The sequence below is a fragment of the Melitaea cinxia genome, chromosome 15, assembly GCF_905220565.1.
Source record: "Melitaea cinxia chromosome 15, ilMelCinx1.1, whole genome shotgun sequence".
NCBI lineage: Eukaryota > Metazoa > Arthropoda > Insecta > Lepidoptera > Nymphalidae > Melitaea > Melitaea cinxia.
Genome location: NC_059408.1, coordinates 11,733,886 through 11,978,470, shown reverse-complemented (window position 1 = coordinate 11,978,470; position 244,585 = coordinate 11,733,886). Strand labels below are relative to the sequence as shown.

General features: G+C 34.7%; 13 protein-coding genes and 1 long non-coding RNA gene across 14 annotated transcripts; 7 read left to right on the top strand and 7 right to left on the bottom strand.

Annotated features, from left to right (window-relative positions):
* Positions 1-1,563: 1,563 nt before the first annotated feature.
* Positions 1,564-11,685, bottom strand: LOC123660261 (SET domain-containing protein SmydA-8). The gene is made up of 8 exons (XM_045595354.1): positions 11,426-11,685; positions 9,772-9,979; positions 8,797-8,995; positions 5,960-6,084; positions 5,658-5,884; positions 3,916-4,079; positions 2,938-3,130; positions 1,564-2,590 (listed from the first exon to the last, which is right to left on the bottom strand). Exons 1-8 carry the CDS (start codon positions 11,553-11,555, stop codon positions 2,358-2,360), a joined length of 1,479 nt encoding a protein of 492 aa, XP_045451310.1. The 5' UTR covers positions 11,556-11,685; the 3' UTR covers positions 1,564-2,357.
* A 1,911-nt stretch (positions 11,686-13,596) lies between these two features.
* LOC123660260 (voltage-dependent anion-selective channel-like) lies at positions 13,597-17,469 on the top strand. Its single transcript, XM_045595353.1, has 6 exons — positions 13,597-13,708; positions 14,384-14,542; positions 14,662-14,825; positions 15,027-15,254; positions 16,382-16,590; positions 16,984-17,469. The coding sequence occupies exons 2-6, from the start codon at positions 14,387-14,389 to the stop codon at positions 17,073-17,075; spliced, it is 849 nt and encodes a 282-aa protein (XP_045451309.1). The 5' UTR covers positions 13,597-13,708; positions 14,384-14,386; the 3' UTR covers positions 17,076-17,469.
* A 3,860-nt stretch (positions 17,470-21,329) lies between these two features.
* Positions 21,330-27,770, bottom strand: LOC123660262 (COP9 signalosome complex subunit 4). The gene is made up of 9 exons (XM_045595356.1): positions 27,618-27,770; positions 27,458-27,537; positions 26,668-26,819; positions 25,956-26,059; positions 25,556-25,741; positions 24,634-24,752; positions 23,664-23,818; positions 22,712-22,928; positions 21,330-21,674 (listed from the first exon to the last, which is right to left on the bottom strand). Exons 1-9 carry the CDS (start codon positions 27,698-27,700, stop codon positions 21,541-21,543), a joined length of 1,230 nt encoding a protein of 409 aa, XP_045451312.1. The 5' UTR covers positions 27,701-27,770; the 3' UTR covers positions 21,330-21,540.
* Positions 27,771-32,640: 4,870 nt separating this feature from the next.
* LOC123660169 (protein lin-54 homolog) lies at positions 32,641-51,839 on the top strand. Its single transcript, XM_045595272.1, has 22 exons — positions 32,641-32,728; positions 33,112-33,271; positions 34,006-34,091; positions 35,272-35,410; positions 35,536-35,549; positions 35,616-35,865; positions 36,187-36,299; positions 36,783-36,858; positions 36,998-37,086; positions 37,440-37,545; positions 38,156-38,256; positions 39,557-39,628; positions 40,564-40,660; positions 41,062-41,139; positions 41,605-41,675; positions 42,131-42,373; positions 46,328-46,421; positions 46,890-47,097; positions 47,734-47,845; positions 48,402-48,550; positions 49,694-49,883; positions 51,427-51,839. Exons 1-22 carry the CDS (start codon positions 32,681-32,683, stop codon positions 51,436-51,438), a joined length of 2,508 nt encoding a protein of 835 aa, XP_045451228.1. The 5' UTR covers positions 32,641-32,680; the 3' UTR covers positions 51,439-51,839.
* Positions 51,840-54,531: 2,692 nt separating this feature from the next.
* LOC123660168 (SET domain-containing protein SmydA-8-like) lies at positions 54,532-61,639 on the top strand. The gene is given in 9 exon segments (XM_045595271.1): positions 54,532-54,556; positions 54,822-55,058; positions 55,143-55,145; positions 55,851-56,074; positions 56,865-57,152; positions 59,479-59,719; positions 60,271-60,501; positions 60,792-60,880; positions 61,334-61,639. Coding segments are annotated over 9 exon segments (1,560 nt in total). The 3' UTR covers positions 61,556-61,639.
* Positions 61,640-64,089: 2,450 nt separating this feature from the next.
* Positions 64,090-66,934, top strand: LOC123660325 (erlin-2-like). Its single transcript, XM_045595427.1, has 7 exons — positions 64,090-64,217; positions 64,293-64,407; positions 64,480-64,560; positions 64,680-64,788; positions 64,937-65,088; positions 65,875-66,027; positions 66,146-66,934. Exons 2-7 carry the CDS (start codon positions 64,300-64,302, stop codon positions 66,506-66,508), a joined length of 966 nt encoding a protein of 321 aa, XP_045451383.1. The 5' UTR covers positions 64,090-64,217; positions 64,293-64,299; the 3' UTR covers positions 66,509-66,934.
* A 428-nt stretch (positions 66,935-67,362) lies between these two features.
* LOC123660719 (elongation factor 1-beta') lies at positions 67,363-68,727 on the bottom strand. The gene is made up of 3 exons (XM_045595766.1): positions 68,552-68,727; positions 68,151-68,397; positions 67,363-67,759 (listed from the first exon to the last, which is right to left on the bottom strand). Exons 1-3 carry the CDS (start codon positions 68,629-68,631, stop codon positions 67,415-67,417), a joined length of 672 nt encoding a protein of 223 aa, XP_045451722.1. The 5' UTR covers positions 68,632-68,727; the 3' UTR covers positions 67,363-67,414.
* Positions 68,728-68,955: 228 nt separating this feature from the next.
* Positions 68,956-82,631, top strand: LOC123660577 (NADH-ubiquinone oxidoreductase 75 kDa subunit, mitochondrial). Its single transcript, XM_045595634.1, has 14 exons — positions 68,956-69,036; positions 69,343-69,510; positions 69,827-70,158; positions 70,359-70,500; positions 70,924-71,049; positions 71,431-71,526; positions 71,807-71,980; positions 73,489-73,654; positions 74,224-74,375; positions 75,260-75,466; positions 76,180-76,354; positions 76,521-76,683; positions 77,892-78,039; positions 81,857-82,631. The coding sequence occupies exons 2-14, from the start codon at positions 69,346-69,348 to the stop codon at positions 82,001-82,003; spliced, it is 2,193 nt and encodes a 730-aa protein (XP_045451590.1). The 5' UTR covers positions 68,956-69,036; positions 69,343-69,345; the 3' UTR covers positions 82,004-82,631.
* On the bottom strand, positions 69,260-70,143 carry LOC123660578. The gene is made up of 3 exons (XR_006744220.1): positions 70,035-70,143; positions 69,869-69,956; positions 69,260-69,442 (listed from the first exon to the last, which is right to left on the bottom strand). It is a non-coding gene; the product is annotated as an uncharacterized LOC123660578 (long non-coding RNA).
* Positions 82,632-84,469: 1,838 nt separating the features above from the next.
* Positions 84,470-86,517, bottom strand: LOC123660167 (interaptin-like). Its single transcript, XM_045595269.1, has 5 exons — positions 86,349-86,517; positions 86,005-86,211; positions 85,659-85,770; positions 84,859-84,960; positions 84,470-84,601 (listed from the first exon to the last, which is right to left on the bottom strand). Exons 1-5 carry the CDS (start codon positions 86,414-86,416, stop codon positions 84,470-84,472), a joined length of 621 nt encoding a protein of 206 aa, XP_045451225.1. The 5' UTR covers positions 86,417-86,517.
* A 7,087-nt stretch (positions 86,518-93,604) lies between these two features.
* LOC123660285 (reversion-inducing cysteine-rich protein with Kazal motifs) lies at positions 93,605-143,893 on the top strand. The gene is made up of 18 exons (XM_045595380.1): positions 93,605-93,835; positions 98,931-99,066; positions 103,060-103,115; positions 130,814-130,900; positions 131,855-131,891; positions 132,288-132,470; positions 133,017-133,196; positions 133,457-133,683; positions 134,678-134,810; positions 135,157-135,298; positions 135,375-135,486; positions 136,110-136,269; positions 139,396-139,548; positions 139,870-140,049; positions 140,769-140,943; positions 142,204-142,361; positions 142,955-143,094; positions 143,175-143,893. Exons 2-18 carry the CDS (start codon positions 98,970-98,972, stop codon positions 143,805-143,807), a joined length of 2,853 nt encoding a protein of 950 aa, XP_045451336.1. The 5' UTR covers positions 93,605-93,835; positions 98,931-98,969; the 3' UTR covers positions 143,808-143,893.
* Positions 143,894-144,208: 315 nt separating this feature from the next.
* LOC123660284 (brefeldin A-inhibited guanine nucleotide-exchange protein 3) lies at positions 144,209-160,959 on the bottom strand. The gene is made up of 24 exons (XM_045595379.1): positions 160,832-160,959; positions 159,416-159,546; positions 159,058-159,177; positions 158,592-158,769; positions 157,796-157,925; positions 157,528-157,707; positions 156,642-156,740; positions 156,254-156,481; positions 155,690-155,926; positions 155,475-155,527; positions 155,223-155,394; positions 154,997-155,111; positions 154,548-154,715; positions 153,720-153,891; positions 153,471-153,594; positions 153,119-153,296; positions 152,888-153,029; positions 152,063-152,273; positions 151,286-151,379; positions 150,590-150,742; positions 149,707-149,925; positions 147,284-147,457; positions 144,595-147,192; positions 144,209-144,514 (listed from the first exon to the last, which is right to left on the bottom strand). Exons 1-24 carry the CDS (start codon positions 160,923-160,925, stop codon positions 144,302-144,304), a joined length of 6,183 nt encoding a protein of 2,060 aa, XP_045451335.1. The 5' UTR covers positions 160,926-160,959; the 3' UTR covers positions 144,209-144,301.
* Positions 160,960-175,078: 14,119 nt separating this feature from the next.
* Positions 175,079-176,929, top strand: LOC123660693 (NADH dehydrogenase [ubiquinone] 1 beta subcomplex subunit 5, mitochondrial). Its single transcript, XM_045595741.1, has 3 exons — positions 175,079-175,295; positions 175,386-175,596; positions 176,566-176,929. Exons 1-3 carry the CDS (start codon positions 175,141-175,143, stop codon positions 176,770-176,772), a joined length of 573 nt encoding a protein of 190 aa, XP_045451697.1. The 5' UTR covers positions 175,079-175,140; the 3' UTR covers positions 176,773-176,929.
* A 6,032-nt stretch (positions 176,930-182,961) lies between these two features.
* LOC123660166 (mediator of RNA polymerase II transcription subunit 12) lies at positions 182,962-242,823 on the bottom strand. The gene is made up of 7 exons (XM_045595268.1): positions 242,656-242,823; positions 186,771-186,833; positions 185,996-186,193; positions 185,590-185,716; positions 185,107-185,297; positions 184,393-184,544; positions 182,962-184,274 (listed from the first exon to the last, which is right to left on the bottom strand). Exons 1-7 carry the CDS (start codon positions 242,821-242,823, stop codon positions 183,803-183,805), a joined length of 1,371 nt encoding a protein of 456 aa, XP_045451224.1. The 3' UTR covers positions 182,962-183,802.
* Between the last annotated feature and the right edge of the window lie 1,762 nt (positions 242,824-244,585).

The following is a 244,585-nucleotide window of genomic DNA, read 5'->3' as shown; positions in this document are numbered from 1 at the left end:
CTATTTGTAGTAGTGGCAATTCAACGGAGAGTGATATTGAATCGGTAGGTTATTTTTTTCCATGTCTGTCATAGGTATATGAACATCATTTTTAACCGACTTCAAAAATAGGAGGAGGTTACTCAATTCGACTGTGTTTATGTATATATATATATATGTATAATGTATGTTCGGGGATAACTCCGTCGTTTATGAACCGATTTTGATAATTCTTTTTTTGTTGGAAAGAAAATTTTCCTAGTTTGGTACCACGATAAGAAAACCAGGATCTGATGATGGGATCTTAGAGAAATCGAGGGAAACTCATAAATCCGCATAACTTTTTACTGGTTGTACCGATTTTGATGATTTTTAATTTAATCGAAAGCCGATGCTTATCATGTGGTCAGATTTAAATTTCATCGAGATCTGATTACAACTTTTGGAGTAATCTTTGATAGTGCGTATTTACTCGACTATATTTTCGTCTACCTACGTTACTACTTGTCGATATAATTGAAGTCGGTTTTTCTCCGTTTGCCTACAAACGCAATTATAATACGTAATGCTCGTGCAAAAGACAACACAAATTAACACAAAATCAAGAGACTTTCAGCCCGTGTCCATCTATCTCCAGAGTATTATTTTTTTATGAAGAAATAACAATCAAGACTGATTAAGGATGTTTAAAGAATGATTAACCTATGTTTGAAGATTAATTAATGTGCAGTACTATACTTAATAAAGAAATTAAACCTTTGATTAAAATTTTGTAATTTTTATTTATTTGATTACCTTGTTTAGCGATAACTATACTTTACAACACTATGCAAAATTGTACCTAAAGGTTGCTGGCGCTACAGGCACTTCACGCGAATTATTGCACGGCGGTTAAAGGGTTAATAAAACAGTAAAGAGATAATAAAATCTTGGTTTTGCTCACATACTGTTGAGTAGAAAGTTTGTATCGAATCAAAGAAAATCAAAATAGCTTTATTCAAATGGGCTTCAAAAGCAACATCATCTTACAAATTAAAATTTTAATTATTTTTAAAAGTGAAACTACTAGCGATTCAGTGTATAGATTCCACAGTTATTCTTAAAAAAAAAAAAACAAAAAAAACTTAATCTTTTAATACAAAATTGATAATATCTTTCATGAAACACTGCGTCACTAAGTCCACACTTAATCATTTATGTAATCCTGCACCGAATAATGATGAGAATTATTTAATTACTGAGCTAGGGCATAGTAGCAAAAATCCTACTCAAAACCTGCTCGAGAGGGAAAGTACCTCGAGCTTACAGAAGATCACAGCTTAATAATACTGCTTTCATGCAGCATTGTGATCCTGTGGTGAATAAGTTGACCAGAGCTCCTGAGGAGGGTCGATAATGCGCTTGAGATGCTCCTGGTGTTGAAGGCGTCTGTAAGCTACAGTAATCTATACGGTAATGTAAGATACGGTAAACCGGGTTGTATAAAAAAAAAACATATGGCGGAGATGTAAGTGGACTTGTGATATTATAATTTTCTGATGACACCTTATTGATATTCAAATTCGAAAAATAGAAAAAGAAGAGTTGAAAAAGATTGTTAAATATCTTTATTATTGCCAAGAACATAAAACATTGAAGTTATTAAAAATGTACTTATAAAACTTTTCAAAAAGGTGTAAAATTTTAGTTTACGCATATATGATCGCATTTCCCATTTTCGTATTCAACTTATGTTATACTTTCTTCCCTATCCTTTCCTTTATAACATACTCCATGATCAAGTCTCTCTCTTACCTTCGATAGTAGTGTATGTATTTTATTATGTAGGTATATGTTTTATCCGCATTTTTTTTTCTTCTATTCCTGCACAAGGTACTTTGCCACGTGTTCACATTATCTCTCACATTCGACATTGCAAACTTCCTAAATAATTCATCACTTCAGTTATCGCAGTCCACTGCTGGACATAAGCCAACTCAAGTGCGCACCAGACATTATGGTGCGAACTCATGGGTTTTGCCGATAGTCACCACGCTGGCTGGCCATGCGGGTTGGTGACCGCAGGGCTGCTTTGTCGAACCGAAGACGCTGCTGCCCGTCTTCGACCTGTGTATTTCAAAGCCGGTAGTTGGATGGTAATTCAGCCATCGGTCGCCTTTTTAAGTTTCAAGGTGGTAGTGGAACTGTGTTATCCCTTAGTCGCCTCTTACGACAGCCACGGGAAGAGAGAGGGTGGCTATATTCTTTACTGCCGTAGCCACACAGCTTAAGCCTAAATAATTACTATTCTACAATTATGTGGTGCAATAAAGAATATATATAAAAAACAATCTACTAAATAATAAATAAATATTTTTGTCTTCGAAAAATCGTGTTAGTTACAATGATTCTAAGCTAGCTTTTAATGCTTCCAAAGAATGAAGAGCGATGTTCCCAGTTATGCCTTCAGGGCTCTGTGGATCTTCCCTACACAATATCCTAGCAGCATTTGACAAACAATGAATTGGTTCTTGTAAACGCTCTTTCAATTTATCCTGCGTGATGAGACCTGCTGCGTACTCGCTCCGAGCCAGATACATTAGTGGTGCGTGTAACTCGTATAACATCATTCCTGGAAGTAAATTCTACGTTATAATGTAAAGGAAATGAAGAGGACCTGTAAACGTTAAATTAAAGTTAGATATAAATGAGTTCAGCTCTTAAATTCTGGGTGAAGTCCTTATCTTTCGAATGCAGAAAGTTTTCAGTTTAATTTGTTACGCTGCTACAAATCCCGTACATTTATTATTCTGAGATTTGCATGCCATAAAATGTTTTTCTTCACCGCCCAACACGAAATACATTTTAAAGAAAAACACAGAAAAAAACGGACACTTGCCGGAAGTTAGATCACTACTATTGTAAATTCAAATAAAACATTAGGAAAGCTACTTTACAAGGTGATAAAATAACATTTACCTCTCATTCTACTGTCTCCCGGTGATACGACGTCTAGAACCTTTAAAATAAGACGACATAATTCAACTTTTCGCTCCAGCAATAAATCTGGTAGATCATCAAGCAAGTAGTTCTCCACACGACCATAGAGTTGAGCTAATGCGTGCTTTAGAGAGACGAGCATCGCGTGACACGGGTGAAACACTGACTTATACTGGAAATGAAGAAATGTTGAGTTGATATGTGTTAGGAAATTATTTTTTTAACGTATAAAGCTTAATATAATTTATTAACCGACTTCAAAAATGGAGGAGGTTTCTCAATTCGACCGTCTAGGACTTCGTCGTTTATGAAATGATTTTACATATTCTTTTTTTGTTGGAAAGGAGATATCCCAGAGGTGGTACCATGATAAGGAAACCAGGATCTGATGACGGTATCCCAGAGAAATCGAGGGGAACCTTCGAAAATCGTAGTGGTGACTATTGCGTTTGTTAATTTGTTTCGTCTACTTTTGTATAAAATTTTCTTAAGATTTTAGTGTGCTGTTTGTTGTAAAAATCAGGACCGGATTTAGAGGCCTTGGGGTACAAAACGAGTGGAATCCCCTCGGCGGGAAAGTACCTGTCCACTGAGCTATTGAGGCATTGGTATAGTCACATAAGATGAGGCGTAAATTGCATCAGCTTATCAGGGCCATTTGAAATTTTGATATTTTATTGATTGCCTGATTGAAGTGAGCAAATATAGATGAATCTTTTTTTTATATACATATATTTTAGAACAATATAATCATGTTTGTACAAAATTCTATAGGTGAAGGTCAAACAGCAAAAAATTTCAAAGGAAAAGTAGTTTAAAGTATTTACTCCTAGGAATTTGAAAGATATTTTTACCTAGTCAATTGTTGTGGCCCCTCTTTTGTAAAGGCCCTGAGGCTGTAACCCTAAATTAACTCCTAATAAAAGTCTATAAACTCTACTGCTATAAAAAAATTACCTTTTTAAGAGTAGCCTCTCTTAGCTCCAAAGAGGAGGGTCCGGGATCTAGAGCGTCGAGCTGCTCCAGCTCCGCAAGTACTACGCCTAACATTTTACGCATAGCAACACTAGATGTCTTAAATCCACAGTTTTTATCCGTGCACTTCCATTCTGCATCATTATCTTAAAGTAAACAGAATCGTGTGTAGTATTAAAATTTTGCTAGTTCATTTTAGTTGCATTAGTTACATTTTATTTGAGATACTCCGTACTTATGAAAAAAAATTCTATAATTTAAGGTATAGTTGATCCTCAGAAATCTAATGTTTGATGCCCTACGTACTGTACGGTGCCCTTGTCTTCGCAGAGGCTCTCACCACCCAGAATAAAATTCCCTGGAGGAGAGCGCAGAGGGTCATAGCAGTAAGAGCCAAACGTGGGTACCGTGAGTTGTAATAGACGACGGCAACACTTCTCGTGAATGATCCGCTCTGGGCTCAGGTTCTTGTGGAAGTGTAAAGGTACCAGTCGAGCCTCCAAACTCGAGGACAAATACCTAATGCGGACCAGACACTGTAGGATCAGGGATCTCCAGCGGCAGGCTTAGAGACTGTGGACGCCATACGTCCTCACCTTTATCGCAGGGTCAAATGACGGCTCAGGGTTTTTCCTTTAGACAGACACAGGTATTTATCGGGCACGGCTGCTTCGGTAAGTACCTGCACCGGATTGTGAGTAGGCTCACCACACTCTCGAGGAATTTGTCGTTTGGGGCTTAATAGGCTAAGATCTCTCGCTGTCGAGCGTGGTCCGTAGCTAGCTCAGCAGCAAGAGGTGCTGGTCAGCGTGACCAGCACCTCTAAGAAGTCATTGCGCTAAAAGAGTTGCGGAGTGACAACTTTCATCGATATGCACCTTCGCAATAGAGTGGGAGAAGGGCACCGTTCTTTCCATCTACCACCGGGGTAATAGAGCGCTCACAGTGCTCGTGGGCGTTCAAGAGGCGCACGTGGCCCGTACAGGCGAGGCAACCGTCAGTAGCATGCGAAAGCGATCCCGTAACGCCTTGCTATGGACGAAGATGACACTGCTAGGTTTTAGTGGGTAGTTTACTCCGAGCCGGGAGCCGCACAAGCCCACCAGCCTTGTTGCCTGGTTGCGTAAAAGCATTTCCCAGCGATAAAAAAACAGAAAAGGCGTCGTCGAGTCTTCATTTCGAAGAATCTTCAATGCTTGAAGACGAAAGTTTTCGAGCAATGCGTTCTGCCTGTGTTAACTTTCGGAGCCGAGACCTGGATATGGATGAAGGGACTGGTCCACGAGCTTAAAGTCGCTCAACGAGCAATTGATACTATGCAATTGGGCTATGCTTGGGATCTCTTTCAATGATAGGATTAGACGTGAGACTATCCGCGAAAGAACGAAGGTAAACCATATATAGCACATAGAAATTAGCAAGTCGAAGTGGCAGTGGGCTAGTCACCTGTGTCGCAAGACCGGTGGCCGTTGTACCGATAATTTACGTAAGATTGCCGGCTGGATGAGGATTGCAGGAAACGTGCGAACTTAGGGAGGCTTATGTCCATCAGTGTACTGCAATAGGCTGAACTGACTGACAGACTGACTGGCTGAAGAGTTTTTAATCTATACCTATATCTATATTATTAATATATATCTAGCATTATTAGTATATATTTTACCTTATATAGATTTCTAATATTACATGCTGAAAACTTACATGGCTTTCATTAAATAACTTACCTAAAGGATTCGTAGACAAAATCACCCCATTGTCACATTTATTGCATTTTAGGGTGCTTAAATGTGTTCCAAGCTCAGTGGGATCCGCACAACGAGGGCACATACAGTTGAAAAATTTCGATTCCAATAGATGCTCCCGACGTAATAGAGTGGGCGATAACACGTGGGTATAACTTATGTGCAACGTTTCACCGTTTTTAATGGGTACTGCTGCTCGTACTTGTACTCTAATGGGAAATACAGCTGTATAATAACTCTATTATTGTTTCATAACATTTAATAGAAATTATAAAAAACTTTACTCGTAATCCTTGTGAAGAATTGTGTGAACAATGTTGGGTACGCAACTGTGAGCAGCTATTGCTAAGCGAGGGTACACCGCACGTACACTGAAGCCACCACGTGAAGGAATCTCTACGGCGTTCACCTTTAAAAAACACTCATTCAAACTTAATGTAATAAAGTAATAATAATTCACAAAGAATATGTATTTTCTTTAATAAAATTCATTACATTCGCTTAGAAGTTGAAGGTTATTATAATATAATAGGTACAGCGGGATGTTTGCAACGTTTGTTTTTGATCCTTTTGTTATTTGAATGTGAATTTCGTAATTTCGTTACAACATGAAATAACTAATAATAAACGTGGTAAATATCGCGATTTACTATGAGTTAGTTGACAATGAAAGTTTAAAAAGTTGAAGGAAACTATTAAAATGAAAAAGTTTTAATTTATGTTCATGATTGTTATAGTCGTACCAATTGTAGAACTTCAAACAAACTATCTTTTGTGACTTTTGTGAGTCGTTTATTGTATTTTTAAACTTTATTGAACTACTTTAGAAAAGGTCGTTCTTATTTGAACTTAAGAACTCTTTTGCGGTATCTTTTCTAAGTTAAAATGCGATGTATATTTATATATGAATAGAAGATCAATATTATTCAGTAATCTTTACGAAAAGTGATACTATGTAACAGTAAGTAAGTAGTACTAGGTATTGCAACATAGGATATAGGAGATTTTTTACAGGTTTTTAAAGGAGATTATATGTCACTAGTTGGCCTGGCGAACTTCGTATCGCCTTATTTTTTTGTGCATTTAATAATTATTTATAACGAAATAAAACATAGCCTATATTTATATAGGTATAGGTTAAGAGGTTTATTAAGATTTTGAATATTTGAATACAAATCAAGAACACAATTAAATTATTATTAATCACCTAACACGTAAATTTAACTATAATATTGGTAATTTTTTTGGCTCGAAAAGTATAAATTAAAACAAAACGCTCGCGTCATTATAGTAAGTAGGTAGTCTCGGGACTCTCGGGTAACCTTGTACATTTGCCAAAATTTTAATTTATTAAAGTTGTAATTCTTGTAAACGTAAAAGTTTTATTTAATACTAAATGTCTAGTAAGAATTGTATTGTTAATGTTGTTTTATCATGTATTGCCAAAATGGAAAGATTGATTGTTTAATATGCTACACTATATAATTTTCAAATATATCGCCTATAAATCCTGAGGTGGTCGAAAATTTTCAATAAGAAAAATACAAATACGAACCGAATTTGTAAAAGTGGTCTAACGCCGCTGTTACCTTTACAATTATGTGGAAATGTAATTGAAAAAACTACGCATTATATTTTTTTCTTTGTATTAAAATAAATAAAAATATAACAACCACTCTGGTGTAGTGGTGCGTGTGACGTGTAGGTGCCTAAATACCGGCGGCTTGCGGGTTCGACTTCCGCTCGGAATAGATATTTGTATTTGTACAAATATTTGTTTCCGGTTTCGATGTCTGTCCTTGTGGTCCATTTGTTACAACAACCCTTTTAACTAAATTTAAGTCTTATAGTTTTTAACATTTTTAACTGAATCATCCTTATCTTTATCAATATCTTTTTGGATTACAAAAAATCTTACTGCGTTATTTAAACGAATAGAAAGACGATTAGGAAATTTGTTTTTTTTTTTATTAATTTAAGCCCGCGGACTGCAGTTTTATGGCCACGACTTTAGATTTTGAGAAAACAAGTATCGTCTGTTATTTTTAAATAGGCCCTGTATCCACAGGGCCCTGTGCTTAGGCACATTCCATAGACACCACGCCCTTAGATAGATTCGGCCCTGATAAACTCGGATGGATCATGAAAATTTTCGAGCAACTGAACTGCAGAATAGAAACCTGGTGAGTTAAGATGAAATCAGTTAAGAAATCGTTGCTCACCAATGACAAAATTACGAGGTGTTACGATAGAATGCAGACATAAATGTTTGTAGTTAAACTCCTTCGAAACAGCTTCACCGATTCTCATGAAATTTTGTATGCATATTGGGTAGGTCTGAGAATAGGACAACATCAATTTTTCACCTCCCTAAATGTTAAGGGTAGTCCACCCCTAATTTTTTTTTAATTTTTAAATAAATTATTTATTTTTTATTTTTTTATGATACAACATTAAAAAATACATACAACCCAAAATTTTCAACCCTCTACGATCAACACCTATATTTTATTTGTTAATTATAAACTTTAAGATTTTTATTTCTATTTTGTCATGACTTAGAATAAAAAAAAAATATATATTACTCTTAATTTTCCACCTCTCTACGATTAACCCCTATTTTCCATCTCAATTTTTATTTTTTATTATTTTTAATATTTTCCTTTAATTATGATTTTTTTTTCTCAATTCAATTTGATCTCCTGCCTTCGCCGGTTGATAACTATCAATCGATCAGCTATCCCCGCTAGATGTCTACCGTTGTCACCTCTCATCCAGCAAACATCACGGAGTAGGGATGAGAATGAAGCCGAGCTCCTGTCTTACTCACTATACCGTTTTCGGCCATTTTTTTTTTTGTTTTATTTGTGTATCGATCGTAGCAGTGACTGTTATACGTAATATTTTAATTTTTCTGTGCTTAGTGCATAAAGCATACTTTCGTCGTCTACAACGCTTTCGATTATAAGTAAATCCCCGCACACTTATAGTAGATTAGTAGATAGTTTATTGGCAAAACGACGTTTGCCGGGTCAGCTAGTAATAATTATAAAAATTCAAAAAATATTAATGTCCATTTAACTATTACATAGATACGTGAACTTTAAAAGTATTTCTTTACCTCTAATATTCCACAAACTTTTTGCACCAAATCTTTAGAAAACCTGCCTTCAAGCTTACAATGTTCTATCAGGTAATTTACAACATTATTTTGATCGGCGTCCCATGTAGGCTTTTTTCTTCTTTCCTCCGTGTGATTTTCCATTATTTCGACCTCTCGTTTCCATCTTTCTGGATCTTTTTCTTTGGCCAACAATAATCTGCCAAGGGTTGTGTTTTATTAGAGCGAATCAAGTCTAATTAAGATTCACCTTACTAATCGCTTAAAAATAGGTACCTACGAGTAGAGAATTTTAACAAAAACTAAACCATCACTAATAGTTAGAGTAGGTCTACATTACTAGTAGATGTGCAATTAGACTTAAAAAAAGTATATAGGTAAAGTTCGCGTCATGTAAAAAGAACGCTGGCCTTGAAGCTGCGCAGAAGCGATTTATCGGTCTATTTGGTGGTACGGGGTAGGGGGAAGGGAGTGTTTATCACTGTCGCATGCTTGCCGGTGTGCTATTGGTTGACAGCGGTTGACAGTTCGACGTCGACTCAAATTATTATCGCGCACAAAAGTTTTAAATTACAAAATTCTCCATTTACTATTTATTTTACTAAAAAACAATTATCAGTTTATCATTTTAAACACATAAAAACTATTAAGATACGAATATCGAGAGTACAGATAATTATTATTTTTGAATACGACATTTCAATAACTAAAAAATTTGTTATTGCTTTTGTTTAAAAAAAAATTGTGATTTTGTAAAGTGATAATTATTATACTTATTTAGTCCGAATTATTCGCACTTGTATTTCTAGTATTTTTTAATGTACCTACCAATAACCATTATACGAAGCCGCGAGTGAAAGCCTAATTAAAAAATAAAACAGTAGTACTTGTGCGCGAGTATACCCATGCGCAAACGCACCCCCTCCAGTTTCTTTCAGCGTTCTTTTTACATGACGCGAACTATACTTATGTTACCTTAGAGGCGTTATACAGTCAAGTTGAGGAGAACTTGCCGACCAATCTTCGATGGGCTGAAAGCGAACTTTCGCCTGTAAAAATATTTCACATTCCGGTTTATGTTGCACTGACTGTTCACATTCAGCACTGCATATCGGCCAGCTGCAACGCGAACATACAGTATTTTCGATGGGACAGTAGCATCCTAGACATAACGGTGAAGCATCTGGAAAAAGTAGCGGTTTATATTTACTTTTATTTCCATAAGTGTGTTTTTCACGAAAAAATAACTGCCTTCAATTTACGAACGTCATCAACGTAGTCAAAGTCAATTAAATACGCAAACGCATTATTAGGGATACCTAAAAAACTGCCCGATCTTGTTAAAATTTTAAGTGCATCACACGACAAGCACCAACTTTCGAATATAAAAGATTCTCCTAAGTTTATAGGTACATCCACTTATAACAATCATAAAAAATGCAGTCAAAGTGATAATCTTCTCCTTTTGGAAGTCGGTTTAATAACGTCTATTAATAAAAAAAAACTATTTTATTACTAATTAAATTGACATACTAAAGACAATAGTAGATATTTATAAAGTCCTATTTAAAATTTGCTTAATGTTATCAGTTATGGGTAGGTTACTTGAATATAAATCCAAATATTATTGCGTACACTTACTGTGTTTGAGTAAATTGAATTAGGAAGTTCAGTTTTTTATGATTTAGACGATTATATTAGGTACAGGATTTTTTAAGAGGAATATATTTAAGTAATAATTGTGTTTGCTCGCAAACGAAAAAAAAAAACCGACTTCAATTTCATCGAAGAGTAATACAACGTAGATCGACGAAAAAATAGTCAAGTAACTACGCGTTATCAACGATTACTCAAAAAAGTAGTTATCAGATCTCAATAAAATTTATATCGGACTACATGACAAACATCAGCTTTAGATTAAATTAAAAATTATTAAAATCGGTATACCCAGTAAAAAGTTATTGCGGATTTTCAAGAAGTTCCCTCGATTTCTCTGGGATCCCATCATCAGATCCTAGTTTCCTTATCATGGTACTAAACTTAGGATATCTTCTTTCCAACAAAAAAAGAATTATCAAAATCGGTACACCCAGTAAAAAGCTATTGCATATTTTAAAGAATTTCCCTCGATTTCTCTGGGATCCCATCATCAGATCCTGGTTTCCTTATCATGGTACTAAACTTGGAATATCTCCTTTCCAACAAAAAAAGAATTATCAAAATCGGTACATCCAGTAGAAAGCTATGCGGTATAATACAACGTAGGTCGACGAAAAAAGCGTCAAGTAAAAACGCATTATTAGATATAGCTCGAAAAGTTGTTGTTAGATCTCAAATAAATTTAAATGGGACCAATTGACACACATCACCTTTCGATTAAAAAAAAATTTGTCGAAATCGGTCCACACGGTCAAAAGTTCTGATGTAACATACATTAAAAAAAAAAATACAGTCGAATTGAGAACCTCCTCCTTTTTTGCAAGTTGGTTAAAAAAAATATTAAAACTAAGTACGAGGAGCGCTTCAAATCGTCCTTAACTTCATTATACTAGAAAAAAAGTAGAGCCGGCTTTTACACGTTCTATGTGCAGGAAACCGAATCATGTCATACATACTACAATAAACTTGCCTGGTTTTGGTCCCACAACGAAAGGCGAATCTATAAAAATTAATTCACCACATTCCAGATCCTTGTTTGCGGTCAAATAACGACCGTATATCTCATTTTGTGAAACATTATAGTGGCAAACGTCAACCATCGTATTAATTAGCTAATCTTAGTAAGCGGTGCATAAAGTACTTTCATAGGATGCCGAACAGAGATTGAAGCGTCTGTGCATTTGGATTGTCTTAAAATAAGCTGACGTCGACCGTTCGAGAAACTTCTGGCGAATCGAGAAAGCTATCCGTTATATATATACATATAATATATAACTTATTGCTATTTTTGAATTTAAGTACCCAGATATTAACATAAGAATTTGTTTACACAGATATCTCGAAATCGAAATAGACATCAATTTTTTGCCCTATTAACAAACAAAAATACAAAAGCGAAAAAATGTTTTCGGGGTACTTATATTATCGTCTTTACGTTTCAATGTCGTATTTTTAGTTACAGTTAATAGATGTTTTAAAACTTATCTTCCTATACAATAAGAATTTATGGTTTTAATTTATCTAAATATCTTAACATTTTATTTAATATGTCTAATAAGTCATTCAAGTTCTTAAACAAATAGTTTCAGATAAAATCGATCATCTAACATTATCAGTAAGTGCATTAGGTACCTACCTATCAGGCATATTAAATAAGTACATCGTTTGTGCAGTGACATCAAATTCGTTTAGTAATCATTAAATTAAAAAAAATGAGAAAATGGTAAATTATTGGTTACTAGATAAGCCTCATAGATTTTTTTTCTAATATTTAAATTACATAATAATCTAGTCTAATGGTGCTAATGTATCATTAAAATAAAATATTATAATTGTTATTTTCTGAATTATTTTTGTAATTTATAATGTCCGTTTTTAGTGAATTATTTTATAATTATTTTTTAAGATTTCCAACAGTAAATGCTGAAATTATTAGAGAGACGGTGCCATGTCTTCGCTCCGTAAGTATATAGGTATATTTAATTTATTTTAACGTAAGTTAAGTCTCAAGTCCTAAGCTTTAATAAGTTTGTACATTTGTATATTATAGTCGTTGATGATTAACTTTTTCTCTATTGATATCAAAGGTTTTTAAAACTCTAAATATAATGTCCGACTTTATAAATGTAGTAACAAAGGAACCTATGTACAAACTGTTGTTAATATTTCCATTAATAAGGATGGCTCAATTGGACAAATGGTGATTTGTAAAGATGAATCTGGTAAAAGAATTAACTGCCCGTCGCAGGACTTGGAAGATAAACCCTTACTACCGTGTCGTGTAAGTATGAATAAATATTTACTTAATCAGTATTTTTAATTAATATTTTTACTAACAAATTTTGGCCCATTTATTAGTTGTCTGCGATCTGGTAAGTCAGGTACATTAAATATTATGATTTCAATGTTTTTTACATTATAGTAATGATAATACCTCTATACATAATAGATGGTACATATTTAAATAGTTTTTTTTTTTCAAATAGAGAGTTTTATTAGAAAGTTGATCCGATACTATGTATATTTTTAGGAAAAAACGATCCTTATATTTTTTCGAAAGTCAGATAATTATACCATGATAAGTTATGCTATAAATGTGAAATAGTCTCAACGTTTAAAATTGTTAAGTTTTTAGAACAAATGTTGCATACTACATTGGCCTCCTTTTTTTCACCAATAAAATAAATGAATATTAAAGTATAAACAGTTATATACGGTTTAACATAATACCTACACATTTAAAATTTCGCGGCCAATATTTTGCAAAGGACTGACAAGTGATTATTAATTTCATTCGTCTTTTAAATAGTTCTGTGTAATCAATAAACACGTTAATTTATTTTTTGTAATCAAACTATTTTAATCTAAATGTTGCTATTTATTTTATTTTTGTAAATTGATTAAGCTATCTGTAATATATTACTGCAACACAGCAGTATCGTCATATAGTCAAATTTTAACTTTTTACAAAAAAACTGTCTTTATATAACAGTAATTGTTAAATAAAGATATTGTAAAATAATTAAATATTACTTTATATTAATACAATTAATTTATAGACGATTTTAAAAGTATTTTATCAAATAAGTTTTTTAAAAACTTTCATCAATAACGTTGCATCCGGTGTTTAACGCCCTCTTGTCTTTACTTTCGTAAATCATACTTGTCTTGTGGTGCAAGAGGTGAAGTGACTACTAAGAATTCTCTGAATTCTAAATATTTTATTTCATTTAGTGAATAAATTCTACAAATAGTAAGTATTAATGCCAGATTTCATATATTACTTTTAAACCTAGTACTGAAGTATTAATTCTTATTAGGTTACAAAAGTACGGATTAGCCGGGGTATTATCGACGTCACATGTGATTTATTAATTATTTCAGCTGTAATAGACTATCAATAATAAAACAATGTATAGTTAGGTCGTTATTTAGAAGAAAATTCTACTGTTGGACTTGAATATAACTCTTGAAGTCAAATTTCAGTGTGATTTTACAGCAAGTCATTCGCATGTGAATTTGGCTAAGAAATCAATTTTAGTGTCTTTTGGCAAAGGTCAAGTTTACGGCCACTGAATTCGTTTTTTTTTTTTCGTATTTTAAAACATTAAAAACTTACTAGAAGGATTTCCATATTCGCATAGCATTAATCCTTGAACGTTATGTAATACTGCTGCTATTATATGCTTTGTAAATAGTATATAGCAAATTCTTTGTTGACCCTGACACGTCTGGCAATATTGGCACTAAGTAATATTTTTATAGGAGCACCCTTAAATTTAGAATAGATTTAATTTATGATAAACGATACAATTTTATATGAGGTTAAAGTTCAATGACCCCGGTCTTTAGGTGTTTCATCACTGTTAATTAGTACGAGATTTTTTTTGCTTAGTTAAAAAGGATACAATTAAGGAAATCATTACAGAAAATGGCTCCTCCATACTATGCTGATCTTGGAAAGAAGGCCAGTGATGTCTTCTCCAAGGGATATCACTTTGGAGTCTTTAAACTGGATTTGAAGACCAAGAGCGAGTCAGGTGTTGAGTTTAGCAGTGGCATCACCTCTAACCAAGAAAGTGGAAAGGTAATTTTAACTAATTTTATAAAGGAAAATTAATAAGAATATTATCTATTGCTTGAAATTTTTGTCATTTTTTATAAAGGATAATAAATCTAATCCCTTATGTTGGTTGTCCTTAATAGGTCTTTGGTAGTCTTTCATCTAAATATGCAGTGAAAGACTATGGCCTTACATTCACAGAAAAGTGGAACACTGACAACACATTGGCCACAGATATTACCATCCAGGACAAGATAGCTGCTGGCCTTAAGGTTACACTTGAGGGTACTTTTGCGCCACAGACCGGGTAACTGCTTCATTTTTATCAACATTACATAAAAGTATCGCTGAAATATAGGTAACATGTATGTTATTAAAATATCTTGATAGATTGTTTCCCTATCCTTTTTATAACAGTTGTTATGTTTCATTAGCTAAAGTGCACAATATATATAACAAATTAATTGGTTTGTTAAATTATTTCTTGTTAAATAAAATTATGTTGCAGAAGTAAGACTGGTAAATTGAAGACATCATTTTCCAATGACACTGTTGCTGTCAATACAAACTTAGACCTTGACTTGGCTGGACCTCTTGTGGATGTTGCGGCCGTTCTCAAGTACCAGGGATGGCTCGCTGGTGCACACACGCAGTTTGACACACAAAAGGCTAAGTTCTCCAAGAACAACTTTGCCTTTGGTTACCAGACCAATGACTTTGCTTTGCACACCAATGTGTAAGTTTTTTTTATATGAAATTTTAATATTATCGTATCAGAAAGAGAAAAAAATAGAAAATTCTACATAATATAATATTTTAAATATTATTTTTTTATATATTTTTTGTTGAAAGTGAATAATAATTACTTATTTTTATTCAACATTATAATAATCAAAAAAACTGCATATAAATTGCCAAATTATTCCTATACTCTATAAGTTACTTTAATATGTATTCTACATAGTTCTATCTTAACTTTTATTAATGTTATATAACAAAGATGACTTCAGAGACTTGAATATACTAATGCAATTACATAATATAGTGCCTATTGAAATATGTATTCTATCATCACTGTTCTAAGTGCTTGATCTTCTTAATAATACTTACTAAATTAATAATAGTTATAATTGGATGGCTAAGATTTTATATATATCGCTGTCCCCGGGCAATAAACCGGTAATATCAAAAATCAAATTTTACAGGAGAAATAAAAGAAGCTAATTTGTTTATAGTGCAGTGTACAGTGATCCAAAACAGACGTTCAATATGTCAAATGAAAGCTATTTTTTTTACCAATTTAAGCTTTTAAAAATAATTTTTTAAAAACAAATTGTATAATTTTTTAATGAAATAATTAAAAAAATGTATAATACAATTCATAGATGATACTATTTTAATTGCAAGATCATTAACAATTACTGTAAAGATGTTCACCGGTTTTTTGTGTTATTTTTCTTAGAGTAATGCAATAATACATAGCTTAGTCGTAAGAGAATTATCCATGCAATAAAACGGTTATTGTCATTTATTCTAACGAAATATTAATAAAAAAAACTGAAAAAAATAAGAGTGATAGATTGATACTCAGAGAAGCCAAAAATTAAATAACATTAAAAAGGGTGTAACCGGCGTATACCGCTTTATTGCCCGGGGCCAGCGATATCTTAGAGATATGTCCACATATTTTTTGAGGTCTTAACAAATTATTCGAGAATAACAATTCAAGAGATAGTCGAAGAACAATCATATTTTGGCCAGCTATGTTATATTTACGAAAAGTATGTATGAAAAATACAAGATTTACAAAACTGTAAGCATTTTAATACAGACTCAAATTCTGATATATTTTTACATCAACAGTGATAATGGCAAGGATTTTGGTGGATCTATCTACCAAAAGGTATCAGACCAGCTTGATTGTGGTGTCAGCATGAAGTGGACTTCTGGTTCCTCAGACACACTGTTTGGTGTTGGAGCTAAGTTTGCTCTGGATCAGGATGCTTCTTTGCATGCTAAGATCAACAACAAGTCTCTCATTGGTCTTGGCTACCAGCAGAAACTTCGCCCAGGTAACAATTATTAGATAATTTCAATGCTAGTGTATTTGATTTTCAATAAAAAGACATCTATCTGTTATTTACTCAACATAAGTTGTCTATTAGTAACTCAAGATAGGTAGCAAGAAATTTTTGAAACTACTACAATACATTTTTTTTTAACATTCATAATATAATAACATTATTTCAGTTAAAAATTGCTAATATTCTTAATGTTTAAACACGTAATAGTGTTTGTGTTGTTGATAGTTAGACAAATAAACTTATCCTATGGCACAGGATTTATTTTCTTTTTTAATCAATATGATGATTTATTAGATAATATGTCATTGTTATCTCTTATCTGAGTATATGGCATAGTGTGATTTATACATCAATGTTATATAACGTATTGTTTCCTTACAGGCGTGACTCTGACGCTCTCTGCCGCTATCGACGGCCAGAACTTTAATGCTGGAGGCCACAAAGTCGGCGTTGCCCTAGAACTTGAACCCTAGGCATTTAATCAAGCCAACTGCTTTTTAGTTTTGTAGATAAAATACATAACACTTTACAATTATCGAGAAAACGTATGTTATAAATCAAGTCATACATTTGAATGCATCTGCTTTACAGTATTCTGAGCGTGTAACGCTACATTTAAAAACTCTTTCTGTTTCAATTTAGTGCCATTCAATATATTAAATATATCGGCAATGAGCGCTGTCCTAATCTTTATTAGCGTTCTTTCATTATGTGTGTTTAAGACATGCTGTATACCATGAAACTCATCTGATTCAATTTTATTTTTTCGAATTAACTTTATTGATATCAGCTGTTTCATCTTGTAAATAAACACCTATGGTGTGTCCTATTGATTGATTGAGAATAAAATGAATAGTCTGTTGGAAACAGTTTTTTTATTATAATCACTGACATTCCTTTTTCCTATTTGCAGTAATATTGTTATGTACTTCACACCACAAATAGAAAATACATTATAGTTTAAAAAAAAAAAAAAAAAAAAAAACGCTCTTATAGCTAATAATCAAACTAAAAAGTAGAAAATAATTTTTAATTACAAAGAGTTTATATTACAGTTGTTACTAGTAGTATTAGTAGTACTTTAAAATAAAATTTAAGTTATTAAGAGAATAATTCAATTCAGAGTAATATTTCATAACTTTTTACTATGTTTTTATAACTCTCCGTACATAGATAGTTGCAAGTAGAATAACTGTTATATTTAATGTATCAAGCACTCCACGCTTTTTACTCTGAATTGAATTATTCTCTTAACCATTCTTAACTTAAATTTTATTATATTTTTTTTTTTTTTGAAGTAATTATGATTAGTCGATCTTTTACTACTGTAATATAAACTCTTTGTAATTAAAAATTATTTTCTACTATTTAGTTCGATTAGCTATAAAAGTGTGTTTCTTTAGTTTTTTTTTTTAACTATAATTTATTTTTTAGTTCGATTGTTCAATTAATTGTTTGCGGACATGTGATAGTTTTTCATTATTAAATAAACAATAAAAGAATAACTATTCCGCGCGGAGCGAAACCACGAACTTACGCTACGCGAATCGGGCGGGAAACAGCTAGTTAGGAATGAACAAGGTAAAAATGCACCTAGCCTGAAAAAGTATCTGCCTCCGTTGTGCTGTGCCAAATGCCCGAGCGAAAGAGTAAGTCCGAAACTGCAGGCATGCGCAGATCGCGCGCTAGCTTTATCTCTCTTACTTCCTTACAGAGGATCCACGAAAGAATTTATTAATCCTGGCGGTCCTAATAAGGATATTGGGGAACTGTTATTGAATTATTGCATTGTCATCGGTCCTTGATACGTGTGCAAAATTTCAAATTAGTCAAACTTCTGGAAATTGGTGAAAATTATGCTCAAAGATTCCATTACACACATACAACCCAAGCTAACAAAAGCGTGGTAATAAAGTATTGTTCTTACGACCTAGCTGCCAAGTGTTTGCACCAATATGCGCCGTCACAATAATTATATTTCAACTTCTCTCTCTATATATTAGTGATATCTAAGTTTAATTTTAATTACGAGTATTTGTTTTTAAAGTCTGATATTTTAAATAAAAGTACTAGCATTACATTATAATAGGTGCTGTAGCAAAAATTACTCCATCGATAAGGGGGGGTAGTACGTACCTACCTAATAATTGAAAAATTGCGCAGGATTTTTTTAAAGAGATTTGACTTCTCCTATATGGAACGTGTAAAGTTTTCTATTCCCCGTCCCTAAACGTTATGTAACATCCAAATGACGATTTTTACCTAAAGACTGTGACTTAGTTGAAATTTGTATGGCCCCATTCAAGTATTACGTAACGCAGTTTGAAGATTTTTGTCGTAACACTTTTCTGTTCCTCCAGTTGGAACGTTACGTAACGCACAAGTGATCATTTTTTTTATACCTTATTTTTATGTTACAAAAAAAACAGAGGTATTGCTTATTTATTTTTTTACGTACGTACGCTTGACTTGGGGAATAAGGTGGTAAAAACGTGAACATTTTTTACCTCATGACTATGTTGCTCCAACCAGAGGAATTTTTTTGTTTACTCATTGAAGTAAAACTTCCTTGCGTACACTTGACTTGAGCAAGGTGGTGAATGCGTGACGAGGGCGAAGTGTGATCGGGCGAGGCGAACGGAAGTTGCGAGGGAGATATAAGTTAGTGAAGATAGAAAAAGAGAGTTACGTTTCGTATACTACTGTAGGGGCAACTAAATATGTTTTAATTCAGTCGTGTGGTCTAAAGCACGCTTGTTTTTCTATATTTTACTTAAGTTACAACCGAGTGATCTCAAGGGAAGGGAGAATTTTAAAAGATTTTGCTTTCGTAGGAAAGATCGTAGTTTTTTTTCTTAAAAAAAATCTCCCTACCCGATCACACTTTTTGTAACGCTACTGTCACGCATTCACCAGCTTGCTCCCCAAGTCAAGCGTGCGTACAGAAGTTTAACTTCAAAAAATGTTACGTAATTGTTTGAGCCCTCTCCAGCCCCTGTGACATACCGTAACCTTTTACAAAACCGCCGAATTTGCGTTATGTCATACTAGAACTAGAACGTCACCTAAGTTACGAAAGTACCGAGAAGTAATTGAAAGGTAATTGTAAACGGAACATGAGATTTTTAACGTGTAATTCATGCTTACGTTTTGCATTCATTTGTCCATAATTCCATATTGTTACTTTATAAACAATCATGGTCATAAAAAATTGCTTCAGTTACAATCGAGGGATTACCCGTAAAAATAAACAGTGTTCCCAACTTAGGAGGTTTTAATTCCTTCGTTTTTTTAAATTCAAATAAAAATAATAAAGTTGTGTTATTCAATATTAAGAAAGAGACTTTTTTTCTGAACGATCAGAAAATACAGAATCTATACATATAATAAAATGGTAGGAAAGTCAAAACTGTACATTGAATATTTTTTTAAAAGAATACTTAAGGTGTGATCTACAATCGATACCGAAGCCAAAAATATAATTTTTAGAATTTTTGTTTGTTTGTCTGTATGTATGTCCGGGATAAACTCAAAAAGTAGGTACCGCATGGATTTACTTCAAATTTGGCACGAATATTATTAAGAAGTCGGGTCAACATATAGGCTACATCTTATCACGCTATCACCTACGGGGAACGAGCAGTAAACCTTTATTTCTTCAACGCACTCTTTAACAACGTGTAATCTAACGACGCATATTTGAATGTTGTTTTTATTATTTTAATAACCATGCTATATAAGCTAGCTTCACACTATAAAAATCACGCAATATAAGTAACTAAGCCGATAAACATAATTAAATGAATATAAGTATACAAGACAATTTTAAAGCAGCGCCATCTATGAGATTTTTTTGTAGATATGAAATGTAAAGAAGAAACGAGTAAATGAATGTTATTTTAAAAGGTATAATCGTAGGTATTTTTGGTGCTCTATAGCGTTCACGCAGACGACGTCGCTGGCAGCAGCTAGTCTATACAATAAAATTGGAGTGTCTGTTTCTAATAGAAAAAAAACCGCTTTTTACTAAATGCATATGGATGTATATACTTGGTATACACGGTACATGTGCCAAAATAACATTTTTTTACAATTTTCGTCTGATTGTCTGTTTATTCCAGCTAATCTCTGAAACAGGTAGACCGATTTTGACGAGACTTTCACTGGCAGATAGCTGATGTAGTAGGGAGTAACTTAAGCTACTTTTATTTTAGAAATTTATTTACTTTATAACTCTGCGAACTGAACAATAACTTTTTCGTTCAATTCCACGCGGACGAAGTCGCGGGCACAGCTAGTTATAAATAAAAGAATAAAAATACAATTGACTTATTATCTAAAGGAGTTAATAACTGAATCCCAGATTCACAGGGACAAACAAATGATTAATTATAACGGAAACGAAATAAAATAATATTGTGTATATAAATTGTGGCATAAAATAACTTGATATCCGGCTGGGAAAATATATTTACAGTATAAAAACAAACGTACATTCTTCAAAAATTTTAACGTAACTTACGAGTATTTTGATGTTTCTATTATAATCATTGCTTCAGTCACAAGGAACGCATAATTGTAATTTCCGCTGTCACCGAACTTCTTAATCTAGTTTCGAGACAAATATTGGTAAGGGTCCAGTGAAAAATTAATCGCCTGTTCTATACTTATATAATAGATTATAAAATATTTCGTTTATTCAATAGTCGATTTATTAAAACAAAGAATAACTGGTGATAACTTCTTTAATTCTAGTCTTTAAGAATACAGAACTTTTATGTTGAGACAAATTGAATTTGAGTTGAGACAAATACATCAAAGTTTATAATTTGAAATAAACGAAACAATGATAATGAAAGCCACTGTTCATCTTAAATTGAAATCGAACACGTAAAGAGTTTCTTTTATTATTTATTTTATATAATATACAATTAGTTTTTACTGAATCATTTCTTCCTCCATCAGCTTGGCCATCCACTCTGGTTCTGCGGCAGCAATTTTTTCAATAAGGCTGTTAACTTGATAGCACAAGCTTTGAATTTGCTTGTCCCACTGCGGTAAAATTTCTCGAGCTGAAATAATGTAAAACAAAAAGAAAATAATTAATTCTCTATGTTGACAATACTCGCTCATGATTTTTATTTATTTTAAACTAGCGGACCCGGCAGACGTCGTCCTGTCCGGAAAATAGCTACCAAATTTGAAAGCTTACATTCCGATAGCAGCGCCTACCGGGTCCAATTGAGATAAAAACTACCATATCTTCCAAGTCACAAAATTACAGATGCTTACAAAGTTTGATTAAAATTGGTTCAGTAGTTTCGGAGGTACATACTGATAGCAGCGCCACCTAGCAGGTCCGATTGAGATAAAAACTATCCTATCTCCCAAGTTGGACAAAATTATAGATGCGTACAAAATTTGATAAAAATTGGTTCCGTAGTTTCGGAGTTATATACCAATAGCAGCGCCATCTATCGTGTTCAATTGAGATAAAAACTACCCTATGTCCCAATTTAGACCAAATTAGAGATGCTTAAAAAATTTGATAAAAATTGGTTCGGAGTTACATACATTTAAAATTTTCATTGTTAACGCCCACCCCCATAATCCTTATTGGGCACGAGTTATCCAAAAATCTGCTCATCGATCATTTCTACATCACATAAGAGATTCGTACCAAATTTGGAATCGATAGGAGCTATAGTTTAAAAACGGGAATTGCTTGCTTTTGATGCTTTGTTAAAACTGAATTTTGTAAACAAACAAGTGAGTTTATGTAATGTCAGATCATAAACAGTGTTTTCACACAAAATAATAGGAATTCCACCGTCTTTTTTGTTTTAAATTTAATTGCGAAATATACATGTACAAAGAAAATCAATAATACGGGTAGAAGTGTCCCATCCTCAGTGTAAGTCAAGACTAATCCTGAACAAGACATGTTCTAAATTTAATAGTTTCTAAGAAAGAACCGTTTTGTATATATTAGGAACATAAATTGAGGAACGTTACTAAAGCTTCTTGAGCTGAAGGTAGATCTAGCTGTAGACGAAAGGCGAACAGGAGACGTTCTCAAACGAACGGCCGCGTAAAGCAAACGGCTCACTCTCGAAGTGCACGACGGCGCTGATCTGGTCGATGTAGCCGTTCATGCGGCCCTCGCTGATCATGTGCGAGGCGATGCGCTCGGCGCGCGCGGGCGGCGTCTCCAGCAGCGCGCCGAGCTCGTCGAACGTGATGTTGTTGTACAGCTTGCTGGCCGACAGCAGGTTGTGCTCGAACACCGCGCGGTCGAGGATCGTCGAGCCGTCCGGGGTCGACGCCTACGGACACGCACTCATTAATTTATATTTCTTACCCGTTCCCTTTCATATCTCAGGAGCTTTGGCTACCTTACTCACCACAGGTATACAGCTCTACTTGAGAACAGTATTATTTAGCTGTGTTCTGTAGGGTTGATGTACTTCCCCTGTCGGTCTGCTCCATCCCTATCTTAATAAAAATAGTTCAGATTTCTGATAAAAATAATGGATTATTATTTTATTTTTTGTTTATTATTGTAGTGATCTTAGTGATAAATACTCTGTATTTATTAACAGACTTAAAAAAGGAGGAGTTACTCAATTCGACCACACACACACACATATATATATATATATGTTCGAGGATAACTTCGTTGTTTATGAACCAATAATTCTTTTTTTGATGGAAAGGAGATATCCCAAGTGTGGTACCATGAAAAGGAAACTATAATCTGATGATGATGAAATCCCAGAGAAATTGAGGGTTACCCTCGAAAATCGTAGTGACGACTAGTGCGTTTGTTAATTTTTTTCGTCTACTTACGTTGTATTACTTGACGATGTAATTGAAGCCGTTTTTTATTTTTTAATTTATGGGCAAACACAATTATAATAAATAGACTGACAGAAGACAGTCATATGTATGTGAAAATGTAGTTAAATTAAACAGGATGCTCTTACGTGACCAAATTCAACAACTTTTAAATAAACAAAGTGGTTTTAAATTTTAAAGACAAATAAAATTCCCAAAGAAACCTTTTGGTGAGTTTGCATTAATGCTTCGAATTCGTGTAGCTCTGAGCGACGAATGATGCGATCGAGATACATCTTCTCTAAAATGGAGTATGCTGGCAATTGTTGGCAACGCTCATCCTTGAACAGTGTCGCTAACATTCGAGATCTTTGTTGTCCTGAAATCATTAATGTTAAAAAATTTATAGTGAAACAAAAATATTAGATTTTGCTAAAGACTAATGATGAACATTTTTTTATACACAATATGAAAGATGAGTATCATTCCGTTTCATCATTCATCATCATCATTTTAGCCTATCACAGTCCACTGTTAGACACAGGCCGCCACAACCAACACAACCACAAAAGGCCGTGTTTTGCCTAGTCACCACGCTAGGCAGGCAGGTTGGTGACCGCAGGGCTGGCTTTGTCGCACCGAAGACGCTGCTGCCCGTCTTCGGTCTGTGTATTTCAAAGCCAGCAGTTGGATGGTTATCCCGCCACCGGTCGGCTTTTTAGGTTCCAAGGTGGTAGCGGAACTGTGTTATCCCTTAGTCGCCTCTTTCGCATTCCGTTTGTGTTTAAATTATTACATTTTATTTTTGGCAATAAAGTTTCTGTAAACCAACAAGTTTTTGTAAACAGTTTATTATGGTGGAATGAATGGGGATGTGTTAAAGATAACAAAAAGGGCAACTGATAAATGACTTAGTTCATCTGGAATTGTAACATTTGGAATGTGATGTTTTCTTCCAAAGGATTTTGTTTGAATGGTTGCCATATCTAAATTTAATTTTAATATTAAGAGTAACAAAAAATTAATTTTGCTTTGATTCCAAGTAAAGTTTTTATAACAAGGCTTATCTTAAATGGGTTGTATTTGTTGAAGGAGATAATGTTTTAAACGGAACTCACCTGCAGAAGCAAGTACTGCGTAAACTTAAATAGGTTGCATTTGTTTAAGGAGATAAATGTTTTAAACAGAACTCACCTGCAGAAGCAAGTACTGTGCAAATAAGTGCATTCCTGAGACATGTCATTCTTTCATCTTCATGAATGATATTGCGATATGACAACTCGTTGTATCTTTGTGCAGCTTCTATAAATTTCCTTAAAAATAAAGTTTTTATTCTATTATTAGGATTTGATAAAACTGTAATGTAGCGTATGTGTTTTAACAATTTACATAATTTGTTTTTTTTTTTGTTTTTGTTACTGAAAGAGAAAAGACCAAACGAAAGGCTTTTAAACGTCTATATAAATAAATAAAATTGGAGTCTGGTCTGGTCTGTCGGTGGATCTGTTTGTAATATTAATATAACCACTTTTTACTAAGAGCATATGGATGTATACTCGGTAGATATACTAAAATAACATTTTTTTTTTACAAATTTTTGTCTGTCTGTCTGTTTGTTCCGGCTAATCTCTGAAACGGCTGGACCGATTTTGACGGGATTTTCACTAGCAGATAGCTAATGTAGTAAGGAGTAAATTAGGCTACTTTTATTTTAGAAATTTATTTATTTTATAACACTGCGAACTGAACAATAACTTATTTTGTTAACACACGTGGACGAAGTTGCGGGCACATCTAGTAAAATAATAAAAACTTACAAAGAGTAGAGAAACAACTAGTTATTAATATTCTATTTTTGTAAAATAAACAAAGAGCAGAAAGCAAACTTGCTCCTTTATTTCCAATTATAGCTTTAGCTAGTATAGATTTTCTGGCTACTGAGCAAGTATTGATTGTGTTGCTGCAAATCTAGTGATTGACCAGCATTTACCACAATGTTACCCTCTGTATATATGTTGTTGTAGATACCACCTGTTGTTTATAATATATAAATATTGACTGTTTTAATAAAATAACAACCAAAAACTATTAATAATAAGTTTCATTTATAACTCACCTCCTATAATCTAACACTCTGGCATAACAAACTTTGTAGTATATTTGAAGCTGCTCATTAGTTGTTTCTGCTTGTAATAAAGATGCTCTATTTACAAATGCTTCAGCTTGCACTGGATCATCAACTTCTAAGTAGAGTCGAGCAATCTTTAAATAGGTCTCGAGTTTGTAGTCAACAGAATATTGTCTGCAATTAATAAAAATATAAAATCGTTATTAAAATATTACAGCAATTTCTGGCACACCTGCAGCATTAGAGGTGCCAGCCTTAAAAAAAGTGTTTGTACACTAGAAGCTTCAAAACTCTCAAGTTCTCCTTATAAGGAAAAATACAACATATGACATCAAAGAAAATCAAAGGTGATAAATCAGATTTTTTAATATGACAGAATATTACATACTTTTGTCCCGTCTCCAATGGAATACCAACAAGAACATTTGCTGCCTCTTTCCAATTTTGATTGCGTTCATAAATATCTGCTAGATGCTGTCTTATGCTTGCTACCTGTAAACATTGTGAGACATGAATAGCATCTAGTTAAACAATTTATATTATTAATAAATAACAATAAGGTAATCCACATAATTACAATTGTAAATATTACCTGGTATTATAATAGCAAACAAGCATAGATTCTACCTGATCACAAGCAGTTACTATAGACTATGGGCTTTAACAATACTACGAGCATTGTAAGCACATTACTGATTCTCGACCGGCTGTCAATCTAGTACAGTGCATCCTCAGATTACGCTAGTGTAATTCTTAACTGGTGTGGTTTCAACAGTAAAGAATATAGTCACCCCCTCTCTTCCCATAGGTGTCGTAAGAGGCGACGAATGGGATAACACTGTTTCACTACCACCATGGAACTTATAAAGCCTACCGAAAGCGGAATAACTATTCTACTGCTGGCTTTTAAATACACAGACTGAAGATGGGCAGCAGCATCTTCGGTGCGACAAAGCCAGCACTGCATTCACTAGCCTGCTTGGCTACCGTGCTGACTTTGGGCAAAACACATGAGTTTGCGCCATTTTTGGCCTATATCCAGCAGTAGACTGCGATAGGCTGAAATGAATTCTTAACTGTACTGTGTGTAAATTACTAACCTGTTCCTCAAAAGATATCACTCGAGGCTGTATCACGTCCAGTGCAAAATGGGACACTTCTTGTGAGACATTATCTGGTAACAACGCTAAGTGTGTACTGACATCTGTGAGGAGCTGACGCGATATCACTAGGCTTACATTTTCATTTACAACTAAAATAAAGAGTTTTATTTTATAAAATGAAGATAAACTAATAAGTATGTGATAAAGAATGTATAGAGAAACATTCAGAAGTATTTAATTTTGCAAATGTCCTTGTTCATTTGATCATTTACACTACTCATTAGTACAAGCATCTATGAAAAATGCATCAAGGAAAAGTAAAACTCACTAAAAATTTTGAGGGTTTAGATATCTTTGATAGGTTAGTTCCAATTTCTCTCGTTAATGGAATACATAGATATCTGTACCTAATAGTAGAATATGTACATTAAATTAACAATTGTTAAAATTATTGAATTTGGGGAGGCCTATGTCCAGCAATGGACTGCAATAGGCTGAACTGACTGACTAACTAAATTGATGATGAGACTTTAGTTCTTAAAATTTTTCATATATTCAACAGTTAAATTAAATATTAAGGCTTATTAAAAACTAACTTGTTTTTTATTCAATAAGTAAAAGATTCAGTCATACGTCTAAAAGTTATTACAATAATATTGTCCCTACATATAAGAATAGACTACCTGAAAATAATGCTTAGTAAAAAATAATTTTTACTAAAACTACTGTTTTACTAAACTTACTTTTTAGTAAAATTTAAGTTAAAAATAATATTAGTATAACATACTTGCTTCTACGAATACTTTCAAGCATTCTGCTAGTTCACCTTCAGGGTTTTTGAGGATTTCCATCAATACATTACGATATCTGTAAGGTAAATATAAAATACAGTTTCGGTAAACTTAACGTGAATATAATTCGTATTCAAATATGTTAGAAATGCCTACTTCTCGGCCTGGTCTTTATGTAATCCTCCAGAATTTCGTAGCTCGCTCAAATATTGACGTACACTTTGCAAATTAACCAACATTGTTTACACTTTGCTTAAAAATTTATTAAATAGGTATAACAAAAAGGCGTTTACTGTCGATCTCCTCTCCTGTCATAAGCAAGTTATTTTACTGTTTGTCTCCTGTCCTTAATCATGCCAAAATGCACAGAGCCATAGATTATACACTTATTGTACATAGAGCATAGTAATACTTGAATCATGGATCAAGACTTGAATGAATTTAGAATTAATGGCTTTCACTAACCTACCCCACCCCAGCCTGCAAAATAATGATATTTGTAATTAAAAAAAAAAAATACTAATCGATAGATTTTCATAGCTCAATTCAACTAAGTTGCCCTTTTAAATTGCTAACCTTAAATTATTTAATTAAAAATCAAACATCTTTTGATGTATACAATATTTGAAATTGCGCAAAGTGTTAAAAAACTGCTCAAGTTGCATTTATAGTTGCTCAAGTATAATTTGGAACAGCTCCACTTTCCTTAATTTTTAAATAAATATATATAGTTCGAACAAATTTAACGTTAAAAATTGTTTACATTTAATACACCGATGCAAAGTGTATTTTATGAATAATTATTATGCTGTTTGTTGAGGGTAGGTAAAATATGTACAGTTTGCTATCAAAAAAATATCCTACTTAAGTGGTTGTAACAACTGTCGATATCCATTATCGATAAATTCAAGTACTCGGTTAGGGAAATAAGGTTTTTAAAGTGATACAAAGGTAAGATGTTATTATAAAAATAGACTTAATTTGTTATATACTACAAATCAAATTGCTAGCGCTGCAAAAACTAATGATAATAGAAATATATAATGTAGTAAGACTTTGTAGAACACATCATTATCTAAAATAATTGTATTTGCTTGCAAACGAAAAAACAACCCGACTTCAACAAGACAAGTAATACAATATACGTAAAATATACGCGTTATAAAAGGTTACTCAAAAAGTTGTTATCAGATTTCGATTAAATTTGAACGAGACCACATGATAAACATCAGCTTTCTATTAAATTAAAAATCATCAAAATCGGTCCACCCAGTCAAAAGTTCTGAAGTAACATACATAAAATAATTGTGTTTGCTCGCAAACGAAAAAAAAAACCGACTTCAATTACATCGACAAGTAATACAACGTAGATCGATGAAAAAATAGTCAAGCAACTACGCGTTATCAAAAATTACTCAAAAAGTAGTTATCAGATCTCGATAAAATTTATATGTGACCACATGATAAACATCAGCTTTCGATTAAATTAAAAATTATCAAAATCGGTACACCCAGTAAAAAGTTATTACAGATTTTCGAGACTTTCCCTCGATTTCTCTGGGATCCCATCATCAGATCCTGGTTTCCTTATCATGGTACTAAATTAGGAATATCCCCTTTCCAACGAAAAAAGAATTATCAAAATCGGTACATCCAGTAGAAAGTTATGCGGTATAGTACAACGTAGGTCGACGAAAAAAGCGTCAAGTAAAAACGCATTATTAGATATAGCTCGAAAAGTAGTTGTTAGATCTCAAATAAATTTAAATGGGACTAATTGGCACACACTACCTTTCGATTAAAAGAAAATTTGTCGAAATCGCTCCACCCAGTCAAAAGTTCTGATGTAACATACATAAAAAAAAAATACAGTCGAATTGAGAACCTCCTCCTTTTTTGGAAGTCGGTTAAAAAATACAGTCGAATTGAGAGTCTCCTCCCTTTTTGGAAGTCGGTTAAAATTTGTCGCGACAGCATATGTCTAACTATTATAATTATGTCACAATACGTTTGGTGCAACGTTGTTGTGCCAAACAATGCCAGTCTACAATAAACGATTTAAAGTTAACATACATTTTGAGGAGTTGATCATGTACACGGTGATGTCACCGAATCGGGAATAGGGAGCGTAGCACTAATGGCATCATAAGATGATAGCTTGTCATCTGCTAGATTGAATGATTTGTTGATGACTCTGAAAGGATGGACATTGTTAATTTTCAAAGTTGATAAATCTAAGCTTCATTTCACTACTATGACTAAGGTGAACCATATCTTGATTACCTTGTACATGAGACAAAAAAAAAAACTTACGGGACAAAACCAGTGTGGCGTTAGTGTTGGTTTGGTGCCCTCGACTAATCCTTCTATTGTTCGCCAACACTTGAAAGTTAGTGGTATTGATATGATCTGAACAAATTACACTATTTTTTGTGGGCGTCCAGGTTAATCTGTAATTACAATTTTGTTTCCATGTATCCCTTAAATTTGGATTTTTAGAAAACCTGCCAAATTTCTATATAAAACATTATGGTCGAAGTTCTCATTAAGTAATTCTAGTAAAATCTAACGGCAAAGGCAAAAGGCCTTTGCCGTTTTTATCGATAGCCATCTACAAACAAACTGGTAACAACACTATCACTCGGCGACAGTGACTTCTCGGAAATAGACTGCGATCAGTCGCCAGCGTTGCAAAAGCTACCGATTTATCGGTAGATCTACCGATTTTGGCCCTTGTCTACCGATATACCGATTTAGCAGTGCTATCTACCGAATTTTTGAATTTTCAACTAATGTAAAATAATTTTCTAAAAAAAAGGTAAAATAATATTCTTAATAAGGTAACACTAAAAGAAAAAGGTAACACAAAATCAATGCGCGGGGACTTCCCGAAATTCTTCCCACCACGTCGAATATGACCGTTCAAATCCGCGGTGTGTTAAAACAAATTGTACTAACACGTGATATAATAGAGTTTATTATTGTCTGGTGAGTATACAAGGGAAAATCCCTGAAGATAACTTTCTTCGGGTTTGTTTCTTGAATTAGGTATAGGACTAGTGATAGATTATTTTTGGATTATTTCGATGGATTAGGATTAGTATTCAATTCACATTTAACAAATTAAATGTAGTTGCGAAATTTTGTGAAGTGTTAAGCGAATTCATCGCTAATTCATACTTCTTTCGCGGCAACGTGCTATTCTATCGCACCCACGGGAAGTCGGGAATACTAATAATCTGTTTCATTAGGTATTAGCAATTTAGCAGTTGCTGCGAAGAATTAAATTATGCAATTATTATCTTTGATTTGTTTGTATTTATGATGCTTGTATGGACTATTTCTATAATTAATGTTTCTTAGTGATAAAACGTATTGCTTTTGAGTACTTTCTTTTTCTGTAATGTAAAATAATTATAATTATAAATGGAACAAAAATTTGCACGCCGTTTATGCTAGATTATATGAGACATTGTAACTAATAACACCTTATGTATTAACTATATTCATGCAAATAAAGAATTTGATTTAATTTAACGGAACAAATTTAAATAAATTTATTTATTTATTTATTTACACTTTCGCACACTAATACAAGGTTTTAACAGCATAACAAATGAAATATAAAAATAAAGTTTGCATCAGCTGCAACAGGCGGCCTTATCGCTATTACAGCGATCTCTTCCAGGCAACCTTTGGGCAGAGGACTAAATAAGAAGTGTGGGATAGGGCGCAAAAATGTTATGTAACATACATATGTACATAGTCACAAACGTACATGTACACCAAATACATTTACTTACATATACATAATACTTACTTACATATACATACATTCAGATATATACATATACATATATACATACATACACATACATATACCTACACATACATACACAAATACATATATATCAATAATAGTAAAAAAAAAAAAAAAACCTGATAGATTTTAAATGACAGACAAAACATCATAGCATAAAGTACTCATTGAAATAAAATTGCTTGACATACATTAAGACGATAAATACATTTCTTTTGTGAGTTTTTTAAATGTCTCTAATGTTTGAGCATTTTTTATAGACAGTGGCAATGAGTTCCAAAGACGACAAGCTTCTATAGTAAAAGATTTAGAATAAAAGGATGTAGAATGTGCAGGGATCTTCAATATCCGGCTTTCTTCCGAACGGAGAGGCCGTTCGTGAGAATAACTGAGAAACTCAAATCGATTTTTTAAATAGTGCGGAGCAGAAGGATTGAAGAGGATAGTATAAAGAAGGGTCAATATATGAGTATTCCTTCGAAGTCGTATAGGAAGCCACTTGAGTTTTTTTCGAAATTCAGAAACGTGGTCATATTATATAAATGAACGCATTATTGACTTAAAATACTTTTGTTTTACTCCGAGTAAAAATCTACCGATTTCTACCGATTTTTCGGAGGCAAATATACCGATACCGATTTTATTTTACACTTTTGCAACACTGTCAGTCGCTCGACCGATCCGCATATTGTATGAGGGCGAGCGGCCTGTGTTGGTAAACAAATCGAGTCAAACACGACCGATAATATTTGTAATTTTTAAGTTTAAAAGAAGTATACAAGTAATAATGTTATTAAAAAATACTTAGGTATAAAGGTAACGCCATGTAAGTAGCCATGCCTAGTAAATTTGACGTGGCAGATCTTTCAGATCATATGGCCATTTGGTCTTATACCTTGACAGAGGGGAACGCCTGTACATGGCTACTCCCCTCCGTGTTGCTCTTTGATATCATCTATATCTACACTCAAATTTTTATAAATGAACGCAACTGACAAAACCAAAGACTAAATTTTAGGTTGGTAAACCTTATTTTGACATCTTAAAAAATTAAAACAAGCGCCATAATATTAAAGCGAATTTAAAATTATTTCCTTAGGGATACATTTTAAACAAGTATTTTGTTACGTTCAAATGTATCAGATACATCAAAAGTACTTTTTAAAATTATATAATTTAATTATATATCAGTTGCTTACTCAATAATACTGTTTTGTGTTTGTGACAATTTGTTTTCAACCGTGGCGATCTACGGGAGAGGCTTCTGATTATTTGACAAGTTAAAATGGCGGCCTATTTTGAACTCAAAATATCATGAATTTTTAAGCCTTCTGTGAATAAATACTCTGTAAAAATCGCATAAAGTTTAACTAGTGTAGTAATTTAATAGCTACTCAACATGGATCATAACTTGGACGACCCTTTAAGTTTGGAGAGTGATATGGGTGTAAGTGTATATAAATAAAGTTATTTAGTAGTTATTATTTTAAATTATTATTTGTAACTACAAACGTACGTTATTTCAGTATATAACATATTTATCTTAAAACATTTAACTAAGAAATCCCTTATATTTTGTATTCGTGCCTTAATAGTAAATAATTTTATTGACTTTTGACTTTTTTTATTGTATTTACTTATTTAAAATCGTCTGATTCTGGAATATAATTCATTTAAAATAAGACACTCGCTAATTTAGACTTTAAACACGTTTAATCCCGCGGGGAACACATTAATTATACTATCTAAACAAAACAATTTATTAAACTAAAAATTGACACTTTGACACGCTTTTATTCTACTAATTAAAATATGTTTGTCACATATAAGGTTGATTTTGAGCACTCTGAAGACAACGTCGTAAATCAGGCAGATTTGGTCCTTGTACAGCAAAGCAATCAAGAAGAAACCATTCCACCAACACCTATGGAGTTTGAGCACAATGAAGATCAAACTATGTTAATGGATACTGGCACTGAAGAAATTATTAGTAAGAATAAGATGATAATTTAGAGACATGGGATATTTACCATGTTATATTATTATTAAGCTGAGCATATCAATGACCATAGTGCGACAAGCTGTACCAGAATTTTGGAAACTGAGAATGGTGTATGAAAAAACGGTAAAATTTCTTAGGGTTCCATACGCAAAGGGTAAAAAAGGGACCCCATTACTAAGACTTTGCTATCCGTCCGTCCATCCATCCATCCGTCCGTCTATCTGTCTGTCTGTCTGTCACCAGGCTGTACCAGAAGAATCGCGATAGCTAGACTATTGAAATTTTCACAAATTATGTTATTCTGTTGCCGCTCTAACAACAAATATTAAAAACAAAACAAAATTAAAAATAAAGGAGGGCACAGAGGGATACAACAAACGCGATTTTTCGCCTATTTTTGCTCGATATCAATAAATGGTAACATGTAGGCACTTGGTCGATTTTTTGAGTTTCAATAACAGTATTGGTGTCTTTGAAATATCATAACACATAAATTTAACTCTTAATCTTTTGTGAGCCAGGTCATTGATAGAAGGAATATTGACTGCAGCTCACAGTATAATTTCATATTAATTGTTTAATTAAACAAATTAAATTTGTGAATTTCATTTTATTTATTAAAACATTTTAAGTGTTAATTCATAAGTTCAATATTAATTATTAAAAAATATATATTAATACAATAAGTAGAATTACAAATTAAGCTATGTCTATAGTTTCAGATTTTATGGGAGATCAGTTCTCCCTTCAGGAGTACTCGGTGCAGAGTGACCAAACAACTGGATTAACAACGACAGTGGAGTCGAATGTAAGTTTGTTAATGTGACAAATAACACAATAAAATTGATTATGCAAAACTAAAATCCTATGAAAAACTACTCGCCTATTAGATAGCTGAGAAATTATATGTATTGTATGATTTAACTTAATGCATCTTGTATTCACTTGATTTTTTTTTTCATTGCTTGTCATCCAAAAAAATATGCCATGCGGAATTTTATCGTTTAGAACCCTCCCTTTGTCAAACTAACTTGTAACACTTTCTGTGACCTCCTAACAAATATTTAATTACAAAAGCCTCCCCCCCTTTTCCCCAATTTTGTGATTAAAAATAGCATACAGATTATTAATATGGTTATTTTTTTCACCTTTTACCACCATCATATTTTTTTTTCATGTGGTTTCTGACGTTCAGTCATAGAGACTGCTATATTATTTTGCTAATAGATTTTATAATATTGTTTATATAACATTGATTTTCATATTTTTGCAAATAAAAGAGTATATACTTTTTAAAGTAATTACACTAATGGGGTGATTATCTTTTCAATTTTGGAAGACAAAAATTCCAAGATTATTTTTGTTTTATTACTAGAACTTAATGTTCTTTCTGGTCTCCAGACTACCCCTTGGTATGAGGATTTGACACAGAAAATATCTTAATACCTACATTTTTTTGAGTGAAATGATATGTTGGACTAATTTTTTTATGAGAAGGGACCATGGGGGTATGTGACATTTTCATAGGTATTTAAACTAATAAAGCAAAATATGAGATTTTCACGACACGACGTGTAGTCTCACAGTGTTTGAGCTTGAACCCAAATTACTTATGTAAACTGTACACTATGTCTCAACCACTACCCATTACGACGTTGATGGTACTGTACTCGAAGGTACTGAGAGAAAGAGGACGGGGAACCTGGAGGACGGTCTACTCTGTGAGGTCAGTCTCAGTCTAGTATGTCTAGGACAGTTTACTTGATTCCCGGAATCTACGAGGTTCTAAAACATCAGCAGTCTGAAAGACCCCCATGATGTAAATTAAAGGTTGAAAAAAAATCTTCCCTTTGTATATCTCATAATGCTAAGTAAAGATCTCCTCTTTGGGAACATATTTGATGGTTAACCCCTTAGATAGCAGAGAAATTTGTATTAACTTTCTTTGTTTGTTTGTAATCTTATGTATAAACATTTTTTTTTTGTAGCAACAACAATTACTTGCATCGCAGGCAGACTCAATGATAGATCTACAATTCCAGCCTCAGATAGTTAGCTCTGTCAAACAGGATTCAGTGCAGCATAAAATTATCGCAGTTAAGGTATATAATGGTTTTATTAGTTTTTGTTAGGTGTTAAATACTATTCTTTGACATGCTGGCCATACAGATTGGTTGAATTTTATAAAAAAATATGACTGATGATGAAAAATTTACTTTGCTGTTGTAATCTCTATGTTAATGCATCGTCAGTCTGTCTATATAATGTTTTTATAATAAATACTGTTTGTCTTTTTTTCAATACTTAACTATTTTAAATGAAAATATTTTAGACAATGTCTCCAATGCGTACTTCAACAACTGTTAGAAGAAATGATGCAACAGTGTTGAATACTGCTCCACGCCAAGTGGCTATTGCACCTAAACCACCAAAGCTAGTTACCAAGCCGTACACAACAAGCAAACAACTTGCTATAGCTCCTAAGCCTGTGGCACTAGTCGCTAATAGAGGCAACTGTGTAATGAAGAAAGTATCCATTGCTAATGTTGTGCAGGGCAACACTAAAGGGAACACAGTTTTGGGTAAGTTTACATTGTAAATATAATTAAATGCTCATTTATATAATTCATAAAATCACTACATAGTATAAAACAAAGTCACTTTCTCTTATCCTATGTATATTTAAATCTTTAAAACTACGCAACAGATTTTGATGCGGTTTTTTTTAAATACATAGAGTGATTGAAGAGGAAGGTTTATATGTATAATACATGCATAATATAATAGAGGAACACTGATAGTTTTTGCAACCGAGCGAAGCCGGGGCGGGTCGCTAGTTTTGTATAAATGAAGACTTGGATAATAATAATGAATAATTTTTAATAATCTTTACAATTTTTCAGCACAAATTGGAAAACAATTGATTATGGTCCCGTCTAATTCTCAAAAAATTAAACTAGTGTCGACATCAGGCAACGTGCCTACCGTTCAATATCTCAGAGCTGACTCAGATCAGGTATATCTAATTTCCACAATCCTTACCCATTTAAAACTATCATTATACTTAATTATTTATTTATTAATGGTATGTTCTTTTCATTTCGGTTAATTATATTATGAGGTAATTATGCATATTTTATTTTTGGTTTATTTATTAGGTTAGCCAACAGTTGTTTACACTGATTCATAAATGTTTAGCATTGAGAAATAATACATCACATAAATGCAACAACCACTTATAGGCTAACACCGCATGCAAAAATCACAGTTGTACTTAGTAAAAACAAAAAAGTACCTAAATTAAAACTTTATCAAAAATAATATTAATCAAATAAAAGAATGCATATAAACAATTTAAATGAACAAAAAAAAAAAAAATAATTATTAAATAAATTCAACAACTCGTTGATGGTTGCATCAGTTGCATGTAATATATATATATATATATGCATATGTTTAATATAAAATTATGAAAAGTTTTATCAATTATATATTTCAGGCACAATTAATTGCAGCTAAGAATGCCAGTGGATCACAGACAAAGCCTGTCATGACTAAGGTCATAACTGTTCCAGGTATGACATAATTTTATGCTTAAGACCTGACCTATGTCAAAATGAAATTCTATCAACCTCACTGTAAAAGTGTTAAAGCTTATAAACATTATTTACTCCATTTAATATATTGAACTTTTAAAGTGAAATACACCTTTAGGCTCGTCTTTTTCGGAAGGCACGTCGGGCGAGACTCCGCGCTATCTAACACTGCAACACTCGGGACTGCCGCTCACGCTTGGAAATAAGGCTAGTATTACTTATATAATGTACTATTGTCTAGACTTTACACTTGGTTTCACTCTTTTATATGACTGAACTGGACTGAATTAGCCTGCAATGTCCTCCTTTTTGGCAAATGTTTCCTCCATATAGGAGAATATTCTTAATCCATCACATTGCTACACTGCTGATTTCAGGCCCTATAAGGCATAACAATTTGATTCGCCAGCTTTCATAGTTTCAGCTTTATTTATTTCGAGAATGTTTGTATACTTTAAGAATATCATACCACGTTTTTATCAAATGCCTATTAAAGCCAAACTAAAGACCGACTCATTTAAATATGTAATTTCTGTATATTTAAAATATTCATATTTCAGGTGTTAGTTGCGGCGCCAGGAAAACCGGCAGTAAAGATAGCAAAGAAACAGGAAATAATTTCCATTAAGTCGCCGACGCCCAAACTGATGCCCGCTCCGGCCCTAAGTAAATAAATTGTGGTAACTTTATTGATGTTATTAATCTGTACAGTGTCGCCCAGTGTTCGAAATTCGACCATAATTAAAAATTTAAGCTAAAGAAACCATAAAATTATGAAAATAAAGAACCTTTTTTTAAATTTTTAATTTGACTACAGACTGAAAACCAACAAAAGAGCGTAATATTATGCGTATGTGTGTCAAATACATGTGTGTAATGTTTTTTTAATTGACTTAATATGTTTTTATGCAGAATTAAAAAAAAAATAGCATTCTGCACTCCTCTTTATAAATTATAGGTGTACGAAATTTCATTCTCCTCCGTCCGCGCAATTTTCGTAAAAAGAGGTACAAAGTCTTAGCTTCACGTATTAATATATAGGTAAATGAAAATGCCCGATCGAGCTGATTTTTTCTTTAAAGATTTCTAATACTTTTTAGCAGGTTTTTATGACATGATAAATAAAGCAGAAAATTAGAAAACGTAACGATTACTCAAACTTTATGTGTTTGACAGTAAACAAGATTAAACAACGTCTGTAGGACAGCTAGTTTTAAATAATTTTATTGCAAAATCAATTTTATTATCAAATTGGTATGTATGAACAAATTTGTAGGTGTGACATCAAGCAGTGGGACGAAACAGAAAGTTGTCATTACTACAAATCCGATGCAAAATGTAATATTAAACCCATCTGCTGCTGTTAAAACGACGCAAGTAAGTCTTTAAAATTAAAATATTCTGTATTACCTAATGGATTCAAACTTAATAATTTTATTAATTTTTTGAAATACCAAGGTATTTGTGTTGAATTATTACTATTTCAATTTGAAAATATGGCATGGATTTAAAGCTATTTTCTTTAATTTGACTAAAAAATGTTTTAGAGTTCATTTGCACTAAGAAAGAGTAACTCATCACTATAACTTAAATGTTACAGTATTCATATAATGTACCAGTTAAAGTAAGCATTTACAGTGCGTTCAACGAAAGGAGATACCAGACGTAAACAAACCAAATGTCAAGTCATTCGCCTATGCAGTGTTTTGTAAACTTTTTTACTTACATAAAATTTTTAAAATGTAAAATAAATTTATATTTTGATAATTACTATTTAAAAACTATTAACTATTTACACGTAATAAAAATATAACAGGTCGCTGTCTGTACATTTAAGATATATGAGAAAAAATATTATTGGGACCTTTATCAATGCAAATACCTCCCAACACAATGATTGTCAGAATTTGTGTTTGTCTGTGCGTCTGTGCACGCTAATCTCAGAAACGGCTTATCCGATTTAAATGTGGTTTTTACTAATATATTGTAGCAAGCTTAGCTTAACATTGTTTTAAAACTTAACGTTTGTTTTATGTTAATCGGTTCATAAATAAAAAAGTTATGCACAATTAAAGGATCACGTTGAAAATTTACAGTCACTATTCCACGTGGACGATGTCGCGAGCACAGCTAGTCATATATAATCTAAACGAACAATTAGTTATTCTTGAATGTATATTTATTTATTCTATGTATGGTTTCAGGACACGAAATAAAATAAAAATAAATATCTACGAAATCAAAGGACCGTCCGAATGTTTTCAAACCCATCTATAGTCTCATTTGACCTTGCGCCTCCCTAGCTGAGAGCCGTGCAGCAGATAGCAAACAAACAAGAGTGAAAGAGATAGATTATATATTGTTTGTTCCTTCGTCGCCACGAGTAAATGATGGGCATTGCTTACGTCTAGTATCTCCTTTCGTTGAACGCACTTATTTTAAATTACAATGATTTGATTGGCCAAGGGGCGTTGCTAAGCTAAGTGATAGCGATGAGTCACCATTTTCTTAACGCAAATAGACTATAGTTTAATATCAATATGCATACTGATGTATAGTTCAGTCACTTTAGTAACATTATTTTAACGTTGCCATCTAAAATTTGTTATAATAAATAGATAAAAAAAAAAAAAACGAAGAAAATGTATTATTTTCTAAATATAATTTAAAAAATCAGGTTGCTAAAGAGGGTAACGTCGTGGAGGCACAACGCTCTCAATTGCATCAAATTAACGTTCCCGGTAAAGGGGTAAGTTTTGCATTTTCGTAATCAATTCTTCTGATACAATAGAAAAATAAAATGAATAAATCGCTGTTTTAAGCTGTTATTAGATTTAAGATTTGTAAGTACGAGTGGTAAATTCTATGTGGGACAGACGAAACGTATGGTATCTTGTCGTATTAACGAACACATCAAGGTGGTGAAAAACAACGACACCAAGAAATCCTGCCTCGTGGAACATCTTCTGGAAGCCGGACTGAACCATTGGATTGAGTTTCATAATGCTCAGATACTCGCGGCAGAACGCCATTATATTATACCCCGACTGGTACGAGAAGCCATTGAAATTACTAAGGGAAAATGGGTTTCAACTGTCGAGGGTGTGAAATCCGGAGATTAGGTTATGCAAACCCTTGAAGAGTGATATAAGCAAGTCGCGAATCGATAAGGTGTGTTTCGTCTGTAAAACACGGGACCGAGTGACCAAATTGCGTAAAGCAAGGGACAATGGCAGGGATGAAAGTGACAATGGTAGTGGTCATCAGTGTTTACGCAGCAAACGTGTAAGAAAGGAGGCAGTCCGGTATGGACACTTTCCTCAGCAGCTTATCATGCTGCTCGTCATGATTTACAACGCCCTTCTAGCCGGTTGCTCGTTTCTCGTTCCTCATCAGTGGAAAGAGGCGACCGTGATAAGTATCCAAACCTGGCAAATCCAGGAACATCCCTTCGAGCTATCGACCCACCAGTCTTCTCAATACACTCGACAAGATGTATAAGAAAATTATTCACACCTGGCTTAAAGCAGCCACGCAACAAATGCGATCTCCGCTCATCACACTGCTAAACTCGTCAAGATCTACCCGCAAATTTCAGACTCGTGAACAAGACATTGGAAATATCCCGTTTTTGAATAGTATTATTAGATATGTTATAAAAAATTGTGTGTTTTGTATTTACAGATCCAATATTTTCGAGTGGTAACGAACCCTCAAAAGCCTGCGGCCAAGCCGTTGATAGCACTGCCCTCTAAGACATTCATGCTTTCAGATGGTAAGGGTGAGTATTATTAAGTAGAGACACTACCCTGATAACAGATAAAAACGTAAAAAAAAAATTTGTTTCCTCTCAAACAGAAAAAAAAACCAACTCCAAATACAAATATTTCGTATAGGGATAACTCAAAAACTACTCGTAAAATCTCACTAATTTAAATGGGACCACAATAACTAGTAGAGCACCAGCTTTCAAAATACGAGAGTCATCAAAATTGGTATACCCAGTAAAAAGTTGTGAGGTAACCCACATCGAATTGAGAACCTCCTCCTTTTTTTTAAGTTAGTTAAAAAAGCCATAAAGTGAAGACGAAACTTTAACAGTGTCTTCATTCTCTTGAAATCTTGTTGTCAGGAAGTACACAATGATAAATATTATTTAGTTATCTTTTATTTATTTCATAGGTAGCCTGATACAAATGAATGCAGATAAGACCACTCCGTCATTCGTCGTGGCAGGAACTAAGAATAATTTACCTAAAGGTATATTTTATCATCGCCGCGTTGGCGCAATGGTCACAGCCATGGATTGTGCCTGTTCTGGCGGTTGTGGGTTCGATTCCCGCACATGACAAACATTTTGTATTGACCATACATGTGTTTGCCGTGGTCTAGGTGTTTGTGCAGTCCTTGTGGGTCTGCCCACCGTGCTTTGGAGAGCACGTTAAGCCGTCGACCCGGTTAGTATAGTAAGGAATATATCCGCCAGCCCCCATTTGAGCAGCGTGGTGGATTAAGCTCTTATCCTTCTCCTACATGGGGAAAGAGGCCTATGCCCAGTTGTGGGATATTAAAAGGCTGAAGGGAGCGAGATGTTTTATCAAATATTATCTCTAAATATAATCACATCCACACATAATGTAATTTTAAATAACTGTTTTAATTTATTTTTAAAATAACAATTTTTGTTAGCCCCTTTCAAAATTTTAATAATTGTTTGTTTTCCAGTAGCTCCGAAACCTGCACAAAAGTTGGTGAGGATAGCACCGGTCGTAACAAAAACGTCGCAAGGGACTACAGTGAGTATTTTATTTTAAATAAGTATTTTATTTTTAATAATAAATAATTTTTAAATATTATGTTTTTATTAGTAAAAAGTAGTATTATAAACATCATACTAAATACTATCCGTAACATGCTTAAACTATAGTGTAGGAGTAAATAACTATTGGAAGTAAATAACTGACATATTCAAAACTTTAGTGTGAATTTTTATTGTGGTTCAGTTTATGAGAGAAAAATGCTATGTAAAAGTAACATCACACTAAGATATATTCCAATTTGAACCGGTAGTTCCTGAGATTAATGTATTGAAACAAACAAAACAACTCTTCAGCACTATTTTATTTCACTCATTACATAGATAAATAAAAAGCGTGAAGGATTAATCCTGACAGCGAGAACTTGAGAATTCTTATTGTAAGTCAAAAGCCCCCAAATCAATGAATAAAGTAATGTGTTTACGTGGCCACAGGCGGCGCGGTCGTCGCAGAGCCTGCTGGCGCCGCTGTCGCCGTCGCCGCCGGCCTCCCGCGGCGCCTCGCCCTCCCCGCCCGCCGCGACGCGCTCGCCGCCCTCGCCCTCGCCCGCGCACGTCACCCCGCCCTCCCCGCCTTCCCCGTCGCTCTCCGATTCCAAGGGTGCGCTGCGAGCTCTCATTGAGAAGGCAGTCGCAGAGGGTCCTGTCGACGAGGTCGAGATTGATTTCGAACGACACGTAAGTATGACTCAGTTTTGGAACGGATACCCGCAACTAACCATGGTTAGTGCCCCTCGGTTTCACCTGCGTTAATTTAAGGAAAAAAAAATATTTGTACGGACTAGTGATGTGCCGGATCGTCAAAAACGTATATATGGATACGGATCTGGATACGGATATTTAGTGTCAAGATCCGCGGATACGGATACGGATCTTTATATCGGTGTCGGTGCGTGACCTTGAAACGATAGTTGACGTCACTAACGACGGGCAGGACTTGGGTTGCCAGATCAAATAACCCTATTGTCGGGAGAAAAAACAATTATTCGACATATTGGGTCTTTGGTCAGAAGAAAAAAAAAATTTTTAAAATTAAAGTTGCATATATTTAAAAAATACAACATTTAACGCTAGTGTTACGTCATCCGCTGCCGATATAAATTTCTATATAAATAAATACTAACAAAAAAAAAATCAGAAAAAGGTTTTCTCATTACTTATATTATTATATTATTAATAATCAACGAAATTTAATAAAGTAATTTATTTTGGCTTTCCACATGTATTTTGTGGTACTTTTCACAGATTTTTACCATTTCTGTAATTCTTCATTATTTAATTTGTAATTCAAACAATTTACCTTAAAGTTGAGTGAAATTATTACCTCTGTTTTTATTAAATTCGTAGATTGTCCAGTAAACAAAATACTCTTCAACAATAAGCATTGCTCATTGGAATAACACTAGCAGCACTAAAAACATAACTTTTTTCTTAAATTTTTTACCTCTTTGCACCTAACAATAAAATAGGCCCATATTTTGTCCTTGGACATATTCATCTTTCCTTCTGGGAGGTGATTTAAATTAAATGTTTCTTTTAAAGAACAATAATCATTATACAATTCATTATTATTGATGTCATTAGAATTGTTCAATTTTTCTACTAGATTCAAGAGCTATGACAACAAAGTCTCCTTTTTTAGTGAAAATTGGGATTATTTTATATAAGGAGAAAACTGAAATAAAATCGTTCTTCTAAGTACTTAATTAGCTCATTTGAAAAACTGCTATGTTTCTTTATAAAATTGTTCCTTTTCAGCATCGGATATTCTAATTGATATGGATCTGTTCTTACTGCCATAGAATTTATCTTGCATTCGGGCTTTTAGGCTGGCTAGTAGCTTTCTCATTACAGCACCTTTTTTTTTCATACAAATAGGTCGGCAAACAAGCGTAAGGCTCACCTGATGGTAAGCGATTACCGTCACTTATAGATGCTTGCAACACTAGAAGAATCACAAGCGCGTTCCCGACCCTACCCCCAATTTCCCTCAGGACACCTTACTCACCACAGAAACACAACACTGCTTGAAATCAGTATTTTAATCAGAATCAGTATTTAGCTGTGATCAGTATTATTAAGGTCGAGGTACTTTCCCAGTCGGGCTGCTCTAAATTTTGAGCAGGATATTTCCTGCTGTGCTCCACCTCAGTTGTATAACTACATGCCAATACTGCCGGAGCGCCGAGTGGCAACGTTTTGTTAAAAGTTATTTTCTTATACATATTTATAAAAGTCATGTCATAACTTTCTAAGTGTAATAGTGATCTCATAAAATAGTTGATTTAGTATCTTTGAGTTATATACTATTAGTATGATAACTTACTAGAATATATATTTGCGATTAAAGGTGCCAAATTTTTTTTAGTTTTTATTAATCACATAATCTAAGTTATTATGCAGCTTTTTATCCTGTCAATTGAATTTGAAAATCAATAAAAGATCTGTATAAGATCCGCAAGAATAGTGACGGATACGGATCTCATTTTGCCCGCGGATATCCGCGGATATGGATATGGATATCCGGAACATCACTAGTACAGACATACTAAAATAATTATATAGCTTATAATAGCCTTCCTCGGTAAATGGACTATCCAACACAAAAATATTTTTTTAATTTGTGCTAGTAGTTCCTAAATTAGCGCGTTCAAAAAAACAAACAATCTCTTCAGCTCTATAATGTTAGTATAGATTATTAATGAGGAGTTCCTGACGATAGGATAAAATGTTTTTACTGGGCTGCTTATTTATGAAAATTAACTTGAATTGGTTAAATTAAATATACCACTGCTAAACGAAGAGTCTATTATTGAGGTGTTGAAGTTTTCGGAAACATGCATTTTACTTTACGGTATTTTCAATTACCATTGAATACATAAATAGTTATAAAAGAGACTTACGCCTGGTTTCTGAAACGTTTGTCAAAGTATAGGTCTACTAAGCGACTGTTAGATTTAACACGCCTGTCAAATCAACGTCAACATCCAATAAAGCATCATATAAACATCTAAGGAAGATACAAAAAAAGAAAATAGTTCCTAAAAACAATAACTCACTAGCCCGTTGGCGCAGTTTGTAGTGTTACCCTGCTTTCTGTTCGGCGGGTTGCGGGTTCGATTCCCGTCTGAGTCTGGGTGTAATATTTGTATTTATATTTAATTATTTCTATGTATATTTATCAAAAAAAAAAAGTTATAACAGTCGGCTGTTACTGTTTTATTATTTATTTATTATATAAAAAAAAACAATATTATGAAAATAAGATGAAGAGTGCATCTTTAGAAAAAAAATAAAAATAAAAATTAAAATTAAAAAAATATAAATTAACAGAATAGAGACTGATTAAAAAAAAACATTAGTTATTAGAAATATTAATGATTGTTATTAGAAAAAATAAAATTAAAATAACAGAGTATGAAAATAGTAGTATGAAAATATTATAAAGTAATTATAATTATAATAGCTTGTTTTAAATTCTAGTTATTAAGCAATTATAAGAATTTTTTTAATAGTCCCTATAAATATATATATACTAGCTGTGCCCGCGGCTTCGCCTGCGTTGAAATCAGTGTGACACAAAGTTTTTCCGGCAAATTCCAGTAAAACTCTCATCATAATCGGCTTAACCGTTCTGTAAGCTTTCCTCTTGAAGCCCTTTCCATTGGTGAAACCGCATGAAAATCCGTTCCGTAGATTTTGAGGGAATCGATCACATACACTTTTGGAGACTTTGTTTTATAATACACTAACTGTTGCCCGCGACTACGTCCGCGTGAAGCGCGCGTCGCGTTTAACAAAATGGTTCATTGAATTCGTCAGAATTGTGGTATGAAATAATGTAGTAATAATATAGTATTGTAGTGTAAATAAGTTTAAAATATACTGCATGCAATTTAGTTTTTAATATGTTTCTACGTAACCTTTAAAGAAACAAAATAATTGTTTTCCTTAACTTAATTCGCCGATATACACCGATTAGTTTACCGAGTATTTGACAGACGTTTGATAAATGATTATAGCTTAATTTGTATTTCAGAAACCCAAAATGGCGGTTAACATACGATTCCAGAGTCAAATTTGACAGCTATGTCAACTGAAAGTATGATCAAATTAAGTAGTTTAGCTTTTAGCAACTCATTTCATGCTTAACAAGAGTTTTGACAGGTGATTTGTTAATTTCTGCGTTGATCAGCCTTTCGGAAACCGGGCATTAGCATTACAATCCTCTTTAAATATGATTTTAGTAAATAATTGCCACTACATCTCTATGGAGATTGAATAAGTAGAGATTTTTGTCTCCAGAGTTCAACTTTAGAAAACAGCACAGATGCAATGGATCGACATGATTCTAATGCCAGATCAGGCGAACACCCTCTAATCGTCATTCCCTCTAAATATGAACAATCCGAGATCATCGTACCTGAGCCTATGAACTCTTTAGTAAGCAATTGACATCATTACAATCCTCACTAAAAGAAAATATCTTTGTTTGTAGAACATTGTGTAGTGCTTATTCTGTATTATTTTCATTAAAATTAAACATCTTTAATCATTCTCCTAATATATATTTTTTTTTGTTTGAGACAACACCGAACAATTTTATTCTTAATTTTTTATATTTAATTATAGGACGACTCACAAAGATCAGAGAGCATGGTGAATATTGAAGGAGAATCTATGAATGCTTATCAGTCACCAACTACTCCTGCACTTTCTGATACAGGTTTGCATTTTATTATATATATATTTTAAAAAATCTTTATCTATTAGCACGTACCTCAGCCGACTGTACGAAGTATTTACTCGTACATGTATTGTTAAGTACTATTTCATATTTTTGTGTTTGTATAATGCAACTTACATCCCTATTTTAATATATGTATTTAACCTAATCATACTTAATACACTCAGTGTAAAAACATCACTCGTAAGGTTTAGTTACTTTGGTCCTAACTCTTTATATTTATTACAAAGGTTTCGTAAATTAAAATTTTTGGTCCTTCGAGCCGGATCAAATGGTTCCATATATCGACTCAAACCTAAAACACAGGTATTAAGTTGCCTAACTCAGGAACAGAGAACATGTGTTTGTGAAACATATGTAGAAATAAAAATATAAGTTTGAATATAAACAATACAAACCTATTATTTCAAAGATATGATTTATGAATATATATTTTGTATATTTCAGATCTTGTAGCGACCGATATAGGACTCCGACCTCGTAAAGCTTGCAACTGTACTAAGTCACAATGCCTCAAGCTGTACTGCGATTGCTTCGCAAACGGCGAGTTTTGTAACCGCTGCAACTGTAACAATTGTCACAATAACTTGGAGAATGAGGAACTGAGACAGAAAGCCATAAGAGGGTGTCTTGACAGGAATCCCAATGCTTTCAGGTAAGCTGTACTCATCTTACAAATAGCAGGAATAACGAGGATCTCAATTTGACTGTATTCTTTTTTTAAGGGTTCTGTACCTCAAAAGGAAAACACGGAACCCTTAATAGGATCATTTTGTTGTCCGTCTGTCAATAGCCTTTTTCTTAGGAACACGTGGAGGTTCATATCAAATACTCAAGTCTACTGTGCCTTGAAGCTGTGAAAAAATCAAACTTTTAAGCCAATGCAATCAAAAGATACAGCTGTTTATGCTACAAATTTTCGACACTCGCAAGGGAATTAAAACCTTCCCGTGAATGTATCTTGAAATTTGGTACAAAGCAATGTATTATAGCACAGATAAAGGGAAATTTGTGAAAAGCATAAATTTTTAGTTACATCATAAAATAAAAATATTTTTAATAATTTTGTTTGTCTGGAACACTCGGTTCCCAAGCCCGACTCGCACTTGGCCGGTTTTTTTCAATTATGTGTGTATTGTATACTAAACTTGTAGATGTAAATTAAAGACCGCTATTTTTAGAACAGATACAATTACTGTTATAATAAAAAAAAATGCTTTCTCTATGCTTATATATTTATATAGTTTTTTTTTCTATTATAACAAAAATTTTGTTTTTTTTTTTATTTTAGACCAAAAATTGGCAAAGCTAAAATAGGTGGGCCAGATATCATTCGGAGGCATAACAAGGGTTGCAATTGTAAAAGAAGTGGCTGTCTCAAGAACTATTGTGAATGTTACGAGGTGAGATTTTATGATTATAATTGTATTATATTTAATTGAAATAGGTGCTTAGACGCTATTATTTAATTAAAATTAGAGTAATAGTCGATAAATTTTAAACAATTCTATATTTTAATTGATAGGTTATCTTATTTAAATATTTCATGTCGTTTTAAAGATTGTAATAATTATAAGATTTTGGATAATTATAGACACGCTGAGTGTATGCTAAAAGTTAGCGCTGTAGGCCGAAATGTTTGAACTTCAAGGAAGCGCTTCTGAACTACGCGTAGCTGTCAGCGCCGACATTTACTGCTACAGCTTGTCGGTTGTTTGTATTACTTGTTGGGCCACTCAGCGTGAACAATCGCGGGCGCGTGTCGCGCCGAGCGGATGCCGTTACTCTCATGCAGTCCGTATTTTTTGCATCTGTATTCTGCGGCGATCAACGCGGTTCTAAAACGTGTCGGTCGGTGTGCGCTCAGTGTGACTCTGAAATATTAGACTTCCTAAGAATAAAATGTATATTCCTTCCCCTAAATACATTGCAAGTACCAAACCTTTGGTGTTTACGTAGGCGAAGATAGCGTGCTCGTCGATCTGCAAGTGTGTGGGATGCCGCAACGTGGAGGAGACGCTGGAGCGCGCGCGGCGCCGCGACCCCGCGCGCGCGCTCGCCGTGCACGCCGCCGCGCACTTCCGCGCGCCGCCGCTCGCCGCCGCCAAGTACGCACACACTAGTGCTTCGGTTCCGTGCGATAACACGTTCATATTTACCACATACATTACTATTTTGTAGCTAAGCTTTTATAAGGAATCAGGAAAATTGGAAAATTGTTTTTAATAATTCAATATTTCTTTTTTGTTTGATCTTCTGACCAGTAAAATAATAGTAGATTATTAACCAAGGGGATAAAGCAGTGTCTTCTGTCGCGGGTGACGATTTAAATCGCGAGCGTAACGAAGGAATCGAGGTTTAGAGCGTAGCGAGGGTGTTAAAAACTTAAATCACGAGCGAATCGAGGGGAGTGTAGCGAGGGATTTAAGTTCACCCTAGACTAAGACAGCTTTATCATCGAGGAAAATACTCTACTTTTCGTACCATTTGCGAAAACATTAATACAATAATAATATGAGATAAGCATTTATTAAAAATAATGACAACTAAAAGTAAAAGTTAACATTCGAAACATTGGTCTAATTAAGACAAGAAGTACTGATTCTGAAATTGATAGGCCTTTTGCACTTTTCCACGTTGACAATTCTTTATAAGTTTTTAAATAATTTACCTTGGATTTTGTTGGAAGCAAATTATTTATAATTGTGGCAGCATTTGCACTGATAGAATCCGACAATTTACTGTCACTGTCGCTTTGATTTAACATCGTAACGTATTTTTAGAACATTAACTTATTTATAAAAATAAATTAAAATAAACTTAACGTTTATGTAATTGAAGAAAACAAAAACGCGGCAAATTCCTAGACTAATATTTTTTTGTTGGAAAAGCAAAGGCATCAAGCTCATACGGCCTCGTTGGTTTTCGTAATTTTATTTAATAATCATAACTGCATAATAAATGCGTATTCCTTTTTCAAAAAGATGTATAATGCTTTATATACAAACTCAATGGTGTAAACACAGATGTAGTTGAGTATAAATTTCGGTAAGTATTCCAAATTTAAATCACATTCTCCCCTAGAGGATGAATGAAATTCAGTAGAATATTCTTTCCCCGTTTTTAACAGATTAAAAATGACTATTGTTATGTTCGCTTTTTGTGGCATAGAATGTCACTTTTTTGAGCAAGTGGTACGAAAAAAGCATTCTCGCCTATACTTCTAACACGTAACACGTTTGACGTCATAGGCAGCCGTGCAGCTTCATGACGACGGAGGTGATCGAGGCGGTGTGCCAGTGCCTGCTGGCGGCGGCGGTGGAGCGCGACGAGGCCGACGACGCGGACCCGATGCGCAGCGTGGTGGAGGAGTTCGCGCGCTGCCTGCAGGACATCATCAGCGCCGCGCACCACAGCGCGCCCCGGCCGCTCGCCGACGAGGTCAGCCGCGACGTGCGCCACTCCTATATACCTGCTGAGGCCAGTGCCCGGTCTTGTGTGGTAGCGAAAACTGCCTACCCGAATACTGGATAAATGATTAAGTGGATTCTACTTTATATTGTATCGTATATTATAAAGTATAAATGAAGATGTAAACAAAGAATAAGGTTGAATGGACTCGCAGCGCTCGCACGGTTGCCAGTGCGGTCCATTGTGTTCCGTCGCTCGCACATTTAATGAATTCTATAGAATCACGGGTTGCTCACACGCTAACCCCAAGCACATTCTTATCATTACCAATAGGGTGACAAACAAGATCGATATGATAGCAAAAATACTGTAGTCTAAGAACGCCTACAACACCAGGAACATTGCAATTGCGTTGTCGGCTCGTCCCCCTGACCCAGAGCTCTAGCTACCGTCACTACAGGAATATAACGCTCTACTTAAAAGATGATGTAATTCCCCAGACAGACTGCGCTAGATTTTGAGTAAGACATATGTCTTGCTGTCACACACACCAAATCATATATGACATTGGGATTACAGATTCTATTCCCGCTCGGAGTGAATATTTGTATTTGTACAAAAAAAAAAAAAACCGGTTTGGTTGTCCTTCTTTGTGGTTCTTCCGACTGCATATCGGACGCATAAATACAGTGACATAAAGCAGTCAGTCTTGATTGCTTAGACACCGATAGCGATTGTTACTCATTGTAGGGAATATATTTGTCAACCCGTAGTGGATGAAGAAGGAGGTCTTATGCCCAAAAGTGGGATGTATGCAGGCGGAATCGTATATCCTGCTGTGCCACACCACAATAAAATTAATTGAGCTTACTTACGAAACTATATTAGACCAGTGCTTTTTAGCCTTTGAAAATGGTAAAAGATGAAAACCATTTTTTACCCTTAAACCATTAAACCGTTTTTTACCCTTCAGTTATCTTAAAATAACAATAAATAAGCATCTACGTATATAATTTAAAGAAGATTCTACAACTTTCTCAAAATATCGTAGATGTCTTATTAAATATTCTTTTCATTTTCTGAGCATTTCTTGTCTTATTAAATATTCTTTACCTTTTCTGAGCATTTCTTTCCCTACCGACCTTAGATTACCCGTAATTTATTTTTCCTTTCATTTTCGTTGTATTCTCTTTCTTTTACAATGGGTTTCATTCTACCAAATTTTTTTTTGGTTTCAAAAGCTAAAAACAATGGTCTATATAAGGTCCATGGTGTGAAAAAAATATGGAGAGTGAAATCGTGTGAAACAGTAACGAGACCTGCTCTGATAGCGACGTAACGCCCAACCCGCGAGAATGAGCTAAATATATATTTTTAAATATCCCGGTAATTGTTCTGAAGGAGTAACCTCCAGTCACGTGTCGGAGTTGACACACGCACTTTATTTATGTTTCGTTATAAATTAGCGTAAAACTCATTATTTATTTATACATAATCATCTTTCTTGATTTTGGCGTAATTTGTAGTTATTTTAGCTTTTGCAAGTCAACATTATTTAACATTTATTTTTCAGGGACAAGCGTGATACTCGAGCTGGCGTTTACGATGTGTATAATCAGCAATATCTCCTGAGTGATATTTTAGAATAATATAAATTAATAAAGAGCTAAATCGGCGTTAAGATGAAGGTGCAATTATTATATTTTTATATTGCTATAGTAAATTAACATCAAAATTATTAGACTCGTTTTTATCATTTGTAAGTACGAAAAGACTGTTGATATTGATGAAATCACTGGCTTTTGTTTGAATGCCAAAATAGAATATTTTAAAGTTGTAAATAAGAAAGAAAACATTTTTATCGTTTTATATGTTTTGTAAATAGATGTTGTAAATTGCATATTTTACTAGTCATAAGTATACATTTATATGAAAGGTAACAACGTGTAAATATGTAGTAATATAATAAAAGGAACTTTTTACCCATTACTGTTTTTTCACTGCTATATTGTACCTACATGTATCCAGTACATATTCCACATTAGATAAATAAATAAATAATATTGTAAAGATAGATTTAAATTTAACATATATATCGGCACCTGCGCTGTCGTAGGCAATTAGCAAGGAATTTATAAACAACAGATGCACCGATCACGCCACCTAGCACATCGTTTGATACTCACCTATCCTCACTCATTGTATTATCAAGTAATTCTGACGTGTATAAAACGACCGGTACAACCGCGGCTAAGGCGGTCTCAGCCAGTGACCCCAAACGTATGATAATTAAATTTTTTTTTTGGTGTACGATAATAATAATTGTTCCTAAAGTACGATAATTTCACGGAACTTTTTCCGATCAGACGGGCAAAAATTTCTGGTAACGCTGGTCTTGGCTTTGGCTTGGCACGGTGCACTTGTTGTATCCTGCTAGTATAACTCGCGTCATGTGAAAAGAACGCTGAAAGAAACTGGAGGAGGTGTGTTTGCGCATGGGTACACTCGCGCACGAAAGTACTACTGTTTTATTTTTTAATTAGGCTTTCACTCACGGCTTCGTATAGTAATAACCACTATTAGGTTACTAGTAGGTTTAAAAAATAGTAGAAATACCTGTGCGAATATAATAATTCGCACTAAATAAGTATAATAATTATCACTTTACAAAATAACATTTTTTTTTTAAACAAAAGCAATAACATTTCTTTTTTGTTATTGAAATGTCATATTTAAAAAATGTTAATTATCTTTATTCTCAAAATTTGTATTTTAATAGTTTTTATGTGTTTAAAATGATAAATTGATTTGTTTTTAGTGAAATAAATAGTAAACGGAGTTTTACAAATGTCCGTAATATGTACGATTTTATTTTTGTGTTACCCACACATTGGGAAATGTTTAAATGTCCGTAAGCTAATGTGCTGTGAAAGTGAGTAATAAGTGCGGAAAAAACATGAATTACGATTGACAGGGGTTTGTTTACCAAATTAGACTATTCTAAAAAAATGGACAGTAGAGGTTTTTTTAAGAGTTGGCAGTAAATCGCCTTTGCGCTTCTTGATAGCCAGCATTCTTTTTACATGACGCGAATTATACGTTATAAATAATTTTTCTCGCTTCTCTATGTAAAACTATTTCGTAATTTAAAACTTTTGTGCGCGATAGTATTTTGAATTGACGTCGAACTATCCAACCAATAGCACACCGGCAAGCATACGGCGCGTGATACACACGCCCCGCGCTCTACCTCATACCACCAAATAGACCGATAAATCGCCTTTGCGCAGCTTGAAGGCCAGCGTTCTTTTTATATGACGCGAACTATAGCTTAACCTAGACTCTTTCAATAATTAATTTGTACATTGAATTATGTGTTACATATTATATTACGATTTATAATTTGGCTAGGCAGAGTGGACAACTCGAGTAGTGAAGGTGAGCGTTGATGCGCATCTCAAAGGGGGCCTCCTTAAACCTATACCTAGGTCGCGTTTTTAGAATTTTTGTCTGTATGTATGGCGGGGATAAACTCAAAAAGTACCGCATGGATTTACTTCAAATTTGGCACGAATATTATTAAGAAGTCGGGTCAACATATAGGCTACATATTATGACGCTATCACCTACGGGGAACGAGCAGTGAACCTTTATTTCTTCAACGCATTCTGTAACAACGTGTAATCTAATGACGTATATTTGAATGTTGTTGTTATTATGTTAATAACCATGCTATAAGCTAGCTTCACATTATGAATAAAGACATTCTGTGGTATATTTAGTATCAGCATTGCACCCGTGCGAAGCCGGGGCGGATCGCTAGTATTGAATAAATCAGCATTTACATTCTTTGATTGCTTTGTCCAAGATTAGTTATAAATCGGAAAGTGAGATACACTCATAATATTTTGGATGAAAAATAGTTAAATTTTATCGATCCGTATCGATCGTATATTTTAATTTTTGAAGTAAAACTTCTTTACGCTCGCTTGACTTGGGGAGGAAGCTGGTGAATGCGTGACAAGAGTGTTACGAAAAGTGTTATCGGGCGAGGCGAACGGAAATTGACAGTGAGATATAAGTTAGTGAAGATAGAAAGAGAGAGAGAGAGAGTTACGTTTTACTTCAGTCGTGTGGTTTAAAGCAAGCACACTTTTTTTCGTCAATTTTCTTTAAAATATGTACATAAATCCTTTTATAGTTAAATTTCTTAAGGTATTCTCTACTTTAATTTTTTTTATATTTCAATGATCTTTGGCTACTATCTACAATTTATGTCTGTGCCGACATACCTTTTTATAAATTAACTAGCTGCCCATGGCATACGTCGTTCTGTCCATACTTAATATTAAAAATTAAATTTGTTCACGGAATTTTGTTTTCAATAGTTTTCATTTTTTCAGTATTAAAACCTTCCGTGGGCCCTAATGAATATACAAAAAAAAGTTTGCCATATTTGTCGAGCCATTCTTGAGTTATGCGCTTAGCAACATTCATTTTTATTTACATAGACTAGTTGCCCGGACAGACTTCGTTCTGGTAAAAGTTGATAGTAAATACCGGGTAAAGTTTTAAGGAGTTATGCGTGAAATGAACAGTGATAGTACTAACGCATTCTATAAATAATGTACGGTCTAAAAACACCTTTATATACTCTTTGTCTAAAAATACGAGCATAATGCGCGAGGCGCACGTGTTCGACAGTAAGAGTTTCGCTTTTCTGAAATTGTTGATTTTGTGACCGAACTTATTGCTAAAATGAGTATCAAATACGAAGTAAGGATTAATGAAAAATTAGGCAGGTTTGTGTAGTCGTGAACTATTTTACAGTTTTATTCAACGCTATTAAAAAAAATACATTATGAAATTCGTTTTTTTACACTAATTGTAATAATAATAAATATATATAAACGGTAACATATTTGAAGTTTAACTATAATAACTAATACGACAAACTAATGAGACAAGAATTTAAAAAATATGTTTTTTTTTCTAATTGACATTGTAGATATTTAGTAGCAGCAAAGGATTTAAAAGCCGGTGAACGGATCCTATCTGACCAGCCCTTTGTACTGGGTCCTAACAGTGACACGTCGCTTGTATGCTTCAACTGTTATCTGCCACTGATTAGCAAGTTCCTCGTCTGCAAGAACTGTGCAGTCGCACCGGTGTGTCCAGGTGACGGGTGTCCGGAACAATTTCAAAGTATGTTTTTGTAGATTTAACAATTAAAGTCGTTTACTGAAGGTAGAAAATATGTTGCTCAAAATCTGGAGCAGTGTCATTGAGAAAGTTCCTCAACCTTACAGAAAATCGCAGCCAAATAATACTACTATCAAGTAGTGTTGTGTCCCTGTAGTAAATAAGATAGCCAGAGGGGAGGGTCCAGGGGATACTTCTAGTGTTGAAGGCGTCCATAGATTACGGTAACCTTTTACCATCTGATGGGGCTGTCTGTTGCAATTAAATTGTATCAAAATATAACTACTATCCTTTCGTTTGTCAACCCTAATAAAAGGCTTAAAAGTAATGTGCATTCCTACTATGAAACTTACATTCATTGTAAAAACTAGACACGACCCGCAGTTTCACCTGCGTTAATTTGAGGAACAAACGTAGTAAAATATTTATATAGAAAATAGCTTTCCTCGGTAAATGGATTATCCAACACAAAAATATTTTTTTTAATATAACCAGTAGTTTCTGAGATTAGTACGTTCAAACAAACAACCAAACTCTTCAGCTTTATAGTATTAGTACAGGTATAAGGTAAAAATTTCGACTCCTTTTTATCTTAACGCACATACTGTAACATAGATTAGTAGTAGCTGTATCGGTCCAAAGAACACGCAGGCTAAGATCAATAGAACATATTTATTATTGGTTTTACTTCCTACAAAATTAAAAGAACGAGCTGTATTTCAGCCCGAGCCAACTGTTTCGATCCATATGTTTTATTACGTAATCTTTATTAAATTAAAATAAATGTATCATTAGAGTGGCACACGCAGCCAGAATGTGAATTCTTCCGGAACTTGAAACTTAACAAAGGAATAAGTCCTATGACGATGGTTCAAAACGTCGGCTCCTTACTGGTGCTACGAGCGTTATTGAAAAGAGACTTTAACAACCAGGAGTGGAAAGTTTTCATGGAATTGGAGACGCATTTAGACAGGCGGAGAGGAAGTAACGTTTGGGAATATTACAATAATACAGTTAAGGTATGTAATCTTTTTAACCGACTTCAAAAAAGGAGGAGGTTCTCAATATCACTGTATTTTTTTGTTACCTCAGAACTGTTTACTGTGTGGACCGATTTCAATGATTCTTTTTTAATCAAAAAGTAGTGCTTTAATTTTTACATACAATTGATGACATATAATTTTTGAGTTATATTTAATAATGCGTGTTTACGTGACTATTTTTTCGTCGACTTACGTTGTATTTATAACTCATAGCTTTTTACTCTGTATACCGATATTGATGATTCCTATTTTAATCTAAAGTTGATGCTTGACTTGTGGTCTTATTTAGTAGACGTATTTACTTGACAATTTTTCGTCTGCCTACGTTGTATTGCATGACGATGTAACTGAAGTTGGTTTTTATTTGTCGTTAGCGAGCACATACTTAATTGTTGTTTTAAAAATTATCTTAGTCGCATCCACTTTCCATGGAGGTTCTGGCAGCGTTTACTAGCAGTATGATATTTTATTATTGCATATATAGTCCAAAACATTTTTCCATACACAGTATGACTACTGTTATATTGTATTTAAGCTTACGTCTCTTGTTTTTTATAATTCTGATAATAATCTTGAACTTGTGATTGTGAAACAAGTATAATTTAAATCGTCATATAATTTTTCTTTTTTCTGGGGTCCACCCATTGTAGGTACCTATTGTATTTGCAGTTGTAACTTTAAGCTTTGTTTTAAATGTATTTGTGGTGTGCAATAAAGCTGTACAATAAATAATCAAGTAAAAAATTATCTATCTATCTTACTTCAGTTTATTCAATCACTCGGACTCCTCGACAATGGTCAAAATAAAGATTTAGTACAAAAGGTATGTGCGGCAATTGATGTAAATAGTTTCGAAGTACGTGGGCCTCCCATACCCGCTATAGAGTGTGCGGAAATCCTGCGAGGTGTCTATCTACAGGCTGCTCTGTTAGCGCACGACTGTGTTGCCAACACACATATATCGATTAATGACAGGAATGTGCTCGTCTGTCACGCCAGTACCGATATCAAGAAAGGAGATCTTATATATCATAATTATACGGATGCTTTAAAGGTGAGATAGTTTTATAATTAAACTAGCTGTACTGTGCTCGCGTTGCTTCGCTCTTTTTTATTTTTGTTCGTACCAACTCAGAAACATTCGTGGGCTCATGCATAAAACTATATAGGGGAGACTGGGTACGGTTGTGACAATTGAGGTTTGACCGCCAATAATTTTGTTAATTTACTAGTTAGTTGAGACAAAAATTACTTAAATCGTAGCTTGTATATATGTCCACATAAAAATACTGACATTTTGCCTCAAAATACTTTGTATTAGATATAGCATCAAATTTGAAAAAAAAAGAAAAGTGTCACAACCGACCACACCCCAAGGACGGTTGTGACAGTGGTTGGGGTCAGTAGTGACAGACATAAATATTCACAGAATTGGTTTATAATGGCTTTTATTCTTAGAAATGTTTAACATAACACAAAATACTTTTCTTCTATATAAAGTTTTACAGTTATAAATCAAATTAAATTAAGTCTACTCTTATAATTAATAAGGCACTGCAACATCTGATGTTATTATCACCATCTTCTTTAAAATCATAAAATCAGTCAAAGTGTTAACTAAATTTAAATTACCGGTAACTATAAAACTATTAAACTATTTAACGGTATTATAATAACAGCCATCTCATTCTCATCCCAAGTAGCAGGTCGGTTTATGTTGTATTTATTTGTCAGTTCAAAGGCCAGTTTTCGTACCTCTTTTTTAATAAGGCCAAAATATATTTATTTACGCGCAACGTGTGATATATATTGATAATAGCTCTTCTTACTCCTTAGAAAATACTTTATTATGAGCTGCATATCCCATGCTGATGCTGTTTACATCGTGATTCGCACCGACTTCATCACGTTAACGAATGTATCGTAACAACGACATGCGATTAATATTATGCAAATCTGCAGCTCTCCGTATAGAAGTCCCACGTTTTACTTCATCATAAGCATCCTACAAATATCAAACCGTGCTCTTTTGGTCTTTAGCAAGCGTTTTCTGGGCATCTAAAAGCAAAAACATAAAAAAATATATGTCACAACCGTACCCACTACATTTGTCACAACCGTACCCAACGCATACTTCTGAAAACAATAAAACACCATGAGTAGCCTAAATTATCTACGTAAAAAGTAATCATTGGTAATTAACTACTAATATTCAATTGATAACAAAAAAATATTTGCTATAGTATATATGTATACCAATAAAAGTAAATAATAAAAGAATCTGAATAAAAAAACTTACTTTTGGCTGCTGAAAAGCAATGTGGCCTCCTGCTTTTTTTTACGTTGGGCACTGGCTAACGCAATACTGGGCAACATGTGTAGACATGCATCGCGCTTCTTTTTTGTCTTACACTCTGCCCCGTATTCCGTATAGTTTCGCGGTTATAACGACTGTCACTACCGTACCCTGGCACAACCGTACCCAGTCTACCCTATATAGTTTAGACGACGCGTTGGCGCAACGGCCACAGCACTGGCCTGTGGCTGTTGCGCGTTCAATCCCTGCACATGACAAACATTTGTATTGGCCATACAGATGTTTGCCATGGTCTAGGTGTTTGTACAGTCCTTGTGGGTCTCCCCCACCGTGCATCGGAGAGCACGTTAAGCCGTCGGCCCTGGTTGTTATGATGCACACCAGATAGCGATCGTAACTCATAGTAGGGAATATATCCGCCAACCCGCATTGGAGCAGCGTGGTGGATTAAGCTCTGATCCTTCTCCTACATGGGGAAAGAGGCCTAGCAGTGGGATATTACAGGCCGAAGCGCTATAGATATTTTGTGTAGAAATATTGAATACAATGAATACAATGATTTTATCATCTATACATATAACAAAGACAAGCGCAAAGTGGATTGTGTAAAGTACTTTTTTTTTCAAAGAAATGATTTTGACTCATTCTGTGGCCGAAAAAATAATTTTTATTTGTACAGTATTAACGTACAACGGCTTAAAAATGCTGACCCTAGTTTGATGAAATTTTTGGAAATTATATCTAAACTAGCATCCCGCTCCTGCTTCGCCCGGTTATTTAACAAAAATTTCAAAATAATCTTTTTTCCCTATTTTTTTTTAAATATAATATAGCCTATGTCACCCGCGGATAGTGTAGCTTTTGACAGGGAAAGAATTTTTCAAATTGGTTCAGTAGTTTCAGAGCCTATTCAATGCAAACAAAGAAATTTGCTAAACAAAGGACTTACACATAAGCGATTCTTGTAACAATTAACGTCAGCATCAGCAAAACTGTGGTCATTGGCTAGCAGAGAACAAAGAACCATTACATAAAAATTTAACCATATTATGATCATTTTTAGGGAACGACATTAAGACAACAACATCTCATGGTAGGAAAATATTTCCTTTGTACTTGTTTCCGGTGTTCGGATGTAACGGAAATGGGCACATATATGAGCTCAGCGATTTGTTCCAATTGTAAAAACGGATATGTGTCGAAGAAAGGTGATATTTGGGATTGCAACAGTTGCGGGAAGGAAACCGAGAAATCGGAAATCGAATATAAGATACAGTGTTGTTCGGATAAATTTGAAGTTATAAGTATGTATATAAATTATTATTTAAACATTTAACGGTAAAAGTTATTGACGGTTTAAGCAAAATCTTCATCTATGGTAGATTATTCCTTTTTGCAAAATTTCATTATCTAGTGCCATCTTTTTATAATATTCCGTGACAAATTCAAAGAAAGAAATAATATAAGCACAACGTAGCCTACTAGACACAACACCCGTCTGGTCGGAGGATTCTCCCTTTTCGAGTTTTCATGGGTGGGTAAGGAGCTTTACACACTGTTCTTCTCACCCCTCCAAACTGGTGACCTCAACGTGATTATCCACACATTCGAAATACCTTTAAAACCTCAATATATCTTGTATAAGAAACTTTACTAATATTTTATTTATAGTCTATTCGCGTTAAGAAAATACTGAATAATGCCTGTTGACGAAATAAATAATAATAAATTAGAACAGCTTGTTAAAATTGACCATTTCAAGTAAACCATTCGGTTAGGCGTACCATAGTAGTTAGGTACTCGTTGTTTATTAATTAGTAATTTTTATTCCTTTTTGTTTAACTTATCTTCACAGATAAAAAAGACGACAAAGATCTTGAGGAATATATTAAAAACGTTTCATTAGTACTAGCGCCTAATCATTATTTACTTTTGGACGCTAAGCAGCGTCTTGCTGGTGTTTTGCGAGACATTATCAACAGAGAGCCGCGACCAACTAAGAAAGTGATGCGACGTAAGATAGATCTTTGTAAGGAAATATTACCCGTACTTGAGGTACTCAGTCCTGGTATTTGTAGGACTAAAGGTGAGCCAATAAATTTTTTCACTATACCACATTATTTTTTTTATTATAATACATGTATTTGTAAAAAATAAATAATTACGAACGTCATCAGTAATAAGTGTAATGTATGGTTTTATGTCAAAAAAGGCCCTACGGAATAGACTACTCTAGCGTAGAATTAAAACATTATCCATTTATAGAGAGATTCTCCTATATCGAGAGAGAGACCTATGGCCAGAACTGGGATGTTACAGGCTAAATCGTGATCGATCGTGATATAGAGGGAGTTAAAAATTAATTTATTATTACAGCTATTACTTTATACGAACTACATGCTACGACGGTGCAACTTGCAAAAAAAATGTTCGATGCGCGTGAAATATCCGGTTCCGCTTATGTGGTATGAAATTTTTATAAGCTATGATAACTTTGATCTAGCCACTATTAAATAGACTTGTGAGAACTGAGCAATTATTGCAATCAAATTGTAATTTAATAGTGATAGTTAAGTAAGCTATATTGTGTGTCTTATAAACAACCAATGAATTATAGTAGTCGAATCACAGACTAGACTGAACAGACTAGATGGATGAAAATATTGCAATTGTACTATTGTTTTATTCAATAATTTGTCTGCCAACCCGCAGTAGAGCAGATAGATTAATATCTGACCCTTCTTTTATATGGAACAGTTACAAGCTAATTGAGTTCAATTCATTAAAATTTATATCTAATAATTTAAATATTTTATATCAAGATATAATAATTTTAATATAAATTTTATATATAAATTTTAAATATTAATTGTATTTAAAACTCATATAACTCATCTGCTCATGTGCTTGTTTCATAGGACGAGTTACTGAATGCAGAGAAATATTTAAAGCGATCGTTAGAAATGTTGGTGATTGAACCTGGAAATTCTCCCGAAGGGGAGCTGTGCGCCAAAGCATTGGAAGAATACAGAGCACTAAAATTGTCGATGGCAAAACTTTTGGATGCTATGCATGCACAGGGAAAAACGTACCAGACCGAAAATATATCAGAAGTGTCAACCCATCCTGATGTTGACTAATATTTGGCATAACAATGTTTGATATCATATAAAAGATTATTTAATTGTAAAATGTAAAGTTTTCTATTTGTGATGATTTTTAAATGTATTTGTTATTACTGGAAAAGTTATAAAAAATAAACCAAAATGAGGGTTAATTATTTTTTATCATTTAACGGCCGTCAGTCCTGCGACACAGATGACCAGCCCACTGCCACTTCTACTTGCTAATTCGTTACTATTGTATTTAGTTACTTTCGTTTTCTCGTGGATATTCTCATTTCTAATCCTATCTTTGAGAGAAATCCCAAGCATAGCCCGTTCCATTGCACGTTGAGCGACTTAAAATTGGTGGTGTCCACGTCTCGGCTCCGTATGTTAACACAGGCAGGACGCATTGCTCGAAGACTTTTGTCTTCAAGTATTGCGGAATCTTCGAAGTGAAGACTCGACGAAGCCTGCCAAACGCCGCCGAGCTTCTCGAAGTTGTTGCGACCTAGTTGGATAGTATGGCCTAGGTAAATATAATCTTGAACAACTTCGAGAAGGGTACCATCGACCGATACCGTTTTTTATTTACTAAATTTTAATATTAATAATACCTAATTCCCAATACTTTTCTTTTCCTACACTACCTTAACGTTTCATATAGTATTTTTATTTAATTTCATGCTGTTTCCCGCGGTTTAGCTCGCATATAAATTGATTTTATTTTGAAAGAGACTGACATTATTTTTGATAAGATTTTTTAAATTTATTTATTTATTGATGTAGTGGATGCTAGTAGTTGTTACATTTATGATACGTTACAATATTAATTTTATTAAAAAAGGTGATTACACGTTCAATGTGATTCTTTAAATTAGCATAACTTTTTTATTTATGAACCGATTGACATGAACGAATAGTTCGGATAAGTCGTTTCTGAGATAAGTGTGCACAAATGCACAGACAAATAGACAAAAAGTCTGACAATCATTGTTTTGGGTGCTATCTGCGTTGATGAAGGTCCAAATAATATTTTTTTCTCACAGATCTTAAATCTACAGACAGCGACCCGTTATATTTTTATTATATGTATGTATTGATTACTTTTCTAAATGTATAGCCATAATATAAGCCACGAGTCTTGGATTTGAAATTTCAGTGGAAGTCCCATTTGTTATTCCTGACTGGAAATCTCGGCTTCGCAGATACGCGATTTGGAAATATTCGTCAATTGACCGACTAGTATATTTATTTCCATAATATAATATCTTATAGATTGAGAATGGAAAAAAAAATGTTTATTCATGGCATTTGTAGCCTTGAACTTTAATCTAATTACTAATCTATGTATATAAAAATTTCGTGTTACGACGTTATGTTCCAGACAGTGCGCTGTTACGGAACTGTTACGGTTGTAACTGAAAGGATCAAGAATAGAAAGCAAGCTTTATTGCCTCCGGAAAACTGGATGCAAGGCTATTGAATTTTATCAGCAATAATTCCATGAGTTTCTTAATTAAATGACTTTTTTGAATTTCGGATTTTAAGCTAATTTAAAAAGCTTGTAGCTCCAAGCTGGAGAGCTTTGACGCTTGAGCTGCAGCAATAGATGCGGGAGATCCTTCAATTCAGCCTGTAAGGCTACTTGCGAGGGATTTACAGGCGCATAACCTGAAGAAGAGATTAAACGCTGCCTCCAGGTCTTAAAGGAAGCAAATTGCTAGGGCAAAGTTCAAACACTTTAGCAGAGTTGACGAGAGATTATTGGGCTTTCCAAATGGAACCCGTGCCTTTTGGTTTCTTGCCAAAGCTGTCGAAGGTATCCTTCAGTCTTCACTTCCATCATTGCGCGAACCTGAAGGTTCTCTAAGTTTACTATGTTTTACACGGTCGTAAGAGACGCCATGAACATAGACCGGTGGAAGCAAATTATCCGCTCCAGATGCAACGCTGATGCTGACCACGATCCTCAGACATGAGGGACCGATAAGAGAGAGAGAGAGAGAGAAGGCTCCCTGGCACATTCTGCGAAAGAAAAAACGAAAATGCTTTGCACTATTTTTGTGCCTAATTCAACTCTTGACGATAAGGGGAGAGCACTATCGAGCGTTCCACAGTGCGAGCACGCTATGCGTAATGTGCGCTTTAAGCACGGTACCGTTCGTCGTGTTCTGCATTCCCTCGACATCAAGAAGTCCAGTGATCCTGATGGTATCCACACCACTTGGATACACGGTTTACAAGCAATGTGCGAGCTTCGCGCGCATTCTTCGCATGAGGTATGTAAGCAATCAAAGATAGCTGTTTACCGGGCAGGAAATTGGACAACGTCTGCCGGGTCCGCTAGTATAATCATGAGAAAGAGATGAAAATTTTCTTTCTTTAGATAATATTTAGCATTTACTTATTTGTTCATTGCTATCTGTGATAGTGAACTGACGTTTATCACATCAAAGAATAGATGCCATTGACCACTGACAGATGACTGACAGTCTGACAGAAATAAAATAAGTTGATTGGCGTTTAATATTAAAAGTATATACCATAATTATTTATAAAGACACATAATTTTAAAATCGATTTCTATGTGAATATAACGATTCCTTGAAACAACATTATCCGTATTTTAATACAATAAATCCGACAAATCAATAATCATACCACTAATAGTGAGTGTTCATTTAGATTTTTGGAGGTAAATAATGACCAAGACTTGAACTAAGTATAAACATGCAGGTATATTTTTCTTAACTTAGTTGTTATTTTACAGTCCAGTCATGGCAGATCAGACATCTATGTTGGCTGTGATTATTTTAGCGGTTGGAGTGTCTGTGCACTTTTCTTTACACAAAGTAGAGGAAGGATATGTAGGGGTTTACTACAGAGTAAGTAAATGTACAAAAAAATATATATATTTTGTAGTAATGATATATTTTAATTATTTAAACTAATCACAGGGAGGAGCTTTGTTACCAGTTACGAGCCAACCAGGCTTCCACATGATGATTCCAGTACTAACAACTTATAAAGCAATACAGGTATTGAAATATTAAAAAAGTAGTGAAATAAAATGAGTGAATTAGTGCTATTTTTGGTAATAACAAATAAAAGTTAAGGACAATAGGACTTGTTTTAAATCCATTTATTTTCTTTTTAGACAACATTACAAACTGATGAAGTAAAAAATGTACCCTGTGGTACAAGTGGCGGAGTCATGATATATTTTGAAAGAATTGAGGTAGTTAATAAGTTAGACCCTAATAGTGGTAAGTTGAATTGTAATTGATAAATTAAATCAATGTATAAATTAAATATGATTTTATTGATGTTTTTCATTAATTTAATCAATTAGAGTTCCTATTGCATATGGATTAATTTGTAATTGTTAATCGTTTATAATGTATTTGATTACAGTTTTAGATGTGGTGCGTAACTTCACAGCAGATTATGACAAAACATTGATATTTAATAAGGTGCATCATGAACTGAATCAGTTCTGTAGTGCACACTCGCTGCATGAAGTTTACATTGACTTATTTGATCAGATCGATGAGAATCTCAGTACAGTAAGTATAATGTTAACTCGAATACCAAGACTATCTAGAATAGTGGTGCATAATCAGTGGTCCCTGGAATGAACCAAAGTTGTCCATGAAAGGAAGGTGCAGCCTGAGTGACTCTCACTAGGCTATAGCTACGAACTCCAACTACTATACTACTAGTTACTCCAGATTTTACCAAAAACAGTTATTGGTCTGTGGCAAAATATACATTTTGACCAATTGTCCCCAAGCACTAAAAGGTAGAAAAACACTCAATTAGGATATAATTTAATAGTTACATTTTTATAATAAGAACAGCTCTACATTATGATTGATATGTAAAATGGGATATTTATCAATTTTCTTGTTGGTTGTTTTGAGTTCAGGTTATTTCACTAACATTCCAAGTATCATGGTCACTGGCCATAATGGAAAATACATATATAATTCTTAATATTAGGGCTCATGAAAGTACTAAAACTTATAGCTCCTAGCTAAGTTTTAAAAATATCTATTTAATTGAATTTCAAAGACCTAATCTAGTATCCAGTTAATTAATTTTGGTACATATTACTTTTATGTTCTAGTTTATATAACAAGTAACAATATAGTAGCTCATATACCTAATGATTATTGATTCCACATAATCTTATCTTATGTATTATGTAAGACTTTATAACTAATCATCTTTATACATATAAGTAACAATTGTTAAATAAATAATCAAAGATATCAATATTTTATTAATATGAATAATTATGAATAAGGTGTTTTGCTATTATTGTCTTACATTTTAATTTTCTTGTCTAGGCATTACAAAATGATCTCAACGAGTTAGCTCCAGGTCTAAAGGTGAATGGAGTTCGTGTTACAAAACCAAAAATACCAGAAGCTATAAGAAAGAATTATGAACTTATGGAGGCTGAAAAGTCAAAGTTCCTTATTGCAGAACAACATCAAAAGGTATACTTTACATGTGTTTTAAAATAAAATATATTATAAATTTTTATTGGTAAAATTGTATATAAAAAACTTGAATGGATTCAAGCTTTAAGAAATTAAAAAAGTCCAACTTATTCAGGTTGTTGAAAAAGAGGCAGAGACAGCACGAAGAAAGGCAGTAATTGAGGCTGAAAAGGAAGCTCATGTTGCTAAAATACAATACGAACAGAAGATCATGGAAAAGGAATCTCTACAGAAAATTGAACTAATAGAAGATAGTATCCACAAAGCAAAACAACAAACCAAAGCCGAAGCAGATTACTACCACCTTAAGAAGCAAGCAGAGGCAAATAAATTGCTTTTAACAAAAGAATATCTAGAACTGAAGAAATATGAAGCACTTGCATTGAACAATAAGATATATTTCGGCAATGATATTCCCAATATGTTTTTGCAAGCAAATGTTGGTGAGAGTTTTTCTAAAAATGTGCAGGTTGAATGAGTGATAATAACTCTTTCAAGACCAAAACTAGTCATACAATAGTGCTTGTTCCGAAAATATGGTCTGAAAACATTTAGTAATTTGTGTGCTGTGTAAAAAGACTCTGGTATACTAATGTGATTAAATGACTTTGTAATTGTTAGTTAAATTGATTATAGTTACTGGCTCGCATCTTAAGCGCTAAGTGATCTCCAGAACAATTGTTTTTATGTCTCTATTAATAGTATGAAGTAAAACATGGGAGTGAGAAGAATTTTTTTGGTAGGGATTGCACAGTCACACAGCACACCTGAACTGACTCATGCATCTTTAGTGATTTGTTACTCTTCCTTACTACAAGAGCATTACAAGTAGAGTACTAATTGGTCTACATACTATGTAATTATACTTATTTCTTTAATAATTAAAAAGATAATTTTTTTTTAATTTCTTACTTTTTATTTTATCTTAAATACTTTTTTTATTATATATATATATATATATATATATATAATATATATAATATATATATATATATATATATAATTTTTTTTAGTTGCATAACACTGCAATTTCTATATATATATAGAAATTGCAGTGTTATGCAACTAAAAAAAATTCATGAATGTTTTGGTAACCACTATTGTAAAATGTCCAAAGCAATTTCCATTCTGTCATAGTTATTAAGATCTGTACCAGTAACTATACACTGATTGATTATGAATGTAAAAACGAATATAATATCTGAAGTATCATAGATGTGATAATAATTCTTATTTTTTATTAGTGTTTCTTATTGATACAATAGTAAGATATAAGGCTTAAGTTGAATGTTGTTGTATCTGAATTTTGTTTATAACATTAAAACACGTTTCTTTTATATGAATATTTTAATGAAGAAATAACTTAGGATTAAATGGCATCAGATTAGATTTTATTAAAGGCTGCAATGTCCACAGATTGGACATAATCTTCGAATTCTTGAATCTTTTCTGTCAAAAGGTCTACAGATACTTTGTCATCTTCAATGACACACATAATTTGAAGCTTATTGATTCCATAACCAACCGGAACAAGTTTGGAAGCACCCCACAGTAGACCATCCATTTCAATAGTTCTAACTTGTTTCTCCATTTCAGCCATGTCGGTTTCATCATCCCATGGTTTGACATCAAGGATAATAGAGGATTTAGCAATGAGGGCTGGTTTCTTTGATTTCTTATCAGCGTAGGCCTTCAAACGTTCTTCACGGATTTTGGCTGCCTCAGCATCCTAAAAAAAGCCAATGGTTAATTTCATGTTGTCATATTGTTTCATTTCATAATTTACATCTATGATTAACAGATATCAATATCTGTTTATTTAATATATAACTTATTAACTTAATGTACACTGTAAATAATTATATTAGCCGCAGTAGTCATTGAGGTAGGGCACAGTAGGATATATCCTAGTTAATATCTGGAACAGCCCATCTGAGGAAGTACCTCAACCTTACAGAAGTGTTGTGTTCCTAAAGTGAGTAAGGTAGCCTGAGTTCCCAGGGAGTGTTGCAGGATTCTAAAGGCCATGGTAACAGTCTACCATTAGCCAGCCGTTGATACTACCAGCTTGTTTGCCGACCTAGTCGTATAAGAAAAAAAATAATAAGAATGAGTCATACCTCTTCCTCATCTGAGCCGAAAAGATCGACATCGTCATCATCATCCTCTTCTTCTTTTTTGGCGGGCGCAGGGGCTGTTGGTTTAGCGCCTGCGGTCAAAGGGCTCACTCCAGCAACCCATGCCTTACGCTCGGCCGGGGTGTACGAAGCGATGTGGTTGTACCAGCGAAGAGCGTGGGGCAAGCTAGCGGCCGGCGCCTTTCCTACTTGCTCGAAAACTTGTACATCAGCTTGAGAAGGTGTGTATCTATACAAAATAGTATCTTCGTTATCGTTTTTTCGCGGTCAAGGACACGACCATGATAACTGATGTTGTGTTAAATTTGACTATTGTAAAATAAAGAGGTTAAGTTCGGTTGACGTGGTACTGAGTACTTTCGAAAGTAAATATTCTAACTTACCCTGAGATATAACTCTTCTCAGCCAAATATTTGTTTAGTTCACTGAGACCTTGTGGAGTTTTAACGTCTCCGATAGCCATTTTATAATAATATTAGTCTTTCTTACAAGTACCACACCGCACAGCCGGATTAAATTGAGTGAAAGAAAGAGAAAGACAGTTGCTCACAGATTAAAAATTAAAAATCTATGATACAGTGAAGTGAACAGTCTGTATCATACAAAAGCCTAGGAAAAAAAGATCCAATAAGAATTCATCAAGATTAAAAATTCAAATTGTTTTTTTTTTTCAGTCCTACGAACAAGTATTCTTGCTAGCAGCTGGGTGGCTTTAATTTGAATGCGTTTATATCAATGATTTATACATTACTGTGCTCTGTGATTTATATTGACGTCAAAGCATTTGACATTCGACATGGCAAATTGACAGATTTCGGTCTGTCCTGTCATTATAATATATTTTCAGAATCAGAAATACTCTATTAAAGTACGTTATTTAGTAAATTTCCTTTTAAGTTTTTAGTTTTAGAGCATTTTATTTTTAAATTCATTAATTCTCTATTATATTAAGTATTCTTTGATGTGTTATATTCTTATTTAGGTTAGACAACCCTACTTATGTAATAATAACAAGAAGATTTATTTCGATATAAAATCAATTTTAACTCCGTCAGAGATAAATAATTTATAATCGAATAGTACAGTATTATAGTTGTTTAATTTTTGTTAAAATCTCTAGTATAAGATACATACAAAGTGATATTGTTTAATTGTTAGTTTTTGGTTGCTGCAGAAAATGCTACGCCAGCCGCTGTCCCGGGCGCTTGCGCTATCTCCCAGCCGAGTCGCACCGCTAGCGGCTCGCAAATTTGCCGACCAAGTTCAAGCCCAGCCTGACAAAGTTGAGGTTTTTATTAATGACAAACCTGTATATGTCCCACCTGGCACTACTGTTTTGCAAGTAAGTTGGCATAAAATATTTTGATTTTTAATTAATAATTTGGTGTATCTTTTGATTATTAAGTCTGTAATATGTGAGGAGGCCTGTGTCCAGCAGTGGACTGTGATAGGCTGAAATGATGATGATGAATATGTGATGTATTCAATTTACACATAAAGTTCCAACTAAATTTGTGTGTATTGTTTGACAATGTAAAATTTAGAAAAATATATAATTGTAAATTACTCGTCTTGAGCACTTTATTCAATATTTAAAAGAAATTACCATCAATAAAAATAACTATAACATGATTATGTCAGCTTTTTGTTATTTTTAGGCAGCAGCTCAAGTTGGTGTTGAAATACCTCGGTTTTGTTACCATGAAAGATTAGCAGTGGCTGGCAACTGTAGGATGTGCTTGGTAGAAGTAGAGAAGTCACCCAAGCCTGTTGCAGCTTGCGCTATGCCTGTTATGAAAGGAATGAGAGTTAAAACTGATTCTGATCTCACTAGAAAAGCTCGTGAGGGTGTCATGGAGTTCTTACTTGTTAATCATCCTTTGGACTGCCCTATCTGTGACCAGGGTGGTGAATGTGACTTGCAAGATCAGTCTATGGCATTTGGTTCTGATAAGAGCCGGTTTACTGATATCCACTTTTCTGGAAAAAGGTTGGCCTTATTGTTACTTAAATAATGTTTGCAGTAGAAAATAATTTCTAATAATAAGAAAGGAAATCAAACAAATTCTTAATTTTGAAAATTTGTTGAAGTTATAGAAACTTATTCACTTCTTTCTGTTTTAAATAATTAAAAAGATGTGTAAGATTTTATAAGTTTAATAGGTTTCTAATAAGTAATTATTTAACTAGGGCTGTGGAAGATAAAGATGTGGGACCATTAATAAAGACGATTATGACTCGATGCATCCACTGTACGAGGTGCATTCGTTTTGCGTCTGAGGTGGCCGGTGTTGATGATTTCGGAACTACAGGTAGAGGAACTGACATGCAGGTAAATTTAAAACTTGCTAAATGGATAAATTTTATATATATTGTGTATATAAAAATAACAATAGTTTATTAAGCATTGTGCATATTTACAATCCACAACTTAAGAACTAAATATTACAAATATTGTCTATATTATGTGTTGATATTATAAAGTTTTTGTTATATTACTTATATAGAGATTGTTTGGTTGAATGTGCTTGTCTCAGAAATTACTGGTTTGAATTGAAAAATTATTTTTATATCATATGGGATTACATTTTTATAAAAAAAGTCTAGTTAGCAACAGTTTGTAGTACATACAATAAATAAATTGTCAATGAAATCACACTGTAACTCTGAACCTGTGAATATTAAGATGCTATAGTTAACAGCTTTGGGATTACTTTTAAAATAGTTTTAAAACCATGTCATTAATGATTAACAGGTTGGAACATATGTCGAGAAAATGTTCTTGTCTGAGTTATCTGGAAATATTATTGATTTGTGCCCTGTTGGTGCACTCACTTCTAAACCATACAGCTTTGCAGCTCGACCCTGGGAGACCAGGAGGGTAAGTAAACATATTATAAATCTTTAATAAAAAAATTTGAGTTGGGTATATTGACAATAATATTGTTTATTTTGATAAACATAGGAATGTTAATTTGCCTTTTTTGACCTCAATGCCAAGGATTTAAATTATATTTTTATAACACAACTGTTTTTAATTTGCCAAAAAATTTATATGTTTAGTGCAAAATTGTGGGTTATTAAATGATAATAATGAGTAGATTAGCATTAAATGATACAGTGACATTAAGTAATGTTTGAATTCATGCCGGACATATGAATTAATTAATCATTCTTAAAATTTTGATTTTGCAACATTATGTAAATATGGTAGATATATTTTAACTTGATTGTTGTAATCATTATAAGTTTTTATTTTTAGATTGATTCAGTAGATGTCTTAGATCCCTTGGGTAGCAACATTGTTGTCACGACACGTACAAACGAAGTACTACGTATTTTACCGAGAACCAATGAGGTATGAACAGTTGTATTTATTGTAAATTTAAATAGGTACTGATAAAGTTTTTAATCCACCAGTAGTTACATATTTTTTGAAGTAGTGCTAAAATGTGAAATAACTTATCATGACCTTTTACGACCTTAATGACCTATTCTCATTAAATATGTGAGTTCAGTAGTAAATATTCAGTAAAAAATGAATTGCCTAAGAAAAAGAACAGACAATAGTTTTAATAACCGGAGTTATATTGGTAATTAATAAATTGGGATTGTTACAAAAATTCTTCTGGTCTTAGGAGATTAACGAGGAGTGGTTGTCAGACAAGTCGCGGTTCGCCTGCGACGGTCTGAAGCGTCAACGTCTCGTGACCCCCATGATAGCGGACAGCCGAGGGAACCTCACGCCTGTGGAGTGGGAGGACGCCATCGTGGCCGCAGCACGAGCCCTGCGGGACTGCCCTCCGGAGAAGGTATATTGCTTGAAAGGTTGCACTTAAAGCTGCCATATCAATTACACGAAAGCCTGTTTATATAATAGTACAGGATCCGGCTGCAAAATCAGTACTTTTAAATAAAATTATACAAGTTACGTAACAATACAATACAAATATTATTTATTGCACAACCAGAAACAATACATGTAACATAAAATATGCAAGAAAAAATAACAAAAAAAAAGAAATGTACAAAAGGCGCACTTAACGCTAAAGAGCGATCTCTTCCAGACAACCTTTAGAAAAGGACATGAATAAGAAAAAAGCGGCATAGAGGTGTACTTTAAAATAATATATGTAAACACATATCTACACACATATATACCTTATATATATCACCAATCTGTTAACGAATCAATTATCATCATCGTCATCATCATCATTTCGCTTATTGCAGTCCACTGCTGGACAGAGGCCTCCACAAGTTCGCGCCAAAAATGGCGTGAGCTCATGTGTGTTACCCATAGTCACCATGTTGGGCAGGCGGGTTGGTGACCACAGGGCAGGCTTTGTCGAACCGAAGACGCTGCTGCTCGTCTTCGGCCTGTGTATTTCAAAGCCAGCAGCTGGATGGTTATCCTGCCATCGGTCAGCTTTTTAAGTTCCAAGGTGGTAGTGGAACTGTGTTATCCCTTAGTCGCCTCTTACGACACCCAAGGGATCAGAGTGGGTGGCTTTATTCTTTAATGCCGTAGCCACACAGCTAAATCAATTATAATCAATCATAGTACGTATAAATTAAGCTTGATGCCGTGTGATGTCGGCCGAGTAGAATAGCACCACCCCCTTTCTTCCTGTGGGGTCGTAAAAGGCGACCGAAGGATAAACCTAGCCCAAAATTATCAGGGTCCTGGAGAAGGAAAACTTCATTTGTAACCTCGAATGGGGTCTCCGTCAAACAGTCGTGGCATAGCTCTAAAATGCGAAAAACTCCTGCAGCCGAACTGGCTCCACAGGTATCGACTCGTCGTTCCTGTGGGCCTAGCTAGTGAGATCGAGAGGGTGGCGCAGAGCTTAGGCAACTCTGCGTTTTCCTGAAGAGTGACCTAGGCAACACAGTGTCTGTCTGACACTGTCTAAATCGTCTGCAATAGACGGACTAAGGCCAATGAGAGATGAGAAAATTAAGCGGGACAGGTGTAATCTGACTAGATTAGGGAATTAGCATGAATTAGCTGCTGTGGTTACGTTTCTTACGCTGCATAATAGAATCCTACAACAAGGTTTTCCTTGTTTGTAATCATATTCCTTTGTTTATCCTATCATTTCTTAGATCTAGTAATTCATTTGTAGCTCCTTGGATCCTACAAATAATTCTATGAAAGCATAGAATAGTTCCTAATGGGTTAACAATTTTCACAAACTGTTATGTTTACCCTACTGACATTGGAATACAGACAATGCTATGACTGCCTCTTAGAATAGAATCACTTAAAAGTGTATTTGTTAAAACTTCAGTTCTGATTTTATAACTTGTTATTCAGTTACTGGCGGTAGCGGGCGATTTAGCGGATGCGGAATCATTAGTTGCTCTAAAGGACATGTTCAACCGCCTGGGCTCGGAGAATGTATGCACTGAGCAGTATTTCCCGCTAGAGGGCTCTGGCACGGACTTGCGTTCCTCATATTTGCTGAATACGAAGATTGCCAGTAAGTTTAATGTTTACAAAAAATACTACTAATTAGCTTTATTGCTTTAATAAAAAGTTATTTACTTCAAATGGTTGTTTTAAAATACAGATAATGTAATCTGTGTTTCTAAACAAATAATATAAAGCGCAAATTATTATTTCTTTATCGAATTGCTAATCAAGGCATTAAGTTTAGTTAGACTGGGCTATAAACCATCTGGATTATAACACTGATAAATAGAAACTAAGCAGTGAACAAAAAAAAATAACTTAACGGGTGAAATTGCACACCTCGTCTGGTATATTTATGCTAACCATTGGATTCTAAGACACTATTACGACGGCTATTGTAAGACATAACTTGTGAGGTAAGAGCAAAGAAATTCAGTGTAACAATTTATAATTTTCGTTTTAGTGATTTTTACAAAATTTGTTTTCAATCGTGTCTCGTATCGTCGTCTCGCCGTCTTGATCGAATTGCCCAGTGGTGCTGCCAACCTCCGGATGCCTTATCCAACTTCCATTTCCACTATTAATTACTGTCTCCATTATATATGTTTTGTATACTAATATTTATTTTGTCCTTAGACGTTGAAGATGCCGATTTTGTACTGTTGATCGGTACGAACGTACGTTTTGAAGCGCCGCTGTTGAACGCACGCATACGCAAGGCGTTCGTACACAAAGAGACGGATGTAGCGCTCATTGGACCGAAAGTCGACCTCACATACGATTACATGGTGAGTATGAAACAGTGTTGCGCTTTATTGCTTTTGACCGTCTTTAAAGGAATGAGAGCCAGGCTTAATGTATTTCTGTAAATATGTTAAATATCTGAAAGTTTTGTTAGTTGTAATCGATTTTGTTTTCTGAGCTATCTGAAGGGTTTGTTTAGTATCATTTTGAATTACAGAAGTCATATATCAATATAGTGTTTCCTACTTGAATTAGTTTATGATCTGGTAGGAGCTTACTAAAATAAAGCACTAACTAGATAATGACAAAGTTTATTTGAACAAGTCGTCGCCCAGTGGTTGAAATGTGACCATAATTAATTAAAATAATAAGTTTGAACATTATTAAGGTTCTGTTGTCAAAGACTATACTTCTATAATAATAAACAAAAGAGTATATATTCGTGTGTGTGTGTGTGTGTCAAGTACATAATAGTGTGTGTAATGTTTTTGAAGTGAAAAGTTCTTTTGCCGCACCGCACACATTTTTATCGTAGGTAGTAAGTTAGGCTGATCTGTAACGCTCTGAGGTGAAAGGCTTAATCTGCTGAACTCGGGACCTCCGAGTGTACCCGAGGCAGGTCAATGAAGTTTTCACTTCTTCCGTGCGGTCTTAAGCACACACTAAGTTTTTTTTAAATTTATTTAATGTATATTATTATGTATGATTTAAAAAAAGGAATAGCATTCTGCACTTCTCTATATAAATTGTGTGCGAAATTTTATACTCCTCCGTCCGCGTAATTTTCGTATGATGGGGTACAAAGTTTTTGCTTCACGTATCAATATGTAGATTCCCAGAATACCTTGAAAAAATTTAGTTTAGAAAAATAAATAACTAAAAATGATTGATCTAAAGAATATTTAATTGAAAAAAAAAATTCCAACAGCATGTTGGCGACTCAGCCTCCATCGTCAAGGATCTAGCCACTGGTACGTCGTCTCATGAAGTGTTGAAGAGGCTTGAGAACGCGAAGCGACCTGTAGTCATTCTCGGAGCAGACCAGCTCAAAACTCCAGAGGGAGCAGCTCTGTTGGCGTACACCCAGGAGCTGTCGTTAAGGCTTCAGGATAAATTGGTTGATAAGGAGTGGAAGGTTTGTGTGATGTTATTACTGTGGTATTTTAGTGTAATAGAATTACTATGGGTAAATACAAAGGTTAAGTAAGGAGTTAAAGTAATTCCGAGTATTTTTTCTTATTAAAAAAATATCTTGATTAAAATATAATGTTGTAAATATTATTTAGAACACCTTTTATAATCTTTGGTGTAATCCTTTTCGTAACAAAAAGTTTCGACAGTCGTGCAGGTATAAACGCGATAAATTTTATACAAATATGTTAAAGGTGAAGGGTTTGTTTGTTTGTTTTAGCGGGAACTACTGTTTTGAATCGAAAAATTATCTTCGAGTTAGTTTATTTACTGAGGAAAGCTTAAGGGCTATAGGCTATATAATATTTAAGTAGGTTTGTTTTTTTTTTTTATGTCACTAGGTCGGCAAACAAGCGTACGGCTCACCTGATGGTAAGCGATTACCGTAGCTTATAGACACCTGCAACACCAGAAGCATCGCAAGCTCGTTGCCGACCCAATCCCCAATCCCCCAGGAGCTCTGGTCACCTTACTAACCAACAGGAACACAATACTGCTTGAAAACAGTATTATTTTGCTGTGATCTTCTGTAAGGTCGAGGTAGTACCCCAGTCGGGCTGCTCCATATTTTGGACAGGAAATTCTTGCTGTGCCCTACCTCAGTTGAAATTTTATTTTTACATTAAATTAACGCGGGTGAACCCCCCCCCCCCCCAGGTGCTGAACGTGCTGCAGCGCACGGCGTCGCAGGCGGCGGCGCTGGACGTCGGCTACCAGGCGGGGCTGGGCGCGCGCCTGCGGGCCGGGCCGCGCCTTGTGTTCCTGCTGGGCGCCGACGCGGGGCTCGTCAGCCGCGCCGAGCTGCCCGCCGACTGCGTCGTCATCTACCAAGGTACCTGCGGCACTACTGGCCCACACGGGGATTAGCAGTGTCTTCGGTGCGGGTATTCCCTTCATTATTGTGTCTAAAAGAAGGTATAAATCTAAACCGGACATTAACGTAGATAGAATCTAGGTCGGCTTTATCCGAAGAAGTATTAAAGCGAGCACTCCCGCAGGCCACCACGGCGACGCGGGCGCCGCGATCGCGGACATCGTGCTGCCGGGCGCCGCGTACACGGAAAAGCGCGCCACGTACGTGAACGCGGAGGGCCGCGCGCAGCAGACGCTGCCCGCCGTCTCGCCGCCGGGGAAGGCGCGCGAGGACTGGAAGATCATTCGGTACGGCGCGCTTTATATACTCGCGTGTTCTGTTACACGTGCGGATTCGTATCCTTTCTTCTCTTATATGGAAAAAAGCCCAATGTCCAGCAGTGGGATGCGTCAGCCTTTAATATCCCACTAGTGGGCATAGGCCTCTTTCCACATGTAGGAAAAGGATCAGAGCTTAATCCACCACGCTGCTCCAATGCGGGTTGGCGGATATATTTCCTACTATGAATAACGATCGCTATCAGGTGTACATGATAACAACCGGGACTGACGGCTCAACGTGATCTCCGAGGCACGGTGGAGAGACCCACAAAGACTGCACAAACACCTAGACCCAACTGCCCAGACTGTTCGAAATTTTGAATAGGATATTTTCTCCTATGTCCTATTACAATATAGTAGTTTATGCAACTGTCATATAATGAAGGGTATTAAAACACGAGTGTGAGTTTATGAAATGAGCGCAGCGAGTTTCATAATAGTAACGAGTGTTTTAATACCCGTGTTATATGCAGTTGCATACACTACTTTATCTTCACTAATGCAATTAATCAAACAACAAGAGTAAAAGCTGACAATAGTTTATTTACAACAATTGTTCAAATTTTGGATGGTACAATTCTGAAAGTTAATGTTAATTTTCATATAATTTTCTAGATTTTTCTGGCAAAAGATTGTGGGTTAATTTTGTTGCCAATTCTAGAATATCCGGAGGCGTACAAATATCATCGTCGCTATCCATTTTTAACTTTTAATTTATTAAATTAAATTCACGCGTACGTGTATTGTCACAGTGATTTTGCCGCCATTAAAATCTAATCAATGAGAGCGCAGCTGCGCGCATGCGCGCGATGTTATAATGAGATTTTACGATATCGATGTGGATATTATACCATCATGTGAAATTGCTTAAATTGAGTGTTTTGTTGTCTGTGCTATAACAGTAGTAATTATAAGTCAAGTATTGGAAACATAAGTAGAATGTTACAACATTAGTGTAGATAAAAATTATTTCGATGTCTCGGTGTCAAGCAAATTTTATAAAATCAAATTGAATAACTAGCTTATGTACAAAAACACGGTTTTCCGTTTTAATAAATGCAAACCATGTTGCAGCATCACTCAAAGTGATACACAAGTATTGAAAGTATGAAATATTTATATTTTGTCTCAATGATAACGCGAACGTCTCGAGCTGACCCCCCAGTCTCGGCCAGGGCGCTGTCGGAGGTGGCGGGCGCGCGGCTGCCGTACGACACGCTGGACGAGCTGCGCGCGCGCCTGGCCGAGCTCAGCCCCGCGCTGCTGGCCTACGGCGACGTGCAGCCCAACAACTACTTCGCGCAGGCGCGCGCGCTCGCGCAGGTACTCGCACGCTTCACTATACTGTACACGGCTTGACTCACACGTACGACATGCTGGACGAGCTGCGCGCGCGCCTGGCCGAGCTCAGCCCCGCGCTGCTGGCCTACGGCGACGTGCAGCCCAACAACTACTTCGCGCAGGCGCGCGCGCTCGCGCAGGTACTCGCACGCTTCACTATACTGTACACGGCTTGACTCACACGTACGACACGCTGGACGAGCTGCGCGCGCGCCTGGCCGAGCTCAGCCCCGCGCTGCTGGCCTACGGCGACGTGCAGCCCAACAACTACTTCGCGCAGGCGCGCGCGCTCGCGCAGGTACTCGCACGCTTCACTATACTGTACACGGCTTGACTCACACGTACGACACGCTGGACGAGCTGCGCGCGCGCCTGGCCGAGCTCAGCCCCGCGCTGCTGGCCTACGGCGACGTGCAGCCCAACAACTACTTCGCGCAGGCGCGCGCGCTCGCGCAGGTACTCGCACGCTTCACTATACTGTACACGGCTTGACTCACACGTACGACACGCTGGACGAGCTGCGCGCGCGCCTGGCCGAGCTCAGCCCCGCGCTGCTGGCCTACGGCGACGTGCAGCCCAACAACTACTTCGCGCAGGCGCGCGCGCTCGCGCAGGTACTCGCACGCTTCACTATACTGTACACGGCTTGACTCACACGTACGACACGCTGGACGAGCTGCGCGCGCGCCTGGCCGAGCTCAGCCCCGCGCTGCTGGCCTACGGCGACGTGCAGCCCAACAACTACTTCGCGCAGGCGCGCGCGCTCGCGCAGGTACTCGCACGCTTCACTATACTGTACACGGCTTGACTCACACGTACGACACGCTGGACGAGCTGCGCGCGCGCCTGGCCGAGCTCAGCCCCGCGCTGCTGGCCTACGGCGACGTGCAGCCCAACAACTACTTCGCGCAGGCGCGCGCGCTCGCGCAGGTACTCGCACGCTTCACTATACTGTACACGGCTTGACTCACACGTACGACACGCTGGACGAGCTGCGCGCGCGCCTGGCCGAGCTCAGCCCCGCGCTGCTGGCCTACGGCGACGTGCAGCCCAACAACTACTTCGCGCAGGCGCGCGCGCTCGCGCAGGTACTCGCACGCTTCACTATACTGTACACGGCTTGACTCACACGTACGACACGCTGGACGAGCTGCGCGCGCGCCTGGCCGAGCTCAGCCCCGCGCTGCTGGCCTACGGCGACGTGCAGCCCAACAACTACTTCGCGCAGGCGCGCGCGCTCGCGCAGGTACTCGCACGCTTCACTATACTGTACACGGCTTGACTCACACGTACGACACGCTGGACGAGCTGCGCGCGCGCCTGGCCGAGCTCAGCCCCGCGCTGCTGGCCTACGGCGACGTGCAGCCCAACAACTACTTCGCGCAGGCGCGCGCGCTCGCGCAGGTACTCGCACGCTTCACTATACTGTACACGGCTTGACTCACACGTACGACACGCTGGACGAGCTGCGCGCGCGCCTGGCCGAGCTCAGCCCCGCGCTGCTGGCCTACGGCGACGTGCAGCCCAACAACTACTTCGCGCAGGCGCGCGCGCTCGCGCAGGTACTCGCACGCTTCACTATACTGTACACGGCTTGACTCACACGTACGACACGCTGGACGAGCTGCGCGCGCGCCTGGCCGAGCTCAGCCCCGCGCTGCTGGCCTACGGCGACGTGCAGCCCAACAACTACTTCGCGCAGGCGCGCGCGCTCGCGCAGGTACTCGCACGCTTCACTATACTGTACACGGCTTGACTCACACGTACGACACGCTGGACGAGCTGCGCGCGCGCCTGGCCGAGCTCAGCCCCGCGCTGCTGGCCTACGGCGACGTGCAGCCCAACAACTACTTCGCGCAGGCGCGCGCGCTCGCGCAGGTACTCGCACGCTTCACTATACTGTACACGGCTTGACTCACACGTACGACACGCTGGACGAGCTGCGCGCGCGCCTGGCCGAGCTCAGCCCCGCGCTGCTGGCCTACGGCGACGTGCAGCCCAACAACTACTTCGCGCAGGCGCGCGCGCTCGCGCAGGTACTCGCACGCTTCACTATACTGTACACGGCTTGACTCACACGTACGACACGCTGGACGAGCTGCGCGCGCGCCTGGCCGAGCTCAGCCCCGCGCTGCTGGCCTACGGCGACGTGCAGCCCAACAACTACTTCGCGCAGGCGCGCGCGCTCGCGCAGGTACTCGCACGCTTCACTATACTGTACACGGCTTGACTCACACGTACGACACGCTGGACGAGCTGCGCGCGCGCCTGGCCGAGCTCAGCCCCGCGCTGCTGGCCTACGGCGACGTGCAGCCCAACAACTACTTCGCGCAGGCGCGCGCGCTCGCGCAGGTACTCGCACGCTTCACTATACTGTACACGGCTTGACTCACACGTACGACACGCTGGACGAGCTGCGCGCGCGCCTGGCCGAGCTCAGCCCCGCGCTGCTGGCCTACGGCGACGTGCAGCCCAACAACTACTTCGCGCAGGCGCGCGCGCTCGCGCAGGTACTCGCACGCTTCACTATACTGTACACGGCTTGACTCACACGTACGACACGCTGGACGAGCTGCGCGCGCGCCTGGCCGAGCTCAGCCCCGCGCTGCTGGCCTACGGCGACGTGCAGCCCAACAACTACTTCGCGCAGGCGCGCGCGCTCGCGCAGGTACTCGCACGCTTCACTATACTGTACACGGCTTGACTCACACGTACGACACGCTGGACGAGCTGCGCGCGCGCCTGGCCGAGCTCAGCCCCGCGCTGCTGGCCTACGGCGACGTGCAGCCCAACAACTACTTCGCGCAGGCGCGCGCGCTCGCGCAGGTACTCGCACGCTTCACTATACTGTACACGGCTTGACTCACACGTACGACACGCTGGACGAGCTGCGCGCGCGCCTGGCCGAGCTCAGCCCCGCGCTGCTGGCCTACGGCGACGTGCAGCCCAACAACTACTTCGCGCAGGCGCGCGCGCTCGCGCAGGTACTCGCACGCTTCACTATACTGTACACGGCTTGACTCACACGTACGACACGCTGGACGAGCTGCGCGCGCGCCTGGCCGAGCTCAGCCCCGCGCTGCTGGCCTACGGCGACGTGCAGCCCAACAACTACTTCGCGCAGGCGCGCGCGCTCGCGCAGGTACTCGCACGCTTCACTATACTGTACACGGCTTGACTCACACGTACGACACGCTGGACGAGCTGCGCGCGCGCCTGGCCGAGCTCAGCCCCGCGCTGCTGGCCTACGGCGACGTGCAGCCCAACAACTACTTCGCGCAGGCGCGCGCGCTCGCGCAGGTACTCGCACGCTTCACTATACTGTACACGGCTTGACTCACACGTACGACACGCTGGACGAGCTGCGCGCGCGCCTGGCCGAGCTCAGCCCCGCGCTGCTGGCCTACGGCGACGTGCAGCCCAACAACTACTTCGCGCAGGCGCGCGCGCTCGCGCAGGTACTCGCACGCTTCACTATACTACACACGGCTTGACTTACACTTCTTATGTAATACATACGTGATTACCACCGCAAGGACCGTAAGGGCAATATTCTTGTTATGGCATAAAAACTTGGGGAGGCCTATGTCCAGCAATGGACTGCAATAGGCTGAACTTTTCCTATATTATACAAGACCATTTAAATTTAATTTAATCAGGGTCTGGTAGTAACCATGGTTTGAATTGTGTTACACTGCAAATGCATTATACATATATTATTACGTTTTGAATCTCAATTAGCCATAAAGTTACAAGTTTCAGCAGATAAAATAGTAATATTTCTTTAAAATATTCACAGAGTCTGCAAAAACCGGTGTCCGGCAAGTTAGACGTGCAACTCAAGCAGTTGGAAGACTACTTCATGACGGACTCCATCAGCCGCGCCTCCCCGACTATGGCTAAATGCGTGCAAGCGGTTCTAAAGCAGAAGCAGTCTCCATACTAAACATACTATCGATGCACGAATCCTTACTCACTTGTAATCATACCCACTTACAAAGTTATATAAAATATAAACTTTTGTAGCGTTTTTCAACATTAAAAACAATATTTAAACTTAAATCCAATGTCAACGTAATAAACAATTTTCAAATTTAAATGATATATTAGAAAATGTGAGTTCAAAGTATTCGTGTTATATAATAAGTGAAAAATTACAGTCATAAATACTTTTCAGTTAATGTCTTATAACAATACTAGATGAAAAGTATTTTTGAAATTTAATTTAGTTTTTAAATTTTAAATTTGCCTTTCTGCAATCATTTTTACGAAGGAAATACTTCAGAAATGCAAGTGTACAGTCGGTCATTCATTCCTATTCTATCTTCATCTCTTAAACTGACATTAGAACGAACTAACGGTTGACTGTACTTCAATGTACGAAGCTATTTATTTTTTATTTTATTCTACAAGTAGTGAATTTTCAATTATTCCATCATAAAAATGTATTAATATTTATAATGTAACAAGAACAGTAGCGACATGGGAATGTAAACGAAATTTTTGGATATAAGAACAGGTTTTGTAAATATGCGTTAAGTTTAAAATAAAGTGTAGTATAATGATTGTCGGAATGTTTGTTTTATTTTTAAACTAGCTGCCCGGACAGACTTCGTACTGTCAATAGTTAATAGTAAAAATTAAATAAATGTAATTGTTTTTAATTTTTTTAGCATTAAAACCTTCCGTAGGCCTTAAAGAACATACAAAAAAATAAATTAGCCAAATTGGTCGAGCCATCCTGGAGTTATGCGCTTAGCAACATTTATTTTTATTAATATAGATTTATAATCATTAATGTTTTGAGTAAAACGAAACATTATTTCGTTCTTCAGTTATCTTGAATGGGAAGTGATTCCGCGTCTAAGCAGTTTAACTTTCTGTAATCCTGAAATTGAAGAATATTTACAACAGTTTATTATTCCCAATTATATTTTGAATTATTATTATTGTTTTGAATCTTTAAATAGTTCAATAAGTGATTTTTTTATTATCACAAAGCTTAAGTTTGTAAGGGGGTGGTTCTCAATTCAACTGCATTTTTATGTTTGTCACCTCATAACCTTTTATTGCATGTAACGATTTTGATGATTATTTTTTAATCAAAAGCTTGTTCAGTTTGCATGAGATATCTCAAGTACTTTTCAAGTATTGTTTCGACTACATACGTTGTATTATTACTTATCGATGTATATTGAAGTCTTTTTTTTCATCAATATTTTAATCGGAGTTTTTCTAATTTTATTTGAGTTTTATTAAATTAACTAATGAAACCAATTAAAATTAGTTATTTGTTGAATAATATATTTTTTAAAATGTTTAATCTAGAAAGCTGTGCTTACGTCGGCGTGGATAGTGGAATTTAGCGGGTTGTTGTTTGGCGACCGAACTGGGACACCTCTTACCTATCTGCTTTTTAGAATAACATCAAATTATATTAATACAAATATTCAAACACTTACGTCAATAACTTTTCGTGCCATGCGCTTAAAACGACATTGCTTCAAAATGTCGTTGGCATGTTGAGCGAACTGAATATGTGTAGCATTTAAGGAACTCCAAAGAGATGGTTCTTTTTCACGTTTCCTAAGGTCGTCCAATAAAGATCTTTTCGTTGTTGGCTGCGGTTCATCCGATTTATCTAATGTAGTTGTATTAAAAAACAAAAGCTTTGTAGTAGAAAATATAAAGCTAATCTTTTGAGACATTAGAGATGAAAAGATTTGGAAGAGACAAATTTGTTATATCATAACAGCTTGTGATAATAGGCATATATTTGTTTCAAATTAATGCAAAGTAAGTAAAATGCAAAAAGAGTTAGTATGTTTAACTGAGGTAGGGCACAGCAGGAATTTCCTGCTCAAAATATGGAGCAGCCCGACTGGGGTAGTACCTTGACCTTACAGAAGATCACAGCAAAATAATACTGTTTTCAAGCAGTATTGTGTTCCTGTTGGTGAGTAAGGTGACCAGAGCTCCTGGGGGATTGGGGATTGGGTCGTCAACGCGATGCTTCTGGTGTTGCAGGTGTCTATAAGCTACGGTACCATCAGGTGAGCCGTACGCTTGTTTGCCGACCTAGTGACATAAAAAAAATGGTTTTTTAAACGACGAATCAGTTATTAAAAAAGAAATGGTATACCACATGTTATTTTCGGCTTATAGCGACATTTTCCGATGATGCTTTGCCTAAAACAGATATACTTAGGATTTTCTTGGAATTTGAACTGGCGTTGTAATTTAGCCAGTGTTTTGTTTTCTTCATCAAATAACTTTCGATTATTTCGTTCAACATTTTTCTTTTCAGCGTCTGCGTTTTCCAATATTTTATCTCTGAAATTTTTTCGCACAAAGCAGAATTGTAAAAGTTGTTTTAATATCTAGACAATCGGTATTATTGCATTTTTATTTCTTACTTAGTTATAGAACCTTTTACGCCATTTTCCACAAATTCATTGTTTTGCTTAATTTTTTCATCATTAATATCTTTAATTATTTTATAGATATGTTGTTTTTCTACTGTATCACTCTTATTTTTATGGATCTTTAAATAAATAATTAGAATTATTCTAGAAGATATATTAAAACACTTAAAATTAACTCTAGGATAACGGTCGCTTTTTTTGGTTCTTAACTTCTTATATACAGCTATAATATGCAAATATGGAATTGCGTGGGGGACAGATTCCTTTAAGGATATCTTCTATTTTTTTTGTAACATTTGTATTATTATACCTCATCAAAAATATTTTTTTCTTTATTTTTTATTTTATCTTGGTATTTCCGGTGGACTTCTCTTACTCGTTCGTCATTTTCTTCTCGTTGCTTTCGCAGTTTCTGTATTTGTTTTTTATATGCTTCGAATTCATTTATCTGTTGTTTTTCTGAATAGATCTTGTTAACCTTAAATAGAATTACTACTGCGTTAGTTACCATTTACTAACAGATTTTTTTTTTTTATGTCACTAGGTCGGTAAACAAGCGTACGGCTCACCTGATGGTAAGCGACTACCGTAGCCTATAAACACTTGCAACACCAGAAGCATCGCAAGCGCGTTGCCGACCCACTCCCCAATCCCCCCAGGAGCTCTGGTCACCTTACTCACCAACAGGAACACAATACTGCTTGAAAACAGTATTATTTTGCTGTGATCTTCTGTAAGGTCGAGGTACTACCCCAGTCGGGCTGCTCCATATTTTGAGCAGGAAATTCCTGCTGTGCCCTACCTCAGTTAAAGATTGTTATTTGTCTATACATAAAAGTTAAAAAATCAGAAAATATTTCAACGCAATTTTCTCTCTGCTTGGCTTGAGTTTAAACTGCTTTTGGTTTAAGGTTTGTTGTTTTTACTGTGGTCAAAATGAGGTACTCATGAAAGAAGAGTTATAAAAGCGAAAAGTCATATATTTGAGTATTTTTTGTGGGAATATAGTTTTTTAAGTTTTCATTGTCTATAATAAATTTATCAGGAATTTCAAATAGACAATCGCGGTAAGCCAAACTTAAATTAACACTAATTTACAAAATTGTACAAAATCAGTTGAAAATAAAACCATTCGAAATCGTTTCGAAAAAAAAAAGTATATGTACTTTATTGTACCTTAATTTTTAATTCTTGATTTAATAGTTCTTCTTCCAATAAATTATACTTCACCGCTTCAGTTTTTTCTTTTTCCTTTTCTTTTATTTCATTTTCTTTTTGTTTTTTAGCTCTGAAATAATTGAATAAAACGATAGACAATAAGTGTTAGCATACATTTTAATTTCATTTTATTTCTATTTGTGGTAGCTTGTATTAGCTTTTTTGATGTTTATTCTGTATTAGTTATAGTTATAATAAGCTGTAAGCTATCCTAATAAAATAAAATAAAAATAAATAAATAAATAAATTATTTAATAAAGTTCGGAAGCTTGTATTATCATAAATAAGTTGAAAAAATAATCACATTGCCTGATTTATTCGCGCTACGTCCAAATTGTGCTGTTTTTTAAGTGCTTTTATTTTAATTTCATTGGATTCTGTTTCGTTCGCGATTTGTAGTGATGAATCGTCTGATTCGTTCTGTTTTACGAGATCAGCTTCATGTTTTATTTTCTTTTGAAATAATACCTGCTGCTCTCTTTCTTCTAGAGTCTTTGATTCCAGCAGAGCACTAAAATTATATTAATTAAAAAATAATAGTAGTTACACTTAAACTAATTCGTAAAATAACCGAAAATCAGGTATCAATAGCAATTTTTAAGGAGTGATTTTTTAAAAGAATCCGTTATCAGCTACAATAAAGTGAACCTCAAAAGTTGGCGTCCGTAGCAGGTGTCCTCAAATATTATTTCTCTCGCTTTTTTAATAGATTCCATCTTAATTTCATTTTTCTTTGTCGTCAGAAACTTTTTTACCGTTTCTATGTCTTGAGCATGTTTGACTTGTTTTTGTTTTTCTAGTTTACATACATGGCCCTAAATAAAACATTGTTAAAAATTTAGTTAATTATTATTTTAATATCATTGTAGAGACGCGATTTATAAAAGCAATAAGATTTTCGAATACTAAATTCGTATCTAATAAAAGAGAGGCATATATGGCAGGCAGGTTATAGTTTAATGACTTTTTTTTTGTAGTTTTAATTTTTTTATGGTCAATCACCAATAATGTATGAGTTTATATACTCGTATATAAATTGCATTATAAATTTGTGTAAAATATATGAAAACGTTTTTGAACTCCTTTTATTTTAACATATAGATTCATAGTAATACACTTTTTTTTAGAAAAAAAAACAATAGGGGAGAGTGGGGTAATCACGGACGCGGGGTAAACGCGGAAACGTTCGTTTGGCTATGTTAGAAAGGGTAAACTTAAGCTTACTAAGTCTACTCTTCTTTATTATATCTTTAAAACGTCTAAACTAACCGCAATTGTAATTTTGTTAAGGTAGACATTATTTTTACAAATTATCATTTTAAATAACATATATAATAGAATAAAAATTTGTCCCTTTTCATTTACCTGTACTGTGTCAGGCCACGTCTTGATCCAATTTTGGGATTGTTCGATTAATGAATTTATGTAATCGTTTTTATAAGATTTTAAACTTTTTGAACTTGATCTTCTTGGTGGTCGTCTTTTCAGACGGTCCCATTCAGTTTTGTTTAAAACTAAATAACTTGGACGGGCCATTGTAAAGAATTTCTTTACATGTATAATTATACATAAATAATGCTTTATTAAGATTGGAATCTACGTGACCATGATTTTCTGTTAATTGGAACGAAGTTTAAATTTTATAAATACGTTTTATAATTAACTAGCGGCCCGCCCCGGCTTCGCACAGTTGCAATTCTGATATTCAGTATAAAATCTAAAAAGCTAGTATAAAATAAATATTTGCAATGTAAGTGCAAAAAAATGTGTTAATTTACGACATCACATTAGAAACTTCTAAATCTACAGTGTTCCTCTACTATATTATGCATGTATTATACACATAAACCTTTCTCTGGAATCACTTTATTTACTAAAGAAAAACGCATCAAAATCCGTTGCGTAGTTTTAAAGAAATAAGCATACAGACACCGGGAAGCGACTTTGTTTTATACTATGAAATGAAGCATAATATAGTTGAAGTTTACTTAAATTTTATCAACTTGTTGGGTTTCATGTTTCATTTGGGTAGCATGTGTCTCTTTTAGAATAATCATTACAGGTAGGACTGTAAGTCGCTTTAGTCACTTATGATTATCGTCCGGAATTTTCTGCTCCGGGGATCGGGGCTTTGATTGCTGCCTTAGTCTGGGTGTAATATTTGTATTTATTTATACATGTATTATTTCTATGTATAAAAAAATAGGTGCAACAGTCGGCTGTTACCTATAACAAGCATTATTTGCTTACCGTAGGAACAAACGACCGTATCTGTATGTGATAATTATGTACGAGACATATTTGTATAGATATGTATTTATTATTTATTTATGTCTAATGAAACGGCTTCAATGGGTATTAAATATATTGCGAGAAAACAAAGCGAAAATAAAATGATAACACTAAATAAAATTAAATGGCCAGATACATATATTATTCAATACCAAATATTTCAACAAGTTTTTTTTTTATTGATATATATCAATAAAAAAAAACTTGATAAATTTTAAATGAAAAACAAAACATATAGGTACATAGCATAAAGTACTCATATAAATAAAATTGCTTGACATACATTAAGACGATAAATACATTTTATTTTTATTTTGTCATGACTTAGAATAAAAAAAATTATATTACTCTTAATCTTAACAACATCTATTTTTCATCCCCCTAAATGTTAAGAGTAGTCCACCCCTAATTTATTTTTTAAAAAAAATTATATTACTCTTAATTTTCAACCTTTCTACGATCAACCCCTATTTTTTCATCGCAATTTTTATTTTTTGTTATTTTTAATAATTTCCTTTAATTATGATTTTTTCGCAATTCAATTTGATCTCCTGCCTTCGCCGGTCGATAACTATCAATCGATCAGTTATCCCCGCTCTCTCGTCTACCGTTGTCACCTCTCATCCAGGAAACATCACGGAGTAGGGATGAGAATGAAGCCGAGCTCCTGTCTTACTCACTATACCGTTGTCGGCCATTTTTTTTTTGTTTTATTTGTGTATCGATCGTAGCAGTGACTGTTATACGTATTATTTTAATTTTTCTGTTCACTAAATAAAGCATACTTTCATTGTCTACAACGCTTTTGATTATAAGTAAATCCCCGCACACTTGTTTGCGCACACACGCACACTGCGCGTTCACGCTAGTTTTGTATAATAAGTAAATTTTATAGGGGAGAAGTGGCATGAATGAGCCAGGTTTTGAAAGAGCCACTTCTATTATTTCGGTAGTTTAGGAACGGATTTGCTTGGTGATTTTATTTTTAAGTAGCAGCACTGATTCCCTGTCACCTACAAACATTTGACAGTTCACCGGTATCAACGGACGCCGGTGCATTGAGTTAAAGTTTTTGACACTAAAAAGTAAGTATTTTACTTCATTTAAGTTATTTTTTGATATTTTATTGTAAAAAATTATAGGTACATGGATTGTAGACTGAGTTTGTGGATATATTTGGCTTTGCAGCTGCGTAAAAACTGAGTCTCAAAAGTTTTGATATTATTATTATTTTGAAGATTATATTTTTTTTAAGAATAAGTTTTGAAAGAGCCGGATGAATGGACTATAAAAGAGCTGACTCTTTCATAACCGGCTCGTTCATAATCCTGCATTTGAAATTTACAAAACCATCTGAAGCTCACGAAGAAAATGAGTAATAGACCAGAATATCAGACCATGTCTCCATTTAACCTCTACTCCTATGGTTGCGATGCCGAGTACTTCAAGGCAACAAATTATATTACCGGCAATGATAAGACCATTTTCTAAAGCGGGGCCACGACAAAACACGACAAGCAATAACAGAAAAATATCGTCTGCCATCGTAACTGACACACCCGAAATGAAAAAATTAGAAGAGAAAGAGGATAATGCAAAAAAAAAAAAACAAAAAATATTAAGAATCTGACTATAAAACAGTCCATAAAAACCCTTATACAAAATCAACAATAAATCAAAAAAATTCCATACTGCAAGGTGACTCTGATTCGTCTGACTCTATCGTATTGGGTGAAGTAAAAAAAGGTTGTTCGAAGAAAAACAAACTCCAAAACAAAGAAAAATAGTTATTATTGCGTACTTTGTCACAAAACATATGAAAACAGTGATGAAGATTGGTTTAAGTTAAAGTTTGTTCTGGTTGGGCTCACGAATCCTGTGGCATTAAGGGGAAATTTAACTTCTTTTGCAAGACATGCTTCTAATTTTAAGAAAATGACATTATATTTTAAAGTTCCTAAAAAGTCTGAATCTTAAAGTTAAGTAAATTCATAGTTAACACTTTAAAGCTCAAAGTGAGCAATTTTTTTTTGAAGTTGTTAAAGATTTAACGATGTTGTTTTTGATAGAAGATATTAATTATATTTTTGTTTGTTAAATTTTTGAGATTGTTATTAATGAAAAATAATCCGCCTCTAATATATTAAGATTATATATATTATTATAATAGTTATAACTGAATAATTTGTTAGGATTAATGACTTAAAATGACTGATAGAATATTATTTTTTTAAAGTCGTTACTTTATAATAAAAAGAATTTGTTAGAATTGTCGTTTTTTTTTATAGGAAAATAATTATTATTCAGCATAATTTTCACAATTACAATTTATAATACTGACTGGCTCATTCATAACTTTTGGTGGCTCTTTCAATACCGAAAAGTTATGAAACAGCCAAAAGACACATTTTTTAAAAATGAATACAAGACTGATTTTTGTAATGTTTTTAAGGTTTTTTCGCATGAAATGACAAATTTTAATAAATAAATAATAGTTTAACAAAAAAATATTATTATTTCTTTCATTAAAAGTATATTTCTTTGCTCTGTTTAGTAAACTGGCTCTTTCATGCCACTTCTCCCCTAATCGTTGTTTACAATTAAATAACAATATTAAATTTTGGCGCAAAGCCGTGTGCCACGCCTCATTTCAGGCGCTTTGAGTTTTTTTCTCGCTCTCAGAGTTCATCCATCATTGTCGTCCCGGCGTTATTTGCTGTATATTTTTGCATAAAAATAACTTTACTGAAAAAGGTTCGGGGTAAGATGAATAGCCCAATATGTTACTAGTTCATATGTAAGTTGAATTAAATTTAAAATTGTTTGTTTTATCGTATTTATTCTTTTTAATTTATTGTGGAAAGATGCTACATTATTTTTTATCTTATAGGTGAAAGGGAAAATGATGCTACATTACTACATGATCAAGGGTACTACGTACTACTTTGTTACACATATTGTTTGTGAATGTTACACATGCGGTTATTTTAAGGTAACTTATTTTAAATACTGACTTACTTACTTGTCTAGTTATGTATCAATGTTATGCGTATTAATTTTTTTTTGTTTTATAATGATGATTTACAGGTGAATAATAAAGGTTTCACGGAATGAATTTTATAAAATGGAATTTAAGTAACTAAGTATATAAGTGATTGCGCAATATTACCGACATATTTTTCCTATACTACTTTTATCAAAGGTTGCCTGAAAGAGATCGCTATATGCGATAAGACTGCCTTTGCATACACTATTTGTTTCTGTATCTAATGGTTCTATAATGTATCTTCTTTTTTGTGTGCAATACAGTTTTAATAAATTTAAATAATAAGTTGAAACCTTTTACGCCCAGCTTTTTGGTTTATGCTAAACGATGTAAAATGTATTTAATATTTTGTAAATATACTTAATACTTACTTCACTGTAATTTGAGATTTTAAAAGATTCTATTAAGAGAGAGAACTTAGATTTAAATTTAAAAAAAACGAGTGTGCTTAAGACCACACGATAGAAGTAAAACTTCTACACAATAGGCCTGCACTGTGTCTTAGATATACGAAACGTAATTGGCTATGAGAGAAAGAGAGAAAGAAAATGTGTGCTCGAATCTTACTCTCTTGCTCCGCTCGCCTCGCGCTATCACACTTTTCGTAGCGCTCTCGTTACGCATTAACCAGCTTACTCTCCAAGTCAAGTAGGTATGCGTAATAAAGTTTTACTTAAAAAAAATATTTTGAAAAACAATCTAAAAAAAGTCAATACTCTGAACCATTTCTATAAATATATTGATATTGATGCTTGAGTTATATTTTTTGTCACGCTATCGATGAGATAAAATATGAGCAAATATCTCTTGAGATTAAACTGAATGTATTGCACTTATAAAAAATGGTTCGAAAAGGAAAAGCACTTGAGTGTCAGGTAGCTGACCCACACTAACGAGGAATGCTAATTAAAAAGGAACAAACAACAAAACGTGACTTTATTTTGTGTTTTAAAACAAATACTCTAATTATAAACGACTTTTAGACTTATCAGTATCGCTTCAGCCTGTAATATCCCATTACTGGGCATAGGCCTCTTTCCCCATGCAGGAGAAGAATCAGAGCTTAATCCACCACGGTGCTCCAATGCGGATTGGCGGATATATTCCCTACTATGAGTAACGGTCGCTATCAGGTGTGCATGTAACAACCGGGACTGGCTTATCAGTAAAAATTAAAAAATTTAAAAAGCGAAAAAATATTTTTTTAAATTTCTTTTTTTGTAAATAAAATCATATTATATCTATTCATATAGGGGTAAAGGTGGTACCAATCAGTAATCATTCAATACCAACGAACTTTGAAAGTTCATGTTTTCTTTCATTGAAGTAGAGTACAGCAGGAAAACTCTTAAAGAAAATCACAAGAAATAATATTGGTTTTAAGAAGTGTTGTGTTCCTGGTAGTTACAGCTCCTAGGGAGTGTATGGTCGGCAACGCGCTTGCGATGCTTCTGGATTGCAGGCGCCTATAGGCTAGGATACCCGCATGCTGCATGCATGCAGGCGGGCTGCACGTTTGTATACCGCTCTAGTCGTATAAAAAACTTTCATGCTTTTTCATTTCTAAGCTTCGTGTTTCTCTAAACAGTATTTGATATATACGCATTCTAATCTGCTATAAAATTATATCCGTGTTATCGAATTACCAGTCACACACCCAAAGCTCCATTACAAATGCAATGCACACATTACTTCTTATTTCAGGTGTTTGTCAGTAATAAAGACTTACAAGCGACCAAGTTGGAAAACTATAAATTTCACTTTATGTCGGAAAACTTCGTATCGGTTCTCTTGGTAGCGCGCTTAGTTTGATGTAATTGATTGGCGACTTAACTTAAAATATAACTCTTTTTGCGACTTACGACACTCGATAATGTCTTTTTAAACTTTTAACTGGATATAATTTATTTCAGTCTCTAGATGAGCTTTTTAGGTTAATAAATTTAAATATAGAATAAATGTAGATAACCAAAATTTTCGATTTTAAATTGTAGAAAATGTAATAAATTCTACTTTTGATGAATTACATTTATTTGGCTAGATAAAATTTTAATTATTTTTGAAATAAGTAATAAATTTTTCATGTCATCTATTTTATTATTTAGGTATTTATTGTATGTAAATAAACAAATCCTATATATAATTGTTAGTTGAGTTTCTGTCCTTTTCAGATTGTTTTACTTAAGTCGTGATGTTATGTTTTACAGCCTATCTAATTTTAAGCCTTTTTTAATGATACAAAACACAAGAAATTTCAGTTTCGATACAGCAATCAATGACTAATTTAGAGCGCTTGTTTGTATAAGTCAAGACTGATTCGGACCACACATGATACGTATATTGTCCGCAAAGATTTTAACACTTCACCGACAATCCGGACGGCTACATCTGTGCACCGTTTAAATTAAAAGTAATTTTCTTATGCAGAATTAATTAATGACTAACGAGCTCAATAGGGTTCATCAAGCGGAAGCTATAAAGAGAGATAGAGAGATGCTAGTAAGCTCTTGTAAGAAAAGGACGGTCTGCTGCCCGAAGTTGAATGAATTTATGCCGGTCTATTTAGTAACGCGTCAATTTGGCGCGAGTAAGGTTGTGTGAGAGGTAGTGGTTTAGATGTTATAAAAAGCCCGCGAAGTGCGTACACATTTTCCGAAATATTTATTTTCAATCCGTGCGTTTTTATTTTTATTTTTTAACTGATTATGGTATAAAAATATCTTAAATAGTAATTAAATAGTCAAGTGTTGTGAGATAATTTTTTTTCATTCTATCAGGATCTTCTCGAAAAATATAGGTAAGTAATAATAAAGATAAGACATGTCCGGGAGTGCGCTTTGAAGTGATATATGAGAGTATGAGATGAACGTAGCCAAAAATAACCAGATAGGTATATTAGAAACATCGAATGAATGTTTAGTAGGCTTGGCTACCTGCTATAAATCAAAATCAAAATCAAAAACAGCTTTATTCAAATAAGCCCCAAAAGCACTGTCGAATCGTATTTTACAAATTAAAACTTTAAAAATAAATTATGATTTTTGTAAAAGTAAAGCTTCCACCGATTCGGATTATAGATTCTGCAGAGAAAAATCGGCAAGAAACTCCGCAGTTACTGTTTTGAAAAATAATATATGAGCGTTTTAGTACAAAATTAGTAACATGTTGCATAAAATACAGCGTCACTAAGTCCATACATACACACACATATACACATATACACATATCTTTATCAACTATGCACCGAATAATAAGCTTTATCTATTATTATTTTTTTAAATAAAACCTTTAAATTTATATTAAGAAAATTCCAAAATCATCTGTGGGATTTTATTATACATGCGAATACTATAACCCAGAAAGGAGACGTTTACTTTGTGCAGTCGGAAACTTGGAGCTACAATTTTGTTATTACTTCTGGTGTTTACAATGCGATTATTACTATTTATTTCAAAACAATGAATATTCTGGTAAATATACATAATATTGTTATAAATATATTGAGGCGCTATTGTTAATATGTCAACTTTTTGAAAAACATCCCGTAGGGAGACTCGAGCTCCAAGATCGTAAATGCCACGAATAGCCCTTTTTTTGCAAGATGATCAAGTGAATTGAGTGCTGTAAAGGACTCACTATAGACGCGCCACGGTCGCTTAGACCGAATATAAAACCATCATATCAAAAATTTCGATCTAACGAGTACATCGTTCCATAGCTTAATTGACTAAAGCACCGACACGGTAAGTCGGAGATGCAGGTTCGATCCCCGCTGGAACGGTCGATTTTTGATAAAAAAATTGTTTAGAATTTCCTGTGTGGGTAACACAAAAATAAATCGTACGAAATAATAAAAATTCAATTGTTTATGCTTGAACTTTATTTGAAATCTTAAGTAGCAATTTCCGTAGTTTGAAAGACGCACATGTTGAACATTTTTCCCCCTTAATTTCCTCAACTTTGTGGGTTCCCTTTTGATTTATGAGAAAAGTTGTGAAAAGAAAAACGAACTTTTTGTATTCCTTTGAATACGTTTACGTTTTACGCCAGTAATGCGATAACAATAAACGGAAAATTTTCGATATAAAAATACTTTTGAAGCCACTTTATAATATTTTCTTATTTACATAAAATTTAAAACGATTTATGAAAATAATGATTCTATTTTTGTAACTCAATGAACACACTTCAGCCTATCGCAGTCCACTGCTGGACATAGGCCTCCCCAAGTTCGCGCCACACGTCCCGGTCTTCCGCAATCCTCATCCATCCTACACCGGCAATCTTACGTAGATCGTCGGTCCAACGGGCGGGAGGACGTCCCACACTGCGTTTGCCAAGATGCGGTCTGCACTCTAGGACCCGTCTACTCCAACGGCCATCGGTCCTGCGACATAGATGACCAGCCCACGGCCACTTCAACTGGTTAATTCTGTGGGCTATGTCGGTTACTTTCGTTCTCTCGCGGATAGTCTCATTTCTAATCCTGTCTTTGAGAGAGACCCCAAGCATAGCCCGTTTCATTGCACGTTGAGCGACTTTAAACCAGTCCCTTCGTCAGTGTCCACGTCTCGGCTCCGTATGTTAACACAGGCAGGACGCATTGCTCGAAAACTCTTGTCTTCAAGCATTGCGGAGTGAAGACTCGACGGAGTCTGCCAAACGCCGCCCAGCCCAACCGAATCCTCCTATCGGCCTCCTTCTCGAAGTTGTTGCGGCCTAGTTGGATAGTATGGCCTAGGTAAATATAATCCTGAACAATTTCGAGAAGGGTACCATCGACCGATACCGGTATCGGTATGACTTGGTTGTTAAACATAACTTTCGTCTTATCCAAGTTCATACAGAGACCGACACGTCGGGAGGACTCGTTTAGGCCAGCATTTGGCCTAACTCATCCAGCGTCTCCGCAAAGATGACAATATCGTCGGCGAAACGAAGGTGAGAGATGAATTTACCGTTGACGTTGATGCCTCGTTCCCCCCAATCCAAGGTCTTAAAAACATCCTCTAGCGCAGTGGTAAACAGTTTCGGTGATATTACATCCCCCTGTCTTACCCCACGCCGGAGGGATATAGGTCTTGTTCTTTGGTCATTGACATGAACGGTCATCGTTGCCGACGAACTCAATGAAAGTAATATCGATATACCATAAAACTTAATATTAGTTATTATGGAGTTTTTCATATCACAGAAAATTTTTCAGTAGGTACGTTTATTATTACTGAAAGACATTGTTAATACTTAAAAATAAAAAATAGATATTATTAATATTACTAGCATACTATGCTACTTATGTTCAGTTTTACGTAAGTTATCGCTCTTAAAATTATTCATTTAATAATATTTTAATTTCTATTAATTTTTTGTATCTCTATTGACTGTATTCTCTATTATCTTCTCATTATTTTTTGTTAGATAATAAACTGGTAATTATTTCTTAAATCGTTTATAACTATTTTATACCAACAAAGATAGTATAGCAATAAAACAATGTAATTTCAAATCTGTTTTTAACTACCGGCTTTGATATGAGCTTTACGTCTGCTTACCCGTTTGTAATTAAAATATGTTGGGATCTGGACTATGAAATAACCTTTCATAATTTAGTAAATTATTTCATAATTATATCCTCCATTAAAACTGATGGTCATACAGCCAAATTTATAAATATATTTTACGAAAATCAATGGGTTTAGAGCAGCGTTACTAAGTAAATAAATTAAAAATAATTGGAACCTTTTTCAATTCTAGTCGATAATTTAATCAATTCTAAGTGAACATTAATTTGTGCAATAAGTAGGTAAAAATAGGAAAAGCATATTTAATGTCATTTTAACCGACAGGGAGGATTTATTTAAAAATTTACACTATAATACAGATACTTAAATATGGAAAAATCCTTAGTAAACATATAGTTTGTCCGTTTTACGTTTAGGCTTCAAATGAAATAAAAGCAACTCAAGTTCTAAATACATAAAAGGTTTTTCATAAATTTAATTTAGTTAGTAGCCTCCGTACCCTACAATATACAGATATATAAAATTGTACACTTCAGAAATAAACCTTTTTTTTTACACGGTCACCAAAACAATGAATTTAATAAAAAAATTAAGATTTTTCCCATCTTAATTTTTTCTTATATAACTAAATAAATAAATTAATTAATTAATAAACTTGGACGGAAAACAAGCGTACGGCTCACCTGATGGTAAGCAATTACCGTAGCTTATAGAAGCCTGCAAAATCAGAAGCCTCGCAAGCGCGTTGTCGACCCTATCCCCAATCCAGGAGTACTACCTGTACTACCCCAGTCGGGCTGCTCCATATTTTGAGCAGGAATTTTCCTGCTGTGCCCTACCTCAGTTAATATTCATCACTTCATTCACTATAACAATATAAAGTAGGGTCTACCTTATGCGTGCGGTATCGCTTGAGGTTTTATATTACATTCATACATATAAATTAACTTTATCCATTTGTGTTGTAAAATATTCAGTAGTTTTATATGTTAAGTAATCATTAGCTTCAGAAGAGCCTAAACTACTTTACTGGATAAAAGGATGCAGGGGCGTAGAAGAGAGTTACGGATGGGAAAAGGTGACAATGTTGCCTTCAAACTTTTACACTAACCATAAAAAACAAGTTTGTAACTGTATAAGTAACTAATTAACATCAGTTTTCTGTTAGAATGAGATACTTTTCTGGTCGAATCACCGATATAGATTTTAGGTATAAGTTGTGTTAATCATTATTAACTTTGCTTTTAGAGTATAAAAACACAAAATATATAAAAAGTGGATAAAATACGGAATTGATAGGAGACGTTTGTGCTTTTGACATTGTTGTGCGAAGGAATCAACTTGTCAAAAAATGGTTCATTTTTGGTTACATTATCGGCAGCAGTGTGGCAGATTACGCTCTATCCAGTCCAGACAGCCGTTGGCTGTTTAATAACAGAAGTTTAAACAATATATATATATATATATATATTATATTTAATATATATATATTTAATACTACAACTTATAAGTATATTTAAGTAATCTTTCACATATTATAAACTAGCACGTTTCTTGATTTTACATCTTTTTTGTTATAATACAAAAATATCCTACGTTACTTCTGAGTGATGAAGCGCTCTACTAGGAAAATAAATAATTATCAAATATGGGTCAGTGGTTTTAAAGTTACGTTAGATAAGATTGTTCAACAAATCCTACCTAGATTTACTCAAGTATAGATTTTAGTTAAAATTATTGTTATACTTTACATTACAAGGTATGCTATTTTAGGTAACACGGAAAGTCAAATAATTTCTCTTACTTTCTTCGCGCTATTTACAAAGTATGTTAAGGTACAAAAACCATTCATCAAAGTCATGAGTGCCGAATTACATAAATTATTAAGGTAAAGGCACTCTGGGGCACCGAGAGCGCTCTATTGCCTCGAAAAGAGGACGCTACGGCGACATGGCCGCAGCTTCCTTAGTGCCTCGTTGGCTCGGAACGTCCGCCTAGGTCTACCCCTTCCAACCCTTCCATCCACACTTGCCTTTTACACTTTTTTCGTCAATCGTTCTTCACTCATTCTCTCGACAAAAAAGACGAAAGAAATATAGAAAAAGACGGAAGAAATATGGATAAAATATGTGAAAGTTAAAAAAAAAATAATCAAAATTATTTAAATTATCGAAAATGATTTTTTTTACTTTTGTACATAGTAAGAAATAAAAATTACTAACACAATGTCACAATTATCTTCAGAGAATTTGTAAGCTTAGTTTTTTGACCGACTTAAAAAAGGAGGAGGTTCTCAATTCAACTGTATTTTTTATGTGTGTCTCCTCATTAGTTCATGAATTTGTTGTAGTTATAGAAACAATTTTTCAGATGATGGAAAGATAAGACGTGGCGTGACGTCATGCAATCATGGCAGTCCGAAGAAGAATAAAAGCAGAAGAAGACAGCAGATGGAAGTCGAAATTACTCTTTGCGGCTATCACGCTTGTCAATGCTCATGCCCAAGGTAAGGTTTTATAACCAAAATTCTGGTCCTTATAATTAATTATAAACCTATCTTCATATATTTGAACTGGGTTCTTATTAATTGGAACGAAGTTCCTTACGGCAGACTTGACATTTGGCTGGGCGACCGAATTGAAAAAAAATGTGACACTAAAACCGTAAGAAAAATATATAACGGAAGTGACGTAATATCAGCCACACGACTGTATAATATGACGTTTGTAAAACTAAAATATTCATAGTAAACTTTTTTAAAATTATTTATGTAATTTTATACTGTCGACAAAAATAAATATAGACATATATATTTTTTATTTCACTTAATAGTTTGAATTATTATTATTATTGGAACGAAGTTCCTTACGGCAGGCTTGACATTTGGCTTGGCGACCGAACTGAGAAAAATGTGAGACTAAAATCGTAAGAAAAATATATAACGGAAGTGACGTAATATTAGTCACACGACTGTATAATATGACGTTTGTAAAATTAAAATATTACTAGTCAACTTTTTTAAAATGATTTATGTAATTTTATACTGTCGACAAAAATAAATAGACACATATTTTTTTATTTCACTTAATAGTTTGAATTATTATTATTATAATTTTTTATGTAACCGGACGTCACTCCACCCGCCCAATATATAATGATACATATATTATAATAAATACTTATATAAATAATATAGTAAATTTACTTATACTTACATATATAAAAATAAACGGGTAGAGGAATACGCCCCGGCAGGGAGATCAAACGGTCGGGGTTAGGGCTGCTTATTATTATTATTATTTTGTTAGATTTATTTTATTTTACGGTATTTGTTATTTTCTAAAATACTAAATTTCCTAAATACTTTTACGTACTTAATAAAAACCAATCAACAAAAAAAAAAAAAAAAATCAAGAACTAGAAAATATATATAAAATTCAACATATTTTTTTTCAAATTGTGTTGCTTCTACACTATCCGAAGGAACTTTCCTACCTGGTGTCCCATGACACCACATAATTTTTAATATTATTTTTAATAACTATAAATTAGCAGATTTCGCTCAAATTTATCGAAAATTTTAACTCATGAAATTGGGTAGAACGAGCCTGGCACCGCTGAATTCAAGTAGTTAATTTGCTTTTGTGTACACGTAGCGAGAGAAAATTTTGAAAATTATTGAAGATATTTTAGCGTAGTGGCAAATGTTAGGTGTCTAGTTTGGTTACGGTCTCGAGTTCGATCCCTGCAAGTGACAAATATTTCTATAAGACAAGTAAATGTTTTTTGCTGTTTGCCTTTATTGTGTACTATTTATAATTTTCGATATTGTGCATAGCGATTACAATTATTATTTTGAAATTAAAAACATTGTAACTACAAGATAATAATTACCTACATTTTTGTCAATATGTTTATTAAAAGATGACATAATATAAACAATTAATTTTTATAATGATAGTATGTGAATTTTGTTTTGTTCGTGTGTATGATAAAGATAATAAGAATGGCCCTGGAAGTAATAGTTCACGTTATCAGTGTTATTAGACGGCAACTTATCACGACGGAAGTTATATGAATAATGAAGTAATGAATTGAGTAGGTAATCATTGGCTTTTATTAATTTAGTAATATTACAAAACTGTTTATAAGATGTTTTATAACACGTCAAATCATATCAAACTTATAAGACTCAAACTTATTTAATGATAGTTACGTTTATCAGCCTAGTTCTTTAATATATTTTGACTGCTAAATGAAAGACGGCGATTGTTTTCAGTTACATAGTAGGTAGCTCTTATTCTATCTTCGCTTTTATAAGTGTCTGAAATTAGAAACAACAACAGTGTTGTAAAATAAGTAACAATGTCATGTTTCTAATTTTTTTAATGTCAAAATGTGTAGATTCATATATTTAGATAATCCTAAATAGAAATATCTAACTAAATGTTTAAATCTAATTTACTCTGATGTTAAGTAAGCAAGAGCTAAAAGAGATTATTTGAGAAACAATCCCACTTACGAATGAGTTTTGCAGTATAGAAAATATGTTGTTCCTGTTGAGATGTTGTCAGTGGTAAGACCGCAGTATTTGCGTAATAAATATAATCAAGAACTTAGAAAACGAAGTACGTAAATGACATTTAGAACAAGAAAATCGGGTATTTTTGATAACGTCTATTTATCCAAATCGTTGTAAATATATTTCAATACGCGCAATAACCGTATTACACTGCTAGATATATTATTAAACGGTATAAAGCTACTGCTAGTTCTTATTCTCATTGCATTAAAGATCAGGTTTGTACTAAGATAGAATTATTTAGTGATCCGTTCCCTATATTTTGCATGTAAAGCGGGCGCCTAGTAAGCCTAACCATTAACTAAATACTTTATAGTAAGCAACTTTATAGAATATCACTCGATTATCTAGTCTAGTTGCTGTAATCACAGTAGTTTTGTCTTGTCCCCATCAATCTATGAGGGCTGCTTCCTATAATTTCGTTTCATTGAAATCCGGCTAGAGGGAAAAAGACATGGCTCAGTATAAAACGAACGTTCAAGTGAATTTACATTAAGTGCTTTCACTATAATCCTTATGTTTAATGTAATGCTATTCAATAATTCATTGAAGATTATAAGGTTAATTGAATGTTGGTTAATAGCAGTTATTTTAAAATTTAAATTCCGTTTCTTGTTATTACGTAATCTGTTATATATGTGCTTATTTAAGATTATAGTCATAAAAGTTAATCAAAAGATCAAAAGATTCCTTGATTGAAAAATTTGTGTAGGACGATTGAGACAATTATCATTTGTCTTACAAACATAACAGACATTTCGAACATTAACGAAATTGTAATATTACAGTTTGTAAATACATATATTTTTTCATCTAGTAACTTTATTAAATAAAACACAACTTATAAATTACACGTTAACGATTATAGCGCTGTTTACATGTTGTGCTACTAATAGTCTAAGATCCGAACTAGACGTGATCTTTACCCATCTGCTTAGTGAGTAAAAATCAAATAAATATCTTGTTTAGTATGTTAAAGGGTTGGCTTGGAAATTCTTGGCCAGGCTATATTTTATCCGGCAAGCGCCATTCAAACCAGACTTTTAGCAGGTAACCCCATGTCATCGTATTTGCTTTGAAACAGCGCTTATTTTGATTTAATATTTATTTATTAAACATGTGGGTGAGATTAACTAGAATAATATATATATATAACTGTTTATATCTGCCAATCCAGTAGTTATGTCTGGAAAATAATAGACCACCCAACGTTTGCATTTTCTACAAGCTTCTAACTGTCGATAGGTAATAAATTTATTCTTGAAACTCATAGGGGCATATGTAAATAAAAATAAATTTTTCAATTTTGAATTTTATATAGTCTGGATAGGAACTTTTAGTCAAATCTTTCGTGATTATTTTTCTAATAGTTATACTAAAATAAATATAAAATAATTATCATCCATTAAGCAGATGGGTGAAGTTCGTCTCTAGTTTGGATCTTCTACTATAAAATTTTTTCTAATATATTTCAAAAATAGTAAATTGATAAATATCTCGCGTACGTCGTAGCAGCGCGAGCGCTCCACACTAGTGTAATAAATCTTGTGTATAATAAATCAAAGCGGGTCATTACGTCCAATCAAATTAGTTTACTGTAAACACTAAACCTGAAGATTCATCGTAAGCGGACTTTTAAGTTGAAAACCGTGTCATAACGACTACCATCAATCTTTTCTAGTCTTTACATTAATATGGGTGACTCTTTTTAATTAGTAGTATAACTCTCTTAAATTTGGATCACTTTCGACGGTTGAGTGCAAGTAGTTTACGAAGTAGATCAAAAGGTTTATGTCGTCATATGTAACTGTCGCCGGCGCTTTATTGTGGCGGTCCCAGCTGTTGCGTTCCCTTCGATGGAAGTGGGTACTGTGCTACGGCCATTTCGAGACTTATTGTGAACATTTTTTATTTCAGATATATCGGCGTGCTGCGATAAAGCCGTGGGGACATGTCGGAGCGTTTGCGAGAAGGTTGGTAATAATTTATGTTCTTACAAAGATGTGATACGTATAACTTTGAGATTATAGAAACAATATTAGGTACACTATATTTGTTACCAACTATATCCAAGTATATACATTGAAAGAAGATATTAGAAACAATTAGTTCTTCGCATTCTAAAATGACATTTTGTGACATTGTTCAAAATAGAATGAACAAAACGTCATTGAGGTTTTTCTAATTCTTAAAATAAATTCAATAGCATATTTGCATTTGAAATTTAGTTCTCTGAAAGTCTGCGTATTTATATAATCTACCAAGTACCCAATGTTCTGTGAAACTAACATGAATTTAGCTTTGATATCCCGCTCGAGTCTTGAGGAATGAGTTATCGATGGAATTCTCTCATGCGCGTGGATGACCACTTCATCGAACACGCTTATGTATTCCCGATCGGCGATTGACATTCTTGGGCCGTCGGAACCCTTACTGAATCTTAATCTCGTCCATGACACCCAATCAAAGTTTTCAGTCGAGATTCAAATTGACTAATTAAACAGATTTATCGCTTCCGTAACTTCGACCGGAGATATTTTCGACGCTCACATTAAGGTCATTCAATATTTGTATTTAACAGTAGAACGAATATGAATGCATCTTTGATTTTTTCATAGATTCGATATATTCTTTGATCTGTATTGAGCAAACAAATAGAGGATACGTGGACGTGTTCGATCATCGACTTTCTTGTATCCGTTCGTCGTGGAAATGTTATAGTGGAGGATATTCGAGGCACCGCGTCGGGGCTAATCAAGAATCGTGTCACACTGGATAGCGTTCTGAGAAGGCGCGTCGAGTGAATAAAAGGAAAATTATTAAAACTCGTAAACGGAGCCGGGTCGACCACTAATACATTCGTATTTAATTCCGTCTCGTTAGGGAACCGCGTGACGGCCGCTTCCTCTCCGCGACACTGTTTGAATAATATTGAATTTTTTAAATTGTTCCGTCAATAAAAATACATTTGTTCTCAAATAACATTTAGTATATAGATATCTGCGATATTATTGATTAAGGGTTATCATTTCCCTCTAACATTAAAGTTCCTCTTGGCGAGCAAATATTTTCTATTCCTACATATAAAATAAGTACATAGTTAAGTAGTATACATATTAAATAAGTACATGTTTTATAATTTTAAGAAGGGACTTCACTAGGGCTGTGTGTACGATTGAATAATAAATCCCGTTACATGATATACACTGTGTCTAGAAGATAATTGATGTTAACAGACGACCATCGATCGTCCCTATAGTGTGCAACCCTAACTCATCCGGTAATTTTAATAAAGCGGTGCAACAGACAGACAATCTAAATAAAGTGGTGCCTCGTTAACTTCCCCATTAAGGAATTTAACCCCGTTTGTTGTCGCTCGATAAGATATTCTTTGAAACTCTTTTCTTATGGAATTAAGTAATAAATAGATTAAGTACATCTGGTCTGTTGAGCGTGTTTCTACAAGCGCGAAATTTGAAACTTTTAATTCAATAAGGAATGTCTAAGGCACTGAAATATACTGAGCTATAATAAAAGTGATAGTAGCAGTATTAGTGTAATTAAATTGTACGTTATGGGCCCGTGGGTTTAATTTCCGCTCGGACAAATATTTGTATTGACTATCTATAGCGATCGGAGCTTATTGACATTGTGGGCGCTTTCCTCGTCCCTGGAGGAGTACTCGTATATTAACTGTCCAGCAAGATTACCTATACTCACTAACACATTAGAGTATATAATAGTAGATAGGACTCAACTTGTAAATATATTGAAATAAATTTTGTTAGTATAAAATTATACAAGCTTTTATTTTTAATGCGCTAAAAGGAATACAATAAATTTCCTTTAAAACTTTTACTATAAACATATAACGTCATTACACAATTTATACGATATAAAAGCTTTTCGTTATATTTATCTTTGTAGATAAAGGAAAATATTAATCTGATTGATTTTAATTTTTGAAATTTTCAAACTAAGTAAATACGAGAATTTCTCTAGCCTAGGGTTGCCTGGAAGAGATCGCTCTCTATTTCCTATTCTTTCCCTTGTTATTTTTCTTCTTTTGGTGTACAATAGTATAATACGTTCATGTGTATGTTACATAACATTTTTGCGCCCCATCCCACACTTCTTATTTAGTCCTCTGCCCAAAGGTTGCCTGGAAGAGATCGCTGTACTAGCAATAAGGTCGCCTGTTGCAACTGATGGAAATTCTATTTTTATATATCATTTGTTATGCTGTTAAAACCTTGTATTAGTGTGCGAAAGTGTAAATAAATAAAATAAAATAAATAAATACAATAAAGAAATATATTATTATTAATTAAATAATTATTAAATTTGTTGTTTATTCTGTATTATAATATTATTTTGCAATAGGAACTTGAGAACTTGTCCCAAACATAGGAAACCTGTAAAATCATCTCATTTTCCTAATCATCATTTTATTTGATAAATCAACATTCTCACCTGATCCGCCTAATTTACTTTTAAGCCAAGCAATCAATCCTAAATACTCCATTTGTCACATCACTAAAAGTGCTATCATATTATTATGAGTATCTTTAAATGTTTTACATTATGTATCATTTGACACCGCTCGCAGTGGCGACAGTCTTGTAATGACAAAAGCGTCGCCTGTCGGCGGTAATGACACCATAATAACAAGCTTTTCAGAGTCGGGCTTTCCTGTGTCTATGAAATTATCATCAAAGGGTTCTTCATTAATTACTACTGAGCAGGATACTGTAGATTGACAGTTATTGTTTTATATCAATTAAACATTTATTTGTTTCGTGATACTGATGTGACCGAAGTGAATTTTCTTTCCTGTCTTATAGAGAAGAAAGTTTATTCAAATTTATTATTAAAAAAGTAAAAAAGGGATCTACGATTTCTTAATAACTTAGAGGTTTATATTTAGTAATTAGTTAATTGTAATGACATAAATATTTTTGATCAATGTAATTTAAGACTGCAAGTAATAATGAATCCTTGTTTACAACATTTGTTGAAAAAATTACTTGTTTTAAGTACTCTATATAAACACCGTAAGGAAAGAAATATTGCACTTAAACTCAACTACTCTACAAAATAGAAGTAGCAGACTTCATCGTCGATATATTTTGCAGTTTTATGAGGTGCCAGCGGAGTTTATAGAAACACGACAGACGATGGCCCGCGAAAAACATATCGTTCGTTCAACATAGCTCTATCTGGTTCACGTCTTGTAAACATTTATATATTGTGCATAAAACACGTCGTTATCACTTCCGTGACTAACTTGCACATTTCAGTGATGTTTATGTTTGGATTGTTTGATTTACAAGAAGTGTCTATCTACATGTATGTTTTTTTTAATTAAGAATTCTTTATATATATAGCTTGTATTTCAATTTTGTTTGCAATTTGCTCACAGCTGGTATGTAATCTATTTTTAAAATTTTCGAATACGTGACGTATTTTTAAATTGTATGGTTTTTATTATTTTTTAAATTGTATTGTTTAAAATTTAATATGTTATTTCATACGTTTTTAGAAGAGAAATTAGCTAAAATAAAAATTTATTGAGAGCCGAGACGACAGTCCGATTTGGTCCAGTTGTAAAATAAAATCTGCTGTTAACATTAACCTGATTTTTTTTGATTTTTAACCATAATTTACTTTATTAGACGTTGTTAAAGTGGCCGTAGTAACATAATTATATTTTGTGAAAATTCCAAACGTTTCCAAGATACTGTCCAGTGAACACGGATGAACCAACGTACGGAAGGATTGTAAATTCTTTGTAATAGGTTTCCGTTGGAACCTTTCGGCTACGAAACCTCAAAAATTTAATGTTTACTTTTATCTCGTCGTCGTATCGTTGTCACTCGAAAAGTTATAAAAAATGTTGTAATAAAAACGCAATTGGCGCTAAAAATTACACGGTTGATTAAAAGAATCATATAATTAAAAAAAAAGTCAAATGCCACTTATAATTTCAGTAAGTAATGTAGCGGTTTCAGGCGGCCAGGTCAAAGCACGCGGTCGCTTTGATGTTTCTATATACGAGTTGGTATGATCTAAGTTGTCGCGGTGGCAGCTGCTTTTAGATTTATTAATATATATATCCTTGTTTACTTACAGTTCGCCACTCCAGTTATTTGCCATTAAAAAATTTCTCACGATGTGACTACATTTTTATTGCTTCGTTCAACATAGCACCGTTTGATTTACAGCCGCTGTGAACTATATCTGGCATTTATAATGTGTAGTTGAAATAGAATTAGTGGGAACAATAACACTAATTATATTTATATGTTGGAAATGTTTAATTTTTGTCATTTAAAGAAATCATTTAATCTTTGAAAAATTTAATTTTTTTATGTAGCTAACTTTAGGTAGGTGTTCAAATGCTTTTAAAAACTACCTAAAGTAATCTTTAAGGAAATTTAGGTTAAAAATAATAGCAAAATAATTAAAAATGTAGAAATTTTAATGGTAAAAAAAGGCCCCAACAAATTCTTTGTTAACTTGTGTATGTAAAACGCATTTTGTGCAACCGTACGCATTACTGTACGTTTGGGTTTCAAAAGAATGTCTCGTATATGAAATTATTTTTTTTCCAACGTGACCACCATCACTGAATATTAAAAACCGAATCCTCGAATCCCGTATTCCGTGTAACAGTTGTGACAATTGATTACTCGGATTACTACGTGACAATCACGTTTACCGGGTATTCGACGGTATTCGACGTCGTTCGACAGCGTGACGCGTATCCGGGATCGGCGGGATTCCTGGCACGTACGGACGAGTTTCGGAGCATTTACCCGAGAGCTGCGTTTTCGCGAGCTTGCCAGTAGAATACCTTACGGATTGAATTTAAGTGCACGTTCGAGATTTATTTAGAAGTAATGTCATGTTTTATATATGAGTTCCTGGTATTGAAAATAACAATTACTCTTCTGTGGAATGTTGAGAAATTGCAAAAATAGTAGCATGCAACTTGAAGTTACATAATTTTTATAACCAGTCATATTTTTCATAATTCTGTTGTAGTTATGAGATAGACTGTAATGAAACATCCCGTAAACACCCTACTTTTAGACAAAATCCTTCTCTCATGTGAAAAAGAAGACTTCGAGGTTAATTATGTTAGTTAAATGTATTTAAATCGTAATAGTTTAGAAACGTCTTTGAAGTGATAAATTTCGAATGTTACGTACTAAAAAAACGAACGAATCAAAACATCAAAGCAAGCTTTTATTTTTAAATGCTGTCTTCGTTTTACGCGGATCTACTAACAAAAAGATATATGATATTTCTCTAAAGTTTATTTCTAATGAGACTTGTTATATTACTCGAAACATGATAAAAATTTGTCAGTACGTGCGGTTTATTACAAAACTGTAGAAAAGTGTGGGCGAAGGAAACGAAACGCTCGAAGAGACACTTTTCGAACTTTAGTTAAAACTAATGTTACACTCCCCTTCAACTTGAAGTTGCGAAAACAAACAAACTGATGCTTGAGTTGTTCAAAGCGGGTGAAAATAGACCCATCTGAAATCCTTTCATGTCTGTCGCGTCCGTCCCACTCCGGCGACACCGCGTAACGAGTAACGACTTTACCTTTATATTGAGATGCACCTTTGATGATATCTTGGACAATATGTGCTTAAAATATACAACAAAATTGTCAAAGTTTCAATTATTTATATGTTTTTAAACTGAATTAAGTCATCTACAAATGTCTTATTTTATTAAAACGGCGAGTGGATGTTTAATTTATATTATTTCCAGGTACTTAAATATGGTTCCGAATTTGTCGCTTCCGACACAGTTAGAGTTTTATTATCTTTGTATCATTTGAATAATACAAATTTTTAAAGTTAAAACTGCTATTAAAATGTTCAGTTATTATAGAGGCTCGATGCATTATCTAAAGTCCATGTCTGATACCTTTTATAAAAACTAATAACAGTCAAATTTCTTTAGATTTAGAGAAGGTTTGAATATTAAATAAATAATATGCAATACGTTAAATGTTATTGTTAACATAATCGGTAGAGATGTTTCAAATGTGAATATTATGGCCGTCTTATCGCTTCCAAGAAATGTTCTACGTAACAGACGGGAGGAGGGAGTCGGGGATCGCTCGCCAACATAAAGCTTGGAACACGTCCCTTTCCTTCCAAAAATGATAAGAATTGTAGAAATTTTATGAATTCAATTGAAACATACTGGTAAATATATTTTGTTTTTTTAATATATTATATTTTGTTATTTTTGTATTTTTAAAATAATTTGGTAGCCCAAAGAAAAAGTGTTCACCTTTTTTCTTATTTATTAATTTTAACAAAATATATTATATATATAAAAAAATATATACCATTTAGCAAACAGATGTGTAAATAATGTTGTTTATAGAAAATTTGATGAAAATACGAAGGTTCATTAGTACAACAAAACTTATACGTAAACGATGATGTATTTCCAGAAACATAAAACGTATTTAGACTAACGATAATAATTTTCATAAAGTCTTTGTAAAATGAGACGGGGAGAAAATAAAACGCGCTTTTGACGACTACAAAGTATTTTTTGGGATCGTCACGAAGTCTGTAACGTCCTCAGTGTGGATACGACTTTTGTCATTAATCAGCTTGTTGACAGCGCCCGTGACGTTTCGCCCGAACTCTGAAGTTTATCGTTCACGAGAGTTTACTGAATAAGGTCGACCGCATATAATAAGAATTATTAGAACTACAATATATTGCAAAATAATCTCTATTTGTATCAGACAATACAGATATTTTTTTCCACTCTATTAAAAAGTAGCACAACTAGAATTTTCAACAGTGATCAATGCTTAATTTCGTACAGTTTTAAGTGTATGGAAATTTTCAGTTTCACCACGAATCCTGAAAACTTGGGAAAAAATATATATAATTCTATAGAACTTTTGTAACCGAAAATTATGTGGGATAATCGCTTACCTCATGTTTTCTCAATTTAAGAAAATTTACCGACTATCATAACACAATATAGAAATTTATCATACCACAACAAATCAGAAATTTTATGTTAGGCCACCCTTACTTCTCACAAAAGTTTACTGAATAAAGATGTACGTGTTACGCTCGTAAATGTCTGTCTTGTTGTAAATTAGAATTTTGACTAATAAAAGTACTTTTGTATTATTACTCTGATTCGCTTTGGCTCGTATATTAGGAGCGGCGACCTCATATTTTGCTTTAAATTGAGACATATGATCTCCTTCATCAGTCGCAACATGTTTGGAGTACTTTGAAATGACAGCTCAGATTAAATTATTTATGTACTCCGAATATATAGAAAAATGTAAAAAAAAAAAATAATCTATATTTAGAAATCATAAAAGATACAAAAGAATCAATTGAATTTTTAAATTCGTTTGAAGTTTATAAGCAAATGCAAGATGTGTTTACATAAAAAATTGAAAATGTTGGAAACTAATGTACAAAGAAGCGACATCAAAGCGTCGCGTCGGCGGAGGCGCGATGTGATTCTGTCCTTTGATTACCGACTGAATTCGTCCCGTTCGCTATTTCTAACCTGCAGCGCTGAACTACAGGGCTCACATAAATATATTAATGTTATGAGAGTTTAGCAATCATATGAAAGTGGAACATTGTGAAAATGTGTATTTGAGTGCGTATATAAATGTGTAAGTTGAAACTGTTGATCTGATTTGAAATAATATGAATGAAATTAAAATTAGTTCTAATTTATTTATACCTAGAATTGTTTATCCATTAGATATCTACTTTCTTCAGAAGTCTATGCTATCCTGCTATAAATAAAAAAAAAAATGTACACAAATAACGATATTTGTGTACAAAAATTTCGATGATCAAAAAATCTAACTATTTTTTAAGAAAGATTCCTATATTTTTTCGGGAGACCATAAAAAAATCAATAATTAATCGTTAAACATTTCATTTAGGTATTTACATAACAGCTTTTCATCGTCGTTTTTTAGAAACCAAAATTTGAAACCAATGTTAAAAATGTACAAAAAGTACTTTTGTACCAGTACATAACGTTACTTAGTTGTCTATATTGTATATATATATATATATATATATATATATATATATATATATATATATATATATATATATAAGACCATGAGTTAATTTCTTGTTAAAGCTTAGCATATATATATATATATATATAGACAACTAAGTAACGTTACAACAGCAGAAATTATTATAACTCCATTTTCCGTCAACAGAGTAATGTAACCCTGTATAGCCGTGCCGGGCTGTCGGTCTCCCAATGCAATAATTACAGGCGAGCTTTACTAAACTATTTAGGGTAGCCATCGCACTCGGCTACGTTTTATTATACCAACTGAACCCTTTGTGTTTTAATTAGCACTAATGTGTCTGTACGCATGTACTTCGTGGCTACATTCTGCGTTATAGTGTTTTCTTAAGGTACAATTATTATGCGTGTTGAACTACTGTATTTAGCACTAGATGATATATGTGGCCTTGCTTTTCTTACTATTACTGTATAATATATAAGTACTTATTATGTATTTATTTTGTGTACAGAAATAAAAAAATCAAAACTACTTCACTTTAAGACATACATATATGTTTAGAACGTTTACCAATATTGTGTATATTTGAGTATCGTTGTATGTAAAATTAGTCCAATGCTCGACAGATGGCGTGCGGATCAAAATAGATCGCGCTAAAACTTTATTTACGCGGTATAGTATGTAAGATTAATAATTTAAATAAAAAAACGATCGAGCTATCGGACGTCGGTGTCGGTGGTCGATACGTAGATCAGAATACTGTCGTGGTTTTATTTATTCAACCCTTCAAGTAGTTCACAACTAGTCCAAAGTCGAACCCCAGCCGCCGTAGCACGCCAAGTGTTAAACAATATAGGGTAAGGTTGCTCAAGTCGTACTACCGCCTAAGTCGTACCTTGGTGATATCCCAGCTGTCGCGTATAAAAATTGTCATGTGATGAGGTAGATCTGAACTAAATAGCCAAGCAAGCACGTGAAAACAATCGGACGGCCGGCCGTCTTGCGGAGTAAAAATAATCAAAAAGTAAGTTTTTTCAATCGTACCTTGGTGATATCCCAGCTGTCGCGTATAAAAATTGTCATGTGATGAGGTAGATCTGAACTAAATAGCCAAGCAAGCACGTGAAAACAATCGGACGGCCGGCCGTCTTGCGGAGCAAAAATAATCAAAAAGTAAGTTTTTTCAACAGTTTTCAATTAAATTTTCAGCTCATTCGTAAGTTTTTTTATAAAAGGAATGTAATTTTCAACTTATTTTTTTGTTTACGTCTATTTTTAATGATAATTTGGCAGTCGTTTAGGTACACTTAAACAATAGATTTTTTTTAGGTTATAACAATAATTTTGTTTTGAAACTTAGAATACCTCACTGCACAAGTCGTACCTGTGCAGAATTCTTTACTCGTACCGGTACGACTTAGGCATTCAGAAAATTGTGTGTTTAATTTACTTAATTTTTTTAACCTTTATAATAGTTGAAAGCGGGAAGATATGAACGAAACATTAGAGAAGCATCGGAATGGTGAAATTGTATTTAATGAAGCTTGTAGAAGACACAATATACCAAAACCTACATAACGGAGACATTTGAAAGGATTGAATAAGACAACAAAATTTGGAAGACCTAATGATATGTCATCAGATATGGAGGAGAAGTTGGCACAAAATAAATTTGGAGTCTTGTATTTTCGGTTTTCTAAATTCAGTCGTAGTTAACTACGACTGAATTTAGAAAACTTGCGTTTGAGCTTGCCGAAAAATTTCAAGTACCCCATCATTTTAACAGAGAAAAGAGAATAGCAGGCTAACTCACTTAAACATATTATCTCCTGTTCCTTGCATAACAACATTTATTAAAAAAATTAATAAAGGTACTAAACCAGCAATGGAATTAACTTCCAGTCCCCACAAAAATGAATTAGAAACCAAAGAAAACATAAATAAAAAAAAGAAGCCTGTTTTAGATATAAAAAAAAATCAAAATAGAAAATAAACCCACAAAAAGAAGAAGGATGGACGGAACATCTAAGAAGAACAAATAAATAAAAGGAAAAGAATCGTGGCTATGTCAACTATGTAAGGAAGATTATCAAGAAAATATGATTCAGTGTCTAAAATATAAAGGTTGGGTACATGACCGCTGTGCTGGCATCGAAATTAAAATAAAAAAATACGTTTGTGATATCTGTGTTCAACCACAATAATTGTCTAAGCTTAACTTTGTATGATTAACAAGTTATAATTTTGCTTCTTGGCTTTTTGCTTTTGTTTTGTCTGGCACGAACTTGGGGAGGCCTATGTCCAGCAGTGGACTGAAATAGGCTGAGCTGAATTTTGTTTTCTATTTTTAGTTTAGTTTGTAGGTCACTATGACTGATTTTGTGACTATTAACCAAAGAACGATATTTTAAGTTGATGTTAGAAATTCAGACTAATTTGTTTGTAAATTTTGTTTATTTTAATGTGATCTCTTGTTATTACTTAAGTATTTTTCTATATCGTTTATAATGTATTAACTAAAGACTTATTCTAAGTACGATTTAGGCTATAGGTGGTACGAATTAGGCGACTAGGTGCCTTAATCGTACCGAAGGTACATTTGTGGAAATCGTTAAAATATCTATGTTGCTAAGTGGTTTTTAAATTTCTATGAATATTGGTTAAAAGGTAACTAAATGAAGATTATGTTCATGCAAAAGATTTTGTTTTATTTGAAATGCATTAAATACTACAACATTATTTCCTTAGGGGGTACGACTTGAGCAACCTTACCCTACATCACTGGATACGTATTGCTTATAGAAAGCTTTGCTTTTGAACTTTTATAATTTTGTATTTAATGAAGAATTCCATGTTTAGATGAGTTAACTGTTGTCTAAAACATAAATCATATGAAACTTAATTGAGATCTATTCAGTGGTTTTTTCGTTGTTTGCGTAACGACAGACTATCTCTATCATATTATTTAAATATTATTCCTTTTTTTTAGTTTTTGCTTGATTCGTAATACTCGATTATATCAATTTACGAAAATGCTCTTACAGCGAATGCATCGGAGTGCCGTAAAATTTTATAAGGTCCATTAGAATGTTGCTCTACCGAAGCGAAATGGTTTGAGGTTGTGCGCACCGAATCTTAATAGTTTCATAGTCGTAGAATGACATGGACGCCGTATAGGTCATACAAAGAGGTTCACGGCCCTGGTGATACTAATGGCGCCTATGATTTTCAAATTAAAATATAGCTTAATAGGATTATTCGTAGAGTGACCATAGTTTAGCGAAGAGTTGACGCATCAAATATTTATTTGTGCTGTGAAAGTTTTGGAAATTGTAATTAATTTGCAATTTGAAGTTATTCAAATATTGTTAATTGTATGATCGAAATACAATTTTAGTATGAGAGGATATGATAAATCGACGAAACGAACGTAAACATTGACGCTACAAGTTATTAAAATAAAAACTTATATATATCCTGCATTAACGATAGAGATATTGCTATAAAAATATTTCCTGGAAGCGTCAGTTAGAAGTTAGATTCGTGGCACGTAGCACACAGGACGTGTTGGTGGCGCGTCGATGGCAGTGATGTCGACCAACCCCCGATTGTCTACATGCTAATACGAGACCACCATCTATTGCTGAACAGCCGCACACTTTTTATTCTGTCACATTGACAAATAGTCGTTGCGGATTGAATAATAACAAGTCGTATTTTGAATGCCGTCGCACCGAATAAAAAGGCGTCATATTTTTATTGAACTACTTAAGTTTACGTAGGGTTTTCGTGATGGTTAAATTTAGTAAACGTAGTTACATAGTAATTACAGTGGTTCCTGTTGTAATATAAATTATTCCCAACATAGAAAAATATTAAATTATTCATGCTTATATATATATATATATATATATATATATATATATATATATATATATATATATTTGCGTTTACTGATCTTCATTATACAGCAACGTGAAATGTTAACCGGTAGCATAATAATATATACCTAATATAGCTTATACGAAGGTTAGCATGTTTAAACACACTTGCATTTTTTAGTATTGTAACTAACAGAGATATTTCTCACTATAATCTATTACTCCACAGAAGTGATACGAGGTCCTTAGACTACAAACGACTCAAAAATGTAATTTTATATAAGTGTAGGAAAGTAATTTACACTAATATATACCCTAATAACCAATTAAAAATATTTTATTTACAAATAGTTTAACCGTTTTATATTTCATTAAACAAGCAATCTATAATTATGTAGATGTATAGACAACAACAATCATTGGTGTTTCAGAGTTAATATAGTTTGTTTGTATTTATTGGTTATCAATAAATAATTAGAAATAGTTATTCTTGTTGATATATTATTTGTGTTGTAGTAATTTCCTTTTCATTTAGTATTTGAAAGTCAGTTTTGTTATTTAACGTTAACCATACTTTAAAGTTTAATTAAAAGCAACGACAGTTAAAGACAACGAAGATTTTTAATTAAAATTAATTGCCCACATCTGACTGATGTGTTCAAATAACTTTGGAGTCGGATATGTAGGTAATGAAACATTTTTAAGATTAGAACGGCTATTGATTTTTTAATTGTTTTAATATTTCCTTATTTAGCTTATTTATTATTATATTCCTGAAAAATAAAGTGGTGAGGCTGGTGACGCTGTATGAAATGAAATGAAATGAAATGAAATGAAATGAAATGAAATGAAATGAAATGAAATGAAATTTATTAAACAGAAACAGAAACAGAAAATATTTTACAATTTCAGACATATAGTTGTAGTTACGTTATAAAATACAGACAAAACAGTATATATGTAAGGAAGCTCTATTTGTTATCTATTCATAACGTATTTCCTTAATCCTTTAATCATATTAATTTCTTTTTAAGTGCTCGCTTATACTATAAACAACCTTATTGGTGTCTTTTAAGACTCTTGGATTCATAGACTTTATATGCTTATTTATTTTGTATATGCTTATTTTAAATATTTAATAATATATCTGTGCACTGAAATTTTAAACCCCTGCCGCCTAAAGTAGGAAAGTCCTGTATCTTAGGCAGGCAGTGATTCCTCCAGTAATTATAGCACAAGTTAGATATATACATGTTTGGTGTTTTGTCTTATTATACAAACATTTTTATATATATTATTTATATATATATATATATATCTTTTATATTTATGACATGTATCTGGAGTGATGTGTGCCCGTCCGCCAGTAAAAGTGTGGGTGAAAGAGAGAAAGAGAGAGTGAGTTTGTGTATGTGTGTGTGTGTGTGTGGGTCTGTGTGTGTATGTATGGGTCTGTGTGTGTGCATTGTATCTGCGTGCCGCCCCTGCCAGCCCTACGACTAATTTCTTGGGATCAGGTTAAACCACCGACCAGAGCGGACCAAGATACAGATTTCAAATGCTTTCACTTAAGCAGTTCCTCGGTATCATTGTAGTTCAATGTAAGTAGGAAATTCTGAGCAACCTGTTTGACTTTTCTGTAGGTAAGTGAATAAATATGTATAATCCTGTCAATATTATTGTATACTTTGGAACTCAAGGCCCCACTTTGGTTACTAGCCCATGATGTACGACATCTAATATGTGGAATTGATGGAAGCTGTATTCTTCTTGATTTAGATTGAACAGAAGCTTGCATAAAAGGGGATGAGGAATGTTTACGAAGTATCATACGAATAACGGCCAACTGTCTAACGGTGAGTACTTTACATTGAGAGTAAAGTTGGTCAGTTGGGTATGTTCGCTTTTGTCGTGTTATGACCTTCAGGATGGCTCGTTGAGCACGCTCGAGTGTGAGCAAAGAAGACTTATTAGCACAACCCCAAACTGATATACAGTAAGACACAATTGATTGGCATAACCCACGGTAGACCAAGAAAAGGGTGCCACTATTAGCTGAATTGCGGAGATTTTTGAAAACATAAATCAGTCGCCGAACTCTCATTGTGATATTATTTACATGGACATGCCAATCAAGTCTCCTATCCAAAGTTACTCCCAAATATTTGACAGTGCTTACTGTTTTAAGAGCTTTACATCCGCATAGATTTGAACTCTGCTTACAGGAGTGCATTATTATGTTGTCAAGAGATGCATCCCTTTCATGGTTTGTTTTACTTATATCAAATTTAATAATTTGTGTCTTATCCAAATTTAGCGTCAGACGATTTTCAGCAAGGCATTCCATAACGACCCCCATAGCATTTATGACATGATTCCTGGCAGCCTCAAAACTATTACCAGAAACCAGTAGGGCTGTGTCGTCGGCATATGTAAATATCGAGCAGTTATCAATATGCAAATTACATAACTGGTTAATATAAATAAGGAAGAGTGTGGGTCCCAATATGCTGCCTTGGGGTACGCCGCATGATATGAATTCGTCGTCGCTCACTAATGATTCAATTTTAACACACTGCGTACGGTCCGATAGATAGCTGGTGAAAAGACTAAGGTTTACACCGCGGATTCCAATCGATTCCAGCTTGTTGAGTAACATCGGAATAGAAACCGTATCAAACGCCTTCGAGAGATCCAGGAAGACACCGTAACATTTTAGTTTGCTGTCAATGTTCGAAACAAGAGTTTCGGTGAATTTTAACACGGCATCCTCAGTGGACATATTACTTCTGAAACCGAACTGGTTATCTGACAAGATCTTGTGCTTATCCAGGAATTTTGACAGAGACAAGTTGAGATAACGTTCCAGGATTTTCGAGAAAGCTGTAAGTACCGAAATGGGTCTATAGTTGGATACGTTATCCTTGCTTCCCCCCTTATGTATGGGATGTACAATGGCCTTTTTAAAGGCAGTTGGGAAGACACCCTGAGAAATACAAAGGTTTATGACGTGGGCTAAAGGTGCAGCAAGAACATCACAAGATAATTTAAGAACACGTGGCGGGATGTTATCCCAACCTGTGGCACAGTCACTGCGAAGCTTCATAATCAGCTTTTTAACCTCAGCCACATCAATTGGGAGAGTAACCAGTGAGTTAGGTAGGGATTTCTGTAAAGTGATGGCAATATTTGGTGGTCGAGGTAGTTTGGCTGCAAGGTTTTTACCCACATTCACAAAGTACTCGTTCGTGGGGCTATTTTGAGCCTTATGAAACTCCTCTTGCTCATAAGAAACTTTTAAATTATGTAAAAGGGAATTACAAAAATTACGGTATCTATTATATTGGGTTTTTAGACTAGCGTTATTAGGGGATTCTCTAAGTTGAAGCTGCATTCGATTTCGTTTTCTTATACAGCGTAGAATTCCAGGGGTTATCCAGGGCTTAATAGTTTTGTTTTTGCGGGATACTTTCTTGACTAGCTTGTTTTTATTAACGATTGTTTGAACAATGTCAACAAGAGCATTAGCGGCCGATTCGGGATTGTCATCATGCAATACAGAAGAAAAATCAGAACAGTCCAACTCTTTCTTGATTTCTTCATAATCTAAGGAAACTATCATTTTATGCATATTCTTAGTGATTGACCTACAGTCCGATTTTAATGAGAGGACTAACGGATAATGGTCAGTAATATCGGTCACCATAACTGCTACAGTAGCAATGTGCTTAGATTTTAAAAATATATGATCCAGACAATTGGCTACCCTAGTGGGGAGATGATAGGCTGGAAGAAGACCCAAGGAGGCCATCAACGTCAAATATTCATTGGAGTGACGGCTTAGTTTATTGATTTTTATGTCAATATTGATGTCCCCAATCAGAGCTATGGTGGGGCAATTTAAGGAGGAAATGATTTCCTCAATACTACAAAAGAAACCATCTAATCTATCGTAGGATGGTGAGCGATAGATAGAGACCAAAACCGTGTTACCAATAGTACATATAAGACAGTTAGCATCTAAAATTTTTGGTTCACAAACTAGATGCTTAAGATCTGCTCTAACATAAAGTACGACGCCATATGACATGACTATATTTTTAACAATAGATAGTTTTTGAATAGAGTAACAGCAGAGTTACTTTTAAATTCTTCTTTGTTATGATTACATACAGAATCGATGAACTTCACACGAAAACGAACCATAGTAAATTTACCAAATACTAACATAATTATAATTTGTAAAATGACATTTCAAAGGTGTTTTTGAAGCTTAGGTACTCGAAAAAAGAAATTTTTGATTTGACTTAAGTAGAGGCGTATTTATTCCCATTTATTAACTTAAGTTTAGGTGAATGACCAGTTTTTATGACAGGAGGCATGTGGACCGGCATAGAAGGAACATATGGTATCGTTCAGTTCACACGCCTCTGTCTAGAATATTGATTTTCGCAACTCGTAAACAATGATCTAATCGAGGATGTAATCAATGAATGATATGCTCGATGTAATAAGAGACAAGTGATTTCGATTTTTTCATGACTTAGACGAGACGTACTTTTCTTATAGTTTTAAAACGGTAGAGATTAAGATACGAGTACTATAAAATATTCTAGCATATTTCTAGAGCTCAGTTCAAATATCAGATTGTTACCGTTTACTTTTAAATAATTGTGTTTGCTCGCAAACGAAAAAAAAATCGACTTCAATTACATCGACAAGTAATACAACGTAGATCGACGAAAAAATAGTCAAGCAACTACGCGTTATCAAAGATTACTCAAAAAGTAGTTATCAGATCTCGATAAGATTTATATGTGACCACATGATAAACATCAGCTTTCGATTAAATTAAAAATTATCAAAATCGGTACACTCAGTAAAAAGTTATTGTGGATTTTCGAGAGTTTCCCTCGATTTCTGTGGGATCCCATCATCAGATCCAGGTTTCCTTATCATGATACCAAACTAAGGATATCCCCTTTCCAACAAAAAAAGAATTAGCAAAATCGGTACATCCAGTAGAAAGCGGTTATGCGGTATAATACAACGTAGGTCGACGAAAAAAGCGTCAAGTAAAAACGCATTATTAGATATAACTCGAAAAGTAGTTGTTTCTTTATATGTTTATAATATATACTATCTATATATATATTATTGTATTATTATTACAATGTAGGATCTACTTTGTTTTTAATTTTCTGTTTTGCCTTTTGATAACCCTACTCTTTTTATTTTAAAATCTCCTCTACCCCAAGGTTGTCTGGAAGAAATCGCTTACCTAGCGATAAGACCGCCTTTGTGCATAGTATGGTTTTGCAAATTTTATTTTTAAAGATGTATGTTATGTAATATGCACAATAAAGTATATTTCTTCTTCTTCTTCTTCTGTTAGATCTCAAATAAATTTAAATGGGACCAATTGGCACACACCACCTTTCGATTAAAACAAAATTTGTCGAAATCGGTCTACCCGGTCAAAAGTTCTGATGTAACATACATAAAAAAAAAATACAGTCCAATTGAGAACCTCCTCCTTTTTTGGAAGTCGGTTAAAAAATATAGAATTTTTATACATTTAACTTAAACAACAATTTTAAAGGAAACTACAAAGAAATCTTTTATTTATACTAATTCTAACTACTACTACTAATTAAAGGAAAAAGTAATTAAAATTGTGTTATTAAAATTAAATTTTGTTTGCTAATTTTTACCATTAATTGCTTAATCCTTTGTTAAAGAACTACAGTAAACATTAACTGAAATCGCAGATAACAACGCTGATAACATAAAATAATTGGTTGGGAGAAGTGTTTTAGGGAACAAAAAATGTGCTTAAAATAAACATTTCGTTATCTGTAGCTGGTACAGTTTGCTTTTGAATATTATTATCGTTCCTTAACTTAGCTTTTTATATTCAAGGTGAAAAGAGGATGTTTAAAAAAGCTGTTTTAAAATATAAATTAAATCTGGATAAACAGATCCTTATTTCTAGCAAAAAAAATATTATGTATGTCCAATAATGCACGGAGGACTTACAAAATTGAGAGTTAAAGTGTTTTGATGATGATAACACCGAATGATGTAGCAGGTCCGCAAATTACGAACTTTCCGTTGTTTGACTTCCTTGCCGTTAGTCCCAATAGTTTTCATTTAATATTTTTCCACAAATTACGTTACGCAATTTTTATTAAATTAAATTAATTAAACAAGCCCGTTGGCGAAGTTTGCAGTGACACTGCTTTCTGCTCCGGGGGTTGTGCGTTGTATATATAAAATAAATGACATTTGCCAGGCCTGAAATAAATTGTTTTAAAATGGTAATTAAAACTAAAAACTCCTGAGTAAAGTCTTCCAAAGTATCCGGAACGTTGGGCATCTACAAAACCCAATAAACCACAACAAAATCCAAAAAAAGTTGTTTTATTATAATGAGTGAAATTTGCGTAAACATTAGAAATCAATATGATAGTTAAGTATTTAAAGGATCTCCTTACACGGTGTTCGAGGACGTTAGTCGCGTACGGTCTACGAATGTGGTGATTACATTATTTTCACGTATCAACTATTCTACATAATAAATTACTCTGGCACAATTTCGCAATATCATTCTGAATAACTGATTGTTTGTGGTGTGGGCCGATTTGGACTTGTTTTAACGACATCTGATTTGTATACAATGATCATTGTTTCGTTCTGTGTGAGCTACGAATGACTCCAAGCTTAATCGGAGAACACAACATTATCTGAACTTCATATTGACTTGACGCTGATGTGTACATCAGAGTATAAATATTCTATGTCGCACTTGACATGCTTTAAACATAAATGATTTTCTATGAGAGCTATTTAAATAAGGTGAGTTGATTTAATTACTGCTTTGACGCGTTTCCTGCTTATATAAATAAAACCGTGAAGGTAAGTGAAGTAATAAAATGAAAACTTTAATTTATAGCGCATCTAAGTTATTGCCTTTAATATGCTAGATGCTGTATTTTGTAGGTTTTATGATTATGTTTTTGTTTGTATATATATATTTTTATTGTTGGTATATATATATTTCTTTGGATTTTTTACGGTGTGGTTACGGCATTAAGAATATAGCCACCCCCTCTCTTCCCGCGGGTGTTGTCAAAGACGACTAGGGGGAACACAGTTCCACTACCATCTTGGAACTAAAAAAGCCGACCGATGGCGGTATAATCATCCAACTGCTAATCTTGAAATACACAAGCCGAAGACGGGCAGCAGCGTCTTCGAGGTGACTATGGACAAAACACGTGAGTCTACTGCATTTTTGGCGCGAAATTGTGGAGGTCTATGTCCAGCAGTGGGCTGTATTAGGCTGAGGTGTGAGCTTATATTTGTTTGGTAGGAGTCTTAAGTAGAATAACATAATTACTGCAAAAATTTAAGAAAGAAGAAGAAGATCAGTTCCAATTTAATTCGTTCATATTTACACCTAATATGAAGAGCATTGTAGCTAATGAAACAATGTTTTCTAACTATACCATTAAAATACGGAGGGGGAAAACGATATCTTCCAATCTGGAAACCGTATTTAGACAAATTATTTGCTCGCAAACGAAAAAAACCGACTACAATTACATCGACAAGTAATACAACGTAGGTAGACGAAAAAATAGTCAAGTATATACGTGTTATCAAAGATTACTCAAAAAGTTGTAATCAGATCTCGATGAAATTTAAATGTGACCACATGATAAACATCGGCTTTCGATTAAATCAAAAATCATCAAAATGGGTATACCCAGTAAAAAGTTATGCCATATAATACAACGTAGATCGACGAAAAAATAGTCAAGTAAAAACGCATTATCTATATTATACATATAATAAAATTCTAGGAAAGTCAAAACTGTACACTGAATATTTTTTTAAAGAATACTTGGGGTGTGATCTGCAATCGATACCGAAGCCAAAAATATAGTTTTTACAATATTTGTCTATTTGTCTGTATGTATGTCCGGGATAAACTCAAAAAGTACTGCATGGATTTACTTTAAATTTGGCACGAATATTATTAAGAAGTCGGGTCAACATATAAGCTACATATTATCACGCTATCACCTACGGGGAACTAGCAGTGAACCTTTATTTCTTCAACGCTTTCTCTAACAACGTGTAATCTAACAACGCATATTTGAATGTTGTTGTTATTATGTTAATAACCATGCTATAAGCTAGCTTCACACTATAAATAAAGACATTCTGTAGTATATTTAGTATTAGCATTGCACCCGTGCGAAGCCGGGGCGGGTCGCTAGTTAGATATAACTCGAAAAGTACCGGTCCACCCGGTCAAACGTTTTGAAGTATAATAAAAAAAAAAATACAGTCGAGTTGAGAAACTCCTCTTTTTTGGAATCGGTTAAAAAGAAGTTGACACTTAGAGACGAGTTGAAAAACGACTTTAGACGCGTACAGTGATTTTATGTTATACTAAACATAACTAGCCATATACTATTAATATAATTATGTACATGATAACGGAGATGATATTAAAGATTAAACTGTTTACTTACAGTATACCACATGTAGAGGTTACACACATACTATTGCGTCTTTTTCCTAGGTATTTGAAGATCCACAATACTTTATTACGTTACTTATTGAAGTAGGTACATTTTTATAAGCTCACCAAATTGGTTCAAGTAAATGAATAGTAGTTTGCAGTATTTTACTTTCAATCATTAATCTTTAACTTGTAATAACTAAAGTAAAGTATATATCACTTCAGCCTGCTACAGTCCACTGCTGGACATAGGCCTCCACAAGTTCGCGCCAAAAATGGCACGAAATCACATGTTTTGCCCATAGTCACCACGCTGGGCAGGCGGGTTGGTGACCGCAGGGCTGGCTTTGTCGCACCGAAGACGCTGCTGCCCGTCTTCGGCCTGAGTACTTCAAAGGCAGCAGTTGGATGGCTAACATCGGTCGGCTTTTTAAGTTCCAAGGTGGTAGTGGAGCTGTGAACGGAAGAGAGGAGGTGGCTATATTCTAACTACCGTAACCACACAGCGGTATATGTAAATACTTTATTTTAGATAGCTAGCAGCATTTCGCCGTTAAGTTATTCTTTTCCTCCGGGTGAAAATTGAACAACCCAACAACAGTATGGACCTTAGGCAATGGAATGAAGAGTTAAATCCTTTGAATTGTTGCATTACTTCACATGTTTTTTCTACGGACAAATAATATTTATTTGTCGGCACTTGCGCAATTGACAAGGAATTTATAAACAACAGATGCACCGAGCACGTCATCTAGCACATCGTTCGATAGTCACCTACCCTCACTCACATTATATTGCTTGAGTTATTCTGATGTGTATAAAACGATCGGTGCAACCGCGGCTAAGGCAGTCTTGGCTTGTTGGCTCTGGCTTGGCACGGTGTACTTGTTGTATCCTGCTAGTAGCTTAACCTAGACTCTTTTAATAATTAATTTGTGCAAACGAATTTATTGTTACATAACGATCTATAATTTGGCTAGGCAGGGTGGACAATTCAGCAGCAGTGAAGGTGAGCGTTGATGCGCATCTCAAGTCCTAGGCACTGCTCTGAGTTACTCCCTCTGCCACACGATGGACTCGGTACCCGCACGGTGAATCCATCAATGCTAAGAAGTTAGTCTCCGCCCTGTTAACTAATAACTATCCCGCGTTCGTGCTGCGTTACCTTTCTGTTAAGTGAATCCTGTTTCATGATAAATTGGTGATATCATAAATTGTTTACTTGGGCCAACATTGACCACTGAAGCCAACAGTAGAACGAGTACTCAGAGACGATGAGCGAGAGAAATCTACCTTCATCCGACATATTCATATATTGATAACACTATTTTTTGGTTATAAGCGTTTATCTTAGGTTCTTGTGTTGTTAAAAAAAAATAGGTAACAAGCGTATTAAATAAAACTATTATTTTATATTTGTTTTTGTTAGCAAACGAAAAAAAAATCGACTTCAGTTACATCGACAAGTAATACAACATAAAGTAGGCGAAAAATATTAACAAATGCATTAGTCGCAACTACAATTTTCGAAGATTGCCCTCGATTTCTCTGGTTTCCTTATCATGATACCAATTTTGGGATATTTCCTTTCCAACAAAAAAAGAATCAGCCAAATCGGCTCATAAACGACAAAGTTATCCGCGAACACACATAAAAATATGTACGGTCGAATTGAGAGGACTCCTCCTTTTTTGATGTCGGCTAAAAATATTAATCACTTCGACGTGAGTCATGGGGCAAATATTCGTAGTTTTTAAAAAAATATAGCACAACTTTCTATCTATATTCTATGTGACATCCATGATTAACACGTATCTATTATTGATCCATACACATGTCAAAGTCATTAATCGCTAAAGATATAAAATGTGTTAAAGAAATAAATGTAAATACGTACACTCGAAATACATTAACCTCTTTCTAAGATAGTTAAACAATTTTATTAGGTAGCGTGTTTAGTTTTTAAACCGAGCAAGCCATGTCGGTTTTGGTTATAGATAGGTACCCCAATATTTAAGTTTTCGGAATAAAAAATCACTTACGTGTTCTTGTTTATACATTCTTAATAATATGCCAGTATAAAAATATTGCTTCATGTGTTAGCATGTGCATTTAATGTTATGATATTTATATCAGTAGTAATTGTACGTATATTTATGTAAATTAGATACGATGTGTAATAAATTAATAATGTAAAGGAATGATTGTTTATACCTATTGATTTCAGCACTTTCAGCTATGAATACTCTTTATGATTATGTTATGATAGCAATTTACTTTTATCTTCTACTATATAGTTTTAAGTTAATAAATGTAAAATATTTTGCATATATGAATATTTACACACACAAACACTTTTGACACAAAGAAAATTGTTTGACGGTACTTGTTTAGATAGTTTTCTTTTACTTATTTAAATCTGTATACCACCTGTCCATCTGAAAAGCAATATCCCTTTCATTATCAGGTTGTCTGGAAGAGATTGCTTTTTAGCAATAAGATCGCCTGGTTGTACAAATTGTTACTATAATTGCTTGTAATTTTAATTTTGTTCTTTATTTAAATGTGCTATAAAGTATGTTATTATTATATTATTATAAGAGGAACTAAAGACTTATAAATTGAATAAGTGTATAATGAACAAAAGTTTTCACTCCCACACTGGAAAGTAAACGCAGAAGTTTATTAAGTAAGATTTCGAATATTGTCATTCGTCAAGTATGTAGGACGATCCCAGATAACCTTATTAACACAGCCAGATAGTGAGGAGCTAAACATCTACTTAATTACCCGCTCTGGTGTGATTTAATCATTCTGTAATATGCACTGACTCAGGCAAAGCGCACGATTAATATGCATTGAATAATGTGCTTGCATTATGTATGTGACGCACGTGCCCCTTAGTTACGAGATTTATTTTGACAAAGCCTTGTATTTTGTAGTGTATCTCTATAAAAAGAAATATTAAATGTATAATAAAAAATAATGTGATTAAGACTATTTCGTACATATTAGTTTGCGTTTTTTAACATGTTTTTACTAACTGTTAGTTGCTTCCACAACTGCGTCGTATGTCAATCATGTGACAATTATGGTTTTGTTTAATTTTTTATTGACGCAGTTAAAATCATTTACGTACTTTTACTTTAACGTTTATTATTAGGGGTGTAATCAAACAGTAAGTATGATCGTAGATCCTGAGATAAATGTCGGTCGTTGAAATATTGAAAATTTTACTAACGGTTCTAATAACTAATCTTGAACTCCGAGCTGATAATTATAATTTCGGTGTACGGATAAATCTGGAATAAATTTTATTTTATTTATTATATTATTTATTCTTAATGTACACCGAAATACAGACACATATAAAGAAAGATACAATACAAGATGTACAAAGGCGATCTTATCGCTAAATAGCGATTTTTTCCAGATAACCTTTGGGTACTGGACACGATACAGTAGCAGCGGTTAGAGGTGTGCACAAATTAAGGAGCAAAAATCAATAATAAATAGATACTACGATATGATAGACTTACATAATTATTAAAAAACAAAAAAAAACATATAAATAAGTAAATATTTTAGTACCTATATAAAATATAGTACACATATACACACACATACATAAATACATACATACACATACATAAATATATACATACACATACATAGATACATTGAGTCATATTTATTTATTTATTTATTTATTTATTTATTTATTTATTCTTAATGTACACCAAAATACAGACACATATAAAGAAAGATACAATACAAGATGTACAAAGGCGATCTTATCGCTAAATAGCGATTTCTTCCAGATAACCTTTGGGAACTGGACACGATACAGTAGCAGCGGTTAGAAGTGTGCACAAATTAAGGAGGAAAAATCAATAATAAATAGATAAAAACTACGATATGATACTTACATAATTATAAAAAAAAAAAAAAAAAAAAAAAAAAAAACATATAAATAAGTAAATATTTTAGTGTATACTATATAAAATACATATACACGCACATAGACATACATACACACATACATACATACACATATAAAAATATATACATATATACACACACACACATAAATATATATATATATGTACACTTAAAGTAAACTACAAATCGCGACAGTTATGACTTAATGAGCGACATATAATGCTTTTTAAGGCGTTGCTTGAAGCAAGCTTGTGTTGGAGCTTGTTTTATTGAGAGCGGAAGAGAGTTCCACAGACGGGCAGCATTAATAGTAAATGAATTGGAGTAGAAGGAGGTAGAATGGGGAGGAATTTTCAGAAGCAAATTGGATTCAGATCTAAGGGACCGCTCATGGGAATCGCAAAGAAACGTAAACCGTTCTTTAAGGTAATGAGGGGCATTAGGATTAAAAAGAACACAGTAGAGTAGAGTAAGTACATGGGTATTCCTGCGAAGGCGAATTGGGAGCCACTTGAGTTTACTGCGAAAATCGGAGACGTGGTCATATTTGCGAAGACCAAATATGAACCTTATACAGAGATTTTGAAGGCGCTCAAGCTTATTTAGTTGCTCCTCTTTAAGATCCAGAAAACACGTATCTGCATAGTCAAGGATTGGTAAAAGTAGTGATTGTGCCAGCGCAATTTTGGTAGGCAAGGGAAGAAAGTACTGGAGTCGACGGAGTGAACCGACGGCTGCAAACAATTTCCGGCTTAGCTCAGTTAATTGAGGTGACCAAGAGAGATGACGATCGAAAGTTATTCCTAGATTTTTCACTTTATCACTGACGTTCAAAACAACTTTGTTGAAGAGTACAGGAGGTAAAAGTAACCAATCAATGCTACTGACTAGTTTTGGACTACCCACGATAATCACTTGAGACTTAGCAGGATTAACTTTTAACCCGTACGCGTTACTCCATGTAAAAATAAGGTCCAAGTCATTATTTAGTTGCTGGATACTCGTGGGTAGATCAGCCAGCTTAGAGTGAGTGTATATTTGAAGATCGTCTGCATACAGGTGATAGAGAGAAGATAAGTTGGTAGTTACTGAATTTATAAATAAAGAAAAAAGAAGAGGAGACAACACGCCACCTTGCGGTACGCCAGCAAATACGTTAGCCCAGTCAGAGAAAGTATCATGAACTTGCAAACGCTGCCGACGCCCATACAAGTAACTTTGAAACCAGTCAATTACTGGTGGAGATATGTTAAAGGAACCTAACACAGACAACAGTATATCGAAGTCCACAGTATTAAAGGCATTACTAAAATCAAGTAAAGCCAGAACCGTAAGTTTTCGATCGTCCATTGCGTGTCTGATGTCGTCAGAGATTTTGACAAGTGCTGTTACCGTGCTATGACCCCTCCGAAACCCGGATTGAAATGGATTTAGAAGATTGTTTAAGGAAAGAAATGATGTTAACTGTTGGTGAACAAGACGCTCTAGAACCTTGGACAAGAAAGGTAGGATAGATATTGGGCGGAAATCGGAGAAGTCAGATGGATTGGATTTCTTAGGTAAAGGAATAATATGGGCGTTTTTCCAACAGGAGGGAAAAGTACTAGATGCGAAGGAATAGTTGAAGATATGAGTTAAGGCAGGAACGATATAGTCAATGATAGGAAGGATCATTTTTCGGCTAATGGAGTCACAGCCCACAGCATTGGAGCTGACAGCAAGTACATGCTCTTTAACACCACACTCAGATAATTGACTAAAGTTAAAAGATGAAAACACAAAAGGAGTACGTAAGGCTGAAAGTTTGGTAATAGTATTAGATTTAGTGGTACTATCGATAGTACATGAGTTAGTAAAGTAACTGTTAAGGCCATTAATGTCAATAGAATTTGTAGGAATGGATTGCTTGAATTTGCCAACTCCGAGTGACTTGAGGAATTTCCATACCTTGGCACAGTCTGCTTCCTCGAGGACAGATTTATGGATATGGCGTCGTTGTGCGTCTCTACAAGCCATGTTGCAGCGATTTCGAACCTTCTTATACCTCTCCAAATTTTGTGAGTTCGGATCGGACTTGTACCTCGCTTTAGCCCTGTTTCTCTGCTCCTGCAAAGCTTTGATCTCGTCGGTCAGCCAAAGTCAGAGTCATACATATATTTACATAATAATATGCATAAAAAGCAATTACACACATATAAAATACATTAACAAATAATTATTTACTAAGATAATATACAAATAACATACAACTAAATGTTATTAACGAAAGAAATTTGTTATATATTATGAAATAATGACGAAGTTCTCGAAATATAACTAATTCGCTTTTCTTCACACTATATTAAATCTGTTTTAAAATTATAACAATATGTCAACAGTTATATTCTTTCCAACCGTACTAATTTTGTCAACCGCTAAAATAAAAAAAAAATTGTCTCAATTCGGTACAGTAATAAGATATTTTAAAAAGAGGCATGTGGGATGCGGACGTTCGTTCGTCAATTAATTTCATTAGCCCTAATGCTCCTAATAAAGAGCACAACATGTGTTTATTTCGACGTACACTCAGTGCCTTAGTTTTATTGCATCTTCTTAGAGCGGTTAGAAGATTTATTGAATGTAAACTATTTGTGTTACAGTTGTACTTAATTGTAATGTGTTCTACATTGAATCATCTCAGTAGGTATTAGTATGCGAGATTCGTGTATATCGATAAATCGTTTGCGACGCTATTATTGATTTAATTTTATTGAAACGTTTGAAGTTAGATGTTAGTGTGTTGTCTTACAGAAATAAGTACAACAAAAAAAATCCAGTTTAGTTAATTTAGTAGGCAGAGTAAATAATTTTGTACTATAACACACACACAAACACACTAACACACACACGCACACTCATATATATATATGAGTATATATATATGTGTGTATATATATTGGTTTACTCTGTATATTTACAGAAAAGGACTTAGATTAGTAAAATAGAGTTCATGGTTTTCAAATTTATTAAAAAGATCGATTTTTAAGAAAACTATTTGTTGTGTGAATAAAAATTATTGTGTAAGTAGACTAATGTTTTGTACTTACTGCTGAACATAGTTAAACTTTTAAAAACTTTTAAAATCCTATAGTTATTTACAAAAAAAAGGCAACAGATGGCAACCCTAGGAAAAATATTTAAAAAATATGTTACATATTCCCTAATGAAATAAATATCATGTTTATTTTGTTCTAGATGTCTCTCGTGGAGATAGCGTCGGATTCTGCAATGCGGGAAGAGAGAATACAAAACATTTATAAGTTTTGTACGCCTCCGCACTTGGTACATACTTTTACTGTTTATGTTAGCATAACTTTTACATTACGTTTTTGTCTAAGGTAAATAAATAAAAGTTATATCATTTAAATGATTTGGGAATGAATTTTACTTAAACGCTTTGTTTTAAGGATAAGTATTTCAAACTTTCAATTGTGCTTTTCTCTACTATCAAATATTTTGGTCGAAATGGGGCATTTCAATTATGTTTGTTTTCTTTCTAAAATAGTTGTAAATTTAAAATGATTATTAGAGCCATATATTTGACGAACAAGCACACAGCTCACTTCAGCCTATCGCAGTCCACTGCTGGACGCCTTCTGCCTCCACAAGTCCGCGCCAAAAATGGCGTGAACTCATATGTGTTGCCCATAGTCACCACGCTGGGTAGGCGGGTTGGTGATCGCAGGGCTGGCTTTGTAGCACCGAAGACGCTGCTGCCCGTCTTCAGCCTGTGTATTTTAAAGCCAGAATTTGAATGGTTATCCAACCACCGGTCGGATTTTTAAGTTCCAAGGTAGTAGTGGGATTATGTTCCTTCCCTTAGTCAACTCTTATGACACCCACGGGAAGAGAAGGGGTGGCTATATTCTTTAGTGCCTTAGCCACACAGCAAAAATTAGATTAAAAGTTAGTATTATTTATTTCATTATAACATTTCTGAATTATCAATTTCATCTTTATTTCAATAGCTCACAATACCGGTCCAAAGTCTCGAAGCTTAATTTCTTTAGCCCGTAAGATGATATCATTCATTTACAAATGGTGGCATTTATACTAAATCTTCCTTTGCCGTCGTCAATAAACCGCCTATCGCATTGTATTGTAATTGGGGAGGTTTTGAAGGTCTTGAGTTACGGACTTATCGAATTACCAAGAAAATAATTGAGAAATCATTAAACAAAAGACAAACAAAATAAGTATTTACCTACTTCTACGAATGTGTTTTGTTCGTTTCAGATAGAGTTTTGGGCGTGCATGAATCAGACAATTCAAGGTATGTTATTGTATGAGGTTTGACAAATTATTACGTTAAGGTTAAAGTCTAAATTTGAATCATGATATGTTTTAAGATGATGTCGATTGCTAGGCATAGTTGTTTCAAAATTACTTAAAAGTTTTTATTTTGAAAAGAAATGGTGAATAAAGTAATAAAAGAACATCTCTTCGTCTAAGTACTTTTAGGCTAATCAAGATACATTTTTAAATTAATTGAGATTTAATTTATAAAACTAACGATTTTATTTATTTATTTTTTAATCTTAATTTTCTGTTCAACGAGATAAATTCAATTTGAACCTATCGTGTCGAACATTGAATTACATCTGTCAAATTATTTACGAGTATTTTTAAAGAAATGGTATCAGAATAATAGAATGTGACTAATTTACAGAAGTGGTATCAGGATCAAGTTGGTGGGGGCGGGCGTGCTGCACATTAGGACACTCGCCACGCTGTCGACACGCGTGCGCAACTGCGGCCGATGCGACGGCTTTGACGGAACCTTGTCGTCGCTCCGACGAAATCGCTTTCTTCGACTGCGTGCAACGGCAACAGGAAGCGCAGTGGTGTTGTTGTAAGTTTTCATATACCTAATGGATTTACACTCTGACATTGTGATATCGATTTAGATTAATGTAGGTAATATTAATAGTCGAAATTAGTTAACAAGATTTAATTGAGGTAGTCAGAACAACAAAAAATATTTTGTTCAAAATCTGAAGCAGCCTGATTGGGGGAGTACCTCAATCTTACAGAAAATCGTAGTCAAAAATATTGCTGTTGTAAATAAGGTAGCCAGAGTTCCTGGTGAGATTTTGGTAAGGTTGGCAACACGCATGTGACGTATCTGGTGTTGCAGAAATCTAAAGACTATGGTTATCGCTTAGCATCATCATCAGACGGACCTTATGTTTGTCTTTCACTCAAGTTGTATAAAAAAGATAATTTGATTTACTCTGAGGTTCTACTATTTCGAAGGATAAATAAAATATTGTTGCAACCTAATTTAAAGTTTATGTCGAACTAAACATTACAGCTCTAATGCAGTCCAGTTTTTTATAGATAAAATATAAAGAGGAAACATAATTTGTTTTTATACTGATAATCATAATTTTTTCAGCGCAAACCCAGTCATTAAGTTGTCACGAAGCCTGTCAACGTGCAGTATGGCGAGTCGGTCAAACACGAGCCGACAGTGGTGCCAGGGAGAGGGCGATAGAAATGTGTGAGCAGTCGCCTCCTCTACTCCACTGTATGAAGGAACTTACAGGCTCCACTGTGCATACTGATACTTCTAAGTGTAAGAATTTGTTACATCTTCTAAGATCACTATTGTAATCATTGAACTCTATCGGGAGTGCTTTTATCTCAAGTACCTAGGTTAAATTCAAACGCATTATTTTATAGCCGTGATAAAAGAAATGATATATTGTACTCAGAGGCCTAAACGTAAACCGACTATTTTGATCAAATCTCGGAACTTTGAATATACAACAAAGCTTTAACTTCACAAACAAATATTTAATATTGAATAAAATCCGAGTTTACTTTAATTTTTAGATTTGCCTTGTTGCCACGAATCCCCCAGTCAAGAATGTAGGAGCACCTGCGAATTAGTGCTCCGTAGAACAGGAGAATCTCAAGAGATAGCGGAGGCTCTATCGCAGGAGTGTGGGGCGCCCGCCATACACGACGGCATGTGGCAATGCTTCCTTAGAAAGGACGCGCCGCCTGAAACCAAAGATGTTATTCCTCATGATCTCGCTAAGCTTCATTGCTGTCAAAAGGTATGAAGATCACTCCTTCACCATGGATCAGTTCATCATTAATGGGCTCACAAATTTATTATTTTATACTTTTACTAGCGACCCGCTCCGGCTTCGCACGGGTATAAAATATAATTATAGCCTATGTCATTCACTGAAAAAATTGATTAAAATCGATCCAGTAGTTTTGATTTATTCATTACTTACTGCCCGTGGCTCGCACGCGTTAACTTTAGAGTAAAAGCCGGCCGGAACCGCTACGTACCGCAATTTTTAAATCTGTAATATCTTCGAAAATATTCATTTAAATCATATGCTGTTAAAGGCCACATAGATTTATATTAAATCAACAATGTATTTAAGGTATTTAATTAGATAAGGATTAATGCTGTATTGGTTAAAATCGCTTTGAAAATTAGCCATTATTTGTCGTAAAAATTAAATGACAAAAAAATGTTATTGTGGGATATCCATAAGAGATAGACATATATACTATAGCGGAGTTTTCTGTAGAACTTTTCAATGTGTACAATAATTTGTACATTATTTTGATAAATCTCGTAGGGTTCAGGCTGCGTTTGCAATGTAAGCGGAAAAATTGTAATTATTTACGACATCACAATAGAAACCTCAAAAATAACAGTATTTCTCCACTATTTAATGGATGTTATTACACATAAAAACCTTCCTCTTCAATCACTCTATATATTAAAAAAAACCACATCAAAATCCGTTGCGTAGTTTTAAAGATTTAAGCATACATAGGGACATAGGGACATAGGGACAGAGAAAGCGACTTTGTTTTATACTATGTAGTGATAGTCTTTTTTTTTATATAACTAGGTCGGCAAAGAAGTGTACGGCTTATCTTATGGTAAGCGATTACCGTAGCTTATAGACGTCTGCAACACCAAAAGTATCGCAAGCGTGTTGCCGACCCTATTCTCAATCCCCACAGGAACCCCCTAAATAGACCATAGATTTTTTTATATAAATGGTATAATTTATATTTTAGGGTGCAACCATTAATTGTAGAAGATTATGTTTCAATACGTTCAATAATGGCTGGCAGTTAAACTGGCAGAAGTTTTATACGGAGTGTCTTGGAGATCCTCAGGAAACGGAAATGGCAGAATGTATAGAAGAAGGTAAATTTGTTTCTTTCAAAAAATTTCTACTGTTTACTAACTTGGATAGTTTCTTTTAAATCGGGTTAGATTTTTTTGTATCATTCGTATTTTATACTTCTTCTTTTCCAGCTGATATGAACCTAATAGCGAAATCAGATTAACTTCCTTACCAAATGACAATAAAAATTTCCAAACTTTTTTGCTTTATGTTACCTAATAGGTTATTTTAGGTGGTTTTGGTAATTTTTAGCCGATTTTCCTAATTTGTTATTTAGTTAGCTGCTGGTTTTCGACAGGTCCCATTTCAATTTGATCGACATATGATGACTATATCATCATTTAATGACTTTTATTTGGTTTTCAGTGGAAGCACCCTGTTCACTTGGATGTGGAGGCCTAACATACTGTAGCCAGTTAAACAACAGACCGACAAGTCTGTTCCGATCCTGTTCATCACAAGCAGACCTTGACGCACATCTGGCTGTTGCAGAACAGAAGGGTAGTGGGTAAGTTAGAAATTAATATCTTGAAAAGCCTAAATTTAATTTAAGTATTATCTAATTATTGCACTGGTAATTTCAGGCATGTGACGGTTGCAGGAGTCCAATTACCATTGAAAAATTCTTCTCAATGTTCTGCCGACGTTTGGAAAAGTGTAGCATGCGCTTTACATGTTAAACCTTGTACTGCCAAAGTAAGTGATACCTATTATAGTTGTAGGTAGACTTGCGAATGTAAAGACTTCGGTTTAAAAGGAAATGACGAGGTAGATAGATAGAAACTGCATAGTAATCGAAAAATTGGGTACCACACAGTGTAATAAATGTTGAAGTTAAAATATTATCAATTTAAACATAAAATATTCCAATTTGAAGATTTTGTTAGGGTTTGTGAGCAAATCAAATGGTATTAAAATTGAGGTAGGGCATATCGTGATATATCATATATATAGATATATGCTGCTCAAAATCTGGAGAAGCCCGCCTGGTTCCTCAAACTTAAAGAAGATCACAGCTAAATAACACTGCTTTCAAGTAGTGTTCCTGAGGTGAGGCGGCCAGAGCTCCTGGGTAGGGTTGAGAGTAAGATCGGCAATGCGCTTGCGATGCTTTTGGTGTTGAAGGCGTCTATGGGCCACGATAAACGCTTACCATTAGGGGGGATGCACGCTTGTTTGCCGTCCTTAAAGTCTAAAAATTATTTAAGAGTATTTAGTACTCATTAAATATGTATTATACACATATCTGTAAAAGGTGTAAATAAAGTTGAAGGTCAGCGCTCAAGATGCGTGATAAGTGTTCTCCGCCTGGTCGCCAGGGCCACAGCAGCCTGCTGTGCGCGGAGGACTGCCGGCGGCTGGTGTCGTCGTGCGTGGAGTGGTCGCGCGCGCCGCTGTCGGCCGCGGCGCTGTGCGCGCGCCTGGCGCCGCGGGACCCCGCCGCGCCCTGCGTCTCCCTGCAGGACTATATGACGCCCAGTTAGAAGATTATTTAGTTACACTCTTTGAACACTATGAGTAATTATGATTCAAAGCGATTTTTTAACTTACACTAGTTGCAATAGGCGGATTTATCGCATCATGGATTTCTCCCAGGCAACTTTATTTATATGCCTTTTTATGTGCCTCGGAGAGCACGTTAGGCCGTCGGTCCCGGTTGTTATCATGTACACCTGATAGCGATCGTTACTCATAGTAGGGAATATATCCGCCAACCCGCATTGGAGCAGCGTGGTGGATTAAGCTCTGATCCTTCTCCTACATGGGGAAAGAGGCCTATGCCCAGTAGTGGGATATTACAGGCTGAAGCGTAACTTTATTTATTTCGTAGTTATTAGATGATGTGTGGTCAGTACAACTGTTGACTAACATATATAGGATTAAAGAATATTTATTTTCTCATTGAAAACACAAATACAAAAATTGTCCAGCAGTTCACTGATACATTACGATTTGTTTTACACTGTACAACGAATTTCTATCACCAAACATTTTACATACTAAAATTAAACCATTCCTCAACTTAAATGCATTATTATCTACCATTATCTATCTTGCATTCTAAATAACAAAAATTTGTCCATTATCTTCGACTTTGGGTACCCTCAACATTTATTTGAAAATTTTTATAGGAATTCAAATTCAATCTTATTATTTACTTATTTATTTATTTAACAATTTATGTACACTAGGATAGCAAAAGGAAATAGCTCTTATCAACAATGTTGGTACAAAGGTACTACTTATCCCATGATGGAATCTTTTCCAGTAGTCCTGCTACAGGAAACTTATAAAACAGTCGCAAAATTAACGTGTACAATCTAAACATATAGATAATATAAATACATAATTATACAATATATAAATGCACACATACATAAGTATGTATACACACGTAGATATAAATAATACGATACTTATACTTATACATACACGCATACACATATACGATACATAATATAATACATACGATAATATATTCCAATACGCATAAGGACACTTAATTGAATTGATTTTAGACTAGGATTGATTACTAAAGGTAGAATTTTCTCACTCTTTTCTTAAATAGCGATAGTATTTTGCAATCGCGAATTTCATATGGTATGGAATTCCAAAGTATAACGGAATGTACAGTAAAGGAGTAAGAATAAAAATCGGTACGGTGGGTGGGCATCTGAAGAAGAGAACGTTTAAGAGATCTACATGGAGAATCATCATCGTCAGAGAAAGAAAAGCGGTCCCGTAGATATGAAGGAGAACGAGGATTAAAAAGAGTCTTAAAGGAAACAAAGTATTCTAAAATTTCTACGATGGCGGATAGTTAGCCATTGAAGCTGCTTACGAAAGTGACTTACATGATCATATTTTTTTAAGCCGAAAATGAAACGCACGCATAAATTTTGTAGTCGCTCAAGCCTGTTAAGTGATTCTTCGGTGGCATCTAAACAATCACTTGTTGTGACATCGGCGTAATCAATGATCGGATGTATGAGAGTTTGCACAAGAGAAACTTTAGTCTTGAAGGGTAAAATTTTTTGTAGTGCTTTTAGAGTATGGAGCGAAAAGTATACCTTACGATTGATCTCATTGATATAAGCATTCCAGTTAAGATTGGAGTCAAAAACAACACCTAAGTTCTTTGCCGAGTCGGAAAAAGTAATAGGAACGCCGTCGACGGTAATAGGGGGTAGTTCAGCTATATCAAGTCGAGAGCGAATGCGTTTACTACCTATGATTAATGCTTTAGTCTTTCCCGGGTTAACAGTAAGACCGAAACTATCAGCCCATTCAGTAATACGCCTTAGATCATCATTGATGGAGATAATAGCAGACGCGACATCATGTAACTTACAATGGCGATATATTTGCAGATCGTCAAGTCAATAAAAACTGAAAAAAGAAGAGGGGAAAGTACGCCACCTTGGGGAACTCCCACAGTAAGGTTGCACCAGTTGGAATACGAAGTATTTACTTGAACACGCTGTGAACAATTCCGAAGATAAGATTCAAACCACGCTAACGCGGATAAAGAAGTATTAATAGATTTTAGTACGCCACGAAGAATGTCGAAGTCGATAGAATTGAAAGCATTACTAAAATCAATAAGTATAAGGATTGTAAGCGATTTATTCTCCATGGCTAAGCGAATATCATCAGTTACGTCGATAAGAGCCGAAGTTGTGCTATGGCCTGGACGAAAGCCAGATTGATATGAATCGAGAAGATCATTAGAGTATAAAAAGAAAGAGAACTACTTGCGGACAATGCATTCAAAAACTTTAGAGAGAGTAGGCAATATGGAAATAGGTCGGAAATTAGAAAAGAGCTAAAGAAGAAGGATTGGTAACTTTAGGCAAAGGAATATTCGTTTGTTTCCAGGCTTTCGGAAAGGAACTTGTGGTAAGAGAGTAGTTAAAAATATGGTTAAGAATCGGTAATAAGAATGGAAGAATCAGCGTAATCATTTTCAAAACTAACTTGTCATTGCCAGCGGCCTGCGATGAAATTGAAAGGACTGCAGTTTTAATATCTGAATCAGTGATATATTAGGTGTAAAGGAGAATGGAGTATTGGGTAATGGTAATTCTGATAAATATTTTAGAGTGCCTTTTTTGACGTTCGAACACAGTCTCGTAGGAGAATGGGAAAAAAAAATTGTTGAGAGCATCTAAGTCAAAATCGCTAGGTGAAAGGATAGGTGATTTACCGATACCCACAGACTTAAGAAATTTCCACACGTTTGCAGTACTTCTATTTTGGAGAGAAGAGTGATAATATTGACGTTTGGCGGCACGACAAAGACGTTTGCATCGATTACGCAGAGTTTTGAATTTTTGGAGATTACTTACCTTACCTTGATAACTAGTCAGTGTCTTTTAGCTATAGTGATGGTTGTTCTGTTAGCCAACCGGCTAAACGACGTTTAGAAGATTGGTTGAATGGTGTGAGGCTCGATGAAAGGAGTAGTTGTACATTTCAACAACACTTTTAATGGCTGCAAAATGTAATTGAAGTTAGTGGATGCAGTTTTGTAAATATTAATGTAGACTTTGGTTTTATTTAGTGAATTATCAAATTTAGCGTTCACGATATATTTATTTTCAGGCACTGAGCCACCACTATTGTCCGCGTTAGAACAGGTGACGTCACCATGCGCCGGTTCGCCGTGCAACTCCACTCAAGTGTGTGTTATCAACAGGAACTGTCTTCAAGGAGGCGCGTGCTCCAGATACACTTGCGTCGATGGCTGTCCGTTAGGTAGAGGAGATATTGTATTGAATTTCGGTAATTAATTAGTAGAATAATAAGAATTTGTTATATAATTATATCAAAATTTCAGTTATTCTGGGGTAAAAAGTACTTAGCATCCTATTCGTAGAATGGACACAAAAATTAGCCAAGTTTCAAAAATATTCATTTAATATTTTCGCTGTGATACGGACAAGATGTAGAAAGATTGACAGAAAAAATAGAAAATGTTCTAAAAAATCTTCTATGTACAGAATTAGACCCATTCCAGTTTTATTAATGTACTTACTGATTTTTAAAATAAAAAAGCTTGTTAAAACTTTGTTACAGGTGATGGAAGTACATATGTGGTACCGATGGGATCCTGGGTTCGTGTTCCTATGCCTTGCGCTTCGCAAAAGGTCTGCATTAAAATATGTCGCTGCGGCAATCGAGTGCTATCACAATGTCAGCCATTACCGAACGTAGCCTTGGATAATTGCCGTCTTCATGACAAAGTTGTCAAACATGGTTAGTGAGGAAAATGTTAGCTTTCAAATTCGATTAAAATAGTTTTAGCACAGAAATATTTATACTAATAATATGAATTTAATACTGAATTAGGTATCAATTAAATATATTCGGTAAATCTTAGTTTTATTACTGCTGGTTTAAAGCGCCACTATGATAAGAAAATGGGCGAGAATATCGCGAATAAGTTATCGAGGTAGGGCACAGTAGAAAATATTCTGCTCAAAAATTTGAATCAGCCCCTCTGGTAAACTACAGTATAGAAGATCACAGCGAAATAATATTGCTCTCAAGAGGTATTGAGTTCCAGTAGTGCTTCAGCTGGCCAAAACTGAGGAGGGTTAGCAACATGCTCAAGTTGCTTCTGGTGTTGTAGGCATCTAAAAATTACATAAAGCATTTTTGATACTACAGGATAACAGGACTTACGCGCATCGCAAGCACGTTTTTGACCCCCTACATACCTACCCTTTCGTACAGTTCTGAATCTTACTCACAACAGAAACACAACACTACTTGGAGCCGTATTATTTAGTAGTGATTATTATGTCATCTTCCGTAAGATTGAGGTACTTCACCAGTCTAACCAATTGTAAATGTTGAGCAGGATATTTCTTGCTGTGCCCTAACTCAATAATTTATATAATACACTTATGGAAAAAGTAACTAATCACCAATATGAATGAGGAACGCTAATAATGTAATGTGTCTAACTTCAGGCGAGAAGTACTATATGGAGTGCAACGCGTGCGTGTGCGTGGCGGGCGAACGCGTGTGCGCGCGGCGTGCGTGCGGGCGCGCAGCGCTGCTCACCGGCCTGCCGTGCAACTGCCCGCCGCACCACCTGCCCGCGCACTCGCCCGGCCGCCTCTACCCCAACGCCTGCCTCGCCAAGTACGTACTGCTAACTAGCTGGAGACGTGCGGGCGCGCAGCGCTGCTCACCGGCCTGCCGTGCAACTGCTCGCCGCACCACCTGCCCGCGCACTCGCCCGGCCGCCTCTACCCCAACGCCTGCCTCGCCAAGTACGTACTGCTAACTAGCTGGAGACGTGCGGGCGCGCGGCGCTGCTCACCGGCCTGCCGTGCAACTGCCCGCCGCACCACCTGCCCGCGCACTCGCCCGGCCGCCTCTACCCCAACGCCTGCCTCGCCAAGTACGTACTGCTAACTAGCTGGAGACGTGCGGGCGCGCGGCGCTGCTCACCGGCCTGCCGTGCAACTGCCCGCCGCACCACCTGCCCGCGCACTCGCCCGGCCGCCTCTACCCCAACGCCTGCCTCGCCAAGTACGTACTGCTAACTAGCTGGAGACGTGCGGGCGCGCGGCGCTGCTCACCGGCCTGCCGTGCAACTGCCCGCCGCACCACCTGCCCGCGCACTCGCCCGGCCGCCTCTAACCCAACGCCTGCCTCGCCAAGTACGTACTGCTAACTAGCTGGAGACGTGCGGGCGCGCGGCGCTGCTCACCGGCCTGCCGTGCAACTGCCCGCCGCACCACCTGCCCGCGCACTCGCCCGGCCGCCTCTACCCCAACGCCTGCCTCGCCAAGTACGTACTGCTAACTAGCTGGACACGTGCGGGCGCGCGGCGCTGCTCACCGGCCTGCCGTGCAACTGCCCGCCGCACCACCTGCCCGCGCACTCGCCCGGCCGCCTCTACCCCAACGCCTGCCTCGCCAAGTACGTATTGCTAACTAGCTGGAGACGTGCGGGCGCGCGGCGCTGCTCACCGGCCTGCCGTGCAACTGCCCGCCGCACCACCTGCCCGCGCACGCTGACTAGGTGTCAGGACGCATTTTTATGATATTTGTGTAGAGTTCTGGGGAAGTTCTAGGAATATCTGGGGAACGTTCCTTTGGTGTAGCAATCGGTATATTGAGCGCTGAACTTTAACATTTAATGGCTTGCGTTTGATAGTGGGTATTACATTAGCAATACATATATAGAGCATTGTTTTTGGAGTGAATACATACAGTTCTATTTATAGTGTGTAAAAGTAAGAAAATTATTCTTCTGATATTGCTCACTTTACTCCATTTAAATATAATATTAGACTCATTTAATTCACTTCAATTATTGATCAGAAGTTTTTATGATATGTTGTAAAATTGCTTCTCTAGTAGAAACTAATGTAGCCCCACGACGGTGTCGTAGATGCGCGGGCGCGACTGACGCCGAGATCGAGTTTGGGTCGCGCGGCGCATGCGCAGTGGGCGCGGGTCTGGCGGCGTGCGCGCGGCGCCACGCGTGCCTGCCGGCGCGCTCCGTGTGCCTGTCGCGTCTGCAGGCCGCCTGCCCACAGCACAAGTGCGGTGAGCGTCACACTATCCTTCGTATACATCTTTTTTTTTCCGATGTGATATGTTCTTTTTGGTATACAATAAAGCATATTTAATATCGACTAGCCGGTTGGCGCAATTGGTAGCAACCCTGCTTTCTGCTCCGCAAGTTGTGGTCTCGATTCACGCCTTGAGACTGGGTGTATGATATATTTATTTTATTTATTTAGTCTCAATATTAATGTGTTAAACAAAAAATTGACGCCGCGTTGGTGCAGCAATTACAGCCATGGATTGTACCTGTTGCGCTGGCGGTTGCGGGTTCGATACCCACACATGACAAACATTTGTATTGGCCATACAGGTGTTTGCCGTCGTCTGAGTGTTTGTGCAGTCCTTGTGGGTCTCCCCACCGTGCCTTGAAGAGCACGTTAAGCCGTCGGTCCCGGTTGTTATCATGTACACCTGATAGCGATCGTTATCGTGCGATAGCGATCGACGGGGATCGAACCCGCAACCGCCAGCGCAACTAATTTTATTTGTCTCTAATTTTATTTAGGTAATATATTTCTAAAATTTAGGTTTCGGTTACAAAATATACTTTATGTTATTAAAATTAATTTCAGTGAACACCACAAGCTGTAACACTCAGCCTACAAACCCTGTTTGTGATACCGACGGACATACACATTCTAATCCTTGTCACCTCGTCATGAGCGGAAGAAAACTGGCTTATTGGGGACAATGTTTAAGAGGCTGTTCTTCTGTAAGTAATAAACATATACATCGGCTATAAAATTAGGCTAGCTTGTATCCTCGTATATGTGATATTTTTTTTGTTTACAGACTGCCACAGTTTGTGGAGTAAACGGTGTGACTTACTCTTCTGAATGTGCCGCATGGGCCGAATACGTCAGTGTTGATTACATTGGACCTTGCTATGCGGTTGGACCTATATCTGACCTCATGGAACCTAAGTGTCAATTCGATAGGATCATCTGTCCTCCGTTAAAGAAACCAGACTGTCTTGGTTTTACTGCACCAGGAGCTTGCTGTCCAAAATGTGGAGGAGCATTGAGAATACTTTATTCAAAGAAGCAAATAGATAGAGCTCTCTACGGTACAAACATATCTGCAACTGTGATTAACTTACACAATGTACTGTCAGCGCTCGATAGACACATCAAAGTAGCGGAGTGTGCTTTAAGAGGATATTTGACGATTGAAATGGAAATATTTGTCACCGTTGAAACAATCCTAAAGAACCCGACTGATCTACAGTTGCACGTGTGCGTTTTGGAAGCTGAAAAGTTGGCTGATCTCATCAATCGAGAAAGTGCTTTAATAACTAGTGATTTAGGATTAAGTGCGTTATCATACGCTTTGACAGTTCACACTACCCCGACACAAGGTGCATCAAGTATTAGTCTATCTACTGCTGTCATTTTTACGTATATTAGCGTTTTCTTTGTAAGATAAAACGTTATTATTGTATATAAAGTTATTTTGTTAATAGTATTTGTAAATAATGAACGTTAAACACCAAATATATTAGTGTTATCTAATTTGAGATTATAAATGCTTTGGTCTGCTTTACCTCGGGCACAGTCGATGTTGTAGAAATTGGATATTGTGAGTTAAATGTGCCATTTGAGTAGTTTAATATATGACATGATGTCTTTATTTGCTATTATATTGTAAAGATACATTCTATAGACTGAAATAAACATTTACAATCATTTTACAAAAGACATTATATGAAGTAGTCTTTATACCAAATATGTGAAGCAGTTATTTTTTTGTTGTTTTGTTGACATAATTAGTTCGATATTAATATAAATATATTCATGCGCTTAGAGCTGAATTAAAATAATATTCGATCCGATATACAGTTATTTTATTTTACGCACAACACTTATTGATCTTGGAATATAATGTTATAATGTGACGTTTACAGTATCACAATAAATTTATTACTTATGTCTAAATTCAGATAAATCTTTTTTATCGAAAAATATGTTGATTCTATCGAGCAGCTGCGGTTCGGTGACCATTTTAGCTAGCTGCATAAATCCTGTCTGCAAAACGGGATAGATGAGTTGGAACCGCTCCAACGGAAAGGTCAGTACCAATTCTAAGTAAGCCATCAAAATGTTCTGGAAACAATTTCGTTGCACTTCCATATCCTAAAAAAGGTTAAAATGTTAATGGTATGGTTACTTTTTACTGAAATTAAAATGTTCCAAATTTTTATTATCAGAATTACCTTATTAATACTAATAGATCTTTGTTGTTCTATTTCAGGAGGGACAGGTTGTGGTGGAATTATTGGTTCAATATTTTTATTTTTTTCATAAGCTGGTCCATCACATATAGTTATATTGACTTTTCTAGTACTGTCGATATTTTCTGACGCGCATCGTCGTTTAGTTATAACGGGGCTTATGTTGCCCTGGGGATACTCCGACGATCGACGATGTTTGATATGCACAGAATCTTTTACAACATTTTTTTCTGATTCATCAGAACGTAGACATTTTTCGTTTCTCGCTTCTTTATCAGTTTTAGATGTCAGTTCAGTTTGAGTATTAGGTTCATGATTTATTGTATTAGTTTTAAAGTCAGCGAAAGTGAAAGGTTTAGGTTTTTTAATTTCTTCCTCTACAGACGAATTCAATTTTTCATTTTCTTGTGCTAGAGTTTCATGAGGTGGCTCTGCTGGCTCTTGAGAGTAATAGTGATCGTAATTATTAGAAGATGAATCTGATTCTTCTGAACTGCATGAAATTCGATCCTTGATATTATCACAGTCATCGAAATCAGAAATATTTATCAAATGTTTTACATAACTACCGCAGAGCAATTCCCACGTTGCCTTTAAATCAAATATCTTCATGATAAATTGATCATACTCTAAAGTCATATTTAATGTAGTTTTATAATTATTTAATATAATAGATACATCTGTTGATTTCATTTTAAATTTCATAACACCACTGAAAAATATTTCCGTAAGGGCTATAACTTTAATCAGCCATGATGAAGAAGTTTGTTTGTAAAGATTAGCCGCATGATCTAAGTTTGATACTTTTTGAACGAGAAATTTTAATCCTGGTCTTGAATCGAACTGCATAGCTCTGGTATAAGACAACTCTAAGCTTTTTAATAAAAGTTCAATATTACATTTATTCAAGAAGAATTTGTAATTGCAAACATTTGTACCACTTTTAAAACTTTCTAATAATATGCCGTTAATTCCGTGAAAGACATCTGATGATGATTGTATTAGAACTGTCGCAATAATTTGCACTAATATTTGGTGAGCCAACAGTCCTACAACTAATCCTCTATTAGGTATCCTTACAGTGTATAAATCAGGATTAAGAGAGTTGACAGATTCTTGAAGGTAAATAAGAAATATGTAGCTTCGATCATCAATTAAATTTTGGGATGAACCTTTAGATGTCTGTTTTAATTGACTATCACTTCTTAGCTGATCAGTCAGGAATACTTGTTGCGCCATTGCATGCAATCTCACGTTGTCATTTACAGAGCAATCTCGTCTCGCTGCAACCTTAACTATTGCCAAGTCTCCATAAAAACTATTAGAATTTTCTTTAAACGCATAAGTTAACTGTTTGAGTGGACTCAAACTGACGTTGCAAGCTCTATGTAGACTCGTGCAAATTATTTCCCACTGATTATCTGTTAATAGATGTCCTGACGTTAAAATTATGTGACGAATACACGATGCACCCAATCTTGCTATTGGTTCTTGCGGTTGTGCTATACATTCTACTAAGATAAGCATTATTTGCTTTAAAGCAAATGTTGCCTCTGTGCTTTCAGTTGGTTCTATTAAAAGTTCTTCATCTTTTTCATCAGCAGTAGTTCTTTCAATATTGATTTGTTGCAGTTGGTGTAAGTATATAACAAACATGTCTGTAGTCATACCACAGCATTGCTTAAAATTAGGCACGACACTGTCCCAGTGTGTGTGAACATTTGATATTTGCCGTAGCCAATTTTGTACAGTCGGTAGCAGAAGATGGTTTATGCAATGTAAACCAAAATGCGTTCCAGGAACATCGGATATATTTCTAAGTAACTTGAATAGTGTCTCCATTGCCGCTGGTTGATTTTTTTTGGAGCATACAACAGTCGCTGAAATTAAACCTTCGATAAGAACGTACCAAACTTTTAGTATGTTACTCGGTTTGTCCAGTTTCAACAAACAGTTATTAGTCGTATTCGATGGTGGTAAACTTGTCGATAACTTTTTATATGAAATTAATTCCTCATTGCAATTTTCATTCACAATATACTTGGTTACATCCAGCGACCCGCTAGGTATGATTGGATCGACTACAGATAACGGCAAATCACCTTTAATCCTGTTACCAGTATTAAATATTGGGCATTTTGGCATATTGTACATCATAGTCAAAATATCAGCACAACTTTCTAAGTGGTATAATGCCTCTCTACACATATCAACTATAACTTTTTCCGACTTTTCTTCATTAAGTGGTATGAATTTGCTGTTTTTAGAGAACTTTAAGCTTAAACTTGGCTTTGGCTGAGGTAGTGTAGTGACTTTCTTTGGCTTTACTTCGGTGCTTGGTGTTTCTTCGTAATGAAGTCCCTTTATATGACTTAAAAGACATAGAATGCAGTCAAGTGCCGCATTAGCGAATACCAATGTGTTATCGGTATTGAGAAATACTTTGAATATTTCAAGAATAGCTGAATATTGATTAGAGTTATTTGCTGCTCGCAGTGTGTTAAATAATGGACGCCAACCTGATCGAATCTCCATTCTGTTCGTTTCCACAAATTCGCAGATGCAAGAAATTATCTGTTCCTAAAATCAAGACCAAAATTATTATTAATTGAATGTTTTGAATGTAGTGACAACCAACCAACACAAATCTAAGTGAAATTACTGAATGTACCTGTATATCATCATCACATAATTCGAGGCACAGGAGATTTTCGAAAGGCTTCAATAAGGCTTCATTGAAGTGAAAATGGGGAAGCTCAACTTGTTGGTTGAGCAAAGCAGTCGCGCAATCGTGTAAACATTGTATGGCCAAACTGGAAATCTGAATATCTTTATGACAAGCTGCCTGCAACAAAATTTACCATAAAATGAACATCGTTAAATAATGTATATCACAGAGTTAATAATATGATTTAGTAGTGAGAAAATTACATAAATTTATTTTAATGTATGTAAGTATATATATAGGGTGGGCCATTTAAAGTGGAAGAAATTGTTTGTTAAATAATTGTGTTTGCGCGCAAACGAAAAAAAAACCGACTTCAATTACATCGACAAGTAATACAACGCAGATCGACGAAAAAATAGTCAAGCAACTACGCGTTATCAAAGATTACTCAAAAAGTAGTTATTAGATCTCGATAAAATTTATATGTGACCACATGATAAACATCAGCTTTCGCTTAAATTAAAAATTATCAAAATCGGTACACCCAGTAAAAAGTTATTGCGGATTTTCGAGAGTTTCCCTCGATTTCTCTGAGATCCCATCATCAGATCCTGGTTTCCTTATCACGGTACCAAACTAGGGATATCCCCTTTCCAACAAAAAAAGAATTATCAAAATCGGTACATCCAGTAGAAAGTTATGTGGTATAATACAACGTAGGTCGACGAAAAAAGCGTCAAGTAAAAACGCATTATTGGATATAACTCAAAAAGTAGTTGTTTGATCTCAAATAAATTTAAATGGGACCAATTGGCACACACCACCTTTCGATTAAAACAAAATTTGTCGAAATCGGTCTACCCGGTCAAAAGTTCTGATGTAACATACATAAAAAAAAAAAAAAATACAGTCGAATTGAGAACCTCCTCCTTTTTTGGAAGTCGGTTAAAAAATAAAATAAAATAATATATTGTTTTTTGCGGTTCATTTGTAAAATATTTTTATTTTGATCTAAGGAGATTTGTTATAATGACTTTTTAAAAATGATATCGCGCAAATGGCCACCTCTGGCCTTGGCAACCAAATGTGTCCTTTTTTCGGCGTTTTCAATCACGTTGGCTTGTGTTTCGGTGGATATGGCGGCAATTTCTTGACGAATATTGTTCTTGAGGGCAGCTAGAGTCCTTGGCTTGTTAGCGTATACTTTGGATTTCAAATAATCCCACAAAAAAGTCTGGTGACGTCAAATCAGGTGATCTCGGTAGCCGGTTAACATCGCCTGTTTTCAATATCAGTCGCCCAGGGAACAATGGTCGCAATAAATTGATTGTTACTCGAGCTGTGTGGCATATGGCGCCATCCTGTTGGAAGCAGTAATCGTCCATGTCATTTTCACCAATAATTGGCATCAGAAAATCCGTTATCATGGCCCGATAACGCTCACTATTGACGATACCGTATGTTGTTAGTCTCTTCAATGCTGGCTAGTACGGCTTCAATATTTTTATCGGAACGTCTTGTTCGTTGCCTGGATAGGATAGGATAGGTGTCAGGCATTACTAAGACTACCGGTATCCACAAATTTTGCGTATAAACGTCTGATAGTGTTATTACCTGGTGCAATTTTCACTTTTTTTTTTTTTTATGAAACGCACGTTTAATTTTCACGAATGAAAAGTTATTTTGAATGTACAGCTGAACAATTTCAGCGCCTTCTTCTGACGTGTACATGGTTAAAATTCTACTGAAATGATGCTTCCAATACGGTATGTCATTAATCGATCTGACAACTAATGTTATATGGTTGCACGATGTTTCCACTTTAAATGGCCCACCTGTATATACAAATTCAACATGGCTTTCACAACTAAGATCCAGACTGAGAAATCTGTCCAGCGCTATCTAAAAATATTAAATTAAAGAAAAAACCTTTTTAAAAAGCTTTTATTTTAAATGCACTAAAAAGTTTAAATAGGATTTTCTTTTAAAACTGTTACTACAAAACATAACGTTACTTGTACGTTGTACTCACAAAATATAACGTTTTGACTCAATTTAAATGATATAAAAACTTGTAGTGAAAATTATCTACGTAGATAAACTAGTAAATTAAATAACTTAATCTAAATTATTTTAATTTTTAAAATGTTCAAATTTAGTAGAAACGAGTACTTGAATCTCGCGACAAGCCTTTTAAATGTGTAAAAATGTTACATGTTGATAGTAAAAGTTTTAAAGTAAAAGTTTATTGCTTGTTTTTTAAAAAAGTTTTTATTTAAATTTATTTTAATCGTTAATTACATTGATGATGTAATGGCACCATAATTACAGCTACTAAATCTCAAATTATATTAATCGTCAAGATCACGGATCAAGTATAGCAACACGATTGTAATAGGAGATCGTATCATAGGAGAAGCGAATACCTGCATAAAGTGTGGTCCTACGACGGTCCAGATCGCCATTCTATGTGCAAGAGGACGTGCGGCGCGCAGGCAACGCAGTGCTACGTCACCGGCGCGGCACAGCGCGCGTGCTGCCTCCCCACACCCCGCGGCCCCCGCGCCGCTCCCTCCCCCTGTGCGCGCTCTTCGCCACCACGCCGCGTTGTTGTTAGCTACGTCCTGTTCCCATGACGCGAACAGCTGCAAGGGATATTTCGTTATATTCAGCAAGTGGTTGTTTTGAGACTTACCCCCTCTCTTCCGGTGGCTTTCGAAAGAGGCGACAAAGGGATATCACAGTTCCACTATCAACTTGGAACTTAAAAAGCCGAACGATTGTGGGATAACCATCCATCTGCTGGCTTTCAAATACACAGGCCGAAGACGGGCAGCAGCGTCTTCGGTGTTCACGATATTTTTGGCGCGAACTTGAGGAGGCTTATGTCCAGGAGTGGACTGTATTAGGCTGGTGTGAGTGATGATTTTTTTGAGGATTCATTATTTTTATTATTATTTGTGTAAGTACTAGATTACAAGGAAATCATTCAGCAATATTTTCACTATTGTTTTATTCTTATTGCCAACCCACAGTAGAGTAGTGCAGTGAAATAAACTACAACTTTTATACTACACGTAGAAAGAGACATATGCATGGAGTGGCTGAATCAATTAAACTATCATTATCACTGTAACTTTTATATTACATGCTGTAACATATATAATAAGTACTGATACTCTAAGTCTGATGGTGTTTATAAAACGTTCGAAACCCGATGAAGTTAAAAGAAAGGTAGACATCTAATCCCATGTTCGTAATATATTTACACGCTGATCTATACTTGACAGTTTTTTATATAGTACTTACTAATCGATGGTTGTGTGTCACGAGACGCTGCAGAGCTGCTCGAAGCGCCGGCAGCGTGGTAGTGGCGGCGAGGCGGGTGAACAGCGCGTCGGCCGCCGCCGCCAGCGCGCAGCACACGCGCGCCGCGCCCGCACCCGATATCACGTTGCCGCCCTGACACAGTTGGTAGGAGTAAGACTAGTCATTTGCGAAATCGTGTTTTGTTTACTATAACAAGACAATAAATATTTCACGGAAGTCAAATATTAAAAGGCTTTGTGTTCAGGCTATGGTTTCATGCACTTTTAATGTTTATTGTAACGAGTCGTAGCCTATTATAGGTTTTACCTGACTTTTATTGTTGTCGCTCTGACAAAAAGTTTTTTTATTTTTTATTTGTGATATCAATATAATTCCGTTAATATCAAATTTAGATATGGTAATCGAAACTACAGCCGATCCATCATAAGTCATTAATCTTGATCAATAACAACCCTACGTCTCAATATTTAACGTATTTAATACAAAAAAATATTCAAATATCTGGAATGATGTTGGTCGGTAATAGCCATAAAACATTTATCATAAATCATGTTTACAATTTGATATTTATCTCGAGTGAAGAAAGCTCAGAGAAACAAGGGGAAAGATACCTATTATGAGACCAACTTTTACCTTATCCAATATACTATACAATTACGGTAGCTAATTGCTTACCTCTTGTCGACAAGTCTCCACTATTTTTGCTACAGACATGTCGTTGTTAGGATTGTTTTCGAGCACCGGTTGCAAAATGTTGAAAATGTCAACACTGAAAACGATAAAAAAATATTTATTGATATCTGAAAAGAAGAATTCTTACATTACTTCAATTAAAGTGGATTTCAATTAATACTCAACTAAATGCAGGTATAGAGTAGAATGATAGTAAAATATTAGAAACAATAAAACTTGTATTAAATGTGTTTCAATATGTATGTTTTTAGTGCTGTGTGGCTACGGCACTAAAGAATTTAGCCACCCCCTCTCTTCCCGTGGGTGTCGTAAGAGGCGACTAAGGGATAAGAAGGTTCCACAACCACCTTGGAACTTAAGAAGCCGACCGATGGCGGGATAACCATCCGACTGCTGGCTTTGAAATACACAGGCCGAAGACGGGCAGCAGCGTCTTAGGTGCGACAATGCCAGCCCTGCGGTCACCAACCCGCCTGCCTGTGACTATAGGCAAAACCCATTACTTCACGTTATTTTTGGTGTAAACTTCTGGAGGCCTATGTCCAGCAGTGGACTGTATAGGCTGTAATGATTGATTGATGTATATTTTTGGGAATGTTTCAATTTAAAAAGTAAACAACTAAGAATTTTTAGTGTGATCTTATTTTAAGGTGAATTAAACGGATACTTAAATGATGTTGATCGCATTACTCTTTAGATGCACGCTTTATTTATTGAAACCAATTTTTGACACTTTCTTTTTGTTTCTAACTTACTTACCAAGTTTCATCATCTCTTCCATTCAAGGACATCTTGGCATCGGCCTGTAGTATGGAAACAGTCTTGTTTCTTCCCGTTTGCATCGTAACTATTGGTGTTGCGTTGTTACCTTGCTGACCAAACAAGGAATGTTCGAAGCTTGACACGTACTGACATGCTGCGAATATATGTTCCCAACATTCTGGTGCTTTTGAACCTAGTTCTAGACCACCTGAATATAAATATTATAATCGAGAAACTTTCGGAAAAATAAATACAAAAATAATCTAAAATAGATAGTAGATATTTATGATAACATAAGTATCTTGTAGTCATAACTATTTTTTCTTTAATTATTTACCTTATGGTCCAAAAAATTAATTTTCAGATTATTAAGTCCCAGAAAAGTCTTATGATCGATGGAGTAAATTTAAACATTCCTTTTTTATTTAAGAAACGGCATAGACCTAAATTACTAAATATTGAATCACTCATCATCACTTCAGCCGATCGTAGTCCACTGCTGTGATTAGTCCTCCACAAGTCCGCGCCAAAAATGGCGTGAACTCATGTGTGTTGCCCATAGTCACCACGCTGGGCAGGCGGGTTGGTGACCGCAGGGCTGGCTTTGTCGCACACAAGACGCTGCTGCTCGTCTCCGGCCTGTGTATTTCAAAGCCAGCGGTTGGATGGTTATTCCGCCATCAGTCGGTTTTATAAGTTCCAAGGTGGTAGTGGAACTATGTTATCCCTTAGTCGCCTCTTACGACACCCACGGGAAGAGAGGGGGTGGCTATATTCTTTATTGCCGTAGCCACACAGCTATATAAATATTGAATAGTTTACCTGAAATTAAAATATCGAGTGATAGTGCATGCGTTGATAAAATCTTTCCATTAGCCGGTTGGGATATAGCTGAATTGGCTAAAAGTGCTAAAATGCTGCTGCAACGATTTTGAAGACTTAAGGTCGTACTTATTCTTGCGGCCTGAAAGAATAACAGAAAATAATTATATAACTTCAATTAACTTTAAAATAGTAGACTTTTCCTCAAATAAATTTTGTTAGTAAAATTACCTTATGAAGTCCTTCTAGACACTGTATCGTCAAACCTTCCCAAGCTATACGCTTCTTTTTACCGAATGTGTTGATTTTCGTTGATATCATTCCCTGGAGCTTGTGTTTCTTGTTTCTGTATCCAGTCAGAGGTCCGCTTAATACTGTGACCATAGAATCCCAAATACATGTCAAAATCCTGTAAAAACATGTGTTATTATAGTCCTGTGAAATAAATCATGGTGATAAATAAAAATAATTAAGAGTTTATGAGCATCTATACTTAATGTATATGTTTCTGTCTGTAGGTTCTATTATAGTAATCATGAGCACATAGGTATGACCAATATATTTGTACTAAATTGTGATGTACCTTCTAGACCATCGTAAGCTGGCCTGGTACTCCTGAGAATCATTCATATTGTTATAAATCATCGAAACTTCTTTAAGTTTCTGCCAGTCTGACATAACTGGGTTTTGGTCTAGTCCGCCCAAATCTGCAAAAAAATATGTCGCTGTCATTAAATATATTCTATTAAAAGTTTTATAAGAAATCCTGGACGATTCAAGATAGTAACAAAATAAAAAAATAAACATAATAAATTAAAGTACAGGGGTTTACCAGATAGTAAATGTATCAGTGGATGCTCAGCTGTGGACACATCTTTCAATAAATCAGTGGCAAGGACTTGTTGGTACAACTCTCGAAGCCATGTCGCCGATAGGTAGACCAACACTCCGCTGTTTTGTACTTCATCCACGAATTCGTCTTCAGTCAGAGGCACTTGGGTTTTCTAAAAAAAACAAAACAGTTTTAATTTTTGGTCGACATTATCACAACCGTACTTATGCACTCTGTTTTTTTAGCATTCAAAAAGCCATTACGATACTAGAGAAAAATTATATACACGAAGTATATAAAAATATTCTTGATATTGAATAACGAAAACGATAATAAGAAAAAAAGCAACAGGTTTAACTTCTTCTTTTAATTTGTATTACTTGTTTTTATTATGGAAAGAAACAATTATTATAACATTCATTCAATACAAAAAAATATAATAAGGATAACAACCGCTCTGGTGCAGTGGTGCGAGTAGTCGCCTAAAACATGCTCGGGATGGATATTTGTATTTGTACAAATATGAGTATTTCTTTCTGGTTTGATGTCTGTCCTTGTGGGTCTCCCCACCGTGCCTCGGAGAGCACGTTAAGCCGTCGGTCTCGGTTGTTATCATAAATATCTGATAGCGATCTTTACTCATAGTAGGAAATATATGCGCTAGTGCGTAGTGAAGCAGCGTGTTGGATTAACCTCCGAGCCTTCTCCTATATGGAGAAAGAGACCTACGTCCAGCAGTGGGATGTAACAGGCTGAATACGAAAAAATTACATAAATCAGTCAAGCTTCCAGATAAAATAATAGGTAAATCTTTTTCGGTACGCTCACACTGCTGTCGGTGTAGTATCTTGTGCGTCGCTGCTTCAACGTCAGCAGTAGTGCTGCGTACGTGGCGAGGTACACGCCGTCCGCGTTCATGATGCACACGGTGGCGGGCGGCTGGGATGCATTGTGCTGACAGCACTTTGACGCGAAGTCTTGCATTGCTTCGTCCACCTTCATTACGAAATAAGTCTTGTTATCAACTATCAAAAGTTTAAATAATTAATTTCATATCTGCCAATATGTTATTTGTTTGCAAGTATTCGTCTATCTCAATTTCAAAGTGTTTTAGCAAGACTAATAACATAATAAATATATTATGAAATTCTAGGAAATTTTATCGACCGAATAACAATATTTGTTAATAAAATGTAGCGCGAGAAAAAGGCAAATTTTTATAAAATATATAAATTGAAAATCTATGAAAAAGATTTTTAGGTACTCTGATGTCTTACCTCGATACATGTTCGTAGACTTATAAGTTTAGGCAATAGAGAGTTTTGTAGAATCTTAACAAATTGTCTCGCGTTATGTCTTTCTAGATCCACGTTGCATTCTGTGATTGTGCATCTGAAAAAGTGTTTTATGTAAATGGTTTTCATCTGAAGCTATTTTAAATTTATACATTTGTTCGTCACATAAATTAAAATTAGATTGATTATATCATTAATAAGTAAGTACCTTCCAAGATTTAAGGTTTTAGGAATAGTTTTAGTCTTTTCGTTGAAATTTTCTTTTTGTGCGGTTTTCGGTGATGAGGGATTGTTTGCTCTTGATGGTAAAAATACATTATCAGCATCTGAGTCCGCTTCAGCTTCACTACCGGAGCTAATGTTTTCTGGCCCAGATGTATCTGTAAAAATGTATATAAATAGGAAATAGAACGGCTGATTAACATTATACATATTTCACTTGTCTTAAATAGTCACTCACCCGAAGAATCATGGTCATTTGATTCGTTACTCTGTAGAACAGCTACAACATCTCTGAAACAGTTCACCGTTGATAACACTTTGTTAAGGAAACAAATAATACAACAACTTTTGTAACTTTGGGTAGCAAGGATTTACTAGTAAAACCTTTATTATACGGAAATAAAACATAAATAAACTTCATACATATTTTAAGTAAAGAATAGAATTTCCTACCTATAAGGACTCGGTAGTCTCGCTAAAGTCTGATAAGTTAATGGGCCAGTATAATCGGCATCTTGAAGCTTTGGCCAATGATCAAGTATGAGAGTTGTTACATCAGCTGTTAAGTATTCACCAGAACCTGAACAGAGCTTTTCCAAAGCATCCAAGAGAGAGAAAACACATTCTACAGCAGCAGCTACCACCTCTGGGTTACCGCTTCGACCACAATCTTCTATACCATCCATTATTCTGTAAGGAGGAGCATACATAGTTCATTAAATGTAAAGACAATTTTAAATGAAATCTTCATTATTCTTTAAAGAGTTTAATTAAATTGAATAAATAACTAATAACTATAAATAAACACTTCACACTCAACCCACTAGGATTATCTTCTGTGTCGGCAGTCCGGAAACACATAAAAATAGACAAGCACAAACGCCCAGGCAACGACAAATATTTATATGGACAATACGAATGTCAGCCGTGAGCGGGGATCGAACCCGCGACCGCCAGCGTAACAGCCAGTGTTATAGCTTGTGTACTATTAAAACTGACTTGTGAAATAAAACTCACAGTCTAATAATAGCCATATCATCGCTGTGTCGTTCAGGATGATCAGCTCTCTTCATGAGTACTAGTTGGCACAATCGTTTGGGATTATGGAGCATTTCTCGAACGCTACGTAAAGGCTCCACGCGATGTTGTACGGGCGGATATAGGAGCATCCTGTGGTACAACGCTTCAAGTACCGGTCGTAATGTTGAGGTCGAGCCCACGAGACGGACCAGTTGATTGGCAATGCTGTAATTATTTTACAATTGGATTACGAGTTTAAACTATTGTTGCTGAATGATTGCTACAAGTATTCTTAATGTAATATTTACTATTTGTTAAATATATATATGTGCATTTAAAAGAATAGATGTTTGCAATATATATGTAACGACGTTTTTTTATTTACCTGTAAATAGCTTTTGCTTGTTTGCTATTAAAACTGGGAGCACAAACTAATGCACCAGATCCTCTGCCTGAATCGTCAACCAAATGGCCATCATGCTCCCTGTAATCAGTAGAATTTAATTAAGAAAATAAAGTATCTTCTTTATTTAACTCTTTTTAAATTAAAATTGTTTGTTAATTAACAGCCATAAACGTCAAATATTCTATCTATAAAGGAAAGACACGTTAATTCGTTTATATCTTAATGACATACACAAACGGTCGTCCGTTCCTACGGTAAGCAATTTGCTCGTGTTATAGGTAACAGCCGACTGATGTAGCTACATTTTTTTTGATAAATATAGATAGAAATAATAGATATAAATAAATACAAATATTACGCCCAGTCTCAAACGCGAATCGTATCCACAACCTGTGGAGAAGAAACCAGTACCATGACAAACTGCGTGGCTGTCATATTTATTAGAGAAACATGCTATATAAGAAACATGCTATTTAGTTATGATCTTATGATTGTGTGGCTACGGCACTAAAGAATTTAGCCATCCCCTCTCTTCCCGTGGGTGTCGTAAGAGGCGACTAAGGGATAACAAGGTTCCACAACCATCTTGGAACTTAAGAAGCCGACCGATGGCGGGATAACCATCCAACTGCTGGCTTTGAAATACACAGGCCGAAGACGGGCAGCAGCGTCTTCGGTGCGACAAAGCCAGTACTGCGGTCACCAACCCGCCTGCCCAGCGAGGTGACTATGGGCAAAACACATGAGTTCACGTTATTTTTGGCGTAAACTTGTGGAGGCTTATGTCCAGCAGTGGACTGTATAGGCTGTAATGTTATGATTAATTTGAAAATATACGTTATTATTTTAGAATTTTTGGGCTTACCTAGATTTTATATTTTTATCTACTCTCGGTGTTCCTAGAAAGGAAATGAGTGATGGGCAGAACTTTTGCCAAAGAAAAGTTGTAAAATGCGAATTTCCGCTAACTCGCGCAGAAAGGCTGGACATGAGAGTCAGCAGGCAGTCCAAGAAGAACAAGGCTAATGGATTTTGCTTGGGTATTCTGAAATAAAAATGAGTAAACAATATTTTATAGACTTATCGGTTTCTTAAGTAGCTATTTCGAAAATGATTATTATATAGAAACTAACAGCTGTGTCTCTGCAAGTCTGCTGCATAAATATTGTATGACCGGTATTACTTCGCTATAGCATCCTACTGCAACGATATGATTTCGACCAAGTGGTGATCCTTCTGTTAGAAGCTCTTGGCATTCTTCATCTGAAAATGTATAACGGTATATATTTATATTATTTGAAATATTAGTACGTGTAAGTTATGTGTGTGTGTATGTGTGTGTGTGTATGTATATGTGTGCTGAAAAATTAGTTATAGTAATAGAAATAAAACAGTTTTAAAATAATAATATTTCATCAATACATTTTTCCTTTTTGTTAAACTGCACTAAAATTGTTTTAATTCAAACAATAAGACTCTATTTGTACATGTTTTTCTATATTTATTTATAGTATAAAGTTTTTTCCCTTATGCAGATTGTTATTTGAAATATTGGAATTTAAATAGTCAGGCCAATGTCAAGTAAATTATTAACTGAGTTCTTTTTTAACCGACTTCAAAAAGAAGGAGGTTCTCAATTCGATTATATTTTTTACTGAGTGTACTGATTTCGATGATACTTTTTCTAACCGAAAGCCTGTTATTGTTGTGTGGTTTCATTTAAATTTAATGGAGATCAGACAAGTCTTTTTTGAGTTAACTCCAATAATGCGTATTTACTTGACTATATTTTCGCCCACCTAAGTTGTTTTACTTGTCGATGTCATTGTTTTAGTTTGCGAGCAAATACAATTATTCTCTATCCCTCTCTTTAATTTTACTACAAGAAATTGCAAAATCAATTAAAACAACATAATTAACTAAAGATACCCAGTTGAGCGCAATATGCCCTCAACATCTGTGCCGCGGCGGCCCTAGCGGCGGCGGCCACGTGCGGCGCCGCGCCCGCCGCCTCGCCGCAGCGCCCGCACGCCCACACGCACAGACGCCCGTTGAGCGTGCGCCGCGGAGATAATGCCATCGACAGGTACATGCGGAATATTTGCACCTAGATACATACGTTATATCCATCTACATATAACATATAGCTATATAGCTTCTAATTACTAGAAGTTTAGTCGAAGACGAAACTACGAACTTAGCCAATAAAAAGTAGCTATAATTATAGACTTTTACTCACGCGTACAAAGTTTTTTGTCGCAGGAATAATTTTGCAGTTTAATAAGGTTAGAGGACTAATATTAGTTGTGATTATTGTTTGATGTAATAACATTTTAACATCACTTAATTTGTATGTATAGATAATTATTGAGAATATAGTAAGTAATACACTAACCTGTGTGTCTGGTAGATGATACATGACCGATGTAGTGGCACACAGCAGCTGGGATGGCATCCATAGAGAATCATCTTCTGGTTCGATACCTCGGTGAAATCGATCATCGCGTAGTATTTTCTGAAAATTATTTCCATAACGCAATATAAACAAACATGGGTACTTTTCACAATATTTATCAAAAGTAGGTAAGTAGTCACAATCGCATAAACTTTCCTGGTAGAGTTATATTTGAATTTTGAGGCGACAAACCTCGCTAGTTTTGTTGCCATGAAAATATTAACTGCCTTCTTTTAGATGTTTTGTTGATGAGCTATTGATGTATTTGTATATAAGTAGGTCGCATTTTGTAACTTACATGAAAGCCCTGGAGCGCGTATGCGACAAGGCGGGGGCGCTTGGTCTCGAGCGCGATCTGCAGGGGCAGCAGGCACGCGCGCCGCAGCTCGTACGACGCCCGACGGCTGCTTTCTTGCATACATAGCACTTCTGTTGATTGATTTTTCAGTTAATGTAATACCTAATATAGGTTTATTAAAATAAATTCTATAACTGTGTATGTATCGATTCATGATTCAGCCTGTAACATCACACAACTGAGCTAAGGCCTATTTCTCCATGTAGGAGAAGGATTAGAGCTTAATCCTTCCTTTCTTTTAACTGAGGTAGAGCACAGCAGGAATTTCCTGCTCAAAATATGGAGCAGCCCGACTGGGGTAGTACCTCGACCTTACAGAAGACCACAGCTAAATAATACTGTTTTCAAGCAGTATTGTGTTCCTATTGGTGAGTAAGGTGACCAGAGCTCCTGGGGGGATTGGGGATTGGGTCGGTAACGCGCTTGCGATGCTTCTGGTGTTGCAGGCGTCTATAAGCTACGGTAATCGCTTACCATCAGGTGAGCCGTACGCTTGTTTGCCGACCTAGTGACATAAAAAAAAACCACCACGCTACTCCACTGCAGGTTGGCGTATATTTCTTACCATAAGTACCGTAATAGTAATCTATTAGCTTTTTATGATAACCGGGACTGACAGCTTAACGTGGTGAGACCCACAAGGACAGACACTCAAAAAGAAAACAAACATTTGTACAAATACAAATACCCATCCCGAGCGGGAATCGAACCCGTAAACTAACGGTGTTTTTAGGCGCCTACACGTACCACTACACCATAGCAGTTGTGTATGGATTAGTCTCTTTTATTAAAAAGTAAAAAACTTACACAATTCATTAATTATTAAAACCTAAATCTAGCATCTAGCGTAGTGTATTTATCCTCTAGTATTCTTATTTTAAGTATGCAATTTTATTGTAGTTAAAAACTTAAATGTACTATAACGTTTGTGAAACATTTACAGGATATGACGTTTAATATATTTTTTTTTATGATAACAGAAATCAGGCAAGTTTAAGAAAATATAATTTGATACACAAAAAGTGTTCCTTGAATTTGTTACACATTCAGGAAACGAAATATTACGAAATAGCACTCATTTATAAAAATTTAATTTTCACTCAATTAGCGATGGTGAGTATGTAATATGTAACCTTTTTAGTTGAAAATTGACAACAATAAAACGTACCTAAATAATACGTTCTTTCCTTATGACGTCACTGATTTTACATATGACATATTATCGAAACATGGTGGAAGGAGAATATAAAATCACTATAAATGGTAGGTACACATATATATTGTAGCCATTTTATAATACATTTTATATAAAACATTGTTAAAATATCATACGGTACTAAAATACACGGTATTTACCTAACGCATCCTGACATGATTTTTTCAGAGATATCAACTTCGGCCCTGTAGCTTCTCTGAAAATATCTTGAAGCAGCTCTTCCATGTCAACCATAAAAGCAAATCATGGTTATTCACTTTAGAAAGTTTGAAGAAGTGCAATAAAAATAAAGAGGTGCGTTTTTGAAAACAAAATATTTCGCTTAGACGACTTTTGGGATATTATTATACTGCGTATTGTGGTACAGTTAGCGAGTGGGTAGCGCTTATCAGTCGACTCGCGTCTCGTTCTGGGCATGCTCAATGCGAAAATCAATACTTTAGTATGTGTTTTCTTTTTAGACGGTTTTTTTTACATCAACAGGTGTCCACCTTCATTTATTTTTATGCCTAATCTATTATATTCTTATTCTTCTAAAATACCAAAGTTCGTGCTCCTTGGTATTTTACATTGCTATTACAATTTGGTTGTTCATATTTTTGTGTAATTATACGACATAATTATTTTGATTTAAGTTGTCTGTATTATAATCCTCGATATTGGGTTTGTGTATAGTTTTTAGCTGTAAAAGAAATTAATTGAATTAAAAAAAAATAGATGAAAATGACATGCTCATAAATTAATTCGAGCAATAACTTAAAATTTGCTGTTGTACGCATTTTCTATTATTTGTTTCATAATAAGTATTTCATTATTTATAAAAAGTAGACAGTATGCATATTAAGAAAAATATACACAAAAAAACAATAAAACCAGTTTTATTGTAAATTTGACGCTTCAAATTCAAATTACATTAAAATTCAATTATTTTAAATATTAGTTTAAATTTTTAGACAAACATGGGGCTATGTTAGGTATGGAAAAGCTTGTGATTCACGAATACCCTTTAAACTTAAGGGGAAAATCTATAAAAAGATCATAAGACCTGTCGTAATGTATGGATCAGAATGTTGGGCAATGAAAGTGACGGATGAAAGAAGAGTGCACGCAGCCGAGATGAGAATGCTATGATGGATGTGTGGAGTGACGAGGAAAGATCGGATTAGAAGTGAGTATATAAGGTAAAGTTTGAAAGTAGCACCCGTGACGGAGAAAATGAGGAGCAATAGGTTAGCGTGGCATGGGCATGTAATGAGGAGGGATGAACGTTATATTAATAAAAGGATGTTAGTAATGAATGAGAAGTTCGCGCACTTGTTCGGAGTAGACACGCAACACTTTGCTCCTGTAAAATAAAATCATTTCAAGTGTCTAAACCATTCCTTGCGTGATTGAATTTCGCTTATTCAATAAAAAAACTTAAATATGAACTGTGTTTGTTAAAATCTTACACTAAATTCACGTAATTACCACATTTTATCGTCAAAAACTGTTGTGTTAAGTGCTGTTATAAAAGTTCATATTGGGTAGTTTAGTGAGCGAAACTAATAATAAGACAATTACCCGAAACTGATAATAACTAACATTTGCTACGGGCCGACCTATCGGATCGTCAAATTCGCTGCATTTCCTTAAGTTACTGGTGGCGTAACGGCCAAGACGCTAAGACTGCGCATTATTCGTTGGGGCCTGAGTTCAAACCGCACACCGAAGCTGTTTTTATTCTTAAAATTTTATCATTTAAAATTTGTGAAGAATGAAATTTCAATGTTGTAAAAGTACGATAGAGGGCGCCGGTAGTGTCCTCATATGCTTTAACTGCAAACATCACTATCATTTTCAATGTTTGTATCCAACCGATTGCTACGTGTTAAAAAATTGTTCGTTGGGTTAGAGAGTCACCCACAACTCCTAACACGAGACACAAGAGAGAGAGTAAAAAAAAATCCTACAGAATCTTAATTTTTTTTTTTCAAAACACACAAAATCACCTTACACTAAAGCAAAACTGAAACCTATAAGAACTACAATGACTCACCCACAATTAATTGCACTCAGATCCCATGACGGCGAGAGAAACCAACCCAAAAAAAAGAAAAGAGCAAAAAGGGGCCCGCAACACACGTCCTGAGCCTTATATACAGCAAACCCAGTGTGTCGCGACACAACTACCCCCTAAGGTGCACCGCAACGTAATACGATACGAGGGTATTCCAAAAAATTAAATCAGTCGCCTAGAAAAAGTAAATAGCAACGCCAGTGCACAACCGCGCTATTATACATCAGCAGGAACGAAACCACGTGCTAATAAAAATATATGCTACAATACCCCCCCCCCGACAGAGAAGAATTTTGCATCTCTGGCAAAATTCTAAAAAAAAAAACTAATGTAAGGAGAGAATCTGGTAAGCTCAGGAAGGGATTATAAAATTTAACTCCATACTAAGAGAAAAAAAATTTTTTTGATAGATTAATCATAAGAGATAATCGAATTACAAAAACACCACATATAATTTTGAATTCACTGCAACACTGTCTTACGACCCAATCATACGTCACTAACATACAACATCCTGAAATTCAACTATCAACGTGCGTTAACCGACCTAGACAATTAACGCCCTGACACACAGAGTGACGGTCTATAAATGAGCACCACTCAGCAGCTACTTAAAATTTTTAATTTACCAATTTTTTTCTTTTTAATCCATATTTAATACCGTATTACCGATGTAGGCTTTAGAATGTGCATAACACAATTAGAATCGAATATATATTCGATAGAATAAAATAAGATGGGGAATCGCCACCCGTTCCAGAGTTAAGTTGTAACACAACAATAACAACAACTTATGGCGTAGGCTTTAAACAAAATAATATGAGTGAGTAGATACGTTAGAGATGCACCCAACACACACAAATTAAGTTATTGCTCAGTGGAATAACTCAACAAAAATAAACACCAAAAGTACATTAGAGACGTACCCAACACACAACTATCATAAGTCATGTACTTGAATAAGCACAAAAAAAAAAAAATAAAAAAAAAAAATGAGATCATAACCCGTCTCAAAAATGGAATACGTAATATAGATTTAAAACAAAAAGAAAACACAATATCAATTACCCTTACTACCAGAACTTCCTGTTAACTTCAAATCTTTAATATGCCAAACCCCAAGATCTTTACCATTCATATCCTGTAATACGTATACAAGAGGAGATCTTTTACCAACAATTCGACATTTGATAAATTTAGGCGCTAATTTCTTAGAAAAGTATTTATCTTTATCACTCAAGAAGTAAGTTTTCTTATAAACAAGATCACCAACATTAAATTCCGCAGTCCTACGACGCAAATTATAACTTGAAGTATTTTTTAAATGAGCGGCATACAACCGAAATTGAACTTTATCGAAAATACTCGCCAACTGACCTAAGTTCTCCGCATAACAGTCACGAGGAGTAAAAATCATATTTTCTATACTATCAGAGTCCAAATAATGCGAACCACACGACACTAACTCCCTACCGAAAACTAAAATTTATTATAACTAAAATATATTAATAATTGATTTCACTTTTATCAATGTGTCACTAATACCTGCCAAATCGGTTATAATATCCAACGGACTGACCAAAATCTCCTCTGACGGTAACAATTCCGACAATTGTAATATTTGTTTACGTAAAGCTAAAACTGTGGCAGCTGGCTCCTCATTCCGAACAACCACCTCATATTCTAACTCAGCCTTAGGCAGGGGTACGAATTTTATTGAGTGAGTCATCGTAGCATAATAATAAAATTTAAACGAAACAAAAAGTACAAATAAAAGTTCGATTTAAATTAATGTTAAAATGTAACAAAGAAGTACAAAGTAAGCAAAAATATTCGTTAATAGAGGGTAGTTAAAAAAAAAATTAGTTACGGCAAAAATGATTGAGCAAGAAATAATTAATACAAAAAGTAGGTAACTGAAAATTTTTAGCAAGGAACGATTAACAATGCAAAAACCGTGACTACGCTCGTACAAATCTTTTAAATTCAAATAAATTTTTTTAAATATTAACTTTAAATTTTAAACATACTAATATAAATACACAACCTAAACGAAACAGTAATCAAATTTAATTAATAAAAATGAAAAGTAATAATTTAACACAATTCACAAAACACAAAACACACAAAGACACAAGGACAAGACCCTTTCCATACCCAGAGAAAACCACTTGCCAGGAATAAGAAAAAAAAAATTGAGTGCCAATGCGATACCCTACAAAATAAAATAATTAAAATAATTCACCGACAAACAAATAATTTTAAATATTAGAGAATTTACGTTGGGCGCCAGTGCTACGTGTTAAAAAATTGTTCGTTGGGTTAGAGAGTCACCCACAACTCCTAACACGAGACACAAGAGAGAGAGTAAAAAAAAATCCTACAGAATCTTAATTTTTTTTTTCAAAACACACAAAATCACCTTACACTAAAGCAAAACTGAAACCTATAAGAACTACAATGACTCACCCACAATTAATTGCACTCAGATCCCATGACGGCGAGAGAAACCAACCCAAAAAAAAGAAAAGAGCAAAAAGGGGCCCGCAACACACGTCCTGAGCCTTATATACAGCAAACCCAGTGTGTCGCGACACAACTACCCCCTAAGGTGCACCGCAACGTAATACGATACGAGGGTATTCCAAAAAATTAAATCAGTCGCCTAGAAAAAGTAAATAGCAACGCCAGTGCACAACCGCGCTATTATACATCAGCAGGAACGAAACCACGTGCTAATAAAAATATATGCTACACGATAAAAAATCAATTACACCTAATTTGAAGAAATGGGTATGTCCTGAATGCACAAGTAAACAACCAAAGCCAGCCAAAAACGACAATACTCCGATAAGAAGTTCCTCAAAATTAACTCAAAGCAACGATAACGTTACTATAAACCGCGGCGGCGCACAGTGGGCTGGGATTACAAGCCCACTGTGCGGCGGCGGGTCCAATGCGGTGTTATCACCCGGATCACCTTCATCTAGGGAGGATACTCCACTATCGGCTGAACTGGTGCAAAGAATTGTAGCCGAGGAAAACGATAAGCTAAGAAATGATTTAAAAAACTCTGGTTCACCATGCAATTTCGGAAGAGCTTAAATCTTTAAAAGTTGAAATTACAACCATCAAGGACTCCCTGAGTACGTTCAAGCAACAATTGGGTAATCTGTCAGAGCGTATCGGAAAAGTCGAGACGGATATAAAGCTTTGTGAGTCAGTGTCTTCTGATATATGTTATCTCAAATCCTCCTTTGCCCAAATAGAAATGGAAAAAGATAAAATTTTGTCGACAATGAACAACGATCCCTTGCCAACTACGTTTCAAAATACACCGCATACCGTTTATGAAGATCTTGCCGCTGAGCTCCGTGAACGTGCTCTGAGATCAAAGAATATTGTCGTTGTGGGCATTCCGGAAGATACAAACTCGGATGTATTGAAAATGAAAGAACAAGACAAACAAAAACTTCTAAATATCCTGCATACTATAAGCCCCGATTCCCCTCAACCAATTAAAATATACCGTTTGGGAAAACAAATCTCCGGGAAATCTAGACCCATAAAAGTTTGCTTTGAATCTGAGAGCACAGTTAAATATTTATTGCGTAATAAGACAAAGATAAAAAACGAAAAATTACGTATATACTCAGATCAAACACTAGTACAAAAACAGTATATGAGCACCTTGCGTGAGCAGCTGGCAATGCGCACGGATAAAGGAGAAACTAATTTAACAATTAAATATATTAAAGGCGTTCCGAAAATCATAACAGGGTCCTCAAAAAACTGAAAAAAACAAATCAACACAATAGTAAAATAAGTAATTCACAACTAAGCGATAATAATAATATTACTTACCAATTGGCAAATAATTACCAGAATATTGTTACAAGCTCTTCGTCCCTTAAATGTTTTTACGCAAATGTGCGAAGCTTACATACTTCAGGAAAGCTCGAAGAACTAACTTGCATTCTGAAATACATACCGGCCGATGTGCACATTGTGCTGCTAACAGAAACCTGGCTAACGTCAGAATATGAAGCACAATCAATACAAATACCCAACTATACCCATGTCTTTAACATCCGATCTGGTGGTACGGGAGGTGGTGTATCAATCTTTATACATAAAAATTTTACCTTTGACGTAACTGAATCGCTTTACAATGACAGAAATAACTACCTGTGGATCTATATTAACAAACTAGCTCTAAATATAGGATTGGTGTATAGACCACCTGATACAAACGTAAATGACTTCTTGGATAGATTCTCAACATATCTCGAACAGCGAAAGCGATGTGTCGTCTTTGGTGATTTCAATATCAACCTGCTCTCTAATGACTCCCGAGCAATGGAGTATCAAAACTGCATAAGGGAATCAGGATACATTTTATTGAATAAAATTGATGTAGAACATTGTACGCGAGAGACGAACACAACTAAAACGATAATAGACCATATCTGCTCGAACGTGAAAGAACACCCATTTCAATTTTGTTTAATTGAATCTAGTATGTCGGATCATAAACAAATCTATTTTGAATTAAAAAAGCGTATAGTTGTGCCAAAGCCAAAAATACAATACGAAGCAGTTAACTATACATCTCTTTACTCTGATATGTCGCAAAAAAATTTCACTAACAAAAATCATGTTTTCTCTAATCTGGAACAATTCATTCAAGAAAATATAAAGGCCAACAAAACACTTAAAACTAAAATTCAAAACTTACCAAAGGATGATTGGATAACACAGGAAGTAATTAATTATATCAACATACGAAATAAAGCATGGGTAAAATTCAAAATGAATCCCAAGGACGACAAATTAAAGGAGCAGTTTACAATTGAGCAGAATAAAGTTAACAAACTGATCAAACGACTAAGAAAACAATATTACCTCAATGCTTTTGAGAATTGCAGGAGGAAACCTAAGAAGATGTGGAACTTAATATCCAGTCTAAGCAACAACAAAGTAAAAAACTGCAATGTCCCATCTAAACTAGTAATTAATGGCAATATTATTACGGACTGCACAGAAATATGTAATACGTTCAATAACTTTTTCTCAACGATTGGCTCTGTTTTGGTAAATTGTATTCCTACACATTATCACAACCCAAACACTCACCCTTTCACACAACAAAACACATCGACTACTCTTTTAAACAGATTCAAACCGTGTACATCGTTGGAGGTCTTGAAAATTATTAATAATTTGGACAGTAATTCGAGCTCTGGTATTGACCAAATAAATACTAAAACACTAAAATGTATAAAAGATTTAATAGTGGATGAATTAGTCGCTTGTATAAATAAGTGCTTAGATGAAGGATCTTTTCCTGACAGCCTAAAAATAGCTAAAGTTAGTCCCATTTATAAATCTGACCTAAAAACTGACCCAAGTAACTATAGGCCTATATCAGTTTTACCAGTCCTCTCTAAAATATTTGAAAAAATACTTTACACGCAAATATATCAACATCTAAATGACATTGACTTTCTCTCTAAAAAACAATATGGATTTAGGCCGAAGTCGAATACTTTAGCAGCTACCATTGACTTAGTTAATAATATAAAAAGTGCTATTGATAAAAAACAGGTGGCCGTAGGCATATTCATTGACATCAAAAAAGCATTTGACGCGGTGAGTCACCCACTCTTACTTAAAAAGCTTAGTTACCTTTTTAGTGACACTGCATATAATATTCTAAAGTCTTACTTAGATAATCGATATCAAATAGTCAAGATTGGCGACAGTAAAAGTACTATGGCTAAGATAACTCACGGTGTCCCACAAGGATCCATATTAGGACCATTATTATTCCTGATTTACATTAATAGCATTAGTGAACTCGACCTAACTGGGGATATAATATTATATGCAGATGACACATGCCTTTTCTACTATGGAGAAAATATAAATGAAATTATGGCAAAATCTCAAAAAGATCTTGATACCCTTGAAGAGTGGTTTAAATATAACCTTCTCACAATAAATACCAGCAAAACAGCATACATGATTTTCGCCGCTAAAAACAAAAATATTAATCAAAATTTAATGCTTAAAATAAATAATGACATTCTAAAAATATCCGAACAAGAAAAATATCTCGGGTTAATTTTAGACCATAAGCTAACATGGAAACCTCACATAATGAAAATACGTAAAAAACTAATTTCTTTACTTGGTTGCTTAAGAAATCTATCCAAATGCATACCAGAAAAACTACGAATTGTTATATACAATACCTTAGTTAAACCACATCTAGAGTATCTTACTGAGATATGGGGATGCGCAGCTAAGAGTAACTTACAACCTTTACAAAGAACACAAAATAAACTAATAAAAGTACTGTATAAAATGGATTTCTTGACACCTACAAAAGATTTAAGATTTACAAAATAACAAAGCTTCTTAATGTAAAACAGATATATACCTACAATACATGCATGTTAGTCAGAAAAATACTCAAAGGAACACTACAAACCCAGTTACGTTTTGATCTCAAAAATCCCAGTAAATATAGTAAACGCAGGAAAAATACCAATTTAATACAGTTACCCAGAACCAGGAGAAATTACGGTAAATTAAATATAAAATATGATGGAGCTAGAATGTATAATAACTTACCCGAATGTATAACTAACGTAAAGTCCATGGCAAAATTTAGAGAATTGCTAAAAAATTACATTCTTAGTAACTTTGATTAAACGTAATATTAACTTGCCTATACAGGCTTTAAAAAATTAAAAAAAAAAAAATAAAAAAAAAAAAAAAATAAAAAAAAAAAAAAAAATAAATAAATAAATAAAAAATACTAGAAAACACAAATTCATTAATAATATTATATCAAGCACGCATACATAAAAAATACACAAATACACGCTACATACGCACGTATGCACCAACAGACGACCGCACGCACCAATATACACACACACACACCAAAACATATAGACACACGCACCGAACATTACTATACCGTTTCATATTATTTTTAATGTTTCTCATTTTAAGTGACTATATACTGAAATTGTATGTCTTATGAGAAAAATAAAGATTCTTTAAACCGGAATGTCGAAGGACGAAGAGCGATCGGCAGACCAAAAAAGCGATGGATGGATTGTGTGAGTGAGGATATGAGAAAGAGAGGAGTAAGCGTTGAAGAGACGAGTAATAGAGCGGAATGGAAGAGGAAAACATGTTGTGCCGACCCTCCATAAGTGGGATAAGGGCAGGAAGATGATGGAGCTATATTTTATTATAAGCATGTAAAGGATATTAAAGAGAAAGAAATATTTTAATGTATACGTCTATGTATTCCTAAATTACTGATACATCTACTGATTTTCTTATTCGGTAATAACTAGAATCAGATAATACCTACTCAAACTGATAAAAAATAATATAGTTTCGGAGTTAGGTCCCTTTAAATTTGTACCTATTTTTAACCGACTTCAAAAAAGGAGGAGGTTACTCAATTCGACCGTATATCTATATATAATATATATAAAAGCGAAAGGTCACTCACTCATCACGAAATCTTCGAAACTATAACACCTACAAACTTGAAATTTGGCAGGTGGGCTCCTTATAGGACGTAAACATCCGCTAAGAACGGATTTTACGAAACTCGACCCCTAAAGGGGTAAAACGGGGGTTGCAAATTTGTATGAAAGTCATGTGTTTTTGAAATAAGAGACTTGAAATTTAAAATGTAAGCTCTTTAGATAGATGGTGGAAAGGTGTCCAAATAATGTATCTTTAGAAATCAACTCCTTTTTGGGTTAAAACGGGGGATAGTAGGTCGGCTCACTGATCACGAAATCTCCGAAACTATAACAGTTACAAACTTGAAATTTGGCAGAAAGGCTCCTTATAGGGCGTAGACATCCGCTAAGAACGAATTTTACAAAATTCGACCCTTAAGGGGGTAAAAAGGGGGTTGGAAGTTTGTATGAAAGTCCCGTGTTTTTGAAGTAAGAGACTTGAAATTTAAAATGTATGCTCTATAGATAGTGAGAAGGTGTTCAAATAATGTATCTTTAGAAATCAACTCCCTTTTGGGGTTAAAACGGGGGATGGTAGTTTGACTTACTCATCACGAAATCTCCGAAACTATAACAGCTACAAATTTGAAATTTTGCAGATAGGTTCCTTATAGGGCGTAAACATCCGCTGAAAACGGATTTTACGAAACTCGATCCATAAGGGGATAAAACGGGGGTTGGAAGTTTATATGAAAGCCATATGTTATTAAGGTAAGAGACTTGAAATTTAAAATGTATGCTCTATAGATGGCGAGGAAGTGTCCAAATAATACATCGTAATCTATATATATAAAAGAGAAAGGTCACTGATTGACATCACGAGAACTCAAAAACCGCTGGATGGTCCATCCATCCAAGATGGACAAAGATGAAATTTGGCAGGGAGGTAGATTATAGTTAGTAGACGTCCGCTAAGAACGGATTTTGCGATATTCCATCGCTAAGGGGGTTTAATTGGGGTTGATAGTTTGTATGAAACATATACAGTAGCAACAAGTTCGCCTGATAGGTTATTCATACTGCAGCCTGAAAATAAAACTAAAAATGTGGTGTATAGAGAGGTTTTATAAAAATAACTATTAAATTATACTAAATTGTGCCTTTGAAAAAGTTACTCAGAGTGATAAGCATTTCAAGTGACTGAAAAAAAAAATAATTTGCGTTAAGCATCTTAATAGTAATGCATATCTTCATAACCACGCGGACGTAGTCACGGGCAACAGTTAGTGTATTATAAAACAAAGTTCCCAAAAGCGTATGTGACCGATTCCCTCAAAATCTACTTAACGGATTTTCATGCGGTTTCACAAATGGAGAGAGGGCTTCAAGAGGAAGGTTTACGGAACGGCAAAGCCGATTTTGATGAAAGTTTCACTGGAAGTTTGCCGGGAAAACTTTGTGACAAACTGATTTCAACGCGGGCGAAGCCGCGGGCACAGCTAGTAATATATATAAAAGCGAAAGGTCACTCACTCATCACGAAATCTCCGAAACTATAACACCTACAAACTTGAAATCTGGCAAGTAGGCTCCTTATAGGACGTAAGCATCCGCTAAGAACGGATTTTATGAAAATCGACCCCTAAGGGGGTAAATCGGGGGTTGAAAGTTTGTATGAAAGTCCTATGTTTTTGAAGTAAGAGACTTGAAATTTAAAATGTAAGCTCTATAGATGGTGAAAAAGTGTCCAAATAACATATCTTTAGAAATCAACCCTCTTTTGGGGTTAAAACGGGGGATGGTACGCTGACTCACTCATCGCGAAATCTCCGAAACTATAATAGCTACAAACTTGAAATTTAGCAGGTAAGCTCCTTATAGGTTGTAGACATTCGGTAAGAACGGATTTTATGAAAATCGACCCCTAAGGGGGTAAATCGGGGGTTGAAAGTTTGTATGAAAGTCCTATGTTTTTGAAGTAAGAGACTTGAAATTTAAAATGTAAGCTCTATAGATGGTGAAAAAGTGTCCAAATAACATATCTTTAGAAATCAACCCTCTTTTGGGGTTAAAACGGGGGATGGTACGCTGACTCACTCATCGCGAAATCTCCGAAACTATAATAGCTACAAACTTGAAATTTAGCAGGTAAGCTCCTTATAGGTTGTAGACATTCGATAAGAACGGATTTTACGAAACTCGACCCCTAAGGGGGTAAAACGGGAGTTGGAAGTTTGTGTGAAAGTCCCATGTTTTTGAAGTAAGAGACTTGAAATTTAAAATGTTCGCTCTTTAGATGGTGAGAAGGTGTCCAAATAATGTATCTTTAGAAAGCAATTTCCTTTTGGGGTTAAAACGGGGGATGATAGGTTGACTCCCTCATCACGAAATCTCCGGAACTATAACACCTACAAATTTGAAATTTGGCAGATAGGCTCCTTTTAGGGCGTAAACATTTGCTAAGAATGGGTTTTACGAAATTCAACCCCTAAGGGGGTAAAACGGGGGTTGGAAGTTTGTATGAAAGTCCTATGTTTTTGAAGTAAGAGACTTGAAATTTAAAATGTACTTTCTTTAGATAGTGAGAAGGTGTCCAAATAATGTATCTTTAGAAATCAACTCCTTTTTGGGGTTAAAACGGGGAATGGTAGGTTGACTCCCTCATTACAAAATCTTCGAAACTATAACAGCTACAAACTTGAAATTTGGCAAGTAGGTACCTTATAAGGCGTAAATATTCGCTAAGAGTTGATTTTATGAAACTCGACCCTTAAAGGGCTAAAACGGAGGTTGGAAGTTTGTATGAAAGTCCTATGTTTTTGAAGTAAGAGACTTGAAATTTAAAATGTATGCTCTATAGATGATAGAAAGGTGACCAAATAATGTATCTATAGAAATCAACTCTCTTTTGGAGTTAAAACGGAGGATGGTAGGTTGACTCACTCATCACGAAACCTGCGAAACTATAACAGCTACAAACTTGAAATTTGGCAGGTAGGTTCCTTATGGGGTGTAAACATCCGCTAAGAACTAATTTTACGAAAATCGACCCCTAAGGGGATAAAACGGGGGTCGGAAGTTTGAATGAAAGTCTTATGTTTTTGAAGTAAGTATATGCTCTATAGATGGTGAGGAGGTGTCCAAATAATGCATCGTAATCTATATATATAAAAGAGAAAGGTCACTAACTCACTCATCACGAGAACTCAAAAACCACTGGATGGTCTATCCATCCAGGTTGGACAAAGATAAAATTTGGCAGGGAGGTAGATTATAGTTAGCAGACGTCCGCTAAGAACGGATTTTACGATATTCCACCGCTAAGGGGATTTAATTGGAGTTGATAGTTTGTATGAAACATATACAGCCTGAAAATAAAACTAAAAATGTGGTGTATAGAGAGGTTTTATAAAAATAACTATTAAATTATACTAAATTGTGCTTTTTAAAAAGTTACTCAGTTTTTGATAAGCATTTCAACTGATTGATTTCAACTTGAACGATTGACTTAAATAAAAAAATAATTTGCGTTAAACATCTTAACAGTAATGCATAGATATGCGCGAACATCATAACCACGCGAACGTAGTCGCGGGCAACAGTTAGTGTATTATAAAATCAAGTCCCCAAAAGTGTATGTGATCGATTCGCTCAAAATCGACTGCACGGATTTTCATGCGGTTTCACCATTGGAAAGAGGGCTCCACCATTGGCAAGAGGAAGGTTTACGAAACGGCTAAGCCGATTTTGATGAGAGTTTCACTGGAAGTTTGCCGGGAAAACTTTGTGACAAACTAATTTCAACGCGGGCGAAGCCGCGGGCACAGCTAGTATATATATATATATATATATATATATATGTATGTTCGGGGATAACTTCGTCGTTTATAAACCAATTTTGATAATTCTTTTTTTTTTTTGTTCGAAAGGAGATATCCCAGGTGTGGTACCATGATAAGAAAACCAGGCTCTGATGATGGAATCCCAGAGAAACCGAGAGAAACCCTCGAAAATCGTAGTGACGACTAGTGTTGTTTGTTAATTTTTTTCTTCTATTTACATTGTATTACTTGTCGATATAATTGAAGTCGGTTTTTTCGTTTGCGAGCAAACACAATAATCCAAAATGTATTTGTTCCTATTAGGCTTATACTGAACTCTTTATTATTTTTATTTTGTCTAGTGTCAATATCAAAATAGGTGGAAAAATAAGTTCCTTTAATCGAAAGACTGATTGCAATCTACCTGTTTTTTATAATAACTACCTATTACACTATCTTTAGAAAATCAATATGTATTTTAAAAGTGTGTTGAGGTACGTTACAACCTTATGGTCCTTTTTAGTTATATTGTGATATATCCCTTGAGTCTATAATATCCCACTGCTGGGCATAGATCTCTTATTCCATGTAGGAGAAGTAGGAGAAGGACCAGAGATTAATCCACCACGCGGCTTCAATGCGGGATGGCGGATATGTTCCCTACTATGAGTAACGATCGCATCAGGTGTACGTGATAACTGATAACAACCAGAACCTACGGCGTGCTGTAGTTGAAACATTCAACAATGAGCATTATGACGCATAATGCGCGTTAGTGCTGTAATTGGAAACCTAGAATTATCTTATTGATTTTAAGCGCTGTGAATTTTAAGTTGTTTCTTTTTTGTGTTGGTTAATTTTAATCTGTATATTACATACCTTCTATCTATCGTTGTCAGACTTCAGACTTGGCTCCGGCCTTTTGATATATCAGAACGAAACTTACAAATTCAAACTAGGCTGTATGGATTATAGTCCTTTGCCTTTCCCTATTGGGGATAAATTTTAAAACAACAACATCTATCGTTGTCAGTTGTCAAATTGTCACTGTCATACTTTTCATAATAAAAATGGTATCCTGGAGTGCCCTAGGCCGATCTTTCGGCGCAAATTTGTTTAAAAATAATGTTAAGACACCATTTGTAATACAAAATGTAAAATTTTCCGTCGGAAACTCTTTAAGCGCCGGCCATGGCCACAAAACTATGGCATTGCAGCCATCGAGGTATGTTGACAGTTACAGTGATTACCTAACCAATTTTACACATTTTGTTCTCCGTTATTTATTAAAAAGATTTTATATTTAAAATTCTAGGTTCCAATGGCACAAATTCAAGGATATGTTCCACTATTATCTTATGGTTGGTCTGATTCCTGTCGGGGCAATTATTTTCTACACAAATGTGTTTATCGGTCCCGCTCAGCTAACTCCAATTCCTGAAGGCTATGAACCTAAACACTGGGAATATCATCGACACCCAATCACGAGATTCATCGCTCGATACATTCATAATAATCCTCAACAGGTATCTACGTATCTTTAATTTATAATATTAAACGTTTGTCTGGTCCAGTAACACACTAACTCACAAGTACAAATGCCTACACAATGCGCTAAAGCAGTGTCAAAATGCTACATAAATAGTTAGTACCAATCTTAATGGTGTTTAATTTTGAAAGTTGTATCTTAACAAACATACATATTCTACCTGTAACATCCCACTGCCGGGCATAGGCCTGTTTCTTCAGGTAGGAGGAAGATTGGGAGCTTATTCCACCACGCTGGTCCACGGCGGGTTGGTGCATAATTATGTTCCCTACTATGAGTAACGATCACCAGCAGGTATTTATGACAACAACCGGGACCTGGACGGCTTAATGTGCTCTCTGAGGCACGCTGGGGAGACTCACAAGGACAGACATCTAAACCGGAAAGAAATATTTGTACAAACACTAATATCCATCCCGAGCGGGAATCGAACCTGCACACCATCAGATCTTTAGGCACTAATTGCATCACTACACCAGAGCGGTTGTTAATAATGTTAGTTTGTTGTTATAATCTTAGGTATGTTAATAATGAATAGAAATATATTGAAGGATGTTTTAAAATAATCTTAATTATATGTAATGTTATGGTAAACTGTAATACAATTTTGACGATTGATTTATTTAATTAGCCTTAGTGTCGCACCACTAGGTATAAGACTTTATCCATGTAGATGACGAAACAAAGCTTAATTCACCATGCTGTTCCACTGTGGATTGGCAGATATATTACTTAACATGAGTAATAATTGCTATGATAATAATTGCTATATCCATGATAACAAATGGCACCGACAGCTTTACACATAGTTGACACAGTAGTGTTCTCATATCTAACTCATAATATGTGATTATCATACTATACAAGCTGAACTGTTATTAAAATCTTTTTTTTGTGTTCTCTTACAATATCTTAATACTATTAGATTTTATTTTCTATTTTACAGGAATATGAGAAATTTATGCACTACATTGATGAAGAAGCTCAAAAAGTGAAACTGAGAGCCTTAGAAAAGGAAGTACATGCGAAAATGGCGGAAAGACAGGACTACCAAGCGTATTACTACCGACCAATGGTCAATAAGTACCACAGGATTGATAAGAGAACCACTGATGAAATGGTCGAACGTGTTGGTGACGATTTTAAGGAATAGAGTTTTTTAATGGAATTTTAGTTGCTTAGAAATCATTTGTATAGTATTTGAAGTAAGCGTAACTTTTTGATTTAGTTTATTGATTTACTGAATATCATGATTTGAGATCAGTGCTTTCTTCATACACTTATTGTTGCAATAAATCAGTTAAAAATAATTTGCCTTTTATCTATCTATAATATAATCTTAATCTATATAAAAGCGAAAAGTCACTCACTCATCACGAAATCTCCGAAACTATAACACCTACAAACTTGAAATTTGGCAGGTAAGTTCCTTATAAGACGTAGACATCTGCTAAGAACGGATTTTACGAAACTCGACCCCTAAGGGGGTAAAACGAGGGTTGCAAGTTTGTATGAAAGTCCTATGTTTTTGAAGTAAGGGACTTGAAATTTAAAATGTATGCTTTATAGATGATGAGAAGGTGTCCAAATGACGTATCTTTAGAAATCAACTATCTTTTGGGGTTAAAACGGGGGATGGTAAGTTGACTCCCTCATCACGAAATCTCCGAAACTATAACACCTACAAACTTGAAATTTGGCAGGTAGGTTCCTTATAGGGCGTAGACATCCGCTAAAAACTGATTTTTACGAAAATCGACCCCTAAAGGGGATAAAACCGGAGTCGGAAGTTTGTATGAAAGTCTTATGTTTTTGAAGTAAGAGATTTGAAATTTAAAAATATATGCTCTATAAATGGTGAGGAGGTGTCCAAATAATGTATCGTAATCTATATATATAAAAGAGAAAGGTCACTAACTCACTCATCACGAGAACTCAAAAACCGCTGGATGGTCTATCCATCCAGGTTGGACAAAGATAAAATTTGTCAGAGAGGTAGATTATAGTTAGCAGACGTCCGCTAAGAACGGATTTTACGATATTCCACCGCTAACCGGGTTTAATTGGGGTTGATAGTTTGTATGAAACATATACAGCCTGAAAATAAAACTAAAAATGTGGTGTATAGAGAGGTTTTATAAAAATAACTATTAAATTATACTAAATTGTGCCTTTTAAAAAGTTATTCAGTTTGATAAGCATTTCAAGTGACTGAAATAAAAAAAATAATTTGCGTTAAACATCTTAATAGTAATGCATATCTTCATAACCACGCAGACGTAGTCGCGGGCAATGGTTTTTTTTTTATACATAGATAGCCTGGCTAGGCATTGTAGGCAGAACAAAAATAAAAAAATTAAAACAAAGTCCTCAAAAGTGTATGTGATCGATTCGCTCAAAATCTACTGAACGGATTTTCATGCGGTTTCACCATTGGAGAGAGGGCTCACCATTGGCAAAAGGAAGGTTTACGGAACGGCTAAGCCGATTTTGATGAGAGTTTCACTGGAAGTTTGCCGGGAAAACTTTGTGACACACTAATTTCAACGCGGGCGAAGCCGCGGGCACAGCTAGTTCTATATACTTTTCTGATAGTAATGAAATATGTTTAGTGTAATGTGAGTTTGTCCAGATGGCTTAAAACACTTTGTACATTTGGTACATTTTAACCACTGATAATGTTCACAGTCTTCAATTGCAATAGTTATTTGTATATGGATAAACTATAGTGCTGAGAAGTAATTTGTTAGATTCTTAAATGTTTTTTTCTTGAATACCTGTGGAATGTTATTTTTGTAACTAGCTAAACTGGCAGACATTGTCCTATCTTGAAATCAGTCAAATGAGTAAAGTTGGAAATTTAGTTACATTCTCTGAAATCTTCCAATATTCTCTCATGAGTTTTGCACTTGGCAACACATGTAGCGACTCATTTTTAATCATGTAGAGTAGTAGACGATTAGGACAAGATTGTTTTAGTAGATGAAGATAAAATAGACTGACAGTGGGAGGTAGAATAGGCCAGTAGGACCTGTTTCACCTCAATTAATAAACAAGAACTTTAAGAATAATATATCCGAATAGAAATATATCATAAATATTAACGTAGTTCTGTATTCAATAATTAAAAAGAATAATGCATTAAAAACTTTTTACTATTGCATACTGTCATCTGTTCAATAGCGTTATCCACAATTGGTGAAACAGGGCCTAAAGATAGTATAGGATAGTAAAAGATGTAAGGTGATTAACAATTATCATTTGGTTTGCTAATGTTGATGTATTTGTTTACAAACATTAAATCTCTTCTATCTCCTCTGCCTTTTTACCACCTTAAAAAATTATTTAGTCTTTTATTCTTCTCGTTTAAACTATTGTGATATTTTTATGTATGTTTACTATTTATTTGTACACATTTAGACTCAATGAGGTGATTCTAGTATTTATTCTCAAGGCTTCAATTTATGTTCAAATGTTTTTGATTTAAAAATAATCAATAATAATAATAATAATAATAATACTTTGTGTATGAAGAGAAATAAAAACATATTTTATACTTATTGGGTAATTTCGACATATTGCCCTCCGCTCTTGACGACCGCGCAGGTGTAATGGTGCGTGTGCCGTGTCGGCGGTGCCTAAGTACCGACGGTCGCGGATTCGATTTCCGCTCGGAGAGGATATTTGTGTTTATACAATTATTTATTTTCGGTTAGGTTGTTAGTCACTGTGGGTCTCCCCACCGTGCCTCGGAGAGTATGATCGTCGGTATCACAAACCGGGTTCGTAGGCAGTGTTACAGCTTGCGTTACTCACTGAAATTATTTTAATAACATAAAGAGATTACGGGTTCGATCCGCGTACATGACAAACATTTGCATTGATCATACATATGTTTGCCGTGGTCTGGGTGTTTGTGCAGTCCTTGTGGGTCTCCCCACCGTGCATCCAAGAGCACGTTAAGCTGTTGGTCCCGGTTGCTATCATGTACACCTGATGCGATCCTTACTCATAGTAGGGAATATATCCGCCAACCCACATTGGAGAAGCGTGGTGGATTAAGCTTTGATCCTTCTCCTACATGGGGAAAGAGGCATATGCTCAGCAGTGGGATATTACAGGCGTAAGCGTAAGCCCAAAAAGTATACTACTCTCTGTCTCTCTGACGCATGTTCTGATAATGTTTTTTATTCCAGTCCTATAGTTTTCTAGAATTTACCAGTTACAGGCAATTTAATGTTGTTCTCAATATCAATGAAATATTTCTTAATTTATTAGTTTTTGCGCTGTTGACTACGATGCTATCAATTTGAAATGGTTCAGATTTCTTAGGCTGAAGTTATATAGATACTTATACTACACATGGATGTTACTATTAATAATTACGTTTCAACCAAAAGAGAGAGTGAAGGTGACTATGAATACATTCGACACCGACCGTGGACTGCCACGTCATTGCCAATGGGTCGCTGTTTTATATTTGAACTTTATTCGTTTGGTTGAACTTTCTTTCGAGACTGCCAGGAAATACAAGGCAAATTTATGACGATAAATTTTGTGTTTTATTATTGTTAATTTTGGGAACTTTTGTTCTACGTGGACGCGCCAGTCCCATGGTCAAGAAACTTGTTGCCGGAAGAATACATATAACTACTAACTTCTTTGTGGACTCGAATCTTTCTCTTCGATACATTCGTAATTGTAACTTTTTGCGAATGATATGAATGGCTTGTCGATATAACTGACACATCTTAAGAATGCGTGCAATATGCTCTCAATAATCTTATAATTCATGTAAAAAAAAAATCCTTTTATACTTAATATTAAAACAGGTTACATTGTAATATTAGAAAGAAACTGAGGCCTAAGTAGGTGTATTATTTGGCTATCGTCAAACGCGTAAAGTTTAAATAAAGTATCGTTATTTTTTCTTAAATTTTTGTAATTTTCTTTTCGTGAGAACCTTCTACTAAGTATCTTATCGTATATACTTTAAAAAAAACCTAGCTAAATAAATCGGTCGACTGGACTCTCAAGTTTTGCACTTAACGACACATTTATCCATATACACTCAGCGGCACGGAATCTTGGCCAAACTCATAACATGCGATAACAAATTTTTAAGTGTGTCTAACTTTTTTCTTATTGTATAAGTGGGTAGAAATAATGTTTACGTTATTCCTAAGAGGATATTTAATTGAGTTGACGGGCATATTGGTTTGGATTCTGAAGTTTAGTTGAATCGTGTCATTTATCCGACGAACTCTACGTTTTGAATTGTGTTGTGGAATTTGCGAGTGTTAAGTTGTCGAAGTTCTTTGGTTTTATTGTGATAAATAAACATCTAAAGGCGCCTAAGAATCCATAAAAATGCCTTTGTCACCAAGTCAGATTGCACAAGCAGTGGCATTTCTCGAACAAGGGATAACCCATCGTGAAGTGGCTACTACCCTTAATGTACCGCGTTCTTCTATCCAATATGCACTAAAACGGTAGCAAGAGACTAGCCTCTGCACACGCAGACCAGGTAGTGGTGGTTTACGTTGGACGTCAGCTCATGACAACTGCTTTATTGTGTTAGAGATTTTAAGAAATCGCTTCCTTACTGCTGTCGAGATCCAGCAACGGCTTCAAATCTCCAGGAACGTAAATGTTAGTGAGCGTACGGTGAGAAGATGTATAGAGGAAGTTAATTTAAGGGCAAGAAGACTAGCCCGTGGCCCACAGCTTCTCCCACAGCATAGAGCACCTCGACTTTAATTTGCCCGCGAACATGCTAACGGTCTCATGAACAAAGGGCAAGGGTTTTCTTAACGGATGAGTGCAGGATCGCTTTAAATGCATCTGATGGTAGACAACGTGTGTGGAGAAGGAAAGGTGAACGATATCTGGCGATTAGTAGCACTCCAACAGTGAGTTTTGGTAGAGGCTCTATAATGGTATGAGGTGGCGTTAGTTCTGATGCATGTACAGAATTGGTCATCGTCAATAACGCTCTAACTGCAACACGATACGTCGAGGATATCCTTCAAGAACATGTTTTACCCTTTGGAGGGTTTATTGGATATTACCAATTCATTTTAATGCATGATAATGCACATCCTCACGTCGCTCAAATCGTAAATGAGTACCTTCAAGAGGTTGGTATTCAAAAATTGCAGTGGCCAGCTCGCAGCCCCGACTTAAATCCAATAGAGCATATTTGGGATAAGCTAAAAAAGACAATTAAAACAGCATCGAACCCACCACAAACTCTTAACCAGCTTCAAGATGCTGCATTGATTGCCTGGCGCGACTTGTCGCAAGTGGACATCAAAAATGTCATCCAAAGTATGCCAGACCGAATGCAGGCGGTCTTAAGGGCTAGAGAAGGAAACACGCGATATTAAAAAGCTCACCAAAGATCAAACAGTTCAAACAGTTTTTATTACTAGTGCTCAAAACTGCAGTGTTTAATTTTGTGTAAATGTGATTTTGCGCTTAAACTTCATTATAAACTAAAAAAAACATTATTTATGTTTAATTACGTATTAAAGACGTTAATTGGATGAACAACGATCAAAATTGGCTTAAATTTGCAGTGTAAACTGAAAAAAATTAAAGTTATCACAAATTTTATACTTGGCCAAGTTTCCGTGCCGGTGAGTGTATTTATATTTACATCGATTGGAGTATCGTTAATGATTTTAAAATTGATTGTTCTCGCCTTAAAGCGAAAATCATTGTATTTTACACTTTTTAAAATAGAATAATAGCCAAGAATGTGTTCTTGTTGCAATAAATGTAAAAATAATAAAATAAATTGGAAAGATTTAGTTATTTTGACTGTAAAATAACTAAAAGAAATAGTTTGTATTTAAATATTTATTTTATAATCTGTAGGTATATGTAGGTATACTATTTGTTGTTCTATTTTTGTTTTGTTATCACCTGAATGGTGTGGAAACATAAATAGATAGATTGTTTACGTCACACGTGGAATTATTATATTATTATTTTCTAATAGGATTTAGTATGACTTTCTTGTATGTTTTAAGAATTTACATTGGTTTAAGAACATATTTCGTGTGTGTGTTCGTTTCAGGATTAATTGATTTCATTAAAAAAAATGAATGTTTATTTTGGATACCTATTATGTTTATGAAATGAAACGAGAGCATGGCTGCCATATGAACGCCGAGTGAAACCATATGGGGTTTTTAAGAGTATATGTAATTTGGAATAGTTTTTGATAAAGAGTTTCATTAATTGTATCAAGATTTTCAACACCATTTGCGAAATATATCTTAACTGGTGTATTATGAAACTTTATAAATAAGTCTTTTATAAATTAAAAGTCCTCTTTAGGTAACATTGTTATTTATTTTACAGGAAATTTCTAACGATTGACAATAGATTCCAACATGGAAACCTTGTAAAAGAAATCTTAACGTTTACATAGTTCATGCTAACTCAACTTTTGATATGACTACGTTAATTCTTTATAAATATGACACTTTGTCTTGAATAGAAGCAGAAAAAGACTAAAAACTTAAACTTAACATTGGTTTTCCCTAGTCTAGGGGTTCGTAAAACTATTTTTAATTTTAATGGTTTAACTAGTAGCCAAAATAAATATATCTAAAAAACACATAAATAAAATAATGTCTAGCATTACTAGTATTTATTATTAAATTAATTATGTCTTACTGAAATGGGTCGGATCATAATAAGATCTGTGGTAAATAAATTCTTTGGCAATACAATCATGCACAAAGCTCTTAACTACACACAAGTTACAAAACGATATGATTTTTTTATCTCGTTCGTCAGTCTTCGCAGTTTGTAGAGTTCCAACTATGACCCATGAACTATATTTAATATCCAGATTCTAATAACAACTTTAACAGAAAAAAATTAATGTGCTACGTAGTAACATAATCACTGTTTCTATTACTAATTTACATATAATATATCTGTTTATTTAAATTCATATTGTCTTAGTAATAAGTAATACAAAAAAAGGTAACTAAGGAGAAATAAAATTGAAATGAAGTCATGCTAAGTAATTACAGTAATTTATTAACATTAATTTATTACAATACTCATAAAATCTTATCCTGCATCGATAATAACGATTTTCAAATCTAAAATCTAAAGACGGCTAAAAGTTTCTACTATGTAAAAATTTGAATGGTATATTATTATTTAACTTTTTCTTTTTCAACTTGCGCCGCCAATTTCGCCTCCTTCTTGGCCTTTTTCTTTTCTTCCTTTGCTAATAATTTTGCCTGCCGCTCTTCTTCTTTGGCAAGTAGCCTTGCTTGTCTTTCTTCTTCCTTAGCTTGTAACTTTGCTTCCTTTTTAGCTTCCTTCTCCGCTTTAAGTCTAAGTTTTTCTTCCTTCTTTCTTTCAGAATTTTCATTCTTTTTATTATCGTTACTTTCGTCTTTTTTATTTTTATCACCTTGTTTTATATTTTCGTCAGTATCTTTCTTTTTCTTTTCTTCTTTCTTTGGTTTCGCTTTGGGGTTATCTTTTTTCTTATCAGTCTCTTTACTGTGATCTCTTGATTTTGGTGGGTCGTCTTTGTTAGACGGCTTAAGAGGTCGGAAAAAGTGTTGCTTATTCTTTTGTGGAGACGTTTCTAACTGTGTAACAATTTTTTGGGCACATCTGTAGAGGAAAGGTATTGTGATTAGTTTAAGATTAAAATACGTTAATTACTTTTAAAAGTCAATTTTAAAATTGAGGTAGTATTTTTATCAACAATAATAGTAATAATAATAAACACCTTATTCTAGTTGAGGCAGACGCAGCAGCAGCACTCTCTCGGCGACCTTCACGAAATTCTCTTTGGAATTCTCGGATAGGTGGTAATCTGCCTGAAGGTTCTCCAGCAGGTCCGCCAGTATAGCTATGCATTTGATAATCTTGCAATCGAGCCTGTTAAAAAAATCACATTGTAATTATTGAAGCTGTTGTTAACAAAACGTATTTTATTACCATACTAGCTGTGTTCTCGACTTTGTCCGCGTGGAATAGTAACTTTACATGCTACTTACAACTTTTTTATTTATGAACTGATTGATATGAAACGAAAACTAAATGTTAAGCTAAGCTTGCCACAACATATAAGTAAAAACCACAACTAAATCCGATAAAACGTTTCTGAGATTAGCGTGTACGAACGCAAAGACAAACAAACAAAAATTTGATAATGTTTTGATGTGTTGTTTTGGGTGCTATTTGCGTTGATAAAGGTCCCCATAATAATTTTTCTCATATATCTTAACTTTACAGACAGCAACCCGTTACCTTTTTATTATAGGTACATGATGATTACAAAAACAATTAAGTGTCAATTGATGGATGACGACATTTGTTTACAAAAAAAAAAAAACCAGAGTGTGGGTCGGCTGAATCTGCATATGAAACGCAACGTTTGTGTATACTCGTACATGAATTCAATTTAAATACAGTTAACAAAATGAAAATAAATTTTCACCTTCATGCTATGGTGCTGCGATCGCCGCAAAGTGTTCGAGGCTGGCTGCCGAGGCCGTGGCGGTACCGAAGCAGCAGGGGCACGGGGCACAGCCCCGAGACACGCTCCTCCACATTTTGCACCGCCACATAGCTTTGTCGAACAACCGGTGTTGCTGACATTGCCACTGTTCGATGATACGGAAGACACTCCTGAAATTGAGATCATAGATAAATAGATGTTTTATAATCGCGCAAAATTATATATGTTACATTATCTTTATTTAAAAAGTGTTTTACTAAGAATGACTTTCATTTTGATGAGGTGATTACAAAATAATTCAATCACCATTATCTCGCTTAGTACAGACCTTTCTAAAAATATAGATTTAATCAATTTGTATGTTACGTAGGCTTTTAAGTATTTAACTAAACTTAAAATGTATTTTCTGAATTGGTAAGTTGATATTTTTGTAAATATTATGTGAGTTCGGAGATATTTCACCTGACAGAGAAGATTCGCCACTAGTAACGGAGTAGAGGGATGCAGAGGCGGGCACGGAACGCGCGCCCACCGAATACGAAGAAACGGACCCTGGTACACCCCATGACTTGCCACTGCCACTTGACACCTGAATGTGTTATATTTTTAAGCAATTTAAAACTTGTTGTAACATAAGGCATTTCCAATCATGTAACACTTCGAATAATGATTTTCTTCATTATTTATTTAAATCATTAAAGTTCGATCCTGAGTTAAAATCGTTCTTATTAGGTATAAAATTTTAAATCTTTGATTTCAAAATGTTTTATCATTTACTTTAACGGCTAAGAAAATTAAATTTTGAAATCAAAAATTCATAACGGAAAAACAATCTTGTCTGTAATATTTTTGATGGTAGTTATCCTACCTGCCAACTTTTACTGGTAACAAGACGGGGCGCCTGTCTCAATCGTAGGATCTTGGCTCGGCAAATAACACAGCGAAGTGGTAAAAGCCTTTGGCTCACAGCCATCTGGATGGTTTTCACGAAACATCGCCGACACACTACTCGGTGTCCGCAGGGCGACGTTTGCATCGTCGCCTTCGCGTTCACGCATATCACACACTGGAATTAATTATTTTAATCTTATAAAATTGTCAGCTTACACTAAACACTGATTGATAGTTAACAAAATACTTTTTGTTACTTTGAGTACTATTTTTAGTTGTAAGCTACAATTACGGATGAGAGTGGGCTGTTGTAGAGACCCCGTGTTTGCAAATATAACATAGCGTGGAATGCATTCCGGCCCACCGGACCGACGATCTACGAAAGAATAACGGCGGATGGAAGATGAGAATAGTGGACAACCGGGATGTTTAGCGCGAGCTTGGGGACTACTATAGGCTGAAGCGGGATACAAATGTGGTAAACCATATTTAGAATTGCGCGAAGGTCGATTGCAAATTTGTACGAAGTATATTGTCATGAATAAATCTATATCGGCTATCGTTCAGTGACAAAACGCTCTAGTTTATATCTGTTCGAAATAAACCATTTTTATTCTAAAAATATTAGTAGCAATAAATAATGTTAGGTTATCCTAGTATCGTATTTGGCAACAGTTTATATTTATGGTATGTTCTACTTTTACACGTGTTTTGATAAGTTGCCTATCCAGATAGTTTAAAAAAAAACGTACTTCTTCCTCGGGCGATGTTGCTAGTTCAGGTTCATTTTCTTCCAATTTGTTGAGCAATTTGTCCTGAAACAAGGAGATATTTGCTTAAACTACCATATTTTGTGGAAAAATTCATAGAAAAAATTACATAAAACTGATGTTTTATTTTTGAATACTTGATTCTCTTGAACAGTAAGCACATTTTTCAAGGTTTGCATATATGTAATATATATTTTACGAAAGATTTTAGAATTTACGGAATTTTTTAGACCTTGGCCTCCCAATCAAGTCGTCCCAATAGGAGACAATCAATTCAATAATATCTAGCTTAAAAATAAGTTTGTTGGTAAATATCAATACTGCTCAAGATTTTGTGTTGACCATAGTATTACATAATTGCCGCTTATCGAAAACTGTTAAATTTATATATGCAGACTAGCTGACCCCTGAGATAAATATTATACAATCAAATTATGTTGTTACTATAAAAAATTTCATTAGAATCGGTCAAGCCGTTTCGGAGGAGTTTAACTACAAACGACGCGACACGAGAATTTTATATATTGGATTTAAAAGAATTGTCCATTTTAATAACATATTTTTATAACCGTTTATATTGTATTAAATATAATATCAAGAAATTAAATAATAAAACCGATTTCAATTACACCGACAAGTAATACAACGTAAGTAGACTAATTATGTGGTGTCATGGGACACCAGGTAGGAACGAAGTTCCTTCGGATTTTGTTTATTAATTTTTAATTAAGTACATAAAAGTATTTAGGAAATTTAGTATTTAAGAAAATAACAAATACCGTAAAATAAAATAAATCAAACAAAATAATAATAATAATAATTCAAAATATTAAGTGAAATAAAAAAAAACACGGCTTTATTTATTTTTGTTGACTGTATAAAATTACATAAATAATTTCAAAAAAGTTTACTAGTAATATTTTAATTTTACAAACGTCATATTATACAGTTGTGTGACTGATATTACGTCACTTCCGTTATATATTTTTCTTACGGTTTTAGTTTCACATTTTTTTCAGTTCGCTCGCCCAACCAAATGTCAAGCCTGCCGTAAGGAACTTCGTTCCAATATATAATTTCTATACATATTAGTCTCCTAGACTAATTACGTACATATGTTATAACAAGAGTAATCATTTCCTAGAAGTCTCGCAATAAAAATCGTAATAATTATTTCATTACTTTGATTCTTATACATTTAATACTTTGTAGGATAATGTATACTTTATTTTTAGCATTAAAGTGTAAATCATTAAATTATACTGTACACAATACTAACTGTCATTTTGGTTATAAATATACCACTGTCTGAATATTTTTATGAAAGATTTGACTGAATGTACTCAGTATTTTAACGATTACAGCTCCTGACAATTTATTCCGTAATGCATATATAATTACAAAAGATCCTGTAATGGTGACTATTAAACTCTCAGAGCATTTAACATTTGCATGATAAATATGTACACGTTTTAAAGATGGTAAAACGCATCAGCCCAGAACGTTACGAATATTTTTTTTAATACTTATTTAAAAAATCTGTGTACTAAAATAATATTTCATCAATCTAAGCTGGTTCAATGTTACTAAATTGTACAAAAATGAACTGATCTTAACTTAGATCGAGCTTGTCTTTTAGAATGTCGGTAAAATTAGTCGTGAGTAGTTGAAATTATTCTCGACTAAGTCAGTAATAAGTTTAAATTGCTAAGCAATTTTGTTATTCTGCAATTCCGTTGTCGATACTTTCGAGTCGATTAGTTAGAGCTGCGTTACGTCCGAGTTCCACGGTTAATCTGCCAGTATCGGGAACTAAGTTAAATATTATAAAAACAATTGCATAACCCTAATACTGTGACAGAACGCTACACGTAAAGTAGAAACTTAGTTGGTAAACACGCTTTGAACGGACAATTGATTCAAATTAAATTAATTCAAACAACTCCGTGTGATGGAGCGTTTTACACGGTTAAAGCCATGAAGATAATAGAAAAAAAAAGCTATAAAATATTCCTTCATATATGACCTTATATTGTGTGATAAACGTGCTATGGGAGTATTCTATTACCGAGATATAATGCAGTGTTTATTGTAAAGACCGATCACTGAAAAAATGTATCGAGTGTGTATAGGATATGTGTTACGATACCTATAAGTGATAAATATTCGCAAAAATGTTTAATAGCTTAACTCATTGCCATGTGCAATCCTTTTTTATGGGTAAGCCCTATTTAATTATCCTACGCTTAAACATTTAGTAAATAATGTAGAATTTTCTATTAGAATTTACGTTTAAATTTGAAAATTTCGTGTCATTTTTTGTTCAGTTGCGTTAATTCTATTTTTTTGTTGGAGGGTCAAAGATATTTTAAATAGTTAACGGATTGAAGTAACGAGTCATATTTTAGGTTTTGCATTTTATGCTTAATATTTCGTTTGAGTTATCTTTACGACTGATACGTTTAAATGAGTGTATATACATTATTGGGTAAAAATATGATATGATTAAAAGAATAATGAAGTCAAACTTCACTATTTGTGATTCTATTTATTTAGTTTAAGTAAACTCTACTGTATCGACTGGTTTGCGATAGGTATAAAATATAGGGCGTCCTTTGTTTCAGAAAAATAAGTAGGGCTGATTAAAATCTACAAATTGTTGTGTTTGTGTCAAGGTTTTCTCAGAAATTGCCGAATTTATTTACAACAGATTACTGCTAATGCGTTAGTAAAATTAGTTTTTAAGAGTATTATTTTCAGTAAAAATAAGTTGTTTTAAACTGTAAGCAAAATATATATTTCTAAGCATGCAATGAATTTTAGAACACATGCAAATATTTGTTCTGTCAGTCTGTCCTTACGAAAACAAACTTTAATCTTAATAGTTTCATTGCAGTTTTAATTTAGAAATTGTTTAACATTGGATTTGATTAAAATTTCGCAAACAGATTATCGTACAAAAAATGTCTTGTTAACTTCTGATATTAAATTGAATTCCTAACGACTAAGCTATAATAGATTATTTAAAATAGGTATTCCTAGCTTTTATATGTTGGTAATAAAGACACTAAGAATAAATACTTTTACTATAAATAACAACAAAACGTCTACTATATATACTCATTAACTCGGATGATTTATTTTTAATTAGTATTATTTAGTGTATTTTATCGATCAAATTTTTATGGTCTTTGTTAATCAGTTTCTAATAAAAGGAATGAATTACAAATATAACAAATAAACTCGGTGAGACTTTATTATGCGTAATAAACCCACGTCTTATTTTTTAATCTTAGTTTAAGGTACATACGGTTACGATGTATTACATGTAAATCGAGGTCCATTACGTAAACAGTCTGAGAATTTTGCACAATAGGGAATATTAATAAAATTTAAATTTTTCTGATTTTTTTATTGCTTAATTATATATTATCGTCACATTATACAGATAAGTTTTTTTTATTTATCTATTATTTACGTTTGTGGGATCAGCTAGTATTATACACAATGTGAAATAATTGTGTTTGCTCGCAAACGAAAAAAAAAAAACGGACTTCAATTACATCGACGAGTAGTACAACGTAGATCGACGAAAAAATAGTCAAGTAACTGCGCGTTATCAAAGATTACTCAAAAAGTAGTTATCAGATCTCAATAAAATTTATATGTGACCACATGACAAACATCAGCTTTCGATTAAATTAAAAATTATTAAAATCAGTACACCCAGTAAAAAGTTATTGCGGATTTTCAAGAGTTTCCCTCGATTTATCTGGGATCCCATCATCAGATCCTGGTTTCCTTATCATGGTACCAAATTAGGGATATCCCCTTTCCAACAAAAAAAAAAAAAAAGAATTATCAAAATCGATACAACCAGTAAAAAGTTATTGCGGATTTTCAAGAATTTCCATCAATTTCTCCGGGATCCTATCATCAAATCCTGGTTTCCTTATCATGGTACTAAACATGGGATATCTCCTTTTCAACAAAAAAAGAATTATCAAAATCGGTACATCCAGTAGAAAGTTATGTGGTATAATACAACGTAGGTCGACGAAAAAAGCGTCAAGTAAAAACGCATTATTAGATATAGCTCGAAAAGTAGTTGTTAGATCTCAAATAAATTTAAATGGGACCAAATGGCACACACCACCTTTCGATTAAAAAAAAAAATTGTCGAAATCGCTCCACCCAGTCAAAAGTTCTGATGTAACATACATAAAGAAAAAAAAAAAAAAATTCAGTCGAATTGAGAACCTCCTCCTTTTTTGGAAGTCGGTTCAAAAAAAGAGCGAAATCCAAACGTATAAAACGCGCCACTATTGGTCGTAACGAAACCTGACGTCCACTGATGAGTCATTAGAATTGTTTAAATTTGTATTTGACTGGTCATTTGAAGTAAATGTAGATTTGTCATCAATCTCTCAACTCTCAAGAGAGTGATTGGCGTGTCTTTAATGACGCTCTTGATAACTACCAGGACCGGTTTTTTTTTGGCTTTACGCACTCACGGATGCATGGTTGGTAGATTCAAAAGTATGAACATAAAGAACAAAGACAAACATTTTTACATATTCGCTCCAAGTAGCAATTGAACCCGTGATCCGCGTTGATGAAACTATGGTTTTTAAAATAATGTAAAGCTAATTTAAAACAGAAATTAGGGATGTTACAAAATAATTTATTACCAGCAAACAAATATATATTTATTATTTATGACGCAAGGAAAGTAGTAGCAGGAAATAAACTATGGTAATATTCATCTACTTAGTATGCCACAGCCATGTTATGAGTATATAGTATGTATCCCTGTTGAAGGAAGGTCTCAGATATTCTTATTTTATTTAAAAGCTTTATGCAGTGTATGTATGTATTGTATGTATGTTTGTTTTTTCCTATCAATTCTCGCTTCAGTCCATTGTAATTTTAATTTTTCTGGTAATTCTTAAATTTTGAGTCCCAATAATTAAGTAACTTTCTCATCAGGATAATTAAGCCATGGTTAACAATAATGCTCGTAAATCACCTTTCAAATTTCAAGAAAGTTTTGCTATATAGTGGCTTACCTACTAGAAATAGATAAATGGTGTTGCAGGCTTTTTTTAAATCGAATTAAGACTGACATATATAAATACCTAATATAATACCCAATATTTTTTTTCCATTCTCATGAATATAATCAACTTTTAAAAATATGCTTGTACAGGCAGCTTACAAATGACTTTTTTATTAACGATTTTATTTTATTTTGCGTATATAGCAAATTAAATAGAAAAGAAAATATTATCTTTCAATCTTGTAAATTATATGCTTCTTCGCTTCTTAGTATCAATCAAGCTATAATTTAGCATAAATTATCGTAAGCATAGAATGTCCAATTACTTAAACGCCCTTGAGAGTACCGCTTGAAACCTGGGACAATGCTCAATTAGTCCGCTTAATTTGTTAACATTTAATCATATTTTAAATGAATTAATGTTAGAATTTATGTTAATACGTACATATTACACATGGTTGACAAGATATGAAAATATAACGTTAAAAATATAGAAAACTGGTTTACTGGTTTTTTTACATATTTTTTTCAGGTATATATCGATACGATATCTTATATTTTCTTTTATACAAACCTTGTCCTAACAATTATGAACGCACAAAAAAATATACAGTTTGGGAAGTCGTTCGGAAATTATACCTACGCCTACATTTCAGCGATTTATTTTTATTAGTAGAAGTAATAAACTTTACTTAATTTGTATAAGTGTAACAAACCTATGTGTAACAAATGTAAAAACGATTTTAAAATGTTTATAGTATTTTGAGCGGAAAAGTCTTGTACTTAATTACAGTTTTTGCTGTATATTACAGGTGTTACACAAGTATGTTTCATGCCTGCGCCTGTGGGTGATTGTGTGGACTGTTGTCCTAGAGATGATAACCTCGATATACAATACAAATTGTTTACTAGGTAAGGGATTAAAGCTATTATACTCTATTCATGTATGTATATATGCTTATTAAATTATTATACATGTGTTTAGTGCTTATTATATTATTATATACGAGCTGATCCGAAATACTCCTGTCAGGCATAAAGTTCGTAACTTTTTTTGGAAAAATGTTCTAAATTTCTGCGCAATTTTCGTAACTATAGTTCCAGCTGTTGTCGAGTTTACGTCGAGTACACTTAGCAGCACATTTAGCAATTCATTTTTATTTATATAGATACCTATAATTTATTGCACGTAAAAATGTAGGTACTTACAGAAATATTACATAATTACAATTACATAAATACACACTGAAAACAGTTCCGTAATTTACTAAAAGATTAGATTTAAAAAAAAACTCTGATTACAAGAATTTATTCGTATATTATGAGCTTATTGCTAGCGCAGTTAAACCTCTCTAATTAAATCTCTCATATTAATCAGAATTCAATTGTTGTTTAGACAAAAAGTATAAAAAAATACACTCAATGGTTCACTTGCATCGGGTATCACCATCTATCTGTCACGCCAAGCATACAACAATAGTACCTTACACAATTAAACACAGATCGCTATCAGATTTACACTAATTTTAACGCACTTAATTAAAGCGAGAGGTTGAGTTGATCAAACAGTTGGGATGATTTTTTTGAGCCGATTTCTAAATTTGATAATTGTGTTTATTATCAAACAAAAAAAAAAAAAACAAGTAATACCAGGTGAGTAGACGAAAAAGATTAACAAACGCACTAGTCGCGACTATGATTTTCGAAGGCTCCCCTCGATTCCTTATCATGGGTCCTTCCATTTCCATTTATGGTTTTCTTATCATGGATACCACCCTTGGGATATCTTTCTTCTAACAAAAAAAGAATCATCAAAATCGGTTCATAAACGACAAAGATACCGCGAACACTATATATATATATATATATATTTTCGAAATTGGTTAAAACTGAGAACATAATCAATATACCTACATTCATAGTCGAAAAAGTTGATAATTAAATTGACGCATACACATTATCCCAAATATACGCATTATTAGGTATAACTCAAAAACTACTCGCCATATCTCGCTCAAATTTAAATGGAACTACTGCATAATATCAATAGGCAACAAAAAAAAAAAGATTAAACTCGTTACAACCAGTAAAAAGTTATGATGTAACACAAAAAAAAAAACATTTGAATTGAGAACCTCTTCCTTTTTTTTCAAGTCGATTAAACAACAGTTTGTTTTGTTCACAAACTGATCTAGCTAAGTAGTCGAGTTCGAAACAATGGTCAGTAAAATAAATCGTTTTAATATAATAACCGGGTTTTAATCTTTGATTAGTCATAATATGTAAAACAAAATTGAAGCCTTTCTTATGTTTTTCAGATCTAATCCGAATTCTTCTGAACTCATTGACCCAGGCCGACCGAACGCTTTGTCCAGTACTCATTTTAGTACAAATAGGCCGACTGTCATATATTTATTTGGGTTCTCGGAAGCTCCAACGGGACCAAGTACAACCACTTTAAAAAATGGTAAATGTACTAATTTTTATAAATCTTAAAGAATTATTATGTCTTAGTTATTCTTAGTTTAGCTTCTTGAATTGTAGTGTATTTGTTATTATTATTGGATCATAATTATTATTGTTATTGTGAAAAAAAGCATAGCTCTATTTATGATTTGTATCGGGTAGTAGGGGACTTTTCGTTTATTGAAAAAGTAGTATGGCTTATACTACATATTGCATACATGATATACTTGTAACATCTTTCGTGATTACTCCTTTAGAATTTTGTTCCCTCTCTCAAGGGATCCATTATGAACTTCGGAAAAAGACAATCTGTATCCTCAGTATGGACTCAAACCATGCCAAGTTGTATATAAATACACTTAATGCAGTCTTTTTAAGATGCCGAGAGATAGACGAAACTGAAAAAATATACTGTTTTGGCTACAATATCGATTGATGATATTTAATTATTTTTAAAGTACAGAATTGGACCTTTTACAGTTTCAAAACTAAATTTTATACTTAATATTCAAGTTATAGTTGTAATACGTATACAAACCTTGTGTATACATAAAATTAAAAGCAGAAAAATAATTATTTTCAAAATATATGCAATATTATTGAAAGTGTGTTATGAGTTATTAGTATGATTCGCGAAAGTCTTAAAAATAAATAGGAAGTTCACGTTCAATGCTATTGTTTCAGAAAGACATTACCAACAATAAGTCTTTAGTGTTCGAGTCAATCGTGTTGTCATATGGAATGTTTTATAATAGGTTTAAATTTTGTCAGTTGTTGTTCTCACTCACACTCACTTCAGCCTATCGCAGTCCACTGCTGGACATAGGCCTCCCCAAGTTCGCGCCACACATCCCGGTCTTCCGCAATCCTCATCCAGCCTACACCGGCAATCTTACGTAGATCGTCGGTCCAACGGGCCGGAGGACGTCCCACACTGCGTTTGCCAAGACGCGGTCTCCACTCTAGGACCCGTCTACTCCAACGGCCATCGGTCCTGCGACACAGATGACCAGCCCACTGCCACTTCAACTTGCTAATTCTGTGGGCTATGTCGGTTACCTTCGTTCTCTCGCGGATAGTCTCATTTCTAATCCTGTCTTTGAGAGAGACCCCAAGCATAGCCCGTTCCATTGCACGTTGAGCGACTTTAAACTTGTGGACCAGTCGCTTGGTCAGTGTCCACGTCTCGGCTCCGTATGTTAACACAGGCAGGACGCATTGCTCGAAAACTTTTGTCTTCAAGCATTGCGGAATCTTCGAAGTGAAGACTCGACGGAGTCTGCCAAAAGCCGCCCAGCCCAACCGAATCCTCCTATCGGCCTCCTTCTCGAAGTTGTTGCGGCCTAGTTGGATAGTATGGCCTAGGTAAATATAATCCTGAACAACTTCGAGAAGGGTACCATCGACCGATACCGGTATCGGTATGACTTGGTTGTTAAACATAACTTTCGTCTTATCCAAGTTCATACAGAGACCGACACGTCGGGAGGACTCGTTTAGGCCGGCCAGCATTTGGCCTAACTCATCCAGCGTCTCCGCAAAGATGACAATATCGTCGGCGAAACGAAGGTGAGAGATGAATTCACCGTTGACGTTGATGCCCCGTTCCCCCCAATCCAAGGTCTTAAAAACATCCTCTAGCGCAGTGGTAAACAGTTTCGGTGATATTACATCCCCCTGTATTACCCCGCGCCGGAGGGAAATAGGTCTTGTTCTTTGGTCATTGACATGAACGGTCATCGTCGCTGCGTCGTACATAGATTTTAGTATCTCGATATATCGCCAGTCGATATGACATCTCTGCAGAGAGACAGCCAGGACAGCCCAGGTCTCGACGGAGTCGAAGGCTTTCTCGTAGTCCACAAATGCCATACACAGCGGTTGATTATATTCTTCCGTCTTTTGGATAATCTGCCGAACAGTATGGATGTGGTCCACGGTGCTGTAGCCATTTCGAAACCCAGCCTGCTCTGGTGGTTGGAATTCGTCGAGTTTTCTGGCGAGACGATTCGTAACAACCCTCGAAAACAGCTTATAGACGCAGCTCAGAAGCGAGATCGGTCTGTAATTCTTTAACAGAGACTTATCGCCTCTCTTAAAGAACAGCACCACCACACTCCTGGACCACGCCTCCGGCGTGGTACCTCGGTGGATGACGGCGTTAAATAGTCTTGCCAAGGCTTTCAGGACAGGTCGCCTTGCGGCTTTAAGGAGTTCAGTGGTAACTCCGTCATCCCCCGGGGCCCTCCCGTTTTTAAGCTGCCCGAGCGCTGCACCAATCTCATCCTCTTCGAAGTCCGGGATACACTCCGAATAATGGCGCAACAAAGGTGCCCGTGGATCTTCGGTGTCCCAAGTCGCAGGCTTGCGTGCGCTCGACGAGTACAGCAGTTGTTGTTGTAAGTTAGTAACTGCACTTATGTGTAGTAGTAGTAGTTTTGGGTGTGTGTGTGTGTGCGTGCGTGTGTGCGTGCGTGTGTGCATGCTTGCTTGCGTGCGTGCGTGCGTGCGTGCGTGCGTGCGTGTGTGCGTGTGTGTATAGTGTTCATTACATGCGTACAGTATTTATTAATAAAGGCTATTGCTAATTTTGCTTAGCTAAGGCTAATATATAGGTAGATTTTAACATATATCTATGTTAAAATCTACCTATATATTTAACTAAACGTAAATTAAGCCAGTTTGAATACGAGATGATTCTTTTCAATGAAAGTAATTAATACCGATTTTATTACAGCGTTTCTTGATAGAGCCGAGTATAATTTTATTAGTGTGGACTGGTCTCGACTCATCGTTTTCCCTTGGTGAGTTACTAATATAAAATTATATATATTTTTAATTACAAAAATGAAAAACAATCGTACGGTTGACCTGATGGTAAGAGGATACCATATCGTACATTCGGCCTGGTGGTCAGCGGATATCGAAGCTTATGGACGCCTGCAACACCAAGAGCATTACTAGCGCGTTGCCAACCTTATCCCCGATCCTCCCAGGAGCTCCTTGTCAGGAACACAAAACCAGATGGCCGCAGAGTTATTTAGCTGTTATACTTCTGTAAGATTGAGATACCCCAGTCGGGTAACTCCAAATTTTGAAGAATCACCCACAGGAAAAGAAGGGGTGGCTATATTCTTTCCTGGAGTAACAGCACAGCGTAAAAAATATAATAAATAACAATAAATAAACGCCCCGAACTCAACGGCCACTAGAATTTACTCCTGTGTCCGGAGTCCGAGTACCGGGTCCGGTAGCAACGCTCAAACCCCGGAATACACAAGCAGAAACGGCCAGACCAAACTCGCGACCACCAGCGCTACAGTCTCAAGCCACTGCCGTGACAGTGAGTGACCGCGTTTACGCATCGTCAAATAATAGTTAAATACAGTTACATTCATTTAATTTTACTTATCAATATTTTTGTGAATTTTATTTTCGATTATGCACCAGACGAGTCTGATTGAAATGTGCTAAGAGTGATGTTATATCTGCATTTTAAATCTTTTCTAAAACGTTACAAAATTTGATGGTTTTGTTTTCGATAGTGATAAACTTCTATACCAACTTTCATCCTTTAATTCAATCTCTACAAGCCTTTTTTTTCAATTTTAAATCATGACACAAGATCGACTAATAAGAACAAAATATACGAACAACTGTAATTTGAAAACAAATTCTTATTTTCGACATATATAGGTATATACATATATATATATAGTAGCATGTACAGGTAATTCGAGACAAACAAGCATCAAGTAAACAGGTCATGTAGTAGACCTGACCTAAACCGCTCCTCATCAACATTACTTGTCTGAGATAAATTATTATTCATTTCAACAATTCTGTTCAAACATTACAGTTAGTTTTCCGCTTGACGTGCTTTGCTCTTTGATGTCGGATTAAGGTTTTACGAGAAGGGTTAATGTTTAGAGTTGATCTGCAGACGTCACAACGGTGGGATATCATAATAATTTAGTATTGCATGCCACAAAAATATGACTTACTATTGCAAAGAAATCAAAAAGAAAATTATCAGATGTGGTCTTATAGATAAGTAGTGCTTTCTTCCAGGCGACCTTATTTTTTAAAGGGAGCCAAGTCATAATAATTTCCATATTCAATGTAGTTACATATAAAATATACAAAAATCTATAGGAAACAATAAAGCATGTTTACATTAAAAGGTTAAAACTAGAATGTACTTTAAAACAATAGCTTGTATTAAAAAAAAGTTAAAATGGTTTTTCAAATTTACTATTAATAAACTACTAAACGGTGCAAGATACACACACGGACACATTAACAGCGTTAAAATTTAGATTTTCTGAAAATTCGTAAAATTTGAGTACTATAATAAGACACTGTCTACATATATACATATGTCATACATATATATATGTAGTTAAAGCTAGAACTAACCAAATTTTCTGGTTAAATCAATATTATTTTAAATTAAACAATGTATCTTTAAATTTATTCAAATTATAAAGCCACGAAATAAATCGTTGCTTGACGGCTGGCGTTATTAAAATATCACCCGGAAATCTCTTTTGATCGTTTATGTAAATTATTTAAAATCTCATTGTTAAGGCAATATCATTATGCTGTATTTTGACTAGCCCGTTGGCGCAGTTTGTATTGGCCCTGTTTTCTGCTTCGCGGGCTGCGGGTTTGATTCACGCTTGAGGGGTGTAACATGTGTATTTATTTACGTATACATCATTTTCATGTATATTTATCAAAAAATAAATAAAATAGATAGCTAGTGTAATTTAGCAAGCTGAAACTCAACAAACGAAAAGACGAATTAAACTTATCCGTATGAAAAAAATATTATCAATATTATTATGTAATTGTATTTCTTTAAGACTTTTTACAACTATAATGCCAGCCTTCTTTTCTCTGCCAGAAAGAATGCGTCACGAACGATGATAATTATAACAGATAGAATTACTTCTGTACCATTCTGCGAGTTGTAAATCAGTTTTCTTTTAAAAAAATCAACTTTCACCTAATCTCGAATAAATAAAAGCTTTTGAGCTTAAGAAATATGATCGCCACTCAGTTTTGTGACGCTTTTTCGACTGAACGTCTTATATGTTAGAATTTGAAAAATTCAATGTTTCCTAATTCCTAATAAGAGTTAATAGTGACTGATTTTATTACGGGTTTTCTTATCCTTGGCCGAATTAGATATGTACCCATCAAAATTTATAGGGGAAGCTTCCATTATTAAACAAGAGCTCATTCTTATTTCAAAAACACTTTTGACTCATCTATGATCGTAATACCAACACGAAGAGAGCCCTTGTTCCGCTAACACACCTTTACTGAACCCTCGTAACCTTAATATTAATTGTAATTAAAATTTAATAAATATCGATTAACAAATAGGATGTAGTCGATTTATAGACGAAAACCCAAAGGTTGTCTGGAAGAAATCGTTCTTTTAGCGATAAGACCGCCTTTGTACATCTTCCTCTAATTGTACTACTTTTGTATGTATCCTTTAATGGTCTGCAATAAAGAATATTATTATAATTATTTTAGACCGTAGAAAAGATAATATATAAGAATAAATAAAAGAATACGAAAGTTTAAATACCACTAAAACTTGTTATAGGTACATATCAGCAGTGAGAAACACACGATACATGGGAGAGAGGCTTGCCGATTTCGTACAATTTCTAAATTCTTCCGGCGTCCCAGCTGGCTCTTTGCACGTTATAGGATTTTCATTGGGCGCCGAGGCGGCTGGCTTCGCGGGGAAAATCCTTAACACGAGAGGCTTGAGATTAGGAAGGATAACTGGTAAGATACGTATATTTAAGCTCCTTTTATTATTTATTGTTTTGACATTAAATATTGTATTACATATTATCACAAAATCTTATCCCAGTTGTAGATTCATAAGACTCTAGTCTGCTCAATTGTTGATATTACTATATGCTTTTAAAATGTTGTGACCGCATCGGAATCCCCGTAACGTAAAGTTTGCACCTACTTTCGTAAACTTTATATTCTAGCTCCACTAAATGATACTAAGGTGATAAAGTTTTGATTGACATTCTACACTAAGTCTGCATTGTACACTAATCGTATATATATTTTAAAAATGCCCCAGGTCTAGATCCAGCTTATCCTGGCTACAGATACGGCGGAAAAGAAAACCATCTCTCGAAAGGGGACGCCATATTCGTAGATGTGTTACATTCAAATCCTGGAATATTTGGCTTTCCCCAACCTATTGGTGACGTTGATTTCTATCCAAACCCAGGAAACTGGATCCAGCCGGGCTGCTGGTTCGATGAACTTGTAAAGAATATGGAGTTGAGTTATTTTTGTAAGTATACGAATTTCGTATTTTTTTGTGAATGTATCGAATTTTTCGTTCGGAAGTTAAGCGCGTACATAAATTTAGGCAATTCATAAGTTTTTGAGTATTAGGTTAAGTATTGTTAGTTACAAGGTCTTGTATAAAATAAAACGTTAAAAATAATATTCCGCCCATAGTAATAAAGTACAACTTTTATATTAAAAATACAGTATACTATCGTCAACAATGTAAAAACAAGCTAGCTAGGCGAGTTCCTAGCTATGGAATAACGAATAAAATGCAAATAAAATGCATTATTTTGTTAAAAATATTTTTAACTGGTGCGTTCATTTCTTTGTTTGGGGAACAATGATTTTACCACCCCTCGGGTTTATTTTCAGGCGATCGATACTATGACGTCATCGTGGATGCTGGGAACGAAGGACAAAGGGTGAAGTTACCTCAATTACAACGATTATTTTGACCGAAATGTATTATTAGGGTGCTTAACGCGTGAGATAACAATGAATTGTTACAGAAATAACCATATGTACAATATCTATTCAATAATTTAACTTTTTTTGTAAAATAACACATGTTAACCCTGTAAACGTACTGGGCAAAGGTCTCTTTGTTGTAAAGGAGTAGGGTTGGTGCCTAAACAACCACGCTGCTATACGTCTTGGCGGATAATTTTCTTCATGTGAGTTATCACTCTAAAATGTCCATTATAACAAGGGTAATCGATGACAAAATGTGCTCTCTGAGATCCGATGGGGAAAGACACACCTAGAATCCTAGATCAGAAACCACGCACTACCTCACTACCTCAGAAACGTTTTAATATAAGTAAATGTATAATAATACATTAACAAATTTTAACAAAGAACTATACGAGAGTATAAATTAAAAATGACATGAAGTGAGAATTTAATAATTTATCATTTAAGTTTTGTTTCATAATAGTACTGTAATTAAACAAAGTGCGCCAAAATTGATGCTGACTTACGGCCAGTTTCAATGCTCTTTCTATCTTTGAATTTGCTTATATTAAATTTTGACGTATACTCCATACAAATTGTGTCAAAAACCTATCGTATGTTGGCAAATTTAGAGATTATCGAAAATGGCCGTTAGTACATTATCGCAGTCGTGTAATACATAAGTAGTTAGGTACTTAAAATTTTCACTAACGTGAAGGTCTTACATATATTCGGAAGTAATACCGGCGATCCAGTTGGACGGCGTCCAAAGATTGATTGCTCTGTCCAAATGTCAATGTAATCTGGTGATATCTCAGCGAGATAGAAGTATATAGGATGTATTATTTTTACTGCTATCTGTTACCCTGTAAATTGCTTTCACAGAAAATTACTTTTGGTAATTATTTTCTGTAGGTACAGTTTTCAAGATGTAATTAAAGAGGGTCTTATCTTACTTTTGTTCATTTTTAAAATGTGTTGTCACTACATAGTCTAAAACAAAGTCGCTTTTTCTGTCCCTATGTATGCTTAAATCTTTAAAACTACGCAACGGATTTTGATGCAGTTTTTTTTAATAGATAGAGTGATTAAAGAGGAAGGTTTATATGTATAATACATGCATAATATAGAAGAGGAATACTGGTAGTTTTTGCAACTACTGCGGGGCGGGTCGCTAGTTAAATTATTATTATGAAATCTACGTCAAAACCACTTTAATATATATATTTTTTAAATATTTACGGTAAATTTTATTTTACCAAGATATTTTTATTTTTATTATCATTAGTTACGTTTTAATCCAAAGAGGTATCATTGTCAATTATTTATTTTATTTGATTTTCAATTAAGCAAAGGTAATTCTTTCAGATGGATGCAGTCATAATCGCGCCTGGAGACTGTACGCTGAGTCAATAAGGAATCCGGCCGGTTTTCCAGCTACGTTGTGTAGAGATTGGACGAATGCCACGGCGTTATGTAGATTCGAGATCAATGGATACATGGGATACGGGGCTCAACCACCGTAAGAAAACAAATTAAATATAAATACAAGATTTGAATTTTTATTTTAAGGTCACTAGCTGGGCTCGTGTCAATGTCTGAACAAAAAAAAAATCGTATCTACGAGAACTAGATGGTTTTTTTTTGTTACATCTATCTAGGTCTCCACTATGTACACTTAAAGTTCGATCGTCTTTGGTTCTCAACATATATCCAAAAAAATCACATATTTCACATTTATGATTTTGGTAAACCTAAGTTTGTTTCTTTATTAAAATACAATAAAAATGTAAAGCTATAGGTTTAGCTGACGAAACTCTGTCAATACCGCTCTTGTTTCAAATATTCAGTTTTCGCGTTGTAGCTGTTTATTAATAAAATATTATGTTATAAAATGCCAATGTACACGAAACCACAAAGCACATTTTGTTACATTTGGAAATTATTTTTTTCTAAAATAGTAATACGATATAATTATGTATTATGTAAGTAGTAGTAGTAAGTAGTATGTTAACAAATAACATAATACTTTTAGAGGATAAATGATACTTTAGCATGTAACATCCCACTGCTGGGCATAGGCCTCTCTCACCACGTTGTTCCAATGCGGGTTATATGTTCGCTACGATGAGTAACGATCACTATCCGAGCGGGAATCGAACCCGCAAACCGCCGCGTCGGTGTTTTAGGTGACTACACACACTACTACACCAGAGCGGTTGATGAAAGGATACGATTTTAATTTTGATATACTCGTATAATATGTTTTAAAATAGCATTATGGACATCAAAAATTACAATTTGGAAAGTTGAAGTGTCTGAAGTTCTTTTTGTGATATTTTTGCTCTATTTTCGGATGTATGTGTTTATGCGTTGGCCTGCTGCTTCTAACCAAAAAGCGTTTCCTAATTTAATCCTTTATAAATACTCGTATAGCAACAGCCTTTATTCATGACATTCGGTCACTTTGTACAAACAGTTTTACCCACATTCCGATATTGAGTTCTCGTGATGAGCATTGAAGAAAAATCTTAATATATATAAATCTCGTGTCACAATGTTTGTCCGCGATGAACTCTTAAACTACTTAACCGATTTTAATCAAATTTGCACACCGTGTGCAGTTTGATCCAACTTGAAAGATAGGATATATTTTGTTTTGATATATGTAATTATTATATTTAAGAAAAAAAAAAATAAGGCGATACGAAGTTTGCCAGGTCAGCTAGTATTTTAAAATAATTCAAGAGATAAGCGTATTCAATTAAGTAAAAACTCAAGATTTGTTATATAAGATTTACTATATAAAGTATTTATATTAACTTTAGGTATACGGAAAAACAACTACTTATTACTGTGTCATTCCTAGGTAGAGGTTCTTTCATCATTAAGGAGAAAAAGTTGAGTGCTATTCGTCATGTTATTCTGCTTTAGATTGTCAGAGACACGTGCTTGAAATAATTAATGATTTATTATTGGAATTTTAACTTACTTCCAAAAACGGAGGAGGAATCGACTGTTTTTTTTTAAATGTATTTTACCTCAGACCTTTCGACTGGGTGGAACGATTTCGATGATTTTTTTAAATCGAAAGGTGGTGTGTGCCAAGTGGTCCTATCATATAACGTATGCTTAGGTTTAAGATGTTTGCCTCCCTTTTAAGAATAATTGTGTTTGCTCGCAAACGAAAAAAAAAACCGACTTCAATTACATCGACGTACAACGTAGATCGATGAAAAAAATACTCAAGTAACTGCGCGTTATCAAAGATTACTCAAAAAGTAGTTATCAGATCTCAATGAAATTTATATGTGACCACATGACAAACATCAGCTTTCGATTAAATTAAAAATTATTAAAATCGGTACACCCAGTAAAAAGTTATTGCGCATTTTCAAGAAGTTCCCTCGATTTCTCTGCGATTCAATTATCAGATCCTGGTTTCCTTATCATGGTACTAAACTAAGGATATCTTCTTTCCAACAAAAAAAGAATTATCAAAATCGGTACATCCAGTAAAAAGTTATTGCGGATTTTCAAGAATTTCTATCAATTTCTCTGGGATCCCATCATCAGATCCTGGTTTCCTTATCATGATACCAAACTAGGGATATCTCCTTTCCAACAAAAAAAGAATTATCTAAATCGGTACATCCAGTAGAAAGTTACGCGGTATAATACAACGTAGGTCGACGAAAAAAGCGTCAAGTAAAAACGCATTATTAGATATAGCTCGAAAAGTAGTTGTTAGATCTCAAATAAATTTAAATGGGACCAATTGGCACACACCACCTTTCGATTAAAAGAAAATTTGTCGAAATCGCTCCACCCAGTCAAAAGTTCTGATGTAACATACATAAAAAAAAAAAAAAAAATTAAAAATAAAATAAATTAAAATAATTGTGTTTGCTCGCAAACGAAAAAAAAACCGACTTCAATTACATCGACAAGTAATACAACGTAGATCGACGAAAAAATAGTCAAGCAACTACGCGTTATCAAAGATTACTCAAAAAGTAGTTATCAGATCTCGATAAAATTTATATGTGACTACATGATAAACATCAGCTTTCGATTAAATTAAAAATTATCAAAATCGGTACACCCAGTAAAAAGTTATTACGGATTTTCGAGAGTTTCCCTCGATTTCTCTAGGATTCCATCATCAGATCCTGGTTTCCTTATCACGGTACCAAACTAGGGATATCTCCTTTCTAACAAAAAAAGAATTATCAAAATCGGTACATCCAGTAGAAAGTTATGCGGTATAATACAACGTAGGTCGACGAAAACAGCGTCAAGTAAAAACGCATTATTAGATATAACTCAAAAAGTAGTTGTTAGATCTCAAATAAATTTAAATGGGACCAATCGGCATACACCACCTTTCGATTAAGAAAAAATTTGTCGAAATCGGTCTACCCGGTCAAAAGTTCTGATGTAACATACATAAAAAAAAAAAAAAATTAAAAATAAAATAAATTAAAATAATTGTGTTTGCTCGCAAACGAAAAAAAAAACCGACTTCAATTACATCGACAAGTAATACAACGTAGATCGACGAAAAAATAGTCAAGCAACTACGCGTTATCAAAGATTACTCAAAAAGTAGTTATCAGATCTCGATAAAATTTATATGTGACTACATGATAAACATCAGCTTTCGATTAAATTAAAAATTATCAAAATCGGTACACCCAGTAAAAAGTTATTACGGATTTTCGAGAGTTTCCCTCGATTTCTCTAGGATTCCATCATCAGATCCTGGTTTCCTTATCACGGTACCAAACTAGGGATATCTCCTTTCTAACAAAAAAAGAATTATCAAAATCGGTACATCCAGTAGAAAGTTATGCGGTATAATACAACGTAGGTCGACGAAAACAGCGTCAAGTAAAAACGCATTATTAGATATAACTCAAAAAGTAGTTGTTAGATCTCAAATAAATTTAAATGGGACCAATCGGCATACACCACCTTTCGATTAAGAAAAAATTTGTCGAAATCGGTCTACCCGGTCAAAAGTTCTGATGTAACATACATTAAAAAAAAAAAAATACAGTCGAATTGAGAACCTCCTCCTCTTTTGGAAGTCGGTTAAAAATACAGTCGAATTGAGAACCTCTTCCTTTTTTGGAAGTCGGTTAAAAAACCTCACAATTACTCCACATAAATTATATATAATTTTATAGATAACTAGCTGTGCCCGCGATCCCGTCCGCGTGGAATCAAAAAAAAATATCGTTCAGCTCGCAGTTGCAAAATAAAAATATTTCTAAAATAAAAGTAGCCTAAGTTACTCTTTATTACATCAGCTATCTGCCAGTGAAAGTACCGTCAAAATCGTTCCAGCCGTTTCACAGATTAGCATCAACAATTAAATTTTTTATTATTGCTTTTGTTTTTGTAAATTAATTAATTATTAAAATTATATATATGATGCGACGGCTTTAATTTTGAAACAGCGTCAACATGATTGACGGTTGGTAATTTTTTTATTGTTCAATTTCAAATTAACTCACGTATAATAATACTTTTTTTTTGTAATTTTGTAAAGTGATAATTATTATACTTATTTAGTGCGAATTATTCGCACGGGTATAGCTAGTTTAAATTTAACTGAGCTCTGACAAGTACTTTTCGATTGAGGATTTTAATTTTTTTTTTTTGATTGAGGATTAATCTGATAATTACTCTTTGAGTAATCTTTGATAATACGTATTTACTTTACTACATTTTCGTCTTCTTACGTAGTATTACTTGTCGATGTAATTGAATTTGTTTTTTTTTTGTTTGCGAACAAACACAATTATTGTGGTATTAAAACCAGTTACAAACAATACAACCCAAATATTTTATTGCAAATTTTTTACTTAATAATTTAATTACTACCACCAATCTGCCTGCCCAGCGTGGTGATTATGGGCAAAACACATGAGTTCACTCCATTTTTGGCGTGAACTTGTCGAGGCCTATGTCCGGCAGTGGACTGTGGTAGGCTGAAAAGATGCTGCTGATGATGATGATGAAATTATCCCCGAACTATTTTTTAAATTTACTATATATTATCCTATATAACGGTTCGTTATTTAAACGGCTGTTATTGGTGTTGGCCTGTTGGCCTGTTGGTGTGTTGGCGTGTTGGCGTGTTGGAGTGTTGGCGTGTTGGCGTGTTGGCGTGTTGGTGTGTTGGCGTGTTGGTGTGTTGGCGTGTTGGCTGTTGGTGTGTTGGCGCGTTGGCATGTTGGCCTGTTGCCCTGTTGGCGTGTTGGCCTTTTGAAGTATTGGTGTGTTGGCGTGTTGGCGTGTTGGCTGTTGGCGTGTTGGTGTGTTGGCGTGTTGGTGTGTTAGCTGTTGGCGTGTTGGTGTGTTGGCGTGTTGGCATAATGGCCTGTTGGCGAGTTGGCGTGTTGGCGCGTTGGCGCGTTGGCTGTTGGCGTGTTGGCGTGTTGGTGTGTTGGCGTGTTGGCATGTTGGCCTGTTGGCGAGTTGGCGTGTTGGCGCGTTGGCGTGTTGGCGTGTTGGCGTGTTGGCGTGTTGGCGTGTTGGCGTGTTGGCGTGTTGGCATGTTGGCGTGTTGGCGTGTTGGCGTGTTGGCGTGTTAGCGTGTTGGCGGGTTGGCGCGTTGGCCTGTTGCCCTGTTGGCGTGTTGGCCTTTTGAGGTATTGGTGTGTTGGCGTGTTGGCGTGTTGGCGTGTTGGCATGTTGGCGTGTTGGCGTGTGGGCGTGTTGGCCTGTCGGCGTCTCGGCCTCTTGGCGTGTTGGCGTGTTGGCTTGTATAATATAGGTATTGTATAATAATAATAAACGTCTCACATTTAACGAACCCCAACAGGATTAACTCCTGTGTCGGGAGTCCATAAACACAAACCACGACGAACATCTGTATCACCAATACAAACGTTTGCCATGAGCGAGGAACCCGCAACCGCCAGCGCTAAACCCACCCACAAACCAGTGCTGTGACCGCTGTGACCGCTGTGTCAACGTGCCGTCAAAAGATTGATTTTGACAGTAATACATTTTGTGTCTTATAGGATATCACCTTAGTCTCGATTAATTTTATAATTAATGCATTTGCATTTGCATTTATTTGTATGTAAAATCCCTACAATGTATACTTACATATGGTAACGATATCGTATTGACAACTAGTATTGTGAATACAGTTTAACGTTTACAATACAAATATTGTAAGCGTTTCCTAAGTTGTTTTCACAAGAAAGTTTTTTTGGTTAGTTTACTTTTACATTATATGAGCTTTGAAGAGAGAAAAAGATTTCTCCATAATACCAGTGGTTTTCATTTACGAGTAGGTACAATCCTACTTGGGATTAGGGATTAAGTACTAAGCCTATTAACTTCTAAAGTAACCTTGGGGTCGTTTCGCTTGAAAAACAAGATGGATATAAATATCGTAAATATAATTTTGTACATTACATTTATAAAGATTTATTTTCATGTATTGCTAAAAATACTTATAAATGTAATAAAATTAGTAAACCCATTTTATATTTTATGTGATACAGAAAAATAGATTTTTAAAATATGTAGCTGAAGGTTATATATATGTTATAAAATATATCTACTTAGTATCTCTAATAATTTAGGTACAAATGTACCTTACAAACTTAAAAATATATATATCGAAAATTAACTTAAAACAAAAATATATAATTGCTGTATTCATTGTTTATTCTTATTTATACTATACATATACTGTATATAGTTGTCATTTACAACTTATGTGAACATTTTAAACTCTAATTATAATATCCACTGTTTTCTCCACTTTTCATGATATTGGCAAACTAATTTGTATTTAAGGAACACAGTTAAATCCTCAAAACGATTAATTGATTTAATTACTAATCAGAAACAAAGTTTTGATGATGTTTACATGCAAAATTATATAAAAGTTTATCGTTAGTAATTAAAATCAGAACAGGAACGTTATTGAAACAGGTTGCTAGACAATAAACGCTTAGGATAAAAGATATAAACAATTTTATTAGTATCGCGAACAAGGGAGACAATACTGCTTATTGTCTTAATATTGCAGAGTTAAGTAAATATTTGATTTTGTTTTACGACTGCATCGAAGCACGTTTAGAGAAAGTATTTTTTCTGGTTTTGGATTTAGGTTTTTAATAATGAAGACCTGGGCGTAAAACTGCATCAGTGAATTAAAAGAGTGTAAATATTATATCATTACAGCCTATACAGTCCACTGCTGGACATAGGCCTCCACAAACTTACGCCAAAAATAGCGTGAACTCATGTGTTTTGCCCATAGTCACCACGCTGGGCAGGCGGGTTGGTGACCGCAGGGCTGGCTTTGTCGCACCGAAGACGCGAAATATTATATAGTACATATATATTTTTGCCTCTTAGAAATATGTTATTTTTGGTATGTTTTCACGTGTTCTAATTACTTTTATTCTTAATATTTTTATTATACTCAATTGAATTTTATTATAATATATATATATATATATATATATATATATATATATATATAACCATAATAGGTTGTTTTTGTGCCAATATTAAAAAGCTAAATAGATTAATTGTATAAAAGCGTTACTCAAAATCTAATCTTATATTTAAAATTACGTGTTATAATGTTAGTTACCATACCCTCCGAAACGGCTGGGCTATAATGAAATTTTGTGTGCATATCGGGTAGGTCTGAGAATCGGCTAACATCTATTTTTCATATCTCTAAGTTATAAGGGGGGATAAAGGGGTTTAATAACATATATGGAAACACAACGTTTGCGTTATATAAGTTCAAGTTATATATATATATATATATATATATATATATATATATAACTTGTAATTGTTCTATTTATATATATATATATATATATATATATAAATAGAACAATTACAATTATTTTTGAACAAATAATTTCCAAAGAATGCATTAAGTGTATAAAAGTAAAGCAATAAGCACACACATAATTAATTATTAGAACTTACCATTTTTAAACACTATATTTTGATTATTATACTGTTTTAGAAATTATAACTATATTCTAAGAATTTATTTATTAATTAATATATAATGTATGTATAATAATTGGTGTTACATTTCTTTTTATTTAATTTCAGGATGACTGGTAAAATGTACCTGTTAACGAACTCCAAGCCACCCTACGCAAGAAACGGTCCTTAAGAAATTATAAAGTCAAGGGTAACATTTAATTGGCCTTTAATACTTGTGTAGCACTTGTGTAAAATTTAAAACTCTTAAATCACACTAGTTTAAAAATTTACCGTGACAAACATAATTATTCGGATTGAAATACCAACCATTTTTTTCTGGGATATTTATAATTAAATTAATTTGTGTCATATACTAATTTCGTTTAAATAATTGTTTTAATAAATTTGAATAGTTACGAGTCTCTGTAAAGAACTCACTATAGACGGCGCCACGGTTCGCTTAAACCGAAAGTAAAAATCATCATATCAAAAGTTTCGCTCTAGTGGTATATCGTTCCATAGCTTAATTGGCTAGAGCGTCGACACGGTATGTCGAAGACGCGGGTTCGAATCCCGCTGGAGCGGTCAATTTTTGATATGATATTCAAAAATGTTTAGAATTCCTAATTTGTGGGTAACACAAAAAAAAAAAAAAAAAAAAATCGTACATATTAAAAATAGCATGGTGTCGTCTCCTGTCAAAGATTTTCATTGTAATATGAAACTTTGAATAGTTACGAGTCTCTGTAAAGAACTCACTATAGACGGCGCCACGGTTCGCTTAAACCGAAAGTAAAAATCATCATATCAAAAGTTTCGCTCTAGTGGTATATCGTTCCATAGCTTAATTGGCTAGAGCGTCGACACGGTATGTCGAAGACGCGGGTTCGAATCCCGCTGGAGCGGTCAATTTTTGATATGATATTCAAAAATGTTTAGAATTCCTAATTTGTGGGTAACACAAAAATAAAAAAAAAATCGTACATATTAAAAATAGCATGGTGTCGTCTCCTGTCAAAGATTTTCATTGTAATATGAAACTTTGAATAGTTACGAGTCTCTGTAAAGAACTCACTATAGACGGCGCCACGGTTCGCTTAAACCGAAAGTAAAAATCATCATATCAAAAGTTTCGCTCTAGTGGTATATCGTTCCATAGCTTAATTGGCTAGAGCGTCGACACGGTATGTCGAAGACGCGGGTTCGAATCCCGCTGGAGCGGTCAATTTTTGATATGATATTCAAAAATGTTTAATAAATATTGTTTAATAAGTTTTATTATTTTATTTGTACTTTAATTAATAAACTACGCCGAAGTATTATTAAATGTAGAGTTTAAAAAATACACATGATAATATCATATACTGGAATATAAGTTATCTGTAAGCGATTGAATTTAAATAATCTTTTGCATCATGAGTTATGACGTCAATCCTTAATTTTAATATAGATTTAAAGATATATACATATGTATTTATGACATTACTTTATGTACTATAACTATTTAAAATATTATTAAAATGTCAGCAATTAAAGACATGCATCTCGTATCTGTTAGTATAAAAAGTACTTAGAAAAATTCGATAACGTTCTTTTTAGGCTTATGACAAATTGCAAAAATCTATATTATTTTTGTTATTTTGCCGAAAGAAGAACATAAAAAAGCAATATATTTAATTATATATAATGAAAAATAATATAAAACGTAATGAATACACATAATAATATAACATAAATGAGTAATACAAATATCATGCCGAAAACAAATATCACTGAAAATTCATAACATTCTACCACAAGCACACCTGTATTTCATAATACCACGCTTGTATAAGCAGTTATGAAGCGATTTTCGGAGATAAAAAGCGTAGTTGGCAATTATGCAGTCGATGTAATTTTTATATTAAAATCTCTTATATCTGTATCTTATTTCCACGTTGCTTTTAACAGCTAATCTATATTAATATTATAAAGAGAGAAATGATTTGTATTTTTGTTTTTTTTTTGTTACTTTTTAATGTTTGTAATGGACAAAAGACGCTGTTGTGTGGCTGTTGTTCTGGCGTTTGCGGTTTCAATCCCCGCACATGACACACATTTGTATGGGCCATTTAGATGTTTGCCATGGCCTGGGTGTTTGTGCAGTCATTGTGGGTCTGTTCACCGTACCTCGGAGAGCCGTCGGTCTCGGTTGTTAATATGTGATACCTACATCTGATAGCGATCGTAACTCATAGTAGGGAATATTTCCGCCAACCCGCATTGGAGCAGTATGGTGGATTAAGCTCTGATCCTTCTCCTACATGGGAAAAGAAGCCTATTCCCAGCAGTGGGATATTACAGGCTGAAGCGAATGAATAAACTCTAAAAATTGTTGAATCGATTTAAAAAAAATTACTAAGATAGTACTGCGTTCCATTTAGTGACAAACTATATTTAATGAAAGAAAAAGGAACAGTCAAATCGTGTTAATCACGCATGTGAAGCCGCAATCGGAAAGCTAGTTAGATAACATAACTACGACATTCAAACGCCGATCGCCATGCAATTAATAATTCATTTATAGATTGAAAACTCTATAAATTTCGAATGAGGATCCATTTGTATTAGTCGTTAAATGATTTTGCTTCAATATTAAACCTAAGATTTGCAACTATGCAATTGGTATCTATATTACTTTTATGCTTTGTAATTTGAGAGATATCTATGATATTCTAACATTATATACGTATTAGTTAACAATAGTATTATATAAACCTTTGTGTAATTTCTATTGAAATCTGGAATCTTTTAGAAGATTAATTTTATTTTAATAAAATTACGAAAAGAAGCATTGTTTACGTAAATGAGAAAGCGTACAGCCAAGGTTACTTGATCGGATCGAATATCATTCCCGTTTGAAATTAGTACATAATAGAGTGTATAATAAAGTAATGTAAATGTTTTATACTCACGTGTTATGAAAATATATTTTTGATTAGCCCATTAAGGGATAAAATAGTAATTTTATTATAAATGTAGCATTAAAGACGAAGGAAAGATTCTTTTATTCGTACCATTTCGAATTAGTGATATAACATTTCATTGAATTTATTTCGCCGAGGCAATAAACAATATTGAAAATGTGAATACATAGAAATTTATTTATTCAAATTCGTTACAAGTTCTATCAAAATGAAGTGTGACGTATATAAAGAGAAAAAAAAATCAACATATTGTCTCGAGTGGAACCCTAAGGCTGTTAATATATAAAATGTAAACTGACATTTCTTTTGAGAGTCTTTCGAAACAGAACAATCCAATATCCGATATATTTTTTTCTTCGTCGCAAATGTTTGTGGTCGGGAATCACATTGATGGGTTTTACTTTTCATCGAAAAACCGTCATCCGATAGACGTCTAATAAAACAAGGACTAATTCGGACGAGACCCACATTAACTGGTAACATATCTTTAATAACATGGTACAGTTTTTCAATATTCCAAATTAATTAATTTTAAGTTCCTGTAAATTCTAATGAAGTATCTTCTCTATCGTACATTACATTGAAGAATTCATTTGTCAAATAAAAACAACCAAGAACCACACAGCAAAGACTTGAACTAAAGACATGTAATAGTTCGTTTATTAAGTCTCTTTTCATTGTTGTATTTTCCCTTTTTTTTTAAATCTAACCAAAGCTTCAGAAACGAAATACACATTTTCCAATAAATTTGTATTGATCGAAGTATATATCGAATATATGTATATATCGAAGATATTAAAAGCTAATACTTTATCTGATTTCGATACTGAAGTTATCTGAAATCACGATTGTTCGCAAGATAAAATTACATCTGTTTGTCATGCACATTCATATATAAGCCTAACTACACTTGTACTACTACAGATTGTGTTTGCTGACGTGTGATGCTGACGTATATTACTTTCTTTATATATATTATTAGCTGACCCTGCAGGTTTGCCATATATGTTATTAACCCCCTTATCCCCCCCCTTATAACTTAGAGGAATGAAAAATAGATGTTGGCCGGTCCTCAAACCTACCCGATATGCACACAAAATTTCATAAAAATCGGTCCAGCCGTTTCGGAGGAGTATAGTAACTAACATTGTGACACGAGAATTTTATATAAGAAGATAAGGCTCAATATAATTCGATAATCGTAAAGATATCACTTGAAATTATGTTAATTATAATTATATTCTTAACTCTTTAGGTATCCCATTTAAAATGATTTTAATTTAATGTGACACATTTTCATATTCATGAGTTGCAGATTTACATATTTACATTTATAAGCACTTGTGTGTGGTGTTAATGAATAAAATTAATGAATCATAAATATTAATGTCATTTAGAAAATATTGTCTAATCACTTAACGAAATAATATAGACCATAATAGTAGTTTATGCAACTGTCATATAATGAAGGGTATTAAAACACGAGTGTAAGTTTATGAAACGAGCGCAGCGAGTTTCATAATAGTAACGAGTGTTTTAATACCCGTGTTATATGCAGTTGCATACACTACTTTATCTTCACTAATGCAATTAATCAAACAACAAGAGTAAAAGCTGACAATAGTTTATTTATAATAATTGTTCAAATTTTGGATGGTACAATTTTGAAAGTTAATGTTAATTATTGATCCAGCAGCTGTAGCGGTCGCGGGGCAAGCAGTAGAGCTCGTAGACGGAGTCGGAATAAGTTATAATATTCTTTTTCATATAATTTTCTAGATTTTTCTGGCAAAAGATTGTGAGTTAATTTTGTTGCCAATTCTAGAATATCCGGAGGCGTACAAATATCATCGTCGCTATCCATTTTTAACTTTTAATTTATTAAATTAAATTCACGCGTACGTGTATTGTCACAGTGATTTTGCCGCCATTAAAATCTAACCAATGAGAGCGCAGCTGCGCGCATGCGCGCGATGTTATAATGAGATTTTACGATATCGATGTGGATATTATACCATCATGTGAAATTGCTTAAATTGAGTGTTTTGTTGTCTGCGCTATAACAGTAGTAATTATAAGTCAAGTATTGGAAACATAAGTAGAATGTTACAACATTAGTGTAGATAAATAATATTTTGTCACTTATTTGTGCTGGGTGACCGAAAGGAGTCGTCCTGACGAGTCTGTCTTAATATGAATTTGGACAAGACGAAAGCTATATAAAAAAAAATAAGTTATATCAAGACCGTTATCGGTCGACAGCACCCTTCTTGAAGTTGTACAAGATCTACGTACGTCTACCTTGGTTATACAATCCAACTGGGCCGAAATAGCTACTAGAGGAATACCAATAGTTCACAGTTTCGCAAAGTCATGCATTGCGAAATGAACTTAAGAGATTTCTCGATGTTTTAAGACAAATGCGTTCGTTCTATATGTAATTCTGTATTAATCTATGGTCCCGAGACGTGGATAATGACGATGGAACTATTCCACAAGCTTAAAGTCATTTAACGTGCTATGAAACAGGCAATGCTCAAAAATAGGGTCAAAAATAAGACTATCCTCGAGAGAACGAAAGTAGGTAACCGAATTGCATAGGATTGACCATCTGTATCGCAGAATTGATGGCTGCTGGAACAGACGTGTTCTGGAGCGGAGGCAAATGTACAGTGACGCCCTCCGGACCACTGCACTGACGATTTATATAAGATTGTCGGTGGAGGATGGATGAGGATTGCAGAGAACCGGGATGTTTCGCTTGAACTTGGAGAGGCCTATGTCCATCCGTGGATTGCGATAGGCTGAAGTGTTCGCATTATTGAAAATCGGTGAGTTCCATGAAATCTTAATAAAATTAAATTATTTTTAGGTACTATGAATATATAACAGGTTTTTCCGCAGATTAAAATAATATATATTTTTTTTACAAATTTTTATTTCTATTCTGGGTATGTATGTTGGTCCTCTCCATCGTGGCTTGAAGACCACCTTAATGTTTCGGATCCGGTTATTATCAAAGAATTCTGACAATAATCATTTATTTATTTTCCATATCAAAGACAATATTATTTATCCGTTCAATATGACAAATGCGTCAACTAAGGGAATTATTAAACAATCATATAACCTTTAAGCTTCCACTTGTGCGTTGTCGTGTTAATTTACTTATGTTAACAGTAAACAAAGTATTAATCGCATTATGCCGCATCAAATAGCATCGATTCAAACCATATGTCTCAGCTTACTTACAAAGAACGAACTAGATATAATAGATTTTTAATAGTTTGTGGGATAAATTGGTCAGAATGAATTTATATTGAATATTTCTAATTCTTTCTATAGCTACATTTACTGCTTTTGCGGTATTATCCTACATCACTCCTGCATCTACTGTTTCAAAAATAATGTTTTATACAAATTTTAAAAACGGTGTGAATATTTTTATTATGTTTTACTTTTGTTGTTACCATGTTAAAATAAAACGATAAACGTTAATTTAGTCACAGATATATTCATTTATATTGCATACATTTTACTAAAAATATGGCATACATTGTTTTGATAGGAATGGAAAAGTGTTGTAACGTTAGTTTCCAAGTTACGGTGTCATGAAAAGTAAGTAATAACGCATTGATTAGATGTATGAACATTATACGACCCATTAGTTGATCCATAAAGATCATATTCTGATATTCTCATAAAACGTTTAACGCCCATACACCACGATGTAACTAGCCTTCCTGTCAGGCTCATTAACCGATTTATGTGCGTGACTAACGCTGTCGATGACTTTAAAGTTTATTTATTACAAAACTGTTGAATAAACTAAACAATTTTTTTGTTTTGCAATTTTTTAATTTTCTTTTTCTTTACTTTTTTTAACAATGTATATAATTTTACTGTTTCTAGGTTGATATTTGAGATTTACAATCTTGTATAGATACATAATTCGCTGGACCAAAAAAATTAGTTTTTGCTGCTATTTTAAACATTTTACTTTCATTTTGTAAGTTTTCTTGGTACCATTCCATTGCCAGTTCTTCACGGAGTTTTATATTGGAGACAGCTACATCCATTAGCTCGAGTTCGTAGGAGCTTAAGTGCGGTAGATTAATCTCACTGCAGATTCCATTGTTGCTTAGTAGAACATTTATACCTAGGAACCTAGGTAAAATAAACAAATTGAAAAAATTTCAAGCTGATATATGTATTATACAACAGCTTTATCCCTACTTTTTCGTCTATAAATTCTGTAAAAAATCTTAAATGATTTTAACCCTGCTTCATATTGAGACGCCCCGCCCGCCACTCTGAACGGACGCGTACAAGTGTTCCTCTGACCGAAACCGCAGAAAAATAACTTTGTAAACTATCGAAAAATAGGTTTTTTGTGACCAACTGTGCCGTGCTGTGTATTAAAAGTTGCGGAGAAACGTGCTCTACGTGAATCTGAAAACAAAACTGTGAAAAGTGAAAAACTGGAAATTTTATAAGTGAAAAACCGCGTTTTAGCCACAACTATAAGTTTGTGATGAAAACGCTGCTGAAACAAGATCGACGACCTATCACTTTTAATACATCATCAGATAGGCCTTATTGAGACCTTTCATTGGAGACCTTTTTTGGATTTTTTCCGCCCAAGCGCGCGGAGAAAACTTAAAAAAACCAAAAAACACGTGGCACGTGTTTTCCGTTCCCGGGGAGCTACAGCAACGTGCAGCACATCGAACGACGCGTCTCGGCGAGCCCTTTAAAACGACGCATCATACGTGTAAATCCGGTTAGTGGTTCCGAGGATATCGGGTTTACAAAAATTAATCAAAATTCAAAATTAAATATCAAAAAAAGTAAAGCGACGACCCCCACTTATTTTCTGTTTATTTCGTAGTATTTATATAGTTTTATCTTAGTTCTAAATTTCAAAATTTTTGGCTCAAAACTTTCGGAGATATAAATTTTTGAAAATTAGGGGTGCGCATGTGGGGGTGCTTCCCGTGGCCCGATCTCTTCGGAAACCTATTGTAAAAATTGTATATAGTTAATTTAGTTAGTTTAATTTTTTGTAGTTTTTTTAAATTCATTTTTTGTGCTATTTTTCTGTATTTTACGATTAATAATAAGGTTTTTTCAACCCCAAAAATCGGGGGTTGTTCCTAAAAATTTTCTGTATATATAATTAAACAGCTCTAGCCGAGACGAATCGAACGAGCCCAAGAACGGGTGGTTTAGAGTGACCAGGGCCGATTTTAGTAATTTAGGATCTCGTGGCGGCCATCTTGGCGGCCATTTGTAAAAACTTAAACAAGCCATATCTCGGCCATTTCTCATCGTAGAGAGCTGGGGCTTCTTTTATATATCTTATAGTGTTGAGGACTGTGCCTTTAAGCACAAGACGACTCTACGTAGAGTTGACCCCCCGATCCTATTTTTTGGACCGGGAGAGGGTAGAGAAGACTGGGCCCATTACGGGGAACCCACGCACGCTTTTCTGCGATCAGCGGTTCCCGAGTTATAAATTTTTGAAAAATAGTCTAGATTTAGACAAACTTAGCGGACGCCATCTTGGAAAAGTTTAAAGCGCAATATCTCGGCAACCGCTGGTCGTAGCGAGACGCGGTTTTCAATACCGACTTTCCCTCACTGAGGGCTATTAATCAAGCTATATTTGACGACTCTACGTAGAGTCACTGACCAAAAAGTAGAGTTTACTCACTTTTTGCTAGTTTTTAAGTTAGATTTAAGTTGTATATGTACCGGGGCATATTTGCCTGTCTATCTGATCGGGGAACGGTCGTTTACAGCCGCTCTTTTAGAAAATTTTTAAGTTTTTTTTTTCAAAATATATTTTACATATTATTTTATATATTAATACTATCTGACTTTATTTAAATCCAAAAAATTTTTATTCTCTGACGCACCCTCACGATGTTCGGTATACGCACACCCACCAAAGACAGGATCGGAGGGGCCCGGGCCGCAGGAGCAAAGAGAAAATCGACGGACGAGGTACAGACGAGGCCTCCATGGCGGACGAGCCCCCCGAAAGTACCCTCCCCCATTTCAAGCAAGGACAAGGCTCTAGCGGTGGGGAGTCCAGGGTCGCCACAAACGGCCGAGACCTGTAGTCCTCACCGTATGTCCCGCCAGTCCGTTGAGGAAACGCGGAAAACTACAAGACTCGAAGCCGCTGACGAGTTGGTCCACCGCTGCTCAATAGCGACCACGAGCTCAAAAAACCTAAAGCGCGAGTATAAGAAAATGATCGGCGAAGCCATAGACGGGCTGTACGAGATGCTCGAGGCGAGTGAGGCGGAGCTCGAGGCCATGAGGAGGGTGACGAAGGAGAAGTCGCTGAGCCCTAGCGGGGAGCACTCACCGCGCGGGCCTTTGCTGACGACCTCGGTTGTTGGCACTGAGCCTGTGGTGGTCCTCGACTCCCTCCTGACTGAAAAATTAGACGAGCAAACCCGCCTCCTCGTCGAAAACGGACAGCGTCTTAAAGACCTGCAAGACAGGCTCGCGAGACAGGAAGGAGCGGCGGTCGATCGGGGGACATATGCGAGTGTTGTGGCGGCTGGATCTCCGCTGAGGAGACCGGTCGCTTCGCACTCGCTTGTGATATCGTCGACCGATGACCAAATGACGGGTGAGGAGGTCCTCACCCAGCTGCGTGAGACGATGGAGGCCAAAGAAGGGTGGATCAAGGTGGAGAAAGTGCGCAAGGCCAAGGACCGAAAGGTAGTAATGGCCTTTAGCAGCAAGGAAGAAAGAATGAAAGCGCGAATGAGAGTGGAAGAGAAAGGTAAGGGTCTTCTGGTCGAGGAGGTAAGTAACAGGGACCCGCTTCTGGTTCTGAGGGGCGTCTCGTCAGTTAACACTGACGAGGACGTATTGAAGGCCCTGAGGAACCAGAATCTGGAACTGTTTGACGGCCTCGACCAGGAGACCAGTAGGGTTAGGGTTCGCTACAGGCGACGGGCTCGGAATCCGCACGCGGCCCACGTGGTTCTGGAGACCTCGCCCGCCCTCTGGGATAGGATTACCCGTAAAGGGTATGTCCATATCGACCTCCAGAGGGTGAGGGCTGAGGACCAGTCCCCGTTGGTGCAGTGCTCCCGATGCCTGGGCTACGGCCATAGCAGAAAATTCTGTGTGGAGTCGGTCGACGTGTGCAGCCACTGCGGCGGCCCGCACCTGAAGACGGAGTGCACGGACTGGGCGCAGGCCGTCCCGCCCTCCTGCAGGAACTGCCGAAGGGCGAAGCTGGATAAGCTGGACCATAACGCCTTCAGCAGTGACTGCCCAGTTAGGAGTAAGTGGGACGAGCTAGCGCGGTCAACAGTCGCGTACTCCTGAAGGTGCGATGGTCGGCGCGGTGGCGTGCTAGCAAGAAGTCTCCATCCCCTGGCGATACATGCGCGAGACACTTTGCGGGGGTCTTGGCTTCGGAAGAAACTTGTATGTTTGTTGCAAGACAAGACTCCAGCGGAGCAAGAGGGGAGAGCGCGACCGCCGACTCCTGCAGAGGACCTCTGCATTTTGGGACATAGGGCAGCTGTGGGCTACAAAGGGTCTTAGGCGGATCGATTGTATCCTTACATTCCTTGACGAGGCGGCAAGTAAGCGAACGGTCTTCAATCAGAGAGGCAGGCAAATATGTTATTTTTATATCATATGTATATAAAATAATAGCATAGGATAAGTATAGGATAAGGATAGGTTAAGGATATACAATTAAGATCGAATGTTAAATAGTAAATATAAGAGAGAATTGGAAGAAAAATTAAGTTGTAAGGAACATGTTAAGTTAAAAAACGTCTAAATTGTTAGCAAGTAAATATAGAATAATGAACCTATTAATGTAAGGAAATAAGAATAAAACCATGTCAACAATACAGTAAACCTAGTGTTAGTAATTAAGAATTAAACCATGTCAAAGTAGATTAAGACCCTTTCATAGTAGTTACTATGACACAAAAGTTGTATTAAAATATAATGGAAAATTGTCATAATGATAATAAATATCATTATTAATAATTAGCAATAAGTATTAGAAATAAGGAAAAAACAAAACCTGTAAAACAAAAAGCCATAATCCCAAGTGTGCAAATTTATTTACCCCCTTATATATACACATAAGCTAAGTTAAGGTAGCCAAGTAGACAAGTAGGACGTAAATAGAGGGAACCCACCCTGTGCGAGAAAGGTGATGGATGTAAGAAAGATCAAGTATGAGGCATGAAAGTACGAGAGGCATAAAAGCGAGAACTGGTATGAAAGAGTAGATAGCAAACAAAGTCTCCGACCCCTATATCGGAGGGTAAGAATAAAAAAAAAAAAAAAAAAAAATAAAAAAAAAAAAAAAAAAAAAAACCCTGCTTCATACTTTTAGTAGCATGCAAAATAAAGCACTAAGCTACAACTCAAAGTAAAGGAACCGAAAACTGTAAATATCAACACAAATAAAATCAAGAAGATTATCTTATATGTGTATATGTCTATGATATATATGATAATTATTTTTTAAGAAATATTTGAGTTTTTAAAAGGCCTTGCCTCTCATAAGTACAGTACTCGACCATAAATAATGCACATCGACCTTTGGAAAGAGACACCAACCACACCCAGACCCCACCCTTCTTTATTTTCTGACTGACAAAATATATACAATGAAGAGTTGCTAAAATATTTAGTACAGATTTTAAAATATAATTTTATTAGTGTCTGACAATAAATAGCGTCGACAGAAGGATTCGCTGGATGAATTTCATATATTTTTTACAATATTAAAAAAGTAAAATAGCTAGTTAATACCATTTTACGTACATGCATATAGCGTACTAATGCTAGTACTAATATAATACGTTTAATGTATACACTAACTCTACTTTATTCTATATATTTTCTCCGCCAAAAAAAAAGAAAGGTCTGGAGTGCCTATGATCTTATACTATTAGATTTGTCATACGAAATACTGACAGTCCTAAGGTATCACATAGGTAATGTGTGTTAGAGACAATGCTCTACGAAATTGAAATTAGAAATTAGCCGATTGTCTCTTTTCAAAGGTTATGCATTATTTATGGCCAGGTACTGTAAGTTACTATTTACTTTATAGAGTTTCCCTAACAAGATTTCTGTTCACATTAGATTTTTTTTATTTGTTTACATTTTCTACAATTATTTATACTTAATTAATATTTTTGATTAATTTAATAGTAATTAAAATTCATTAAATAAAATACTGGCTTGCAAATAAAATACTTTAATACCAAAACTCAAATACAATATAACACGTTACAATAATTTTATAATAGCGCATAAACCAAATAAAATCCCTTACACAAACCGCATAACATTACATTTACAGTGTAGCATAGGCGCAGTCTTCAAAACGTTCAAGTGCTTTTGGCTTAAAGAATTGTATTTGATAAGAATCCAGACTACCAGAAGAACTGCAGTACTTGCAATACCAATTTTGCACCATCTCTTTTTTGCTGAACAAGTCTTTCAGAGCTAGATCCATGAGTTTGATTTCAAGATCGTTCATCTTAGGAATGCCTAAACTTCTTACTATTCCTTTGCCATTAATTTCCACAGGATTCGCGACGAATCTGAAGGGGGAACTTTGTTGTATCTTCTATTTTATAATTGTTAAGAAATTTTAGCACTATCTTCAGATATACACAAACTGATGCACTTTTAATCACCTTACTATAATTATTTGATACACGAAAATACGAAAAAAAAAATTGTACTATTCAAAACCTAACTAGTAGACACCGAGATTAGCGTATAATAATGCATAATAAATATCGTGTGGTTTGAAAAGAAAGGATAAAACTAAGAAGAAGAATTTAGATAAAAAAAAAAATTCAAACCTGGCTGGTGAAATTACTTCATTAGCGTCTATCTCAACAAATCCTGAAATTCTTGGTATATCTTTGCATAAAAGTGCCCAAGCTACTTTTGTAACTAAGCCCGCTAAGGCGTGTGCTTCGCTAAGTTCTGCAGATTTGATGCATTGCCCGTCACATCTGCCAACCGTTATTGGGGCGCATCGAACAGTTTGCGTCATCAAATCTGTATTTTGCTGCAAAAGATTTATTATCTGCGAGCGCATACATTGATAGTATGAAATCAGCGTTTTTTTATTTTAACTAAAACTGCATTTCATTCACAAAGAAATCCACAAATAGGATTATTCCATTGTTTGATGTGTGTGTATGTTATACTTGTTGGTTTCAATATGTTTAAGGCATCTTAGAGGTGGATGTAGTATTAAAATGAGTGTTTATTATGTTTGACAATATTACCTCATTAAAATCAAAATACTTCAAAGCTTTTGAAAATAATGGCACCAAGGATGGCCCTTCAGTTCCTCCTACGCAGGGTACATGAACGTAACACGGTTCTAGACAAAGGGCTCGAGCGGCGAGGGTACTTGCACGCATCTCAGGGACCGCGAGAGAGCCCAACAACTTCCTTGGATTGTACCAACCCGTTTCTTTAAGCGTCTGAAAACAATCTACTTTTAGGTAATTGGAGCACCTATCCACAAAGCTTATTGTTTATTTGTTATTCCACTCGACAACTAAGTGACATTTTTTTGACAATTGGATTAGATATTTTACAGCTAGGAAAATTTTATATTGGAAAATTAAATTGACGTTTTTACTATTTCCGTTACATTTTATTTTACTTTAAAAATATTGTTAGGGTCTAAAAATAATTATTTGATACTGTCTCTAGTTAATACAGATCACAGTTTTTGTATTACAGCTTAATGTATCAAAAGTTTTTATATTATTTGAATGAGGAAGAGATATATTCGAGAGATACTGGACGAATGTAGATAATAAAATAATTATGATACATAAATAAAATTATAAGTAACTTTTACTAAATATTTTTTCTTTTTTTCTATAACTAACTTTAAGTAAATAGTAAACATTTATTTATTTTCTTTTGCTGGTTTAAGTTAATGGTATTACTTGAAGAAAACTTAAGTAGAAGGTTTTTGTGTAAGTAAGTAAGTAAAGTTTAAGTTATTTACGCTTACGAAATTGTGGTAAATTGTGCTTATTGGGTAACATTACAAACGCAATTAATGTTAACGATTACTTCAATAGATTTGACCACATCAAAAAAAAAAAAAAAATCGTAATATAAAATGTTATACAATTAAAATGAAGTATCATAACAAAAGCAGCAGTGCTGTAGTTTTAATCCGTGAAATAAAAATTATATTCAATAAGACTGGCTGCCATGACGGACTTTGTTCTGTGAAAGTTAATAGTATTTTTTTATTTATTTTTTAAGTATTAAAACCTTCCGGAACTTCCGGCCTTAAGGAATATACAAAAAAATAAATAAGCCGAATTAGTTGAGACATTCTCGATTTTATGCGCTTAGCAACATTCATTTATATATATATATTTTTTTTGATTGTTAATCAAATATTAAGGTGAGTCCAGATTAAGTAGCAAAATAACAGATAAACAATTTTTTACATAGTATTGTTTTATAGTATTATAACAAGACCTTCATCATTGATAGCGCTATACCATTGTTTTACACGTCTGTTATTTGTTCCTTTTTAGCCAGTCGTAATTTATTTATATAAGCACTAACATATTTTTATAACTTAAACTACGTAACCTTAACTCACCTTACGTCTAAATATTGAGGTCGCTACTATCTTTACTTTGTTGACGTTGTAACGTATTGATATTCCGATAATGTGAGTTCATAAAAATTTTAATATCCCGCAAGAGCTGTAACGTGTTGTGGCAAAAATAAGGGAGCTATAACGAGGGAGGAAAGATGGTCACTGATGGAAGTAAAAATGTTACGGTCGTTAAGACGAAAGTGCTTTTAAAGAGCCGTCTGTCATTAAATTTTGTATCTTTAAATATTAAGTAGGAAAAAATATGTACTAAAAAAATTACTTCTTAACTGGTTATTAAATATTTATGATCTTTTTATTTACTTGGAGTATTAAAATCCCAAACCTTTCATTATTACGATTACATGAGTCTATACACTAAGTTTCAGAAAGGTCAACAGATTTTGCTTTGAATGATCGAAAGGGCAAACCGTTTTTGAATAAATAGGGTTAATCGTGAAAAGGTTAAAGATCTGTGGATTTTGTGTTGGAAAAAGAAAATGTCACCTCGGCAATTAAGGGCACCATACAATCGATGGGCGACGTACAAACTATTATAAAGGCATCGGGGCATTCTTTGGCAATGACGTCTGCATACCGCTTTACGATTGGCGCTTGATAGCAGAATCTGTTCTCGAGTGACATGTTTACGTTTAAACAAGCGCTATCTAACATTAAAACTATGTTTGAATTCTGAAAATACAAATGAGAAAATTTTATTTAACATTAAAAAAATGGCACATAATTGTAATTAAAGTTCTTTGCAGACCATACTGATAAAAACCACCGAAAGGAAACATGCTTTCGCATAAAAACCCGTCCCGAAATCTCTCCACCCGATTGAGAGTTACGATGTCTAAGACGCATAGACAGTTATTGCTGTTAAATTTGTAACGTATTGTATATATATATTAGAATATATAAAGTTTCATGGTAAAATAAAAGGTCAATAGCATTTAACTGTTCTCGTGACCGAGTCAGGGCGCGGTGATATCGCGTGACGGTGCCAACAAGCGAATATTAATTAATGATGCTCTCGTGTTGATAGATTGTAGACCTATCATAGTCTCTTAGGTTTAAGATAAGACCTCAATAGTATCATCTCAACTAAAACCGGTCAAGAGCAATTTAAATAACAAAAAAAAAAAAAACTAAATATTCCTTATGTAAAGTAAAATATCGATAAAACGTTTAAGGCGATTTTGAGTTTTTACAGTTTAATATTGATAAAATCATCCATATTCATTTTAAGTATTAGTACGTCTTTCATCATGAGTTACAATAATAGAAATTAGATAATACAAGATTAAATATTCTTGATTCTTATCTCTAAGACAAATGGAATACTATAAACCAGATGATTGCCCATGTATAGTACCGATAACACGAAGCAATAAAATAAATATTACTTTTATGGAGAACGTAATCACGTAAATAACGTGCAAGATTTAGTGGGTAGCCGTTTGCCGTATTGATTGGCAACAGAGTGGGGTCTACACCACCCTCGCTTACTTGCAAATACCATGTTGAAAACGAACGAAGCCAACCCCAAATGATACTATTGTGTGCTTCGGATTGCCTTGCATTGTTATGTTATGAATACATATCGGATGCTTCATATAAATTTAAACTAACAGTCAGGTATTGAAAGAAAAGTAATTTCATACAATATTATACAGTGTATTTGAAATAGATAACAGCGATGAAAGAATGTTAAATGAATGTCGAAGGACGAAGAGCACCCGGCAGGCAAAAAAAGCGATCGATGGATTGTGTGAGTGAGGACATGAGAAAAAAAGGAGTAAGCGCTGAAGTGACGATTAATAGAGAGGAATGGAACAAGAAAACATGCTGTGCCGACCCTACTATAAGTGGGATAAAAGCAGGGAGATGTTGAATAGCGATGAAGAGATAAAAAACAAAGATTGTGTGTCTGTTTCGATACGCGGCTGAAGTTATCTCCTTAAGACCAATTACCGTGCAATTTAAATATTACAATGTTCCATTTAATGAATTAAATTATAATTAATTAGAACAATAAAACTCGAAATATAAAAAATAAATTGATGCTTGCTATTCGTATCGATAAAGTAAATGCTGGTATAGTATTATAGATAATTATATCACGCGGAAACAGTAAAAACTGCTGCGAAACAGCTGTGCTTTTGTGAAATTATTCAAAGCTTTCATGTGTACATATAACGCAAGACATAAGAATGACATAAATGAAGAGAAACTCTTAAAGAAAAATAGTTTTCTAGTTTTGAATTCGTTCTAAAATATGCGTAGTTAAAACTAGAAAGTATTACTTGGTATTAATTATTACTATAAGATTACATAATAGTATCTCATAATTGTTATTGACCAATTATTTTTCCATTGAATAGGAATAAGCTGCTGCGTAGTTTTTATCTTTTCGGTATTGACATTTAAAACTTAATTAATTTACTTAAGGTATTGTATATTTTTACACAGTTAAATGCAATTTTATACGAGTATATTTATATTTGAGATCAAACCTGCAAACATCGTTCAAGTTCATTACAAGTACATCTGTAGGCTTGTACGACACAATTTGTGTCAATGTGTTTTAGATCTTCGACCACTTCACACAAGTTACGACTACAGTTCGTACACTGAGTATCAGTAGCTTCATATAAACGTAACCTGAAATCACAATATCATCAGATTACTTCAAATTAAACCTGTCAGATAATCTTAAAATTGTTTTATTTCCTATCTAGCTGCTTCGTAGTTTAAATAATCGGTGTTCTTAAAAAAATACTAAGTTTATTATTCTATAAAAACGTTCTACTGAGTCAGAAACTTATAAAATATGACAGGAAATTGATTCAACCGTTTTTGAGTTTTGCAACACATAGCAAACACGTTTAGCGATTTATTTTTATTTGTATGCATAGAATATAGATAAACGGAACATACCGCTTCACGCTTAGCAAACGCAAAACAAAAAAAAAAAAATGTTATAATCAAAACAATGTTCATGTTCACATTCTTTCACTTCCATAATTAAAAGAATTTGCGATTCATAACATGAATGGTAGGAATGGGGACACGAGCAAACGTTTGAATTATTCGAAAGCACAGATAGAAACAAAGAACGGAACAATGTGATCAGTTTCCTGGCTGTAAAGCTCGCAATAAACAGCATCGGTCACGATTCATCTCGTAAAATCCAGACTCATTTTATTACATGCTCTGAATGATTCGTATAATGGCATGTCTAAGGTTGCTGTGAAAGTTTGATGTGTACCTATTTCGGATGCCCCAGTCAGTTCACGTACAATGAATTCGATTTTTTTACGTGTGTGCTACTGTCTACAGGGAAATATCGAAACTTTGGCTCTTGCAGTTACCAAAACACTCAAAAGCTTATGTTACGTTGATTGTTATTTATTGTACTAAAATTTAAAACTCTGTTAATTTAACGCAATACGACCTTATTTTTTATTAAAAAGATAAGTGAGTTACTTTGTCACTGTTTCACTCTGGATTGGCGATCTACCTCTTAGAACTACTTTTAAAATATGCATGTGCTTTTTATTGCCGATTATAAAGTTTTTTTTTTTAAACTTTTTAAATTTGGATGTTTTGACCACTCTTGCCTTTCGATAAATCCGTGTGTTTTGTCTACTAAACCAAGTTGGATCTCATGTTTTTGTTTTTATTTCTATTAAATATGTAAGCGGAGAGAGACAGCGTTTAAACATCTTAGATGGATATAAACGATATAGTTTTTCAACTTAAACGTTTGCATTCAGGTGAAGTACCTACTTTTCGATCTTTTGTCGTTGATTCTAGAGCTTAAGTACGCTTTCAGGCTAAAACGCCCATAGAATTTTAAATAAAAAAGGCAATTTGTGATATTTCATTCCTTACTCATTTTAGAATCTTAAAAAATAAATGGAACATTAAAACGCACTAATGTCTTTTGCGAGAATCTATTTCTTTTTTTAAATGAGTTTTATAAATAAATCAAACACACGTACTTAATGGTATTTTTCACCTGAACACATAACTCCAGTAAATGTCATCAGTATACCCATTTACAATTTATTTTTCAAACAATTCTTCGTATAGCAATGCTCTATTTTTAAGGTTCAATGACCATGCATTGAGGACAATGTTCTTTAATTTGTGTACGATGTTCATTTAATTTCATTATTTATGTATAAAAATAATTAAAACTGTTATTACGACTGATAAAGGTTTTTACCTTTAGTAACATTTGACAATACTAGTATTTAAGTGCAAAGTAATAAGTATTAGTTAATACAAAAACAGTAGATTATAATGTAATGTAGTACTATGAAAAATCTTACATAAAACTACTCAAAAGTTCAATTTTATCTCAACATTTCTTGTACAAAAGGAATTACCAAACAAGGAAAACTAATACCGAGAGACACGCTTCTTCTCAACAATGATTTATACACAGAAATACTTTCGATATTGTATTTTATAGCTCTTAGTGGAATACAAAACTGGAGTATAATAGATGAAAACGTCACAGAAGTCAAATCAAAACTTGTTTCATTACAAAAGTTATAAAATTCAATCTTTTGGAGTAAAATTTAGTCAGATAAATCGTGCTTTTGTTTTTATAACTTTTCAGCGGTTGTGTCTGCGCTATTTTTATTTAGTAGTATTTAAGATCCAATTAAGGATTTTATGTGTAAGTAAATGTACAACTATAAAGATGAATATATACCATAAATAGTTTGGTCAAAGAAATGTTTAAAAAACCCAAAATTTAGCGAGAGATTTTCGGCACTACTTTCTCGTACGTTCAATCCTTAAAGGTCTAATTACTCATATGGTTCATGAAATGTGAAGTATGTTAAAAATTAGTGCACTCATTTTACTTTTTATTTAATCTATGTCAGTAATAACAAACTAAATGTAAAGATGTTTTTTGTTTATTGATTAAATTTTATCAAAAGTTAATTAATTAAATTAAATCAATATATTAGCTAGTAATATTATAAATGTATATGTACGTTGTTTTTACGCTTTCATGCAAAAACTACTTAGCCGATCACCATGAAATTTTGTACACATATTCTTGGAGGTATTAGAAGTAACAAAAAGTAGATGGTTTTTATTCAAAAAAATAAAAAAAAATTAATGCGCGCGAAGCCGTGGCTAGTATATAATATTTCATTAGATCGTCTGTTTATTGAAACGATTACAGGCTTTTAAAATCGCTATGACTCATAGTTGTGGAACTGTAATCATAAATGTCATCAACATGTCAATACTAGATAAGCTAGTATAAATACTAGCCCGACTATTTTTTCGACTAGCCTGTTGACGTAGTTTGTTGTGGCCCTGCTTTCTGCTGCGGGGGTTTTTGGTTCGATTTGCAGCTAGAGTATGGGTATTATATTTGTATTTATGTATTATTTCTATGTATATTTAGAAAAATATTTAACGGTCATCTATTACCTATAAAATATGCATTTTTAAGTTGCTTACCGCAGGAACAAATGACCGTGTGAGTAGAAGATAATTTATACGCAAGTAAATTCGTAAGGTTCGTCTAGTAAAACTTGAATTTAGCGATAAAAAATATGATATCATAAGATTTATCGCAACTCATCCCCCATTTCCCTGAACTCCGATTTTCGTAGCACTCATGTGAATAAATATCATAATTTAAACTCGTGTTGTGATGGAAAGACGAACAGTCCCTGAGGGGCCGACCGTTGCGGGCCGTTTCGAATGACGTCATGATTCGCTCCAAACGAACTACGAAGAGATATTCGTTTATTTAGGTCATACACGTCTCAGATAAAAGTGCTAATTACGCGAATGAAAAAATATTTTTAATTACATGCTGTAAAGTTCTGAAGAATTGAATATTTAAATATAAAATGTTAGGATTTACCAGTCTCTGGTTACAATTTCTATTTGAAATTTCTAAGAAGTGTCGTAACTTTTAGTTCTACATAATATGTTTCAGTTAGAATCGATTCGAAAAGAACTATAATTCAGATATGAAGTCATTTATACATGTTTTCATATTGTTCTAATAGTCTAGCTGGATTTGTAAGTGAAGAACAATTAGGGTCATTGCGCCTGTTCGCGTCCACCGCCCAATTCGCGTCCATTTTACGGATCTCACTTTGAAAAGTCTGGAAATTAAGTATACTAAGACACCAATAAGTCGAAAACTAATTACCGGCTAATACCTCAATGTATAAGAGGCACGTACGCATAGACAAAAGTTCCGTGCGTCCAAGCAATCCTGGGTAAAAAAAATAGTTAGTTAGGGCTGTTCAACAAGAGAGCGCGAAGGCACGGATTAGTGAGAAGAAAATAGTGGGCAGTGGTTCGTTTGAAGGTGAGTCTTTTATTGTTTTATGTTTATTTTGGATACATAGCTGTTTCTAGGCGTTGGTTATGATAAAAGGAATTATAATAATTATGAATTTGCTTATTTTTTTTATACTTAATAGTTAAAATAAGGTGGACGCGAACTGCTACACCGAATTTATAAAACTTCCACTTTGCGTCCGCAATGGACGCAAACTATACCTAAAGGGATTAATAAGAAAACTAAATCGCGTCCATTTTTTAAATTAATTCTATAAGTTTAATACATAAAACTAAAAGTTTAATACCTATTCTACTTTGAATGAAATAAGTAATTTCTTTCTTATTTTTTTCTGTTTAAGATGAGTTCTTTGCAGATAAGAAAGAAGAAGGAAAAAAGAACATACACAAAGGAATATTTAAGGGAAGATTTGCATGACATCCAAGAGAAGAAGAAATCAGTAAGACAAGCACCTATGCAAAAAATATGCTATTACGATATTGGATAAAATCAGTGGGGGCAGACCAAGAGAGTACAAAACTTATCTACACAAATAAATAAAATTAGAGTGTCTGTTTGTAATATTAAAGTAACACCTTTTTACTAAATGTATATTGATTTATACACGGTACATATACCAAAATAAGCAATCTCTTTACTGTATGATGCCCTAATAAGAAGTCAGCTTGAGTATAATGCGGTAGTATGGTCTACACATGAAGTCAAATACAGTCTCATACTGGAACGTGTTCAAAATAAATTCACCAGGTTTCTTTACCATAGGCTTTATTGCGTGTATCCCTTGTATCTCATGATGTATCCAACATTGTTTGTATTGGGCATGGTTGGATACAACAAGTTGGAGACTAGGAGAGAGCTGGCTCTGGCAACTTATATTTTAAAATTATTTCGCGTTATTGTCAATAATCCAGGGGTACTGCAGTGGATAGGTTTGGGCGTACCCGATAGGTATCATCTACAACGAAGACAGCGACCGAGCTTATTTGCAGTACCCCACGGCAGAACCGAGCTAGTGCGCAACGGCCCCCTTGCTCGTTCAGTCAGAACGCTAAACTTGGTGGCTGACACACTAGACCTTTTTCCTTATTCGTGGAGTGAATTCGCAAAAGTCACTTTGTATATAATATGTTATGAGAATTGAATTTAATATTTTTATATTTATTATTGTTTTGTTTTTAGTATTATGTTCAAGTCAGCCAATTCTTTTTTAATTATAGTTTAACATTTTTTTCCTTTCGCTTTTTGTCTCCTTTACTATGTCTAATGAATTGGGTTATGCCTGTAATATTAGATGTAAGAAAATAAAATAAATAAATAAATAAAAACATTTTTAGAATTTTTGTCTGTCTGTCTGTCTGTTTGCTCCGGCTAATTACTGAGACGACTGGACTGATTTTGACGTTACCATCTAGATAGCCAATGAAATAAGGAGTAAATTAGGCTACTTTTATTTTAGAAATTTATTTATTTTGTAATTCTACGAACAGAACAATATTTTTTTATCATAATTATAATTATAATTACACGCGAATGAAGTCGCGAGCACAGCTAGTATCAAATAAAACCAAGTAACGAAGAAGAAAACAGCGGTATTATTAATATTTAATGCGAATGGAGATATGTGTGCACCTCGTATTTTGTTTCCATAATTATTATTAATCAAGGCTGTGCTTACGGCATCAAAGAATATAAACACCCCCTCTCTTCCCGTGGGTGTCGTAAGAGGCGACTAAGTTCCTGTACTACCTCGGAACTTAAAAAGCCGACCGATGGCGGGATATCCATCCAACTGCTGGCTTTGAAATACACAGGACGAAGACGGGCAGCAGCGTCTTCGGTACGACAATGCCAGGCCTGCGGTCACCAACCCGTCTGCCCAGCGTAGTGACTATGGGCAAAACACAGGAGTGAACTTGTTCCTATGTTCAGTAGTCGACTGCGAAAGGCTGCTGTGATTGTAATTGCAGGCTGATCTTTAGCTTGCTTACATTCCTTTAAAATTCACAGAACAGATAATTGTTGAATTTTAAAAGTGGAATTACTATTTACTGACTACATAGGTACCTAATTTGTTTTTTAATTTTAAGTTCTATCAATGTTTAGAAGAGTAAATAGGTGTATTATTTTCTTTATAGTGATTTATTAATGTTAATATGTTGATTTTTAAATAACAATAATTCTTCAATAAATAAATTATTAAAATCGAATGTCTCTTTACATTATTATAAAAATATCACCTTTTTATTCCTTTTCTAAGCTGGTGGACGCGAAGTGGTCCAGCGGGTGGACGCAAATTGGATTTTATGGACGCAAACTGGGTAAATCACCTAATTCTGACGTTTGTATTTAAATAAAATAATAACAAGATGTTTCGAACAAAACTGAAAATTAATCTTTAAATAGACTATATAATGAACACAGTAAATAAATTTTTCATAGAAATTAGTGCGGGAACATTTTTATTTTCTTTTTCAAACTTGCCAACTGCACTAAGTGGACGCGAACAGGCGCAATGACTCTATTATTATCATTTCCTCTGTTGTGTGAATGTCATAGTATAAATGCTATCTACTAAAATAGCGCATATTAAGGCGACATTTGATATATTATGTAACAACTACAAAATAAGTTCGTTTTATTTTATGTAACATTTTTTGGCACGAATTTTAACATTTACATCAAATCATAAATCAAAAAATATATCACCATGTACCTAATGGTTGCAGTCATTTGTACGAGGGTAAGCTACACATCAAATGCGTTTAATTTGGTGATGAAGAAGAGGTTATTTTCTAAGTTTATCCTTTGTTTAATTCTCATGTTTTAATAGTGAAATTGGAAGTTACGAGGTATCTCAATATAGAGTTTTTCCAATACGTTTTTGTCCGATAAAGCCTTAAAAAAATTAACATTGTTTTAATTTTTGCTTGTGTTAGTCCAAACATGTTTATATTTGTCAGATTGTGCAATTAATATCCATAGCCTGGAAACTTTGCCTAGGCTGCTGTAAGAAGTTTTTGTTAGTATGTACGTAGCACTAAAATAAATGACTTACTTCTTTATACAGGGGCACTGTTTAAGCAATAAAGCAATGTACTGCCCTAAGTTTGTGTCGGCCCCAAGTATCGAAACATGGACCCCTGGCCTAGGAGGTGGTAGCGATAGAACCTTTTTAGCGGGAACTGGCAACGCCTTCGGCTTAGGTACTTCCATCTCTTTGCACACATTTTCCTTGCATTGGAGACGACGAAATGGTGCTGTTATAATATTATCATTATTGAGACTAATAAACATATCTTGAACTTGTTTAATAGCAATGATGACAATAGCTTTAATCTTATTGTATATGTATATTATAGATAAGCAGTTGTTATTATAATTACGGAGTAGGATAAAAGAATGGAAGATGAGCGAACAAAACAATTTCAGGTAAGGCTTTAGATTAAGAACCGTCGAATCACCTAAGCTCAAAATTTGACGGTTTATCGGCATAATTTCGTTCCAAAAAAGAAAATAACCCTAACCTATCTAACTTCCAGATGACGTTTCTTAATCTAAAGCCTGGCCACAATTTCATGTTAAGTATTTTGTAAGAACTAGTACTTACTTCCAAAATTAGTACCCCCTTCAATGATTTTTAGTTTAATTTTATGCAAAATTCCTTGTTTTTTCTTTTTATGTCTCTCGCAAGGTTGAGGGCACACAGGGTCTACATCGGGAGGAATGTCTACAAATGCTCTTCTGCAATCATCGTCTCTCTTAGCGTATCCACGAAGAGATATATGTTTACCAATGCCATTCGTTATTATTCTTGAGAAATTTAATCCATTGTCCCAACCTACTTTTGACTTTAAAAATATGTTTAGTGAATTCATTTTATTTTCAAGTTTTAAAATTTAGTAATGCGCTCCAAATACTTTTTAAAACTTTTAGATTAATTTAGGCTATTAAGTTTGACTATCTACTTTTGATTTGTATTATAATTTGTCAAACAAGTATTTTTATTGAAAGATTGTGTCGTTGATTTTTAATTCTAAGAAGTTTTTATGAAGTCTGTCAGCTCTAGTGTGTTTCTCAAGTACATTAATATTATGTCCTAGCATGTTGTGTAACATGTTACAGGAAAAAGAGTCTTTACGAGTACGTTGTCTATGAGAACAATTTTAATAAGTAAATATGTTTGTTATATTGATTTTCTTAAAAATACAATAGCACCAGCATCAAAATGATATCTAATTGTCGTTTTTATACACAAGTTTGTAGATTCGTAAAAAATTTAGATGACGTCAAGTGGATCGAATGTATGGTAAACATTTCTAGGAAAGAATGCTAGGAAAATGCAGAATAATAGCACAATAATATAGAGTGAAAAGGCAGTTAATAAATCTTGATATGTTTGTTCGTTAATGAATGTAAAGTCGTTTCATTGGCTTCCGATATATTTATAGAAAAACAAACAATCGAGAGGGAAAGCGAGGGCGGGCAACGTTCTACCTTGGCACTGCCGTATTTATAGGATATTCTCTATGTTAGATGTATTCTGAAATAATATTTTTAGCACTGAAATGAAATGAAATAAAAATATTTATTTCGCCATAAAGTGATACACACACTTAATGAAATTCAAAAATAATGTCATTTACAAAAAAAAAAAAAACTCAACAATTACAAAAGAAAGTTTTAGGGTAGCAAAAATATCAAGCAATAAAATAAAAATTTACATCTTAATATTAGTTACATTACAAACTTAGTTAGGTTTTTTTAGGTAGTAGGTATAAGCAACCTTAATTTAGTCAAAAATAAATTATAAAAAAACGCCAAGTATCACGTGTTCTTAAGGTCGACAAATTGATACCTTTGTATTCAGCTAATAGCCGGCTGATATAGATAAGTTTTTTTTATAATGGTACACGTTCTAATATAGGTATATAAATATAAATTACACCTAGGCTTGAGGTGAATCAAACCCACGCTACCACGCTTGGGTCAGAAAAAAAGGGTCCCTACAAACTGCGCCCCCGGGGCAAGAAGTGATTATAAAATTTCAGATAGTTTTATGACATGTAATGATATCCAATATTTTTTATACATCGGTTTTGTACGTAGGTTTATAAAAATTTCTATATAATAACATTTCTTATTAACATTTACGATTTCTTTACTTAAATTATAATAGTGCATTTTTATGTTATGCGTATTTAAATTTAAAAAAAGGAATAACAGACAAACCACGTTTGTAATTACAATATACGAAGATTAAACGTGCATGCTTCTACTTTTATTCCACACACACACACATATACAAAAGAAACAAGCAAGTAATTTGCAAAAAACACCCCTTTTATTTATATGTATGTCAACGTTGATTAAAGGCTTCTTTCTGAAATTTCGGCTTGGTTACTTCAGTGATGTTTCAATTCGAGAAATTGTACCTATTTACGCATTGAAAGGCTGACAACTCTCTACATGCTCAAAGTATAGGTACAAAAATAAAGTGCTTCTATTTTCTGATGCAAAGAGTAATGGATATTGAATCTGCATTAATCCGTAACAGTTTCACTTTATTTTTTAAACTAGCTGTGCCTGCGACTTCTTCCGCGTGGAATTTAACAAAATAATTACTATTCAGTTTGCAGAGTTATCAAAAAAATCTAAAATAAAAGTAGCCTAAGTTACTCCTTATAACATCAGCTATCTGCCAGAAAAATTCCCGTCATAATCGGTCCAGCCGTTTTGGAGATTAGCAAGAACAAACAGACAGACAGACAGACAAAAATTATAAAAAAATGTTATTTTGGTATATGTACCGTGTATACATACATATGAATTTAGTTAAATAAAGAGGTTATTTTAATATTACAAAAAGATAATCCAATTTTATTTATTTGTAAAGATAAACATCCTCTTTAAATATAACTACATTTTCTATGCTAAACTGTACTATACATTTCAAATTTTGAAATGATCGATAACAGAACTATTCAGTTTGTCAAACAGTTTATACTGGAAATAAAAAAAATAGTTGTGCTTAAATGAATTGCTCAGTTGCAATCATAATTAAAAATAGTTTTAGCTTTGGACGCATATTTTTGTTATTTAAAGAATAATAAACTTGATACTCAAATGATATACAGACAAAGTTTCCTTTCTAGTTCCTTCCGTTCACAAAGTTTCATGGTGCCTATTTCTGAAAATAAAATAGTTTATTTTATAAACAATTTCTACGTTTGTTAATAAATAAATTTAAAGTTTGTATTACAAAAGTCATTAAATCAGCCAAAGCATCCATATACGAGTAAATATGCGTTAAAAGTAAAGTATAACTATACGAGTATGAACTACATGCCGGTTTGCTAAGTAGATTGTCACTGTAGAATGAATGTTTAAAAGTGCCTTTTGATTTGATTAAAAACAAAGCTTACTGATATAGAATATTAGGTATAAACTTGATTTTTCAATTTCCATTTCATCAATATTAATAAATTAAACAAACTAAAAATAACAAACATTTATTTTTATGTAGTATCAAAATATATTCCTTAAAACATTTTTTAAATCTATATCAATATTATAAAAATTCTTTTTTGTTTGGTTAAAGGCAAATCAGGAATTGCTGGTCCGAATTGAAAAAATATTTTTGTGTTGGATAGTCCAGTCATCGAGGTACGTTATATAAAATCACGCTACGACCTACCTACCATATAGGTATTTAGATTAATAAGAAATTGTATTCATAAGAAATGTTACGAATACGGCGATAAATATTCTTTTCTCGAGAGCTTCTGTTGCGTGCACTACTTAAACGGTTAAAGCTACCCAAAAATTATGTATGATGGAATTGATCATCGTTAACAGTTTTAAAAAAAGAGTCCACGACAGCATGTGACTACCTTCTAAGGTTAAATCATTAGAACCTTTTTTATGGTAATCAAGTTTGTTTTCAAAAAATGCATTATTTGCGAAGGTGGTTTCATAGAATCATGTCTATACAAATCCTTATCCAAATAAATTCAACATTCATCACAAGCATTTCTTTTTAACACAAATGTCCAAAATTGTCGTTTAGATAATTCGATTTTAATGAATATTCTAGAAGGTATCATAGTTTTATAATATGTCGCCGAGATACACATTAATGGTTTAAAAATATTTAGTACGTTTTTTCGTCAAATTATCGCGACAGTAGTGACATAAAGCAGAGATCATTTCGCTTGCTACAATGAACAAGCGCTTCTTTACAACTATATTTCTTCCTATGCACTATGCAAAAGTTATGTATCTTTAGGTGATATTTCGCTTTTTCAGAAGAAAAAAGAATATATTTCTCACGACAAAGTTTTAACTGACCTCTCGGAAGCAGTGAAGCCTTTAGTGACAACGTCATAACGAGACGACCAATTACAGTTGAGTGGGTCGACCCACTTTGGCCTAAAGAATATCATTTACATCAATCCTGGGGCGAAAATTTCAAACTTTAAAATTCGGTTGAATGGAATGCGAAAAAAGTCTAGGATTCCCGAAAAAAGTTGCAAATGAAGTACTGCCGTAATCGCTTCGCAGAATGTTCGATTATTTCCTGGAATTCAAAGTACCTATCCTAAGTGTCACCGACTAGCTTGCCAAGTTTACTTAATAGGATGTTGATTCTTTGGACGTTTTTGTTTAAGAAATAGACATTTTATAATATTTTGTTTTTTAACGTTTTCTTCACAAGAAAATGTTCTCAAATATTTTATGGTATTTTTTCATACCCCTGTTAATAAGATAAAAATTAAGGTATTATATTAATTATTTATTATAAAACTACGACAATAAACTATTATTATTAATATATTAAATAATATATAGTAGTATTGCTCAAGCACCAGATAATAATGATAAATTACATTTTTATATTTTGCTTTACACCGATCAATCCCTTTTGGGTAGTTTTTATCCAATGGAATACGGGGAAATCATTTGTGCTCATCTGGCCATTGAAAGACCTTAAGCTAAATGAATTAATTAGGCCAACGAATATTTTAAAATCCCTTTATTTCTTACACAAAGCCACACAAAACGGAATCGCCCTTTATCATTAACGTTTCTGAAATAATAAATTGTTATTAAAGCTCTCCACGGCGATCCGTCTTGTCATCTTGTCAAGAGGCTCTCGCGCGATGAATATCGTAAATCCTTAGAGATAACTTGATAACACGGAAAATTGCGATTGAAGTGTTTTGTTATAACGATAATAACTTAACTGTTTTTAACTCTTTGTAATAATAATCGGTTTAAAATTGTATGAAAGAGAAATTAAAGTTTTATAAATTGATCTCTCTGAAATAATATATATCAGGAGATAGTGATAATAATAATAAATAAATGCATTAATAAATAAAACATTAAATAAATATGTGAATAAATAAAGAATGTTGTATAACTGTTATCATTAAGTGTTATACAATATATGTGTCATGATTATTATATTATTTTACGAGTAGTTCTTCAGCTGTGTTTCACATTTTTTGGTTTCTTATACCCTCACTATTTCTGTTACTGTTCCATTCCGATTATTCTTACTTATCGAGAACTGTAGATAAAATATAGCATAACTTTTAAAACTTTCATAATGTGTATGTAAAAGTACATCACATGGAATTCCATTGATTTTCATCGGGCTTCTCCGTAACGATTAGCAATGACGTGTGCTAACATGACGGCAGCATTACGCAAAGCCCTCTGACGTTTATCAAATAGGGCGTGAAACAGACGTTAATGTCATGAACCTTGATCTTGCACGGATACATATAAGTCGAGTGTCAATCACTCACTTATACAGTAGTAAAAACGTACCCTAGGTAGTAACCTATATAAAGTTACGGAGTCAGATACCTCTGTCTATGTTTTACTTTTCTATATTTTTAGTATTGAAAATTTATGTGAAATCCTTACATTTCCAGTTACGCAACTATCTTGCCTACACTATTACATAAGCCGTAAGGGCTTGATGATGTAACAATTAATCTCAAAAAGTAATGGACTAATTTAATTGTAACTATGGTTGTTCCAAAATCTTATTACATATTCGTAGTTGAGCAACTAGCAGTGTTATCAAGGATGTCTTTTTCGAAAGACTGCTAAACCATTGATTTATCAGTTGATTATCTGGAAATTGGGCCCAGAACGGCATGAGTTCGTGAAACCCCCGTTAGTGGGTTTTTGCGTTTGATCGTAAACCGGTAATGAATATGAAGTTCGGCAAATATTTAAATCCATATAGTTTCAACGCGATCTGCTTTCATTAATACAGCGACAGTTCCCTTTCAGTGCAGTCTTCATTTGTGTACTTGTGTACCTCGACATTCGATTCGTATAAACACGTAGACTTAATATCATAACGTTACTTTTCGGTTTAAAACGGTATTATATAATATATTAATTCGGTAAAATAGTTGATGGGGCATAGGCGTAGTTGTTATAGCAATTGACGCGCGATCAGGTAGGTATGATCCCGCGAAATGACAAATGTTTGTAAAGGTCATACAGATGTTTGATATTGTTAAGGCTTTTGTATAGTGTATTAGTGTGTTTTCGAAACCCCCAAACAGGATATTATATATCCTATAAAGAGTTTACTAAGTGAGAAGTATTTATTTATTTAATTATATTTTAAAAAAAGTAAAATTTATAAGACAACTGCTACTAAAATCTTTCATTGAAATTATACTTGCTTAATATCAAAAACAATCTTATACGAACTTTTAAACCTTATATTGATGTTTACGTTTCATTAATTAGGTAAGTGCTTCTCTTAGGATATTTAACTAAGATACGCGACCTTTTAGCTAATTTATACTTTGATCGTTCGAGTAGCGTCTGACGACACTTCAACGCTGAGATGCGGTAACCATTCTTTGACAATATTAATTACGTTTTAATGTTTACTAAACAATCGTCGATGAATAAGTGTATTGAAAACAAATTATGATTTTATCATAAATTAATTCTATTCTCGATTCGCCGATGAAAAGGTTAATTTGCTGTTTATTCTTGAACAACATTTAAAAAAAGGAAACGTTGATAGTTTCTTTATTTTTGTCATTATAATAGTAAAGAAATCGGTTGGATTAAATAAAGTATTTCTTAAGTAACCTGTTTAAGAAATAGGTCTGAACAATATAAATAGAAATCAGGATTTTGTTTTACACCCACAGTTGTTTGAAGATTTGCAACTTAACTCCTGTGTTTTAGGTAACAGCTGACTAATACTAAACTAACTGACATTTTCATGCTTCCCCAAACCACAATAGTAAAGCTGAAAGAACCATCAATAGTCTACGAATCGAGGGTTTTCGAGGTAGGAATTTTCTACGTGACATTGGCAAAATCATCAGTGCTCATTTGGCACTATTCAAAGAAAGTCATTAACCCTGAAGAAGAATATAAAAAAAATAGAATATTTGAAGTCGATCTAGTATTACATTTACTATTTACGATTTTTATACATAATTGATTTCCTGCAATAAAACATTACATGTAACATTTTATTAGTAAATATTGACCACATTTTTCAAGAGAAGCTTGAGTCATGGAAGGCCACACACCACATCGCGTGCGAGGACGCGCCCTATTGTATGTACGCAAAAATGGTCATTATTTTGCTTGATTTGCTAACACCTTACGGTTCATACAGCTAACACTTTAGTACAATGGTTATAAGGCCTTGAGGCTTTAATGAATAGGTTTAGGATACTACTAGGTGCATATTTTGTGTTTGGTGTTTAGTGATGCCAATTTATTGACTATACAACTGATTCTGCCTGTATTTTTATCGTAACATTTTATCTATCTGTTGTTTATATAACTTTTTGTAAGCGAGCAGTTATTTTATTTTCTATTTTTTTTTGTTGTTTTTGTAAAGATTTGCATGAATTGTTTTGAATGTTGATACTTAACCTTAATAAATGAAAATAATTTTAAATTATTTTATATGATACAAAGTGAAGTTTTCTTGTACAAATCTATTGTGCGTTTCCTGGTTCACTAGAACTACTCATATCATGCTCCAGTGTATCAGGCATTCTATGAGTATCATACATGTTTCCCAAACTATACCGTGTCCGCATGGTCAGTTCAAGGCTTCATAAGACATTATTTTTAGCATTTTACTAACGAAACAAATGGCTAATATCCGTGTAATCAGATCAAGGTCGATTTTAGGTATAAAAAGTCTTTATTACCTATAGTTGTAGTTCACTGGACATTGTATTTATATTAAATAAATTTAATATTTTTAGTTATTTACACTGCTATATAACAAAGCTAAATACTTTATAAACAAAGCTTAAAGCAATTATATTTCTTTGTATTAATAATACGGATGACGCCATTAGGTATTAATAAATATAAATTCGAAATTCAATGAAAACAATTCAATGAAACTGTTCCATCCTCTATAAATAGACGATATTTATTTAAAAAGTTTCAAATACTTGGTATAATTTGAACATTTTAATGCAAAAATTTTAATATCGCAGTCAGACAGTACAGTCAATAGCAGAGGTACTTACGATTTTAGTGTTGAGGTGCATAAGCTCGCGCTCGGTGACGCGGCGCCGCGCGGTCTCCATTTGCTGCTGTCGGTATTGGTTATACTTGTACAGCAAGTACATTCCGGGCAGAGCGAGCACCACGAAAGGGCGCATCAAGCTGGACGATGACGAAGCGCGCTGCGGCATTTTATTAACATTTCTCTAATTTTAAATCGCAACACTTTTTCTCTCGACACTACTCGATGAGATAATCTTCAATTTACGTAATTGAATTTTCGCGGTGCGGACCTTTGAGATCATTTTGCACAGTTTATTTTGATGTTATCCTACTTTTTAATGGAAGATACTGTTACAAAAATAACTATAAACTATTTCAGCACTTTCTACAGCGTCTATTTTAATGGGGTTTCTAGTTTATATTATTGCTTCAGTAATAGACCTTATTTACATAGCTCTTCATATTATTACGCTTCAATCTGAAACAACAGAGAAAAATATTACTGCATAATATTGCTTTTATGTAGCATTTTGTATATGTAGTAGTCGTTGTCGTAGTACATTACAATCTTAAATCTTACATGGTATTACAGTCTATAGTTATACTATTAACCTCACTCACTCACTCACTTTAGCCTATCGCAGTCCACTGCTGGACATAGGCTTCCATAAGTTCGCGTCAAAAATGTCTTGAACTCATGTATGTTGCCCATAGTCACCACGCTGGGCAGGCGGGTTGATGACCGCAGGGCTGGCTTTGTCGCACCGAAGACGCTGCTGCCTGTCTTCGACCTGTGTATTTCAAAGCCAGCAGTCAGATGCTTATCCCGCCATCGGTCGGCCTTTTAAGTTCCAATTAAAAACCTAAATGTCAAAAAATCTAGTACAGTAACTAGAATAGAAACATAAGTATATCGATTTTCTTTCATTGTCTCTTAGAAGGCTTGAGAAATTGAGGTTAAAACGTCACATTAGTAGGCTTCTAGTTTTAATAGTTAATAGAACAGCGCTAATTTCAATCAAGCCAGCGTCGGCGACGTCGTCGAGTCAATCGATTTAGGCGGTAAATTAGTTTTAAAGAAATTTGCTCTACGAAGGTAATTACTGAACCCAAAATAGAGGTAATGGTACGGGAATGAGTTGATTGATCGCTTCCTCCAGGGAACGTTAATATGTTGACAGCTCATGTACAACGAATATTAAGAATGCATTGGATATAGGCAGGCAATTGGGTAATTGAGTTATCGGTACTGATAAATTGTAACTATAAATAATGAATTTATTTATTATTTATTAACACTTTTGCTGTGTGGCTACGGCACCAAAGAATATAGCCACCCCCTCTCTTCCCGTGGGTGTCGTAAGAGGCGACTAAGGGATAACAAGGTTCCACAACCACCTTAGAACTTAAGAAGCCGACCGATGGCGGGATAGCCATCCAACTGCTGGCTTTGAAATACACAGGCCGAAGACGGGCAGCAGCGTCTTCGGTGCGACAAAGCCAGTACTGCGGTCACCAACCCGCCTGCCCAGCGTGGTGACTATGGCGTTATTTTTGGCGTAAACTTGTGGAGGCCTATGTCCAGCAGTGGATTGTTTAGGCTGTAATGATGATGAATGATGAACACTTTTTACATTCTAATGCAAAAAAAGAAAAGAAAAAAATAAAAGGAAAAAAAAATGTCTCAGATGATAAAATTGGCCTGGCCTTATCGTTAATGATATACGAATAAAAATAATGTTAAGAGAACTTAAGAAATGTTAGAGGTGGAAAATGTAAATGAATTCTTTTAAGTACTATTAACAGAGAAGAGTTTTAGTAAATAGGTTATACGTGTGACTAAGGGCCACTTGCAGCAAAATTACAAAAATCTCGATTTTATTAAAACTAGATTTTACCCTAAACTCGATTTAACTTAAGTCTCATCGAAGTTGCGTTGCTCATAATAAA

Coding starts and splice junctions, on each gene's coding strand:
- LOC123660577 (XM_045595634.1), top strand. CDS start 69,346: ATGCTACGCCAGCCGCTGTCCCGGGCGCTTGCGCTATCTCCCAGCCGA. Junction 71,527..71,806: donor TTTTACCGAGAACCAATGAG/GTATGAACAGTT, acceptor TTCTGGTCTTAG/GAGATTAACGAGGAGTGGTT. Junction 71,981..73,488: donor GGGACTGCCCTCCGGAGAAG/GTATATTGCTTG, acceptor CTTGTTATTCAG/TTACTGGCGGTAGCGGGCGA.
- LOC123660284 (XM_045595379.1), bottom strand. CDS start 160,925: ATGGTTGACATGGAAGAGCTGCTTCAAGATATTTTCAGAGAAGCTACA. Junction 157,926..158,591: donor GGCATATTGCGCTCAACTGG/GTATCTTTAGTT, acceptor ATACATTTTCAG/ATGAAGAATGCCAAGAGCTT. Junction 151,380..152,062: donor GGAAGAGATGATGAAACTTG/GTAAGTAAGTTA, acceptor TATCGTTTTCAG/TGTTGACATTTTCAACATTT.
- LOC123660262 (XM_045595356.1), bottom strand. CDS start 27,700: ATGTTGGTTAATTTGCAAAGTGTACGTCAATATTTGAGCGAGCTACGA. Junction 26,060..26,667: donor TGATATCTTTTGAGGAACAG/GTTAGTAATTTA, acceptor CAATGTTTACAG/GTAGCAAGCATAAGACAGCA. Junction 23,819..24,633: donor CACAGTACTTGCTTCTGCAG/GTGAGTTCTGTT, acceptor TAATGATTTCAG/GACAACAAAGATCTCGAATG.
- LOC123660693 (XM_045595741.1), top strand. CDS start 175,141: ATGGTATCCTGGAGTGCCCTAGGCCGATCTTTCGGCGCAAATTTGTTT. Junction 175,296..175,385: donor ATGGCATTGCAGCCATCGAG/GTATGTTGACAG, acceptor TTAAAATTCTAG/GTTCCAATGGCACAAATTCA. Junction 175,597..176,565: donor TTCATAATAATCCTCAACAG/GTATCTACGTAT, acceptor TCTATTTTACAG/GAATATGAGAAATTTATGCA.
- LOC123660325 (XM_045595427.1), top strand. CDS start 64,300: ATGGCAGATCAGACATCTATGTTGGCTGTGATTATTTTAGCGGTTGGA. Junction 64,408..64,479: donor ATGTAGGGGTTTACTACAGA/GTAAGTAAATGT, acceptor AACTAATCACAG/GGAGGAGCTTTGTTACCAGT. Junction 65,089..65,874: donor TCGATGAGAATCTCAGTACA/GTAAGTATAATG, acceptor TTTCTTGTCTAG/GCATTACAAAATGATCTCAA.
- LOC123660285 (XM_045595380.1), top strand. CDS start 98,970: ATGGCAGTCCGAAGAAGAATAAAAGCAGAAGAAGACAGCAGATGGAAG. Junction 99,067..103,059: donor TGTCAATGCTCATGCCCAAG/GTAAGGTTTTAT, acceptor TTTTTATTTCAG/ATATATCGGCGTGCTGCGAT. Junction 133,197..133,456: donor GCATACTGATACTTCTAAGT/GTAAGAATTTGT, acceptor TTTAATTTTTAG/ATTTGCCTTGTTGCCACGAA.
- LOC123660166 (XM_045595268.1), bottom strand. CDS start 242,823: ATGCCGCAGCGCGCTTCGTCATCGTCCAGCTTGATGCGCCCTTTCGTG. Junction 184,545..185,106: donor CGCAGCACCATAGCATGAAG/GTGAAAATTTAT, acceptor TTTTTTTAACAG/GCTCGATTGCAAGATTATCA. Junction 184,275..184,392: donor TCTGCCTCAACTAGAATAAG/GTGTTTATTATT, acceptor TTTCCTCTACAG/ATGTGCCCAAAAAATTGTTA.
- LOC123660169 (XM_045595272.1), top strand. CDS start 32,681: ATGGATCATAACTTGGACGACCCTTTAAGTTTGGAGAGTGATATGGGT. Junction 39,629..40,563: donor TTAACGTTCCCGGTAAAGGG/GTAAGTTTTGCA, acceptor TTGTATTTACAG/ATCCAATATTTTCGAGTGGT. Junction 47,846..48,401: donor ACTATTGTGAATGTTACGAG/GTGAGATTTTAT, acceptor GTGTTTACGTAG/GCGAAGATAGCGTGCTCGTC.
- LOC123660261 (XM_045595354.1), bottom strand. CDS start 11,555: ATGGTTGACGTTTGCCACTATAATGTTTCACAAAATGAGATATACGGT. Junction 4,080..5,657: donor TTTGTCTACGAATCCTTTAG/GTAAGTTATTTA, acceptor GTTTACTTTAAG/ATAATGATGCAGAATGGAAG. Junction 2,591..2,937: donor GGGAGACAGTAGAATGAGAG/GTAAATGTTATT, acceptor ATTTACTTCCAG/GAATGATGTTATACGAGTTA.
- LOC123660167 (XM_045595269.1), bottom strand. CDS start 86,416: ATGGAATCTATTAAAAAAGCGAGAGAAATAATATTTGAGGACACCTGC. Junction 86,212..86,348: donor TACGGACGCCAACTTTTGAG/GTTCACTTTATT, acceptor ATATAATTTTAG/TGCTCTGCTGGAATCAAAGA. Junction 85,771..86,004: donor GCGCGAATAAATCAGGCAAT/GTGATTATTTTT, acceptor CAATTATTTCAG/AGCTAAAAAACAAAAAGAAA.
- LOC123660719 (XM_045595766.1), bottom strand. CDS start 68,631: ATGGCTATCGGAGACGTTAAAACTCCACAAGGTCTCAGTGAACTAAAC. Junction 68,398..68,551: donor GAGAAGAGTTATATCTCAGG/GTAAGTTAGAAT, acceptor TATTTTGTATAG/ATACACACCTTCTCAAGCTG. Junction 67,760..68,150: donor TCGGCTCAGATGAGGAAGAG/GTATGACTCATT, acceptor GGCTTTTTTTAG/GATGCTGAGGCAGCCAAAAT.
- LOC123660260 (XM_045595353.1), top strand. CDS start 14,387: ATGGCTCCTCCATACTATGCTGATCTTGGAAAGAAGGCCAGTGATGTC. Junction 14,543..14,661: donor CTAACCAAGAAAGTGGAAAG/GTAATTTTAACT, acceptor TGTCCTTAATAG/GTCTTTGGTAGTCTTTCATC. Junction 14,826..15,026: donor ACTTTTGCGCCACAGACCGG/GTAACTGCTTCA, acceptor ATTATGTTGCAG/AAGTAAGACTGGTAAATTGA.